The following is a 224,849-nucleotide window of genomic DNA, read 5'->3' on the forward strand; positions in this document are numbered from 1 at the left end:
CTCGCCCCATCAAGCATCACTCCACAGAGAGGTTTCCCTCACCCACCCGAGCATCACCCCACAAGGAAGGGGTCCCACTGCCCCATCAAGCATCACCCTCCAAAGAAGGGCCCCCCACCCACCCCAGCATCACCCCACAAAGAAGGGGTCCTCTCGCCCACCCCAGCATTGCCCTGCAGCTGGTGCAGCAGCCATGGGCTGGTGGGGGGCTGTGTCATACCAGGGGGGTCTACCCTTCCCGCCATCCCGCAGGGGTCCTGGTGGACAAGGGGGCACCGGGCACCAATGTTGGGGGGCACTGGGCACCCTGAAAGCACCTGGGCTCCCCAGGCACCCCAGCCTCACTTTGCAGCAGGCAGGGCTCAGCGCAGGCATCCCCACAGCCCTGCCTAACTCTGGAGCAGGGCAGGAGGTGGGCAGCACCAATCCACGCCCAGCCCGGAGCAGCTCAGCGCTGTCATGAGTTTCACGGCCTCAGCCCAGCACAGGCGGAGGGGACATGCATCCCCCTGCAAGCACGGGGGCTGCAGCGGCAGGGCGCGGGGGGCTGCCGTACCCCGGCACCGCCGGGAAAATGAAGTGCGAGCTGCCAGCGGGGGCTGCAGGCTCCTGGCGGTGCCGGATGCGGCCCGGCTGGCCAACGCGCCGTAATCGAAGACATGTGTGTGGGCTTTGGGGAGAGGCTGCGCTGGGAAACAGGGCCCTGCGGAGACCGGGGGGCTGTATCCTGTCCAAAAGCCCAGGTCCCACATGAAGCCAGGCATGCGAACGCGATCCAAACCACAGCTGGATTTGAACCGAATCTCCCAGCATCTGGGCTAATTTGCTGCAACTTTGATTGATCGTGGGGAGGGGGCACGGGCGGGAGACGCTCCAGCTCAGACCTCCCAACAGAGCCAATGACTTAACCAGAGCTGGTTCCAATCTGCTCAGCACATTGAGGCGAAAATGCCCCTTTCCCTGCGCGCTCCCGTTCGCCGGCGCTGGCTCTGCCCGCAGTCCCGCAGCTCGGCCGTCCCCGTCCCTCAGGGCTGAGCATGTGTCGCAGGTCCTCGGGGAGTCCCGGGCAGGTTTTGGGCTCTCTGGGTGCAGGATGCGGCCGCAGAGGCTGCGTCAGGCCTTCTGGAGCCGGGGCTCACCTCGGGGTCCCTCCAGAAGGCAGAGCGGGGCAGGAGGAGGGATATTAGTGGATCTGACCCCCCTCCACCTGCCCCAAACCCCTTCGGGCACCGACCCATCCCTCTGCTCCTGGCAAAGGCCGGGAATGGGAGAGGAGCTGAAAATGAGGGTAGAAAAGGTGAGGGTTTTTCCATTCCCCCACCTCGGTCGCTGCCCCAAGGGCTCGGCGTCACTCAGCAGGTAGCTGGGGCAGCCCGGGGTCCCGGCCGGCCCCGGGGGAGGCAGCTGTCTGGGAGCCGCTCGCTGCCGTGATTTATACAGCACAGCCCCATAAATTACCAGGACGGAGCCCGCGGGAGCCATCGCTCACAGCGACGTCCAGAGCTCGCTGCCAGAACCTGAAACACTTCCAGCCGTTAATTGAAGAGGAAAAAAAAAAAAAAATAAAGGGGGGGTGGAATTAATGCCCGGGGAGTTGGGATTAAACCACAGCTCTGTAATGAGGAGTCGCCCGTGTCCTGCTCTCAGGATCCCAATGCTCCCTGTGGGCCTGAGCCCAGGATGGGGAGTGGGGAGGGGGATTTCTGAGCCGGTGCCTGGGATCCGCCCACCGCAGGGTCCCCACAGGTAGTGCCACCCTGTCCCGGTCCCCATAGGGGTGTCCCCGTAGTAAGCAGGAGCACCCTGGATCCGATGGGAATCGGAGGATGAGCTCCAGCCGAGTGATGCTACCACCGCCATGCACCCTCCCTGCCAGCACCCATCCTCTTTTCTCCCAAATTCCAGGCTGGCCAAACCCTGACCCAGGGGCTGGGGACGGTGGCCGGGACAGCGCTGCGGGGGTCCCGCAGAGCTTGTCAGAGCTGCAGGACCCCCGCAGCGCTGTCCCGGCCACCGTCCCCAGCCCTCAGGACCCCACGCTGGCTCCCACTCACCAAGGGACCAGGGTTATGGAGTGAAACCCCAAGAGCATCCGGGGTGGCCCCAGCCGGGAGGGATGGCCAATGCTTGGGGTGCCCTGCTCAGGCTGGGGGGTGCCAGCGGGCCCCCCCAGGATTAGCGGCTGGCCCGGAGGTGCCCATCACGATGCTTTGCTATACAAGGAGGTTGTGCAAGAGGCTGCGGCCGTGAGAAAGGAGAAGCGAAAGTGCAAAGCGAGAGGCGGCTCCCCCCCGCGCCAAGGGGGGACCCCAGGCTGCACCCCTGGGCCAGCAGAGTTTTCGGGGGCAGCTGGAGGGACGAAGCGAGGGGAAACGTGGCGCTGCCTCCCCCTCCTCCTCCTCCTCCTCCTCCTCCTCCCAAACCGCCGCAAGCCCCTGGCCCACCCCGAGCCGTCGCCGCCGCACATCTGGGCGCCAGGGCTGCGCGCCCCCCCCCCCCCCGCTTTCTGCCCTCCCCCACCAGCAGCAAATTAGGGCCGGCTGCCTTCCCCCCCTCAAAACCCTTCCCCACATCACCTGCATCCATTAGGGACCCCCCGAAGCACCCTATGCTGATAGCACCCACTCCAGCTCTCCCACCCACTGGGTGCTGCTCCCTCCACGTGTGTCAGCACCCATCCCTCGGGTGGGGCAGCAAACACAGCAGCCGATCCCTAGCAGGATCTTCCCCCCCCCTCACTACCAGCACCACTTTACGCTTCCCCACCGCCCGCCCCGTCGGGTCCCACCGCGCACCTGCGCGGGGAGGAGCCGCCTCCGGTAACCGGCGGGGGTGGAGCGCACCGGGAGCCGCTAGATGGCGCCCTGCGAGCGGTACCGGGGGGGGGGAACACACACAGACGACATCAGCCTTTGCCCGGAGCCACCGAGGGGGGCTAGTAGCCACCCCCTCGGTGGCTCCGGGCAAAGGCTTGATGTCCCGAGGATGGAGACCCCCGAGGGGACGGCGGGGTCGGGGCTGGAGGAGACCGGGAGGGGGGAAAGCGGGTTCGGAGAAGGAGGAGGAGACCGGGATGGGGAGGGAGGGGAGAGGAGAGGGGGGGGGCCCGGCTTGTCGGTGCCCCGCCCGGGGATGGGAGGAGGAAAACCTCCCGCCGTCCCTTTAACAGCCAGCGGCGCTGCTCGGAGTTCAGGCCGGGGTCAGGGGGAGTTCGCAGCCCGGGTTTCACCTCCGAGCTGGCGGCGTCGGGAACCCCGAGGAACCGCTGCCGCTTCTTCCACCGCCGCCTCCTCCTCCCGTTCCGTAGGACCGGCCGGGAGCGCGGGGTATGGAGGAACAGCAGCAACAGAGGAGGAGGAGGGTGGAGGGGAACAGCAACCGGCGGCGGCCCCCCCGGGGCTGAGCCATGAGAGTTCACCGAGATCTCGGCTGGTTGGCGGAGGCCACCGGGCGCCCAGGTAAAGCGGGAGGGGGGGGCACCCCAAAAAATTTAAAAATAGGGGAAAAAAAACCCCAAACTAAAAAAGCAGCTCCGCGGGCGCTTGGCTTTACCCACCTGGGCGGGGGGGACCGGCACCGGAGCGGTGGGGGGGAGGGGAGGCCCCGCTTCCCCCCCGCCCCCACGGCCGTCCCCCCGCTCACCTCGCGGGGGGGAGTAGGGGGGAGAGGAAACGGGGGCGGGGGGCGCCCGGGGGGGCACGGCCGGCCGCCTCCCGGGACCGGGGCGCATAAGAGCGGGGAAGCGCCGCGGGGAGCCGGGGCAGCGGCGCTGCGCAGGTAACGGCGGGCGGCGGCCCCGGGGCGGACGGGACGGGTGGGGGGCACCGGCCCGGTTCCCCCGCCCGCTTTCCTCCGGCAGGTGGGCGCGGGGGTGCCGGGGCGCTGGCGGGGCCGGGGCGCGGCGCTGGCGGCGGTGGCGGGTGATGTCACTTTCTCCAAAAGCCTCCGGGGGTTTTCACCCCCCTCCCGCCCCCCCGGCCCGCCGAGAAGCGAGCCCCCATATAAGCGGTGGCACCGGCCAGGCGGCCGCGCAGAGCGGCCGGGACGCGGCGGCGTGCGGGGCTGGGGGCTGAGCCCCGACACCACCCCCCGCCACCACCACCCCCCACGCCCCACGCGTGGGCTGAGGCCCCGACGTGCGGGTCGAGCCCCCACCCCCACCCCCCACGCGTGGGCTGAGCGCCCGGGGCCGGTTGCGGCGCTGACGGGGCGGTGTGTTGCAGGGCGGCGGGCGAGGAGCGGGATGCTGGACGCCATGGAGGTGCCGAGCCACTCGCGGCAGCTGCTGCTGCAGCTGAACACGCAGCGCACCAAGGGCTTCCTGTGCGACGTGATCATCGTGGTGCAGAACGCGCTCTTCCGCGCACACAAGAACATCCTGGCGGCCAGCAGCGCCTACCTCAAGTCGCTGGTGGTGCACGACAACCTGCTCAACCTGGACCACGAGATGGTGAGCCCCGGCATCTTCCGCCTCATCCTCGACTTCATCTACACCGGCCGCTTGGCCGAGTGTGAGCCGGGCGGCGAGCAGAGCTTGGGTGCCGTGCTGGCCGCCGCCAGCTACCTCCAGATCCCCGGCTTGGTGGCCCTTTGCAAGAAGAAGCTGAAACGCAGCGGCAAGTACTGCCACCTGCGCGGGGGCTACGCGCCCTACAAGCTGGGCCGGGGGCTGCGCGCCGCCACGCCGGTCATCCAGGCCTGCTACTCGGGGACGCCGCGGCCCGTGGACCTGCCGCCCGTGGAGCCGGCGGCGCCGCTCAACACGCAGTGCGGGGAGCTGTACGCCTCGGCCGCCCAGGGTGCCCCGCTGCACCCCCACGGGCTGTGCCCGCCCGAGCGCCACTGCTCGCCGCCCTGCGGCCTCGACCTCTCCAAGAAGAGCCCCACCGGCCCCTCCGCCCAGCTCCTGCCCACCGACCGCCTGCTGCCCGGCGAGCCCCGTGAGCCCTCGCTGCCCCCACGGCACGACAGCCCCCCGGTCAGCGCCGGCCTCCTGGCCAGCCACGCCGCCGCCTACAAGGACTCCCCGCCGGGCGGCGAGCCGGGGGGCCACCCCCACGCCCCCGACCCCTTCCGCAGCACGCCGCCCTGCGCCGAGCCCCCGCTGCCCCGTGCCGACGGGCGCGAGCTGATGTACCGCTGGATGAAGCATGAGCCCCTGGGCCCCTACCTGGACGAGGGGGAGGCGGAGAAGGAGCTGGAGCGGGAGGAAAAGGCCGAGTCGCCGCCTGCGGCACCGCAGCCCCGCTACCCCAGTGTGGAGAGCAACGACCTGGAGCCCGATAACAGCACGAGCGAGGAGACAGGCAGCAGCGAGGGCCCCTCGCCCGGCGACGCGCTGGACCGCTACTGCAACCACCTGGGCTACGAGCCGGAGAGCCTGGGCGACAACCTATACGTCTGCATCCCCTGTGGCAAGGGCTTCCCCAGCTCCGAGCAGCTCAACGCCCACGTGGAGGCCCACAACGAAGAGGAGCTCTATCACAAGGCCGTGGCCGAGCAGGCCGTGCCCTTCCTGGACAAGGGTGGCCCGGGGCTGGGTGACATCCTGCGGCCCTACCGCTGCTCCTCCTGCGACAAGTCCTACAAGGACCCGGCCACGCTGCGGCAGCACGAGAAGACGCACTGGCTGACGCGCCCCTACCCCTGCACCATCTGCGGCAAGAAGTTCACGCAACGCGGCACCATGACCCGCCACATGCGCAGCCACCTCGGCCTCAAGCCCTTCGCCTGCGACGCCTGCGGGATGCGCTTCACCCGCCAGTACCGCCTGACCGAGCACATGCGCATCCACTCGGGCGAGAAGCCCTATGAGTGCCAGGTGTGCGGCGGAAAGTTTGCCCAGCAGCGCAACCTCATCAGCCACATGAAGATGCACGCGGCCGGCCCCGACGGCAAAGCCAAGCTGGACTTCCCCGACAGCGTCTACGCCATGGCCCGCCTCACCGCCGACCAGCTGGGGCTCAAGCAGGAGAAGGCGGCCGAGCTGCTCTCCCACACCTCGCACTTCCTCAGCGACCCCAAGGCCATGGAGAGCCTCTACCCGCTGGCCAAGTTCACGGCCGAGCACCTGGGGCTGAGCCAGGACAAGGCGGCCGAGGTGCTGGCGCAGGCTCCGCACCTCCACGCCGAGGCCGCCCGGACCATAGAGCGATACTCGCCCCCCTAGCGCCGGCCTGGCCGGGGGGCGGGGGGGGCCGCCGGGCTCCCCTCGCTGCCCCGCGTGGAGCTGGGGGGGGGGCCGAGAGGCGGTGGGCGCTCGTCCCCCGGCACTGCCAACGGCCCCGGAGAACTCGCTCGTAGCGGAAGGTCCCATGAGAGCTGCCCCGGGACGGCTGGACGGCGCGTCCCGCGACGAGCGTCCCGGCTTGCCCGGGAGAAGCCGATAATTCAGGGACTGACCTCGTGGCGTGGGCCCCCCTCGCCGTGGGGGGCTGCTGGCCCCCCCCCGGCACCGGGGCGGGAGCGAAGCACAAGCTGTGAGGCCGGGCCGCGCCCCGAGGCTTTGGAGGACATGAGCCCGCTCCTTACCTCAGGGCTGTCCCCGGCGCTGTCCCCCGGGCGGGGGGACGCCCTCGGCAGCCGCCCGTGTCACCCCGGCCCCGCGGCGGGACCCGCCGGCGCTCGGCTCTGCCGCGACGGGACCCGGACTGTGCCGCCCCGGCCGCCGCGGGCCCGTGAGTAGTTCGTCCGTCGCGGCCGGAGCGATGCCTCCGAGCTGCCGGCACCCGTCCGGGCCGGGAGCGGCGAGAGCCGCTGTGCCGGGGCTGGGGGGGGGGGCGTGTGCCGGCCAAACCCCCCCGCGGCCGTGCCGGGAGCCCGGGGTCGGACTGACGGAGGGGGACGGTGGGGGTCTGAGCAGCGGGCGCAGGGCGGGGGGACGGCGGTTGGGTCCGTGCCGGGGGGGGGGGGCCGGGGAATCGCGATGCTCCTCGTCCCGGAGCAAGCACTGACCTCCTGGCCCCAGCCCGGGGGCTCGGCCGCCGGCACCCCGAGTGTTTGGGAGGTGGGGCAGGGCCTGTCACAGACTGAGCCCCTGGGCCCTGCCCCGGCAGGCGCCTCGCCATCAGGGATGCCCGGGGGGGGCCCGGGCCCCGGCGGCTTCGCCTTCGGGCGGCCACTCGCCTCGATTTTTTTTTTTTTTTTTTTTTTTTTTTTTGCCAAAGATGCCCGTTCCCCCAGCGCGGCCGGGCCGGGCCGGGGAGTTCGTGACAAAGACAAAGCGGTCTGGTTTGTCAGCTACGGGGAGGTGGGCAGGGGCTGCGGGAGGGGCGGGCGGGGAGAGAGCCGAGGGGGCGCGGGCCTGCCCCGGGCTGGGCTGCGGTGACCTGGGGCCGAGCCCCCTCCCCCCCCCCTTCGCGGGGCACCCCCTGCCGCCACCGCACCCCCTCTGCCCCGGGCAAAGCCCCCCCGGCCTGGACCCCCCCGCCCCCCGGCCCTTGCCCTGACCCCTCTGCCTGGGGCTAATGTGAAGCTTCTCCCTCCCCGAGCCCCCTCCTCTCCTTTGCACACGAGGCCCCGGGGCGGCCGCCAGCAGCGACTGTCCCCGGCCTCGCAGCCACTGTGCCTTAGCCTGAGCTGGCCGCTCCTGCCCAGGTGCCCCCCTCAACACCCCCCCCTCCCCCCCCGGGCTGCCCGGGTCCCCCCGGGGCTCCCCAGGGCCGGCAGCGTCCCTCCGGAGCTGCCATGGGGCGAGCGGCAGCAGCAGCACCCAAAGCACAGCTGGCAGCGCCCAGCGGGGCCCCGGCCCCCTCTGTATCACGTCGATTTGTACACGGGCTCGGTGCCCTTTTTTTTTTTTTTTTTCTATAGTCGAAACCGAACGAGCAATAAAGTGACATTAACATGAGCGGCCTCGCATCCTTCTCTGGGGACGGGCCTGGCCGGCGCGGGGTCGGTGCTGAGATGTGACCCCGGGGGACACAGGCTGCGCCGCAGGGGGACGGTGGGTGCAGGGAGGGGAGGCGAGGAGGGGCTTTGCTGTGCGTCTGGTTTGCCCGGAGCCCCCTCGGCTGGGGGGGCAGCAGCAGCTGCAGGTGGGACAGAGCTGCCATTGTCCTTCGAGCACGAACGCATCCCGCTGCCGTCCCAACCCAGTGTCCCCTGCGCCCACCCCTGCCCCAACCTCGACGGCAACTCGCCCGCCGACAGCAAATGAAACGACACGCTGCACAGACAACTGTTTAATACTAAAAAATTATTAAAACCATCTGAACAAAATAGCCCAAACACGGCCACCTCCCCATGGGCTCCCTGCGGGGGCTCGGGGCAGCAGCCTGGCACGGTTGGCCCCAGGCACGGGGCGCTCAAGCCAGCGAGCCCCCGCTGCGCTTGCCGTTGTGCCAGCTGGTCCGGCGGCAGCAAGACCTCTGTCCCATGACCGAGCTTGTGGCACGGCGCGAGGGGTCGGCATCTGGCAGAGCTGCAGGTCCCTCCGAGCTGGTGGTAGCCCGGGAAGGGCCTTGCAAAGCAGCCCTGTGGCAGCTCCGTTCGTTAGAAAACAAACATTTAAACACACCCGGCGTGGAGGAGGAGGCAAAGTCTATGCGCCGCTTACAGCCAGCGCGGTGCTGCGTGCGGCTGCGGACGCCGAACCGGGGCCTGGGTGGGCTCAGCCAGGGTGATGGCTCCGCGCACCCTGCAGCAGGCGTGGGCACCCCAAAGTCTCTGTCGAACAGGCTTTGTTGCCCTGCAGCACAGACCCTCCTTCGCCGGCAGCCGCCCTGCATGGCGCCCTGAAGCTGGGACATTCGTATAGCACAGCTTAGCGAGCACAACCCTGCTCGTCTCCGTCGCTGTGCCGTGCAGTCCCACCGTGGCCAGGTGCTGCCGGGGCTCCGACCCTGGCGTTGGCCCTCACCGTGAGGCCAGGCGGCCGGTGCAGGGGTAATGCTGGGCTTCCTGACGCAGACACCAGGTCTGAGCCACCCACGCAGGAAAGGAAAATGTTGGGCTCCGTCCTACTGCTTCCTCTGCCACCTTTGACGCTTCCCTCCCACGGCCACGGTGCCCCAGCGGGGAGCAGGGACGGCCTTGGGGTCACTCCCACCCTCTGCTCATGGGACTGGGACTTGACAGAGCTCCAGGGGCTCCGGTTCGCGGGTTAATGCTCCCTCTTAGCTTCTGTATCTGGCGTGTAACTGGGACGGGGATGGGACAACGTGGGGTGGGGGGGGAGGCTCAGCAACACCCCAGTCCTGCACCGGCTCCCGGTGCGGTATGACCCAGTGATGGGGCAGCAGGGTCCCTTCACGGATCCCTCCACGGTGAAGGGGCAACTCAAGAGGGAACCCTCCCAGCTGGGCAAGCTGCGGGGGGCCAGGCACTGTCCTGGCTCTCTCCAGCCCTGCCCAGCCCCGCAGCCACGGGCAGAAGCCGGATCCCACACGCAAGAGGAGCCCATGGTGATGTGAGGACACACGAGAGCTGTGGGACAGCCGGTCCTACGGTCCTTGGGGACTTGGGAGGATTTTGTTTGCCTCACGCTGAGCCTTCGGTCAAAAATGTGTCTAAAGGTAGTGGGCTGGGACTAAGGGGTTTGGGGGAGGAGGGAAGGGGCAGGTAACAGCTGGGGTGGGCAGGGGAGCAGAAGAGAAAGCAGCTGTGGGGGGACTGGGGGTGTTCAAAGCCCACCCCCCCCCAGCAAAGCCGGCAGGGCACACACCTGAAAACTAACCTATACTGAAGTCTGAAATACTGAAGTCAACAAGCAAACCCTGCACTAGGGAGAGGACAAGCACCTCCGCAAGCAGCACCCCCTGCGTGGGGCTGGCACGGGGTGGGGAGGGGCTGGAGGCCTGGGGCTGCCCAGGCCACGCAGGACGAACAGGCTGGGGCAGGAGGAAACCTGCCCTTGAAGTCCACGGCCTCTCTGAGGGGCACTAGCTAGACTAAGCAATCCCAAAATCTGCACTGGCGTGTCCCCGGTCTCTGCCCTACGCAGCCTACAAACCCAAAGAGCCACCGACTCGTGACTCGAGCTCTCTGCAACCAAGCAAACCAAGCAAAAGGCTGGCGATCCGGTACAGGCTCACCCAAAGCTTCCCTAGCCAGCGGGGCTCGCCAGCTCCGCTCTGGCACTGCCCAAAGGCTGGTGGGACCCTCAACGGCCCAGCCTCCACGTGAACCATCCACAGCAATGACCTTCCCAGCTGGTCTGCCCTCGGGGAGGGGCCCTTCACAGCATGGCCATTCCGGGGTGAGTTGAAGACGTGGCGTTTATTGTTCGTGGTGGGCTGGAAGGCGGTGGCGGCGCACGGTGAGGGCTGCCGCTGAAGCCGGTCTCCCACCGTAACAGGCTGCGTGACTCGCTCAGGGGCTGTCGGCCCCACTCGGCCCCCTCAGCCCTCCTGGGCCCACTTGAGGAAGGTGGGGATGTCCCGCACAGGCACGTTGCGGGTCAACGCTTTAACACGCAGGTTCCGGTCATCCGTCAGCAAAACCACTTCCCTGAGCAAACGGATGGGATCATCTGCAACGAGAGAGACAGCGGCGTGAAGCTCAGACCTCCCCACTCTGCCCCAGCCCGTGCACCCGTGCCACACCGTGCTGTCCCCACCCTGTGCCCCCCCACCCTCCTCGGGTGTTGCGCCCCGGGCACGGCAGGGCTGCCCCGGCAGCACTCCGGGCTCCCCGCTCCCTGCCAAGGCTTCCCAGTGCGGCTCGGAGCCGATGCTTCATCTCGAAGGCTGCCTTCTCCCCCCACTCTGCGCTGGCTGGGGGATGATTTGTGATCTCTGCCCGCAGCCCCGGGGCCGGGAAGGCTGGCGAGCAGCACCAGGGTCCCAGGCCGCCCGCTGCCCGCACGGCGTGGTGCAGCACACCGCAGGCGGGGAGGAGGAGGTCCCTCTGCCTGACCCAGGCCAGGAAGACAGCCCGCGACCCTGGCTCCAGCAGGAAGCTGGTGCTATTATTCTGGCGATCTCATTATAAGATCTAAAACCACCCCTTAATTTTTTGTGAAGCTTTTTGGAGTCACCACTGACACTGAGGCGTTTCTGGCTGGGGCTCAGACAGCCAGAGAGAGTTGAAGCCTGAGAAATAACCGAAGGGATCTTGCCCCCAGATGGATGAGCTGCCCCGCACGCAACGCGCCGGGCTGGGATATGGGAGCCACGCTTACGTGTGTGCGAAGCAGGGGAAGCATATGGGGTATGTGTAAGCAGCTGGGTCCTGTGACCAGAGTACTGTTCCTATGAGCACAGGAAACACAGTGCCTCCGAGCCAGGACGGGAATGGAAAAAACAGAGTTTATGGGAGCCCAACATGGGCCCAGATTGGCTGCGCGGGGAGCGGCAGGATGAGGGGAAGGGGAGGGTGGCCAGGAACGCGGGCTACGGTCACAGTGTCTGGGCTGAGGGTGTCGGGGCGAGCGCCCTGGCCGGCCCGTGCAGGGACGAAGGGGAGCGGGGGCTTGGCGGGAGGGCAGGCCTGGGGCCGAAGGCTGCCGAAAGCGGGATCGGGAGGTTTTGTGCGGACACTTTAAGAAATGTGTAACAATAAACATCCTCTGCTCCGCGCTGGTGACGCGCCTCCTTGTTACAAACCAGAGGCTGTCAGCTTGTCAGGCCCCATTCCCCATAATCCACATGATTTCAAAATTCAGCATCATTTGCACATAAACATTTGGTGACGGTTTCTCTGTGAATCTGACAAGTTAAGCTGCTAAGAATTCGCACTGACAAATGCGGGTTGATTTCTTGGGCAGCTGCTGATGCGATTCCCATTCCCACTGCCCTGGCAACAGCCCGGGGGCTGTCTGGTCCCAGCACACATGGCTGATGCCAAGGGGGCATTGGGACGGAAAAGGGCCCGGGCCAGGAGGCAACGGGGCTTGCAGGGATGAGGCTCGTTTTGGCCCTTTGTCACCGCTGCTGGCACCATGAAATTGCTCCGTGGACATTTACGGTGGGCTTCTCACAGCGCAGCGAGGTGCGCATTTGGCAATGCGGTGAGAGGGCCACGGCCTGGGGCTGACCGGAGGCAGGAGGTGGCACCTTGGTGTTGAAAGAGGCAAAATGCGGGAGGGATCGGCTCCAAGGGCCGTGAAAGAGAAATGAGAAGGGTCTGTGGGATGCAACAGAGAAGGTATAAGGAGGACGTGAAGGTGTTCTACCTTTGTTGGAGGGCATGAAATCCTTGGCCTTGTCATTGCAATAGTGGAGGCAGCAGGACAGAATCAGATCGTCGTTGTTTCCCTGGAAGAAAAGGGCAACGTTACCCCTGGCAGGAAAAACCCTGCAACTCCACCACTCTGATTTCTGCACTGCCCTTGGGACACTGCTGCAGCTCAGCAGAGAGCAGGGCTGCTCGGAGCCGAAACACATGCAGCCCACAGGAGCCTGCTCAGCTGCCTGCAAAGGCTGGGACGGAGCTACCCCCTGCCCAGAGCTGGCAGACCCCAGGGCCCCTGGTTTCCCCCAGGGAGGCAGTGGGAAAGGGCCTCCAGCCCTTGGCATCACTACCTCTGTGTCCCACCCCCCTGGGGCCGGCATGTCCCTTACCTGCTGGCCAGTGGTGTCTTCGCTGCGGAAGGAGATGGACTCCAGCTCATTGCCTCGGCTGGTCAGAGCCCTCAAGCAGTTGTCCCGGCTCTCGAATCGCTCCTCCAGGAACTCGATGGACTTCCTGGCTCTCTCCTGCACTTGGCGGGCATAGCCTGCGGCCCGGTGCTCCATCTCCGGGCCCTTGGCCAGGCCATCCAGCTCGTTTATCACTTCAAACAGGAAGAGGAGGTACAGTTACCATGGGACAAGGTGCTCCCGTGACCTGCTGCTGGAGCACACAAGTTGCCAAGGCCTCGGGGCCAGGGCACTGGGAGCTGGCTCAGGAAATCTGGGTTCAGCTGCCGCAGCGTCCCTGCACTCCTGGACTTGGCTGTGGGTCTGGAAAAGCTGCTGCCTTCCACCTCCATGGGTCAGCTGGCTTGGCCCCGAGAGAGCAGGCACCTTGCCCCTGTAGCGTGCGGGTAACGCTCCCTAAGGGCATCTCGCTCCGCTCTGTGAAACGCTGGGACCACCGCCGTGCCCCCTACCCCACGCTCCTGCCTCACAACCGATGGCATCTCTGTGCGTGCCCGAGGGTGGCAGAAAACCATAGTCTCCTGCAGCCCGCTCCTCCGCCCCAGAGCACAGCGATGGCCAGCAGCACCGTGCCTCCCGCCCCGCATTGCACTGCCTGGCTCTGCCCCTCTCGGCTCCCTGTACTTACTTTCAGACACAAAAAGCTGCTGCCTTTCGTGCTGCCACAGGGCTGCACACGGGAACAGGGTCATGCGTGGGAGCAGGCAGTTCCCACTCCAGCACTGTTTCCCGCACAAGTCCTGGCCCTATTTTTCCCACCTGAAGCCGCTGTCCCAGGCTCCCGGCAGGGGACACGCTCTCTCCAACACCTCGCCCATCTGGGTTCGCACATCTGTCCTGACACATGCTGCTCGAGATGAGCCTGAGCCTGGGATCAGGCAGATTCCCAGCCTGTTCGCCTTAACTGGAGCCCGTCAAGCCTTAGAGCCTCCTGTACTGCTGCCAAGCGGCTGGGAGCCCCGGCAGCTCTGGCCCCTCAAGCCCAGCAGAAGCCCGAGGGACCCCAGCAGAGCTCCAGGAGGGACCCACCCTCTGGCACCAGGGCTGCTGGAAGAGCCGCTCTGTCGCAGAGCAAGCGCGTGTGTGCGAGCAAGATGTCGCCGAGGCGGCTAGCGGTGAGGCCGGGCACACAAGCGTGCGGCCAGATGTGCGCACGAGCGTCCTTGCCTTGCGATCGTGCACAGGGCTGCGTGTGCGCGAGGCTGGGCACGCGAGAGAGCTGGTGTGCACGTGTGTGCGAGGGAGCCTCTGTGCACACAGTGTGTGTTTTAGCCATGGCTTCATTTCTGAATATTGTTTCCGAGCCTGGAGCCAAGTCCTGAGTTCAAGTGGGAACTATGCATTCCTTGGGGGTTCGGGGAGAGAGCTCGGGGTCTGAGGCCTCTCCCCAGTGCTGTGAATCACTGCCCAGGGAGCCTGCGTAATCGCTCTGTTCCATGGTGAGACTGGCACTCACTGTCTGGGTATTCAAATTAAAGCTGCATGGAGCTGCTTTGCTCTTCGCTGGCCAGCGACTCTTCTTGCTACCGACCTGATGCTGCCATTTCCACACAATGCATGGCTGGGCCCGGGGTGGGGGGAGCCGTGCAAGAACGGAACATCAAACAGGAAAAGCTGGTATTCCCTCCCGAAATCCGCCTTCCTGCTTCCAAGCTAAACAGGCTTCAAAGGGGAGGCTTGTTTGTGCTTCTGCACCAGGCCTGGCTTCTCCATGGCGGGGTCAGCCTCAAGGAGCACGGAGCAGGTTAAAGAGCAAGAGAAACAAACCCAACGCGAAGCTGCGTGCTTAACCCCTTGCTGCATCCCCGGGAAGAGTGGAGAGGAGTGCCCTGTGCTGGGGGAAGGGCACCGTGCGTGTCTCCGGTCCGGCGATGGGGCACGGCACCAAGGGCCCCCAGCTTACCCCAGGGGATGGGTTCCTCCTGCTTGCACCCGGGTCTCAGCACTGATGGCTTTCCTGGGGGACTTTGAGGGGGAATTTGACCGACACCTGGCAGGGACAGGGAGACGCTGGCTTCAGGGTGCTTCAGCAGGGGCAGGGGAGGCTCGTGGCAGGCGGTGGGAGATGAGTTACTCTGTCCCCCCATACGATGATCTGTGCAGGGAGGCAGCAGGACAGGAGAGCACTGAAGGTGCTCAGTCACTGCTGCTCCTCCTGCCCGCGGCAGGGCAGGACAGGCCAGGCTCCTTTTGCAGGTCGAGGGCAGCAGCATCTTGGACAGGGACAGGACCAGGGTTTTCAGCTCTCCTGTAGCTGCTGCCCCTGGCTGGGGTTCAGCTGGAGAAGCCTCATGCCGACCACAGGAGTGCGCCGGGAGGCAGGGCCGTGGCTCCAGGGCAGGTCCCAGCTCTCTCAGGTGTTAACATGCCCCACAGCCCCCAGGGCTGCCCAGGCTCTGCCGGGGCTGCCCAGGCTCTGCCGGTGCTGCCGGCTTCCTTCCCTTCGCTTCCACACAAGGCCCTGGCGCTGCGGTGCCAAGCCACGGAGCTCCTTGGCAGCTCCGGTGCTGAGCTGGGCAGGCGGCCAGCCCTGCTCCCCCCCACCCAGGGGTCCCGTCCTCAGCCCCAGGAATCCTTCCCGAGCCAGGCTGTTCACCCCGCGGGGAAGGGCGGCAGCGGGACGTCGGCTCTGGGGCAGGCAGCTGTCTGCCGGACACCAGGAGTTGAGAAGGAAGCCCCATAATGGCTTGGAGGGCAGGCACCCCTGTGTGCTGCAGGCCAGGAGATCGGCACGAGCGTACACCTCGCTGCCCGGATGCTGGAGATGCCCACGGGGCAGAGCTGGCCCCCGGCCTCCCAGGGCTGCAGCTGGGACGGGGGCAGCCCGTGGGCTCTGCGAGGCTTGGCTCCGCTCCTGCCCCGGCCTCTCCTGCTGCCCTCAGGGATCCTCTGAACGCCAGGTTGGCACCAGGACGCACCGGGCGCCGGAGCGACACTGGCTGGAGGAATGCTACCTCCAGCCCGGAGCGCGATCAAACAATCAGAGCAAAGGCATCTAACCAAATCCTCCCGCCACCCTGGGAGACCACCCAGCAGCACAGCCGTTATCTGCCAGGGTGAGTGTTTACCAATAACGGGAACCAGCTTGCTGTTTTACTGCAAGCTTTATAAGGATAAAAAGAAGGGCTGGGCTCGAGCAGCTCTGAGACGCTGGGACACAGGCCGGCCATTTGCTCAGGCTGCCTAAGCCCCAGCTCAGCTGGGATAAGCTATCTGCTCTGATTGTTTAACAATTCCTCCTCCTTGCTCCCTCCAAAATTCCCTCCAAATCCCATTTAACACCCGTGTGCCTCTCCCAGCCCCTGGCACACCCAAATGCACCAGGGCGAGAGGAGCCCACCGAGCGCCGTGGGCAGAAAGCTGGCAGGAAGGGAGAAGGGCAACACGGCCGAAGGAAAGCCGCCTGAGGCTGGGATGAGACAGGGCAGGACGGATGCCAGCTCCTCCTCTGCTGCCAGCCGGCCGTGGCACAAGCCATCCAGCCCCAGACCATGCAGGCACTGTGGGCATGTGGGGCAGGGAGAGAGGGAGCCGGAACGGAGGGACAGCCCGTGCCGGGGGAGAGGGGAAGCCCCCACCTCACGCCAGCCCTACTCACCGATCAGGGGCACCACCAGGATGAATTTCCTGCAGTCCAGCAGCGTTATCAAGCTGCTGAGGTGGTCGATGAAGCCATTGGTGTCTGGGACCAGGAAGACAGGTCTGATCTCCAGCTCCATCTGCCTCATTTGGCTCTGGTCTTTCAGCACGGCCTGGAGGAGGACATATGATGAGTAAGTAGGACATCAGCCCTACGACCTGTGGACCCCGAGAGCAGAAGATAAGCCTGGCTGGTGCACAGACCTCCCGCAGCAAGGGCATCGTGTGAAGGGGACCTGCAGGAGGCTGCTTCCATCCCACCTGCACACCTCAAACACCAACTCTTGCAGGTCCACAGCGCACACGTGAGTGGGATGGTAAAAGCCTCCAAGAGAGCACTCTCCTAGGAGAACAGCCCTGTCCAGGCTCTGGGGAGAACAACTGGGACCAGCCTTGAAAATGGAGGTGTTTTGGGAATTGTCCCACTTACGGGACTGGCAGTTGCCAGGACTATCTGCACTGGTTCCAAGAGACTGACCCCGATACAAAACAGTGGGGAGAAAAGGGGGCTGGAGGAAGCGGGTTCTGGGACTCCAAATGGAAACAGCTCAAGGTGACAACAGTCAAAACGAACCAGTTTTGGACACGCAAGTCCTGCCAACGGCATCCTAACACAGGGACCGTGAGCAGGCAGCAGGAGGAGAGGTCTGTGGGGCGGGGATGCTTGGCTGAGTATTTCACTCACTGTCCCACCAGCTCCTGCACGTGCCTTGTATTTTCTGACTCCATCCAGCTGGGAAACCAGGTGGGTTCCAGCCCTGGAAACCCACAGCATTGTCCTTGGCTGAGCCCTTCAAACCCGCTGGAGACAAGAGGTGCTCACACGTACATGGGAAGGGTCTGCTGGGTCTTACTAGCAACCCTGTGGGCTTGCACCTGGACCTCGGAACAATGCCAGTTGCCAAAATGGGACCCAAGAGCTCACATACTACTTTCGATGCTATCGAAGGACTCGGGCTCTTTAGCAAGTCACAGGCTTAAAAAACTCAGGATGCTATTCTAGTGCTTCCTCTGCTTAAAAATAGCTTCCCTGGACTCGCTGATGTTTGTTGCCTCTAATAGGAACCGGTCACCCATGGAGCACAGCAGCACTGCTGTGGAACACATCCACCATGCAAACCCTTGCGACAGCGGGCTCGCACCCACAAGACTCGCCCCGGGGACAGGAGGCGACTGCTGACCCTGTTCTGCCCAATGTTACGGGGAGCTCCCCCTGCCCGGGGTGATGATCTGAACCCTCCCACAGTCACGCCAAAGCCTCGGAGGCACCCTGGAACGACAAGCTGCACGGGCCAGCAGTGGCCATGGAAAGAAGTGGTTTTTAATCCATTTCCAAGTGTTGTCATCTGGCTTTAAATCAAGGCGACTTGATGCTGCCACCTCCCACAAGTGTCTCCAGGCAAAGCAGCAACCATAACCTCACCACGTGCTTCCCACCCGCCTCCTGGCAGTGCTGGTCCCGGGGCCGCAGCTCCCATCGACCCCGAGGAGAGATGGGCAGAGCAGGGAGCGCGCCAGGACCCGTCTGCCACACGGCAGCACGGAGCTGGCATGGCAGCATGAGGATACGTGTCCCCCATTGCGCAGGGGCAGCTACAATGGCACCAGCGTCCCCGTACAGATGCTGCCATGGCCAGTCGCATGCCAGCTGCCATCCCTGCCTGCGCTCTGCCTTCACCCAGGGAGGTGCTGGCGCTCCCCGGCAGCATGGGCACCCTGTGTTGGCAACGCCGGCACGGTGCTGCCACTGCCTCTTCACCACGAGGAGGGTGGCGGGTGGGGTTTCTCCCCAGGGTTTGGGGGTGTGGGAGGAGATGCTCGTCCCTGGGAGGCACCGGGCCTTGCTGAGCTCCACCAAGCTCCACCTGCCATGGAGAGATGGAGAAGGGCCCCGTCGGCCAACGCAGAGACCCAGAATGAAGCAGCACGTCCCTTGTGTGGCGGCCAAAGAGGTCGATGGCCATGAACTTGCAGGAAGGGGAGGGGCGAAACCACGTGGCCTCCGATGGGCGACGACAGTCCTATGCGAGCAAGGGACGGTTGCAGGAGGGGACCCTCGCCTGCGCCCCAGTGCAGCTCCCCGACCCCGGGGCTTGTCCCGGTGCATGCAGGTGACCTCAGGAGCGTGGTGTGAGCGGGAAGCTCACCTACTCCTCCGGCCAAGGGGCGCGGGGGTGACGGCAGGGGGGCGGGCGGGGGCAGTACCCTCGTGTGTGGCATTTGCCCCGGTGGCTTTCGCAGGCCGTACCCAGCCGATTCCTGGCAGCCACGAGCGACGCCTGTGCCGGCCGTCACGTCCCATTCCGCTTGCCGGGCCGCCCGGTGAGAGAAGGACACAGGATGCGCCGGGAGTGAAAGAGCGAGGTCGGCGGGGAGCGTGCCAAGTCCCTGTGCACAGCTCCGGGCCGCTCGGGGAGCCAGAGGGAAACTCGCCTTTGCAGAGTTCAGAGGCCGGCAGCGAGATTTATTTTTGTTTGTGTGAGTAAAAGGCTGCAGAAGCCTCCGGCCAAGGGGTTTCAGGGGGGGAGAGGAGTGGCCTGTGATTCATGGGGACGCTGGCTGGCCCCGCGCCAGAGATGAAAGGGAGCCCATGTGCGGGGAACTGGGGAGGCGAGCGCCACGTTAACCCTTCTGCTGGTCCGTGGGGCACGGTCCCGTGGGGAGGAAGGCGAGTGTGGGGATGCGAATTGGGATGCCCACATCTGGGGCCCAGCTTCTGTGCCGCCACCACTGTCAGGAACAAGCTGCTGGTCCCACTGTGCCTCAGTTTCCCCAATGTGAGGACAGGGAGACAGTGACCCGCATGCCCTGCTGGGAGGTGGGGTTTGGAGAAGACCCTGGGGACAGCAGCATGGTTAAAACAGCGGAGGTACAGCCTCGCCCTGGCCCAAGTGCTTTAGGATGGCCAGATTTCAGTCTTGTCTTATTTGGGGTTAAACACGCTGCACGGCTCTATGGCAGAGTGACCCTGCAGTGCTGGATGTGGCAGGGGACCTCTGAGGCCGGGGGCTCTCTGCTCCCCGCGGGGCCAGGCAGCTCCCCCTCTCCTGCCTCCTGCACCCGCACGCTGCGGCAGTCAGAGCTGCTCCCACCCGCAGCCCCCTGCCCGGCCTCCTGCTCCAGCCATGGGGGCTTCTCCCAGGAGCTGGGCCGGAGCCGGAGGTGGCTCCCCCGGCTGCCCCAGCTGGTGGCAGCACTGAGATCAGACACTCCTGCACACACAGTCCCAAATTCCCAGCTCATCCATCAGCTGGGATCACCTGGGGGATTCCCCGGAAGCCTCAGCTGAGGGCTTCCAGTGTGGACAGGGGACCGGTCCCCCAAGAACCAGGCCACCAGGCGCTATTTTCTGCAGAGTGCCAGGGGGGAGACCCGAGGGTCTCCACCACAAGTGCAGAATAGGAGAGGGCTCCCCATCGGGCTCCGCACACGGACCCCAGAGCTCCTCTGCCCGCGGTGCCGGGCTGGCAGAGGCCCGGAGCCAAAGCCCGGCAGAGATGAGTGTCCCGCCGCCTTTGGGATGGGTCGTACAGGGTCACGCCGCTCTGCCAGGACGGATGGGCCGTCACCATCCTGCCACCACCTCTCCTGCCCCGACCCGCTCTCCAACCGCAGGGAAACCCGGCGCCGCTGCCCCTTCCAGCCCCGCGTGCTCTGCGGGGATCGGAGGCGGATTTTCCAGCGCCGAGAACAATGCCTCTCTAGTCTCTGCTCGAGGGCTTCCTCCTCCCAAGGTTCGTCTCCAGCGTCTTCCTCAGGAGTAAACGTGCCCCGTGCCTGGTAGCAAACTGGGGCCGCCGCCGTGGCGGAGCCGCCGTGGGTGGGTGTGCGTCTTCCGCAGCCAGCAGGCACCCGCTCCCAGGCAGGTGCGTGTCGGCGCGTGTGCACCCGCGGCATTGTTCCTGCGCGCCGAGGAGAGCGTGAATGGGATACGGCTATATTTAGCCACTTACTCACACTACCGCCACAAAGGAGCGGCTGCATCTTAAGGGGGCGGCCGTTCCGTGGGCTCAGAAGGGACAGGAGAGCGGCTATTTTGGGAAGACATGTCATAATTGGCCGCCCCGGTTAAGCTGCTTCTGTAATGCTGAGCAAAACAATAGCAGCATCCAGAGGAAGAGCCTGTTATGTTTCAGGTGGGATGTTTTCAACCGGTCAGGAAACTCGACCGCTCCCAGCGCACAGCGGCGGCACAAAGGACAGGGGACGCTGAACAGCATGGACCAAGGGCCTGGCCAAGCGGCGTGGGCGGCTGGGAGCGCGCGGCAGGACCCGGTGCTGGCTGGGGACACAGCCCTGGCAGAGAACGCTGCCCGCCCCGGCAGCGCCACCGCCGCCTCCTCTTGTCCACCTGCCTGCCCGGCCTCTCGTCCCGCCAAATATCTGGACAGCACCCAGGTATGTACCTGGTCTTTCACCTCGTCCTGACACATCGCTGCTGCCACCAGCCTGTGACATGGGGCTGGCAGGCGGCTCCATCCCAGCCTGGGCAAGCGGTGAGGGCAGAGGCAGGCTGGCAGCGGAGCCAGGCAGCAGCAGCCAATCCATAACGCAGAGCCAGGCAGCAAAGGGCTGCCTCCTTGCAACCAGGGCTGCCCAGGGACGCAAGAGACTACGACCTAACCCTGCTCTGGCCCATCTGCCCCCCCTCGGAGTGATGGGTTTGGGGTCCAAGCTTATGTAGGGGAACGGAGCTGAGCTCTCCTGTTCCCTCTGCAGCTGGTGCTGGCCAAGGGCCAGCCCCGTTTGCCATTTACCCTGCCTGGACCCGTACTCCCCCAGCAGCCCGAGCCACAGTCCTGCACACACCCAGCCAGGGCAGGGACCGAAGGAGCGCAGCAAAGCCCAAATCCCCCTCGAAGTATAAATGTGACCCCAGCACCGGTTGTGGGTGGGAGCTACAACAAGGACCCGCAGGGCTGCCCTGCCAGCCGATGAAGGGCGGGTAAGCAGCAGCAGTGAACCTGGGACAAGCGTCGGGTGGGTGATCTCCATCAGCAGCAGAGCTGGGCTGCAAGAGGTGGGGAGCACGGCAAAGGCAGGGATAGTGCAAGAAAACCTGCTGGGGAGAAGGTAGTGAATTTAGCTGTGAGAAGCACAACTCTAAAAGTCCCAGCTGAGGCCATGACACCGTGCTCCTCTTGGGCACAGAAAGAAAATGGATGGCCAAGAGATGAAGGCTTTTCCCTGCACCCTGGGTCCCTGCACACACCATCACAGACTCTACGGGAGGCAGCGACAGCACCTGGGCTCTCTGGACCCGAGTCCCCACCACCATGCAGGCACAGCCACGCGGCCGTGCGTGGAGAGCTGAGGCTCTCAGCCGTGCTGAGACAGGAGCCGCATCTGCTGGGCTCGGATGAATACATGGAGCTGTGGCTTGTCCCCAGGATAAGGAAAGGGGGGACTCGGAGAGCAGCTGATGCGTGAACTCCGTAGGTGAGCAGTGAACAAGAGAAATGGGCTCTAACAGGGAAGGCAGAAGATCCCTAGGTCCCAGGAAACACAAAATCTCTTGAGAAGATCAGAAAGGTCAAGAACCACAGGCCGAGAGAGGGAAAGTGGAGGGGGTGGATGCTGAGCTGCCTCTGACCTGCCCTCCCCAGCCAGCGCTTTCCACCCGAGCTCCTCCGCTCCTCCGGCTCTGGCCGCGTGGTCAGTACCAGGGCAGGGAGAGGACCGGGGCCTGCACACATGTTCTGCTCCGGGCTGTTCCCAGCTAGCTACGGGCTGGATGACTTTACCGAAGCCCCAAGGACTTCTCCTCCACCCCGCGCCTTCAGACTCCAACTGCACCTCAGCTCTCAGCTGTGCAGCCCCTGAAGCTGCCCACACCCTCGTTTTGACCTCTCTCCGCCTGCGAGCATCGGCCCCAGCACGGCTGGGGAGGAAGGGAGGAGCACGCCGGGGGGAGAAAACCCCTGACAACATCAGGCAGCCCCCACTCTCCCCGCAGAATGGGCAGCGGCCATCCCGGGGGGCCCTGCTGCAGCTGGGCTAGTCGCCGGGGCCGGGATCTGCTGCACGCTGCCCTCCCCGAACATGTGCAGTTCCTGTTTGCTGTGTCTGTACAAGGCAGTGGGAAGTGGGGAATTTACTTACACCTCCCGCTTAACAACCCTGGGAGGCTGGAAGGCTTCAGGCCGCCTTAATTTACAGCCCATCTCTCCAATCTCTCACTCGTTTGCTGCTGCTTTCTTCCTCCTTGTATTAATGTGACCCAGGTACCTGCCAACAATAATGGACTCGCTTGCGGGGGCGGCCCCTCCCTCCCGGCGCAACTTCTACCTTCGCCTTGATATGAATTGCTCAAAAATTCAAATGAAAAAAGAAAAAAGGCAAAATCTGAAAGGTTGGGGTGGGTTTGGAAAAGCGAAGCGCAGTGGTTCTGGGCCCGGCGCCAGTAGCCGGAGGGTACACATGTGCACGCTCTCCCAGTAGGGCCTTCAGCAGCCCTGTTTTACAACCACCTCGGCACACACTGCAGAGTTCACGCATATGGCCAGACAGATGTGTCTGGCTTACGTTCAAGGCTGGAAAATGAAGAATTATGGAAGTGAAGGGCCCTGGGCATTAGAGAGGGCGGAGGTGAGGGGGAGGGGAGCCAGGGAGAATTTTTCCTCTGCTGAGAAATCCTCATCTGGGCTGCGAGGCTGGAGGAAGAGGGGTTGCGAGCAATGAGGCAGCCAACAGACATGCATGTGAGATTGCTCTTAAAGCAACAGTGTGCACCGCCAGGCATCTGCTCCCAGTCCAACCAGTTTACTTCACCAGCTCCCACTGGGAAACATGTTCAGTTCAGGCCAGGGCCAGGACAGGATCACCTGTATCCCGTCTGTTTGTCCCCATAACGATGGCAACACTTTGCAAGCGGTGCTCTGGCTGCAGCAGCCGTTCGCAGACTATTTTTCCTGCTGCTGGCTCCCACATGAACTCTGCCGTTCACGTCCCACCCTCTCCCCTGTCTGCCTGTGCCCCGCCGCACGAGAAAGCTGATTTCTGGCCGAACCTCGCTGCCACGGATTCTGCCCCGGGCCGGGGGACAGCTCACTGCCTGGCACACACTGCACTACAGCCATCAGCTAAAGCGCTCCCCTGCCAGGGCTCCTGGATGTGCTGCCAGCTCCACGGAGAAGCTGTGTCTGGTTTCACGAGGGTCCCAGGAGTCCCCAGATCATTAATCTCAGGGCCTGGGAGGGCAGACCTTACCCTGGGTGGGGACAGCAACACTGATTTGGCCCTTCCAAAGGGCCAAAGCTAAGCTTGCTGCTGGGTTTCACAGAGGCAGCGCCCAGCACCTCCAACCGGGAAGCTCAACGTGCTATGGGACATCCCGAGAGGCCACTGGTCCTGAAGCGTGGCAGGGAAATGGCTGCGCACCATCGGCACAGTGAGGCAGGATCAGCCCATGTACCAAAGCAAAGCAGCTCCTCAGCCAGCTCGGGTGCCACGGTTGCACAGCCCGTCCTACCTGAATCTTGTCTTGACGACGCTGCTGCTCAGCTACTTTCCTGGCCAGGGCTTGCTTCTTGGCTCTGAGCTCCTTGATGTCCATTTCTCCTCCGCTGCCTTCAGCATCGGAATCATCTTCAAATGCCTCAATCCTCACATCATCTTCCTTCTTCCAGGAAATGCAGAAAGACAAAAAACAGGAGAGAAGTCATTGTAAGGGATGCTGGTGGCAGGGACTGTGCTCGTTCTGCTCTCCCCCTTCCAGCAGACAACTCCCCGCCAGGCACAGTCCATCACCACTTGCTGATGGGTGATTTGACTATTTCTAAACATCCAAAAGAAGCAAGCAAAATAAATAAATAGTAAACATCCAGGAAATGACAAGGTGAGGCAGGAGGTAACAGACCCAGCAGGGCAGGCACAGCTCTGCTTAAAACACTGTTCTAAAATCAAACTCCCTAGCCTTGGAAAACTCTTCCCACAGCCCTGGGTGAGTCACTGATGCTTTATAGGCTTCAGTTCTGCAAAACCATGGTATTTCCCTGTCTCTCTGCTTTGTCTGGCTGTTTAGGCTGCACATCCCTCCGAGTAAATACTGCTTCTCCTCACCTGCCTGCACCGGGGCTGTGCGATGCTGCTCTAGCACTGCTGCCTCGTCCGAGGCTAGGCACGCAAGCTGATCATCTCGATCTCTGAATAGGCCAGAGAGATTCCTGCACCTACCCCAAAACTTCCAGCTGAGCCGGAACAGATGTTTTAGAAGGAGACACTCAATCTTGATTTTAAAGCCCCACATGATGGAGAATCCACTGTGTCTCGAGGTCAGTCATTTCAACGGTTAATTACTTCCTCTGTTAACATTATTTGCATCCTACTTCTAGTCTGCCTTTGCCATGCTCCTGCTGGCCAGGAACCTTGTCTTTGCTGAACTGAAGGGTCCCTGGTTCTCCAACCTCCTGCTCGCACATGCACTTCTGGACCACGTTGCATCTTCACCCTCTCCTAGAGACCCTTCTCTGGTTGTCCCCTGCAGACCCTTCCCAGTAGGCGTGGACTGCTTGAACTGGAGGCCTCAGAATGGGCCATGCTGTTCCTACCCCAGGTAAACACTGCTGGCCTGTCTCTATGCACCCAAAGCTCCGGGACACAGGAGGGTGGAAGGCGGTGGCTGGTGTCCAACTGGGGATCAGCCAAACCCGAGTTCCCCCTCAGCTTCGCTGCTCTCCCCAGTGGCTCCCTGCCCAAAGGGGAGACCACAACTCCCTGTTCCTCAACGCGTGTCCTGCCAGCAGCTGCCTGCAGGCATGTGCTGCTCACAAACCAGGCTCTGCCGCTGACCCAGACAGCCTCCTCGGCCCACCCAGACACCCTTGCTCCCCGGCACAGTGACCATGGGCCTTCCCAAGCCCTGCTAGTACCGATCTCCCTTTCTCTGCACAAAAGCCAAGGGTTGTGATGGGTCTGGGAAGAGCTCCCAGGTGGGACCTGGGCAGAAAGACCTGCTCTGAGCCCCCAGAGGGCTGCAGGGGATGGGTCCTGCACAAGAGGATCCCTTGGAGGGATAAGAGCATCGCTACACTCCGTGCCCTGTGCAGGCTGCCATGGCACATGTCAGCAGGAGTGACTCAGGCAGGAGCTCGCAGTCTTAATTTAGAACAATACCAGCACTGCACAGTTGCATACTCTATCATTTCACCCGGACCGCACACCTGCCTGGCCACAGAACCACGTACTCTTCTCTCCTTGTGACTTTTTAGCCATGGGAAGGAGGAAGACAGAGACCTCAGGCTCACTTCCCTCTGCCAGGACAGCCTGGACCACAGGGGATGGGGGGATGCTGCCAGAGGGCCAGCGTCATGCAAGGGCCTCGGCGAAGGGCGTGTGTCAGATGCAGATGTGCTGCGGTGGGTTGGGATCTGCTTGCCCAGGCTGGCGGTGGTCACGCCGGCAAGCTGGATGCTCCCTTGCACTCAGAGCCCAAGGAGGAAGCTCCAGGATTGCGCAACAAGCACACGCAGAGGTTCCCACAGCTCAGCAGAGACTGTGGGGACGGGGCAGGAGGGAGCTATCCTCCATCCCATGTTTGGTCAGAGCAGAAATTGGAGGGACCTACCCAACAAGAGATGTGCTCCGGAGAGCAGGAGCGTCCCTGTCGTGACACCGGGTGGAACCTAAAGATCCCCACATATCACATGCTCTTGGCAGTGTCAGCCTGAAAACCTCCTGCACCGCCTCCAGAAGAGGACAAGGGTCCAGGTCTCCCACCTTACAGAGACGTCTCTTGCTGCCTGGGGTTTCGCTCGGAGCCCCAGTGCAAAAAAACCCACCTAAAATCTGTCCCCTGCTCAGCTGGAGCCGGGTGCTGGGACGAGGAGGGTGCCGAGCATGTTCTTGCTCTGGGCTCCTCCAGCTGCCAGCTCCCTGGGGCGCACGGGGCCACGGGCCACCCAGTGCCGGCAGAGGCGAGGTGCTGTCCCCTGCACGGGGCGATACCCTCCTCCGGCTCTGCAGCTCCTGGCCCTGGCGCAGGAAGGGGACCCGGAGTGAGCCTGGGCAGTGTTGGGCCACCCAGCTCCCCGCTCCCAACGCCTCTGCCCCTCTCTCCTGTTTCCCTGGCCTTTCCAACTGCAAGATTAAACAGAAGAAAAGAGTCAACCTGCAGAGCGGCTGGCAGGGCCCTTAAACACACACATGGAGCCTGGAGTGAAGCAAGGCCTACAGGAACAAGCAAGGGCAGAAAAACAAGAGTTGAATTCCTTAATCACATCAGGATGTGAGAGGCAGGGGAGGGACGGGGCGCCAATGTCAGCTCTTCCTGTACGTGTGCTGGAGGCTGGAGCTCAGGCCTCTGCCACAACGAGCTCCATGGCTATAAACTTGATCCTGAAGCTGAACCCTGACACCCCCTCGCCCACCTCCTCTCCTGGGGCTGCGGCGCTGTACGTTATTAAAGCTCCCCCCGCTTCGGGTATGAAAAAGCAGCATCTGGAACTCATAGCAGCGGGCGAGATAGAGGCAGGCGGGTTGGACTGGCAGGAAAGGGCACGAGTGAAGTACACTCGGGAGACAAGGGCTGTGCACCATTTTCCCCCCCCTCTGCCTCTCCCCGTAAAATGCACACGCAGCTACGCCGGCTATAAATAGCGGGAGCTGCAGGGCAGGCAGAGGCTGGGCCCCACAGGGGTGATTCTTCCTTCACCGAGGCACGCTCTTCCCGCACGGTACCTGATCTTCCAGTTGTTTTCCCTCTTGGCTTCCCATTTCCTTTCCCATGGCGTCTGGGACGGGTGCCACTGACACATATTTTCCACCCTTGAATGCCAGCAAAGGCTCTTCTTGTCCACAAAGGGCTTCCAGGAAATACTTCAGAACTGTGACCCTCTTGCAGTCGGCTGCAATAACCTACGGGGTGAGGACGAGGGGGTTGGGGAGAGGGAAAGGAAAACAAAGTCAGTGTAAAGGGGAGGCGGATGGGCAACAGCCAGGGGGAAATGTTCAGGGCTAGAAGGCCCAGCGGGATGCAGGCGGCACCGTGGGGATGTGCGGGGTGCCCCTCTTCTTCTAAACAGGAATGGAAGGGGTTTGCCCATGCCTTGGAGCCCACTGTCCCCAGGGAAAAGCAGGCAGGCGAAGTCAGCACCGATCCGTATCCTGTCCTCCCCCTCCGTGTACCCCAGGGCCGTGGGGCTGCCGGGGGGCAGCCAGCCCCCTGCCCAGTGCCACCGAATGGGGGGAAGTCCTGCTGAAGCGTGAGAGATGAATGACGTGGCCTGTCCTTACTGTTTCGTTCCGGCTCCATCGCCAGAACCACCCCCCCCGCCAAAAGCTGGGGAGGGATGCAGGTGCGAGAGCAGGCAGGTGGGGGCATTTGAGAAAAGCCAACCCCCTCCTCGTCTCCAGCCCGACCCCGTCCCACGGGCCCATCTCACGGACCAACTGGGGAGCCCCGTCAGGGAGGCTGGGACGGATCTGGCCAGAAGGAAACTCAATAGCTTGGGTAATTATCCAATTTATGAGGCTCTCAAATGGAGTTTCCAGAGTGCGGGAGCCCGGTGCCTCCACGGCCCCGTCCTGCACAGCACAGCCTCTGCTGCCGCCTCCACCACGACTGGCCTCGGCTCAGACCTCGTCCCCTCGCAGCGGGGCTCCGCACCTGCAGAGATCTCCCCTGGTGCTTCCTGCTGACCGGCGTCACCCCCGGGGAGCCACAGATTTATAGGGAGAAAGTCAGTAAATGGGAGCTAGAAGTGCTACATGCTACTGAGACAAAGTCCACGTTGATGCCCGAGTTCCTCCTGCCCCCCCAAACTACCCTGGTTTTGCTCTGCTTGTACAGAGCAAAGCAGCCTCAGAGACCCCCATCCCAAAAGGGTCCCCGCAGGCTCCCAGGACCAGGATCCTGAAGCCGGGGAGAGGGCCAGGCCCCATCCAGTTGACTCAACCAGATGCCTTGCAGCCAGGGACACTGCCTGCTCTCCTGCTGCACGCTCATGCTGTGCGATACCAATGCCGCATGCCCTGGCCCTGGCTTGGCGGAGACCGGCTCGTCACCTTGCCATGCCGCCGGCGGTGCATGCCCCCCTGGACGGGGCTGTGCCGTGGTGAGCAGAGGGCTGGCAGTGGCATGCAGCCCCGCTGCACCAGGCTGCCGTGAGAGGAAACTTCTGCTCTTCCACAACGCTGCCAGTTTCCTCTCTGCGGGCTAATTTTAACCACCGTGTTGCTGTAGTGCGTGTCAAAAAACTGACCCTCCTCTGACCTCCAACCTCCCACCCTGGCTACTGCCTGAGCGAGGCACCCTCATGCACCAGCAGCCAGGGCCACCTCCATTTGAAGCTGCCCCCTGGGACCTTGCGTCCCCCTGTACCTGCACCGACAGGCGGAGGGGGAGGAAAAGCCCCTTCCTCCCTGCGAGAGGCTGTCGCTGCTGCGGAGAGGTGGTGCAAGCAGGGTGATCGCAAGAATGTAATATTTCAGGGAGCAAGGGACTCGTAACCACTGATTCTGCTCCTAAAAAACGTGTCCTGCGGGACAGAGGTGAGCAAAGGACAAGGTGACGCAGGCTCAGCAGCCCCAGAAGCAGGTCGGGCTGCTGGGGACCCTCTTTCCCGGGAGAGCCCTTTGCTGCTCGGGACATCCAGCCAGGAGCAACCCCGGCAAGTGTCACTGCAGGAACATTTCCATCCTCCTGGCTTTCCTTTAGGAACAATTCTGCGCAGGGGAAAGTCAGAAGGAAAGAGAACAAGAGCAAAGAGGGAATGGCTGTCATGGGAAACATCCCTCCTGAGAGCTCCGAGCCGCAGCGGCCCTGGGGGAAGTGGTAGAAACCTCACCGTCTGCTTCATCCCCTGCTCGATGGGCTAACGCTGCAGAGACCTGGCCTGACTCACATGGGGTGACTTCAGCCCAGGGATTTTCCACTCCTGGTATCTGCAGTTCCCTTGTGCCCAGGCTGCTGTGCGAGCGAAGCACCCGCCACCGCCGGCACAGCTGCGGGGATGTGCCTCGGCAGCATCGGGGTTGAGCTCCACTGCCAGCAGCCACGTGCCGTGGGATGCCAGGATGCGGCTGACAGCAGCAGTATCAGGGAAGGGGACGCAGGAACTGTCTGGCTAGCTGGGGAAGGGATGGGCACCCCATCCTGACACCATTCCCGAGGGATTTCTCAAGACACCTCTAGAAATAAAAGCCATCGCATCTAGTTTAGGACCCATGAGGTTTTCATGTATGCATGAAGGGCTGGGCACTGACACAGCTGCAGCGCAGCCATCTCTGCACAGCAAAGGCTTAAATCTCGCTGTCAGAGCCTCCTGGACTGGGAATGATCAGGCATATTGCAGAAGAGCTCCCTTCACCCATGGCTGGGGCTGGGGACAAGGGCAGGTGGGTTCACTCTTTCCTCCCCTGAAGAAGAAACACGTAGGAAACAGCAGAATTCCTGCCAAGCCAGCACAGCCCGATGCTTAAATTCAGCTCATCTGCTGGGAAGAAAAGAGCCCAACTGAAGGCCCATGACATAATGCCACAGCAACTCTTCTCATGAACACATTTTTCCAGCCCACATGAATGAAAAACAGAGAAGGAGCAAATGCTCTGCACATCCCCGTCACGTGCAGCCCAGCTCGAGGAGGACACGGCAGAGCCCCGGGCTGCCGGCAGCCAGGCTGGCCCCACTGCAGGGCAGCCCAGCCTCTGAGATGCTGGGAAAGAAGTGACCTGTGACTGGTACCCAGGTCTCTCTCAAACAGCGGAGTGGGACCTTGCGTGCCGCAGAGCAACCCGCTTTTGTCAGAAACTTCCTGTTTCAGAGTGGAAACGCAAGTGCCCGTGGCAGCGCCAGGATGCCCGGGGCAGCGGGGATGGCCGCAAAGGCGCTTGCCGGCTCACGTGGCGATTCCTCGCTGCCAGAGCGGGGCACGGTGAGGATGCCAGGAGCTGTGCCCACCCTTCCCGAAGGAATGGTCAAGTACAAAATGCCACTGCGTTGGTGTATTTGGTGATGTGGCAGCAGACACCCCAGCCCCGGTGGGTAATACAGCCGCCCCGCGCGCCCTTCCCCCTCCGACCGTGCAGTGAGACAGCAGGAACTGAAAGCCTGGCTTCAAGTCATCGCTGGGTATTAAAATAGGCCTGACACGCACACAGCCGCTCTCAAAGGAAAACTGAAACTGAGAATTGCTGAAGTGGTCTGGTGCCCCCGTCCGTGACCCGGGCTCAGTTCCCCAGAGGCGCAAGCGACCGAGGCATCGCTGAGCCCTTCGCCGCTGTGGTGCCTCTCGGGGACATGTGGCTGGCGACCAGGCACGGGGTGGAGGTGGCTTTGGCTGCAGCAGCCCCGATTGCCAGCCTGATTTCATCAGGCCCGGAGACAAGAGGTTTCTAGTCTCCTGCTGCATCAGGCAGGCTAACCACCAGCTCCCAGCACCAGGCTGGCGGCTGCTAGGGCACGCTGACGAGGCTCATTAGCGCTCCGACTGCTAATTCATGGGTCATACATTAACATACTAATCATTGAGTAAGACACAGCAGGACACACATTAACACACGCTAACTGCCTGTAGAGACCCACTGGGCTGCGCATTAACTGTACCAGCTGTTGTATTTTCAAAGCCACTTTGCAGCGCCAGTGCCACCGGGACCTTGCGTGTGTCACCTCCTGCCAGCAGCGAGCAGGGTCCCCAGGTCTAATGAGGGGTCCCTAGATCTAACGAAGCTCCCCTCTATGGCCTTGGCTGTATTTTCCCCCTGCAGATAAAAGAGGCTGAAGGGAAAAGCTTCCCCGAGTGCTGTGTGCTGCTCTTCAACGAGAGGAGAGCAGAGCACTCCCGCACGGGGCGGCCGGCACCTGGCCCGAAGGAGACGCAGCCCTGACGCCAGCACGTGTCCTCCAAGAGGTTTAAGGGGAGGGAAGGGACTTGCTCCGAGAGCTGCGAGTGCTGTGCCCGGGGGGACACGTGCACCTGGTGCTGGTGGGGTGACACCACCAGAAACCAGCCCCGGTCTCACTTTGGCTCAGAGACGTGCCTGGAGCAGGGGGGACAGCCCCTCTGCCCCCCACCCCGGCCCCGCCAGCCCTGCTGCTCCACACACGGCTCTCCCGCAGCTAAGCAAATCGCTGTCACACCCACCGCCGCCTTCAATCAACTTTTACAACTTGTTAATTTTACGCAGCGTCCTAAAGAGCAAATAACTAGGAGGCAGGAATGCAGACTCCTTCAGCTAGTCCAAAGAGCCTCCAGCAGCCAAGCCAGCTGGCCAGGGGAACCCCGCTCGGCCGTGGGGACCTGCCACATCCTGGGGGGAACTTGGTCTGGAGAGGGCTGCCCCGCGCCTGCGGCAGCCTCTGGCAATGCCACGCTGCTGCCGGCGGTGTGCAGAGGGATCCCGGCAGCTTCTCTCTCGGCAAAACCTTATAGACTCTGCAAGCAAAGAGGAGGCAGCGGCTTTGGAGAAGGGTTTGCTTGGAGGACGGGTTGCCGTTGCCGGCTCTGCATTCCTGTGTGCGAGGGGGAGACACGAGCACATCCTGACAGCTGGATTCAGAAGGGGAAAAGGACATGAGAAGTTTGAGTCATAGCACGGAGAGATCCCATCCCAGATTCGGAGATGGGAACGGGATAGGACTGGGACTCAGAGCCAAGCTCCAGCACGATCCAGCATGGGGATAACACTGTTTTTTGCCACATCGGTTTAAACATGGCTTAGCTGAAGTAGCTGAATGATGCTGAAACCAAGTGAGCCCCAAACAATCAAAACCACGCAGCATCTACATGGCCCAGCTGAAACATTTGCACTGACCCTGCTAAAACATCCACGCGGGCTGTGACTAAATGCCTCCCAGTGCCCCGTGCCGCCTCCTCCCATCCCTGGGGAGCCAGCTCGGAGGGCGGCCCAGTGTGCTGGAGGAGGAGCGCAGAGGAAAGCACCGGGTTTGGTCTCATCCCTTCTGGGTTTTCATCTCGCAGGCTCGCACAAAAGCTGGTCTGGGTTTAACCCTGGACTTATCACAGCTCAGCTTCTCTGGGCTCGTTTCCCAGCCAGGATGTGGCCCGAGGAGCCTCTCGCCCTGCCCAGCCCCAAATACAGTTTTGGAGGGGTTTGGCCACCTGGGTAGGGAGGACCAAAGCGTCCGTCACGGCTGGGCAGCAGCACTCACAGCTGGATCTCAACCCTGGTTTCTGCAGCTGAGAGCTGACTTCAGCCACGGCTTCTCTCAGAGAAACTTCTGGTTTTGACTAATCCCACAAGCAGGCTTGGTGGACGTGGCTCCCACATGCCTACAGCTCCATGCGTGAACTGAGAGAGCAACTGTGGCTGCAGTGGGGCCCAAACCGAGGCACTATTGGCTCCGATGTATCTCGCTGCTGCTGAGGCTCTGCAGGATCCAGTGCTGGCATGGGCAGCACCTAGCACCAACCAGAGAGCATGCATGGGGAAAGGATCCACCATATCCGTATCTGATGCTCCATCATAGCATCACATTACAGCGGGTGCATCAGAAAACGCCCAGGGAAGACGGAGAAGCTCAGAAGAACCGCTCCAGGTGCTCTTCCCCATTGCCACTGCTGGAGAACCACTTTCTCTGCAAAGCAGGGGCTCCCCAAAGAGAAAGCGTAGCCGTGTCTTAGCCAAACCTCTCTCCCAGCACCCTGAGCCTCGCAGAGGCATGGCTCCAGCCTCTGCACTGGGGCACACCGTCTCAGACGACTCATCAGAGCACATGTGCTCTTGGCCTGGCAAACGTCTCTGTCTTTCCAACCTCGGCCACGTAGCTCAGCCATGACTGGCCTTTAAAACTGGAAAGCAGCATGGAAAGGCAGCCAACTGCCCACCATCACTAGGGTTTGCCAGGCTAAGACCAGCCTTGCTTGTCCCACACAGTGATGCAGAGAAGATGCACGGATCATATAAAGGTGCAAAGCTATAGATCTGAGCTGAGTCATCCGATTTTTGATGTCAGAGATCAGAAGAAGCCCTGAGTAGCCTGCACAGATTCCTACCATGAAGGTCCTCAAACTGCACCCAAGGCACTGGTACCCGTCACCGCTGGTAGCTGTAGGACATGAAGGTGAGACCCAGCAATGCGAGGGAAGCTGGGAGCAATTCTGGGGCTTGGAGCCTGCTCTGAGCAAGCCTTCCCCAGAGGAGGGGATCCCTGCACCAGCACGCCGAGGGAGCAGCCCTCCCCAGAGCTGTCTGCCTGCCAGGGGCCAGTTCTCTCTCCCCGACTGGCACCTAGTGGCTGTGGGGCAGGAATACAGACTGAATTTTTACTGATCTAGGCCAGAAGACACTTAAAATTCCGTATAGAAACCCCACAGGTCCCAGCCTACGTCGCTGAAACCCTTTGTGCTGCGGCACAGCCTGGCACTGCCCTACAAAACATCTCGCAGCTCCTCCAGACTCTCAACGCAGCAACTCCTCTCATCTCTTCCCTTCCTTGGTGATGGTTTACCACGGGATTGGGGAAAGCTGTTTGTCTACCCCAAAATACACCCGAGGGTGCTGCAGGAACCTTTTGTGACTTGCGTGGAAGAGTCAACACCAAAGTCACCTGAAGCAGATGCTCTGGATGGAAGGCCATCCTCCAGACCCCTCTTGAGGTCCTGTGCCCAGGATGACCTGGAGGGCTGGCTCCAGACCAGCCCAGGACCAACTGCTCCTCTGAAGCGTGAGGACCTACACAGCCCAGAGAGGAAAGTTTCTGATGGTTTCCAAACCAAGCTTTTGGCTTTCACTGACGCTTGGAAAGACTTGCCCTGATGTCTTATTCACCTGTTAAATGTGCTAAAGAACCTTTTTGTTGGTTTATCTCTAGTGAGCAGCAGCGTTTGCAGTAGGGAGCAGTTGGCTCCAGGCTGCATCCCACACCTTGTAGGTAGGAGGCGGGTGGCCGGCTTATTTACTTTTACCCCCACCAGCCCATTCCTACTGGGCAGCAGCAAAACGAGAGAAAAGCATGACTTTAGGCTGGGTGAGAAGTCCCAGAGAAGACAACGGGGTACAGGAGGTCTCCACAGAGTGACGGAGATGTTTCATCTGGTTTGTGAGGGTGGCTCCTGCCTAGTTCTCATTGTGCCCTCAGGCATCGCTGCCAACAGCTCAGAGAGCTACGGGCTTACCCACATTGCAAAACTGTTGCCTCCGGCAAGATGCTGCAGGAATTTCTGCAGGAATTTCCATCGGAGAAAGCATTTGCTTCCACTCCCCTGTGGCCACGTGCCCCAGCGCTGGGCAAACCGATCCCTGCAGCTGTGAAGTATCTGGGGCATTTCTGCTCTCTGAGGTGAAGCCTCGAGCACAGGACCACACATTTCGATTGTTCATTGGGAAAACAAGGGGCTAAAAAATCACAGCTTTGAAAGAGGCCTGTGAAAGAGGCAGATGACTCCGGGAGAAACAGCGAGTCAGGAGAAACAGCCAGGCACTCCTTGTTACAGCCATCTCAGTGCCCTCCTCTCTCCCACCACAGCTCCCAGCACATCCCCAAATTTCCCAGGGGAAAAAAGAGAAAAATTCAGGCCATAGAGTAAAGCCAAGACAAGTCCGAAGCAGCCCGCTCTGCTCCTCCCTTGCAGATCCTACTGGAACACTAACCAGGGAAGTCCAGTCCCTCAAAGCCCGCCCCAAGCCCGTGGTGCCAGGCTGGGGAAGAAGGCAGGCAAGATCCGTATCCTCAGCGAAGCCGATATGGCACCACTGTCAGCTTTCGCAGGGCATGGGCTGCTCTCCCTGCTGCAAGAGTCTCCAGCCTTTTCCTTTTCAGGGACTGGGGGAATTTATTTCCTCTGCCATTTCGGAGGATGCCTGCCTTGCCAGAGATTGTTTTGCAGAGTTAAGAAAGATAAGAAAGTGGTTAGCAGGCTCTTTGGTGGAGGAAGGGAGGATTGCTTAGTAAGGGAAAGGGGACCGCTCCGCTCTCGGCAGGCACACGCTGCCCTTCCTCTGAGGCCACCGCTCCAGGAGACGCTGGCGCTGGGGACAAGGCCTGTCCATCCCCACACCTCTCCACCCCCGGCCTTTCTCGGGTACATCTGCTCGTGGGGACACACTGTGCTGGTGACCAGAGAAGCTGTTCCTGTGCCAGGGCTAGGATCTGTCTCTCCTGGAATTTGGGAAATGCGGCTGATGAATGTTCAATCCAACATCTCGACTGCAAATCTCCATGTGCTCTTGCAACAGTAAGAGTCCTTTTTGCAGGGTACATGGAGAAAAAAAAAAAAAGGCAGGAGCCAAGTCCAGGCTGCCCATGCCATGGGGAAAACGCTGTGGTTATCTGGCAACCTCTCTGTTTCAGAAAGCAACTCCTGAGTGGCGGCAGGAGGGAGCTGGCCTCGCCGGGGTGTTCGCACGGAGGAAGCCATGAAGATGCACAACTCCTGCTGAGCGTGTCCGTCCCCAGCACGCCAACGCATTGCAGTGCTATGGGGAGGTTCAGCTCAGCCCCTCCGGACCCTACACCCACCCCTCACCCAGACACCCTCTGAGCAGATAACGGCATCGTGCACAGCAGTGGGGCAGAGCGAGAGTTTTGCTCTCGCCAATAGCATGAGCTCTTTCGCAAAGACTTCCCCATGGAGACAACTGACCCGTGATTTGGCCCACAGAGTAACTCAGTGATTCCTGTCCCACGGGACAAGACACCAGTGTCTGGGGTAGCAGAGGGCTGAAACGGTGGGAAGCTGGGTGGTGGAAGGAAAAGAGTTACAACACAGGAACGGGGGAGCGGGGATGAGCTTCTACCATACAAAAATAGCAAAAAATGGTACAAACCAGAGCTCACCCTTACAGCATCCACCTACCCTGCCCGCAAGGTCCACCTCTCACCCTTCCAGCATGAACTCTGCTACAGGCAGCGAGGAAACCACCGCATTAGCCGGTAACACCCATGGCATGGTGGACTTCCACTCCCGGAGGTGTTAACAGGCTGCCGTGTCTCTTGCAAACCTGACTTCTGACCTCGGCAGCGGGAAGGAGAGGAGAGGAGAGGTAAGAGCTGCAATATTCTGCTTGGTCCTGGCAGAGCCGGTCAGGAAGCCATTTCTGTGAGTTTACACAGCTTATACGTTCTCCATGCAGTTCCTGGACGCCTTCCATCGTAGATGAGAGTTTTATGTCGAATTTTAAGTTTGACCACAAATATTTAAACTTCCTTGGACCACAAATGCTGTATCTTCTTTGTGGTTTAGTTGGCACCAAATGAGTATTTACAGATCCCTATATGTCTGTCTGTCATTTAAATATCTCGCGGAGGTGCCAAAGGCTTAAAAAGTGGAGGGGCTCCTCGGGCAGACCCTCTGATTCCCCCTCTCTGCCCCTCATTACTCGGCGCAGGCAAGGGAGAGGTGCAGACGCTGGCCAAGCCCTTGCAGAGGGCACAGCTGCTGCCGGTCTGAGCATTTCATACTTGCACTCTATTAAGCTTGCTTTTCAGAGAATGTCATGTGAGATCCCACCGTAACTTCCACAGCTCCTTGCCCCGGTGGATATTTGAACTGGGATGAAAGTCTTTGGAATTTTCTCCTCTTGTTTTAGGAAACTGAGTCTACAGGAGACTGTTTTAATGAGAACCGCTAAAACCTCCTAAAGCAGGACAGCTCCCACCTGGCTGCTGCTCACAGCCTCCCCACGGGTGTTTTCACTTCCTCAAACACAAGCAATTCTCAGAGGGTGACAATCCAGACCTGCTGAACTGGGCTCCCACTCTAGGGAAACTGGTTAGAGTGGTTAGTCTCAGTGGCAGAATGATACCAAATTCAGGGAAGGCCGTTTGGCCAGGAAAACGCAATCAAATAAACACCGTAAAAGGTCCCTCCTAAGCACCCCGTGCCAAGGGAATTCGGTGTTGCCGTTGCACGGAGCTGGATGGGGAGCAGAGAGCTGAGGGTCCCTGAGCTGACGCCCAGCCGGGTTGGTGAGTTACGGGGAGCGGCAGCCCAAAATGTGAGTTAACACATGCACGCCAGCTCGAGTCAGGTTGTGTGTGTTTCATTTCCTTCAGACTTTTTAGTCTAGGACACAAATTGGACGCTTGCCCCACCGATTTTAGGGGAACTTTTGAACACGTAGCGGTGTGGTAGATGCTGCTCCTGCAACGCTGCTTTTACCAGCCCAGGGACCCAAGCCACCGGCCGGTCGTGGCAGCACTCGGGGAGCTCTTCCGCACGTCCCACCATCCCTTGGGAGCCACAGAGCGATTGCGTGCCCGGGGCAAAAGCTCCAGTGACGGCTACCCACATCAGAGGAAACAGATACCTGAGTCAGAGCAATGCGATGAGAAACCTCCGCTCTGCAAACCAGAAGCCAGACTGAGCAACATCAGTGCCAAGCTGCCCCACCGCTGCTCCGCACGCCTCGCTGGCCCCGGATGCTGCTGGGGAGCTCTCCGGCTCCCCTCAACTTTGGAAGAGAAGCAGCTTTGCTTTGAACTAACAAGCAGGCAAAGCCCACGTGAAAGGGCAGCTAGCGGGGCCAGGGCTGCTGCGTGCAGGGAGGAGTTCCTCCGACCGTTGGCTCCTCCGTCAGGGCCGCCGCTAAATTCCCTTGAAAACAGAGGGTGGGGATATGGAAGGCAATGTAATAACACCAGAAAAATGCCACCACAGCTCAGTCGGCTGTGACACCACAGCCCCAGAGATATTAGCAACACTGGCATTTCCACCCACCGCAAGAACCACACTGGCAGCACGCTCCCGGCAGCTCGGGGCAGGGCGGGAAGCAGCTCACACCACTTCCAGCAGCCACTTCAGGGAGGGACAAACGCTGTATTTTGCTTTACAGCGAAATGCTGCCACTTAGGGGACTCCCGATGACGTTCTTGTGCCTGAGAGCCCATGTCCTCTTCCAGGAGGGGCTGCTCTGAGCGAGACATGATCCGTTAGCCTACCAGAGAGGTAACTCTATGCACTGGATGCAAGCTCCAGCCCGCGCGGATCCTGCTCTGCCTCTAAGGAAGCAGCGAGCACAGCTCTGCTACTTATACCCAATACTCAGCTCTTTTGGCAGATGATTAATGGCCCGAGTCTTGCAGTCGCTTACTTCCAGCCAGGCTGAGAGCTGCAAACACACCTAGGGAAGGGAAGGGAAGGGAAGGGAAGGGAAGGGAAGGGAAGGGAAGGGAAGGGGGAATTGGAACGGCGGTCTGTTGGGGAGAGGAAAACTATTCGCTGCGTCTTTGTTTTCTGCAGAGCTCCTCCTCCCGGGAGCGGGATGCTGAGCGCAGAGCAGGGCCCCTGCCCCGAAACTGAGGAGCTGAACCAGAACAATAGGGTGGGGACTCTGGATGGGCCCCGACAAGTGGGGTGGGCTGGAGCAGGGGCACCGATCCATCCTTTTGACTTCATTCACACTTACAGCTGCATTAGAGACATTTCCTGAAAGCACAGTAGGAAGAGAGGGGTATTCGCTCACTCCACCCTCCATCTAACACTGTCCTTGCGATCCAGCCGTGCACCGAGAGCCAATTTTGGCCTCTGGCAGAGCTGCAGGCCAGACATTACAAGCGCTGGTGCGAGCAGCGCAGGTCCCCACCCGATGAGCAGCACGCAGACTTGGAGCAGAGAGGAGGGGTGCTGCAGCCAGCAAAAAAACCCCCACGATGTAGGGAAATGCAGAGCGTTTGAGCGTGTCCAAGGTGGCCCTGAAGTCGACAAGGAGGTGTCAAGAGTGGGATGTGAGCGTTGGGCTTCGGGACAAGGAAAGGTGCAGCCACCGGCCGACGCCACATGAAACGAGGCAGAGCTCCTCCCACAAAAGAAACGAGGGGAGCGACAGCTCCGCTGCACGGGGGCCTTGAGGCAGGATCCATGCCACAACGCTCCCACCCCAGGGCAACCGCACCGCTGGGTCTACAGCGCGTCATCTCCTGATGATGACATGACCTGCAACACGGAGCAGCAGATTGAAAACAGCGCGGCAAGCCCTGCGCCTGAGTCACCGCAGCCCGGGAGCCCGCGCATCGTGATCCTGCATGTGGAGCCTGAAAAACAACTTTTTTTTTTTTTTTTTCTTCTAAAAAACAAAAAACCAGCCGCCCTCCTCCAAATCTGGAGTTACTCAGCCTGACTCACACCAAGGCTCTCCTGGCACTGCCGGCAGAGCCTGTGCGTACCTGGAGTGGGCTGCACAGGCTGTGCTGGTGATACTCGCTGCACCGCACACCTGGAGCTGCGGCACTTCCCCGAGTGCCTGCGACACGAGCTTGCTGCAGCCAAGCTAATTATTTTCAGCTTCAAACTTCGACCATTTTTGGTGAATCCCCGAATTAAAAAAAAAAAAAAAAGGAGACTATACTTTTTTTTTTTTTTAAATGGGAAAAGTATTTCTTTCATTCTCCCATAACACAAATCCAGCAAACATGAAAAACATGAACCCAAACCAAAGCTCAGACATCACATCTGGGGAGAGACCAAGCATGGAAAATTTTAATCCAAAGGTTAACGTTTGGGAAGCTCCGAGTGTGTGAAAAGAGGGGTTAGATGGGTGCTGCTTCGTGGCTCGAACAGTTGTTGCCGCCAAGTGGCGGCTTTCAAACGGTGCCTGCCTGCCCCAGCCCAGGCACTCGGGGTCAGAAGCTAAAATAGAAAACAACTGAAATCATTGCAAGCAAACAAACAGTCAGATCAGATGCTGGAAAAGCCAAGCAAGGAAGAAGCCAGCAGCATAAAACGCAGCTCGAGCCCTGTGGCTGGAGAGAGCCTCCTGACTTGCCCTGGGTGAATCGCACCAAACCACATGGCAGCGGTGGCCCTCGCCACTCTCTCTCCGGCTCCCCCGAGCTCTCCTGTGCCACCTCCGCAGCTTCAAGGTCACTTGACATCCCTGCGCCACTCCCGTCCCCACTGTCACCTCCATCTCCTTTGCTCGCTGCTCTGCAGGATCACGCTCCAGTGGTTATCGCATCTTGGGTTTTTTTCCCACCCCGCAGCTTGAACCTTCGCTCTTCTCACCCAGAACAACCATCTCCAGCCCAAGGATAGAGCACCCTGCTCTTGACCTTCACCTCAGCCCCAGCTGATACACCTCCCTGTACCTGCCCAGAGCAGCGTGTCCCTGCTGCTCTCCTGCTCGCTCCTGCCTTGCACCCTGAGCTGCCGGGCTCCCGTACCCTCGCTCTCGCTGCAGATCTGCCCTCTGAGCTCATCATGCCCCCGTTTTCCCCACATCCTGCCTCCAAAATGCCTTTGTCTTCATCTTCTGCATTAGATTATGCCCTTTCCAGACTGCTCCTTCCAGACACTAGAAATCTCTCTCCCCCCAGCTATAACAGAATAGCATCCTAATTGCCTTTGTTAGGGATGGGGCCATGCTTGTAAAATTGCCACGTCTGCTTGCAGGGCCGTATCAGCAATAACAATAGCTTAAAAGCTACAGGAGTTATAGCATCGAGCCCTCCCACACTTAACTAAACACAAAGAGAAGGGACCATATGTCTGCAAAGGCAGCCACGTCAGGTGGGTCGGAGCCCAGCTCCCCGGGCTCCCCGGGGGTGGGAAGGGAAGGCGCAGCACCAGCAGGCGTGAGAGCATCCGGCGGAGCAGCACTGCTCGCTGCGGCTTATTTACAGCATCCAGAGGGATGCCGGATGGGATGCTTCCTGGGATCAGCCAGGGCAGAGCTGCTCCCTAAGGTAGCAGAGACGGGCTTCAAAGAGCCGCAGCATCCCTGCCCACGGGCTGGGCTCTTTTCCCAAGCGCACGCTTGCCAGAAGAGCTGGGCTGTTTCTCCCCTCGCACAGCCAGCAGCCTCGCCTCGCTGCCCGCTGCGCCCTGCCTGGCCTGGGAGCAGCCCCAGCTCCCGGCCCTGCTGCATCTGCCCACCCAGGGGTGCTCGGGAGGAGCAGAAAGCTGAAGTCTCTCCCAGACACAAGGAGACAAAGCAAGCTCCATCCTGGGCTGAGATGGACCACTTTCCATCAGTGGAGAGGTCCGCTCACGCCAGCATACCTGGGTCACTATGGCTGGCAGGCCACCGCCACCTCCTGCAGGTCTCCAGAGTGCCACTCGGCAAGCCCAGAAGCTCCTTCCCAGACAAGTGCTTCCTGGAGCCACGGGAAGGTTTGATTTTCAGTACATTGCTGAGGGATGCAACAGACAATGACTGTGTCCTGCTGCAGAGGGAGGAGGAGAGTGACATCTCCCAAATAGTTGGGCTGTCATACATTGCTCCCCCAGGATGGTGGTGCTGGCCAGAGAAGCACGGTAAGGAGGAGAGTTTGGATGGATGATGGGGTTCAGCTCCAAAGATGCTAATTTTGAATGGGCACAAAGCTGCTCAAGATGTCAGACACAGCCAGGCTGCTGGGGGACACAGAGACACTGGCCAGAAAAGGGGAGAGGGGGAACTGTCAGTTGCTAGCAGAGAATCTCTGCAAAAGGTGCAAAAACCATAAAGTAGCGCAGAAAAATGTGAATGGTCATTTAATAAACCATTGGACAACCCAGCTCCATTTTTGTGCCTTGCTTGGCTGAGACAGGACCCAAAAATCCAGGCACCTCTCATGTAGCTCCCTGACCACGCTCTTCTCTCTGTGAGAAGAAGCCTAAACCTGCTCACGACTAACTGCAGAAGCACAGAGATAAAGACGAAGACAACAAAAGTGAGGTTGAGAGAAACACTAAGAATCTCTGCAGACACTGAATATTTCTCTAAGCTTAGCCCAGAAAAAGGGCTCTGCGAAGAAAACATGCAAAGCACGTCTGTCCAGGCTGGGGAGGGAGTTGCAGGAGAAGGGTTGATGGGAATGACGATGCCAAGGGAAGACCCCGAGGAGGAGCTGAAGGGAAATCGTGGCAGGGCTCACCTGCAAAGGCAGGGGAAGTGTGCGATGAGAAACACGAGCAGAACTGGCTGGCAAAGACAGGGCTCAGGACTGGGCTCCCTCGGGGTTCGTGCTCACGGAAGCGTGTGCTAGCACGCTCAGAGGAGTCCCAACAAAGGACAGGCAGGCGTGCTCCAGCTGCCCATGGACCATAGCTCCTGCTCTGCGCTCTTCAGCCCTCCAGCCAAGGGGGAAAATGTAATCAGAGCAATTTCTATTAGCAAGAATATAAAGACTTGGAACCTCTGGGCTGTCTCTTGACAACTAATTAATTACCAGGTAGCATCCCCTTGAAGCTGCCAACACAGCGCGCACAAGTTCCAGCATGATTTAGGGAGAGAGATGAACTTTACAATAAACTCTAGAATTTTACTTCATCTCCCGCCACCATCTGAGATCCTGGGGGAACAGGAAGGGGTGGCAAGAGGCAAACTCTGAAGCCATCTGGGATCATCATTAACTCATTCACTCGTGGTCTCTGAAACAAAATGCCGACTGCGCTGTGAGCAGCAGCTTCGAGCCAGATGAGAGCTCCTCGTATTCTCAGTTTCTTAAATGTTCTTCTGCCAGTTTCTGCAATAGCGTGCCCATCCCCTTGCAGCCCCCTTGCCTGTCCCCCAGGGCTCCTGGCTTTGGCTGTCAGGGCAGCCAGTCTCTGAAACTGTTAAGAGCAGAAACTGTATTTCAAATGGCTTTAGGTGATATATTCTTCACTAACAGCAACAAAAAGGAGTAAGCGAAGAAGTATGTCAAGAAAGCAGAGAAAGGAAAAAGGACAAGAGGATACAGAGTGACTGCTGCTGACATAGCTTTTATGGGAAAACACAGAAAAAAAACACAGTGGCAGATGGTGCCGTATCTTAACCCCAAGGGCAGAGAGGCCTGGGCTTGAGCTTGTTTTTTGACCTGGCTGGTGTGGCTGTGCAGTGCCATGCCTGGCTGGTCCCTCACCTCTGACCACGTCCCACTTCTCGCTGTCCTCAACAGAGCATCCCTTTCCAGTTGATTAGTTGCTAACTACTCTGGGACTGGTGCATCTGGGCAGTCAGGGAGCTACACCGTGCTGGAGGAAAGGAGTCTCCCTGTTTCAGGCAACCGAGCACTGCTGCCATAAGCCTCTCCTCCCCTCTCCGAGCCTGGGACTAAGGGACCAAAACCTCAGACCAGCCCAAGATCATCCCCAGAAGGACACAAAAGGGCAAAGGCTATCTGGGCTGCAGAGGTCACCGAGGACAGCAGTGGACACCGCTAACCACTGCAATGTGCCGGACATCTCATACAAAAAAAAGATAACGACAAAACTACAGTTGAAGATCAGGATGCATGACCTGTTGGAGAGTGCTGGGCTTGGGCAGCCAGGCCAGAAGATGATTAAATGCAAGCCCTGTGGCAGCACCATGAGGTCTGAACTGGAGACAACACATGAACTATGGGGACATTTGGGGACAGTCATCCCAAAAGTGTAAGATTTCTCAGGCTCTAGAGACAGGGGGAGATGGGAGATGCTGTTCAGCTTGGCACACGTGAACCAAACTACACAGTACACCAGGGAACATCTCAGAGGGCTCGTTTTGTCTGCACTCAGGGTGGTATGAGGTTAACCATCAGCAGCATCCTGAACAGCACGTAGGGACAGCAATAAGTTTGAGGACTGCCTTGAGGAGACATTTTACATGTGGTAGCTCTCCCACCTCACCACTTGAGACAACCCTGGGAGCCAGTTTGTCCGGGTGGGCAGCTTTTGGGACCAGAATCCTCTGCCTCCCGGCTCCGGGCCACAGCTCTACCGGTGGCCATGGATTTCTTCCTTAGACACCAGGACAGCCACAGGTCATCTTGCTCAGGTGCAAATGTTCTAGGCTAAGCCAAAACATTTCTTTTCTGTTTTAGACTTACTTGATGTAAGTCCAAAAACTGAGAGGACATCAAAGAGCCCACTGAGTAGATCCCCTCCAGAAACACAGAGGGACTTTACCTCGTTAGTACAAACACAGTTCCCCTGCAGACTTCCTGGGAACAGCTGAAGCAGCATCGCACTTCAAAAACCAGCCTGCACATCACAGGGGTGGGGAGGAGCTCAGTTCTGGCCCAGGACTGTTGACAACCATTTCAAAGCCCATGCAGGATCACACAAAAATCGTCACAGCCCTGGGGGGGACAAAACTATCTTTGTCCCAGGAGACGGGCTGTAAAGGCAATGGCAGGGCAGGAGCTGTCAGACGAAGCAGTCAAGGAGGGCATGCAGTCTGATTTAAAGGAGAGAGAGAAGAAGATTTTGATGATGGAACAATTCACTCTTCCTGGAACTGGTCAGTGATTGTTTCCCGTGAGTTACAAAGAGGGATGTCCCTTCAGGATTTCAACCTGTGACAAAAGAGTCCATCTTCTTCTGAGGGATGGCAACTGCCAGCAGTTCTGTCCCTGCTGCAGTCCCCAGCTTGGGTCTGCCACTGGCTGGGGTCTGAGGCCACTTCCAGAGGGACGGAGGAGACCTGCAGGAGCCCAGGCTCAGCCATGGCACAGAGTGACAATCAGGAGATACGCTGCTTCCTGGAAGAAGTGGAACTGATGTGCAAATAATGAGAGAAAAATGTGGGGCGAGGGAGGGTTAAGGAGAGATTAGTCTGGGGCACACTCTGGGAGATACACAATGTTAAGTATGAGGGCAAAGGAAATGAAAACTGGAAACTCAAACACAGTCAAGAATCCAATCCCAGCCTGGGCAGGAAGTTTACACTCTGCTTCTAAATATACATGTTTTTAAATCAACAAGCTTTCTTCTTCCTTAGCTCTACTGTACAACTACAAAGGAGAACTAACCAGATAAAGGCATTGCCAAGCTCTGCCTGGCGAGGCTTGCTGTCCCCAACAAGTGACAAGGTATGGGGATGGAAACCCCTGCCATGCCTCAGAGCAGGGAAGAGAAGGCAGGATCCCAAAGAAGCTCCGGGAGAGAAGGATTCTCGGCTCCGAGCACCCTGCTCAGCGTGCCGGCGCGCAGTCCCTCGCAGACAGACTCTCCTGTGGTCTCCGAGTGCCATGCCTGCAGACCACGAGAAGGAGAGGAAGCGATAACCTGTGAGCATGAGTCAGATGTGGTGCCTCTTTCCTTCCTGCTCTCTGGCCACTGCATTCATGCTCAGCAGTCGGATAGTCACATATTTTTTTAATTTGATATAATTATCTCCTAGAAATTACTGTACACAGCCTCTTGGGATCTAAAGCAATTAAGTGAAGATAAATTTCTTTCATGGAGCAAGCTGTCAAAGGATGAAGCAATTTCATTCCCCATTTGAAGTGGAAGCTTTGGGTCATGCATGGTTTATTTGAAACAATGCCATCACCTAAAGCTGCTGATCTTATCTGTCTCTCTCTGTCTCTCCATTTCAAACTGCTGAAGATGTGCAGCGTGGCACTGCCTGAAGTGATGACATCTGGCACCAGGCCAGCTACAGAAACAAGCTGCTCCTCCCCGAGTCTGAGTGCAAGAGGCCAAGCATTCCTATTAAAAAGGGGGAAACCGAGGTGAAATCTGGGAAGAGCTGAAAAGTGGGAATTCTGCCCAAGGGAACAGGAGACCCACGAGCTACAGGAGGAGCAAGGTGCCTGCAGGAAGGGGAGGCACTGCCCAAGACAGGATGGGAGCACATAGCACATCTCTGAGGGGTAACAGTCTACCAGGCTTCCTCTTTATCACCAGACTGCCCTGAAGCCATCTAAACCAGGCTTCGAGGATTTCATCACGACAAGGAACAGCCCATGCGCTTCAGTCTGTATGAGGAGAGACATGGCAGGACAGAAATTATACCCCGTTAGCACATACACGCTAAGTCTCTCAGAAGTTCCAGCAAATTCTCTCCTGTCCTCACATTTCACCATGCCAAGATGTTTCATTTTAGACAAAAAACCACATAAAACATAAAATAACTCATTTAAATAAACCATTCTCCACAGTGGTGGTTTTTATCCTGAAAAGGGGATAAGAGATGGCCAGAGATGCTGTGGAGCAAAGAGTGGCCATGATGAGGGCTTTGCTAACTCCACAGGTTAAGCACTAAAGATGCTCAGATCGTCCCAGGGGAGGAAGGCATGCTCCACACCCCACAGGATACAGGCATCAGCCAAGCCAAGTTTTATATCCTTAAGCAACCTAAAGGTGCCACTCTGCCAGTGGAACAACTTTCACCTAACTATTGGGAACACAAAGGCAGAGAACATCAAGAAGAACAAGTATGAATGGATCCTGAAGTCCTCCTGCGTATTCCTGACAGCAAACCAATCCCACTCGTGCCACAAAAAGCCAACACACCCCCAGAGCACGCCATGGGCAGGGAATGCGGAGACCAGCAGCTGCTCACAGAATCATAGAATCATTTAGGTTGGAAAAGACCCTTAAGATCATCGAGTCCAACTGTAAACCTAACGCTGCCAAGTCCACCGCTAAACCATGTCCCATGTCTACATATTTCTGTTGTCTCATCCGGATCACTCACGCAACCTTCAGAAACGCTGCCCTGGGCGTTCAGTCTCTAAACCACCCAAGAGCTACACAAGACTTGCACTGACACAGAATTATGCAGGTAATGGTCTGGAAATCAGGCTCCAACTTCCCGGCAGTGATGGCCAGTTCTTGCACAGGAGATGGTTCCCTGTTGCAGAGGCCAGCAGCACACCAGGACCTGCTGGTACCTTTGAAGCTGCGAGCCCCTTGCTGTCCTCAGCCAGCATTTCCACCTCTCTTTGCCCACTCTTCTGTTTAACAACTGCTCCGTCTACACACTTGCAATGATATAATCATCCAACACACCTGTACAGATATTCTCTCCCATTCCCACCTAGCCAAATCCATCCACACAACTCCCTGCCAGCTCTCCATGGATTTATCTTTATACACGGATTTATCTTTATAACCCCAGCATTTCCCACATGATTAAGCCTCTTGTACATTTAGCAGGTACTACATACTTTCAAAACATGAGGTGTCCCTCCAGGCTGATACCTGGAGGATCTCTCCTTTCCCATGTCAGGGCAGTCACTAGCGAGCAACTCTCAAGTCACAGGGAAGTCGGTGAGGATGCTGGTGTCTAAAAGAAGGTTGAAGCTGCAGTTGTGAGAACAGGCAACTGCTGAGCAAATTCAGCTCCCACGGACTGGACTGATAAGAGCATTTCATCCATCAGGTTTCTGCAAAGCTCAAGTCAATGTTGATCAAATCTTTGCTCATTAGGACAGATGCGGAACTAAAAAATATACTAGTACTAGAGGGAGCTAAAAATACAAGCTGGCAATGGGTACAAGTTCAAAAAGCATCTGCATGACTCAAGAGTGCAAGCACAGTCTTCAAAAGTGACTTCAGCACCAGGAATGTGGTACATCACTGGCAGCTGGTAGGTTCCAAAAATGTACATCAGCAGCCACGTCCCTGACGCACTCTGGAAGTGCCGCTCCACGGCCACTTCTCCACAGGAAACGTCACGTGTGGACCAGGTATCAGGTGAACTGACACAGCATTAGAAGGACGTAGCAAACTCCATCTTCTTCTGTCTCTAGACATAAACCTCTTTCCTTCCATAATAATGGATGCTATAATAAACATTACATCATTTATGCTTAAGGTAAATACAAACCCAAAATGTAAATCTGTTCCGTTGCTCACAAACCAAGCAGACCAGGCAGGCAATAACTTCTCAGACCTCAGAAAACACCTTTGTCTTCATACTAAGAATTTGTGCTTATAGATGTATCTACCTATCCCAAGTACAGTGAAGTTTGGGGAAAGCTTAAAAAAAAAAAAAAATCAAGAAAATAGCTAGAAATATATACTATTACTGTCTCTATTAATAATATATAAACTTATAGACAAATATTTGCTACATGGTGGAGAAAATGCTTTATGTAAAATGCTGGTATGCAAAATGTTATGGCAAATTTTGTTAATTTAAATAAATGATGGGGTTTACCACATGTTTAAGTAAATATATGCAACTATGTTATGGGGAAAAATGTGATTAAATTATCTGGATTAAATATCCAGCATTTTTAGTGTCCCAACACAGACACAGTTAGACCAGCAGCAGTAACATTGCTCATGCAAGGCCTATGTTTGGGAAGAATTTTAATGCTTCCCAGTGAACCTTCGCTTAGTACCCCCTCGTCTTCCTAAGGGACACGGGTGGCCTGGGGCTGAGGCACTGGCCTGAAATCCTGGGTATCAGGGGTTTGTTCTCATCCTGAAGCTAAGGCTTCCTGTGGGACCTGGGTCAGTCCCTCAGCCTCGCGTACCTCTGTTGCCAATCTCAAACAAGGAAATTGCTTTTCCTTCTGTCATAACGTGTTGTGGAGATACGTTCATTAATGCCTGGGAAGTGCTTTGACTTCAATGATGGCGAGAAAAGAAAACAATAAATAAGAGCACGGTGGTGTCTTCTCTTTCTGATTTCGGATGTGGCAGCATGAGGACACCGAGGGTTACAGCTCCAGCCTGCCGCAGGAGCTGGGCTCTCCATCCTCGCCCAGACTCAGCCCAGCGTCGGCAGATGGATTCGGCATCTACAAAAACAACGCGACGGCCGGCTGGGAGCAGAAATGTGGGGAGCAGACTCCAAGCTCAATGACAGAGGTCACCTTCCGTCTCCCGTAGAGACAGAGTAGATCCCCATCTGTTATTTGGGCTGACCACTCCCTGCATTCCACCCAGTCCACTTCTCTGGCAAGCTTCTCAGGACGTGGATCTTTCTTATTCAGGATAACAATGAGGAGTTATTAATTGGGTCTTTTTTCAGGTTTCCTGAGGTCTTTCTAATAGCTGCGTTGGTGGATACCACAGCCGTCGCCGTCTTCAGCAGGGATGTTTTAAGCATTTCGCTTGGTCAAAGACAAAATATAAGTAGTGCTGTGAAACAGTGTCACCCCCGAAGCTAAGGCAGGGTCAGAGATGAAGAGTCAGACCCAGGGCTGAGTTTAGTACCGGAGTGCAGAGTCTGAGTGGTGGCGGTGGATCCAGCAGGCAAAGCATGAGGCAAAGCGGCAACCCCGAGTCCCAGGACCCTCCTGCATGATCAGAAGTGCCACATTAATTCTTGAGCACCACAAAGATTGTCCGAGGTGAGGCCATGCTTCATGCCCAGGGACCGGCTCGGCCAGCCTTTCCCTTTCCTCAAGGTTTCTCTGGGTAGCAATAAGAGATGGCTCATTGGGAGGGGATCCAGCATCAATGGTGTTTTAATGAGGCCTTTCAATATACTTACAGACTAATCAGCAAATTCCACAAGGTCTGGACTCTAATATGTCATTCTGAGTACACTAAAGTCACAGTGAATACCTCTTTTATAGCCAGAGCCGCGCACTATCTGGGCCTGATGTCCTGCCAAGATGTGGCAGGTTTTGTGCCATCAGGGTGCTGGTGTGGCAGAAGCGAGGCCATTACCTGCTGAAAAACCCCAAGGGAAACAAAAGGTGCGTGCAGCGTACGCCGAGGAGGTGCTGCACAGGAGACTTCATGGTTTGACTCTCCTTTCCTAAGTCACTCCTCTGATGCCAACTCTGGGAACACGCAGTCAGCGAGTTTCTTGAATAGGACATTTCCTATTTTCCAAGAGTCCGTGCCGAACCTCTGGAGGCAGCTTTTAGGACAAAAGGACTGAACACAAGTTTTCCGTCTCATTACATAAACCTGGCCTGATGATGACAGAAGTAAAGATGTTTGACAACGAGTGTCATCTGATCCGCACAAAAAGATCCAATGCTGCCTGAAACCAGGCATGGGACAAGGCTGATTTATCCTGCCAGTCTGTGTCTTGAGCTGATGATCACATCGCACTTCCAGAAAACACTTTAAAAGAGCCTTTTGCTGACACCAGAGCCAAACTGTGCAGCGCTGGCTGAGGAACCGCACACGTGCTGGTACATGTGCACGGCTCACGCCCAGGCTGCCTGATTCACTTGGAGCCGACACAGTGGCTAAAGCGCCCTGTCCAAGACAAGCCTGGAGGAGAGGCAGAGGTGGATCCAAGGCTGGGGGAAGGCAGGGGAGGAAGGGATGGAAACGTCATGAGCCGCTTGAGCAAATTCCCCACGGCTTCCCCATGCACTGAGGTGTTGCTCGCTCCCTCCAGGTGCCAGGAAAGAGGCATCTCAGGGGTAGGGAAGGTTGTTTCCACCAACTGCTGGTTCTTCCCTTCCTGCTTCCCTCCCAGGAGATGGGGCTGCCTGGAAGACAGCACCTCATACTTCCCTGCAAGCTGCGTCCAGACCACAAAGCCACTCTCGCACTTGCTAACAGGCGCATTAAGAGAACATGTGTAATGGGATCTTAACACGTTGGCAGGTGGTTCCTCACCTCGTAGCGAGACTGCAGTTCTCACACACCAGCTCTCAGCTTCAGGATGGAGGCAAAGCAGCAGGACCCCAGCTCTGCAGAGGGGTGCTGCCTGGAGGTACCGTTAGATCCGTTCCTCCTTGCTGTCGTGCCTGCCTGGCCAGGGCTATGGGATCCGTCAGTGCTTGGCTGTGGCAAAGTAGCTGCACAGCTTTGAACTCCTACTGCCTTCAACACTGTGTCTGCAGCTTGATGCCATGGCTGTGCGTCATCAGGCAGGCAGTTGTCCTCAGCCTGAGGACTCTGCACGGCTGGGACAAGAGGGCGTGAAAAGCTAGTATGCCCCAGAGACTGCACTGCACAGGATACGGAGTGGATTAAAATCTGGTCAACAGCGGTCTTAAAATGTCAGTGTAAACAGGAGGGCAGTCCTGGCGGGGCTGCGGGGAAGCTTGCTTGGGCTCATGCTGCTTAACAATAGGTTCAGTGACCTGGACAAAGAAAACCTTTACTGATAAAGCCTGCAAATCAGACACTGTCTCCTACTCTCCCAATCTTTGAAGAGAGCAATTCACCAACAGACAAAAAACTCAAAACTGCTCGGTCGCCTATTCACGAGCAAACAACACGCTGTTTAATAGACCTAAATGCAAAGTTGTCCCTCTAGGAGCAAAGCTTGCGGGATGCTGGTAGCGTCTGCTGGGTATGGTGGAGAGCAGCAGAGCGCAGAGGTCTGGTGGGTATGGAGGAGAGGAGCAGAGCATTGCGGTCACCTCCTCCTCATAAGCTGGTGCAGCAGCGCACAGAGAAACGCATCGAGCCTGGACAGCCACAGTTCAGAAGCGCCATGAGAATGGCTCAGGGGATCCAAACCATGCCTGAGAGACCATCACGTCTCTCGCTCCATCTATTCAGCTTATCGAAAGAAGATGGGGATGGGAGGACTTGGGACACATTTATATATCGGGGTCAGAGCAGCAATGGAGGACTACCCAACCTACAGCAAAATTAAATTAGTGGAAACTGAAACAAAACAAACGTAGCCTGGAAATAACACACGCATTTAACAGTAATTGGCTCCTGCAACAATCTGCTAAAGATCCTGATGGGTTCTCAGCCTTTCGAAACCAAGGCTGAGTACTTTCTACAAGACTTGCTCTTGTTCCCTTGGAAATTTCCCTGTGGTTTCCCAAGGGAGAAGAGACCAGAGGAGATGGCCACAGCTCCCCCGGCCTGCCGGCATCCGGGGCTCTCCCGGGCTGGATTCCCCACTCCTAGGACTGACGCACACCACCATGGGCTCCTCTTTGAAGAGGAGGTTTCTGACCCGTACATTCTTCCCAGAAGCTCCCTGATGTTCAAAGCACCTTGCTGACAGACAGGCAGGTGTGCCTGTGACAGTGGCCACCTCCCCGAGCCCGGCGCAGGGCGGGGGGAGAGCGGCCCCCCAAACAGAGCCCTAGGCAAGGCACGGGGGAGTACTCCAAGCCCAGCTGTGACATTTCCTTTCACCTATACCTGTACAGCTGTTTCCTACAGGGCTGCAGCCTCAAGTGAGATGTGTGAGGCTTCTGTAGGTGCTTGGGAACAAGATGGAACAGAAACGCTTCACACCTGGCCCCAAAATTACAGCACGCTGGAAGGTGGCCAACATAAACTGGCAGAGTACCAGTTGCAATGGACATCAATTAAGAAGCCTGTCATCCTCAGACTGCAGGGTTTTCTTTTTGCGATCTGCATCGCTCCTTAAGCCTTCAGCAGCACCAGCGCTGGAGTTTTCCAGATGGGATCATTTCCCTCAGATTCCACTCGCTAGATTTATTGCAGGTTTTTTTTTTTTTTTTTTAAACCCACCCCCCCTTTTAAGAGCCTGAACTATTATTCCACATTGCGGATTTCTCCAGGGCTGTATTCAGTGTCCTCGTGCAGCGCTAGTGCTTGTTTGCCATGAGTTCCCTTTACCTTCAGCTGGAGAAACGCAGTTTTAAGAATATGCTCAAAACTGTCTTACCTTAAAGAGTGATTAAAAATCAAGACCAAATGATAAATTAAGACAATACCTCTCTGGAAGATGTCCTGCACAGCCCTAGGAGATGCAGCAGCAGTCACTAGGACAGCACTCATGCCCATTTCTATGAAGGTATGTTTAAAACAGCACAACAGACACCAGCGTACCCTCCTCTGCTACCCAGACCCGGGGACACGGACTCGGCTTGACACTTCCCACTGTGCTAATGACACCTGGCAAAGGCAGAGAGAGGCTCCTGTGGCGTCTACACAGTCCCTGGCACTTGCGGTTCAAGGAAATGCCAAGGATGGACGAGGAGTTCAAAGCAGGTGATATTCTGCACGCTACCTTCACGGCGGCATAAAACCCAGGCTCTCCTCCATCACCCAATGACATCATCTTCCAACATGGCCCATAATTTAGCCTAATTGCCTTTTACAATCCAAAGGCACCACATGAAAGGGAAGGTCGAGGCTGGGATGGAGTTCAGATACTGGTCAGAAAATGTAAACATTTCTAACTCTGCCGCCTCGGGGCTGCCAGCTCCTGCCAAGTCCCCGCTCTGAGCAGGGCTGCCTGTGGCAAGGATCTTTCACTGCTTGTTTGGAAACCGAGGCAGGCAGGAATGGAAGGAGTTTTTCAAGGATGACTCCTCCTTGGACTCTCCTACATGGGGCTCCGATCTCTGCTCACAGTTTCCCTTTTCCTCTCTGGACCAAACTCCAAGCTGGAAGCTCTCGCTCTCATGGGCCGAGTGCATTTGCCTGCCAGCTGGAGGGAGATGCTCCAAGGCTATGGAATGGGAATATGGAAAGGATGCTGAGAAAACAGTTACATTTGCTCACTGGGGTTTTCTCTCTGCTTACAAAGAGTTTGTGCTCTCAGAGTCCTGGTCTTGCTACCTTTCCTCTGATGCCTTGCAAGAAGTCCTCCCAAAATCACTGTAGTGAGGCCATTCTAACATGGATTTCATCCCTGGCATACCACGAGTCATTAGGTTTTGGAAAGGACAAAACGTCTGGTGTTTAGAGGCATGACAGAGCCCGGTCACTGCGACAGCTATTCCTCCTGGGCTTTTAAACCTGGGGCTCCCTTTCCAAGAAGCATGAGACATGACTACACGTTGCCAAGAGATATCTGCAAGACTTAAGAAGACTGAAATACCGTAAGTAAGTGAAGTGAATAACAAGACACGACTAATTTTAGCCCAAGCCTAAATAATAATTAGCTCCTAAATAGCTAATTCAAAGGCTACTAGCTCTGCAAATCCAGACCATGTTGGGGCAACTAGAGAGAGGGTCAAATTTGGACTGTGCACCTGGGCTGGACAGTAGAGAGGAAAGAGATTTGTGTTTTCTAAGGAGAACAAAGCTTGGATTTTAGGCTGTCTGCACTGACAGGTGAGCAGTGCAAATAACAGGAAGCAAGTACTTGTGAAACAAGAACGGCACCAAGTGTGGGAAGCTAACTGGCCACCCTGGAGCTGGAGGAGCCACGCAGTACCCAGTTTGTAGGTCTGGGGCAGTAAAATATTGCTAGCTATTTTACAGAGCCTTCCATTTTAGGGCTTTCATTTGCCTGGTGAGGTGAGGCAGGGTTGAGACTAGCTGAGCAGTGAGTATCTGAGACAGTCCACTCCACAACATGAGCATGCACATGAGGGAAAAAAAAGTGCCTTTCTGTTTCAGAGGAGGGAACCACAGTGACTAGCCCTATAAGCATATGTATTAATCATGCACCGTCTGGTTTTAATCCACACACTGCTGATCCTGCGTCTCACTGTATTGTTATCAGGGGAAGGAGTATTTCTCCTCAATCTTATTCACCAGCCAAAAGTCTGAAAATGCAAAAAACACATTTGTGAAGTGCCTTCCCAAGGACCCTGGGCCCCGGACCTGGTGAGCTGGGGCTGCTGCCTTTTTATTGGCATTTAAAAACCTTTTATTAACGTGTGTCAGGGCTGGGGGAGGAGAGAGAGGCTCAGGTTTCAGGACCCCCCATGCAGAGAGGTTTATTGTGGGAAGGGACATTAACACTTTCTCCTCCACATCTCCCTGGCTGGGGCATGTGGCCGAGCGTGTGCTGCCGGCACAGGCTTGGGTGATGCACACGTCGAGCCCGTGCAGAGCTTGCAGGGATGCGGGCAACCAGTGATGCCATGTGCCTGCACAGAGGAGAAGGACCTCCCTGGTCTGCTCCATGCTGGGCGATCTCCAGCCCTCTTCCAGCCTTGCCACCAGCTCCACGGGGCCACTGCAGAGCAGGATGCTCCTGAGACAACAGAGTGCAGTGAGAGCTGAGGAAACCAGGACGTGCCCCAGGTTCCCAGGGCTGCACAAGAACAGACCTACGCACAGCTCAGATGCACCATCACAAGGACTTGCTTTAACCTCAACACGACCCAAGTGTTTTCCATTACAAGTCCCCCCAGCAGCACCACACGCCACCTGATGAATCCACATTTGTTACCTTCCTTCTTTCCGCACCTTAACTCAGCCATGCTGCCATTCCCTGCTCTTGCCTCGGGTACAACGCTGGGTGAGCGAGGTCCTGGCAGCGTCTCCTTCGGCTGCAAAAGCTGCAGACACAGTCTGACAGCTCAGGCACCAGGCTGCATAGTTTGCTGTTGACTGGTACATTCGATGGTGTTCCATCACACAAGCTGCAATGGATATCTGCCCACCATACGCCCAGGAAAACATCACCAAGTTATGCTCACCCCGGAGCCAGCTTTTGTTGGTTACAGCTTCAATGACAGTCAAGAGACGATGGGAAGCTCTAAGTGTCACACTGGCTCCAGCAGGAATCTGAACGCACAGCTTCATGGCAACGAATGGAGTCAGAACATTTTCACTGAAAATAAGAGCCAGGCCAAATGCTCAAAAACTTGCTGAGAAACTCTGGCTGAATACTGCACACCATCTGCTAAATGGGACGTGGAGAATATAAAGAAGTGGGAAGCACAGTGTTTGTCCTATATAGCTTACAAAACAACTATCCTCTTGGTGGAGCCAATAACCTAACACCATTTTAAGCCCAATACTCTCCAATCTTGCCTTCCAACAGATTCCTTTCCTCTGGAATTTTACAAATTCATTAAAAAACTATGGTGCAAAAGCATGGGGTAAGGATTTGGAGCATCAGCAAGCAAGGTGAGATATTATCCTTGCAGTAAAAAGCCAATTGCCTTTTCCTAGCCATGCAAGTGATAGGAAAGGTACCACAGCAAGCTTCCCAGAGCCACTTTGGCATACCAGAACCCTCCTCCCAGCCCACAAGACATTCACAGCGTGCCATATAAAGAGCAGCACATTTTCCTTGCCTCTCCAGCAAAGAACTGTCAGGAACTTGAGCTGAAAACTGGGCCAAGACTGAAAACACAAGAGAAAGAAACTGGGTGCAGAAAAATAACTTCTGCTAAAAAGCAATGAAAAATCAGTACGGGAAAGAGTTCTCGCTGCACAGAAAAAACACTTCTCACCTGCTTGCAGCTCAGTCAATCGGCAACCAACAAGGAGCACGCAAATGGGAAAGTTCCTGCAACGCGGCTGGATGTGGTATGTGCCAGACAGAGCTGCTCCGCTGCAGCGCCTGCTGCCATCGCCGGATTGAGGCTCAGGGATACAGATCCCCTCGTGCCACCATGCTCAGCATGGACACGGCACCCTTCCAACTGCAAACAGCCCAGAGGTGCATCTGCTGCGGAGTCAGATTAATCTGGGCTCTGCACACTAAAAGGAGGGCAGGGAGGAGATGGTGGACAGGGGACCACACACAAGGATCCCCCAGTTAAGTTGGATTGGGGGCTTCTTTGCAGGGAAGTGCCTTTTTGTATCTTGTCATTCGTGAAAGGCATATGGGTTCATGCTTCTCAGCCATACCTTCCTGGCTTGCTCTGCACTGCCTTCTACAACACCCCACTTCTGGAGAGTCAAATAATTCACTTCATTAATACTGCAGAAGGAGATGATTTGTGGAACAAGGTAGCCATTTGACTGTAATGACGCAGCTGCCACTCTAGTCCCTTTCTACGGCTTTACTGAATCACAGAAAATGGGGTAGAAGCATCCAAAGAGGTCACTTTGCCTCCTTGTCCAAGGCAGTTCACGTCCACCCAAGCTGTACCTGAGAGAGCCACCCAGCCTGCTTTTAAAAATCTCCAAGGCTGAAGAGATTCTGCAGAATCACTAAGGAGGCTGCTTTCAAGTGCTTAACTACCCAAAGGTATGAAGCCTTTCCTAAAGTCTAGTCTTAACCTATTTTGCTGCAATTTATGCCCATTCCTTCCCATGCTTTTCTGCATAGAGCTGGAGGACAGCTTGTTCTCCTCCTCTCTGCAACAGCTCGCTGCATTTTCCCCGAATTTCCTCTAGACTAAAAAGCCCCAGCTCTTCCAGTCCCTTCTTGGAAGTCAGGCTTTTGAGATCTCTGCTCTGTCTCACTGGTCTCCCTTTAGCCCTCTTAGGTGTCCTCCGCAAAGTGAATATGCACACCTGCCATTTCACCAGTCTCACCATTAATGAAAACACTGGTCAGTACTGGATGGAGAAGAGACCTTGCAGAACCCATTGCTTCTGCTCAGCGTGTCCAGGGTAGTGCTGGTACCAGTGGGTTCCTCCGTCTGCCTCTGTGCGATGTGTTTGGTGCATAAGGCAGAGACCAGAAGATGGCACAACACAACTGGGACACCACAGGGGCTCAGACCTGCACAAACACAAGCGAACACCCCAGCATGCTGTGTGGGATCACGGTTCCAAAGTCAGCTACTTTCAAACCAAACAAGACCCACAGAGGCGGCAAAACAAACAAAAAAAAAAAAAAGAAAGAAAGGGGGGATGGACACAGCCAGACCTGGCTCCTTCTCTCTAGGATCTGTGTTGCCTCTTCAGCAGAGCTGAGCTGCTACCACCATGCCTGATAATCCCAGATGCTTGGGTGGCTGCTGCTGCGCTGTGAAGGACACCAACTCCCGCCAGTGCTGTCGTACAGTTTGTTTATAAAGCACCAGAACCAAAGGGAGCCAGGACAGTGAGAAAACTCAGCTCGGAAGCTCCGATGCAGCTATAGGACAAAGACACGTCTTTTCTTTTACACACGTGAGCGCAAATGCCTGGCAGGGCAGGTAGATGGCACTCCGAATAAACTGGTGTGTGGTTAGAAGAGGCAGAGTTCAGGGAATACCGACCCCCTCCTGCAAGTTATGGGGCACCAGACCAGGCTGCTCAGCCACCTTCCCTGCCTGCTGGGGGCTCTGGTTTGTGGCTGCTGGGGAAAGAGTCCCTGCGCAGAGAGCGGGGCACTGGGACTGTCCCCAGCAGAACCCCCGTGAGGCCACAGCACACACTGGGCAAACAGGCTACCTTAGGGCAGCGATGGCAACCACATGCTCGTTATTTTAACCCCTCCCAACAGAGCCTTGAAAATCTGTTTTTCCACAGTGACTTCCTGGACTAAGGTGCTTCCCCAAACTGGGAGAGCCTTCAGTTTTACTGGGACCCTGTGCTCCTCTGCCGCAGGCAGTGCTGTGAGCACGGGCTGGGCAGACAGAGAAGTGAAACAGACACTCGCACCTCTTGGGTCCCTCTGTGACAAAGGTCCTAAATTTCTCACTGTCATTTCAGGAAGATGTCAAGAAGAAGTGGCATACGGGAAGGCACATTGCCACCCTCACACGCAGGCTCTCCACAGAAACCAGCCCCTGCATCTCCACTTCTCCTCCCGTAGCACCAACCGCTCGGGGAGGCAACGCCGTGGCTTCCCAGATGAGCAGCGTTTCTGCCTCCAAGCAGGAAACTGTTGAGAGCCACTCTTATCCTGCCGTGCCTCTAAGGGCGTGCAAAACAAATGCCATTGTGCCTCTTCTATCCCCCATCACGTTCAGACACGTTATCCAAGTGCAGCCCCCAGGTCCCTTCTGGCCAGGTGGTGGCAGAGAGCAGACCCAAAACCCCACATCAACAAGGGAACTGATTTCATTATTCTAAAAACAAACAGCCAAAGGAAAGTTCAGGCTAGAATGGGCTCCTAGAGCAAAGAAAGGAAAATAGAGAGCGGGCAGTGGGGAATGCTTCATATTCCTAAAAGCCTTTTGTACGTTAACACATGGTGTCTGCTTCTCTCTAGTCACCTATTTATCACTCTCCTCTTTAGAGAAGGAAAAAAGTCCTGGCTGCCTTCCTAAGGCAGAGTTTTGTGGCCGGGGGGAGGGGGAGGGTGCTTTAAGCATGATGCAAACCATTTGGAGTGCACTGAGAGCACTGCCAACACAAGCTGCACTATTTAAACAAGTGAGGAAATGATCGTATATACAACATGCCAGCGAGCACACACACACCAGAGGAAGTCGAGAGGGGTTTTCATGACACAGAGCTGGATGTCAGCGGCTGAAAGGTCGATATTTTCCCTTAACACCCTTCTCAATGACTTAATCGTGTTCCGTTTGCACAGAAAACTTCCCAAGAATAAAAGTCTGGAGGAATCGAGGGGGGATGTTTGGCCTACTGCTGACCTTGTCCGAGGTCCTCTCCACGTAGCAGGGCTCCTGGGGGGCGACCAGCAGGGGAACGAAGCCCGAGAGCAGCCGATCCTCTTCCAGGCTAAGCAGGGCAAGGTCGTCATCTGGGTCCTTGTACAAGGGCACCTCCGACTGATTCACTGTGGTCAGTATGTTACAGAAGTCAGCCAGCGTCGCCCACACATCTACTGAGACCCTGGGAGAACGAGGAGAGACGTGAGCAATTCGGGGCTGGAATGCGTTGGGAGTTGCCTGCAATGCTGCAGCGAATACCAGAGAGGTGAGGCGAGGCGAGGCACGCCACCCCGCGCTGCTGCTAACCTACCCCACCGGGAGGGCTCCAGGCGCAGCTGCGCTGGCACCGAACCCAGGAGGGCTTGTAACCTTCGCCCGCGACTGCTGACACCAACCACCCTGTCCCCCTGGATGGGGACGGCTCCCGGGATCTCGCCCTTCCCGCTGCTCTGCCCACCTCTGCCTGCTCCCGAGCCGGCACACGCGCGGGAAGCAGCTTCCCCGTGCAGTGCCGGCAGGAACTGAGCTCATTTCAGATGGCAGAAATGCCGCTTATTACTCAATTTCAAAGCCTGCTGGGAGGACAGACTGGTGCTCTGCCCTGCTGTCAGGGCAAAAGCGGTGCCTGGGGGGCTGCAGCCCAGCCCTGGGCACCCTCTCCTCCGGCCGGCTGTTATCTGCTGCAACCACATGCTGCAGCCATGCTCTAAAGCACAGAGATGTTTTTAGTTAAACCCCAGCCATGGGGGGGGTTGAGCCATGTTTTGCTTCTGGCCATGGTTTCAACACTTGTGAGTGACCTGCAAAGCTGCCTCTGTGGTGTTTCACCTTCCCGGAGCAGCAGTGACGTGCAGGGAGCCGTGTGCGAACACAAGGCCACCAGTAGCCCTGGACCGCTCTCTGTGCATCCCCATCACACATCCCCATCGCTGAGCACACCCTGGGGAGGGCCCAGCACCCCAGAGAGGGCCAGCGCGGGGAAAGCAGGCAACAAGCATGGGAGCGCTGCAGCCTACCAGGCTGCCTCATACTGCATTTCTTCCTCCTGTTTCTAAGAGCACTCAGATAGGGGTTTTTTTAGCGTGTAAACTGGGACGAAAGCAGGGAATAGGGGAAACTGGGGCTGATCTGCTTCTGGTGGCGGTGAGGAGGGCTGCTCCTCCACCCCACACCTCTGGGGCACCGAAAAGCACAGGGCAGGCAGCATCACCGGGGGTGCAGCAGTGACCAGCGCAGCCCGAGGCAGCCCAGGGCTGGAGGGAGGCCCCCTGCTCTTTGAACTGCTCCAGGTGGACAGAGTCTGCACTCGGTTATTTACGGGAATCAATGTACCAGGAAAGCACACTGAAATGAAACATCTTGTTTTCAAGAGCGTCCTGGGAGCCAGGCAGAATGAGGAGCCATTAATCAAAGCCCAGCACGTAATCAGCACACATGTAACGCAGAGTCGCCCACGTCCCTAAGCCAGCCCCAGCCCGCACGCTGCAGAGAAGAGGTCCTTCAAAGCCCTCTGCGCACAGACACCAGGAGCTGGGTTCATTCACAAAGCTCCATCGCTTGGCTCAGCCAGGTCTGGCTGTCAGAAATGTTTAAATATGGAAAAAAATAAACAGTTGCAACACGTTTTTCGGAGGGATCTGTCCGAGGCCCTTTGTGATGTAATGGGAAACGCTGCGTTTGTGCTACCAGCTGGAAAATAAACAGAGCTGCGAGGGTTAAAAGGAACTGAACTTTCCACGACCCCTATCTGCAAAAGAAGAAAATAATAAGAGGAATGATCCACTGCCCCACAGCCCTGATAGTTTATCCTCCAGCCCAGGCTGCAGAGACAAGCACCGGATGTGATAGGGCTGCTCTGGGCCACCTCCAAGGCAAGCTCTGCCCATGGGAGATGCACAGGGCTTGGGAGGCTCAGCCCTCCCCCAGTGCCCTGCTGGCAACTGGGCTGGGCTGCCTGAGTCCGGTCACATAGCACTGGTGGGGCCCTGCCAGCGCGGGCTGCGACGAGGGCTCAGCTTGGATGAAGGAGGTGCAGAGGCTGCAGGCATTGGCGGGGGAGAGGAACGGGGAGAGCGCCTGCAGCCACCGGGGAACGAGCACACAGGGGTGTTGGGGACAAGCACCGACGCAGAAGATGTTCCCAGGGGGCTGAGACAGCCAGGTGCATGGGGCCAGGGTGGAGGAGAAGGGAAAGAAACACATTGCAGAGACCTCGCCTGTATTCCCCAAGAAACAGAGCTGCAGGCAGGGGATGGAGAGAACCAGCGAGGGAGGGGAGGAGGGAGGCAGAGAGCAGCGGTAGGATGCTGGGCAGGACCGGGATCCACAGCGGGGCAGGGGTGGTAGTGGGGTGAAGGAGCAGCACCGATGAAGTACAGGGAGCCATCTCCCTCCACGGGGCTTGGCACCCCACGTCAGAAAAACACCATGTGAACAAGTCACTGAGCCGACGCTGCTAACACCCTCGCAGCCACCCAGCCCAGCAGTCCCCTCTCCTCTCTCCCTGCGGCTGCCTGTCCCCAGGCCTTCCGGCAGCGCTGCCAGGCAGGGCAGCCCCTCACCACCCCCTGAGCACGACAGAGCAGTCCCTGCCACTTCATCCCCTTCATCCTCAGCTCCCTACAGCTTCGCAGTGCCTTGCCATATCTGTCATCCGCACTGGATGTGTTAGGTTTCCACCCTGGGCTTCCTTCAGTCAAACCACAGACTGTGCTGGCTCCCCGCGTAGCAACATCTCGCTGCAACGCACCCCTGAGCAGCTCTGCGGCAGCGGCCGGCAGCTGGGCAGCACCCCCTCACATGCAACACCCTGCAGAGCCTTCGAAAAGCCAACAAAGAAGAAGGCGTTGACGTTTCTGCTCGGGTTTTCTCCTGCAACGCAGAAGTAGCACTGCAGAGAGCAGGTCTGATAATTTTCTGCTTTCCCCTCTGGTGCAGCTTCTCTGCAGTGCATCTCCCAGCACTGGCACCACCAAGATCATTTACTGGCTGCTACCCACCGGCAAAGCCAGCGAGGGCGAACAGATCATGCCGATACCGTACGGCCCCACGGATCTCCTGCTGGGACGTGCACTCGCCCTAGAAGGTTGCACAACACTCGGGAGCCCTGTCAGGCACCTTGTCCTCGCTGCCCCTTCCCAGGACGACGCCGTGGCCACCTCCAGGCATTTCTGGCTTATGTCACCCAACGGCGCTGCGGTGCTGGAGCCTCTCTGCAAAGCCAAGGCAGGCCCAGGTGCCTGGAAGCGCTGCGTATGCACAGTGCCACGGCTTCGGGGTCCCTCTGCAGAGGGAGGCCCCGAATTACTGACAGCGAGCCCAGGCACGCAGCTCCCAGGTACAGGGACGAGGCTCCCAGAGCTTTTAACCGAGGAAGCGAGAAGGGGGTTAGCGCGAGGTCTTTCCTCAGAACGGGGGTTCATTCACTTCCCCACAGACACATTTACATTTGCTTATTCCACTAGGACAGGAAAAAAAAATAAGAGTTAATTTCTTTTTTATTGCCTCAGGATTCCAGGTTTAATGTAGCTGTCAGTGTGAGCGCAGCCCAGCTGCACGCCGACAGGACGCAGCCCGGCCAGGCGATGGTGAGAGCACCGCACAAGTGCGCAGCCGAGCGCGCGGGCTGGAGCGCAGCAAAGCGTGGCCGCGGTGAGGCTGGGTCTGCGTGGGGACAGCTCTTGGCAAAGACGGACGCCCATGATGGGCATGCATCACCGCAAGGCAAAAGGCATGCAGAGAGCAGAGGGTGCCAGGGCGAGCCTGACGCTCACCAAATCCCCGCCGGCCACGGTGCTGCACAGCACTCCGGCGTGAGCCACCATCTTCACCGGGGGCGCGGGCTGCCTGGTGATTAATATCAAGCACAATGACCCCATGTTACAAGCCTGCGGGGGCCTGTGGAGGTGGCCGTTTCCTGTGTAATACCAGCTTGTTTAAACACTAACATTCAAACTCCACAGCTGCAGAACAAACCCGGAAAGCACGGCGCAGAAGAAGCCCTGCATTGTGTTCCCCAGCCGCCAAGAGCCGCGCTGCCGTGCAGATGGCAATCGCTTTGGGCTCGCGTGCTCCTGGGGCCAGGCAACGTGCGCCCACCGGCTCCCGGTGCGAGTCGGCACCGGTGCCACCCCAGCTCCTGCACTGCCGCACAAAGTGCTCCGCATCCCCCTCCTGGGTTTCCTCTCTCCCAGCCCAGGGGAAGCCGAGCTAAAAGCAGCTCCTCTGCAAGGAACAAAAGGGGTTGGCGGTGGGAGCTCTTCCCAAAAGGTGTTCACCAACCTTGCCCTGGACTCAGACAGCTGTCCAGAGCGGGGACGAGGTGGTCACGGCCCCTCTGCCCTGTGGCAACAATGATTTCCCCCACTCGGCCCTGCACGCAGTCCCTTCGGCCAGCCGGGCATCCGTAAACCCATTCCTCTCCCGGGAACCTGCCTTCGGAGTTAGAGGGACGCTCTCCTCCCCGGGAGAGGTGCAGTCTCCTCCCAGCCAGCCTCTGCTTTGCCACAGCCCCCTTCTCCACGGAGACTTTTGGCTTCTGCTTCACTCAACTTTACCTTCATTCTCAGCCAGGTTTACACTACCGAGACACCTCTGAATCCTCACTTTGATGTCTCGATAGGGAAACTCTGGTGGCCAGCATTACTAACTAAGGCTGAGATCTGCAAAAGGGATTTTCCATTTAGTCTCCAGCAAACTCCAGCAAGGTCTTGGCACCCCTGTCCAAGACTCTGTCCATCTCTCCCAGTGGAAGCTGCCATCTCAGTGACACTTCTCCGCAAGAGCGATGTGATGAGAGCGATCTGGCAGATCTCTCTGGGAAGGTAAGCTCTAGAATGTGCTCAGAGCTTTTGGATTTAATTTAATACTTGGTTTAAATTAACCATTTTTAAATGCTTGCAGACAGTCTCCACAAACCGAGAGGCCCTTCGCTCCAGCGTGGAAGGAGCGCAGATTCACCAGGGTCAGCCCTGCGGCAGTTTGTCTGTCTAGCCAGTGGCTTCCCCATCGATTCTTGCACTTTGTTTAGCAACGGATTCATTGCGGCAACAAAGTAGAGCAAGGAGAAGCTTTGCTCTCCTGTGCCCAACCCTCTTCACCCGTTTCAGCTCTTCAGCCATATGTCCCAAAAGGAGATGGATTCACTTGAACGACAGCAGCCTCCTTGGAGATCTGCCTTTCGCCCCATCTGCTGCTAATATCTCTGCCTTAGGAAATCCACCCTGCTCCCCTCTCCCCAAGACTGCTTTTAACCCCCAATCTCTGCAAATTACTCCTGGGGACAGTTGGTCTGAAAGACACTGCTCCAACCCAGCTGAATGGCAACACCACTGCTTTAAACAACCTCCTGCTCAGACCTCAACGCAATGTTTGCCATGAAACATGCAGATATAAATTAATTTTAACATACAGAAGTGACTGTTGCTTGCTGCTAGAAGACCTGGGAACACCTGGTCCAAACACACAATCCCCGAGCCACAGGACACTGCTCCTCTGAAGCAGAGACGTCCACGGGCAGGTTTAGCTCCTGGAAACACTTGAGAGAAAAGAGCCACAGAAAACTCGCTGAGCCCCTCTCCCAAACAGGCAGAGGGGAAGGATACCCCCTGCCTCTCAGATATACACAGCAGCCCCAAGAGAGGGATCTAGGCAGCCTGTCACCTCTCGGTGGCCTTCTGGCCTGAAAACATGTCCCAGTGCATCGTCTGAGCCATGGTGACTGTGCAGGCGTGGCTAAGAGCTGGATGAATGTGCCAGAGCAAGGAGGGTGGTTTTGGGGAAAGGTGTAGCTTCTCATTCAGCTTGAATTCGGGACCACTGAGCCCCCAGCTAGGGAGAGGATGCGTGCCAGGAGCCGGAGTTCATTCCCAAGCCCCTGCCAAGAAAAGGACCCCGAAGACGCAGCCTCCCAAGCCTCCCATCCCACTCCACAGAGCCCACTCCTGCATGGCTTGCAGCCGCACACCGGGTTTCGGCAGCACTCACCCCTCACACCTTTCCCTCCGCCTCTGTCCAAGGGGGAAAAGCAGCGAGCTGAGGAATTTGGTGTGGGGTTTTTTTTTTTTTGAGTTGTTTTTTTTTTTTATTGTAAGGACTCAAACCCAGCAGTGTGATAAATGCATCCGAGCTACAATTAGGAAGATATATAGCATCAGAACGCGAAGGTCTGGGCAGCGTGGTGAAACGCGGGCTCTCCAGAGCCCCAGCTATGTTTCCCATTATGTAACCCTGGTCATGGGCAGACAGCCAGACTCCAAATGAAAAAGAGACTCTGGCTTGGCACCGGTTCTATTTTCCTATCCTCATTCGGGGTCAGCGCAGTGTCATACAGCTGCAGAGAAAGCTCCGGGGATTAAACCTGGGAAAGACTCCAAGACCAGGACCCGGGTTCAAGTACCAGCTGAAAGCAATAAACCAACTGCCACAGCTGGGCTGAGTTTAGACGTTCTCAAAGTCCCCCAGCTCTCTCCCTTACTAAGAACGAGCGATCATGAACATGGCGAACGCAGCGTGAGCGGAGGCCTCGGGACATACAGCCCCGGCAGCCCAGGCCCTAGGCTCTGGCGGAGTCTTGACAAGCTGCCCCACTGGCCCCAGGCCCAGGCCGTCATTCTGGCAGCAGCGCTGGCCCCGGATGAGCTGCACTTTGATGCAAGCTCTGGGCCAGGCCGTTGCTCCTAGGGGGCTGCCAGGTGGGTACGGGGCCTGGTTTTTCCAGAAGCTTTAGCACATTCATGGCATCCTTGCAGGGTGCTTCTGTGCTTCAGGGTTTTTTTACTGTCCCTTTTCTGTGCCCATGCCACCACGAGGGGCAATGAAAGCGATGGCTGCAGAATGCTGGGAGGTGGTTTCGGCGTGTCCAACCAGCTTCTCCACTGGCACTGGTGGGGACCTCGCGGCACGTCCCGCTGCTGTGGGGCACAGAGCACGCATGAAACAGCACAGGCCCCTTACTCAGTTCTGCAACTTGGCATCTGCACTTGCTCCTCGCATGCTCTCCCCACTCCTGAGCTCACCCTGCCCATAAACCTTGGCTTACTCCAACACGCCTGCTGCTCTGACCCATGTTTTACTTCTAAACTTCTTTGAAGCTGCTCCTATCTAAACCCCTGGACTCAGTGACTCTACCTGGTTACTGAATGGTCCCAGGTCAGACAGCAGGCTTGTGTCAATAGAGAGCTGAAACAGTAACCCGGTGCTCCCCTTTCCCTAGAGGTGGGAAAGGAAAAACATTGCAAGTCCCAGGTCGTGCCCAAGAGCAGAGCTAATTCCCTGCTACTCATCAGTACCCGCACCTCGAGGGAAGCTCAGCTGCTGCTGTCCCAGCGTCCCTGACCACCGACACCCAGCTGCGCAATGCTGGGTCAGCAGAAGAGGTCTGGGCTGAAAGAGCAGCCCACCTCCTCGCCGTGGATAAGACATGCTCCTTGCAAGCCAAAGAGCACCAGGGTGGAGGAGCTGGGAGCCAACACAAGGAAGGCTGCCCATGCCCCAGAGTAATGGCACGGGTGGGACAAGAGGGGCTGCTCAGCCACCCTCCGTGGGGAAGCAGTTGGGCCTCTGCCACAAGATGAAGACCCTTGTTCCTCCGCCGAGCAGACCAGGACCTTGCAGAGTAGAGTCCCCCAACCCATACCCACTGCTCCCCAAAGAGCCACGTGCCACCATGCCACGGGGTGGGCTGCCACCACTGCCTTCTCCCGCCTCGACGGGCAAGCGGGAGCCCGCACCTGCTCCGGCAGCCCGGGGGGATGCAGCCCCACGCCCCGCAGGAGGGGGAGGCAGCTCGTCCTGGGGAAGGCGCCGAGCGCTGGCTGCGCGAACCCAATCAGAAATTCCATCTCGAGGCTGCCCGTCGCCAAGGGCTCAGCGGCTCCCTGCGCAGGCAGCGCGAGGGGAAGGGGGGATTGGTGCACGCACTCTCACGTGACAGATCCCAGTTTGAGTTCCTGCCCAAAGATGGGCAGCAGTTCACATGAGCAGGCAGCGGTCCCACACCGAGCAGCCGACAAACAGAAAACAGACTCCATCTCCACAAAATGAGGCCCAGAACTTCCTGTGTGAGATTTCCATTTCCTCAGCCAAATGAAAAAGAACTGGAGTAAGAGGCAATAAACTAGGAGAGCAGGACTGGACCTGACGCACGGAGCGGGGACCCATTAATGGTTAAGCCACTTTGCTGGATTACTCTTAATGCGCCTTCCCATCACCCTGGGTTCTGGCTCCTTTGGATTAACAATAAGACGTGATTTCAGGCTCTGGATCCGGAGTACCGGAGGCAGATGGAAAATCCTGCGGGAAAGCAGCTACAGAGCATGCTCAGACACTGTTTCGCATACTCCATACTTGGCCCCTTCACTCGATTTTCTGTCCAAAAATATGCAAATTGCCTAGTCCGCATTATGGACTAATGGGCTGGAATCGGCCAGTTTAGAAAATTAACCCCTTTGTGTGTTGCAGGGGTAGAGACAAGCTGTTTCTGAAGGAGAAGGGAGGCAACTTTTGGAGCTCCAGGAACAGGCAAGCTGCTCCAGGCCAGCCCAGCCTGACCAAGGTTGGCCTGATTCACTCAAAAAAAGGCAACAAAATGCTCATGCTGGAAATGGACTTCCCTCTTGCAGAGAGGAAGGCCCTGCCTGTTCAGCTGGCTGGGCCAGCAGAGTGCGTAAAGGAGACGTATCCCAACAAAAGCAGGCACACATCCTAAGCCAAAGGTAAAAATCCAGCTCATGGGACATTTTCTAACACACGGAAGCAAAGGGCACCCGCCAGGCACCCTCAGAGCCACTTCACCCCCCCCATGTATCAATGAAGAAGTCACTGTGCCACCAAGGGTGACAAGTCCCCCCGCCAAGTATCCCCTGAGCAGTGAGTGTCTCCTGGGTGCTCAGGTCAGAATGCCACAGCCAGGAGTAAGCACGAGTGAGGGGAAAAGGTGGCACAAGGAGCCCCGGGAGCAAGCAGACACCAGAAGACAGACCAGAGGATGCACGTACTGTTTGGGGAGCTCGAGAGAGGTCGGAGGAGGATTCCAGGTGTCCGGGTGGCCAAGCATCCAGTCCGACCAGACCTTCACACTGGGGAGCAGCTCCTTCAGGTCCTGGGGCAAGGCAGAAACCTTGATGTCGTCCTCCTCATCCTCCTGCTCCACGTCTTGTGGCTGAACTGCAAATACAAGATGCGAGGGCTGAGGTAGCTCACCGCAGCCAGGAGCCAGGCTCAGGAAGGGACAGGGGATGCACAACACGGATCCCAACATCCCAGCCCTGGACGCACAAGGAACAGCCACAACCCACAGCAAGCGCAAAGACAGATCTGTTCTCCCTACGTGGACTGGCTTGGGGCGTAAGCCAGGATGTCTGTGATCCCTTTTATTGAGGGCAGCGGGGTGCCAGTACACCAGTCATGGAGATAGGATCCCGAGGTCCCAGTTTTGGGATGTTTCCCAATAGCTGGCAGAAAGCATGCTCTGCATTCATCCCTTTTTTCCCAAACATTTCTGCCTGCACACATCAGGGGCTTTCAGGCCAGATGACGCAGCCATAACCTGGGCAGAGCTTAGGACACCAGGGAGAATCCAAGGGTCCCAGCAGAGGGGAAGGGATGTACAAAACAGCAGGGAACAAGGGCCTGAACCCCACCAGGCTGCCTTGTGGGCAGCTGCGTGGATCCTGCTGGTAACCCCTTACCTTGCATGCATTCCCTCAGCAGGCTGGTGCACCTCCTCACCAAGAGTGCAAACATGGAGAGCCCCAGGGCCGTGGCCTGTTCCTGGATGACGGAGCGGCAGTCTTCAGAGACGCACTCTAGGAGACAGAGAGAGGGTTCAGTGGGGAGCAGGTCAGACGCTCCATCTTGCTTTGCCTTCGCAGCCTCCCTTTCTGCATCCTGCATGGAGCAGGGATCTCTGCAGGATTGGCTGATTCCCCAGCTCACACCTGTCCTGGACCCAATTGCTCCACGTAGGGGGGGGAAAAGGTGTTGAGTAGCTGCTCTGGAGCAGGAAGAGGCTGCAGTCACACTGCCCATGTCATGCCCGACCCCACCTCATGCGCTGAGCCAGCCCGGCCCGAGCCGGCACTCAGGGCTCCCGGCACAGAAGCTGCTGCTTGGAGCTGATGCCTTCCCCTGAAGGAGGGGGATATGTTTAAGTGTTAAAAGGGTAATTAGCTGCATATTTGATCTTTGTCCCTGCTGGAGTTTTAACCTCAGCAGCTGAGGAGGGGGCTCCTCCCATTAGTTCACCAGTCACACAACAGCTTGTCAAGAGAGCTTAATTGAAGCTGTTACTCAAGTAGATGCCACACGACCACAGCTCTTCCAAACAGAGCCGGCTTGGAGTGAGAGCAAATCCCCCCGGCACATCTACACCCAGCCAGAAACCACTTCTGAGGCTGCTGAGAGCAGCAGGGAGCTGGCTCGAGGGAACTGCCTGGAGCTGGGTGTGGGTTACATTTAGCAAGGCCGAGAGCACCGTGGGGCATGCCAGGCTGCCCGCGCTCGCTCAGGCACTGCGTCGCCTGCTCACGGAAGATTTTGAAGCCTTACGGGCAGCCTCTGCCCTCCGAATCCCCTCTGCCCCGCAAATCCCCTCTGCCCCCAAATTCACATCCTCCCATGAGATGTGGCGGGGAGCGGCTGGCTGGGGGCTTGCCCGGAGGGCGGCAGGGAAGTGCTGCGGGGGGGAGCGGAGCCGCTGCCCAGCAGGATGGGAGGCACCCGCACCGCTCGGGGGTCTCCTACTAGCCTGTGCCATTTGCTCTGCGCAGGCTGCTCTGCTGCAGCACCTCGCCGGCTTGCACCAGGGCTTCCAACCCTCACGCTGCAGATGGGCAGCCACTGTGAGAAAAGCTGCCGCAAACCAGGCAAAGGATTTGCACAGCGAACGCAAATATGTAGGTATCGATTCCAAACCAGTGCCCGTGCGAGCAAAGCCCCAGCGCCGGGATGGGGAGGGAGAGCCCCTGCAGAGCCCCGGCTCCCAGGCACCTCTGCCGCAGACACGAGCATCAGCTGCACATGGGCAAGGAGAAGGTGTTGGAAGCTGAACTCCCCTGATGTGGCAGACCAGGGATTTTGAGCAAAGGGCAAGAGGATTAAAGCAAGACACCGAGACCCTGTTCCAGCCGGGGCTAGCAAAACACCTGAGGCGCAGAGAACAAACACTGGGTTTTAAAGTGCAAATTATTTCAGAGCAATGGGGTAGGAGGTTAAAAACAACCAGAAAAAGACTAAAACACACCTAGAAAATACAGGAAAAAATAGGAGGAAGATCTGTAGGCTTGATCTGGCCAGCTCTTACAGTGGCCAATGAGTTCAGCACCCAGTGGGGAGACCACGGAGGGTAACCCAGGGTGGCACCAGCGGCGCCTGGTAGCCAAATCAGGGTGCTCTGCTCCCGCAGCCAGGGCTGAGCCAGTGCCGCAAAGCAATGGTAGGAAGTGCCGTACTGCAGGGGCTGTCAACTTTTGGAGGAAACATAAAACTAAAGATGTGACCACTCTGGGACAGTAAATCTCTTTCATGAAGCCTTTCCCACAATTAAGAGTGTTAGTCCCAGTGCTCTGGCCACAGTCCAGTTCAAGAAATTACAGCCGTCTTCCCCGCACTCCCTCCTCTCACACTCGGGCGGGATGATGGACTCTCTTCACTTCTTGTCTTAAACGGGCACACAAGACGACCGCGGCTGTCGTGCTGCCGCACCTGAGTCTGGCAAGTCCCAGCTCTGGGCACTTCAGCAAGCACCCCCACTCTTTGAGTTGGGCAGTAGCCCCGGGACTCTGCACACTGTGCTAAAGCCACACTCGCAGTCACCCCCAAACTGGGCTGGTACAAAAGCTAAGTCCTCCCCCTCCCAAAAAGGCAAAGCTTAAAAGGCTTTCACGATGCTGAGGGTCACGAGCACTGCACAGCCCCGATGTATTTCTGAGATCGGCTCCAAGCACTGGAGCTCTGCGGTGGTCATGGTCAGGCTTGGTACCAGGGCCTCAGCCCTTCCCACTGCCACCAGCAGCTCTTCTTGCAGGCTACAAGTTCCCTATTAAACATTAAACACCCAAAAGAGAGCAAAAACGTTTCTTGCACGTGAGCTGTCGCAGGTACAGCCATCCGTGACTCGCTCACTCAAGCTGAGCACTACGGCCACAGCTCCATTAAACATCTCGTATTGCTACAGACGTGTACCATGTGCCCACCAGCTCATACCCAGTTTACATAAAGCCACGGTGCTTTGACATACCGCAATGATGCTCAGCCCCAGTACAGCCTGCGAAGCTGCCCACTGTGCAGGTAAGAGGAACAGGACACCCAAATTCAAAGGTCGTTTCCCCACGGTTCCAGCTCAGCTACTGTGGGCGTTGTCATCTCATCATTAAATTACACGAAACTGCCCCCGTCCTGAAAGTTCATTCCCTGGCCAAGCTTGTCAGCCCCATTTCAAGGAGGCTCCCCCAGCCCAACAACCTTGCAGGGAAGGACAAGCGTCCAGGTGGGTGCTTGTTCAAGACTCCTGAACACACACCAGCACTCCAGCTCCCAGCCCTGCCAGCAAAGGCTCTTAAGAGCTTAATTGTAGGACAAAAGAGGAAAGCACCATAAATCAGGAGAAACTTTCTCTTTGTGCCTTTTCACCACTTTCCTTGGGAGGCAGGGAGCCTCGGCTTTTACTGAGCTGGGAGCTCGGAGCCAGTGGTCACGACTGCGTGACGTGGAGACTGTGGGGTGGCAGACCCCAGGCTAGCCCCGGCTGTGCCCTTCTGTGCCCACGCCACAGAAGACAGTCAAGGTGAGGGTACAATCAAAGGGCAGAGCGCTCATGAAACGGGGGTGTTTAGACAGAAACTTGTGGAGTGTTTTGAGTGATAGGCAGCAAGGAAACGAGCTCTCCGCACCCACAGCAAGGTCTCTCGCCCACAGCACGAAGTGTCTGAGCCCACCCTGGCATTAAGAGAAAAATACTTTGTAGAAGATATGCTAAAAGGGGGGTTGGAGCAACAAATCCACTCTGGAGTCCACAGGGTGTCATTGCCTCTGAGCTGAGCAATGGTCTGTGCTGCTGGTAATGCATGATGCATTAAGACACAAACTTCATGGAAAGAGATGTTCTTGGAGGTTGGACTGACACTTAGGTGATCCCTGTCCCTGCAGTTGAACAGCACTAGTATAACCTGGGGACACCAGCTGCCACAGACCAACAAGAGCAGGCAGAGATCCCAACTGCCCAGGTCAGGGCAAACCCTGTAATTCCCAGATCTGTTTCCCCAGATCCACAGCGGGTGCAGGAGAAGCAGAACTACAGCGTCAGGTCCACAGGCGATCCCGCATCCTATCCCCGCAGGCAGTCACGAAAAGCTTGGTGCCAGCGACGTTTTCAGATAGCATCAATGGCATCTCATCAGCTAAAGCTGCCACAAATTCGCACTCCACTTCCTCCCCTGAAACCCCAATCAGGCTGTAATCAGATGACCTCCTGTACTCACACCCAGCCACGCCGCAGAGCCAGGGCGCAGTGCAGAGGTGGTCAGGCAGACTACGGACAGAAATCACATGCAAAAGAAGCTGCTACGAGGTCGTGGGCCCCGAGGCGGTCAGAGATGTGGCTCCTCTGTGCCACCAGCAGCCGCAGCAGTGACATTCTGCAGGAAATCATCTAGCACAATACCAGGTTGTGCACCAACAACCACAACACATTCCCCCTCCACCTTCTCCCCTTGCAACCAGGCAAACGTCCCTGTTAATGCCGGCATCAGTTAAACAGCTCCTGTCACCACGTCACCTCTCAGCTCTTGCCTGCGCAGCCACCCTGTGAACCAGATCACGCAGCTCACTGAGGTTAGAAATGTCACCTTTCAGCTGTGCCATCGCCATCAAAGGTGCTGTGTGGGGGGAAAGGAGGGTGGGTAAAGCTGGCACCGCTACCTAAATAACTGCTTGTTAAACCACAGCTTCAGGTCAGGGCTTCAGGACTTGCAGCGTTTGCAGCTGAGACTGACTCAGGGTAACACCATACCCTCCCTGCATGCTGCACCACCACCCGCTGTACCGACACAAGGCCCATGAGGCCATGCTGCAGTCACGGCAGGGAGCTAAGCCGGCCTAAAAACCCACCTTCTGGGAGCTTTCTCAAGCTGGATTTGTTTCTCAGTCACTTGTAGCCCCACATCAGCTATGCCAGCAAAACTCCGAGGTACGTGCAACGCTGCACAGGGCTAGAAAGGAGCAGGCAGAATATTTTAAAGCAAGAATGTCATCAAACGCTTTGCAGCCTGAACCAACAGCCTGGGTAATTTGCATTGCCCCACACTTCACAGGCTGAATTTGCCTGTCTTTCTGCACCAGAAAAATAAGCGGGAGCCCTGCAGCCCTCTGCAACTCCTCCGTGGAGGTTAGGGCTCCAGATGCTGGACCGGCTGGGGGGACATGAGCTCTGACAGTCTTTTTTGCAGGCAGGGTTTTGAGCACCGTGTTATTAAGCCTGCCTGACACTAGCCACTCATAAGACCCTTTTTCCAGTTGGCTCAGACTTTAACTATTGGAGCTGAAGTTTCCATGCTGGGTGCTTGTCTCAGGCCAAATTCTTCCGGAAATCTTTAGCCAAAACTGTTCGGCTACTTGTGAGAATGAGGCTAGGAAACAAGATAGTGGCTTACTCTTGTTAGAAAAAACACTTACAACCTTTTCCTTGAGCTAATCTAGCAACTGCAAATCCTGGAAAGGGGATCTGAGATTTTGCTGCAGAATAACCTTTTTAACAGAGAGTTTTCCTGTCCTACTAGAAATCCGTCCACACTTGGCCAAGCTATAAACATCTGAAATACACCGGTTTTTCCATATTCAATAGGAATTCATTTCAGCAGCTAAAACCTTCTAAGATTTCACCTCCCTGAGCATGCTCCATCTTCCTACCTCCCTTACATCTAACCACCCTTACACCTAACCTGCCTTACACTCAGCAGAGCAACTGCCCTGCTCCCATCCAGCACACGGGGACCTCTGAAAAAATGTCCCTGTACTAGTCGCTGCTGCTTGCTGCGAGCTGGAGATTGGACCCAGACTCCTCCAACTGGCGCCCAGGCTACCTGCTCTGAAGCAGAGCCCAGGAGCAAGAGCAGGGAGAGGGGATGGGATGGAAAAAATGGGAGCTGTTGAGCATCAGACTGCGAGCACAGAGAAAAAGCAACTGGGAACCAGGGACAGGTGGTTTTTCTGAAGATCATGAAAACCCTCTGAGCTGTAGAAGAGTCCTCCTGTTTCTTCACATGTAGGAAAGAGGTTTTTTTTTTCCTCCAGCTGGGTACTGGTCTGCACGACGAGCGCTGTTTATCTACGAGGAGGCAGTTTCCTTTGCAGAGAGCCTGGGGACCGGGACGGGTCGGCCAGCGTGGCTGCTGCAGCGCCCTCTGCGAGCGTCTACATGGGCTCTCAGCTGTGTCCACGCAGGGGCTGCAAACTTTGCTGCAACCCAGCCGGCAGCAGGATCCGACCCAGGCTTTCTGCACTCATAAATCTACCTGCTTCGCAGGGGAAAGAGTACGTGGGGAGGGGGGAGAGAGAGACGGAGAGAATGGGGACTTTTGTAACGGGGAGAAATTTGTGTTTCTCTGAGAACATTATATTCATGGAAAACATAAACCAACTGTCGTCAAAGTCGTCTGAGCTCAGGAAATGGAGCGGCCTGGAGAAGGCTGCCATGTGGCCGGATGTTATGTATTTCTAATTAGTGCTATACATCTTTCAGCAGCGAGTGTCCTTTTGCTGGGAAACACAACGCGCTGCCCTTGTTATTGTAACTGTCAGAGAGCGCTTAAACAGATAATCTCCAGGAAAAGTGATAAACACATCCCCTCTCCCACTAGGGTGTGCAAAACAGCAATGCCAAACCTCTATTAGGGCAATGCAACCAGCCACAGGAAATGGGAATGGGAAAAGAGCAGGCGATGCAAGGGACAGCCGCCTCCGAGGAGAGGGATTTGCTGGAGGAAGCTTCTCACGGCCACTCGAGTGCCATGTGCCGAAGGAAATCCTGCGAGGGACAATCAGGGCAGAGCGAGCACAGGCCACGTGGCCTCGGCCAGGGGGGTGCTCGCGGGAACGGGGCAGGGGGCCTGGAAGCGAGGGCTCCCAGCTGCTCTGCTCCGAGCGTGCTCTAGGCAGCGGTGGAAGCAAGCCACAGCAACCCCCGAACTCACAAGCAAGCAGTAGACATGCTCCGATATCCATCCCAGCTAACACAACACAAGGAGCGCTGAATCTTTCGCAGTTAAAACAACACCAGCCAACAAGCTTTAGAGTCTCGAAGGAGACCAGATTCCTTTGATTCAGGCAACCGGCTTGCTCTAGCCAAGGGTCGGGAGGACTCCAGCAAGACAGTTTCCACGCTGGCCTCCCCGTCCTAACCTGAGCTGCAGCTCCAGGCAGCGGCGCTGGCAGCAGGTGGCCCCAGCGCAGGCAGAGAGAGCAGCAGGGATGTGCTTTGCTCCCGGGGAGCAACAGCTGAACCCACCTTCCCCGGTGACACGGTAAAGGACCGTACACGAAGGCAATCAAATGAACGAACGGGTCTCCGGACACGATCCCGAGGATGACATAATGGGCTGGCCAGGGGATGCAGGAAGTGGAGGAGCTCGGTGAGCGCGGGGCTGCGGGCGAGCCGTGCCTAAGGCACCCAGCTGATGTGTCAGCAGCTCGGTGGCACAGACAACTGATTCACCAGCCAGCTGCTGCCCTGCGGGGAAGAAGACAGAGGCTGGTCACCTCCAAGCTGACACCACCTGAAGGCAATTCGTTTGCTCTGTTATCGCTCAGACACAAGAGTGTTTTCCCCCTGAGTCACCCTCCGCCAGACGCAGCATTGGCAGGGCTATGGGGCAGCCCAGCGGGATGGGGCTGTCTGCAGGAAGCAGGCAAGGAGAGCCGCACTGCCGGTCCAGGCAGCTGGTCCCACTGCTGCCTGCCTGCGGTGGATATCGCACACAACCTACGGGAATATAAAGCAGCAAAGCAAGGGGGATGCTCGCAGCTGCGGGGCATTTCCCTGACACCCCCTCACAGAGGACCTGTGAGTCATGGGCACTCCCAGCGCTCCGCTGGGAACCGGTGAGTCACACACGCGCTCATCTGCACCCAAAAAAGCCTGGGAACCTGGAGGCACTTGCTCAGCCCTGGCTAATACCCTGCAAAGAGCCTGGGAACGATGGGCAGCTTTCCTGGAAAGATGCTCCCCGACTCTGAATTTGCAGGCAGCAGACACAATGGCAGCCCCAGCCCTCCCGGCACAGCCCTGCAGCCGATCTGAACGCCACCGCCTGCAGCACATAGGCCTGAATCCCTCCCAAAGTGACCTTCGGATTGCAGTAATAACCTGGATGCCCCCAATCCACCTCCCTGTACAGACCTCTCCCTGCAGAGAGGCAGGAAGGCCCCGGGGGGGGGTTCCCGGCCGCAGCACCCAGACACGCAGCAGCACGGGGGAACTCGCTGCGCGTGTTCCCAAAGCAGCCAGGGCCGCCCGGGAGCCCGCGGCTCCCTCTGCTCTGTACTGAAACCCCGTCTTGTCCGAGCAAGGGAGGGAAGGAGGGAGGGAGGCCTAGGAGGTGAGGAATGCCGGGGGCCTGGGGAGGATGGAGCAGCTCTCCCTGTGGAAGCCATTAGATATTCAACACTTCATTTGTTTCCAGCCGTTCTGGACTGCAGCGCTGGGCTCTAGGACGGGAGGCTCTTCTCTGACGTAACCAGGAAGCAGCTGCAAAATTAAGGAATCCCTCATGACATCATAAAAAGGGTCGATGGTTTACAGGGGAAGGTATAAAAATTAATGACATATTCCCACCTGAAGCAGCAAGCCTGCCCGAGAGCCACAGGGGAAGCTGTGCTCTGCCCAACACGCGGGGCTGCCTGCCCAGGACAGCTCTGTGCTGCCGGCTCCCTCCGGCTGATCCAGGAGCTCACCTCTGGCTCTGACCGTCCCCAATCCCAGGATCCATGTGCAGGACTAGATCCTTGCACCTGGGGTGCAATAACCAGCTCAGTATATCCTTCCTGACCCCGATGAACAGAGCTTTAGGCTAGGCAAGCGAATGACTTCAGAGACGGCTTTCTTGCGTACTTGGGACTGGCCAGGAGTCACCGACAAAGAACATCATTTTGAAGTGACTCAGGGAGAGACGGTTATTCGTTTCCACAGGGAAAGCAGACGTGTGCACAGTGTGCCCCCAACACCCCAATTTCTGCAGCCCTGGAAGACCAACAGGTCCTGCAAGAGGAGGCCAGGGTGGTGGCACACCGTCCCCCTCCACCGCGCAACTCGGGCTGGGACAGAAAGAATGACATTAGCCTTGAGGACAAGCACAGAGCCATTTCCACTTGAAAAGGGAAAAGGATAGTGGTTTAAAATTAACTGCAGCCTTTTCCAGGAAATATCAGTGGAAAGAAGCAGCCATTTTTAGAAACGTTATTCTCAGAAATTTCCTGAAAAGACCCATCAGTCAAAACACAGATTGAAGCCATTTCCACTTGCACTAAGCAGCACTCGGAGCTCTCCCTCCACACTTGGGGTGCCTGAGCCAGCCGGCAGGCCCAGGATCCTGCTCTGCACCCCTGGCCCCGGCGAGGTTGCAGGAGTCAGTTTTGGATGTGCAACACCCCAGGCAGCGTCAGAAACACTCCTCCTGCTTGGGGAGCCACCTACATCCCAGCTTTCGCTAGTGACATTTGCGCCGAGACACTCCAGTCCCAGGCAGACAGACCGGCACAGCTGGAGCAAAGGCACCTACAGTCGCACCCACGCTGGCAAAGCCTGGAGAATCGCCAGAGAAACTATTATTTCTCAGCACTGCCTTCACTGGAGCCACTCTGAGCGGCTGACGCTAGGACTTACGACACAGGCACAGCAAAATCTGCACTAGCCTCAAGGCTCTGCGCGGTCCCCGGAGCTACTGGTTCTGCTGCCAACAACTGACAGCAACATGAATTTGACCTGTCTGGCAGCTAAAAGGCTGGCAAACCCAAATGTACATAACTCCTGGCTAGCTCGTAAGAAAGTATGTCCCTCCAAGCTGGCAAGACAGCTCATCAGCATGTATATAGCTCCAGACCAGCCTGGAACCAGCTGTCTCTTGCTGCAGAGGGAATATTTGCTATAGGATGCACAAGCAGGATGTGTCTGCGAGGGTGCAAAGGTGAAAGGGCCCAAAGGCAAGCAGGGCTCAGTACGTGCAGAGGGCATCCGGACAAAACAGGGAACACTGCACCAAAAGAAGAAAAAACATGGATGATGGAAACTTAAAGAGGCGTTAGGGGCACTGCGGTGAGGCAGGACGATGCAGCCTGATACAAGAAAACCCCTGACGGCCTATTCTCTGTCTGCACAGATCTGTCAGCCCTTCTTGAAGAAGCCAGCTGCACAGCCAGAGCCCCGAACCTCACCCCGAAAGGAGCAGTGAGGAAAGCAGGCTCCTCAGCACATGTACTCCGGGGAGCACGCTGCCATGGGAGCCCGGTTCAGCACTGTGCAGCAGGCATGGCAAGCTGCTACTAGCATCCCACCCAGGAGCTGCATGCGCCCAACCATAACTGCGTCAGATGTTATTTACAACGGGGGAGGAGGTGTGAACAGGGCTTCCCAAGAGATTTACTCCAGCCCCGAGTGAAGTTTTTTTACCAGGACAATCGCAGCAAATAAAAGGCAGCCTTTTCCACCCCCCTCCTCCTCATGCTGGAGGTGGGCATGTCTTTGGCAGCAAATGTAAACAGACAGCCTGGAACATGCCTCCTCTGGTGTGAACCTTGGTGAGCGCTTCAAGCCTGGAGTAAAAGTTAATGAGAGAAAGCGCCTGCAGACAGGCACATTCGGAGAAAGCAGCCTTTGATGGGGCAGGAACAGCAAAGTGCGGAGCTTCCGTTTCAACACATTCACTCGTTTGCTGCTCTTCTTTTTACAGCTTCCTGAGGGACCAGAGCGCCAGTGTGTCAGTTTGCAAAGCAAATGCCAAAACGTAAAGCGAAACCCGTGTCGTCCCCCCCCCCCAACTCCAGGGAGGCAGTAAATCCCAGGGTCCTCATCAGATGCCTGCAGGCCTGAACTGCCTCCTCACCTCCTGCTCCAGCCCCTGGCCACCTCCAGCGCCTGCTCAGTCCCTCCAGCCTCCCCAGCTGATGCCCGTGGCACCCCCAGCACCAGGACACCCCTCCAAGAGGGGCACAGCCCAGCCGCCGTGCCTACAGTGAAGCTTACCTAACACTTTCCGTTATAAGACCCTGGTTTTAGTTCCTAACAACTTTGCCAAACTTTAACCATTTAGGCTGCAATCCTTCATGCCAAAAGCTTTCTTCGAGCTAAATTTATTGGGAAAATTTCATCTACAAAGGTTCAGCCATTTGCCAGAATGAGGTTAAGGAAAATATATTGTTCTTCTCAAGTTAAAAATTCTTTGACCATTTCAGCGAAATCCCTAGCACCTTCACACTTCGGAGCAGGAACCAGAAGTTTGGCAGGGGATGGCGGCGGGGTCTGGGCGTGCCTTCTGCCACCTCCGTCCACCCCTGCTTTGCCGAGGCGGGGGCCTACGGAAATCTGAGTGATCACTATCAGACAGCTCGCACGTGCCACTGCAACCGAAGCAGCAGCTGGTCCATCTGCTTGGATGAGGGAAGAGGAAACCAAACCAGGCAAGACAGCGGAGAGGGAAAAGCAGGTAGAAAAGGGGGCGAAAGCAGCACAAGCTAGGTGATAGCGTAGCAGCCCGGCTGCAGCCCGTTCTCTAGGTCCCCACGCTGCTTTGCTGGCACTATCAGTGGCTGCTCACCCCCAGCGCCTGGTGCGCACGGAGGATAACAGCCCCGCACATCCAGCGTTCCTGCCGTGGCAGAGGCTCGTGTGGTCAATCAGGATTTACGTGCCAGCCGAGCATCCCAGATGAGGTCAGTCCGTTTCCACAGGGAAGCTCGCTTTTCTAAAAACGATGGGAATTACACATACAAAACTGTTACGTGAACGCAAAGTCAAGCACTCGAAGGTCAGGAACACCAGTTTTAGAGTCGTCTGTGCAATTTCAAGTTAACTCCATCACACATACGCATTAAAAGGCAGTCCTAATGACACATCACTTTCCCCCCCCTCAAGCTGCCATTTTCAGTCGACACAGAAAATGAAGTTGGTAGAGACCCTCCTGCAGAACCCTTTCTGATGTGCTGAAATGCGCACGTGTTCAGTAAGGCTGAGCGCTGCAGGACACGGTAATGTTTTGGGGATTAAGATGGCTTAGCGCTATACCGGAGAACTAGATTCTATCTTTGTCTTGGTCCTGAACTTCCAGGGGGATCTAGAAGTCACCTTAACCAGTCTCAATGCACGTGGTCAGTATTTGTGTGTCCCTCGCTTGTTGGCTGGCCATGGTGACGCAGTGGGGGTGAAATTCACAGATGCTGGGCAACTCCGCTTTGAATAGGAACAAATGCAGTTCCTGAAGGAGAACTCCAGAACTCCTAAAAAATGTTTTTAGGAGAACTCCATCACCTGCATCTCAAGGTGAGCAGTCAAAAAACTAGAAAACCTGTTATTTTCCTTAAGCTCAGTTCCCCGTCTGTACACATTAGAGATACCATGCAGAAAGGCATCTGAAACCGAGATGCTGTAAGACACAAGCCAGTGAGTTTATGCTATCCACTTATTTAGACTTGAACCTTCTAGCTCTTCCTATGCTCCATGCGGCACTGAGCATGATGATAACACTTAATCAGCGACTTCTCTGGAAAAATCCCATGTGAAGGGAAAGGAATTTTGCAAGCAAAGGGACAAGAGGAAAATTGAGGCCAGGATCTCTTTGCCACGTCATCATCTCGTCTATCACAGGAGGCCTTATCTGCATTACACCACACCTCACGCGTGTGGAAGTGCTGCCGAGCACAGGCTTCGAGGCTCACTCTGTTTGGAAACGACCCCTCACAACGGTCCTCAGGAGGATACGGCCAGATTCACCCACCCGACCTCTCGTGGTGAATGGGGGCCGTGGTCTTCTGTGGAAATTGGGAAAAAAATCTGCTCTGAGCGGTGCCATGCAAAGGGAGGTTCTCGGGTGTCAAGTGAGCAATTCCCTGCTGGAAGGGCTGAGACCACAGGCACAAACCCACAGCATGCAGAGAAACCATTCCAGGAAGTTTAACATCCGAGCCCCCATATTAGAAAATATGATCTCAGTGCTCCAACAACTTACATGTAGTCGGAGCCTCAGGTCCCAAAACCCCGTGCAGACTGCAGCACACGCACACTCACACCGGCCATTGAGCCCCCCCGCCACGGGACTCAGTAACTAAAAAGCCGTAACCTTCTACATTCATTAACAAGCATAAGACATAACGGTTTTATGCCAAATTCCTCTTTTCCCCTGTGATTTGAGATAGGATTGGCATGACCGTGAAGTTCCCCGCAGCTACCGTTGCTGCACTGTTCCCAGCAGGGCCGTCTGCAGAGAAAAGCTGCACCCGAGGGTGGTGGGCTCAGCCCCGGGGTGCCCCAGCACCCCTTTCATTTGCCACTACAGCTCCCGCCGGGAGGGTGCGAGGGAGCTGCGGGCTCCCATACAGCCAGCACCGCTACGTTTCCTGCAGAGATTTGAAAACCTGTTGCAGTTCCAAAGCGAGCTTCGATTTCACTGTGACCAGCAGCTCAGAGACTCATAGTTACTATACAGCCGAATAAAATATTTTTTCATAAATTTAACGCCAGCATGTCTGTGTTTGGAAACTTTGAAAATCCATGTTGTATGGTTTACTGCACTGGAAAAGGTGCCAACAGAGTTTCAAAGGAAGGGAAGTGTATAACTGTTTCCTTTCAAATGCATTTTCCAATGGGATCCATTGAGGGAAAAGGCTGGAACTAACTAAAACATTATTAAAAACTGTTATGAAAAGAGACAGAGAGATGGAAAAAGATAGACAAAAACTCCAATACACAGCCGAAAGGGAGGGAGGGAGACAGGCAGCAAGAAAGGGGATATGGGCAGAAAGACACTTTGGGTGGGGAAAATGGGGCGAGACGGGGAATTTTAACTGGCAGTCACCCTTCGTGGTTTCATATTGTTGCAGATCAATTGATCAGGATTTCAAGTGCTGCTGGCCCGGTGGCACAAGGCGAACCACAGAGTTGGCTGCAAGCGCAGCACTTGCGAACTGCTGACCTTCAGTTTTAAAACCAAAAATATTCTTTGGGAAACAGTTACACCAGGTTCCAGCCCGGGCTGCCAAGCAAAAAACAAGCACTACTAACCTGAAGTAACACCCCGCATCCCTTACACCAAAGCAACAACCAGGACTAGTAACCTGAAGTAACTCCCTGGTCTGATTCAACCAGCAGTATCCGAGCGTGACATGTGTGCAGGGGCTTGGCTCTTCCTTACTCCCTGAGTGGAGCGGTTAATTCTCCAATCGCTGACACCAGCCGTCGCGATGAGCATGCAGGATGCAGGCATCGGCCGTCAGACCGCTCCCGCTCCGACGTGTTGGCCGCATTCAAGCTATTCTAACAAAGTCTATAAATACCAAAGCGATCGGGTCTGTATAGCGTGGTCACAGCCCGGGTCCAAAACCACTGCTCCAGCTCCAGGCAGAGCCCTGGGTTTGCTGCCCCGCGAGCGAAGGGGGAACCAAAAGGGGCTGCAAATGTACATTTTGCCAAATACTTCAGTGCCCTGGACATCGGGAGGCTGCCGGATTCGGGGCCCAACCGGGGACAGAGCCGGATCTCTGCTGCTCTGCCAGGCTTCAAAGAGCCAGGCTGGGGGTGGGCAGAGCTCGGCTCGCGCCTGCAGAGCTCCAGGCCTGTGGTTCTGCGGGGTGTAGTAACCGTGGGCTGTAGCACACATGTCGAGGGATGAGGGGAAAAAAATAAACAGACAGACAAAAGAATGAGGATGCTCTGCCAATTCCAATTGTGCAGCTTTTATTTTAAATGCTTATCAAGCTGAGAAAGAGCAGAGTTCTTGGAAAACAAGGTTTCCTTTCTTCCCATGCCAGTGTCAAACACCCTCAAGGACGGGTACAGCACAGGCGCTCGCTGCCGGCCGCCCTCGCCACAGCAGCCGCCATCCCGTCCCGTCCCACCCGCCTCGGGAACGGTTTGCAAGTAACAGCCCTGGTGTTTCTGGTAAAAAGATTTCTGTGATTTTTTTTTTTTTTTTTTTTTTATGATTATTAATCTCCAATCTGGCTGGGTTCAAATTATGGCCAATTACCCACCAACACTTTGTGCTAATAAAATAAATTTTTACGGGCCCTAATTACTGCTTTCGCTGAACTGCTCTACAGGAAGCTGAACGGCTGCGGCTCTCCAGACGGCAGCAGACAGTAAAGCGAGGCACCCGCGAGTAAAGCAGCGAGTGACTCAGAGGAGACAAGCCGCCGGAGGGGCGGGCGGAGGGAGAGCGCTCGCGCCTGGCTGGAGCATAAGACACATCAGTTCATAAAACGCTGCGTGCCGTGCGCACGGCGCTCCAGGGCCGGCCGTCAGGTCCCCCGTCAGTCGCAGCACCCGCTACCTGTGACGCAAGGCTGTTCCTGGGGACCAGAGTGACGGCCGCAGTGCTCCGCCGGGTATCTGCGGATGTGAACCGGCGACCGCATTATATTTGGAAACGGCTGCATCAATCGCGCGCGGCAGAGAGACGGAACTGCCTCCCATGGCGGCTCAGGGGACAGGCCCTCGGAGCGGGGGTCCCCCGCACTGTCTGTGGGGGCGGAGGGGAGGCGGCTTCTGCGCCCAGCTCCCACCTTTCCTTCTCTCCATTACAAACACAGTTAATTGAAGGAGACAGAAATACAAGAAAGGTAGAAAATTCCTCTGAAAGCATGAAGTATCCAGCCTGCTCCCAGCTACACGCACGCTCCTGCTCACCAGCACAGCACAGCCCCAAAGGGCTTCCCGAGGGTGCAAAATGAGCAGGCACCCACGGGGTGACTGCAACCCGCAGCCAGGCCCTCCCGGTGAGCTCGCTCGCCCTTAACCCCACCGCTCCGCGCGGCAGCAGGGAAAGCGTGGCTGCTGCTCTCAGCCCGGCGCACGCCAGTGGCAGGGAACACCCTTCGTGGCAGGAACGCAGCGACAAAACCACCGGCCCACGCAAGCCTGGGCTGCTGGAGTCCCTCAAAGCGGGGTTGCCACGCAGGTATCCAGGCTCAGCTGGGGAAACGCAGCTCTATGAGATTGATTAATTTTTTTTTTTTTTCCCTTTCTTAACCAGGATTACTTTAATTTTTGAGGCCTAATGGAGTCCAGCTGCGATGGGGAGGCAAAGCTGCAGTAGTACAAAGACAGACCTTTACACACTGGTGCAAACTTGTACAACATTCAGCACACACACGCGCGCACACACACACACAAAGCCCTATAAAAAGGATGCACTGCAGCGGGATATTTTTAGTCTTGACAATACAGCACTAAAAATACGACTTTACTAATACATCACTACAGAAATATTCCCAGTGTCCATTCAGGAACGGTTTAAAACATTTATTTTTGTTTCCTTTTGCAATGGTCAGAGAGGAGGGAGAAAATAGAAACTCATTGATAAGAGGAAACGAGAGAGACATGAAAAATTGAAAACTACCTAAAAGCTCATGGAGAGGTTTATTTTATTAGTTCTTAATAAATATCTTGCAGATTTCCTCAGGAAATACACCAGATCACATGTAAAATAGTTTGGTACTGATGTCAACTGTGTCAGCATATGAAATCTATTAGGGTGAAGCCACAGCAGGGTGATCAGCGTGCTGAAAAACTGCACGGCACCGAGGCGAGGGGGGGCGGGGGGAATCTCACGGCCCTTCCAAATTCTTCGAGAGGTAAAAAAGTCAGCCAAGACGCAGAGAGAGAGAAAAAAAGATCCCACATCCTGCTTTGCGCTGCCAGCAATGTGAAGTGCCCAGAGATTAATTCTATGTCTGGCCTGGAAATGTGACTTTAAAGCATTGGGAGGAGGAGGAGGAGAAAGGAACGAGAAGGCCAGGCGAACCGGGACTGGCACCGTGCCACCGACCCCCCCCTTCCCAAGCCGTGTTTCAACGTAGACAGCAGTAAACCCCAACAGACGGCAGCTCCCGGGGCTGCCAGGGCCTCGCACCAGCTGGGGCGCGTCTCCCGCTCCCCGCGCAGCCCCGCGCAGATGGGCCCGAGAGCATCACTTCCGCTTCGCCTGCTTTTAAAGACACACGAGCCCATGTGGCGACGTTTCGCCGCTCCCCGCCACGGCCCCGCGCGCGGTTGGGGCCCCCCGGGCGGGACGAGCCCCGCTCCCAGCACCAGGCATGAGGTCTTGTCAGACCTTGGCTCCCCGGGCCCCCCTCTGAAGGGTTTATGCTGTTCCCAACCCGCCTTTGGCAGCCGGCGCCTCCTTCTCCATCTCTGTGCCATTACCCAGAGAGCAGGCGCTGCTTACGCAAGACTCCCTTGCTCCGCTCCTGGGTCTGGCGGAGAAGCACCAGGAGTTCACCGAAGCAGGGTCAGGGGACCGCACGCTCCCGCGTGGGATGGAACAAAGGGGAGTGAAGAAACCCCAGAGCCGAAGCCATCCCTACAGGGCATCTCCCTCCCACCCCACGGCGATGTGCCCCTGTCTGCCTCTTGTCCCACCCTGCGGGATGGGGGACCCGAGGGCACACGCCGGAGACCCGCGCCAACCTCAGGGACAGACAAATCACTCGTGCCCTCTCCATGTCACCTACGAGCCAGCCCTATGGTCACGTTAACCACAGCCATCACGAGCCACATCAGTCAGCGTTAAAAGTGACCCTTCAATCAGAGTCGGGCCATGTACCTTCAGTGCTGTCACCCGGCCAGGGTTAAAGTGCCCCGGTCTGTACTGGCTGCGAAGCTGGACTGAGCATCAGGTTAGCCAGGGTGACTCCTGAAGGTCAGGCTCAACAAGCCCTTGCCTTCCTCCTGCCATCGATTAGCACGGGCAGAGCCAGCGCTGCGCTCCAAGAACCTGCTGCATGGTTCTTGGTAGAACCTAACCAGGGAAAATAACAGATCTCCGTAGGTAAACCCGCGTGGGGTCACCTCCTAGCTGCAGATGCACTTGAGAGTAGAAACACAGCCTTGGCTATACTGCCACTCCCAATCTCAGCATTAAGGCAAGAAGAGATCCCAACAAGCCCCCAAGGGTGCATGTTCCCAGCTGAAGCCCCCCCAGCACCGGGCACCCGATTCACTGAGGGACCGCAGCCTGCGAGCAGACAGAGGCAGGATGGAGCTGGTGGGGGACGAGCCCCCGGGGCAGCCCCCGGGAAGGAAGCTACCCTCACCGAGCTGGCAGGCTGCACCCGAACCTGCACGGGGCACGGGGCAGGCAGCCCTCCCTGCCTACACCTGGCAGGCTATAAAACAGCCCCGCAAGCTCAATCAAGAGTTTTACAACTTCACAAAGCACCATAATTAGCCTAATTATACAATGTTCTCTTAGAGAGTTAAACAGAAATACAGTAATTGACTCGGTACTGCTTAGAAGCATGAGGAAATCAAAGGCGCAATGCACATTAAAGAGTCAGAAACATCTCTTTAAAAGCGAGAGGATTTCCTGGCACAGCGCAAACATCTAAAGCTTCACCAAAGCCGCTGCACCTGGTGCAACCCCACTCCAGCTCCCTGGCACCCTTCTTTCTCCACCACCAAAGCAGGGGTGAGGCAGAGCCCCGGGACAGCTGTCTCAGGCACCTCCTTTCTAATTTTACAGCAGGACAGACGGACACTGCATGCCAGCACTCCATTTCCTGCCTTTCATTTTATACAGCGACGCTGCTGCTTTGTCGAAATCGTGGTTTTGTTTCAGCATTCGCAGAGCTGGCCCATGCCTTGGTGGCACCGCAGCATGAAAGCCCCTCGAACCTGACCTTGCCTGTCACCGGCTCTGTCCTGACTTGCTGCTTGGGCTGCCAAAGCTTGGCCGTAAAGCAGACTCGAGCTTTGTGATTACAAATCATTTCCCCTCTATTTGTTGCCCTGAAATGAGATCTCGGTATCACCCTGTGTTTGGTGGAACAGCGTCAAGGGCAGACGTAAGGATGTGCTCGTGTGACAGGCAGACCGGGCAGAAGCCTCCAGCGAGCTCATCCGACACTACTCGATGGGGACTTTTGCTGCACTTTGGCTGGAGGGCAGGACTGGAGAGTCTGACACACCAGCAAACATTCGGTTTCGCTGGAAAGCTTTCCCTTCCCTGCCACAAAGCCCTGCTCGATCTTTTCCCTCCGAAGCCAACGTCTAGATTTCAGAAACCTGAACTGCAAGTGGAAATTCCCTGCAGCGCGTTGATTATTGCATCTCCTGCTGGCACTTGTGGCAAGGGGAAAAAAAGTCACATGGCTTTCTGGACACACGTTTCGCTAAGGAGTCTTGCATCAGAGGGCAGAAGCCAGCAGCCAGGAAAATAACTCCAATTACGGTAAATAAATCCCCAAATATGTGACAATCTGCCTTTTAAACAGGAAACAGAGGGGAATAAGCAAAGGAAGACTTTGGTCTAAACATTGCTGCCACCAGCCTCAAGAGCCCAAGAGCAAGACTCTGAAGACGCATCTGGGCCAAAAGTATTTTACCTGAACTTTGCTGATGCGTCTCAAGTCCGAGACAGCTTCCTTCCCTGAAAGGAAAGGCGCCGGCAGTTCCCGGCAACTGTGCCAACCTCCAACACTCCCAACCGCTCAGAGGAGAAACTCTCGAGGGTCAGCTGCCACCTCCGGACACGTACGTGTCCCTCAGGAGGCTCAGCATGAGCAAGCAGCTCAGCACAGGAAGCCGCACGGCTCCCGAGATGAGCAATGCGGGTATCGCCCCCCGTGCCATTTCAGCCCTTTGTCCTGCTCACACGGCCAAGGTCAGGGCTGCGCCTGGACATGGCGACTAGTAGACACCACTCAACGGGTTAAGGATAAAAGCCCTTTGTCCAGGCAGTGACACGTCAGCACCTGCTCGCTGCAGAGAGCCCCCGTGCAAGCCGGGCAGCACGGGAAAGAACGGACACCAGCCCCGGCCAGCCCTCCTCTCCTGATTACAACTCAAACCCAAAGCAAATAAGAGCAGCAACGTGAAGGGAGGGGAAGGATTAATTTAATGTACAGTTCCTTCAAACTTAAGGCCTTGGGAAGTATTATGTCTTAACGGCACCTGGCTAGAGACAGCACTACCCAGTCTCACAGGGAAAGGCATGTAGCGACTGCCAGGTGCACGCTGGTGATCTCAGTATAGACACTTCAGTCCACACTTACTATATGACTATCGGAGCCCTAGCACCCCTGAGAAAGCCAGTTATGAAACTGCTCAGCTCCATCCTCCTTGCATCAAGTGGGCTGCGTTTGCATTACAAAACCGAGTCCCCCAGGCAGGTGGAGGGACCTCAGGCTCTGCTCTCAGCAGGGCACACGACTGCAGATGCTCAGCCCCCCCAGGACACAGCCCTGAAATAGGACATCTTCATCGACCCTCCCAGTTGTTGTGCCCAAAGATGCCATGGCCCACAGAGCTGCCCGCTCGAAGGAGCCAGCTGGACTCCGGTGAAGCGTGTATTTACCAAGCAAGGAGGAGAATTAGGAGAAAAGGACTCAGTTCTGCTCCCCAGACAAGGGAAGATCAAGTTGCTGCTTCTGCTATCTACAGCCTGAGGTTTATTAAGCTTTGTTTTGTGCCTAATTTTAAAACTCCACCAAACCAAGGCAGCTGTCCACAGCACTGCTTTATTTTTAAACTCAGTCAAATGCACTGGACTCCCTTGTGTTCGACTCCCAGCACCTTTTGTCTGCTCCAATATGCAAGATGTGGTTAGAGCCTCATGAGAAGCCATTGAGCAGAAGGGCGGTACATGCTTCCGCCGAGTCTTCTTCTGATGCTGCACAGTTAGCTCTTTGAGCAAAGCTGGGTCCGAGCATCAGAAACCAAACAAGAACCGTGGAGGTGGTCAGAGCGAGGTTCTGCTGAGGGCAGACACCACCAACCTCTGCAACGTCTCCGGGGATATTTTAAGGGTTCACGCTTTAGCTTGCAAGCCAGAGCAGCTGTGGTCAGCAAAGCGAAACATGCTCCATCCAGCGCAGGGCTGTGCACAGTGGCAAGACGGCAGCGGAGCAGGCTGCTGGCTACAAAAGCACAGGCTGAATTCAGGGGGGTCCTTTGGGTTCGATGCATCCTCTCCAGCCAGGCTGGGGTGCTGAACACACATGCAAAAGGGGAAGTCCTGTACCTGCTTAGACATTGCAGTTGCTTTGCACTAACCTGTGGATCCTTTGTTGTGTCTATCAAGAAGACTTGGGCAAATCAACATCTCAGAAGCTGGTGTAGGTCTTCAAGGAGCAAGGAGGACTGTGCACATCAGCAAACCCTTGCAAAGGCTGTAGTTAGTGGACACTCATTGCCTAACAGCGGTTCTCTGTGAGCCAGGCAGAGTATATCTACCCCAAGTGGCCTGTGCAGTATTGACCTACTCTACACTGCTCCGAGGACACTGGTGTGGCAGTCCAAAGGGGACAGACACTGCTCTGAATTTGCAGCAGGGAGGGGGGGATGAATCCTCCCTTTCTGCAAGAGCCTTCAAGGTTTCCCAGCCCACCCTATCTCGCACAGAAAGCCCGACCGTGTTCCACTCGCAGAGACAGACCCGGGAGGGGCTGCGAACCAAAGCCCAGCCTGACCCTGCCACGCTGGCTGCCCCCTCAAACCCTCCTCATGTCCCACAGAAGCTTTGGCAGGGGACTGCCACTCAAGGAGTAGGTCTTCCTCCTCATCCATCGGCCTTGGCAGAGCAGATGCCCTACAGGCTGGTCACTCTGCCCTGCCGAAACTCTCCTCTGGTTGAAACGCAAGCCACTTTTCCAATCCTCAGCTAAAGCCGCGTGCTTGGCCAGAACCTCCCCGTGCCTCTGTGCCCCGACTCTGCTCGGCCCCGGGGGATGCAACTTCATTCCCTACATGTGCTGAGGATGCACATATGGCAGCCCCCTCCCCTCTCCACTTCCACCTAAGCCCGACCTCCTAACAACCTCCACACAGCACAACGCGACCGGCCCGAGAGTGCCAGAAGGCATCCAGGTGCTGCAGCCTGATGCTTCACACCCGCAGCCAGGCAAATTTGCTGGGATTTCCGGGAAGCGTCTCTAGGGTGCCCTGCGCTGCTGCACCCCCACTTTGGTGCGCGCTTGTTTGGAATGCGGGGCCGTCGGGGGGGGGAGAGGGGAAGTTATTCTGGTGGTGGCCTATGAATAACATCCAGTGATTTATAGGAAGTATAATCCAATAATACAGTAAAATAAAACAGTGTGTCTGAGATGGGTTTGATTCCAGGAATTATAAAACAAATTATTAAAGAGAGAGAGAAAGAAAAAAAGCCTCAGAGAGGCCAGATTGGAGTAAATTGGGCACAGATGGGCTGGGAGGGGGTTTCTCTCTCTCCCCTCACCGAGATGCCCCTGCCGCAAGCACGGCTTCAATTAGTCTTTTCAGAAACCAGAGTTTTATTTCCCCAAATTACAGAATTAAAAAAAAATTAAAATTCTTGGAGTGTTTGTGGTTGGGATGAAGGGATCCAAGCTCCTCTGTAAGTTGGTTGTGCAGATGGCTACCAAACTGTTAAACGGGCCACCCCACAAAGGTCCCGCCCCAGCCGGAGCCCAGGATGGCCCAAAACATTGGTAGTCACCTACATCCCATGATGGAAAGCTCCAGCAACTGCATGCCTCTGCCATGTAGACTGCCCGTCTCTCTCTGCCTCCCTCCCCTGGGTGGGCCCTCCTTGCCCCATGGGTTTGAGGTCTACAAGAAGCTTTTTCACACCTTGAATGCTCCTGACTGGAGGCAGCCAGGAGGTCAGAGGGGCCCTTGATGGCTGCACGTCTCTGTAGACAATGGGGAGAGCGGCTCACTCAGAGGAACACGCTGTTTGATGCCGAACAGCAGGGGAAGCACTTCATGTGGGAATTCTTTGGCTTCCTCTGTCAGAGAAAACAACAGACCCAATCCATCTCCCAGGGTCTTCCCAGTGCTGCCCTGCTGCACAGGCAGCTGAGACCAGCTCCGGCGTGGCTGGTGCTGCCCCTGCGGGACCAGCACAGCTCAGCTGCCTGCACTCAGCACAGACCGCAGGGCTCCTGCCTGCACTGGGCATACACTGCAGGGCTCCTGCCTGCACTCACCCGAGCCCTGCCTTGGGCACGTGCTGCAGGGTCTGGGTAGCCAGGGACCACAGTGGTGACCTGCACAGGAGGAGGCCATGAAACGCCACGTGCCACTCACAGCTGGCTGGCTCTGAAACCAGTTTAAACACCCCACTGCACCCCAGAAAGTCAGCCCATCAGAAGAGCACGTGGTGACCTTGCACAGATTGATTTACAAAAGAGTGGTAGCCATGAAGAGCCAGAGACATGCAGGAGGACACATCACAACTGTCATACGGGGGACCCACACTGGGGCAGGAACACCCTGGAGGGACCACGGCCAACCCACACCACAGCAAAAGAAAACAAGCAAAAAGCAAAGAGCAGCAGATATAAACCGTTATACACGAGTCCCCAGTCTCCTGTGCTGCCTGTTGCCTCACTGAAGGAATTGGGACAGACTGAGAGCATAATCTGCAGTGAAAATGGGAGAAGCTGAGACTGAGATGGGGCAGGATAGGTGCTTGGTGTAGGCCTGAGGAAGAGGGAGGAAAGGTGTTTATTAAAGCATTTGATTGTTCAAGTTTCCTTCTTCTCAATACCTGAACCTGTGATTAAAAGTTTGTGTTCACAGGCATTAAATTGTGTAAAAATTCCCCATGTCAAGACCGTTTTGGCGGCAACACCACCCCACAACTGCTAGCACCACTGGATCCCAGCACAAGGGATTCATTAGACACCAGACACGGGGCAAGCAAGCAAGTTTACAAGTTTCTCAGGAGTAGCTGGGGCTCCACAGACCTGGAAATACATGGCGGGGGAGGGAGGGAGCAGCCACCCCCAGAGACAACTACCCCTGGACAGCAGGGAAGAGAGGCTCTCAGACAGACCTCCCTCCCCAGCCCCAAACCCACAGATCTCCTCCTGCTACCGAGAGCTCGCAGCTGAAGGTCAGACAGGCCCGTGCGATGGGAAGGACACACATACACTCTGATCCCAGATTTGCAGAAGGATTTCAGTAGGAGGAGATCTCTGGAGGTCGTTCGGTCCAACTGCAAAGTTAGATCCAGCTCTACAGAGCTGACGCAGCCAAGCCCTGACTACGGCGAGCCTGGCTCACAGCTCCCCAGTAATGCTTCCTGGCAATTGGGATGCAGGCAGGGTGGGACTGCTCCCTGTGCTCTCCCCGCCTCCCACAGACCCGCAGGGGCAGATCAGCCCCCTCGCACCCGCTCCCACCGCTGCCCATGCTACTGCAACCCAGGGAGGTGACTCATGTGCTGGGAAATGGAAGCCCGCACCTTCCCGACAGCCGTTTCTGCCGTATGCTCCAGCCAGTCCTCTGCCCACAGCAACCCACACGCCGGGGAAGGAGCCAACACCCTTGCTCCGTGCTGGGCACTTCGTAATAATTCAGCAAACGTTCTTGCTTGCCTTTTAAACTCCAGGCCCTTTGCACTTTTTTTTTTTTTTTCCCCTTCTGCACCCAGCTTTTCTCAATATCACAGTGTCAGCACCAAGCCCAACCTGGGCTATGCCAGCACTCAGCACACGAGCACTCGGAGACCACCAGGGCATTTGCACTGACAGTGGGATTTACTTTGCCAACAATATTCTCAGTGATGTTTTAGGGTCACCAGAGCAAGAAGCCCTCAGGGAAATCCCTGAAGGGCGCTAGGCATCAGATGGCATCCGCGGTGCCATCCAACCTGCAGGCATTTCACAAACACCGCCACCTGCTCTGCACACAGCCTGCAGTCCCCAGCAGGAACGGCTTCGCTTTCTCCAGAGATCCGAAAGCTGGGAGCAGCTGGCAGCTACCCACACAGGAGGCAGAAAAGTCCGAGAATACTTATTTTTCACATGAGATAAAAAGCGCTCCCTTTCTGTCACTCACACACATCCACAACTCGGCCACGGATGGAAGAGCAGAGTCCAGTGGTCTGAGAGCTGGGATCGCTTCCAGCTCTGCCACAGGGGCTTTGCTGTACAGCCCAGACAAATCTCTTCCTCTCTTTACCACCAGCTCCCGTCTGCGGCACAGACACCGCTATTAATATACCTACCAGGAGGGCGGCACAGAGGCATTTACTCCTAATTGTGTTTATCTTTGCAGCTTAAAGATAAACACACCGTTGCTGGTTGGCATCGAGCAGGCAGGAGGGCAAGGCTGCCTCACCAGCAGGACTGGCAGCTCCCCCAGGGCTTTCCCCAGGAGAGGAAGGTGTCTGCAAGCCTGGCTGGGCAGCAGACACAGCACACGGGAGCCACTTCCCAGCCCTCCGGCCGACGCCAGTTCACTCCATCAGCTGACCTCGGCCACTAACCACTAGCCTGACAAGTGGCCAACTGGCTCACAAGGGAGAAATCTTCCAGCAGCAGCTCTCTGGGGCTCAGCCTGATTGCCCACATGGTGGCTTTGACTGAAATCCATCAGCTGGAGGCCTCCATCTTTGGGATCTAAATCCCAAGCCATCGGCCTGTGAAACACTGCTTCCTCCCACTTAGGGAGCGCAGCCCCATCCCTGCTCCCGAACACACGGCTCAGGCAGACCTGGGCACCGGCCATTGTGCGTGTCGGGGGGCCACAGGAAAAAAACACATCCCCTGGAAGCACCATTTCAAACTCAGTGGAAGACCCTCTGGTTTGGTGGCATCTCTGCTGACCACCACATTAAATCCAACAATGGCAGAGACCACATACAGCCTCCTGGGTGGATGGAGGAGGGGAGGGGAGGAGGATGAGTAATACTAGATCTCTAGGTGTCTTAATACGGGGAACAGCCTCCAGCCTGGCCTTTCAGAGAGCAGCATCTCCCATCGCGTCGCCCAGCTGCCTGCATGGACACAAGCGGTCACAGGCAATGCCACTCTCCCAACAGCTAAGGCCCTCCGAGATCCTGCCAGCCCTTCTGGTGCTAACGTGGGCACTGAGCAGGACCCAAGCTAAACGCTGGGAAGGCAGAGCCATAAAGCAGTGCCTTCCTTCTGTGCTTGATGACTCAGGCTCCAGGGGGATGCGATGCTGCCTCACTCCTCAGATGCCTCAGCCAGCTCCACTGAGGCCCAGCCAAAGTCCCTTTGCTGTCCCTACGCACACCGACACCCCCAGGCATCCAACCACCGCTCTGCTTCCCCATCTGAGTCCCTCCCACCCTTCTCCATGACCAACTCAGCCATACAGAGAGCGGCTGATCCCCAGCCCAGTTCCCCTAAAGCAGCACATGGTACCTTTGGGCTGGGAGTTGTATACTGCAAACATGTTGATTGCCACAAGCTGGAGCATGCGGGTGCTTCCGATGGGAGGGGGGCTGTGCTGCAGCAGGACCTGGAACTCCCTCAGGACCTCCTCGGCCACCGCAGGGAAAGTCTCCATCCTGCAGACAGAGAGAGAGTCTGTAGAGCGCAGGCTATGCCCCGGGGTGCAGGGCGGTCAGTCGGCACAGCTCACTCAGTGTCACGTCTCCTGGGGAAGTGGGACCCCCTGGGGTGCTGTCTCCTGTCCAGGAGCCGTGGGGAATGAAGGTGCAGGCTGCAACGGAAGCAGCTGAAGCCTTCCTTAGAGAGGGTAGCGAGGGATTGCTCTGTGACCGACAGGCAGCATTCCTTTGGCAGGAAAACACGGCCTTTATGAGTCATTTCTGACCAACCATTTTTTTCTACTGACTTCTACCAATCTGGGAGGGGTGCCAAGAGGCCAGCAGCTCGCTTGGACCAGGAGCAGCCCATGGGACTCCCAAGAAACCCAGGCTGCAGCAAACTGCACACACTGGTGCCACATTGCGGATGTGGCAATTCCAGTACATTGAATGCTGGCCAGAGCGTGCTTCCTCCAGAAGAACGGTGCCTGTCCCTGGGCTCTGCACCGCAGGATCGGATCCCATGGCACTGAGCCCCATCCCCCCCAGGCTACACACTCCCCGGCACTGTGATTGAGCCCCTAAACTTCATCACTTAGAGCCCCACAGGACAGGGACTCGCAGACTAACGACTGGCCTCATCTAGCTGCTGGAAACGTCAAAGCTGGAGCTGGTCCCTGCAGCACACAGCGCTGCTGTCGCTCATCAGAACACAGCAGCCAGCGGCTGCAGTGCCACGGCCGGGGATGGAGTGTGCTTTCAACACCACTCACAAGCACCCACGGAAATCTGACACATTTATCCTACTCTTCATCTGGCATCACTAAGGGAATTAGCTGAAGTTACTTATCAGAGCAGTTGGATCCTCAGCAACCACCCAACTGAAGTGGGGTAAAAAACTGAACTGGTTGCAAAGCAGAGCACAATCAATTCACAAAAATGACTGAGACATGGTTGTCCACAACAGCCCTCCCAAAGAGAGTCCTCACCTGGTATCCCATGAAGACAACTTTATAACCAAGAAGCTGCCAAAAACCTTGGAAACTACTGGCAGAGCGGGGAAGGTCCTCCTGTCCCATTGCCTCTTCTGCTGAGCTTGCTGTGTTATTTCTTGCTCCTACACTAGAAAAAGCCACAGCTAGACCCAGCAAGAATGAATATCTGTCTCGCAGCAAGTGTCTGCTCCAGTTATCAGTGACATTGTACTAGTGTGCCCATATGGGAGAGAGGGAACCAAAATCCGCAGTGGGTGAGGCATCTGGAGCCCGGGCAGGCAACCTCAGGGGCCTCCACAGCAATTTCCTCTATCTTCCCCTGAGAGATTCAGATCTTGTGATATCAGCACTCTACAGGCTGGATTAGCAAGCCACTTCTGGTAACCCACATGGGCAATTCTGCTGGGCTTCCCCAACAGACTTTCAGGACAGTAACAGGCTCTATTTTTAAAGACAGAAATGGCTTTCTTCTTAACCATATTTCACGGATGCCTTTCAACAACCGGTTCTGCCTATCAGCAGGGGTACCCTCTCCCCGGGCACTGTTTGCTGGAGCAGTTCAAAGTCTCTGTTACCTTCCCACAAACATGGGCTGTAACAAACAGGCCCCTTGTACTTTGTAGCTGTGCAGAACGGAGCAGCTCGGCCAGTACAAAAGCACTGCTCCCCCTGGAAGAGGCAACTTCCCTGGATTTGGGGCACAGCCAGGGAATTAGAGCAAACTGATTGCTTCTAAAGACTTCCTAATTTTGAGAAATCTCAGACCACATCCAGCATATCCAGCAACATCCTCCTAGGGCAGACAGGACACTGGGGATGGAGAAGCCCTTTGCAGGATGGGTTGTTAGTGAGGAGATGAAGATTATTGCCATGGAATAACAACAAGAAGGAGCAAGGGCTTCCTCAGCCCCGCCAGCTGTGCTTTGATACCACAGCACATCTGGAATGGCATGCAGTAACCCCACTGAGCTCAGAACCAGCAGGTCAGGAGCAGAGCGGAAGCTTTTAATAAATTGCTTACCGGTGGTTTTAAGAACAACATCATCTTTTCCGTAATTTTTACAGATAAATTGCTGAAGATCCTGCCCAAAGAGGACTCAATTATTCCTTACCTTTTACCTATTTTAAGTGCAGAAGCTGTTTAGCAGGGCTGGACGATCTTCTCTTCCTGTGTCATGGTATTACTTTCTAGTTCCCTTCTAAGTACTTCAGAGGATATTCTACCATTAAACATACTTGGGTTTTCTAAATGACTGTCCTGGGAAGCAACCGCCTTAAACGCTGCATCTTAATTTCACAAAAGTCTCAGGAGCCAAACGTGCAAGCAATCTCTGCAACATCCCCATTAATCCCCGTGCTGGCATGCGTTCAGCCGGAGCTCGGCCGCAAGCACGGCCCCACAGAGCTGAGGACCAGCAGCTCCCCGGATGCTCTGCCCTTCAGCACAGACACGCTGCAGTTACCAAACCTTTCATGGGCTCTTGCAGCTTTCCTCCTCTTTTCCTGCAGGTAGGAGGACATCCAGTTCTGCCTCCTCACTGCAGGCCAGCCTGCTGCCCGCAAGCAGATAATCAGTGCCTTGTGACTTGGGGAGAGATCAACAGCACCGGCAGCGAGCGGATTGCTCTCCCCCTGGCCCTCAGACAATCGGATCTCCAACAAATTGGCCAGCACAGCTCCTACTTCCCATTGCTTTATGAAGGGTCCAAAGTTAAGCACGTGCCACTCCTGACTAGCCACCCCAGAGAGCACATTGGATGGAACAAGCGCTGAGGCTTCAGGCTGCACGGCAAGGTCGGTGCTGTGTCCTGCACTGCTGTGCTTCCCTGCTCCAGGAGGGAAAGGGGACAGGCCCAGACAGAGGCAGGGAACTGTATATCTGAGTCAAAAAAACAACAGTAGGGACAAGATGCCACTTTGCATCCACGCTACCTTTACCTAGGCGGCCTAGAGAAGGTCTTTCAACCCTGTAACTTGTAATCATTAGTTCCACAAGAGACTGGAGGAGCCAACAGAGCTCACGAGACTATATCTGCTTACGAGGCACTGGCAGGCTCAAGCAGAGACCACTGTTGTCAGGGGCCATCTGAACCCACGCGAGGTCTCACTACAACAGCCACCCCATCTCCTGACAGCAAGGGGCAGTCCGGACCCAAGGCAGGGACAGCTCCATGGGAAGCCCATCAGCTGCGAGGCTGAGCTTTGCTCTCTGGGTCATAAGGATGTCCCCCAGGCTGGGATCTCAGCCCAGGCCTGAATCAGGCTTGCTTTGCTTCAAGGGTAGCTGTTCAATTACTTGAAACCAGTTTCTGACAGACACTGCCAAGGGCACTTTGTATAAACCCGTTCTCACAGCCAGGGCAGCTCTCAGCTATGAGGCTTTCACTGAAATGGCAGTGAGGAGATGAAGGGCAAGGCTTGTCTTGACACGCTCCGGATGGCAGCTTTCAGCCACTGCATGGTTCTGCCTTGATGGCTTTGTGCTCCTCACAGGCAGCAGCCACTGAGAGCCCCCCAGAGCCACCTCTCTGCTGGCTAAGAGTGGGGGGAATGGGAGAGGGGGAACAAAACCAGAAATTAAGGGGGATGGAGCATGGTTAGGCGATGGGAGAGAGAGCAAACAGCCTCTAGTCTCTCCCATGTGTGTATCAGCTGGTTGAGCTCAGACTCTGCCAGAGGGTCCCGGTGCACAGGCAGGACCGGGCCTTGAGGTGGGGGAAGAAAAAGCCCAAACAATAACCAGTGTGGATCGGAGGGCGGGTAAGGAGAATAAGAACCAGGAGGCTAGGCCTGCAAGAATTCACACCCTGTGCCCTCAGCTCCAAACACGGCTTAGTTGCTAACAATATTAAATTCCAAAAAGACTTGTAATGTAGGAAAATAAAATAAACATCCTGCACACTTACCCAATCCTGGTAAACAGCTTCCCATGGGCATGGAGAAAACTGAGGATGAACCTTTTGTTCAGCTGCATGGGGAAAAAAAAAAAAGAGAAAAAAAAAAAGAGAGAGAGGAGAAAACAATTAAACTCTCTCCGATTTCCTGTGAATTAAGAACGTCCCCAGTGACAGAAGAACCTGGCCTGGATGCTGGGGGTGGCACTGGAGATGGGAACCAAATGGACATGCCCAAACTCTTACAAACATCATGCACACAGGCACGGGCAAGTGCCAAACAGCTGGAGCCGGAGCGGGGAGAGGCGGTGGAGGCACAGCACCCTCTGCCGGGTCCCGCACTCCCTCGCAGGGCCGCCGGGCACCCGCACCCCGGGCACCCGCACCCCGGGCACCCCCGGCTGCCTGCGGCAGCTCCCGGCCAAAGGTCTGCTCCTCCTCCGCGCCCCGTCAGCTGGAAGCACAGCGCAGCCTAAGGGCTCATGCAAAAGGAGTCCCCCAAGGCTGCCTTTCCCACTAGCGTTTCCCACCAATGGAAGAAAAACAACCAACGAACAGAAGCAACTTGTTTGGTGCTCCGCGATCGCGGCGGAGGCTGAGCAGCGTCTGGGCAAGGCGGAGAGGGAGCGGGATGTCCTCGTGCTCTTCTGCAGAGAAGCCAACACGGCGAGTTCAGCAGAAAAGCTAGGAGCACTTGTTTGTGCCCTGCCAGGAGCAGCTTTCAGAAGCAAGGGGGCACTGGGGCGATGCTGAACCCCTTCATTTAACTCCAGCCTTAAGCAATTACAGAGAGGGAGCCGGTGTCCAGATGTATCAGAAAAGCCCCTGAAAGCCGGCAGTGGCAACGCTGCTATTGAACTACCAGAGCAACATGGAGCTTCGGGGATAGAGGGGGAGCTGGCTGTAGCACGTGGCACGAAGGCAGCTTCCTGCCCCACTTAGGTCCAGTAACACCAAAACCTGACTTGAATAATTACTTACTACTGCTCTAAGCCACCTCTGCTAGCTCAGCAGAGCTCTGGGCTTTTCCAGTCCTTATCTAAACGGCTTTGAAGAAGGCTGTGGGTGGGTAAGTAGTCACTCTGCCGGGCGCTGGAGGTGGCTGTGTCACACTAGGAGTGGACTGGCCTCGCTCTCACCTTCTCCACAGCAAGAGGCTTTCCCTCGCACCCGCGTGCCTGCACAGCCTCAGCACAGTGAGAAAAGCCAGGCTCCGAGCGCTGCGTGGGGAGATGCTGACCAGGAGCGACCCAGTCTGAGCACCATCGCTCTGCTCCCACTTGCGCAACATTTTTATATCTTGAACCCCTCTATAAGGTCAGCAACACCACTTCCATTTACGGGAGGATCAGACGCGCAGAGGACAAGGTTACCAGGCAGGGTTGTGGCAATGCCTGGCCAGGCGCACGTGAGAGGGTGCAGGACGGCCACCGGCCAGTACCTCCAGGCAGCACCGAGCTCCCCGCCAGGCCTGGCTGCAGGGGATGGTTATCAGGGGCAGTCCTAGCTCTGGCACTACCTGCCACCCTCATTTGCTGAACCCCTCGGCTCACGCCATGACTTATGCCAGCTGCTCCGCGAGGTGCGATTGCTCGGTTAGGTGTAATTAACCCAGGCTGCATTCCCGGAGGACCCATGCAGGAGAATGATGCCCTGCTGCAGAGTCGCTCCTGGGCCATGTGCGAGTTTAAACATAAAACCTGTCTCATAAAACAAGCCAGACCAATTAAACTGGCCCCCGCAGCAAGGGGTTCTTGCTTACTCACTATTTTACTGCTGCCCTAAAGAGCCCTTTCCACTGAAATTTGACTTTGCCACCATTTTATTAACTCTGCAGATGAAACCCAGAAGAGACTGGGGAATACAGGGACAGCACAGCAAAGCCCTTACTCTGCCAGTGAAGTCTGGATAGAGCTGCTTCTCCACCATCCTCCTTAGGACACTAAGGCAGCTCAGAGCTTGAAAACGTTAACATGTACTTTTTTTTTTTTTCAGGCAACAGCATGCAGAGGTAGAAAGCTGGTTTGTGACCAGCTCTGTGGCTCCAGCTGTTATCACATAGCCCGACAGAGATACAGCCTAACAAGTCTGAGCCCCTACCTCATGTGCAAGAGCCTTGGTGGGGCGGTGGGCAGCGCTCAGCCCCACAGCGAGCCCACATGCTGCCGCTGCCTGCAGGAGCTGGAGGAGGGGGTCCATGCTCTGAGCTCATGGGGGATATGGAAAAGAGCAGGAGCTCCTGACCTGACCCATCTCTACTGGAAAGCCTGTTGCAATGCTGATCGGCAGGCTGCACGTAGGGGAAAGAAGAAATCAGGGCAGAAGTTTTTCTCCAAGGCCCACATTCACCCACAGCCCCGGGAGCGCTCGCTCTGCTATCCTCGCAACACTTTACTGGCAGTGGGGGAGTACCAAAACTCCTCACCTTTAATGGAAAGTCACACCTGTGCCCAGCAGGGACGTGCCCAGAGTGTTCCCACAGAGACGCCCGGCTCTGGGAAGGCTCGCCAGGACATCGGCTTCACCCCCACCTTCTCAGAGCATGTTTCACGCTCAGCCTTTTCACTCACAATCTCAAGGACTAACCAGTCACACTTCACAGGAACCAGTGCTGAACTGGGACATAGATATATGTGTGTGTGTATATATATATATATATTTTTTTAAAAGGAAGCAGGATACCTGCCTCTAGGAAAGAAGCATGTTTCATACCTCTTGCCAACTTAAGCACACACCCAGCAAGCCCAGGCAGAGACCTGTGTGCCCCAGCACTGTGGCATCTCAAATAGGCATCTCTCAGGATTCTTTCATCACTTTTTCTCTCACAGCCTCAAGGTTTTGATGAGCTCATTGCTTAACTTTGGACCTTTCATCTCTGAGTTCACGCTAAGGCCACGGGCTGCTTTGACTGGGCTTTTCTCTGAATGACTCTTTCTCTAGTGACTCACCTGTCCCTCAGTCTCCGGGAGCCCTCCCTGCTCCTCCCATCAAACGCCGCTTCTCACGGCAAGAGGGAAACAGTGACTTCCACCGAGCAGCCAGGCTTTGGGGCAGGGAGGAGGGAGTCCTCTCACTTGCTGTTCTGCATTTGCACGGCAGAAAGGAACACTTCCCCAAAGCCCTGCTAGCGTGCTCGCTACCCTGACGGTGCTAGCATGAGACCTGCAACAACTTCTTGCCTTCATCTCACTCGCTGTGCAGTCCATAGGTGGCCCTCTCCAAAGGTTTCCTGAAAATGGTCCTTGTGCCGATGTCAGGATGCCAGGAGAAGACAGAGCTCCCTGCGCGCTCACATCGCTGCCCTTTGCGGCAGCTTTGCTCCTTGGGACAGGGAACCAAATCTGGATGGTCCCAATTGTTCGCTTGGGAATAGCCCACCAAGTAAGGCTTATACAACAATGAAACTACATCAAAAAATGGATTTTGGCCCTTCCAGTTGAAAAGCGGGCATCACAGATATGGAAGTTATGAGCATATAGTGAAGGCATTAGTTATAAAAACAAACCAGCTGTCAAGAAGAAGGGGTCCCTGCACACAGTAGTGCCTGAAGCTGAAAACAGCTGTTTCGGCTGTCATGAGTCAGCATGTGCAGACAGACTAAATCCACCTGGGAAGAGGCAACCTCACCAGCGGAAGCAGCCCACTGCTGCTTGGGGAGCATTCACACACTGCACCACCAACCAAACTGGATTTGTTACCATGGAAGAAGTCAACAGTGACTAACAACTTCTCGTGGAGCAGCTAAGTGCAGAGATAGCAATGGTCCTGGAACAGCCAGCTCAAATCACCGAGAGGCCACAACGAGTACGTCCTGACAACACACAGAACAGAGGCGGTCAGACAGCTTCAGGAAAGGTTTGTCGTGAGCCAGAAAAGAATAAAGCAAGACCCAACCTCAAGAGACCGTGCACTGACCAAAAAGGGTTGAAAAAGGTGCCTCCCACCCCAACACAGAAACACTGGAAATGCCACCGGGGTGCCTCGAACCGGGCTGGGAAGCAGAGCTGCCGTGCTCGAACCCAGCACAGACCCATTTGGCTCACTGCAAGGAGTGCATAGAGCTTTGGCACCTGAGCATCAGTCCCAGCTGTGAAGGAGGCACCAAATAAGGGAAGGATTCTGGAGCTGCGACTCCTGGGGAAAAAGCGTTTCAAGTTAAAAATTGTTACTTCAGGTTTGGAAGTAAATTTCAGGATCTGGTCTTTATCAAGCGAGGCAAACTTTCTTCAACATCAGCAAAGCATCTGTGGAGCAGAAAGCGGTGTCAGAGTCAAAATAGGCTGCAAAAGACAAGTCCATTAATCAAGAGACCAGATGCAAAACTGCCTGTAACAAATGCGCTGTCTCCACCGGAGTGGAAGGGACTGGAGCGCAGCGGGACGTTCTCCTGAGTCTAGGGGTCTCCTCAATGACAAGGGGTTGGGATACAGACCACAGAGCCACACAGCTCTGCTCCAAAACACGTACCACACTCATCCCAAATATTTTCAGGGTTTCTTGGGCAGCCAGGCTTTCCCAGGCACAGCTTCCTTGCTGAGAACTCTGTGAAATAACATCCAGGCACCCAAACCATGCCATATTCTCACTCCCAGCTCAAGGGCTAGATATACCACGTTAACTTAAGATTATTCCTCTCATCCACAGGCAGTTCCTTCAGAGCTTTGCACCACCCAGTCCAACAGCAGCAGCGAGCCCGCTATCTCCTCTGGAGACAGCCTTACAAATATGAGCCTGAGCCTTTATCCCACGCCATCCCAACCTTGCAAGGCACAGCTCTGGCTGGTGTTTTCCAGGGCAGTATTTCAGTGAAATAACACCGAGCACTGATATAGAACTTCCTGAAAAGCCCAAGATGCTGCAGTGGGCTCGACTGGCAAGATCCCAGGAGGTTTTTACTGGTACAGGTGCAATCACAACAAAGTGCTGGTGGGAAGTGTTTTGTGCAAATGGCTACCAACATAAAGGAGACGAGACAAAAGGGCTGTTGTCTGGCATTTTTGCAGTATTTACAAGGTACCCACAGAGCTGTGGGCAAATTCCAGCTAGGCTAATTACCATAATAATTCCTCTTCATGTACCACCTGCAACCACAAATGGATATGGATACCGAGCTCGCCTTGGCTTCTTCTTGCCACATGTTCTAGCGCAGGCTTCTGTCTAGCAGTCGCAGTGTCCTGCCCTGAACCAGATTAATTTCTGTAGTATTAGAAGCAATTTCAGTGAGAATCCTGATACTTAACATCAGACACTACACAAACGTAAAATCCAATTTGCTATGACATGGAAGAAAGACGGAACCCTGATGTATTGTGGACTTGAGACATACAAACTTCATTTCCAGATAAAGAGACCTTGAGACACTCCTGCAGCTTCCTGATCTTTTGGAGTGCAGCAGCTACAGCTCCAGGACACCTCATGGCTGTAAGAGCTGCAAGTCAGCAACCCAGCAAGAGAAAAAGAGGCATTTAGGAAGCCCCTCAGCAAAAGCAAGGAGCTTTTGATCTTTCCCTTTGTCACTGCAGGGAGCAGGTAAGATGAGAAATACAAGCAAGAAAATTGTGAACCTTAGTAACGTAAAAATCAAGCAGTGGTGACTTCACTGGCTCCGAAACAAATATCTGACCTATAAATAAATTTAACATTATTGAATAACGAATTTACTAGTAGAACTTTCAATTTAAGGAAAACAGGACAAATAGAATATTTATATGCATGTTATTTCCTTTTCAACCAAACTTGTACCTAAGTTCAGTTTCTATGAATTAGTAATATGCAACATTCTTGAAAAAAATCTTACCATTAAACAGATTAAAAACTGATTAAGTAACCTCTTAAAAAGCAGCAGTCTTCAGGGACCCTCACTGAACTGGATGGAAAGAGGTTGGTAGAGAGTCACTAGCAATATTTTTAATCAACGAACCGTAAAGCAAATTCTGCTGTCAAACTGCCTGTGACACAAAGGCAAATGGAGCAGTAATGACGGCTACAGTGCATTCACACAAGGTTATTATAATCGCTTCAAAATCTGGGGTTTTCCAGCATCAAATATCATGTTATGCATCTGGGATCATGTAAAATTAAGTCTCTAGGAGGCCGTGCCCGAGGCAGCTTCTCCAGAAAGGCTCTAGGGACTACAGTGGCTAAGTTCCCAACGCAATGTCCGGTAAAAAGGGTTAACGCGTCCCTTAGATGTACAAGCAGAGAGCCGGCACTGGACAGCACGTTTACGTCTATATACGGCACTGGCGAGGCTGACACTGAAATACTGCATCCACTTCTAGTGCCCTTATTTTTAAAAGGATGCTGAAAAATTGGAAAGGGTCCAAAAAACAGCCATAAAAGTGATTCAAAGGCTATAAATGATGCCTCACAGTGAAAAACTTAGACAGCTCAATCTGTTTAGTGTATCAAAAAGACTGGGAGGTGATTTGATTGCAGGGTGCAAAGTGCCTCCATGGCACTTAAGGGCTCCTTACACTCGCAGAATAGCAAAGCACAAGAACAAACTGGAAACATTCACTCTGGAAATAAGGTATAAGTGTTTCAGAACCAGTGCAATTATCACTGGAATGAACTCCCCAGGAAAAGGGTGGATTCTCAAGACTGGATGTCTTTCTGGAAGTTTTGCTTTAGCCAAACACAAGTTATTTGGCTTCATACAGGAGTAGCAGGGTGAAATTTAAGGACCTGTGATATACAGGAGATCAGACTAGATGATCTAATGGTCCCTGCTGGCCATAAACTCTATGAATCTATGCAAACATGCCAGAGAGTCCTCAGCTGAGATATCAAGTTAACTTTCAACACAAAACTTTTCACAAATTAGCTCTGGCGATGCAGGTCGTTTAGGATACAAGCTGAGCTCTTCAAGGCTGCATCTGGTTAAGCACTGGAAGTGAGATGACCCAGGCAGAGCCGTTCTTTGTCCAGCAGGTAAGGGGGAGGCCACATGCTGTGCACTGAAGCAGCCCCAACCAGCAAAAAGCAGCTTATACTCAAACCCATACTGTTTGCCAGGAGCAAACAGCATTCCCTTCCTGCGATAGAAGACTGACACCGAGAAATGTGTGATGAGTTCTGGTCATAAAAGATCTGTTAATGTAGCTCAGGGTGTTGTCAGCCTTCTTCGCTACTCCGGAGAAGATTATTTGTGGGGTTAAAGCACGAAGGAAGGAGATAATATGAGAAATTAAGAAGGATGAAGACTGAAGAGATCTAACCCTGAAAGGCTTAGGATGGAGTTAGGCCAACAGAGAAGACATTTGGACAACAGGCTGAGCAGAGGATGCTTCCAGAAGGATGACAGCATTATCGCACGCAATCTTCATGCTCCCGCTCTCCCAGCCACACTCACCGGCAGGGAGAACGGGAGCCACTCACAGCCAACTACCTCAAGGTAGTTGTCTACCCTGCTGCATTCCTGGAGTACTTCTGGAGCCTTCACTTCTACCTGGGCAGCATAACACAGGGCACTGAAGACATCTCCCTCTCCACTTTGAATCATGCAGCAATGAAATCTGCTGGGGAGGAAGAGTAGAGCCAAGGACAGAGGAAATGACACAGATTCCAGCAGGTTCCACTCCCTGATCCTCCGGAAGGAAGTTTCTTTCCTAATACCCACCTCCACTGTGGATACGAAGCCTGTCTGGAAATGGCTCATTGAACACTGAAGAGAAATAAACATTCCCCATGGCAGAATTAAGAGGTTTGGCTGTGGAATATGAGGTGCCCATCCCAAAAAGTGTACAACAGACAGCAGAAAAAGTTGGCCTGGGCCAACTTCAGACAAAGATCAAGGTTAGACTAACCAAAAAAAAAAAAAAAAAAGAAAGCTCAAGAGAAATCACTGTCTACAGCCTTCACCCTGCTCTGGGAAATTTCCCAACCCTGCTATTAGGCATTTTACTTCCTTTACCCGTACTGCCAATTCTGGCAGTATTTTCGTCTGAAGTGCAAGCTCTCCCTCCCAACATCACCCCGCAGCGCCCGGATCATCAAATCGGCTGCCACGAGAAAGGACTAATGTGCAGCAGCAGGAGGGGGGGTTTGGTTACACACAAATCCCTGGCTGATCAGCACCAGCAGGAGAGGAAATGAGGAAAGAGTGACTGACAGGGAAAGGCGGTTTCTGGATGATTGTACTTGGTTTTAGAGTATGAGAAGCTTGTTGGAACTTGAAGTCTTGCCCCCCTCTACTGCAGCCTCTCTGAGCACTGGGATATAGCAGAGCCCCTCACACAGGCATAAGGCATTGATGTCCTTGTAGTGCTTCCACCTCTGATCCACCATGATACTTCTACGCACATTAGCACCAGATGCCTGTTACCGGAAGGAGAACATGTCGGTGTCTCTCTCATTCAAGTAACATTAGTCCCTGGCCTTGTTCTTCACAGTTAAATAAAACCACCAACATGGTCTAAAAAGAAAAGGAAAAAAAAAAAAAAAAAAAAGATCAACATCAACTTCTGGAAACTCTTACCAATAGCTTCACTTTCTGGGTAGTGACAAAAGGTCAAGTTGCACTGGAAAGCAACATGTGGGTTCTACACGACATGCGTGCACAGGCTAAATCGGTAACCAGGCTCTGTGAGCTCTGACAAGCTCTGGGAGCTTCAGTGGAGCAGCACTGAGCATCCACGGAAGACCACGAGGCCGGACAAGGTAAAACAGCATTTCTGGTTGGATTGCTAATGCAGGAACTGCAGCTGAGAATGTTTTTACCAGCATTTTAAAGTAAAAAACAGAGTTTATTAAAAAAGTTGAGTGCAGGGAGGGTGCACAACTGGCAGGCAAAAAAAAGCCAGTGCTAAGCTACATGACTGAATGTCACGTCTCAAACCCAGAGAGGCTAGGAGTGTGGTTTTAGTGTTTAACCAGTTTCAACTGCAGCCTGGCACTCTTTTACTTCCTCCGCAGAGAAGTCTTCTCACTGCTAGGGGAAAGAAACCAACCTTACCACGCGAAACAAAACGGCTAGAGTAAAAATAAAGCCCCAAGGTGGTTTGGTGACCGAGGTTATATTAGGAGGAAGAGGGGTTGCAGGCTGGGGAAAGCACTCAGAAATGCTCACGCTGCCAACCAAGAAAGAAATTACAGAAAAAGGAGGCAGGGCAGAGAATTAATGCGAGTCCAGCAGTAAAGAGGCTGAGAAGCCTCTTTCACACGCCACCAGCTCCCCCGTGCTCAAAACAGTTTGTAAACCGTTTCCTAAACACAAAGGAAAAAAACCCCAGACCTAGTCCTGACCTCCACAAATGAGTAACCAAACCCAACAGCTTCCTGCAAGCTTGTGGGGGTGAGGAAAGGAGGCTGCCTGCGAGGGACAGAGGGAACTCCAGGTTTCTCCCTCTCAAGTCCCACTTTGGGCACAAAAATTAAGGATGCAACGTCTCTTGCTGCTTTTTCATGTGGGTGGTGGGCAAATGAGAGAAATAAGGAGGGGCAGCCTTTAGTTGATTGTTAGTGCCCAGCATTCCCGCCCCAGAGAGCTTCTCTGCTTCTTTTTGCACCACAGGGGATGCTCAGCAGAGGCTCACAGCACTGCAGTGGTTTGGATCAAATAAAAGGCAATACAGCAACAAGCAGCAGGCTGGAGGGGAAGCACTGCCTTCCCTTGACAGCAAGGGCAGACCATAATGCAACAGACCACAGACGGGATCACTCACGTCAAATACTAGAGAGCACCTAACCATAGAGGAGACAAACTTCCGGACTTAATACAAGCCGCCTTCCTAAGATAAGGGGCCGATGGCAGCCTGACCCAAGGCCTTGTTGTAAGACCTTGTGTATATCCCACTACCGGCTCAGGCACTGAGAAAAACCGAGGGTGCACTCCCTCATGTGTCCCCTCCCTTTGGGGACACACCTATGCCATCGCTCTGTGGCTCAGATGTTTAATAGGTGTGAGAAATGGCTTCAGTAGAAAAACCCACTGGGCATCTCCGGGCACTGCTCTTCTAGTGGTTTCCAGTCCCTCCGCTCTCTGCACAGGCATATAGCATTGGGTAAAAAACCCTGAAAGCATGCAAGAGTCAGCACAGGCTTCCAGGGCATCGTGTGCAGCCTGCAGGGTTACCTTTTTGGGGAGTCATGTCCCAGCAGCGGGGCAGAAGGCAGGCATGCCTGGACTCTCATGATGCCCATCTAAACCAGAGGCACAGCCCTAGCTGCCCAGACTTATTTTCCAAATCAGAGGTTCCTAAAAAAGGACCATTCTGAGCACTTTGCCCACCTGACACCACAGAGGTAGCAAATGAGGGAGCCCTGTACTTCAGCCAGCAGGGATTATTCATAAGAGCCTGCATGGAAGAGAAAAGATCATCGTCCTGAGAAAAACCACCCAGCCATGCTGGCAGTGCGGAGAAATGCTCCCACCAGCTTGGCAGCAGACTCAGGGCAGACACTCCAGAAACAATGAGTTCCCCAAGCAGCCTCTTATCCATTCATCTATATGGAAGAACAACTATCTTTATAGCAATACATCATTTCCACTTTGGCCTGTCACTTATTTCTAGTCATGTGTAATGGAAAAGAGTTACAAGGTGAGAAAAGAGCTGAGAGTGAAGGAAGCCGCTCTCGGTCAATGGGGGTGCCTCTGTGGTATATTTGCACAAGCAAAGTTGGGCCACGCTCACAGACGCCCAGCTCACACCACAACAGCCTTTTAATGAACCAAATGCTCCGAGGGACCGCAGGGAGTGACAAAAAGGCAACCCCAACTCTGAACACAGGTCGCTACCACTCCCCATGTGTGACTGGTCCACGCAAAAGCCAGGCTGATGGAGCAAAATGGCCAAGAACCCCTCCACCAAAACTGCTACCAGACTAACAGGAGGTTTTATCCCACTGCTCCCTAGAAGCACCCCTCTCCAGACGCAGAGCCCAAGAGACAGCTCCCCCAGAAGAAAAATTGCACCAACTGAAACCAACCAGGAGAAGGAGCCAGCCCAGTCACTCGAGCGGCTGCTGCCTAAGAGGAACAAGCACACAGAGCAGAAACAACAAACACTGCCAAGGAAAAACGGATGTGAAACATGCAGGAGCTGACCAGAACAGTGACCCTTTTCACTGAGGACACATGGCCTCTGTTGAGGCAGTGACTTGGGCAGCCCCAAGCGCTCCCCAGTGCTCCTGGATGCACAGGTGTTCCCAAAAGTGCCTTCTCCAGCCTTGGACCCTGACTGGGCTGCAGAAGTGTAAGTGGACGCAGCATCGTGGTGCGCAGGTGAGGCAGGCAGAGTCAAATAAAATTAAGCAGGTGAGAAGAACTGAGAAAGACAGAAGGTGACCTTACAAATGTCTTACAAATTGAAAGACCTTACAAATGTCTCATCTCATCACAAATCAGAGCAAGTTGTGAAGATAGCCCCAACCAGGTATTGATGGATAAGTTCCCAGTTAGCTGAATCCTGACCTAGAGTGAAAAAAGTGGGACAGCGCTCTCAGCCTCCGCTGCTTTGAGAAGACAGTGCCCTCATCCAGCTGCAGAGGACCATTTCCCTGCGTGTGTGGCAGTCATCTGATTTTCTAGGACTTGGGAGATGGAAGGAGACGAAGGGGTCCAAAAGAGACTAGCACTACTCATCTGAAAGAAAATAAAACAAGCACCCAAAAATACGCACTGCTTACAGCTCCAACATTGTTGCTCTGTCCCCTGGTACTTGCACCCGTTACCAGCACAGAGTGATACCAGAATAAGCTTCCAAAGAAGAGCACAGTAGGCAATAAAGAAGAAACACAAAACTAAGAAACCCTCTATATTCAGCCTATTGAAAGAACTCTGTCCTCTTTTTTTTTGGTAGACCTCCTGGTGGTATCTACTTGTGGAAACCCTGATGCACTGCCCATACTCCCCGCTGCTGAGAAGAAAGCCTGTGTAAAGAAGTGGAGGTTAAAACATGCTCTGAACTTCAGAGCTAATGATTCCACCACAAATTCTCTGCTATTGCAAAGGGGTTGTTGCTCCACGGGCACCCAGCACCAGGCAAATGCAATGCCTTTCTCCCTAAGCAGCAGGCTGAGGGGAAACGAGAAGGTTCCTGCAGCTGACGCACAGGGCTGAGACAGCAGATCTTGACTCTGGCCTTAGCTTTCCTAAGAGCTTTTTGGGTGGCCCTACCAAACTTTTGATGGCTCTACAAGATTGACCTCTCACAAAGAGGCTAGGAGACTTAATTCTTTAATGATGCTAAAGTATTCAGACATCTGGAGAGAAGTATTATTCAATTACTGTTGTGCCAAGGGAAAACCTCTCTTCCCTAATCTTAGCTGTAGCTATGGAGTAATCTTTATTAGTGCATGCATGCTGCGTGATAACACAAGGAAGTATCTACTGCAGAGCACAGGCAGCAGGCAATAGCAATTGTGGGAACCTTAACTCAGCATTTCCTGACAGAGGTGATTAAAATCTCAAACTCAGTGTAATATTAACACTTTCTCAAGAGACTGACAGCACGTTTGCCCTGTTTACTTTACCAATTCACAGTCTATGCAGCAAGTTGCATACAGTACTATCAGATTTAAGATCAATACAGACCCACGGCAAATGAAACCAGTGGCAGAGAAGAAATGGCAGAGACTCAGCTCTTCAGCTCACTTTGCCCTATTCAGCTGTTTTAAAAAAAAGCAATACAGCTGCTCATTGGTTCAGCCTCCTTTTTTGCATTTCTTATTGGAATCCCACACGAAGTGACCTGATATTGTCAGGTAAGCAGGGCATTGGGTCAGCCTGGACTCTCCTGCCACTGCACACCTAGAAATGTGCAATATACAAGAGACCACAGAGAACAGCCACTTACAGAATGAAACCCCAAAAGGCTGCGGGCATAACGGACAAAACCCTAAGCACAAAACAGCCAGGCTGCAACCCAAACACTTCTTCAGTTCGCTTTGAAACTGTCCCATGCCCTCTGTGCCAGCAGTGCCAAATCCAGTTACTGAGGAACGGGCCAAACGGAGATGCATGCCCCTCGGTGTGGACAGATGGTACATTCTTCTAGTTCTGCATCTTCCTAGAAAACATGATGCAGCAAACTGTGAGAGAAGCAGCTATGCCAAGCCTGTACCTAAACACACAGTGCCAAGGCAAATTGCCAGCACTGCACGCCACCTCTTCTTGTCACAGCAACGGCTGCAGCATGAGCTGGCCTTCTGCAGACTTGCCATCACGCTTTACGAACTCCATTCAGTTGGCTCCTAACCCTGAAATAAAGTAATGATGTTTGTGTCTTTGTATAGAGCTGCAGAAGGAAAAATAAAGTCAGCACTGAGAAGAGACGCGCAAGCATGTGCTGAGCAGATTCTCTGCTCGCTAATGGGGACAGCGTGCACATCAGCAGATCCTGGAAGAGTAATTGTTCAGCATCTCCCTGCCAAGCATGCCACATCACAGGACTGGCACCTAACTGCCTGCACAATGAAGAAAGCAACCACTGAGGATGGAAAACATCCCAAATCAATTTCTTGTCACCTGTGAAACAGCCAGCATCTCCACAGTAAAAACACCAGTCACCTGTGGCCCGGGCTGGGTTTGAAGCAACAGCCTCCATTTGAAGGGTAGAAGGAGCCTCTCTCCCACGCCTCTGCCCTGTATGTGTCCAGAGCCGCTAGGGTCTACACTTGCGGTGTTATATCTGCTTCTGAAAGCTGAACGCTCTCCCATTCTACCCTGCAAAGTTCCATTCTCTGGCCCAGAAACAGCTGCCATAAAGACTGATGCCCGAGGAGCTACCTGCAGAGCACAGCTGCCAGTACAAACGAAAGACCACGGCTTGCCTCAGCCTTTTCAAGGGCTAAAGCTGGCAAGGAAGTGACCAAGGAGGCGATGACACAGTTTAGACTCATTTCCCCAAAATGACATGCAAGCACTGGCACACATCCCCTGGGAGAAGAGCTGTTCCCTTCCGCTCGGCTGGGGGATGTGGGGCAGAGGCGCTGCCAGGATGAGGGCTGCTGCCTGCCCCTGGCGCAGGCAGGGCCCTTCCAAGGCCAAACAGTGCCACACAGTGGCAACACGCAGACTGCTCTGCTCCCTTCCCGAGAAAAAGCTGCAAACCACCCAGCGATGCAGTGAAGAAGAGGCTAAGAGGCTATAGCTTCAAGGAGCAAGGAGTCCAGAGCTTCCCGAAGAGCTGCTGTCTTTATCCAGCCCACAGCTTCACAGCACGGTATCTTTGGCAGTGACACAGATTTAAGGTTTCCTTTTCACCTGGTTATTTTTAATCCAGATCAGTTTGGTGACATGGCCACGGCACAGCCCCATAAGCAGTTGTGCCAACGCAAGTGGAGTGCTGCACCGCAACAGGCACAGGCAGCCTGAGTACAAATACCCTGGCTGCCAAAACCAGCAGTGCCCAAACCTGCGCCTTCAGCTCCCTCTGCCCTTTTGCCATTGTATTTCTGATCATGTGGCCTCTCAGTATTAGTGCGGAAAGCTTTCCACGAGCCAACATTTCCAACAGATGAAGAAATTAAGACTAATGGTAGTAATCAGGCACACAATCTGCACAGGCATTGCCAGCAACCTGCACTTCAGAGAGCACAGCCCCCCATTGAAGAGACCAAGGGCAAGCTCTAGAAACAGTGCTGCACTATAAACAAGACATCGCTGCCCCCTGCTTTGCTACTGGTTACACTACCTCACATGGGAGCACTGCAAAAGAGAAACTCCCAGTGCCTCAAGAACACTCAGCATCTTATGTCACAGGATCTTCATCAATGATTTATGGAGAGGCTAAATCTTGGCACGTTCCTTTCAATGATGCTGAGGAAGCAAAGGTCTCCAGAAGAGAAGCTGAGGAGAGGGAAAAACAACCAAGGGCAGTAATGTCTTAAAAATGCCGCAGCTACATGCCAGAGTTTATCTTTCAAAGCTCCAAGACTTCACCCCAGTTCCACCCAGCTGAAGTCACAAACTAGTTATAAAAGTGCAATCATATCTGAGAAGCTCTGCGCCCCGCAGTATGCGGAGAAGGTCTTCCCAGTTCTGCTAAACTCACGTTCTTAACAGCCATTTTAGGACAGGCAGCCCAGAGCTCCCTGGCAAGTTCTCTTGCAAGCCACATGCGCCAAAGCAGTGCGAGGATTCCTAGAGGATGAGCTCCCAACCACCACTGCCTTCGCCTGCATTCCTGTGCCTGACAAACAGAGTTCACTCGGGCTCCTCTCGCAAGGTACAGAGCTCGAACAGACTCAGGAGAGATACCGTTGGTCAATTATTTTTTTACCCTTGCAAAAGAAAGGCACCAGTCTGGCCTCTCAGCAGAACAAGTAATGCAAATATGACACCTACACTAGAAATTAAAATCACAATCATCTGGCTCTGGGACAAGTGACCCACTTCCAGAACAAGACTCAGAGCTTACAGGGTCACTTAACCCTGGTGTTCAGCATCTGACCTCATTTCCCACCGGCAACCTCACCCAAGTTAGAGGCCTCAGCAGAGGCATTTCACAGCATCTTCTGTTTGTGCCTCTCTCATTCCGTATCAGCCACACCAGCACACGCTGCCAAGAAATGGATGGTAACAATATGCCTTAAACACGAGAGGCACGAGGTCACCAACTCCTCAGCCTGACCCAGGCACAGCTCCCATAGGGGAAGCCAAAACACTGGAAAATTTAGCAACAGGAAAGCAAAACAGATCCAGTGTCGTTCCACTGCATTCCAAACACATGACACCAAAGCCAACTGCTGCCTCCTGCAGTACTCACATCGCTGGGGCTGAGGTTCCCAAGACCGTTGTCCTGCTCAGAATCCCTGCCGGACTCATGGCCCTGGGAGGAGCGGGGGTGGGAAGGATGGATCCAGATCTCCAGCCGCGTGGCATCATCTCCAACTTGTCGCAATGTGGACTTCTTGCCCTTCCCCCGGCGGCTGGGGCTCAGATCCAGCACCTGATGTTTCCTCTGCTCCATCTGCTCAGCCTGGGCAGACAGGACAGATTCAGATCACCCAGGGATCAAAGTTCAGGAAAAGAATATAATTTCATTTACATGGAGAAATTAGCTCTTCCCCCTGCTTCAGAACCACAGTAACTCATTGACAGGTCCAGAATTTGGTTTCTGACACCATAGGACAGTGCAGGTGAGAGATTTTCAACTCCAGCTGCCCCGGGACAAGAAAAGCTGTGTCCAGTCCTAGCAGGGTGTGACAGCCAACATGCTGTACCTTTCACTTGGGGTGACCCTCTGGGGCACAAAGGGATTGCAGCTTCTTGTCCACTCCGCGGGGCACCTCTGGGATAAGGCAATGATCATGCTACATGCCAAGGCCATACCGCAAACCACAGCAACCTACAGCCCTCGCTGAGCTTGGCTGTTTTACAGTTTGCAATCCAAAAACAAGAGATTCAGCTGCCCAAATAACCCCAAAAGGAGTCTGAAGAGAGGCAGAAAGGACACCGTAATTCTGAAGACTGTGACTCTCATCTGACTCCCAACATGGAATTTCTTAGAAGTCGGTAAGTGGTGACTCCAACTCCAAAAGCCACCATGACCCTCCTCTCTGGATCACAGCTCTCCAGTACAGAAGAGCCAGCACAGGCAGCTGCACCATCCCACAGCCCAGCTCCAAGACTCACCTTGCGTTTTGTCTCTTCAAACAGACTCATGAGGCTCTCCTTGGCTGTGAGGATGGGGTTGCTAGCAGCCAGACTGCGCATATAATAGTAGACAGCATCCAGCTTTCTCCTCTGCAAAAACACAACCAGACTCAGAGCTGCCACTCATTCTGGGGCATTCAGAGCCAAGCTCTCACATACTCGGCCTTCCCTGTCCCTCGATACACATGCCCTCCCCTTCTATATTGCCTGGGACAGACAGACATGCAGACCAACAGTATGACAAGCAGGACCTTGAACTCTCCATCCACATTCACAGCTACCTACAACCACCAGCACAAAGCACAAGCCCTTTGCCAGGGTTAGGGAGTGCAGGTGACACCGCAGCCTGCAGACTCACTTGCTTTAGCCCCAGGGCTGCTACAGAAACCATCAACCCAGAGGCTCACACAAAAGTCTCTCAGCAGACATCATGGTAAAGGACAACAGTATAAATACTTAATTCCTGACAGTTCAGGAAATAACCCTTTTCAACATTACCATGAATATGGAAACGACTCCACAAGAGTTTCACAAAGAGCAGAGGTCCAGGAAGACTGGAGGGTTTGCCAGACTCCTGCCAGTGGTGGGGCAGGATGCCCCCCTCATCTCAACCTGCCGCTGGGCTAATCCCCTCACGCTCGAGCAACTTCTCAGCATCTTTTCTCCCACAGGCTGGCCACAGGGAATACTGTGAGAAGGCACACCCCCCCTCAAGTCTTTATGCTACCAAGACACACAGCCATTTAGGGTTTCTCCCACATGCTGCTGGCCTTACAAACCACCACAGAGGGCGGGACACTTTGCTGCTCCGAGCCCCACACCAGGAGTCAGAAAGGTCATTCCCAGCCATGAAGAAAATGTGGTTCTGAACCCAACAGTTCTGAACTGCTCTGCTTTAAACCAGCATCGCAAACAGGCAGATGCCTAGCAGCTCCTATGTCCCAGCCTGATGCTTCCATTATCTGCTGTAACATCTTCCTTGAAGTAAGTTTTCCTTCATGGCTGGAGCAGCCAGCAAAACTGAAACCTAAGAAAGTCATGTGTGGATGTCGCTTAGACCAGTGCCCATAGGTTCAGTGAAGACACGGCAAACCAAAACAGCCTCCTCATGACAGTGTGGCCTTGAGCACAAAAATCTCATGCAAAACTTTAAACACAACCTACTTTTGAAACATTTGCACTCTCAACAGCCCACAGAACAGTCCCCAAAATGCCAATAGCCTGAGGGAGTAGCATGTATCTAAGAAAGCTGCCTGAAGCCACAGCAGCTGGAATCCACACAGCACATCCTGCCATCAGCTTTTTTCTTTTTTTAAAAAACACATTTGGAAACTCTGCCTAAACAATGCCTTTCTCTACCAGAGGGAATCTCACAGCCATCCCAGAGGCTCTCCCTATGCTTACTACATCCTTGCATGATGAGCATCTTACCGTGTAGATGGCCAGGAGCGCCAGCTGGTTGTATGGGCGGCCGTTTTTGGGAGCAATTTGCTGAGCCTTCAGGTACCAGCTAAGGAAGGGAAAAACCAGAGAGAAAGAGTTACTGAAAGGACATCAGGTCACCTTCTTTGCTGTGAAGGGCACAGAATTCCCCTTGCAGCACTGGCAGTCCCATGGGGAACAGGCCCTTTGCACAGGTGCCCTCTGCCTGCGAGATGTGCACAGGCAGCGAGCCTGCACCCAGCCTGGAGGGTGCACAGGACAAGAGAGAGGGGCAGATACAGCTGCAGAAGGAAATGTTCTTGGCTCAGCCTGAAGATGAGCATTTAGCCAGATCCAGCAAGTGCTGTCCCCCATGCAGCCTCAGGCACAGAGAACAGGCTATTCAGGGAACATTTCTCTCAGTCCCCTTTTTAGCTCCATGGCAGCTGGGACCAAACCTTTCTTGTTGCTTAGCTCGTTTCCAATATTTTCAAGATACTTAATCATCCCAAGAGGAGAGGCATCCATTCAGCGGCAGTCCATTCATCCCTCCAGTCTCCTCTCTATTTTCCCCTCAATTGTATTATCCACTCTCCAGCTTATATCATGCCACACAGATCCATCAACACTGTTCAGACACATCACGAACCCACTATGTTCCGCTCGGCCTCCCTGACATATCAGCATACTCCATAACATCCACAGACCCCAAAATAGGCAGCTTTCCCTGCCCTGTTCTCCAAACCTCCACAGATTTCAGGATTTTCTTTTGCTCCAGAAAAAAGATCAGAAAAAGGACTGTAACCCAGGGGAAAAAAAAAAAAAGAGCGACAGGAAGCAACAAGTGCCACTAACTCCTGATGCAGTCAAACATATGGACACATATGGGAAGCTCTCCTAGCTGAAAAACTACCAGAAAATACAACAGCCAGTCTGCCAGCCTCAACAGCATAAACCCTCCCTGTCACAGGATCAGCACAGGACAACTTCCACACTAGATGGCTGGAGGAAGACTGAATCTGCTGGCTTGCTTTCTGGGATAGCAAAACAGCCTAGGCTACATCTTTCAGCTTCACAGGACTGCAATACAATGAGGCATGAGAAGACTTCTTTGGCTAGAAGCAAGTTTAAGCGTGAAATGAGATACATCCCTTGTAGACAGAGGAAGAGCTGTGCTCAGCACTACAGAGAAGAACACAGTACCTGCGTGCCTTTCCGTAGTTTGCAGTGTCATTTGCTTGTTCTCTGTATCGGCAAATGTCCCCTTGACAAATCATACACCTCTGAGCACTGATCAGCGCATACTTCACCTGGAAAGAAGCATTCAGTACATCATGTGGGACCTGCGCAGCTCTGGCTCACCTGCAGACTCAGTGAGCACACAGGGACTGTAGAGAGCTAAGAGGAGGTCACGGACACACTGAAGGTCTCACAAAAGGGCAGCAGAATGAAATGACAAGGCTCGGTGGTGCTGGTTCAGCATTTGTAGGGGCAAGCCAATCCCCTAAACACCTCCTCTCTTACAACAACGTCCCATCTCTCTCCAGAAGAGAGTTGTTCAGTCCGTGACTAATTTGAGGACAGCTGTTAGACAAACACATCTCTCTGGGAATGGAGCTGGACTAAAATATCCTTTGCCAGCTGTCCCCAGCACCTGCACTCACAGCTCAGGGCAATACACTGTCAAGTGTCAGGGAGGCAGCACAACTGTTAGCTTTCCTTGTTCATTATTCTGGATTCCATAGACAGAAATAAGAGATGTTCAATATCTAAGGCAAAGCCAGAGTACCTTCGGACACTTCTTTCCCTCTATTAGCCCTGGTCACAGAGCTGGTACAAAAAAAGTTCTTCTTTGCAAAGGAAGCTAAGAAATGTTAATGCACCAGAGTTGGTTCAACAAGTTCTCCAACAGCTGAGAAAGATTCCCTGCAAACATACAGACTTCTGTTCAGAGTACAGCTGCCTACCTCTTGGCAAGGGCAGCACATAGAGTTCAGCATGTTGCATACGATTAACAGGATGAGAAGTCCCCAGGAAGAAGCCAACCTACCATTTTCCTCAGAGGCTTACTGCGGATGGCCATCCCATCCATATAGTCCTCTAGCTTGAACTGGTATGACACCTGCAGCTTCTGGAGCAGGCCATCAAAAAAGGAAGTACCCTGCAAAACACATACATACTTGGATGTTACAATCTTTCTGATGACAAGCATGAAATCACCACACCATCCCTGCCACGTGCAAGAAAGACGGTCCCTCTCCCTGAGGTTTGGGCTGTTTCTCTTCAGAAAACACCAAGGAGGTCGGGGGATCTCCAACATCGGAGGTTTTCGAGACTAAGCTAGACAAAATCAAGACTGACCTGATCTAGTGTTTGAGGAGTCCTGCTTTGAGCAGGAGGTTGGACTAAAGCCCTCCAGCAGTCCCTTCCCACCAACCTAATTCTATAAAACACATCCACTCGGATCTGTCAGCCTACCTTCTACAAAGAGTAAACCAAGCTGCACAGTTTAATGGAATCACTTTGAAGCAAACTTGATAAAGATGGCACAAACATCTCCAGGAATGCTTCTGTTTATTTCCACATCAGGGCATTCATTTAATTTTAATTTTAGCTTAAATCATTTTCTAATTAACACAAAACACACCAAAACAGGCCTAGTTTAAATTATAACAAACATCCACCTGGACCTGCACCTGCCACACTAAACGATAATCTGTCTGAGCATTCTCCTTGCACAAGGACGGCCTAAGGCACACAGAGATACGAATAGGATCAAGAAGGCTAGGTGCCCAGTTACACCATCCCATTCTAAACACCAGCCAATCCCACCCAAAGGTTTAGAGGAATTTGGGGATGTTTCTCTCTTCTTACCTCATCCAGAAGCTGGAGCAGTTTGTTCCGAATTTCTTGGGCATTTTCCCCCTGAGGGTCCTTGAGGAGCTGCCGGAATTTCTCAATCACCTGGTAAAACGCGTTCTTCCACAGCAGCTGGTCCACGTTCTGGGTATCGGAGAACTCGATATCCATCAGGATGCACCGTTCGTACAGCTGCAGCATCTCCACCCTACAGCAAAACACAATCAGCAGTCAACACAGCAGCAACTGCCTGGCCCGGGCCTGAGCTGCCAGGGAACACGTGCTGAGCTACCTGCTGCTTTTCATCCAGCAAGCACGAGATGTCAGCAGTTCAGCCGGCTCGCACGCTACGGCAAATCGATGCTTCCACATGTGCCCCAGAGGGAGATGGGAGCTGTTTCAATCAAACACCCTTCCTGCTCCAAGAGAGCAAATCTGAAAGGACCATCTCCCTTGTACATATGCATCAGAACGGGCCAGGGCCTGGCAAAGAGCAAGGAGCTCTGCGACAGCTCTGCCACTGGGAACAACAAGGCACAAGTGCCTCCTGATATTAACACAGAGAAAGCATTCACTGCCAGGCTCTGCTCCTTCCGAGCACAAAGTCTGGCTACTACGGGCCAGGAACAAACACGCAAAGAAGCAGAGGGCAAGAGAGGTCTTGCCATTAAAATGATCCCCACCTCCCCTCCATCCAACCAAAATACACAGCAGAAACAGAGACCTTGCTTCCTCAAAAATGAACGAGAGCTGGGAACATCACACCTGAAGGAAATAAAGCCTCAGAGTCCCAGAAATCACATTCCCCTTGCCAGCCACCTACAGCCTTGCCCGGACGCTGGAGCAGAATTCCTTCCTTGAATTTAATAAAATAGTTGCAGGCTAGAAACAGCTCCACAATACATGGGGCGAGTTTACAGCAAAGGGGATCCTCAGCTGTTACTGCCTTGGCAGCCTTATCCCTTATAATGCTTTGAGCCCTACAGAAAACAGTACAACAGCGTAGATAGTGAAGCCTGGAGCGAAGCCAGATGGCAATGCCTGGAAGAGGCTGACAGAATACGAGAAGGATGCTGGCGGGTTCCTGTACAAAACAGAGAGCTTTGCAGGTTCTGCCGCCCTACCCCACGCAGTCCCCAAACCCTGCACACACACACTTGGACAGCAAAAAACACTGACCAAGAGAATTAGACGTTTCAGCAGATGGACATCCTGTAAGCAGCACTTGCATCCAAGAGTCCCAACACAGCTCTGCCGACAGGCTGGCATCACGCACTCAGGCACAGGCAGGAGACACACTGAGGCGGATGGACACTGCCGGCAGGGACGGGGCCAACCTTGCCTATGCTCCCAGGGCACGGTGGGCTTTACACGGGCCACAGCAGCACTGCAAAGTCTTTCTTCTCCCTCCAGACAACAGTTCTGCGTGACCTTGACACCTTGAGGAAGACCTGAAACCTCCAGTGCTGCTTCAAGCGCAGACATATCCCACCCTGCGGTCTATAGCGCAAGTCCCCAAAACACAGAACAAGCCCTGAAATGAGCTCACCTGCTAGATTTGCTGCCAGTCAGCTCTGAAAATAAGACTCCAGAGAAGCCCTGGAGACACGGAGGCCACAAGTCAATGTGAAAGATGCCACGTAGAAACTTGCTACAGCCATGTTAACTACCCTCCAGAGCACTAGTGTCACTTCCCTCTCGCTAGCTGGCATCACCAGGCTACTCCCACTGGACCACCCTATGTCACAGGGTTGAGTAGCGTCAAGAGCAAAACTACCTGGCCCTTCAAAGGCACTGTCACTGTTACACAGCATCAGGAACCCAGGCAATGCTTCGCAAGCACAAGCCAACAGTCGTCGCCCCTGAAGCCCAAAATGCAAATCAGACAGCAGATAAATAAGGACAGGTAAGAAAGCAGAAGTCCACCAGCAAATACTGAAAGCATGTGAGAGCACTGGAACTGAGACCGACCAGCTCCAGCAAGAGCAAGAACCACCCAAGAGACAGAGCGGGTGCTCATCCCGCTCCCTCATGTCCCTGCAACGCAGACAAGGCATTCCACAACCACAAGAAGCCACAGCTTAGCTCCCAGCCCAGGCAAATGATATCTTCACCCACAGTTTTGTTCTGATACCCACACACCACTGGCACATGACAAACAGTCCCAGCACATCAAAACCTAGCGAGCCGCTGCCCCATCTCCTGGTCTCCAAGACATTGACATCCCCAGCCTACCAGATCCCCAAGGAGCACCACTCTCTGGATAACAGTTCTGGTAGCAGTTCACCCTATAAATGACTCAGTCACACACCCCTCTACAGCACAGCCACAAACCTCAGCTGGGCCATCTTCTCCAGCCCCTCTGGGCTGATGCGGTCTCTGGAAAGCAGATTGCTGAGCTGCTGCTCCTGGTTCCCAGCCTCACGGAGGAGTTTGCTGAGCTCCTGCTGCTGCATGTTCCGCATCTGCTGCTCCATCTCAGGACTCAGAGGAGTCGGGGGGAGTGGGCCACACATGTACTGCCCCGCCTGGCCAGGGTACCCAGGGTAATAGGCTCCAGGGTACACACCATTGCTTGGACCCATAGGATACTGCAGGGAGTACCCACCATAAGGATACTGGGGGCCTTGACCGGAGGTCCGAGGGTAATAGTAGGGGTTGTCAGAATTTTGGAACTTATAGTAGGATGTCTGGGCCTGGCGGGCTTCCCCCCAGGAGGTGGGGCTCACTTCATCATCCGTGTCTAGGAAGTGAAGCTGAGCGGTCTGGCTCTTCAGGGCAGGTTTTTGGTCCGGGTTGTTCGGGTCCCACAGCCTGCGAGCAGTGCCACCTCGGCCCCTGCTTCGGGGGCCTTTACTCCCAGCACCACCGAGCAGAAGCCTGGGCCCAGGATGACTGGGTTCGGGGGAGCCCGCAGTGCTGGCAGAGAGGTCCGTGTTGGCAGGCAAAAACAGGATCCCACGGCCCCTCCCTTGGGGCTCTCTGCTCTGGCTCCTCGCCTCCAAAGCCTCTGAGTCATTGCAACTAACAAACGCCTTCAGGGGCTTTTTTTTATCTGTATCTGCCAGATTGATATCCCTGTTCATAGTCTTGCTGTCAAATGTGACTCTAAAGGGTCCCTTGACTTCCCTGCCGTTGCTGCTCCACTCGCTCTCACTTCTAGAAGCTCGACTCTGCTCTGAACGCTTTTTCTTGTCTGAATTCCTGCTGAAGACATATGATTCTGCCTCATCGATTCTGTCATCGTCCAAGGAGTCAGTGGAGGATGCAGAGAGCTGCTTCCTAGGACGTATTCTTTCTCTGGCACGCTCCTGCCGCCTCTCCACCCCATCCACAAGCGGGGCTCCATCTACGCTGTTGTTGCTTCCAGCTGAGCTCGTGCTGCAGGTGCGGTATCGGCTCCGACGCTTGTCAGAGCGGGAGTAGCGTTTGGTAGAGCCCAGCTTGCCCTGCATCACCTCGTCGCTTGTTCTCCTTATCCTGTCGCTTCGCTCTATTCGTCTTCCTTTTTCTCCCCTTGAGGTTTTCACTCCTTCCCCTGCCTGGCTCCCCTCTCTATCCTCCTTGCTTGTTTTGGTTTTCCTGTTGTTGTCTTTTCCAGTACATTTCTCAGTCTCTTCGTTTCCCTCGACTTTCAGCTGCTCCATCTTACTGGTGACTTCCTCGGTAGCTGACCGCAGGGCCGGTTCTTTAGCAGCTGAATGCAGGCGTTTCCCAGGCTGGTAGATCTGCTGGTCCGGCTTCTTGGTTCTCCTGGTGGTCTTGGGACACCACTCATCTGCAGCAGGCTGCTTGGACAAGCTCTCCTGGCTCTGAAGGCCACCTTTCGTCTCTGTCTCTTCATTTTCCTGCGAAGGACCATTCTGCTTGGGGCCATCAACTTTGCCAAAATTCTCCATGACTAGAGCCTCTCCTCTTGAAGGGCCCTTGTCGTTGGCACTCTCCTCCTCAGCTCTGCTCCTCTCCTTCTCCAAGGTCTCGTGCTTTGGCGGCACGAGTTTGCTCCTCAGTCGGGAGAGGCCAGGCTTGTAAATCTCCAGGTCTGGGCGCCTGTTGTCTTTGCGATGCCTCGGCTCCTTCACTTCCTTCATGTTTTCTGAGGAAAAATGGAGAGAAGAAAGTTATTCCCACCACAAACCAGCCAGGAACAAAAAACCATCATAACAAGTACTCAAGGGAAAATACTAAGTAAAGGCAAAGAGCCTGATGCCCTCAGGGCAGGTCCAAGACAACAGATCTGAAATTTGCTGTCACGGTTTACAGGAAATCACAGAGCACGAGTAGGAAATGAAAAAGTACAACGCTGACCAAAACCTTGGTCTGATTCACTTACAAAACGCATCCTGCAACAGTTTTGCCTCAAAGAGCCAGCAAGCCGAGAAAGTGACAGATAAAGCACAATGCGTGATTTGAATGCTCGCATACAAGTACCGGACAAGAAGTTTTAGTGTTACAGGTTTGAGCAGCAGCTGCCTGCTGTTGGTGCAGGAGCCCTTCTGTCTGCAGGTGCTGCCTTCTCCAACAGCCCCCCTGCTCTGCCAACAGATCGCGTCAAAGATGCATGTTCCCCCCTTACTCACAACTCAGTAACGTTTCTCTCCTCCTCTCTGTAACTGTATTTACACAAAAACTCGTTAGAGAACACAGCCTGAACAACGCGTAATCAAACGTTTTACCAAGGCCGAGCTGTTACACACTGCATTTCCTCAACTTTTTCCTCCTGTCAGTAACTTGCACCAGCCCGAACCACCGCACCTCAGCCACGCGAAAGCCACCGCTACCAGGGGCTGGGCCCCGGAGGCGGCAGCGAGGTCCCCGAGGGGCAGGGGCCGACCTGACCCGGGGCAAAGCCGCACCGGCTGCCGTTGCCCGCCGCGGGCGCCCCGCAGCCTCCCAGCGGCCCCTGTTCTCCGTGCGTCGGCGTTTGCGTGCTCCCACCCCGGCGACGACCGTGTCCGGGGCGACGCGGGCCCAGCGGGGCGGCGGCCCTGCCCTGGCCCCTACCCCAGCCGGGCGGTGCGGCCGAGGGGCCCGGCCCGCCGCCGGGCAGGTGCCGCTGAGGGGAGGGGGAAGGCCTATGCGGCGGCTCCCGACTCCCGCCGCCGCCCCGCCGGTCCCCGCCACCACCTCACCTCGTCCGCCGCCGGCCGCGGCGCGGGCCTGCGCCGCCACCATGTCCCGCAGCTCGGCGGCCGAGACGCGGACGCGCTCCAGCCCCTCCGCCATCTTCCCTCCGCCGGGGGAGGGGCGGGACAGACGGACGGCGGCCGCGCAGGGCCAAAAGCGCCGCCGCGCGCATGCGCGCTTGCCCCGGGGGTCGCGCAGCGCCGAGCACATGGCCGGGCCGCCCCGCCTGGCGCTGGCCGACGTCCGGGCGGCGGAGGAGCGGCTGGGCGGGCGGCTGCACCGCACGCCGCTGCTCACCAGCGGGGGCCTGGACCGCCTGGCCGGCCGACGGCTGCTCTTCAAGTGCGAGCTCTTCCAGAGGACCGGCTCCTTCAAGGTGCGCGGGGACGGCGGAGCTGCACGGCTCCCGGCTCGGCGCTCGGCCCCCGGCCGGCCTCGGGGCAAAAGTCGCTTCTTGCGCCGGAGAAACCCGCTTTCCGGCAGCACCCGAAGCAGACGTGGCTCCTGCCGCCCTGCATGGCGGCTGCACCGCTTCCCAGGGCGCGGGGGAGGCTGCAAGGAAGGACGTTCCTTCCTTCCCCACCTCCGCGCAGGCCGGCTCCCGGGCAGCGGCACTGAGGGTGCCGCTCCGTCTTTCCAGATCCGCGGTGCCCTGAACGCAGTCAGGAGCCTCGTTGAGGAAAGCGAGCGTGCTGGAGGCAGGCTGCCCCGGGCCGTCGTGACGCACAGCAGCGGGAATCACGGGCAGGCACTTGCCTGTGCTGCCCAGGCGGAAGGTAACGCATAGCCCGAGCTCCCGCCCCAGCTCAGAGAGCAGCCAGGCAGCAGGCACAGGGCCAGGGGTAAAGGCAGAGCTGGTGCCCTGGAGATAAGCAGGAGCTAGCATAGGCGAAGCACAGCCCAGGCTGCGCACACATCGCTCCTGCAGCGCTAGCTGGCTGCTTGCGGCTTTTTGGATGTTGGATTTGCCTCCTCTTTCGTCACACAGGGATTCCTGCTTACATCGTGGTGCCCTGGACAGCCCCGCACTGTAAGCAAGCTGCCATCCGCGCCTACGGTGGCACGCTGGTGCCGTGCGAGCCCAGTGACAAGGTGAGGCACGGGGGAGACCGGCGAGGGACACAGCCCAGCCAGACTGAAAGGCAGCCACCTGCACTCTTTCCCTTAGTCCAGAGCCGAGACAGCAGCTCGCGTAGTCCAGGAGACCGGAGGAGTCATGGTGCACCCCAACCAGGAGCTGGCGGTGATGGCAGGGCAAGGCACTATTGCCCTGGAGGTGCTGGAGCAGGTGAGGGAAACGCATGGCCCGAACCCAGCCCCAGGCTCTGCTCCTCGGAGGCAGGGGTGCAGCAAAAAGGAGCACTCGCACTTCCCTTCTGCACAGGCGCCTGAGGTAAATGCAGTGGTGGTTCCCGTTGGAGGCGGAGGAATGATTGCAGGAATAGCAGTTGCCATCAAGGTAGGCAACAAGCTCATCCGGGAAGTGGCGGCTGCATCTCCCCCTGGGAAGGGCAGGGCTCCCAAAGACAGGCAGCAGCCGTGGAAATCCTGCTGTGGAAATCTCTCTGTGCCTGGGGTCCGCACGGCAGCAGCATGGCGTACTTGGCTCCCTGCACGTGCAGCAGGAGGGGACAGGCACACACTAGTTTAAACCAAGTGGCTCCTCCTGCTCTCTGCAGGCTTTGAGACCAGATGTGAAAGTGTTCGCTGCTGAGCCGCGCAACGCAGATGACTGTTACCAGTCCAAGGTAAGAGGGGAGCTGACCCCCAACCTTCACCCGCCGGATACCATCGCAGATGCAGTTAAAACCAGCATCGGACCAAACACATGGCCCATCATCAGGGATTTGGTTGATGACGTCCTGACAGTCTCGGAGGAAGAAATCAAGGTAAACACTCCCGGCTCCCTTCTCACGGTAGCTGCCAGCAGGCAGCTGCCTCCATCCATGCTCTGCCCCTCCACTCACCCCTCCACTCTCCCAGGGCAGCACAACGCCCTGCACACCACCGCAGCTGTGCAACACCCACGCTGTCTCCAGCTGGAAAGGGCTGGCGGAAGCTCTGCTCTCCCTTCCCAGAGCGCTGCAGAGAGATTTGCACACGCAGTGCCCTCCGCAGCCCTGGAGCAGCCTGTACTCGCTGCTGGGATGACAGCTGCTGCTCTGTCCCGACAGCGAGCCACACGGCTGGTGTGGGAAAGGATGAAGCTGCTGATTGAGCCAACTGCGGGTGTGGGAGTGGCGGCTGTGCTCTCGGAGCAGTTCCAGGCAGTCCCCCGGGACGTGGAGAACGTTTGCATCGTGCTGTGTGGGGGAAACGTGGACCTGAGCTCCCTGACCTGGCTCTCAGACCTCCCTGGGAAAGCGGAATGAGAATGGAGCAGTGTCTCAAGCAATGGAAACCTCACTCTGAATTTGTACAGTCTTGTTTGTGCACTACTAAAAACAGATGAACAACCCCAAACGTTTGAAAGTTTTTGTGGAGGGATAAAGGAAGCTGGCATTGGTCTCTATAGCACAGAGTCGCTTGGCTCCAAAGCAAAGGGTTGCTACGGGGGGGGGGGGGGGGTCTGGAAGCAAAGCACTGCCAGTTCTCCCCCAGCCACCCTGCTTCTCCCCCAGGCCTCCAGTGAGCTGTGCTCCATCACTCTCCCCACCTGCTACTTCGCCTTTCTTTCTCAGCATCAACAATAACTTCCAGCAAACCCCTGTCCTCAAAACAGCAAAATCCCCAAACCCACCACTATGGCAGGGCAGGAGGGAAAGGCAACAGCCCCAGTGGGCCACGGGGTTCACAAGAGAAGGGGTGCACACAGCCTCCCCATTTGGCCTCCGCAGCCAGCCACCACCAAGAGAGAGGCACTTAGATGTTTTTTAAAACATTTTCCATTAAAATAAATAGCTGTAGCTGGTACCTGAGCAGCAGCTGGTGAGACAGCCACCCCTGTACAGACCCCAGCAGTAATACGTCCAAGACATGAGTGCCGTCCTCGCTGTGCACGAGCTGAGAATAGCATCCAGGGAGCTAAGGCACAAACTGCCTTAGCCATGCTGAACACCTATTCCATTTCCACCTCCTGCACCAGCAGCGTGCTCTCGCTCCTCACCCACGGCACGGGCTCTGGAACATGAGGATCATAAGTCCATTTAGGAAAAACGCGCTTGTAGAGGTTCAGCAGCACCGTGTCCTGGGACTTCAGCTGTCCATCGAAGTGGCACTTCATGTGACCATGGGTCCCTAGGCAGAGAGCAGAAGAGACCATTAGCTGTCTCTTCTGCCCAGGAGGACCACATCCTGCCCAGCATAACAGAGATAAATACAGAACCGAACCTACCTAATGGCTCCTTGATGTGTCCTCTACGACCCCACTTTGTCCTCAGCTCCACTGGCTTAAACCACATCACATCCTCTGGAGATCAAAACACAAAAGGCAGGTAAGAAACAGACTTTGCTGCACCAACACAACTGCTCCCGCAGACGCAGAAGTTCTGCTTCCGCATCCCCTCTTCCCACCGCACAGAGACGGGCCGTACCTCTGTTAAAGAACATGTATCGTACGACAGCTGTCTTGGTAAAGATCTTGAATGGATGGCCACTAAGCACCAGCCGCTTGATGACGATTCTGTCTGGGTCCACGGAAAGCAGAGAACCCGTGGCAATGAGGTCGTGCATTCCTGCAAGGCAGAGTCACTAACGCACCAGGGCAGCGCCACAGAAGGTGCCTCCATCACCTCCTCCCTCGGCACAACTCCCTTCCCCAAATGGTTCCAGGCCCAGAGCAACCCCACAGCAGGGACAGACAAAAGGTGGCAGTGGTACTGGGGATGGAAATGTGTTGATCTTCTCAAACAGCATGAAGGGGACAGCTTTTTCCAAGTCATGCTTCTTGGACAGATGCACTTGTAAGTGGGGTATGGGAACGGCCTGTTAACATTTGTTTCCCAGACACCACCTCCTCAGCACTTACAAACTTACCGTTACTTCTCTGTTTAAAAAGAAGCACTGAGGCAGGAGGGAAAGTGATGGGAGCGTAAACAGTCACCACCAGGGCAGCATCCGGGCGCAGGAAACGTTCCAGCTTGTGCTTATCAGCTAGGACAGAACAGCAATGATCAAGTTCAGGCACAGAGCAGTACTCAGAGCTCTAGGAAACCCCATTGAGCCCATTCTTTCCTGGCAAATGGGCTCTGCACTTTAGGAAAACAGGTGACAAACACCCCTCCTCTGCTGGCACAGAGTATCTGGGAATTAAGGTCATCCTGAGCCACCAGCTCACTACATGGAGCCTGCCACCACCTTGCCTGGACCGGTGAGCCACCTTGCGCAAGCCCACCCACTCCCCACTATTTAGTGCCTCCCCTGGAAGCCTCAGAGCCTAGGAGTGAGTCTTCAGAAGAGTCCTTCAGCCAGGTTCAGACACCACGGCTAAAACATCACAGGCTTCCTGCCCTAGAAACCCCAGCCCCACCTCCTGGCATACCCATACCCACGCCACCGGTCCCTCACAAACCTGAGGTGTGCTGGGAGAACAGGGGGGATGCTCGGAAGCGCCTGAACCCACAGTGAAAGATCAGCTCCTCCTTTGCCCTCACTGGCTCACTGTTGCTTGGATGCCGACGCACCAGGAAATTCAACACGGACATCTGCGGGAGAGGCAGCGCTGTGAGGGGCTGACAGCAGGGCTGGCAAACGATGGTGGTCAGAGCAGAAAGCAATGGGACGTTGCAGCAGGGATGAATGTCTTTGACAGTGGCTTCTAAAGGACCGCTGGTAATGCAGACACCTCAGCCAGGCTCAGACACTCTAGCCTAAACACCCCTGGCAGCTTCAGCCTGCTCTGACCAAAGGGAAGGTCCTACTCTGAACTGCGAACAATGCAGGGAGATTTCAACCCAAACCCTCTGCAGCCAGAACTTCTCCAAACCATGCAGCCTGAGGGAACCAGACAGGGAACTGCACACCTACGAGATATCAGCAGGGCCATACTTAGTCACCTTTTGTTCATGGGGAAGCAATGAGAACAGGACTAGTGGCTTCCCTTCTTTGAAGCTCTCCATCACTGAGACAGGGACATTGCAGACATGAAGTGTAACATACCAGCCAACCTGCCAAGAGAGGATCAGTTGTGAATACTTCTCTCAGTAGAGAACTCAGCCACCTCCCTGCCAAGCCCTTCCTACTAGGAGCGAGGGACCACAGTAGGGGAAGAGATCAGCAAGAGAAAAGGGAGTTACCGAGGCTCCTTCAGTCTCCTCTTTCTCTATTTGCCGGAAGAGGTGCTTTCGGGTTCGGGAGAAGTCCTGGAACTGGAAAATCCTGGCATAGTCTCTTGGGAGATTCTCTTTGGGGTCCCATGGAGAAGTCCGGAAACTCTTCAGCCCCCTGTACTTCTGGAACCTAAAGGACAGATAACAGAAAAGACAAACTACTTCACAAATCGAGGTGTCCAGCCAGCACCTTCTGTGGTCCTCAGGGACTTACACCTTCAGAGAGTGCAAAGGGAGCAAAGCAAATGTTAGCTTTCAGAAAAGATCTTAGTGCAAGGGAGAGCTAGAAACAGCAGCCAAGTCACCAAACAACCTGCCCTTGCATCAGGGCTCTGCCATCCTCCTCCCTCTCACTGGTCAGGACCCAGCTCTCCCTGCAGCAGGGAGCTGCCCAGGCCCACCCACTGCCCCCCAACTAGTGCCTCCCCTGGAAGCCTCAGAGCCTAAGAGTGAGTCTTCAGAAGAGTCCTTCAGCCAGGTTCAGACACCACGGCTAAGACATCACAGGCTTCCTGCCCTATCTCACCAAACTAGACAGAAGAGCGCCTTCCAGCTCCTCTCCCAGCAAAGCATCCTCTTTCTTACCGGACTCTGGCAGGTACGTCACGTGGCGTGTCCACCTCATCCGGAAACATTTCATCCATTCTCTCCTGTTTGTATCTCTCCAGCATCTGTTCATCTTCCTCCACCTTCTCATCGTACTGGTCATCCCGCAAGCACTCAGAAACGGTCATGGTCTCACATTCCTCCTCTGCAGGTTCCTCTTCCTCTTCACTGCTTTCCCCCTCCTGACACAGAGGACAGCACAGAGCCCGTAAGCACATGCGCTCTGTTGATGTCCATGCAGCCCTGCACACCGTGTGTACTCGTGCTGTTTGAATTACGCCCCAAGCTACACCACAGTCCCTCATTTCGGTATCTAACAGGCCAAGAAGCAACATGATACACGTGAGAGATATAACAATGGAAATCCAGGCAAGTCCTGGTTCTGTGTTGTGCCCTTGCACGGAGCAAGCCAGAAGGACAGGATTGTCCTAGGATACACAATAACGCCCTGGAGATCACCTGCAGCATCAGCTCTTAGAGGTACCTGGGAAACTGCCTCTTCCATCATATCATCATCGATGTCATCATCTTCATCATCATCATCTTCCTGATTGCCCTCTTCTCCATCATCCACAATCCAGGCAGCCTGGTACTTAGATGTGCCTTTGGGGACCTTCACCACCCTCCTGTTTGCCTTCAGAGAAGCTGTAGGATTCCCACCAATAGTTAACACAGGAACAATTCTCCTTTCCCTCAGCAGCTTTTACACCGGGACAGCCAAGATCATTTCTAGACCAGAATCGCTGTTTCCCAGCACAGAATTTGTCAGGGCCCAGAAAAGGCAGCTAAAATGTAACCCTGCTAACTGCCACGCAAACCACACAGCCTGGTAGTCAGGTGATGGGAGTAGGAATGGAATCCCTGGGCTCCCAACTAGCACATTTCTTCACAGCCACCCTCAGCCATCCTGGCAACGGAGGATTTCTAACAACCCTCTTAACAGGGACAAGGAAAAGGTACAGAAGTATTGCTGCTACTCACCCTCTGCTTCTTGCAGTTCTTCTTCAGTGGGCCACGTCTGCTCCCCTTCCATAGGATCAGGAACCACTTCTGACTGCAAAGACTCCTGCTTGTTTGGATCTGCCTTCATCAGGACCTTAACATCTTCCTCCATCTCATCGGTACCATTTACAGAGTCATCCTGAAGGGCAAGAGCAGAGTTCCCAGCTGTGAATACACCTAACTCAAATTAGCAAGCAGTCTGAAACGAACTCCCTTCAGTATCACGTTCATTATGCTGTAATGTAATGTTCGTTACATGCCACGTGCAAGGAATCTCAGCTCAGTGGCAGAACACAGCCCTGCTGTCTCTCTTGATAAAACTCCCTTCAGCCCCTCTTAACCACATGTACCCAGTTGTATTTTCCTGATGAAAGTTTAGAAACATCGTGTTCTAACAGGACCGGCAAAGCCTTGACCTTCCACACACCTGTACCTCCATGTCCTGACTCTTCTTCTGTCCTTTAACCACTCGGGGGTTCAAAGAGAGGGGGTCAGGGGGGGCATCCACCTGGCTCATCTGGAAGTCTCCATGCCCCACAATATGCACCAGGCTGTTCACGTCGAGGGTCTGTCCCCGGACAAAGCCGGACACCTTCAAGGTCCCAACCAGGTCACTCTCCTGACTGGGCACAAACTCAGCAGCATAGGCGAGCAGGTGAGCCCGCCTGTCCCGAAAAGCGAGATGCCGCTGCTTCTGTGTGGCGAGGTGCCTCAGCAGCAGCAAGGACTCCTGCTCCGTGTTCAGGGGGAAGAGCTTGGCCTCGGGAAAGCGCTTCTCAATGGCTTTGGCAAGTTTCTTCCTGGCATCTATCCGCTTCTTAGGTGGCAAGTCAGTACCCCCTGGGACAGCAAGCGCTACCAAGCAGTGCATAGAACAGAGTTCAGGATCGGATCGTACACCTTCTTATACCCCTTTTACCAAGCATTGACAAACACTCAGATATCAGCAACCCACATAACCAGATTCACACATTCAAAAGAACACACAGGACAGAAAACCTGTCTTCAGAGATAAGAAAACCTGTCTTCAGAGATTTTGAGACTAAATGAGATCATAGAGATAAGGGCCCAGGACTGAACTTAGCAAGAAAGCATCCGAATCCCTTCGCTCTGCACCCCCAGATAACCATTACAATGCTGACTCCACCACGCACCCAGAGGCCTAAACCTAGAACGCCCTTTTTATCTCCAGCACTCCCCCACCAGGCTAGTAACGTAACAAGGCAGCATGAGAATGGCATTCACCCGACCAATCTATGCTCAGAAACAGAGCGGTCAAAGACCTGTGATCGCCTATTAACATACGGAGTTTTTAATTACTGCAACAGTAAATCCCCATCAAGCACCCCCTCGACCTATACCCCACCAGAAGCCCTTAACGTTTCTCACTCGCTCACCGTAAGTGGGGAGCCCCTGTGCGAAGAGGCAGGAGAGGCAGTGCTCCCCCGCACTGTCCCAGCCATCTGCAGGATCCAGGATGAACAGGAGGGAGTCAGCAACCTTTGCTAGGTCTAAGACAGCATGAAGGTCCCCTGCACGCAGAACACCTCCATTACTGGGGCTGCCAGGGGTTCGGCGTCAAGAACCACACCAACAACAGCGTTTCCTCACCTGCCTGTGCTGTCACAAAGCGCCAGCGCTGCTTGAGTCGGGGGCAGAGGAGCGCAAAGCCACCAGCTCTCCCCTCATCCACACGGACAACAGCCGAGTCCTGGCTCTGCAGCAAGCGGAGGGTGTCACAGCCTGCAGCCCTGCTGTGCAGCGGCACCAAAACCACGAGGTGGGGGGGCCCATCCCTGCTGCCCAAGCTCCGCTTCTCCGCCAGCACCTGTGGGCACAACTGCAGAGCATGAACCCCGGCCCCAATCCAGTTCCTATCCTGCACTCAGATCAAGACCGGATTCCTCCACAGCTCACCCCCAACCCACTCGGTCCAGTCACGCTCCACTTGCCCCAAACTGAACTGACCCTGGCACTCACTCCTCTCCCTGGCCGGGCTCCTGATCCCCCCGCAAAGACCCAAACTGGCTCGGTCCCCACAGACACACACCCACATGGAGACCCGCACCGGCCCCATTCCCGCTCCCCAGTGCCCCCTCGCGAAGACCCGAACCGGCCCGTTTCCCGCTCCCCCCGCGACCAGCCCGGCTCCGGTTCCCCACGCGGTCCGGCCCGGCCCGGCCCGGTTCCCCCGCGGCCCTCACCGCCTCCTTGCGCTGCCGGCGGAGCTGCAGCGCCTGGTGCCGCCGGTCCACCCTGCTGAGGTCGCGGAGCCGCCGGCGGGGCTGGGCCTTGACGGAGACGCGGCCTGCGGGGAGAGAACGGTCAGACGGGCCGCGGCCCGCAGGGAACCCGGCCAGGCCCGCCCCACCTCACCTCCAGCGCGGCGCTGGGACGACCCGCTGTGCTTCCCGCCCTTGTGCGCCTTGTTCTGCTGCTTCAGCGGCCCGGGCCGGTGAGCGCCCGCCGCCACCATGCTGCCGCCTCGCTGCCTCCTCAGCGCTTCCGCCGCGTCACTTCCGGCGCCGCGGGGCACGCCGGAAGCGCGCAGCGCCGCGCACAGACTAAGATGGCGGCGTGAGGGAGGGGGGCGGCGGAGCCCCGGGCCCGGGCAGCGCCGCGGCCCTGCCCGCCGAGAGGGAGGAGCGGCGGGCCCGGCCCCCCCGGAGAGGGCGGGAGAGGCCCAGGGCCGGTGCAGGGAGGGAGGTTGGTGCCCGTCAGCGCCGCGGGAGGAATGAGAGCCCGGAGCGACAGCCTTGCCTTCAGCGCTTTATTGATTAGTTCTTTGTACAGGTATTTACAGAAGAGAGGAAAGCAGCCCGCCCGCGGAGAGAGGGTTCGCCAACCCTCTGGAAACGCTCCTGTGGGAAGAAGCGGTGGAGGAAGCACCCACCCCAAGCCGCAGGCCCCGCAGCATGGCAGGCAGGCCCCGGGGCAGGCCCGGCTCTGCCCGCCTCCGCACAGACTGATCGAGCGGAAAAACATTCCTACCACTCTTGCCAATTCTTTTCCAGCCAAGAATGTCCATTCTGGGCCCAGCCGTAGCCTGCCCTGGTGGCACGTCACACAAACACACTGCAAGAGCCGCTCTGCCCGGCGCTGGCAGAGCCCCGGCCCCCAGGACCATGCTGCCACTTGGGAATATAACTCTCTCTGCTTTTTATTGGAAGCGTTAGGTCCACAGCACCCCAGAAACGCGGGTGAGTGAGCAACGGGGTTAAACGTTTACAGTGGTGTTGCAATTGCCAGTAAAGCTGAAAGTCGGTAACCCAAGGGAGAGCCAGGGTGGCTGCTACTCCGATCCAAGTGAGCAATTGCATAGGAGGGAAAAAGCAGGTTTCCCTCCTATAGGTTCCTGCTTCCTCTCAACATGAGGTGTCATCCCCCCCTTCTCCTCCTGCGAATAAATCAGCGTGACAGTGGCAACGTGGGGTTGTCAGCTGTGGGCTGTTCTTTACAGATCCTCTTCTACCCCTAAAAGCAGGCTGGCTGTCTAAACCTTTCAACTCTAAAAGCAATGTAGATAGCAAGTCCTACCTGACAGAAAGGAAGACATAAAATTAAGATACTGGTGGCAGATAAACACTGTTTAAGCAGTAGTAATTAAAGTCTTTCTATACAGGTATCCACTGGCTGCAGGGCTGCATGCGAGTCTCTCCTGCTGTCATTTCCAAAGGCTGTTTGTCCATAGCACTGCCAAAGCACTGCCTTGCAGAGCCAGGCTGCTCAGAGAGGACTCGGGGGAAGAGGGGATAACTAGGATACTTCTGAATCAAGAAAAACAACAGTCCTGTGAGTTACTTATACCTTGTCATTTAAGCAAGACCAGGGAAAGGAGAAAGGTTTGAAACTTTCTGCCTAGGGTTCCCATCACAAAGCCAGCTACCTCTGCCCCTGCGAGTCACCCGTAAGTCTGGCCTCAGAAGCCCAGAGACAGCCAGAAGGGACCCACCACGGAGGCTGATGTCTCTCCAGATCTCTGTAATCCTCAGAGCTGCTGAGAGCCACTCTGGCTTGTAAAAGAGCTTAGCGCCTGATTTGGACTGTGGACCGGGCCCTTCACATGTAAAAGCAAAATTCCCACAAATCCATATGTCATAAGCTTACAGGTATTTCGCTGACCCATGCGGTTCTGCAGGGCCCTCCACACAGACTACCAGAAATCACAACCCGCCAAGCCAAGCAAGCCTAGGAGCAGAAAACCAAGCACCACCTCACTGTGGTTGACAGCACAGCAGGTTAAAACAAGCTCTTCCTGCCAAAGCAGAAACTACCAAGGAAATACGGTTACAGCCGCAGCGTGAGCGGGGAAGTATTTTCCAGCAGTTGGGATGCACATCCCTGCAGCAAGGCAAGCCTTTGCAGGGGGAGGGCTCCCTTCAGCTATCCTGTACAATCACGACACACAGCCCGGTGCTCTGTGTGCACAAGACACCGTGGCAGCCTGCTCAGCACCACCTGCCAACCCGCCTTCCCCCCTCTGCACTCTCTTCTCCGAGAAAACAGGCTTTGCATCGCTCCAGCACACAGCCCAGACAAGCTATGCAACGAGGAGTGGAGCTCACAGGCTGCTCCGCCACACATTGGCTAAATACCAGAAAGCAGCTGCATTGCAGGAAGGCTGTTTTAGGGAGCAGAAATGTGAGCTCATTCTCACTGCTGCCTTCTGAAGAGGCAAGAAGAAAGGGCTGACATGGCTTTGCACGTGGGCGAGGGGGGAGCAACAAGCCGGGGCAGGCTGGATACAAAGCCTAGGCCTTGGTTTATAAAGGAAGACTGGTTGCAACTGGAAGGGCCAGTTTATTAGAGAAACCTCACATTGCAGAGAATTCACAACACATTGGAAAGGGTCCAGGCCTGCTGAGGGGGCCAGTCTTCTGACGCAGCACAGATCTACGTCCCCCAGCTCCAACCCCAGCAGCTGCCACAAAGGGAAGGGTTAACTGTAGCACAGCTTATGTTTACAAGCAGCCTGAGAGAGCCAGTATTAAAGTTCAAAAAAGCCTCCCCGTTAGACAACAGTTAAAACAAAAATGGTTTAAAATGTTTAAAAGCTCCGTGTTCTTGGCTGCAGCATAATGGGGAGGCAAAGATCTACAACACACACAGGTCTCTGTGGGTCTCAGCACTCGGTCTGCTCTACCAGTGAAGGCCGGAGGGGGGGGTCTTCTCATCTTTGTTGCTTTCCAGAGAAAAGGGTGGGATTCGGACATCAAAGTGGGAGCCATCAGGCCTCTCAAATCGAAAAGTACCCCTGCAAAATAATGGCAGAGATCATGCTGAGGCCAGGGAGAAACACAGCTAGGAATCATCAACAAGAAGGTAAGACATGAGCTCTTCCATATCCTGCGCAGGGACTCTGGGGCTGCATTTGCAAGGCTGGTCCAGCAGCAAGTACATCGGTTCAGCAGCAAGGACATCTGCCTGCCAAGATGACTCATTTATTGGAAGACTCCTGGGCGGTTTACATCACATCTCTAACATACATTTCCTGAATAAAGATGTCATGATTGGAGCCTCCAGGAGGTAATCGCACTCCACGCATCTGCGGCAGTGTTTACTTAACTCCCACCCCACAGGAGACAGAACCATCTGAGCTATTTTTACAAACTGATTACACGTAAATTCAGATTCGTATTTCTTGGCAGAAGCTCCACTGGGTAAGAAGTCTGTGACAATATGAAATCCCATCACAGATGTAATTTGCAATAGCTTCTGCTTTGCATTTCAGAAAGGGCATTTCAGAACTGAATCTGCCTGTCCTTGTACAAACAAAGAATTTGTCTACTGCCCTGAACTACAGGACGACTGCACTGCAGAACATGACATGGACAAGAGGATCGTGGGGATAAACTAACAGGTTCTCATGACAGAGAGGACACAATTGAACACCAGAAGTCAAGCTGAGCAGCTTCTGAGCTACAGAACCTTTGTCTCTTTCTCTTCAGAATGCATGCAGAGAGGGAAAAACTACTAAACAAGCTGGTTTTACTCCCCAGGGCATGCATTCAGGCAAATCAAAGTGCTTAACGTGCCAAACAAGGGTGTATCCTATAGGCAAAGAGCTGCTCGCTTGCTTTTCCCAACTCAAAGGCAGCTTAACTCTGAAACAGATCCACTTAAAAAATGCAAGCCAGAAAGACTGTCATACAGAAGGCAAGAGGTGGCTGTGCATTTCTTGTCCACACAGAGGTGACATTAAATGCGCTAACCCAGCTGAAATGCAAAACAGAGGGAAACTGCTTTAACCCTACAGAACTAGAAAAGAACAACTCACCTGAGCACTTTCCTACCTGCACTTACAGAAGAGGGGACTTGAACACCAGTTAGACTGAAGGCCTTATCTGGCTTAAACTGGGAGTAACCCCACGTGCCAATTCCTTGTGGACACAGAACTGCACAGCTTCACTCAGGGACAGAATCAAAGCCCAGTCCTCTCCAAAGAGAGAGGATACCAGTGCACACATCCCTGCTGCCTAGGGAAACACCAGCATGAAGCCCTGCCTCTTGCACCAAGGACTGAAAGGACAGAAATTGAGTATTAGCAGATGACGACAGAGAACGGCTTCATGTGTTTTCAAATCCAGTCTAGCACAGACCAGAGGAGGAGGAGGAGAAGGATAAATTATCCTGGAACCTCTCTTGGTGCAGAGAATCAACAGATCTTCTTATCACTAACTGGAATACTGCTATAGAGAAGCTCATAACAATTTTAACTATCAAATACATCCGGTACACTTCCACCCACCTTTCAGCCATAACTCCAGACTGCAAACTGCGTCCCAGCTCAGCGCTGTGGGGTCCTATATCTAAACCACTACCGCAGTAATAAGTGCTTCTTACCACATGTGACCACTGGATGCCTGCAGGGAGACGTGACTGCTGTACTGAAATGCCGGCTGTTCTTTGGATAAAACTGGCTCCTGAGAAGACAAGAGACCACTCTGCATCAGCAACGGACTTAAGATCTCTCCACAGACAGGCATCAACAGGAAATTTATGTAGTGAGAAGAAAAAGAGAGATCCACACCTGAGCATCGCTACCAATTACACAGCAAACTCACCCAGTGAGTAGAGCCAGAATCACGTATTATTCCAGTTTTCCCATTACCAGTCATTTAGGATCATTCTCTAATATTCAGTGTGAAGTTTCAGTTCATGCATACTAACAACAGATGAAAAGCTCATGCGATTTCTTTTTTTTCATTGCCAGTTTCCTATTCCATCTATTTCCGCTGCCCACTAAGCAATTTACTGGCAAGTCAATCCAAGGAAGAGGACCCCAGAAAAGGGCTGCGCTTCCCTGAAGAAGCTACACAATACCTACCCTTCCTACAACGCCACGGCCCCTGACCGTTTCCAACGTGCCCGACAAGCTAAATATCCTCCAGTGCCGTTCTCGGAGTTGTACCACTTCGCTGTCAAGGTTCTCCAAGCGAATACAGTAGCGCCACTAGACAGAAAAAAGACTGCTATCAAGAACTGGAATGAGCTGCAAACAGTTGATAACCCATAGCTGATACTGGGAAACAGTTGCCAGGCAAGGGCTACTCTCCCTCAGAGCTTATCACACAGCAATGATGCCACAGCAAATAAACTCCTTCCCTTTAGCTGCTTCGTGAAACAAAAGGCACTTACCCAGTAGACATGGGAATTCTGGGCTTCCTGTCAAGAGAAACAAAAGACTTTAGCAGCTGCCCTTCGACGCTCAGCGCCAAAACCTCTTCAGCTGTCAGCACAGCACAAGCACAGGGGCTCTCGCTCCATGCCAGATTGACACAGACAACTCACATGAACACAGAGACAGCTGCTCTCCGAAGCAGTCCATCAGTTACCGCCTGGCACTGGCTCTGCTCTAGACATGTAATCGTGAGGTGGGAGATTTGCAAGGATCTCGTGACTACGGAGGGTTGATCTCCATGTTAATTACGCACTTTCTACTGATCTAGAAACACCCATTTCCTTGCCTTCGGGCACCTGTTTTTCTGACAAGGTTAGGACAAACATCAGCTGGGCTCCATAGAAGCTGCAATTCCACACCAAAACATCCACCTGCCATGGCGCAGGCTCCCCAGCAGCTGTGCTTGTCTGGACTTGGAAATCAAACTGCTGCGGTAATTCCCAGCCCTCCCACTCAGAAGCCTATTGGAGCCTCATTATTTTGGATAGTCTACATGAAGTCCTTGCACTATAAAGAGCACATCATTATCAGCCAAATCCAGAAGGCTTTAGCCAAACCCTCTAACCCGCGTTAGGCCAGGAAACAGGGGTAGACACCCACAGCACCTCACCACTGGGCAGGATAACAGACATGTCTCTCATTACAGGGCAGATGGCCTTGGTGCCACCCATTATGCACACACCCATCTGTGACCGAGGCAGTAAAGGACCATTTCACAAGCCTTCCTAAAAATCTTCCTCAGTATCTTGCTACACTGTACTGTTCTACAGAACAGTATTATTTCCCATCCTACAAATAACAAGCAAAAGCTAAGTTGCTGTTCTCCAAAAATGTATGACAAAACAGTTTCATGTTCATACCTCTGCTAAACATAATGACAATGAAATTCCAACTGTGATTAAAAAGTCATTTCTCCAGTAAGCAGAAGGTACCTTCGGTCAGTAAACTGGTCTTAGAAAAACACGCAAGTTAATCAGATCACAGACCTACCCTCATGCCCATATAGAAAGGGATGACTGTAACACGGATGTTCTCCGTGGTTTCTCGGTGCACGTCAGAGAGCTCTAGCCAGGGATGGTTCTTCTCCTGCCATGCGCACAGTGTATCCCTTGCTACAAAAGGTGGAACTGTGGGGAGGGAAAGATGAGAGTTTATGAGGAGAGGCATGCCATAACCAGAGTCCTTTCCCCTCAAAGCAACTCCTTTCACGTAGTTACAAAAATTATTTAAAGGAGGCTTCACTGTAACAAACCCCAAACCAGACCAAGATTTTTACACTGTAGCCAAGATGATGGGTTCTGGATACTTGCCATAGAACACCTCAAGTATCTGGCTCTGAAGATTTCCCTCTGAAGCCAGAAATTACCTTTTGTTTGGTCGTACATGAGAAACCTCTCAAAGAGCTCGTGCTGGATGGGCACTTGATCAGTGGAGCTGTAGGGAAGGATATCTTCATGGCTTACATAGTCTAAACCTGAAAAAGAAACCCCAAAAGCCATTGAACTTCCCCAGCGAAGAGCAGCTCAGAAGTCTCCTGACAGAGAAATGGATCACACTACTGAGATGTCAAGAAAAGGATTTGGGCAGCAGCAGACAAAATTGCTTGCAAGAATGGAAGAAACAGGCCAGTAATAACCCTTGGCAGCATTCTCCTGTGAGATTTCTCCACAGAATTATTTCTCTGATAAGGACACACTGCCTGGGAAGTGACTGCACTGTCACAAAAGGACTTTGGGCAGGAAATGCACAGGACAAGAAGAGATCTAGCTGTCCTGGTAATAAAGCAGAATAGCCCATATGCAACAGGGTATGCGTGTGGGATCTATGTCTCAAGAGCTCAAAGTAGGTATGCTTGTGTCTGATCAGAGGCTGCCCAACTTCCATCTATCCAAAAGGGCTGCATGTACTTTAGTCATTCTGTTCTTTCTAGCGTGGCCCTAACCCACAGACAGATCCATTACAGGAATATCCTGCAGGAACTGCTGCTTCGCTGGCAGGACTTGGCTGTTGGTGACTCTTCTGACCTCACCTCATGACAATCCACATCTCCACAGAGGTTACAGGTGCATCTTACCCACCTGGTATGGCATAGAGGGCTCTGCTGTCATCGTGATTTGCCAGGAACGTCACTGCTTCCGTCTGTGATCTCTGGGACTGAAAAAAAGGGAGGTTTATGTCTTTGTGTGGATTGTTGTGGGCCAGTTTCCAGCCACATTTCAGTTTACTATTGTGATTTCTAAAGTGTGTAACCTTTATTTTATTTAACCAGTTGACCTCGGAACATCTCTCCTTTTAATTCCTCTAGACTAATTCTCCACTCAAACAAGTGAGGAGCACTTTCAGTGCTGCAACGCACGTTCCTAATGACCTGTATGCAAAAGAGTAGGAATGCCAACAGCACGAGGAAGTGAGGTTGGAAAGGGGAAACATGATCCAGAAAACAGTCATATGATGTTCCAGATTATCTTTCTCAGGGAAAATATGACTTGAAGAACAAATTTGTCCTAAAATTCTAAACAACCAAGTTGACCATCATAGCCATTTTCTTTCAGTGCCTGTCCATCTAAAGCATTCATACAGGAGAAGATATTTGAGTTTCAACACCAAGATTACTGGTTACTTACTATATGTGGACAATCCCGGGCATCTATTAGCACCTGATAGTAAGTATGTGTTTTGCCCTTGACCTCTTTGGAACCATGGCCTGCCGCGTTCTCGCTTCTAAAAAGAAAAGCAGAGCACTGAGCGCAAGCACAGCACGGCAGCAAACTGTTGTTACCAGGACCAAGCACGTTCATAAACAATGATTTTTTTTTAAATACATTTCACAGTCTGTAATCATTCAGTTCCATCCAAATTAAACTCATGTCAGCCACCCACACAACGATAGATGAACCACGATGACAATCAACAGTGTTTGTCACGGGCACAACAGCTCTGTTTTCAGACGACTCAGAAGTTCTTCCTGCTCAGTCCAGTCTCCTGTTTGGGGTGGGTATTTCTACTGCCCTCGATTCTCTCTCTGCTTACTCCTCATTCCTTCCCGACTCCAAATGCACACTCGTCCGGCACACCTCCAACACAGGCCAGGGGGAAATGGATGGAAGAGGGGAGAGAAGCGAACAGTGACTCAGTCCACAAGAAAGATGAACTTGGCCTAGTGGGTTGAAACTGGGGAGGCAGCTGACAAATCCAGCTCACTGGCAATCTACAGAAGCAGCAGCCTGCAATTTTAACAGAGGAGCCTAGACCTAACTCAAAAAGCATCACAAGGGGCTTTTTATAACAAAGAATGCCAGGAGCATGGTTTGTTGGGGTTTTTTTCTTGTGGGTTTTTTTTTGGGTTGGGTTGTTGGTTTTTTTTAATTTCCTTCACACACACTCTCATCCTTCATACTTCCATCCTGTCTCTCATTAACACAAAATCAATACTCATGCAACATCTCTTCTTTAAGCACTCTTGTAGTTTACATTCATGCAAAACAGACCCATACCATTGTCCTCCTTAAAAAGACTTGTTTACCCCAACCAGGAAACTCACTACAAAATGTAAATGTAACAGTACAACAAGATATAAACCAGAACAAATCCTTACTTTTCTGTGACAGGAGAAGCCACATCTCGATCATAAAGCCTGGCTTGCCAGGGAAACAGGACTATTCCTCGATAGCCAAACACACTGTGAAGAAATAGCTGAAAGAAACAAATAATTACATTTGAATACACAGGAAGCTTTAATCAACTAAGATACAACAGAAAACATGAAGCCAAAAACCCTTTTCTGATAGTATTTTTAAAAAAATCTGTTAACTGAGGTAAAACTAGAAACATTTACAAAGAATATGAATGCATGGGATGGAAATACAGGGAGAATCACCCCTGTGTGAACCCAGAGCAGAAACAAAGAGGGAACATAAACAGTCTGGGATGAGAGAAGAAATTCATGTCATCTCTATCCCATAAAAGTGAATGACTAAACCAGTAATAAAGCAATACAATGGCAGAAGTGCAGAAAGGAGACAAGCATGGGACAGACCACTCAGGAACGCAGAAACAGATCTGTGAGTCATAAGCACAGAACTAACAAGTTTAGTTGCTATTTCTCAAATTCAGTGATTGTCTCTTTTGCTCCTAGAGGGAGAAAATCCTTAAATAAAGCCAGCAGAGCAAATGCCATTGTAGGAACAGTTCTGTCATGCTGCAGATTCTTATCAACTTGCTACTGTCAGATGACTGACAAACTGCAGACACAGCAGAGACAAGGAGCAGTGAACTGTGAAACTTCTGGCCTTCTGCTACAATGCAGCAGCCTCCTTACAAGTAAATCCCTCGGCTACCCGATCTCTGTGGAACAAGCCTGCAGAGTCAGCTCTGCTCCCCAGAACCGCTTACCTGACCCGTCTCGTATTTGCCGTGCTGCTTCGGTGCCTCAAACACCCCAACGGTCTCCAGGACTTTGCCCTCTGGACGGTTTCTAGGAGCAGAGAGGCAGTTTGGTGGGTGCGCAGGGGCTGAACCAGCCCCCGGGCCAGGGGGCACACAGCACCCGAGCCCCAGGCACTGGCCAGGCACGGCCCCCCACCTCATACCTCCCCACAAGAGCCCCACTACGCACTAGGCTACACAGTCACCCCCCCTTCCCCACCCCCCACCCCTTCGCCAGTCTCCCCTCTCCCAACTGCCCTGGGCACCCCCTGCCCAGTTTCCCCCTCAGCCCAATCCCTGCCCCAGCCACCCCCACAGCCCCCAACTCCTCCCCAGTCTCCCCCAACGACCCAACACCCCCCAAACACCCCTCAGAGCCCCTAACCCCACCCCTCGCAGCCCCCACCGCCTGCCTTCCCCAACCCCCGACAGCCCCTCCACACCCCTACCCTCACCCCAACACCCCTAAACCGCCCCCGGGCCCGGGCCCGGGCCCGGGCCCGCCCCCACAGGCCTCACCGCGACGAGAGGTGCCGCCGCGGCAGCAGCAGCAGCGGGAGGGCCGCGGCTCCCCCGGCGCCCAGGGGCCGCAGCCCGCGGGCCGGGGGCGGCTCCCAGAGCGGCACCCCGCGGGCCCGGCACCGGCTCAGCGCCGCCGCCACGTACCGCCGCGCCGCGCAGCCCGACATCCCGCGGCCGGGCCGACCCCGCCGCCAGCCCACAATGCACCGCGCGCCCGCCTCCGCCCCCTCCGCTTCCCGGCGGCCCCCGCGGGGCGGGCAGCGCCGCTCTAGCCCGCCGCCGCGCTCTATGGCGCTCCGCGTCGCCTAGGCGACGGTGGCCGGGCAAGATGGCGTCGGCGGTGCGGGCCGGGCCGCGGCTGCGGCGGGCGGCGGCGGGCGGCGAGCTGGCGGGGCTGCCCGCCGGCCTGCGGGCCGAGCTGGAGGCGGCACTGGCCTCCGAAGGCGCCGTGGTGCCCTTCAGCCTGCTGCGGAGGCTGCATGCCGCGCTGCGGGAGGCAGGTAGGCCGCGCCGCCCCTGGCGCGACGGGCCGCGACCGGCCGGGCCGCCGTTAACCGTCCCGTCCTCCCCGCAGGGTCCCCGCTGTACCTACACGAGCTCCTGGAAGGCAGCGAGATCGACCTGCCCGAGGTGCCGGTACCGCCGCGGGTAGGTGAGGGCCGGGCACGGGCCGCGGGAGACGGCGGCTGCCCCCGGCCCTCACAGTGGCTCTGCCCTTCCCTTCCCCAGAACCCCGAGCTGGTGGCCCGGCTGGAGCGGATAAAGGCCAAGCTGGCCAACGAGGAGTACCGGCGGATGACACGCAACATCACGGGCCAGGTGAGGGGCCTACTGCATCGCCTGCTGTCAGGATTCCTTCCTCGAAAGCGTGGCCGTTAGCAACCTGACAGATAGCAAAGGAAATTTGCCCCATAGAGTGAGTGCAGTACGGAGGGAATGCGGGCAGGGACTTGAGGAGCGCACGCTGTCGATGCACAGGGACAACAGATACGGTGTTGAGAGCAGAGGTGGGACAGGGTAACCAGGGTGGTGAAATAGAAGAGATACTGCCATTTGGGAACAGCTCACTGTGCCAAAGATCTCAGGGTTTGGTCTGGGAGACTGAGCGCCTACGGTAAATGTTTTACTGGGAGCATCTGTGCTGCCTTTTTCTGAAGGGTTACATTTTCATCATAGTTTTAAAATGAGATCATTCATGTTAAGGTAAAAGCTGAAAAAACAGAGTAATACTTGGGCACTCATTCTTTCCAAGGAAGAGGGGAGATCTTTTGGCACGGTGACCGTTCAGACAAGCCAGCGTCCCTTCCTGCTGACATTCCTCGTGATCCCGTCCTGCCTATCCCTCCTCCACACCGGTGTCCCTGTGCGTTTCAGTCCCTGCACATATCCTCCTGTTGCGTTAACGCCTGTGGGAAGATCTGCTTTGCTCTCTGTCAAACTTAGCCACTTCCTCTATGAACCGGAGTGGTTTTAGCAGAGCTGGGTAGTAGTGACAGCAATGTTCCTTTCAAACAGCAGAGAAGCAGAGGAGTATTCCCACATCCGTGTGCTCATCACGTTCTTCCCTGCCTCCCCCCCAGTATCTGGTGTTTGAAATCGTGTAACCATGTCCGATTTGACAAAGGGCCTGCAGAGCTTTACAACGTTTAGTTCTTGCCAGCTGCATGAACACGGGTGACGAGGTGAGGCCCTTTAGCATCTCTATTAAAGACAAACCTGCAGCAGAGAACCCATGTGCAAGAAAACGCTCACACTCTGAGAAGTGCTTTGATTAGAAATGATCCCTTCTCAACATCCTTGAATCGGACCGCAAACATAAACCCAGAGAAACCCGGGCCCTGTGGAACTGCTGCTCCCCTGCAGCCTGCCCGACTGCTCTCTGAACTTCTGAGTCTTAGAGACAGGACAGGGCACTGGCGTTGCTTTTATTATGCAGTTAACATTAAAATACAACCGATCACAAGTTGTTTTAATCCCTTCTTTTAGGAGATGAACGGGACATTGGCCGAATTTGGGAGGCAAGGTGAGTGGCTGCCTGTCCTGCTGGTGCCTGGCAGTTGCCTACAGGTCAGTCATGGGAACTGCTGCATCGCTAGCTGTTGACACCAGACAGCCCTTCCCTCCCCGAGTATCTCACCGGAAGGTTTTAATGCACAAAAACATTCCTTGAGTAAAGGAGCAGCCTGTTGGTCGTTCTTATAAATATTTCTGGAGGTATAAAGCATGTGAATCCTCAAGTATTCCTGTAGCCCAGCTGAGGCAGCCACAGGCAGGCTCCCTTAGCAGGATTACAGCTTGTCCCCAGCCCTGCTCTCCAAGCCTTACCTAAAACCACTCGTCTTTCCCCCTTCTCTCCAGTTCGCTCTGTTAAAGCCGTCGTCATCACCATATTCAACTTCATTGTCACCGTGGTGGCCGCCTTCGCCTGCACGTACCTGGGCAGCCAGTACGTCTTCGTGGAGACCGCGGCGGTGAGTGAGCCCGTGGCCTCGGAGCCCGCTTGCGGCACGCTCTGTGCCGGCCTGGCAGGAGCGGCAGACGCGCTCCCCGGTGCGGGCAGCAGCTCGAGGCACACGCAGGGTCACTTATCTCTCTTTTTGCGTCCCCAGCGCGTCCTGTCAGCGGTAATTGTGGCCTCGGTGGTTGGCTTGGCTGAGCTGTATGTAATGGTGCGGACCCTTGAAGGGGACCTTGGGAAACTATAATCGCACGCGTCCCCGTGAACTGCAGCCCTCGTGCTGGAGGCTTTTGCCCTCCCCAGGAGTCATTAATTTGGGGCAGGTTTATCTTCTGCCATCTGTTTGTACCTGCTCCTGCTACCGGGAGGACTGCTGCATTCCTCAGGCCTCGTCCTTTGCTTCCTGCTCCTTAACGTTCCTGAAATGAATCATGGATTAAAAATCCCGCAGCTGCAGAACAGAAGAGGGAACAGCCGTGGACTCTCACCACCCCAGCACAGAGAGGGGCGTTAGCTCCCGCTGTTCCCATTCTCCTGTGAAGTTGCTGTTCTTTTATTCTGGAAATAAATAACGTTGCGTGTTTGCAACCTTCTTCCTGCCTGACGGGAGATGTCTGTTGCTACGCGGAACACCGACCTGACATCTAAAAGACACCGCAGAGCGCCGTGAATCTTCTCTCTCCCTCTGCATCCTGCATCCCACTCCGTCTCCTGCCAAAACCTCCCTTTGCCTGCCCTCGCTGCTCCTGCCTGCTCCCTCGCCCGCTTTCGGGAGAGCGTTACTCCCTTGTGACCCACGTGGCAGCACGCGACCCAGCTCGTGTTTGGGGGCGAGCACTTTTCCCCTCCACGCAGATCAGTTCAGGAGGACAACGGCGTGCGGCGCAGCCACGCTGGGGCAGCAGCTCGGTGTCCTCACGCAGGGGCTGCCGCACGAGCCGTAGCTGTCCGCCCGTGCCGTGGGGTGCGGCAGGGCCCCCGCAGGCAGACGGGGCAGCGAGGGGTGTGTGGCTCTCTGCCTCCCCTGCCAAAGGGTGCCCAGCTTCTGTGGGTAGGGAGGGGACGCACCTCAGCACAGAGCCCGGGGGCTTCTTGGGTGCCACAGAGCAGAGAGCGGAGCCAGCTCGGTGCACCCACGGCCCCGCGGTGGGGAAGGGGTGCCGAGGCTGGCACCGCCGGGCGGGCAGCCTGCCAGGGCCGGACACGGTGATTAATGCTCTGATGGCATCTAAGCCCCTCTGCAAACACGCTTTAATATCTGATACGGGGAGATGTGCCGGCACCTGCGAACGTGCTTGCGGATTAGGGGCGGCCGTGCCACAATCATCTGCGGATACGGCCTCAGATTAAGGTATTTTTTCCAAAAGATTAGTCGGTATTAGGGGGCTGATGGGGAGCTGGCCCCGCCACGGCCGCACCGGCATTTAGGATATTGGATGACATCCTTGGGACCTTCGGGACCGGCAGTAATTCCACACCCTAATGAAATCGTGATGCTAAGCCGGGGCGGCCTCGGTGCCGGGGGGATCCCCGGTGCCGAGGGGGTCCCCACCACGGCTACGGCTCGCCCAGGTTGGTGATGGCCGCGCTGTAGATGAGGTCGGAGATGGAGCCCAGCGAGGTGGGGAGGCCCCGAGCGGGGCTGCGGGCTCCCGGTGGAGGCAGCGCGGGGGCCGGGCCCGGGGCGGTGCCGTCGGGGGGTGCCGCGGGGGGACCCCGCTCCCCGGGCGGTGGCAGCGGCGGCGGCTCCGGTTTGGCGCTGCGGATCCTGCGGGCGCGGCGGTTCTGGAACCAGACCTGGGCCGGGCGGGAGAGGGGGGGAACCGTGAGACACCGGCGGCAGCCCGACGGGGCGGCCCCCCGGAGGAGGGGGGGGGGGGGGGTCCCGGCCCCGGGAGGGAGCGGGGGGGTCCCGGCCGGGCTCACCTGGATCTTGGCCTCGGGCAGCTGGGTGAGCTCGGCCAGGCGCTCCCGGGTGGCGATGTCCGGGTAGGGCACGGCGGCGAAGGCCCGCTCCAGCTCCGAGAGCTGCCCCCGGCTGAAGGTGGTCCGCCGCCGCTTCCGCGGCCCCCCCGGGCAGGGGCAGGGGCAGGGGCACGGCCCCGGGGCGCGGCCCCCCCCCGCCGCCGGCCCGCCCGCCCCGTCGGGGAAGCGGAGCAGCGGCTGGGGGGCGCGGGAGGTGTCCGGGGCCGCGCTCATCCTGCCCGGCTCCCCCGGCCCCGCCGCCGCCGCCCCGGCTTTTATCCCCCCCCCGGACCCCCCCCGGCGGGCTGGGACCGCCCCGAGCGGGCGGTGCTGCCCCCAGCCCTTCCCCGGCGGCTCCCGGGGCCGGTCCCGCTCCGCGCGCCCCGATAGCCCCGGCTGCCTCCGGGACGGTCTCCCCAACACCCCCGGGGGCCAGTAACCCCACCAGCCGCCCGTACTGGTCTTCCCCCCCGCCCCCGCCGCCGTCGGGGCACGGTGGGTCTGTGGGGAACCCAGGGCTCGGAGGGGGCTCGGGGGGTCCGGTGCCGGTGGGTCGGGGACCCCCAGCAGGTACAGGAGGAGCCCGGGGCCCCCTGCACCCCCTCCCCGGCTCCCAGGACCGAGGTGCCACCGCCTGCCCCCCCCCCCCCGCCTCGCCCCCCGCCGCGCCGGCCGCTCTCCCGCGGGGCTGGCACCGGTCAATGTTTAACCGGAGCGGTGGTACCTGTTGTGCGGGGCAGCCCGGGCCGGCTGGCGGTGGCTCCTGCCGGGACCAGCCGGGTGCTGCGGGCACCCCGAGCGAGGGGTGCTGGGGGGGTGAATGGAGCCGGAGGGGGAGCGGGGCTGGGAGCCCCGGCCGGGCACACGGCCCAAAATGCTCCCACGGGGCCAGGAGAGACCGTAAGTCGGTGGGGAGCCGGAGGGGACGGTGGGGAGCCGGAGGGGACGGAGGCCGCCCTGTCCTGGAGCAGGCAGGGCCTGGGCAGCGACCGCCACCGGCCCTCCCCGGCCGCCTGGGCAGCCGGCGGGGGGCTGGCACCCCAGAAAGGCTGGGGGGGGACAGGGCAGTCCCTCTGCGGGGACGTGGGGAGGAGGTTGCACTCTGTCCCCTGCCAGGCCCCAGGGCACAGTGGGGACAGGAGGATGGCGCGAGCACAGCGCGAGCCCTGGGGTGCCCGCGGGCAGGTCCCCCAGCTGGGGGGGCACCCACCGCCCCGCTGCCCTCTGTTCCCCAAAGGAGCCCCGGAGAGGAGCGGAAGGGCCCCGTGGTGGGCAGAGAGACGCGCCTGAGAGTGGTGCTGAGGTAAGGGGGGGACACGAAGGGCTTGGGGACGCGGTGGGGTCCAGCATCGCTCCTGCCCGGGGCAGGGGCACAGCGGGGCTCCCCAGGGTCCCCATGCAGTGACACCTCTGTGTCCCCAATCCCCCCGCCATTAGGGTCCGTCCACTGACCTGCATGGAGACACGGCGAGGTGACCGGCGGGTTGTACACAGCCTCGGCGACGGCACCGTCCACGTAAGTGCCACCTCCCCACTGGGGTCCGGGGCGGGGGGGGGGGGGGGGCTGTGGCACCCCTGAGCTGCTGCCGTCCCCGCACCCAGGTGAGCACGGCCAGGCACGATGCCACCTTCGGGTTCAGCGCCGTGTTCGACGCGGAAGCCTCGCAGGAGGCCGTGTTCGAAGGCAGCGGGATGAGGCAGCTGGTGGAGCTGGCGATAGACGGGTGAGTCCCGGGGAGCCCCCCGCGGACCCCAACCCTCCCGCTCACCCCGTGCCTGCTGCGCTGCACCCGACCAGGCCCCGCCGGCGGGTCTGCGTTGCCGGGGCCATGCCGGGAGGTGGCATCCCTGTGCCACCACCTGGGGCCATGCCTGAGGCTCAGCATCTTCCGCAGCTTCTCCTGCACCGTCTTTGCCTTCGGGCAGACCGGCTCGGGGAAGACCTACACCCTGATGGGACCCCTCGCCCAGGTACACCACCATCCCCCCCGCCTGACCCGATCCTGACGGTGGGACGGGCTCTTCTCACCCGGTCGTGGACGCTGGGGTGGTGGGAGCTGGTGGGTGCTGAAGTGACGTGACTGCTCGCCCTCCCGACATCTCCGCAGAGCGAGACCCGGCCGGCGGCCCCAGGGTTGCTGGGGCTGATGCAGAGGTCCTTCGCCTGCCTCCTGGAGCAGAGCCGGAGCCGCGGCTCTGACCTGGCTCTCAGTGCCTCCTACCTGGAGATCTACAACGAGCAGGTAAGCACCTGCCTGGCCGCCCAGCCAGGCCCTGCTGGCACCCCGTGCCTCCTCTCCCCCGCTGCCCGTACCCTCTGCTTCTCCTCCGTACCCCCCAGGTCCGGGACCTGCTGAGCCCAGGGCCTCCATGCCCCCTGCCCCTGCGGTGGAGCAAAACCCATGGCTTCTACGTGGAGAACCAGCTCAGTGTGGACTTCGAGAGCCTGGAGGCCATCTCTGACCTGCTCCTGCAAGGTGCTGAGCCACGGGCACAGGGCTGGGACCACGCAGGGGCATGTTCAGGGGGTGCTGGACCCGGTGTGGGGCTTCTCAGCCCCCCACAGAGCTCTCCCCGGGACTGGTGGGGCTCGATGGCAGCCAAGAGGGGCAGCTCCCTGTCTTGCCACAGAGTCCAGGCAGGCTTGTGTCTGGCAGGGGGTGGGCAGTGGGTGCTGTGCTGGGGTGTGGGGCATTGTGCCCCCCTGCAGCTCTCAATCCCGCCCCCCCGGCAGGATCCCAGAGGCGACGGACCTCAGCGCACGCCCTCAACAGGCACTCGAGCCGCAGCCACGCTCTTCTGACCATCCATGTCCGCAGTCGGGCTGTGAGTACATGTCCTGCTCCGGGCTTGGGGGGGGGCCAGGGCTCTTTGTGGGGGTGCAAACATCCCCATGGTGGGGGATCACGTCCTCCTCCCCAAGGATGCGTTGGTGGGGCTGGCGCAAGCAGCAGGGAGCCATATCCCAGACCCAAGGGCTGGGACACTGCGGTGGGCCACGGGGAAGGGGCGAGGGGGGCCAGAGCATCACCCCCCCACTGCGGGTCCCCCAGCCCAGCGCCTGCCCCAGCAAGCAGGGCATGCTGTGCTTTGTGGACCTGGCCGGCAGCGAGCGGGTGAAGGAGACCGGCTCCAGCGGGGAGCTCTCCGTGGAGGCAAACAACATCAACCGCAGCCTCCTGGCACTGGGTAAGAGTCGGGGGACCCCCCCCATGGGAGCACAAGCTGCTGGTCCCTGTCAGAGCCCTGTTGCACCCTCTGTGGCTCATCCTCCGGCAGGACACTGCATCTCTCTGTTGGCCAAACCCCGAGGGAAGCGGACGCACATTCCCTACCGGGACAGCAAGCTCACACGGCTGCTGGCCCGCTCCCTGGGCGGCTCGGGCATTACCCTGATGGTATGTGCACAGAGGAGGCTGGGCAGGGGTGCACGAAGCCGCAGGGGGCTGGGGTCTCAACGCCATGGAGGGGAAGGCTGGAGGGGGACGGGTGACTCCCTGGCTGGCAGCTCACCTGCGGCTCTTTCTCATCGCCAGGTCGCCTGCATCTCCCCGTCCTCGCACTGCCTCTCGGAGACGTTGAGCACGCTGCACTACGCCAGCAGGGCCCGGAGGGTCACCACCAGGCCCCTGGCCAACAGGGTATAGCAGGCAGGGGCTGTGGGCAGGGTGCTCTGCCCCACTGCTGGGACCGCCCCTGAGCCACCCCCTTGTGCTCCCAGGTGTCCCGGGAGAAGTTGCTGCAAACCTTGGAGGAAGAAATCCGTGCTCTGCAGCTGGAAAACCTCTCCCTGCGCCAGCAGCTGTGCCTGCCCAGGGTGCCAACGAGCAGCATGGAGGTCCCAGGGACCCCCCCGAGGGCAGGGGCATGGCCAGGCTGGGGAGGCAGGTATGGCCCCACCGGGCTGCGTCGGTCCCCTCTCGAAGGGCAGCTCCCGTCGGAGGGAGCCCCAGCCTGGCCCAGCCTCTACGGCCTCCTGCGGGACTTCGTGGTGGAGAACGAGCAGCTGAGGTATGGGGGGCACACGCAGGACCCATGAGCAGGAACTCAAGGGGCCGGCAGGGCAGCACCCTGTGTCAGCCAGCCTCTCCTAGGGCCGGGCAGGGCTCGGAGGTTTGCTGGAGGCTGCCAATGCCCTGCTCCCTCGCTGCTTCCCAGGCAGCCCCGGCTGTCCCCAGACCCCAGCAGTGACGTCCCAGCTGGCCCATCCTGCAGAGCCACCCGCAGCTCCTGTGACAGCCAGCCCCTGCTCCGGAGTGCCCGCACCCTCCGTGTCCCCCCTGGCCACCCCACGAGGCTCTGGCAGCCCGGCATGACACCCGCCTCCGGCCCCCGGCTGCTGGTGAGCGTGGGGGACCCCGGGGTCCACGGGCATCCTCGTGCGAGGCTGTGCCCACGGCAGGGTGAGGATGCCCAAACCACCCACTGCTGCTGTCCCCTCTTGCAGAAGCTGCCTCCCGCCTCCGGCCGCCCCGGCTGCCCCCAGTGCTGCCCTGGGCTGGCCGATGCCATCACGTCCCAGGTACGGCCCCGGGGGGTCTCTTTGGAGGGGGGTGGCACAGCACGACACAGCAGCCTGACTGCTCTGCTCACCCCCCAGGCGCTGCCAGGGCCCTCTGTGTCGCAGCCGGGCCCTGCCGAGGGAAGCGCCGGCATCCTGCCACCGGGCCAGGAGGACGTGGCTCTGCCCGGCTCCCATCAGCTCCCCGGGCACCCCCAGCCACAGCAGGGGAAGCGGTGAGGGCTGGGGCCTGAGGCCACCCCCCTGGGCATCACCTGCAGCTCAGGAAGCCCCTTAGGGTTACAGGGGGGTGGCAGGGGAGCGAGTCAGGGTTTTTTCATGTGTCCCCCAGCAGGAGCTGGGGCAGGAGCAAGAGCTTGTCCCAGCGGCACCCGCTCCCCCGGGAGCTGCCAGGCCCCCAGTGCTGTCCCAGTCCCGAGGGACGGGTCATCCCTTCGGCACCACCGTGGCCGGGATTGCCGGAGCCGAGAGGTGAGCAGGGCGGCTGGGGTGACACTGGGCGGTGCCTCGGATGGGGTCCCTCGGGTTTGGGCACCTGTTCTGAGCCCAGCCACTCAACACATGGGGCTGTGGACCTGATGTGGGGACACTGGAGACCTGACCCCGCTGGCTCCCGGCTGGCAGCCGCCGGCACCGTCCCTCTCCTCCAGTGGGAAGAGGCACCAGACTGGCTGGCGGACCAGATCTGAGCAGCCGCAGCCACAGCCATGCCACGGACGGGGCCAGCAGCGGGGATCTGGCACAGCCCACGCACGGTTATTATACCTGGGGGGACAACCACAGCCCTCGGGGGCACGGGGAATCTCGGACTACAAGGACTGCGCAGACCATGGGGTGGATGGACAGACGGACAGACAGGGCTCTCCAGCCTGCACGGCACTCAGTTTATTTCTGCCTAGCTAGGGGCTGTGCCGCAGGGTGGCTCCGGGGGTCCCCTCTCAGGTGCTCTCCTCCCCAGGCTGCGGGCAGTTCAGCCAGTACTGGGCGATGGAGCGCGGGTAGCGCGGCTGCACCAGGTCCACGCGCTTGGTACGCAGGTTGACGCGGTAGTACTTGTCTGCGAGGAAGGGGAGATGGCTGTCAGGACCGCCCGTGGGGCAGAGCTGCGGGGAGCTACCAGCCCTTGCTGCCAGCCCTGGGCACCTTCCCACCGTGTCCTGGAGCTCGGGGACATCGCAGAGCGAGAGGAGACCTCCCCCTGGCGACCAGCCCCGGGGGGGGGTCCTGGTCCCGCATCTCTCCCAGATCCTGCCGCCCCAGACTCACCTCCTACAAAGAAGTAGACGCTCTGGAGGGTCTCACACCGGGAGCCTGACAGCCAGTCGCTTTCAACGCCCGCAGAGTCAGAGTCATTTTGCAGCCAGCTCCAGAAACCCAAATTCAGTGACCGGTGGCTCTTGTACCTCTTGCGCTGGTGGCGAGACTTCCTCCTCCGAGGCTGATGGGAGGCCACGTAGATCCTGCCGGCCATGGCAGCGTCCAGCTGGCTGGGCACCCCGCGCCAGTCTGCGCTGATGTACCGTGGGCTGCTCGCCCCGGCTGGCAAAGCGGCGGAGGGCGAGTTAGAGGGGCAGCAACGTATGGGGGTGAGCTGAGCCCAGCCCCACAGCCAGCCCCCAGCACCTGCTCCGAGACCCGGGGGGATGCTCCAAAGGGTCCCAGCCTGGATGGGATGCGTGACGGGGACACGGGCCAGGCAGAGCTGGGAGCAGCCCCTTGCCCTCGCCTTGGCTGGGATCAGCCCTGTGCTGCTGAGCCCCCCTCTCCTCCTCTCCTTCTTTCATTTCCCTTGCCCAGGGCTGGGGTTTTCCTACGGCATCTCCAGCTCCAGGGGGAATAAACAGTCCCCAGCAACGACGCTGTGGTGCGAGGTGGCTGGTGACAGGCTCGGTAGTGCGGGGCACAAGGGCTACAGAGTGGGGGGGATTTGGGATGCTGTGGGAGATGCAGCCGTGGCCTGGGGGTTCCTGTGCGCAGCCCGGGCTCCTGCCCGGCACAGCGGCTCATCCAGCCTGCCTGCGCTCCCAGGCATCACGCCCTCCGCCCTGGGTGCCTGCACCCCTCGCACCCCATTGATGCGGGCCATATTGGCACCTGCCGGCCCTTTCCCCTGGGGCTGGCCCAGCCCTTACTTATCCTGCCACCGAAGAGGATCTGGAAGACATCCTCCCAGCTGTCGCGGTTCATGAAGGCGTAGTGGTTGAACACGGCCGAGGGGGAGGACTTCTCACAGTCGGCCTGCGTGGGCTGGTGGGCGAAGTCGTAGGACCAGTAGTGCTTGTCTAGGAGAGGACGCGCAGGGCATTAGGAAGAGAATACACAGGGCATTAGTGGGGAACGTGCGCTCCAGGGGGAGCAGCAGCGAGAGGCAGTGGGGTGCCCGGACTCCGTGTCCTGCCCACGGCCGCTGGTGCCAGGCTCTGTCCGGGAGCGGGGGGCTGCACCCCTTACCCTTGAAGAAATAGACTCTCTCATTGCCGTGGTAGCTGTGCGCGGGGAGGGCGAAGGCCGCGTCGATGCTGTTCGGGATGCCTTCGAAGCCTTCGGAGATGTTGCGTGGGTACCCGGGGTCCAGGGCTCCGTCGTCAAAGCGCCAGTACTGGCTGCCCTGTGGGGCGTGGGATGAGGGGGGGTCAGGGGGCTGGCTGCAGCATCCCCCAGGTGCGGGTCTGCCACAGGGAGCGAGCGGATGCTAGGAAGCCCCGTGGTGAGGCTGTGGCTGCCTGGGGCCCCGGACAGCCACAGGGATTTGGGGATATCTGGCAGCCACTGTGTGCAGGCATGTGTGGAGGGTGCCAGGGTGGGGACAGGGTGGGTTGGGGACCCATGCCGGCCGTCCCAGGAGCACCCCCAGCCCTGCAGCCAGGCTCCTGCCCACCTTGAACAGGTAAGTCTTGCCCTGGCAGTTGATGCGGGTGAAGGCTGCGTCGATGGGGCCCTCGATGCCCCAGACGTCACTGATGAGCTTGGGGTAGCCGGGCCGCACACTCGTCTCATCCAGCTCATAGAAGTACTTCCCTGGGGAGAGAGGGGAGGTGGGAGCGGCAGGAGGGACCGCAGCCACCGGCATGGGGTGACGGTGCAGCAGTGTGTCCCACGTGCCTGGGAAAGGTCCCCAAGGTACCTCGGAAAGCATAAAGGGAACCGTTCTTCAGATCGGTGAAGGCGTTAAAAGGTTTCCTGCTGCACAGCTCCTCGGGCTCTTCCACGGGCTCCCACCCCCCGAACTCATCCAGCGTGGTAGTGGGCACCTCTTCCACGGGCACCTCCGTCAGCGTCTCCTCAGGGTTCTCCAGCGTGGGCTGCACCGGCAACAGGGGCACGGGCAGTTCTGTGGGGGCTGCCTCGGAGGCCTTTACCGTGCTGAAGTCAACAGTGAGGTTGTAGTCAAGGTAGTCGTCCTCCGGCAAGGCGAACACGTCTCCCCGGGTCACTGCGGGAGGGAGCACGTTGGTCCCAGGGAGCCCTGGGCATCTCCCACGGGGTCTGGGTGTGGGAGCTGCTTGCTTCCAGGCAAGACGTATTTGCATGGACCCCCGGGGTCCCACACTGCGGGCGGCAGTGAGCCAGCTGCCGAAAACCCCTGGTGCTGCAGCACCCTGAGCACCAATTCCTGGCACTGAAGACACAGGGTGCAGGGCTGACCCAGCACGGACCCCTCCGAGCCCCCACAGTGTCAGGCACCCACAGCCACCCCGGCAGACCCTGCCCCGGCTGGGAGGGCGGCCACGGGGCCAGTACCTTTGGCTTTGCAGACAGTGGAGTAGTCGCTGCAGCAGCTCTGGTAGTACACGCAGAGGGTATCGCACTGGCATTTGCGCTGCGAGTCGAAGCCATCATCGCAGCGGCCCACGCAGGAGTCTGCAAGAGCCGACGGTCAGCGCAGGAGTAATGCGGGGTGGGCAGCAGGGTCGCCCCCCCACCCCCCCAGCCCAGCCCCAGGGGTGAAAGCAAACGCGGGCACGGCCCAGATGGGGGGACCCCACCTCTCCATGGGTACCCCCATCCCCGGGGCTACAGCGGCACCCCTCCTGCTCCCACTCAGGTCCCAGTGGGCCGGGAGCCACGGACCAGGCTGTGGCAAGGTCCCAGCTCCACGCTGGCAGTCCAGCTGTAGGATGGCCAGGGACTTGCCCAGGCACCACTGATACCCGTGTGCTGCCTGCTTGCCTTCTCCCCATGCTGCGAGGTGTAGCCAACGTGGCCAGTGGCCATGGCCACCACCACCTGGACTCCTCCTCACCCTGCCCGGGCTCCCCAGCCCCTCCATCAGCCCAGGAGCCACGCTCGCTCCATCCCCACCCTGGCTGCAGGCGGGAGGCACCCGGTCCGGGGCTGGCCGGCTCCGGCTCACCTTCAGCAGCACGGGTGGTGGCGAGCAGGGCCAGCAGGAGGACAGGGAAGAGCAGCCTCATCCTGGGCGGCCGGGAGCGCAGCCCTCCTGCAACTGTGCGGGCTGGAGCACGGCCGTGGCCGGGGCCCCGGCATCCACTGTTTGCTCAGCCTGCCCCGGCGGGAGAAAACAAACAGGCCAAGGTCAGATCAGAGGGGAAGGGGTCAGAGATGCTCTCCCATCCAGCATCCCCTGCAGCCCATGCCAAGCTGGGTGCATTTGGGGGGCGACAGGGCTCCCCAGACATGCAGGCAGCTCCGAGAGCCGCTGGCCGTGCCTTGGCTGCCAGCACCTTCCCAACCAGGGTGTGGGTTGGGCACCGGCTCAGAGAGCAGGGGGGACAGCAGGCCAGAGCCAGGAACCAGTTTTGAGGTCCTGCCACACTTATTTCATAGCGAACCTCATGGTATTAAAGCTCCCAGCCTCCCTCTCAAGGGGAGGCCATTTCCCAGTCTGGTCTCGGCAAGACAAAAACCCTGACGAGAGGGAACAAGGCAGCAGCGCTGTGAGGGCAAAGGGAAAAGCCCTGGGCCTATGCTTGCCCAAAATGTCACCGTTTTGGAGGACTTGCTCTTGGGATTTCAGCTTTCTCAATGTCAGCAAGGCTGGGAGCAGACCCGGGGAGTCCCAAGGCATGGTGGCTCAGGATGGGGCAGGTGCCACCTCTGTGCATGGGGACCAGGGGCCAGAGGTAAGCGGGAAGGAGGGAGAGCGAGCAGGAACCCTCTGCACTTTCACTGCAGTAGGCAAACAAAAGCCTGTGTATTTTTCTCCCATCATTCCCTTTCCAACCAATCTTTTCAGTTACTAATTAATGTTGACTCAGCTCTTTCAGCAGCTCCTGATAACCCCGGGATGTTTATTTAATCAGGGGCAAGGAGCGAATGCACACGAGGCTGCAGAGATACTGCCTCCGGTCGCGGCACTGCTGGGGCAGGAGCTCGGTGGGGTCCGTCCCGGCCCCGGGGCAGGAGCAGCGCAGCTCTGGGCTTTAATAGGGGATGGAAGATTTGGGGAGAGAAGAAACCGAGCAGGGTGCCCGCTTCTCCAGGGGCCTTGCTTCTGCCAGCTCGGACACAGGCAGTTCCCGGCCTCAGCTGCTCCCACCCTTGCTGGAAAGAGCTTTGATTTGGTGTTGAGAAAGGCATTTCCACCTGGAAAGCCCTGATGAGCGAGGGCAGCCATGAGACATGGGCTGTTGGGGCAGGACTTCTCCTGCAGCCCTGTCACCCCTCTCCTTGCCCCCTGGTCTCAGCTACGTCAGGGCTGGCGTCGTCCCCGGGTGCAAGCACCAGCCCAGTGTTGCGCTCAAGCTCCGTCTCGTCCCTGTTGAACCGAGCCTGGGGGACAAGCGCCCTGAGAGGTCGCAGGCTTGAGGAGAGGCTGGGGGGAGAAGGGCTGGGCAGTGTCTGAGCTGCTTTTGCTGATCGGCTGAGACAAAGCTCCCTCCTGCTGCTCCAAGCTCCCAACCACCATCAACCGCAGGCCCACCAAGGCTAGGCGAGCCCTTCCCTCGCTGCTGTGCTCAAAGCATGGCAGGAGGAGACCCCCGGAGAGGGGCTGGTTCAGGTAACGGGGCCCTGGGGAGCCCTTGCAGCCGAGGGCTGAGCAGAGCCAGCGAGGAGAGCTCGGCCGATGGGGCCAATCCCCCAGGGCAAGGCTGGGAATCCCTGCCATTCCCAGAGCCCAGGCTGCTGCTGCTGGAAATCCCTCTCAAAAAGCAAAGCAAAGCAAAGCAACACAACGCAAAACTAAAAGCAAAGCAAAGCAAAGCTCAGGTCTCTGTGCTTGTCAGGACAAGCCTAAGGGAACGGTTTGAATTCTGCACCCCCCCAGGCAGCAGCCTCCTCCGAGGTAGCGAACCCCTCTGCTGTGGTGCATTGCAACAGCCTGTATCATTACCCCAGCTTAATAATAATTTATCAGGAAAATCCTTACTGGTTCTGTGCTGAGCCTCTCCTGCAGTACTGTGCCACTCGGGTCGCCTTGTTTACCGTCCTTCGCGGTGAGCTAATGTCCCTTTCCTCTGTCTGTCCCTGCGTAGTGGATTCAGAGAGGATTAAAAGCGACTCTGTCGCATCAAAACATCAACTTGAATTTAAGCCTCAGTCTCTGAGCTGGCAACAACCTGGTTTTGGAGCCAACGATTTAAGCTGCTGCTCCTCCCAACGCAGGCGAGAAATGTCCAAAGCATTTCTGCCCTGAGCACGTCTGGCCTGGAAAAAAAGAAAATAAAAGGGGCCCAGGCTGCCTCTGCTCTTTCTTTTATCATGCAAATCCCCAGCCCACCCAGAGGAGCTGCTCTGAATTTCCGCTCCGAAGGGAGCTATTTACCCCCTCCACTGACACCAAACGGGTTCAAAACACCCTGCCAGGATGGCCACCACCTCACCCTGACCACGGCCACGGCCACCACGGGGCCTGGCCCTTTACTTCCACCCTGTGCGAAAGCACCTTGGGGGTCCCTGCCCGCCGTGGAGGTGACCACGGGCTCCGCGGCAGCTCGGGGAAGGGGGGGGGGGGCATGGGGACAGCGGGACAAGCCCCAGCTGAGGCCGGGGAAGGAGGGCTCGGGGGATGCCGGAGCATCCGCAGCGGGGAGGGGGCTGCTGCTGCCCGGAGATGAGCCCCTCCTCGGAGAGGCGGCGCCTGGGCGGGCTGACATCAGCCCCCAGCACCCGAGGTGCCGAGCCCGGCTCTGGGAGGGCGGCTCCTGCCACCGCTCCAGCTCCGCATCCCGGCACGGCAGGGAGGGGAGAGAGGGAGCCGGCAGCCCCGGCCCCGCGGCTGGACCCCGGGCCAGCTCCGTCCCTCCCCTCGGGTCCCGTGTCCCCCCGCCCCAGGGAGCGGCCCGGGTGGCTCCCGGGGGTGGGCCGGTGGGCCGAGGATGCTGTGCTAGGGGAGGCCGATGGTGCTCATCCTGCTCGTCTCCCTCTATAAACTGTGCCGGTTCTTCACCATGTCGGGCGCGGAGGGGCTGGCGGTGCCCGAGTGCGTGAGCCAGGCGGGCAGCTGGGCGGGCGGGGGCAGCTCCGGGGGGGAGCGCCGGGAGGTTTCCCCCGGGGTGAACACGGACGTGCGGGCAGCCCTGGACCGGATCCTGCCCGCCCTGCACCGGGCCATCGGCCGCACCAAGCAGGCGGCCAGCCCGGCGGAGCGGAGGAGAGCCATCGCCGAGATCTTCCAGCTGGTGGAGGAAGCCTGGGGGATGCCCACGCTGGGCAGGGACGTGGCCAAAGTGCTGTGCGACGTGATGCGCCTGGAGGGGGGCCTGGACCTGCTGCTGAACCTGCTGTACACGGCAGAGCTGGAGACCAAGTGCCAGGCCGGAAAACTCCTGGAGCAGATCCTGGTGGCAGAAAATAGGTGAGTCTGCGAAGAGCCCCCCGCGCTAGGCACGGCCCTCGCCGCCGCAGGCTCACCCGCCGCCCCGAGCACAGCAGCGATTTCCTCCACCCATCCCACCCGCACCCCCCAAATTTCCCTCCCTCCCGGAGCATCAAACCCCCTCGGCTCCACACCGCGTCCCCCCACACGCTGCACTCGCACACGGGGGCCCCCAACTTGCCGATCGTGCCCAGGCAATGGCACGACCTGCCCCTGCCGCGGCTGGAGGGAGGAGGACCAGCCCCAGCTCAGGGGATGCTGGTGAGGATCGGGGTGTCCTCATGAGCCACCCTCAGCCTGGGGCCACCCGGATGTGCCCCTTGGTGACTGAGCTGGGTCAGTTTGGCTAGCCCAGAGCATCTGACCCCAAGGACGAGACACGACTCCCCCTTAGCCATAACCGCAGCAGGAGGAGGATGATGAAGCCCAGAGACTTTCTGCTGCTGACCAGGGCTGGAATGAGACCATAAGGAGGGGGCCAGCCAGCTGGCGGCCCTCGGAGCCCCCCAGCCCATGCCCCCTAGCTCAGAGGCTGGAGATGCCTGTGCTGCTCCCCAGGACAGGTGAGAGGCGTTGGGCTGGCTCTGCCAAAGCGTCGGCACAGGTGGGGTGGGAGCGTGTGTGCATGCACATGTGTGTATATACGACCACGTGTACGAGGGTGCATGCGCACACGTGGCACCCGAGACATCTGAATGCACGGCAGTGCTGATGCAGCACCCGCATGCAGCTCGCCCTTCAAACACCGTGACTGCGCTCCCACAAGGTCCCTCGACAGACAAACTCTCCCCTCTGCCCCGTGTCTGGTTCGGCATGCCCTGGCAGCACTGCCTGCGGCGTGCCGGTCCCAGAGAGGAGCTGTATACCTGCCGTGAGCTGGGTCAGGATCAGGCCCTTCTCTCCTGGGACCCCACAGGCAAACGTGCGGCTCTGCCAGCTCCACTCTCCCTCCGTGTGCCCAAGCCCAGCCGGCCCCAGCCAGGGCTTTGGGCGCATGTGGAGGAAGCTTGTCCAAAGTTTACGGTCTTGCTCCAGCTTCATGGGCGATGCGTCTTGCTGTAAGGTTGTGGACTCGCAGCCTGGGCCTCGCTGCACACACTGGCAGGCAAAAAGAAGCAACAGCTAAATCAGGAAATCCATTAGAGTGGAATTAATCCCAGGAAACATCACTGGCACGGTCTGAATTCAGCACTTAGCTTCCTGGCAAGAGAAAGCGGCCGCGGGCATCGCTGTCTCTGCTCCAGGAGGAGTTCATGGGCCAGGGTCTCAGAGCAGCCGTGGGTCCCCAGCTCCTCACTCCTCGCAGCCTGGCCCATCATCAACCTCCGAGCGATGGCAGGGAGGTGTAGGGTCCTCCCGTAGGTCCAAGCCTCTGGCTTAGAGACCCCTCCCCGCATCCGTGCGCAGCAGCAGCGGTGCTTAGTCGGGAGCTGGACCAGTCCTGGCTCCATCCTGTGGCTGCAGGGAGTCGGGGACCTGGTGGGGCTGTGTTTGTCATCCAGCTCTGTGGCCGAGTCTGGGCTCGGAGCCAGTCCCAGGCTGAGGGCTTTTTTTCCAGAGCTCTCCACAGCATTTGCTGCCAAACCCGCTCCAAGGTCAGCGTGAGCCATGCGGGCCACAGGCTTCCCAGAAATGCTCTTCCCGCCTGCCAGCGTGGAGAGGCTGGCGTGCCTTCACCCCACAATCGCGGGGGGCCAAACGCGCTGCTGCCCTCTCGAGCAGCACGGCACGGGGCATCCGCCGCAGCACTTGTGCCTTGTGAACGGAGCAGCTCCATCACGGCACCAAACGGGCCGCTTCTAAGGCCAGAGATGGAGCTGCCCCCTCATCCCAGGCAGGCTCATGGGAGGGCAGGGGAGAGCCCATCATTTCCCCTTCCTCACTCTACACTTTTAGGACCCAGCCCCATTCAGGCGTCATTTTGAGACCATCCTCGCAGAACGGGGCTCCAGGCCAGCCATGGCTGATCAGCAGCTGGTGGCCCTCCGCTGCCTGCCCCCGAGGCTCTTGCTGTCCTCTTCTAGGAGAGTGCAGGATTGCAGAAATAAACAGCTTTCCTCCACGCTGCCATCTCAGGTCAGGCAGATCCCCATCTCTCACACTCCCCCGTGGCCAGTTCTGCACAGGTGCTCAGCTAGGTGTGAAACTCCCGTCCCGGGCTTGGCACCGATCTGGAGAGCAGCCAGAGGACTGCACTGGTTAGGGACAAACAAGTTTTCACCCCTGAACAGAAAGCAGCTCACACACACCCAGGAAAGCTGACTAAGCAGATCTATTTCTAGCCTGGCATTAGCCTACCGTGCACTGTTAATTGCTACGTGCGTTAATTGCCTCGAGCACGAGGCCCTGGCGTGGTGGTCCTGGGCTATGCACACCATGTCCTGTCCCATCACAAACTCTTCCACCAGACCCAGACAGGTTCTCCCAACACCATCCTGTCGCATCTCGCTGCATCACGGCCTGACCACATATCTGGCAGCTGTGTCCTGCAGGGAAACATCTGGCTGTCATGGGGCAAATGCCACCGAAGCACGGGGGAGTTCACACGCCAGTCACCGTTCTCGCTCCCTGCATGGCCGTCTGCCCCTCACCTGCCTGTGCCTCTCCTTCCTGCAGGGATCGGATTGCTCGGATCGGTCTGGGAGTGATTCTGAACTTAGCCAAGGAGCGAGATGTTCCCCAGCTGGCGCAGAGCATCTCCGGTATCCTGGAGCACATGTTCAAACACACCGAGGAGACCTGTTTCCAGCTTATCTCTGATGGAGGCCTGGATGCTATCCTCTACTGGTGCCGCTGGACGGACCCCATCGTGCTGCGGCACTGCGCCATGGCCTTGGCCAACTGTGCCATGTACGGAGGGCAGGCCAACCAGCGCCTGATGATCGAGAAGAGGACAGCGGAGTGGCTTTTCCCACTGGTGTTTTCAAGAGACGATGAACTAATCCGCCTCCACGCGTGCCTGGCCATCACGGTGCTGGCCACCAACAAAGAAATCGAGAAGGAGGTGGAGCGCTCGGGGACGCTGGCTCTGGTGGAGCCATTCATCGCCTCGCTGGATCCGGAGCACTTCGCCTGCGAGATGTTGGGCAGCAGTGACAACAGCCAGGGGAGGACGGCAGACGACCTGCAGCGGCTGGTACCTTTGCTGGACAGCTCGCGGCTGGAAGCACAGTGCATCGCTGCCTTCTACCTCTGCACGGAGGCTGCCATCAAAACCAGGCAGAAGAAAACAAAGGTAAAGGGTAGGTTGGCCTGAAGGAATGAGATGCAAAAGGGAAGGGTTGCCACAACTGCATCTCGGTGTCTTTTGCTCCCCTGTGAGCTCACCAAGTACCCTGGTCCTCAGCTGGCCTGGCACAGGTTGTGGGGAGGAGGAGGGAAAGCAAAGTGATGTCTCCTCCCTTTGTGTCCCCAGATTTTCAGTGAGATTGGGGCTACGCAGAGCCTGAAGAGGGTAGTGTGCTACTCCACCAGCAGCACCACCTCCTCCCTGGCCAAAAAGGTGCTGCGCATGATAGGGGAGGAGGTTCCTCGGCGCATCCTGCCCACGGTTCCCAACTGGAAGCCCTGCGAGGTGCAGACGTGGCTGCAGCAGATCGGATTCAACAAATACTGCCAGAGCTTCCTGGTAGGGCTGCGTGCCGGGGACACACACCTGGATGGGCCCTTTTGCCCCATCTTGCAGCAGAGGTGTAAGCATCTCACCCAACAGCTTTTCCTGGGATCTTTCCAGCCTGGATTTCTCTTGGCAGGACCACCAGGTGGATGGGGACATTCTCCTGAGGCTGACGGAGGAGGAGGTGCAGGAGGATTTGGGGATGGACTCCAGCATCACTCGGAAAAGGTAGGACTGCCACCAGGGCACACCGGCCTCTTGCGTGGTCATCACCACAGTGGCAGAGCCAGGGAAAAGGTCTGTGCCTTTCCCTTCTTGCAAAGACAAGAACAGAGGTCCTCAAAATGCAAAACCTGGACTGCCAGGGCTTTTCCAGTGCAGTATGCAGTGCCAGAGGGATTCCTGCAATGAGGCCAATGCACGGGAGAGGTGTGGGATGGGGAGGGACCACCTATGGCACAGGGCAGGTGGGATCCTGCAAGTTACCCAGAAAGATGGGAACTTACCCGAGCTTCTCCCTTAGCTGAGCTCCTCATACCTCGCGTCCTGAGGACCAACACTCCCGCATCACGCAGCTGTTCTTCTCTTTTTCTGTTCCTTTAGCTCATTCTTCCCCACAGCACGTAGCTGCACTCTCTCCTGTGCAGATAAAAGACATGGTACCAAATGTGTCTAGGTCCTGCCTGGTCCAGCAGCCTTCCCTCCCCGCTCCATGCTTTCATTTGTTTCTCTGCCAGGTTTTTCCGGGAGCTGACAGAGCTGAAGACCTTTGCAAACTATTCCACCTGCGACCGCAGCAACCTGGCCGACTGGCTGGGCGGCATTGACCCCAAGTTTCGTCAGTACACGTACAACCTGCTGATGTGCGGCATCAACCGCAACTTCTTGCACCGGGTGACGGAGCAGCAGCTGCAGGAGGACTGCCACATCAACACGGGCTTCCACCGTGTCCGCATCCTCACTGCTGCAAGGGGTGCGGGTCCCGCTGCTGCTCGCTGTGCCAGAGCAGGCGGGTGGGGACAAGTATCGAGGGTTGTTTGGGACAAGCTGTTGGGTATTTTTAACTTTTGGTTGCTGTTTGCTCTGCCTAGAAACACTTCACTCCCCTATAACGCTGCAAACTGCATCTGATGGGACTGATGTATTTATCAGCTACCGGAGGAGCACCGGGTCGCAGCTGGCCAGGTCAGTCCTGCAGGCAACGATACGGTGCCGAGTTCATGCCCAGAGCCAAGGCTGGCGATCAGTCATGGGAAGAGCGTGGAGCCGGGAGAGCTGCAGGCTGCAGCGGGGAGGAGGGGGAGGCTGCCAAAAGCTGCGGTGCAAATGGGGACAGCACGTGCCAAAAGCTGCGCGGTGGACAGGCCAATTCCCCGTCCTGTCGCTGCCACCCGGTCCCTCTTTGACACCGACTTACCCTTTTTCACGCTGTGCTCGTAGGGCTGTAGGGGATCACAGCAGGGAGTTAATGTCCCGCTCCCTGTGTTGTCTGCGTGGGGCCAGACACCTGTAAGCAGGCTGGGCTGGCAGCGGGCATCTCAAGGACCGTTCTGTTCTCTGTGGGAGCCCGTTCGCTGCTCCTCTGTCTCATCGTGTCTCGGCCGATGTGGTGGGAAACCCAGGCACTGGCAGTAGCTCTCCTCACGGTGCTATCTCCTCTTGCCACCAGCCTGCTGAAGGTCCACCTGCAGCTGCACGGCTTCAGCGTGTTCATCGATGTGGAGAAGCTGGAGGCAGGGAAGTTTGAGGACAAGCTGATCCAGAGCGTCATGAGTGCCCGCAATTTTGTGCTGGTCCTCTCGCCAAACGCGCTGGATAAATGCATGGGAGACCCCGAGTGCAAGGACTGGGTGCACAAGGTAGGAGATACCATCAGGTGGGAGCTTGGTGGATGCTGGGGCAGGAGGGTGATGGGCTGACATGGGCCATAGCCTGAGCACTCACATGTTCCTGCAGGAGATTGTGACAGCCCTGAACTCTGGAAAGAACATTGTACCTGTTACAGACCATTTTGAGTGGCCGGACCCAGAAACACTTCCCAAGGACATGAGGGCTGTCTTGAAATTTAATGGTATCAAGTAAGTAAAAGGAACCTGTGCCATGAGGTTCCTTGACACCTGGAGAGAACGGCTTGCATAACCAGTAGCAAAGAGCACAAGGAAATTGGGAAAAACAGATGAGGGAGGCAGAACAGGCCAAAGGGTGAGTCACTCAGGTACTCCAGAGCACGAAGGGAGCAAAGGTCCCCACCATGACCGCTGTGCTGATTTTGTGCTTGGGGCTCCTCTGGGTAACAGAGCTCCCCACCCCATCGCCGCTGGGAAGACGCCCACCCTCGTGCCCCCAGCCCTCCAGGCAGGAGCGATGCCGGCAGGTTTCGTAGCTCGCCTGGGTTCCTCTTGCCTCCTGCTTCCCCTTCGTGCGGCAGCGCTCCAGGCTGGCATCCCAACCTCCTCGTAGCCTTCCAGCCTGGCAGGGCACAGGGGAAGGGGCTTTCCTGCAGCGCCCAGTGTTCCTCCATTTTCCGTGGGGAAAAGGGTTCTCCTAGGGAGCTGGGTTGGAGGGAGGGGGTCTCTGGCTCCTGACCCGAATGCACCGAGCTATCTCATGGCATCTTGCACAATGGAAAAATTAACTCAGATTTTCCCCTCGAACACAGGTGGTCCCATGAGTACCAGGAGGCCACAATCGACAAAATCATCCGCTTTCTCCAGGGCCGTTCCTCCCGGGACTCCTCGGCTGGGTCGGAGAACGGCCTGGACTGCTTGCCCTCCCTGGGGCAGACCTAGAACCAGCCCAGCTGCCTCATCCCCTCCAGAGACTTCCCAGGTGACCCCTTTTTACGTGGGGCCAAATTTCTCCCTCTAGATTTTTCCCCATCTTAGTACCTTGGCTTGAGATGAGGTCTTAGCTCATTAGCCCCCCCTTCACCCTCCAGATGCAAGCCCCTGGTGCTAAAAGGCCAGTACTTACGCATACGGTGCCTGGTGAGCCAGGCCAGGGTGGACTCTGGGATGGACGCCTGGTCTTCCACGTCCTCCCTTGGGGTGGCAGGACATGCAGGCTACGGCTCCCGCAATGCAGGGCGTGCGAGGGAGACCGACACTGTCCAGATCCCCGCAAATGGCTGCAGCTTCCCCCAGAAGCATGTCCGAAGAGGAGGGATCTTCTGAGGACCGAAAGTTGGGGAATTGGTGAGGGATGCATTGCAAGAGGACACGTGAGAGAGAAGAGCAGTCGAGAGGGAACGGTCCATAAGCATCGTATGGCCTCTGCTGGGTGCCGCAGGAATATCGTTGCGGTCAGAAGCTGAGAGCAGGAAAGGGCAAACAAAAGCTAAGCCCTAATGAAATCCCCGTGTTTGGGAAAGATAACACAGGGGCCTTCTAAACTGCTCAGCAGAAGCTTTCTCTTTCCCAGTAATGTCCCTTTATCACAAGCTGGCTTCTTCCTAGAGGGCCTTTCACCTCCGAATGCTGCAAAACCACTTTGTGCTCTTAACTCTGGCGACGGAAGTTTGGGTTTAGATCACGTGACGTTTCCACAGGGTCTTTGCAAAAAGTGCTTTTAAAACAAGCCCCTTCCCTCCATCTGATGTCTCAGCTTTACCACTTTATCAGGTCTATACTTACAGGGCACAGCAGGCTGGATTGTGACTCTGGAAAACAAATATCCACGCAGATCCTGAAGATGCTAATTGCTGTCCTGTTACTTGCAGAGCTATTACACACTGGCTGTACTTCATTCTGCTGTTGGTGCTCCACAGCACATCTCCTGTGGTCTGTCCCTTCAAACAGGAGCTGGTGTCTCTCTCTGCTGACTACCGCTCACCCCTGACAGCCCTGGCTAAGCTCCTCAGGCTCAGGGTTGTCCCTACTCTCTGCTGGATGCAATACCAAGTAGCATTTCTTTCTTTCTACCGATCTCTTCTCAACACCCACCGGGTCTTTTTGCAGATACTCACCTTGAAATATCAGGAAAGAGTGAAGTTGATGCAAAGGGCAGGCACAGGCTGCTAGGTGTGAGCACCGGCTGGGACCAGGACTCGCAGTACCTGCTGCTAACGCTGCAGGTGAGGAACCACGGGCACCCTGACACACCTCCCCGAATTCTGCTCTCCCAACCTTGTCCTGCTTCTCACACCAGCTTGGAGGGTGAGCAGGCTCTCAACAACATGCCGTTTTGCAGTTAGGACCAGAAATTGCAGCTCCTACCTGAGCTTGTCTTTTTTGATGCAGAGCAAAGTGAATAACCCAAAAAGACATCCCTGTTCAGAGCGCACACAGGAGGAAGAGCAAGCCACGGCCAGGGAACACCCGCCGGCCCTGACGGTCTGGAGACCAGGCTGACGCACCACCCTGCAGAAGAAGCAAGCTCCTTTGCCTGTTCCTGCTCAAGATAACTCAACCCTTTCAGGAGGTAATGAGGAGTCTCAGCCACCTTGTCCTTCTCCTGGCTCTCCCCGAAGCCTCACTGCCTGCCTTAACGGGCAGGAACACAAACACATTTCCTTTTGGCTTAGATCCATCGACATTTGAGAAAAAAAAAAGTTAAATTCTCGTGCTTAATCACAGCTTTATGGATAGTTCTTATCAGATCACAGTTAATGGCATTTTTGTTCTCCATGAAAGGTTAATAGCTATATCTGCCCAGCATTCATCAGAAATAGAATCTGTCTAATCTCCAGATTAAATACGAGGAAGCCAGCAGATGAGCCCAAAGGTGAATCTGCCAAAGGATAAAAGCCACTTGAGAGCTGCTTCAGGGAAAAGTCGTGAGTAACTGATTGAATGTCAAGGCCTCCGTGGCCACTGAAGGAGTCCCACACAAACAGTCCTAAGGATTTTTCTCCCGACAGTAATACATAGTAAGATTATTGCATCTTGTTTCCCAGGAGCTCTCTAGCAATTAACCTCCTCACCCACCATTCAATGAGATTTACTTGTTCTCTACAGCTTAGTCATCTCACCTGCAATGAGCTCCCATCTCACGCTCCAGCTGCCCAGACTGTGACTCTTCCTGTTTCCCCATCATTCATTTATCTTCACCTTAATGAACTCCCCCTGCTCTTGACAAAACATCCCATACCCAGCCCCTTCCCGTCTGAGCAGACAGTCTCAAGGAAACGAATCCTTCTGTTCTCACCCTTCCTTATTCCTTCGCTATGTCATGTCAGAAAGTGTTTAAAGTTGCTCTATCAGACATTATTAATAAATCTGGTTTATACTCTAAATCCCCATCTCTTTTCTGTTTGTGTCACATGCTTCTCTCCCTGCAGCCTTCTCACAATTGCTCTCTCTTGCCGTCATGCTTTCTCATCCTCTGAAGGGGCAGCAGAATTGACATTCTCCAGGCACCATTCTCTGCGGGGACCCACGCTCACGCTCATCTTTGCATGGACTGATGTAGCTCACTGCATCCCCAGGGACCCTCTACCTGTGGGTCCCTGGTCCCAGGGACCCACAGTCACGATGCATAGATCATGTATTTGCCTCACGGTTGTAGTTCTCGGAGGACAGGCTAGGAAAACTTTGTTTTAATTTTTTTAATAGAGCATAATAGTTCCTATTGAATTTCTGCTTTGCAAGCACACTGACACAAACAGGAAAGCAGAGCCAGTACACAAGTTTCACTTCACTGCACAACACTGAGCAGCTGCTAGCATTGGTGTCCATGGAGTCTGTTGGTAGAGAAGACTTCACAGTCAGTTCAGCTACAGCCATCTATTGCAACACTCACAGCATGCCCTGTTCCTCAGAGAGGCTAACTCTGGGCTTAGCCTGTCAGTCAGACACCTAACTCCTGCCTATGTCCACTGGCATAACTACACAGATCAAGTGGCACAACACTAAGTTCTTAAAGCCTCCCTACTTCTCCACCTCCTGCTTCTCTACTCCCCAATTCTCCTGCTTTTATCACAAACTCCTAGTGAACAGGGAACAAAGCTGCATATAAGTATTTCACATTTACTGCATATTGAAGGACAGGCTACAGACTAAGCACTCCTGCAAGCTTTACTCCGGTGTTCAGGAAAAGCAAGCTTTGGCTGCTTGCAAGTCCCGAATCTGCATTTTTCCTGACTCAGGACTCTCACACGCTCATTCTCCACAAGACAGATAACTTCCTGCTGCTGCTTCTCTACTGCAGAGTCTTCAATAAAGGAAGAAGCATGAAAATAACGGAGAGAAGCACAGAACGAGGCAAACACAAATGACATCAACAGCTGTACGAGAAAAGCTATCTTTTTATGAACCATAAAAGAGAATGGAGGTTTTATTTATTCTGAAAGTAACATGTCTGCTAAGCAATTTCATGGTTAAGGACATTATTGCATGCATCTGAACAGTGTGTGCAATGCAATGTACACAGAACTGCTGGTTTATGGCAGTTTGAAGAAAATAGGATTGAGGCAATACAGTTAGTGCTTTGAAAAGAACAATTATGAGTACCATGAACGTGGGGTTTGCTTGCTGGCATCAACGTATCCTGAAAAGGGCAGCAGAAATGAGGTCACCAACATAAAATTTTGGGGCATAATTTTATCTCCAAAGACACTAGTCCTGTCCCCACACCAGCTCATCCCAACAGCGCCGTGTGTTGATGAGGAAGGACTGCTTCTGGCTCTGCCATAAGCGCAGCAGTGATTTCACATGACGCTAGGGCACACTTATCACAGTTGGGGCCTCAAATTCATAGCGTAAGGGTCTTCAGTTAGGGAGACCCAATTTTGTCAATTTTAGCCTTAACTTCATCAGTTTGGGCAACTGGCAATTAAGGCACCTACTTGCACCTTAGTACTCTCACACGAGCTATTACTTCTCAAAAATACCTTTGAAATCCTGGGCTGAGCTGCAGAGAGACAGGCAGGACATGCCACTGGCACTCCTCACTACGAGCACTTAGTGCATTAGATTCTCTCCCTCAGACACCTCTAACTTGCGAAGTTAAAGCTAGTTTAATCGATAAGGACGGCAATAGCACTCCTGTGGTAAACTACCGCTCATCATAAGGATTTCTGCAGGACCCTAGTCTGGCATGTGACATTTTTTATTGACAACACACTGATTCGGAGCGCAGACCTTTCTCCTCAACAGCACGCTGTTGGGTACCTCTGCTTCAGCCTCGCTCTGCAGGCTTTGGTCTGTGCCTCACCCACACCAACAGCTCATCTGCTGCACACTGTAGTTCTCAGAGGGGAACGTGTTTGGCAATTAAACCAGAATTCAGTCCTCTCTCACCACTAAAAGCATGCCACAGAACCTTCCCTCCCCACCAAACCCCAAACCACTAACTGGCCTTGCAAATGGCCAACAATAGCTTTTACTCTTGATTGGCTTTTGGGTCTCTTGGGTTTTCTCTGACAGATGAGCCAACCGAACGGAGAGGAGGCATTCACATCTGCAAATTGAGTTCCTACTGGTAGTCAGAGCCATGATTTCCCACTATTTGGCATTTAAAAATTAGTAAGGACAAGCAGGGTGTCCCTCCCACACTAATCTGTCCTTCAAGGGAAGAATAAAGAGCAGCCTTCAGATGGACACTGCCGAGCTGGCCAATTCCTTGTTGCTAAGTTGCTGCTCAGCCATCTGCAGGGGACAGGGAAGCATCTGAGAAGTGACTGTAGCCATGGTTTGAGTCCCAGATTTCTATCCACCTAAGAAAGAAAGAACAGTTAGAGCCTACGAAGGCACACTGGGATGTCGCTGAATGAAGTGACTTTTAAAGTTTCAAAGGAACAGAACAAAATGACCCTGCCAGGAGCTGTTGCACTTCTACTGTGAATCCCAACACGTTCCCTCTCCCAAGACTTACCAAGGGATTTGTTTTCTATCATGACACAACTTTTGCTTTAATTAGTAGAGAAACAACAGGAAGAGAGACTGCTGAAAGAGCTCCATCTCTTCCGTAAAGGAGGACTTTCAAATTCAACTCCAGATTTTGGATTCCATTCTGAGGGTGGAGTAAGACTCTGAAGCACTTTGAACGTCGGCAGCTACATTACTTGGGCTGTAGGTTTATCGCTAGGATTCAGATGCCAGAAGAAATGGACCTGTACCTCTGCTTACTGAGGCACTGAACACCCTCTAATAAGCATAATTGAAAATAGGCCTTAAAAACTGTGAGCCTCTATCCTAAGTAGAGTAAATAGTATTTTTCATATTACACTTCGCAGGTGCTATGGCAAAGTTTAGAAATTTGAAGTAAATTACCCAATAATAGCTGCTGGAATAAGAAGAATTATAGCCCCAAAGAGAAACGGCAATCCCCTCATGAAGTGCAAGCTGGCAGGGTAGAGAGAGTTGAACACTCCTGTAGCCACAAGTGAACACAGCCCTTCCACACAGGCAACAGAAGCAAAAAGAGCACCTGGAAAAGATATACGAGAGGTTAATGGTGAGACGGCCCTGCCTGCAAATGTCTTTACCACATCACCTCCTTCAGTGGGATTCTGTGACCTTTTCTAAGGGTTCGCACTTCTGATCAGAAAACCGGTGTCTGCATTGTCAGGAGTGGTAAGCAAGAGCTCGGAGCAGAGATCAGGCACGCTGGGCTGGCCTGGCAGGCCAAACCTGTCAAGCTCAGCTTCTCTGTAGCCAGGACCACCGCACTGACCTCCAGAATTTGTATCACAGGAGCTAACCAGGGATATTATATCTCAGATGGGTTGTAAATGCTTTAGACAGGGCTATATAGCCCTGTTTACTGCCAAGCACATCTTATTGCTTGTTAAACATTGTACAGCAGAAGACTGCACTTTATAGCACCATAAATCTGATATCAAGTGTGTGCCACCTTCATCCTAATATAGGAAACATGGATTGTGCAGTCACCTTTCGATCCTTCCCACCCCGATTCCCTCCTCCCCTCTGTCTGCCTGCAGAGGCATTCCTATGCAGTGTTTAACAGCAAGTGCAAGCTCTTCAACCAAATTACTGGAAGAAAGGCAAATACACTCCTCCTATGGGTTATCCGTGATCTTTCACCATGGTCAATGATATAACCCTCTAACAACACTAGGTTTCTTCCCACTGTTACTGATCTACAGAAAAGAGTCACGGTCAGGGAAATCACTATCTTCTGCTCGTTATATAATCCATTTTAACTCTTGCTCCTTGTAAAAGCTTTAGAACCGAACAGACGGATGAATGAACTATTCCTGAGCTTGAATGCAATACTTTGCATCTTGCTTTCCTTCTCTTGTCCTCATCTTGAAAATGTAGCAAGTCTAAACGGATGAACGACAATTATTCTGAAAAAATAAAATGTTGCCCTGGGCCTGAGGGTGAATGCAGAGGCGCAGGAGTCCAAAGGAGCCAGGGAAGTCCTAACATCCCAAAGCAGTTTGATTTCAGTGTTCCAAGAAGACAGTGTTTCAGGACCTGGCTTAAGTATAGGGGCTAACTCCTTACCCTGTTCCGTCTCACTGACCAGCTTGGAGAGCTTGGTTCTGATGACCGGAGTGGCTGCCATGGAGAGGAACAGAATGCCATAACCTGTGAGCAAGATACAGCACATTAGGGGAAGCTCAGCTGAAAAATAAAGTCTCCAAAGTCAATCCCAGAAATCTGTAGCTCCAGGCAGTTTCTCCCTGCTATATTTAGACCTAGTTCACCCTCCTGCGTCGCACAATGCACTTCAGTCTGTGCCCGCAGCGTAATACAGCTTCTGGGAAACCTAATATTCTAGGAACTATATGGCTGCACTTTCAACTTCAGTGTTTGGCCAACTGCGCTGCTAGCGAGCCAGAGTTTTGTTGTTACACGAGCTGAAACGGAGGCAGAACTTCCTCCACGTGCTTGAACTCCCAGAAGCACACTGCCCTCCTGCATCTCCTGGCATCTCTAAGCTAAGAGCCCGAGATATAGGGATTTAAGAATTCGGCATCACCTATAAACATCAGTGGTGTTGTAGTAGCAAGAGAAATCACAACCAGTCCAGAAATATTGGAGATTAATCCTATCTCTGCCACCCAGGTGTCTTCAAGGCAGAGCTGCAGCAGCCGCAGCCCTCCCAGGCTGCTCAGGTAAGCCAGGTAACGAGCAGCTGAGCCATACCCAATGAGATCAGCAGCCCAGCAGAGAGGGGAGCCAAGCTCGTACAAAACAAAGAGGTCCTTGGTTCCAAAATGTACAGTGACAAGAAGAAAGAAAGCCAAGGAGTAAAGAGCGAGCTTCCGCCTGGAGCTCAAGTGTTCTGGGGCCGTGTACAGCCTGTAGACAGCCTTGTAATGACTGAGGGTGAACAGCTTGGCTGGTTTCTGCTGCTTCACCGATTCCTGAAGACAGAAAGCAGCGTAGAGAGCGGCAGCAAGACTGGCAGCAAGCACAAGCCAAAAGGGGTTGATGTACCCCTGAGCCTTGCGCCACTGCCCGCCGCCGATGCTGGCCAGCATGCCCGCAATGCCGATGCACGCCTCGAGGATGGCGACGCGAAATGTACGTGCGCGTTTGTCGCTGGTGTCGGCCACGTAGGCGAAGCAGCTGGCCAGGATCAGGTTGTAGTCTCCCATGAGGCCACTCAAAACGCGTCCAAGGAGAAAGTAGGCAACGTGCAGCTGCAGGTACATGACGAGAAGATAGATGGCCGCTTGCACGGCCATACCCACTGCCGGCAGGACGAGCGCCGGACGGCGGCCCACGCTGTCGCTCCATGGTCCGAAGAGGGTCACGGAGAAGAGACCAACGAAGAAGCCTCCCAGGTTGATATAGAGGTTCCAGTGGGAGACCAGCGCTTCCACCTCCTGCAAGAGAAACAGGCACCTGAGAAACAGGCACCGCGGGCACCCGAGGCCCCAGGCCGGCAGCACCCAGCACCCAACGCCGCGGCGGAGCGCCCCGGGAGGCGGCAGCACCCCCGCTCCCCCGGCCCGTCTCCCACCTGCCGCAGGGGGTCGGCGGCAGCGCTGCCGTTCCCGCTGCCGTTCCCGCATCCGGCGGGGCTGCTGCCGTTGGGGCCGCTGTAGCCGCGCTCGGTCCCCAGCCGGTCCCAGAGGTACTGGGTGGCCAGCGGGCCCTGCAGGCCGAGGGACAGGGTGGCCAGGAAGAGGAGCGGCTCGGCGGCGGGCAGCGGCGGGCAGCGGCGGGCGGGGGGCGGCGGCGGCGGCGGCGGCGGGGCGGCCATGGCGGCGGGGGCGGAGGAGCGGAGCGCTCCGCCCGGACAGGCTGTCCCGCCGCCCGGCCCCGCCGCGCTCCGCCCCGCCGGCCGGGGAGCCCGGTGGAGGAGCGGGGGGGGGTTAGTGCCCGGTCGTCGCCCGCCCTTCCTCCTGCAAAAGGAGGAGCGGATCCGCTCCGCCTTGGCCGTGCGACGCCGAGAGCGAGAGCGGGGCCCAGGGCCTGGCGGTGCATCCCTGCTAAATGCATAGCTTTCGACCCTGCTTTTGTCATTTATTGGCGGTTAAAGGACTTTAAACGTAACGCCTGGTTTTTTTTCTTATCTCCCAAACAAAGGAAAAAAAGTGTCAACCACCATTTTAAACGCACTAGGGTCTGAAAAAAATGTTGTCGTTAGCAACGCGTAATCGTTTCTATTCATTCACACCACACTAGAAAATACTTCTTTTTCTAAAGGACAAACTGTGATGCACAAGAGGTTTTGGCTGTGCTGTTAGGTTTCCTGTTAGGTTTGGTCTGCCTCGAAGCGCAGAGCAGTAAGCAAAGACCAAGTTGTTCTTTAAATTCAAAGAACACAATTCGGAGTATTAGATTAACCCGTTTATATAAACTGGAGTCGTTCCAAAGTAATGTAAATAGGCATTTCTCCTTTAACACCATTGAGGGAGCATTAATGGGCTACAGGTAAAGCTCTAACAAGTCCCCCTGAAAACATAAACCACGCATTTTGCAGTAACACGCTTACAGAGCTCATTTATAGCATCTTTGGAAGTAACAGGACTCGCGTAGCAGTGGAAGCAATCACTGTGGATGTGCTGCTTCTAAAGAACAAGCACGATTCGTTCGCTGAGGTCCTTCTGCATTGTTTCTTTCATCCCACAGGCAAGACTGCAGCTGGAGGCCAGCCTTCGTCATAGAGATGTGAAAACAAGAGGTTTCCTTTTAGATTTTGATTGCAACCTTAGGACATAAGAGTAGAAAGTAAGAAAATTACTTTGGCATCGGCCGATTTTGTCACTGCACCTTTTCAGACACTAATTCAACATCAAGTGGATGCAAAATTGGCAGGGGAAATATAATTCATTTGAAAGCTCTTTCTCATTCCTCTTGTACCAAGGGTGAAATGCTAAAGCTCAGGACTGGCAGTTATTTAACACGAAGCTGTTTCTTGTGAGCAATATGCTTAAGTCAGGCTTGCAAGAGAGCTTTGCAGCTCTGACAGCTGAAACCCCACTGTTTTTCAATCATAAGCATGTTATCGAAAGCAAACAAGCCCCAGCAGAAAAGGGATGAGACACAGAAACAGCAGAAGCACTTTGTGGAGCTGACATCAGATGACCTAATGTCTGTGCTTCTCTCTCTCTCTGCTTGAGAAAGCTATAAACAGAGCTGTGACAATTTATACCAAAAATGGAAATGTCATCAATATCTGAAGTATGCACTTGCATGATCTACCAGATAAAGACATCAAAATGACATTACAAGACACTCCCTTTAGAATTAAAAACTTCCATTCCATTCTAGTGTATTTACAGAACCAAGTAATTCACTGCTTGTATTTTGGAAGTTTCTTGCACGTGGGACAAGAATTGCTGGTCATTTCCCAGTAGCACTTTTTTTTTTTCCCCCCAATACACCCTGCAAGCTACCAAAGCTGTGCCTATAAACCTGCAAGATCAGGAAGGTGGAAAAAAAATAGCCCAACACCTGCCAAGCGATGCACTGTAGCCAAGTCTTTCCCAATCCACTGAGATATGACAGGCTATGTCAGAAAGAGTTACTAGGTTCACTCTTTGGCCCTAAGCCTTGCTTATAACATACTGGGCTGCCACGTGGGAGGAACCGAGTTCTGACCACACCTTAACATTTCCCCTATTGCTCTTTGAGTAGAAGAAAATGGAATTGTCATGAGGGTCATCCCTGGACCGCATAAAGATGGGTGTCCCTGCTCTCAGGTGGTAAGGACTGCAAGTCCCTTTCTGCATGGGGACTTGATGTGGCATCTGGTGACAGGAGCTCCGCTCTAGTGGATTTTGCTACCCAAAGAATTTCTCAGCGGATACAATGATGTTTATATAACGTTTTGTGTAGATGTTTCCAATATCTATATTTGAGTATTACAGATGCACATGCGTTTTTCAGTACTCTACATTTTAAAAACAATTTTCAACCTATTATGGAGGGAGCCGTTTTCTCTTTTTTATGGGAGGAATAACGGTACCTATTCAAAGAAGGCATTATTAAAGACCAAAACATTAATATTCTTTAAACAAAGCATAGGTCGTTTCAGGACGCTTTTAAGAAACCTCCTTGGTCCACAAGGAGTTAATTCTCTCCTAGATTTACCAGTGCTCAGGAAGATTGTCTTAAGAAAGTTCCTGGTCTGACACTCTTTTACTGTCCCCTCCCTTCTTTGTTCTCTTCCTTCTTTCTCTGATTACAGTTCCAAAAACAACACCCAGCCTCCTGAGGTCAATGGTTAATATTCCCGAGTGCTTATATAGCCTGCAGCAGCAGACCTCAGACCTTTCAGCACTGGGCTAGCTCCAGCACCATGGCTGGCTTCTTGCAGATGACACTAGCCTTCAGGAAATACCTGATCATAGTGTTGGTACCCCTTTTGTTTCTTCCTCTGCCTCTGGCTGTTCCTACCAAGGTAAGAACTTTCTAAATTGAATTTGAGAGCCGAATCTCCAAGTCTCTCCTTAGAGCTGCTCCTTTTAAGTGACAGATCTGAAGAGAACGTACAGATTCTTTCTCAGAGGCACTTCATTTATTGCTTGAAGACCTTTTTTTTCTGAGCAGACCCCTTTGACTACTGATAGTGGGGGAATACAAAAGCAATAGGACATAGATGAACAGATACACCTGTGATTTCATATTCTAGAATAATGTTCAGTCACATGCAATTTTGTAACTTTTGCTTTGCATCTAACTGATTTAGCAAAGGACTTTCTAAGCTGAAGCTCATAGGTGTGAACCTAAGTTACAATCTAAGGCTCAATTTTAATCCCCCTTCTGATTTTCTAAAAGTATCCAGTCCACATCCTCTTTTAATTTTTTCCTTGTTGTCATTGCCAGATAGAAGAGGCATTTTTCTTGGCCAGAGGGACAAGGTATTCTAATACATAAGGACAAAATAATATGTATTTCACTCTTTTTTTAGCATATGTCTGTAAGAATCTTTCCAAACAATTTAAAATCTAAAATGTCAAGTTTTGGAAGACACCTTGCTTAGGATTCCTTCAGAAAAAGTTAACTTCAAAAACCTGTAGTAGTGGGACAGGTATTTCTGAGACATCAATCATTTAAATACAGCACTGTGAGCAGGCAGACTGCCAGTGTTCTGCTGCTTCTTCACTCTGGCTTATTTCTCCCACTTCCAGTCTCTTCATGCAGACAGATCTAATCTCTGGTCTTCATGACAGAGCTCAGACAGGTCTAAGCTCTTCTCTTACTACAGTCCCAGCATCATTAAATAGCTAGTCCCAAGCTACCTCTCCTGTCACTGCTCTTTGGATGTCAAGTTCTAGCTCTGTCCTCTGGTCTGTGCCTGCCTGTCTCCCAGTCCCTGCTGACTCACAGTTTCTGGTCTCCTTCGCCAAGCTTCCCTCTTCACTTCACTAGCTCTTCCCTGTCTTTTGGTGCAGCCTGTCCCAAAGTTCCTTCTTCCTCACAGCTCTTTTTCTGAGTGTTATCAGAGACTTCAGAGCTATGACCACAGGATTGCAAGCAAGAATGATAGAGTGGCACTGGCTTGAGGTGAAATGTGGTAACGGATCATGCGTGTCCTCCTATTCCCTTGCTATGCAAATAAAATAGCTTAAACTATCACTTAAAAGCTTACTAAGAAGAAAAACAGAAAAAGTACTTTTTTGCTAGTTAACTTTTCATAGGCAAAAGAGTTACTGAAGTTAAAAGAGATCTGGATCAGAAAAGTTCTAAGGTGCCAGAGATTTTTTTTTTTTTTTTTTTTTGTCCTGAGGCCATGAGTTCAAACTTCCTTGCCAAACTGCTAAGAATCATTGTTACCATACAATAAGTCCTTGGTATGCCTGTGGAATAATTTGGCAGTCTTGGTTCAGTTCCTCTTTGAAAATGACTCTCTCTGGTTTCTATGTACTCAGCTACAACACAAAATTTCAAAAGGTCCTGGACTTTCCCCTTTGCAATCTGTAAGATTTCTTGCGTTAGAATTGCGCATGGCGGTACTGCTAAGCAGGAAAAGCTGGTACCTCAGCATGCAGAGCTGTAAGCGGACAACTTACAGGATGGAACTTCACATTTTTCTATTCTGTTGAGCTATTAACCTGCCCTGTAATGACATAGCACTGGACACTAAACTATTACAAATGAGGGCAGACAATGCTAAAGATTTTGTCTCAAGACAGAGGAATGTCCTTACAGGACAACCGACTTTGTGAAAAGCCTTATTCTAGCTTTTACTGTGAGCCTGTTCACAGCAGGCTGGAAAAGAATAGCCCTGTGCCTATGATATATGTTCCAAAGCCCTGCTAGGGTCTCTCAAAAGGCACCCACTGGCATCTCTTAATAACAAAAATGGGAAAAAAAGGATCATCAAAATGAAAAATTGCTTTCAGTGCTTGATGGGATGTATAATTAAGGTTCTTACTGCTCTCATTCAAAAATAAGGCTCGAAAAGGTATGCTTTCATCTCTTCATGAATCTCTTTCAGCTTTACTTCTCCAACCCTGCTGCTTTGGTAATTTACCACCTAGATCGCTATCTTCTTTCTCCAGAATATTCAGCTCCCCTGTTCATCCTTTCCTTTCACCAGCTCTGTAACTTCCATGCCATGTTCAGAAGTCCTGAGCATGTTCTAAAGCATCACGAGTTTGATCCTGCCAGCCACTGTTCCAGCTCCTTGGTTTACTTCTCTATAATCTGGCCATTACCATTTCCATCTCTTCATTGTTTTCTCAATAAGCATTACTACATTTTCATTCATTCATTTCATTTCATTCAGTATATTTTAGTGGACACCCTTGATCCAAGACCACACATCCACTTTTTTCTTCCTCTGGATTTGCTGGCACCCATTATTGTGCTAGTTCCAAAATGAGGAAGACACTGTAATGTTACTTTTCTTTGCTTTCTTCATCAGCCCAGCCATAGGAAAATCTATGGTGACACGTTATTTTGACTCTTTTGAGTGTATGGGACTGAGTTAAATATTTTTACATAAAAATTGAAGTGGTTGTCCAAAGCAGAACTAAATCAATGTTTTCTCAGAAAGACAGTACATGAAATAGGGATTCATACTTTCTTCAAAGAAACAAGTCAAAGCCAGTGGAAGCTGAAACTGATCTGTGACCAGCTTGTCAGTGAGCCTTTCAAAGGCTGTACTAAGCTAAAAATCCAATGAAAAATAGATAAAAGTATTTAGAGTACAAGGAATCCAGGCTGTTGAAATTAGCTGGGGTTCATCTGGGCCATGTCCTGAAACATGCGGAGAAAAAGGTGGAGAAACCTTGACTGGATCAGTAACTATTTCTGCAACTCAAAGGAAGATATATGTAAAAAGAAAATACCACCATCAGCAAAATCAAGACGTCTATGCAGGGACTACCAATTCCTTATCACGAAAGGTTCAAAGTCATCAATTTGTTCTTTTCCTAAGTTTCTTGTTTTTCCCCATTGGAGGCCCCAGTCTTTTCCTCACAGTTCTGACAAGGTTGTTGAATAGTTTTTCATTTGATTAGGATCTGCATAGGTAGGAGGATAGATGGGAAAGAAAGATAGAAAATAACCTTTTCCCAAATCCCTTTATCAGGCAATGAATATAATTATGGGCTGTTGCCTTCTCAAGCCTAAGTGGGACATACAGTCTGTTCTGATTGCATGTACTCTTCTTCTGTCAGGAAGCCCGATGTGGTTATGTTATCATAGTGATGGCACTGTTTTGGTGCACGGAAGCCTTGCCGTTGGCTGTCACAGCTCTCTTTCCTGTCCTGCTGTTCCCGCTAATGAATATCATGGATTCAACAACAGTAAGAGATCTTACTCTATACATGTTTGCCTATGTATTTCTTAGTCAGCTTCTCTTATTCTGCGATTATTTCCAGGGTGATTTCCAGAGTGTGGTGCAAAGAAGAGAAAATTGCACTATTGTTACACAGGGAATCATCTGTCCTCTCTATGGAACAGAACTTGCATGAGCCTAGAGTGAACTGTGGGTGGAGCTGCTAATCTGAAATCAAAGCAAATTCACTGTTTAGATGCAATCCATAGTTACTGCGTGCTAATGTCTTTGGGACAAGATCCTCCCTCAGAAAGTGCCTTCTCTCTAAACATTGGTTTCTTGTCACTATTTTCTCTCCCTTGTTCCATGTTACAGGTCTGTGGGGAGTATTTGAAGGACACAAATATGCTTTTTATTGGGGGACTGCTGATGGCCATCGCTATTGAGAAATGGCACCTACACAAGCGCGTTGCTCTGCGGGTCTTGCTTATCACTGGTGTCAGACCAGCCCTGTGAGTAACTGTCATGAAAACGCTGTGGGATAAAAGGCTTCATGGCATTAGTTCTTATCTCAGAGTTGCCCGTAGTCTCCTATGTGATCTGCAAATCATATCCTACAAATGCTTTTCTACAGTCCAAGTGAGTTAGTGCCTGGGAAAACCTTGCAAATGGGGATCCTTTGATGTGTTACAGCCCTGGTGCCTCTTTTTTGAATTCCAAATGGCTTTAGGTGGAGAAATAGCAACAAGAGAGTCAATTCTGAGAAGACAAGGGTGCTGCTAGGCTTGGCCAGAAGCACAGCTTTAGACAATCAGGAAAGACTACAGCTGAAACACAGAAAACATATACTCTCTAACTGTTACACTGATTGCAAAGAGAAGAGAAAATATGTGGATGCTTGTTTTAAAAACAACAAATGTTTACCAGACTAGAACTTTAAGCTATGCAGAGGCTACATGGTCCTATTTAATTTGTCTCAGATCATGAGAAGAGGGAATACTGAAGGAAATTACAAAGCAATAGAATAAAAATGCATACAAGATAAAGCCCTTTTCATCTAATATATAATCTACATCTCATCTAGAGAATAATTTTGAGACAAATAACATAGTAATACTGAAACAAGGATTAGAATTTTATATGAGTAAGAAGAGAATCTTAAATGACAGAGGTGGGATAAAATTACAAAAAAAAGAGATCATCTTCCTTACGGCTTATACTGATTGCCATTTGGGATCAAATTCAGTTTGCAATTTCTCTTCAAAGTATATTATAATACATTAATATGTGTTATTGAGATGATATGTCTTCCTCAGAAGCATGCAGAATAAGCAGGATACTGACTAGATAAACTGCTCCAAGATACCTGCTCCCACTTTCCTAGTCATAAGAATGTAAAAGTACAATTGGCTGAAATTGCAAAAAGAAAAATTTATGTTAAATCTCACTGTGACATTCACAAAGCGGACTAGGGTAAGAGGAAGTGCTAGGTGTGAATTGCTAAGCATTTTCCAAACCCAGCATTTGTAACCAAAGCTTTGTAACAAAAAAAGGGCATTGCAGCGCTGAGTTCTGAACCTTTTCATTTCAGACTTCTCATGGGTTTCATGATTGTGACTGCCTTCCTGTCAATGTGGATCAGCAATACCGCCACCACTGCCATGATGGTCCCAATAGCACAAGCAGTGTTGGAACAGTTGCACAAGTCAGAAATGGAGTCTAGCACAACTGGCCAAGCATCTGAAAATGTCAATAAAGGCTTTGAACTGCAGGAAGAGCCACCTAAACCAGATAGCTCCAAAGAAACAGAGGAAAAAGGTGAGTGGGTTATGGGTGTCTTTCTCTTCGGGATAATGGAGGATGACCCGATGCCTTCTTCACCGTCATTACAGTTACTAGTAAATTCTAAAAGAATGTACCTAAAGCATCCTGTCTGTACCAGACAGCATTTATGAGGCTCTTCCATGAACCAGACAAAAGCACAGTAAGATCTACTGACTTGGTGGAAGTTAGAAATAGATTGAAAATACAAAGCGATAACTAATCAATAAAACAACAAAATGTATAAATTCTCCATTAGCTGAAGCCTTTACATTAGGCTTGATATTTCCCTGTATATTTATGTTAGTTCAATTATTATCTGCTGTGTAACTTATCAGATAACAGGGAATTTCCAAGGAAAAATTCCTGGCCTATTTCATGCCAGAAGATTAGGGATTAAAATGATCTTTCTAATCCAAAAATATACAATCATGCAACAATATCTCTTTACCAGCTGTCTCGCCCTCTTCCCATCTTTGAGACAACTCAAGTGTTTCTGAATGTAAATCTCAGTGCCAGCAGTCAGGTGCTGGTACAGAACGAGTTCCCTTCGGTCCAACCCCTCTGACTCTGTTGTACCTCCCTGAATTCTTGCCTCTCTCCTTGCCATGTGCAGTTCAGACATTGCCCTAGTTCACCGAGGAGTGTCAGCAGTACGTTTGGACTTTATCACACGTTTCAAACTCTATTCCTCTGAAAAACTGCTCTGTATCAAGACAATCAGTGAAAATGGACAGAAGATCAAAGAATTAACAATGCCATCCTTAAAATGAGGAATTCTGGCTCCTTCAGCTTTGAGTCCATTGTGTCCTAGCCTTGAAATACTGAATTACGCAGACACAAGATCTCTTCCTATCCAATCTAGCTTCTGTTACTCTTCTGTTCCTGTCTTGGGACCTAGGTAATAGTCATGTCCTGACAGTCGAGGAAGACAGAAAGATAAATGAAAATCTGCTAGAGGACAAACACAAGAAATTCTGCAAGGGAATGTCTCTCTGTATTTGTTACTCAGCCAGTATTGGAGGGATTGCAACTCTGACTGGGACAACGCCAAATCTGGTACTGCAAGGACAAGTTGATGAGTAAGTCTGGTTGAATTTGGGATTACATACCCAATAAACTGCATCGTTCTGCTACAGCTGACTTCCAGCCAACACAGAGAAGGAAAATATAAATTTGGTAACTTTGTTGGGAAGTTAGCTTCTCTTCCTTAGTGGGCCTCACAGTACCTCCTCTTTTCTGAATCATTAATGAAATACAAAGAGAACGCAGAATTTTGGACACTCACAGCCATCTACATTTTACAGGCTCTTTCCTAACAATGGCAATATCATCAACTTTGCCTCTTGGTTCTCCTTTGCCTTCCCCACCATGATCGTGTTACTGGTTTTGACATGGATTTGGCTGCAGATACTGTACTTGGGCTTTAAGTAAGTACTCTTTACACACTGTAATGCACCTGACAGGCCTGTTAGCAAGTACTCATTACATGTTGTAACACAAGTGATACTTTTATTGATGAGCCTATACTCAAAAGACAGCAAGGGACAAAGCCCTCACGTACAACAGAGACTAGCAGAACAGCATACTAAGTATTTGTTAAAATACTGCAACCTTTTCTCCAAGGAACCTGATCAAATCCCAGCTAAATGTACTCTGTAGCTGAAAACAGGAAGTTATAACTGTGTAACACCTGTTCTGCAGCATTGCTTTCATGTCCTGAAAGACTGTTGTGCTTCAAACCAGGAAAATTATTTCTACATATAGCTGGTAAATACCTTTGTGACGAGAGTTGCTACAGACCTAGAGGATTAGTATTGTGCCAGTTCCCAATGCTAATCACCTCGTACAACCGGCTTGCACTACCTGTTTAATACTTAGCCTATCACTTTTGTATTATCCCCAACCTCCTTTCTTTTAAATGGAAAGAGCTCTGCAATACCTGCAATGGTAGATTTGTCTTCAAATTCCTCTTCTAAAATTCTCCTTTTCTGTAATTTTAAAAAGCTTGGCAACTGTTTACTTCCTGGTGATCATATAGCTTTGAGGATCACAAACATTGTCATTATTCCCCCGCGTGTCCAGACAGCACACCTGTTTATGTTTAGATCATGAGCTTTTAGGGGTAGGAAGCCTCTCTCTGATCATCTTGGCAGTACACAGTACAACGCAGTTACTATCCAACACCTATGGCTGCTAATGCTACGATAGTAATTTATATATAATTGCCATATGCATATATAAATACATATATCTAAAAGACAATATGACTGAGTATAAAATTTGGATTCTTAACTCTGAGGATATCTGGCAAATTTCTCTGATATGTCTTGTCCATTTTTTTCTAGTTTTCAGAAGAATTTTGGTTGTGCTGCAAACGCCTCTGCAAAGGCTAAGGAGCAACGGGCCTATGACATTATCAAGGAAGAGAGCAAGAAATTGGGCTCAATTAAATTTGCAGAAATAGCAGTTTTGATCCTCTTCGTACTACTGGTACTGCTCTGGTTTACAAGAGACCCTGGTTTCATACCAGGTTGGGCAACAGTTCTTTTCAACAAAAACAATACAAGGTATCACCACTTTTCCTCCTCACTTTGAATAAAAACGAAGTAGGCTAGATTTCATAAAGATGAAGACACGGCTAGACTAAATTTCTGACTGATCTATTGCAGCTATGTCACTGATGCTACAGTTGCCATCTTCATTTCAATTTTGTTGTTCATCATCCCTTCCAACATTTCTAACAGTGACAGAGATAAACAACAAACAGGTAAGTTTACTGAAGGCATCAAAAATCAACTGTCAGAATAGGTACCCGGGAAGTTTTATATTTTAGATTTACAAAGGAAATTTCAAACATTAATCAAGATTTCAAACTGCGCTTCCTGCATAGCTACAGCTGTATGCTTTAGGCTAGACAAGGCATATATCCCATAAAAGTTCTCTGTTTCTTGTAATTTAAGTAGGAAACTCTTATCCCAGCAGTGTCCCAGACTCTCGTATACACATATGTAAAAGCTTCTGAAGGTGGAGTCTTCAGGAGAGAATACATGACTCTACAGAAACACATACAGTTCTGCAGATATGTTGCCATGCTTTTAACTCGCTCTCGCCTTTATTCTACTATGCCTCTTGGAGCAGCTACAGATCATTCATTAGTATTTTTGCAAGTCAAGTTTTAAAATCTTTGTTGATGAGGCTCCCATCATTTGCTTTAGGAGATAGTTCCACAGTCTACTTGATCTTGCTGACACAAGCGTTTCCTGATGTTCAGACTAAACTCACCTCCCACCAAGAAGTCCTCCTTTCTTTGGAGGATGTAACACAGCTTACAAAATCTTTCTGGATTTTAGGCAGCAAGCCAAAGATCCGAGCACCTCCAGCTCTCTTGGACTGGAACACAGTTCACCAGAAAATGCCATGGAACATTGTGTTTCTGCTGGGAGGTGGCTTTGCCTTAGCCAAAGGCAGTGAGGTAACATTCCTCTGCTTACCTGGTATTTGTGTCTTCCTGGGTGTTTTCTGTCGTGCTTTTCATGCGTGCTCTCCTAGAACGCAAGAGGGCATGCTGGTAGCACCAAACACATTTCCTCAGCTAGTGGCAGTAGGACAGACTTCACTATCTTTAGGAGGAGTGATTAGAACAAATCTTTATTGTTGCCTATGCAACTGGGATCGTACTACCGATCAAGGCAGCATGATTAACTGTGTTTCTAAAGAAGTGGATGATTAAGAAACTACCCCAATACATTAAAGGTTCTATTAAATAAAACTTAACTGATGTGGCAAGCATGAGGAGATATGTGCCCAGGATGTGTCCCCAAACTATTTCAAACAAACTACTTATGGAAATATGGTCTAAATTAAACTACTAAAAAACACATGTAGAGCTAGCTAGAGAACCTTCAGGAGCAGATAAAAACGTCTGGCTGTCAAACTGGAGGATGTACTGAGGTACTTCTGCAGGCATCTGCCAGGAGTCCAGTGCTACAAATTATTTTTCAGTAATTACTTAGATGATGGAACAGACAATACATTTTTTAAATCTATAGACAATAAACAAATTGGAAAAGGCTTCAAATGCCTGGAAATACTAGTTTAGAATTCAAAGATCACAATAACCTCTAAAAGTGTTTCTAGAAAACAAGGATGCAAGTCAATATGGGAAATAGGAAGAAATAACCAAGTCTCAGAAATGCAAGATGTGGAAATGACTGGATAAGTTTTAAAGCTGCTCATACACCTTATTCTAGTCAGTATTTTTATATTGCTACTGAGAAAAAAGCAAACAACTGGAAACTATAGGTAGGACCATCATATATAAGACATGTAAAATATAATCCTTCCACTCAGGACTGGTAAATCCTCAGGTACAGTAATGCATTCAGTTTTGGATATCAGTCTTCAACAACATGTGGGCTATATGAAAAAAGCTCAGAGGAAGGTAGTAAGACTGACTGGATCTCTGGGAAACATGTTTGGAAAAGCAAAGATTCAAGAAATTACATTAAGTTTTCTAGAATAAGTCATCAAATATATAAAAGCTGCTGCAGAAAGGAAAATAGTACACTTTTTTATATTCTGATGGTGCTAAAGGGCTTAAATTGCAGCAAAGGAGATTTAGATTAAGCAGTAGGAAAATGTTCCAACTGTAAAGATAGTTAAGCACTTGAAAAAAATATCTTGGAGATTTTGGAAATTTCACTGCTAGGGATTTTTAAGAACAAGTTTGAAAAACATCTATCTAGGTAGAATTTAGGTAGAGCTGATCCTGCCCTAGCATAGGGAATTAGACTAGTCCTTTCAACTCTCCTGCGAGATAGCACTTTTCAATGTCAGAAGAGACAGGGTGAAGTAGCCAAGATATGAAATAGGGAGGACATAAAGAAGAACAGTGGTTGCAGAACAGTAAGAAAGCTAGGCCATAATGCATGAAGAAGCAAGACAGGCACAGTTAGGATATGTTCTCTTGAGAAAAACAGCTGAATAATAACGATGCCCAAACTACAGCCCAGAATAATAGGGATGATGCTGGTACTTTTCAGTGACTGAGAAGGATGAAAGGTATGAAAAGCTTCAGGTAGTTGATCAAGATCTCGGACAATGTGATGAAATTACATTAAGTTGCTAGAGTATCTGCTAAGATATATGAAAGTATTTTAGAAAGTGAGTTCAAAGACCTTTGTTTAGATTTTTAAAAAGCCTTGAATATTGATCATGTACAACTAATGGCCTGCACAGAGAGATAATTATTTGCTATCAATAACGTACTGTAAATGTAGTATCTTCTTCTTTCCAATTCTTTGGAAGGCAAAGCACATTTATTTTTGTTTAACCTACTGAATTATCATGTCTATGAGCATTGCTTCTTATATGTTTTTCTACAGAAAGCAGTTTGTATGAGAACTCCTATAAGAAGGGAAGGTAAAATTGGTATGAGAAATGTAATTGGACTGTGATGTGGCTATTTTCTTCTCCATCTTGACAGACCTCTTTCCTCTGTTACAGGAATCTGGTCTGTCTTCATGGTTGGGTAGCAAACTGACTCCTCTGCAGCAAATCCCTCATCCAGCTATTGCTCTCCTGTTGTGTCTCCTTGTTGCCACTTTCACTGAGTGCACCAGCAATGTGGCCACCACTACCCTCTTTCTCCCTATTCTGGCTTCAATGGTAAGTTCCAGCGTTTCAAAATACTCTTATAAGGACAGCTTTCAACTCTTCTCCAAGCATATATCTGCTCAATGATAAAAACTAACTGGCTGACATAGCCAAGCACTGGTTCGTGTATCCAATCAGGCATACAAGACTTAAAAAATATATATATGTATGTATGTGCATGCGTATATAGTCACACACACTGTGCTTAGTTCAACCTTTCTAAAATCATTGCTGGTGAAAAGTAAAGGGATTAAATTCATTGGCATATTAGACTTTGCCTTCTGGTCTAAACAACCTCATGAGGTCACTGCCAGCTGTACTTGTTTTTTCCTATTTGTTCTGCATAGAGACAGCAACAGCATTTGCTTCCCTGCAACATTCCATTACTGTATTTCACTCTGACCACTAGCCTTCCAGAAGTCTCTGAAGGTGATAGCATTAGTCAAGCTCTATGACCTAATTCAGACTTTTCTATTTCCATAGAAGATTCCTGTTGCTGGGGTAGACATAGTTCTGCAGTGTGAAAAGCTGGTTCCAGATAGAAACTGGAATAAGCTCCACCAAAATCTTTTTGCACAGACTTCAGCTAACCCCTAAACTGATCCACTCACCTTCAGAGTTTGGGCTACCCTGTTTCCCCTGATAATTTAATTTTGTCCTTAGCCAGTTTGAAGCCACTCTACATTTTTTCCTGGTTTCAGAGTTGACTACAACCATTATTATTAATTTATACTGCAGCGGTGATCAGATTCCGCAGTCAGGAACACAAAGCACTGACCACAAAATCAATTCTTGCATTTGCTGCACAAAGGCACTGTCTAGAAGTTTCTAAAGCAAAACCAAAATATGAGTGGCTGCAGTGTTTGGGAAAGAATGAGGTTTCTGACATGGACAAATACAATCAGTCTTCTGCAAAAAGATTTCTATGCATTTTTGTATCTCAAAACCATAATCTTTGCTCTCCCTTCTCGCACAGGCTGAAGCGATCTGCCTCAATCCACTCTATGTCATGCTGCCCTGTACACTTTCTGCATCGTTGGCGTTCATGCTCCCAGTGGCCACTCCTCCTAATGCCATTGTCTTCTCATATGGACAACTCAAGGTTATAGATATGGTGAGCAAAAGCACATTCTTTTCAGAATTTTCATCACTAGTTTTGATCTTTCCTTTTTCTAATATTGGTTCTTCTTGAAAGAGTGTTAGAAAACTCACTGTACTCAGCTAAAGTCAAATGGAAAGAAGAACATACATGTGTGAATTAATAAAGGGTCATGCTGACTCTAGTATATACACAGAACCTTAAAAGATGCTGTTGAGCTTTTGAAAAAGACCCAAGGCCTCTTGAAGATATTCCAACAAGAGCTTGCTGTTAATGAGAAATGGCAACGTCTAACTGTTCCAAAAGCCTGAATGTAGATCATAAGGATGTCAAAGAGTCCTATCATCTGGACGCTCCTTCTGCAGGGACTAGGGGAAAGCCTAGCACATCTCACTAGGCTGCCCTGATGCCCCTTCTCAATATGTCAAGGCAAGATGGACAAGGATGCCATGTCTCTTGATTACTTTTCTAATTTATAACTGATCCAAGAAGAAATCCAAAGTAACATTAGAGACAGATACCAGGTCAGAAGAGAAAGTCCTACTACATAAGTGGATTAAAAGGATTTCAGGACTTCTAGTTTAAGAGTTTTATCCAATGGAAACTCATTTTCCCTTAATACAAATTATATTTGTGAAGAAAACCAGCTTAAATGTAATTTGATGGAGTTCTGATGGAGTTGTGAAAAAAGGCCAAAGAGAAAGTCTAAACGTACAAACAATCCTAATCAGCAGGGAAGGAAAAAAGTACTCAGTTCAACTAATAACGTTTCTCTTTTATAATTCTAGGCCAAAGCTGGGTTTGTACTCAACATTCTAGGAGTTCTGACGATAACTCTAGCCATCAACACCTGGGCTTCATCTTTGTTTCAACTGCAAACTTTCCCATCTTGGGCAAATAGGACAGGTACATGCCCGTAATATGGAGAGGCAAGAGAATGAACAACTGTTTCTGTTAGAACTGCAATGAGAGCAAGACTATCATCTACACAAGTTTTGCTGAGGCAGTGGTTAAGAGACAGGCCTGTTCTGTGCAAAAGGACAAGCCACCTACAAGCAAAATCATTCTGTTGATAACAGCAATAAAATTGCCTAAAAGTGCTGTTTAGCAGGCAATTTTGTTACCCCAGCAGTAAGACAAGGTAACCTTTGGCTTTTCAACTGTTCCAGGTATCTTTAGATTTTCTGTCTCAGCAGGGGTAGATTTTCCCCAAGTACTAGCTACATCGCGTTTCAAGCTCCACCTGTAAAGTCTGAAATCTGCAGTGAGAAAGAAGAGACACATGTGTATATAAAAGGAAGGAGAGAGACTCTACGTACCTGATTTCATGTGTATGTCTGTGTATTGTCACAACTAATACGAATATTCACCTGTATATGAGTATACGGGCCTCTGTGTATATGTTAAAAATGTACATGATTGTTATATACTCTATGGGCATTCACAGCAAGGCATGTGTTGGATGATTACAGACAAATCACATACTGTCAGCCCATTCTATTACTTCGAAACATATTTATTTGCAGTCCACTTGTTATGAATGTAAAAGACCATTTTTTCCTAGAATATCTGTCCCATTGTTATTTATGTAAGATTATAGCCTGCAAGGTCATGATAAGAATAGCAATATTCTCTTGAGAAGGGGAGAATCCCTGTGTCCTAAAATATATATGATTGAATTAAAGATATTTTTTTTATGTACCCGCTGTGTTATGGAGATTTTTCCTACTATATATCACTGCTTCTAGTTCTATCTTCCACGTATCAACTGCTTCTGTGTGCTTCATTAAAATATCTTGAAATAATTGGAGAAGTTAGCATAATTGATTTTCTCTTATTGTTAAAGTATTTATTACTTCATTATTAAGAGTCCAGTTTTCTTGGACTCTCAAAACCAAGATCTTCCTTGTCAAAAGCCCCTAATACAGTTAAATATTTAATCCCTATTCTGCTGGAGCTGACTTTCAGTAGCACATAGATTCCAATGACCAAACTGACAAAGATACTGGAATATCCAAAGACACTTTGCTAAATCAAGCACTTAGTACCATAAATGAGGTTGGGTTCAGACAGAGCAGTTATACAATATGTGCCCCTGAAATTTGCGCCAAATGCTTTGTTCTGTTGTTGCCTGCCTAAGTTTTGCACAAAGTCTATTGCATTTCTGAAGTCCCACTTGAAACATACTCGTTCAACAAGAGTGAACATGAGCAAATTTCACTCTAAAATAGTATGCACGCTCTTCAAAATCTCCCTTCTTTCTTTCTCTATCCCAATTATTAGGAGACAAGGACAAAGTGCAGTGTACATTTGATTTATAAAATGTTAGAATTCACTGACCTGCAGTAGTTTCTTTCCAGTTCCAACTGTCAAGACAATTCTGGTATCTGCTGATCACTGATTCCCTTTGCACTGATAACTTCATTGGCCTGACAAGCACAGTTGCTCTGGAAAATCACTCTCCTGGAAAGAACAGTATGGTATTAACCCTTGAGTGGCTTTGAAAGATAGCGTCTTGATTTGACATGTGATAGGGATCCAATAGAATATCCACAGCACAAGAAGGAAGGACATTTATTCTCTTCTGCTAATGAGTTCCTGGGTAATTGATTTCAATCACATAATGACTTGCTCAGGTCACTGCTAAACCACTCACTTTCTTTCCCTTTGCATTTACCTCTATCAAATAACATCCAAATCTGTCTAAATATTTTCATTACCCTGCTCACCCTGTGTCTGAGTACCTAATAAAATTACAAACTCAAGCAGATGATTTGCTGCAAACCTCTCCCTTCTTTGCTCTTTGTCTACAGCATCAGGGCAGCGTGCATAGCTTTTATTTGCTTTTGTTTTCTTTGAAATACTTGCACGTAGTTTACATGTCCTTCTAAATTACTGCTTAGCTAAGCAGGAAATGTTGAATTCTTTTAACGTTTCCCATCGGCCCCTCCTTCCAGCCCTTTAAAACTGTGTTATGATTCTTTGAAGTCTTTTCTATTAGTCTACATTATTCAGAGGCTGTGGTGTGCATAAGTACATGTAGGAGCTCAGGTGCAATCTTTATGGCAATCTCAAGAAGAAAGAAGAGAGACATCAAGTAGCACAGAGTGTCATGGGGCCAATGCAGTAATGCTGGGTGTTCCATGTTCATTAGCATGTATGAGTATGTAAAGGTTAGAGACTTACCAGAAAACGGCTACAGTGAAAGTTACTCAAGGGGTATACGAATGGCCAGCTTCCAGAAGACAACAGGTGAAAAGCTGTAATCTGTAGACAGAGAAGAAAAGCTAGCAATAATATCAGGACATATAGAGAATGGAAGATTTCATTAATAGTTTCCACCTTGAAATGATGGTAGTAGCAAGTACACACTGGGCAGTTTATTGCCTTGGGTGTGTCTGAGCACAGGCCTAGTTGAGGTACAGCTAAATATAGCGTGCTTGTGCAAAAACCAGTAACACTATTAAAAATGTTCATAATTTTCTAAGCAAAGCAGGTAGAAAGTGCTTCTAAGCCCCATTATTACACAGATCACCTTTGAAGGGTGGTTCCCCATTATGTTTCCAGATATTGCCCTCAAGGAGTGGCTCTATTTCCCATTGTGTGATCAAATTTCACAATCTTCTGTGAAACTGCCAGCTCAGCACCTGTTGTAGTTAGGTGTGATTTCCAATGCAGCTCTTCATTTCAGAGTTGACACTAAGTTTGCTTTACATAAGAGTTGTAAGTGATAAATTTGTTAATGAGAAGGGGATGTCTACCTTCTTGCCTGCCTTCTCTAAAAAGCAAGTGCTCTACAAAACCACAAAATACAGGTTTCCCACAGTATATGCCAGTGAGTAAGTGGGTGACTCGCAGTCACCTCCTCCATTTTCCCTGGAGTTATGGTGCTGTCTTGCCTTGCCCAGACACACGCACACACACACGCAGGCACACGAGTTCTACAGGCACATACATGTACATCTAAGACAATATGAAGGACTTACCCTGGTAAACATATACATTTCTACAACACATGACCACACCAGAAAACCAGATGAATTTTAAGCAGGCTAATACAACAACGAAAATAGCTTACATTTGAGAAAGGCACTTCATCATAAACATCTTGACAGAAATTTGTAAAGTGGCACATAAGTGATGCAAGGGCCACTTCACCAAGCACTGAAATCGTAAACAGACTTAGCAGAACACATGACAATTTTAAAGCCAAAACAGGATAAAGCCAGCATGTGTTTCTAATCCTGAAGTTGGCTTGGAGAAACCAAAAATTTGCTCGCAGTCACTTAAAAGCTATTAAAGTGATCTTCAAGGAAGCCTTGTTGTATAGCACTGAAACCTTGAAATGTATCTAGATCTTACAACTTAAGGCCTTAGATTTCATTTAAAAAACAAACAAACAAAAAACTGCTTTGAAGGAAGCTTTATCATATAATGGACATGAAATAATTCTCAAAAAGATGAAAAATATTTTCAGAAAAGAAAATACAAACCAACAGAAACATGAAGGGCCTGTGTTTTATGCAATAGTTGTCAGCATGTATGTAAATATTGACCTTTCTCCAGAAGCTGTAAGAGTAGTTCCACTCTCGTCCCTGGAGGTAATTCTTCCTCAGATAACTATGGCATGTTGGCAGCAGTGTGCATCTTAGTGCAAAACACCAACTCTCTCCATTTGGCATATTTGTTCTAGGACTACAACTCTCTGCTCTCAATTAGCATATTGGTTTTAATGTTTGCAAAAGCAGAAACAGAATTTAGAATTTCTGCAATGATGAATAACCAAATAAAGAACAGAAAATAGACATACAAAGACTTAGGAAATATGTAACTTTAAATCATCAAGGAATTTCACAACCCTCAATTTTTTTCCAACACGGAACCAATAAAACTATTTACAATTTGATTCACTGAACTTTATGATTTGAGTTAGTAACAATCAAGGTGCCAAAGTCTGGAAATGAAGTGGTTTGAATATACTAATCACCTGGTGTCCAAAATAACAACTGTTTAATAGAACTTAATCACTACTGTCAATGCTGTGCCTTTTCTCCTATTAAAGAAACATTTAATATTATTTATCCTTTAATCATACCAACAGACTGAAACATCAAGTTGCTATTTAGGATGTACAGATGCTCTTGCAATGTGCCATCTAGTGGCTGCAGACACTCTACCAGGGCATGCCCAAAGTTCCCAAATCCAGGCCAAGCACCCTGTCTAGTGTTGATCTTCCTTGGAAAACACCCTTAAGTAGCTAAGGGGGAAGTAATGGAACAAGAGGAACTCTTTTCAAAGGCAGCGCTTGACAGCATAGCTGCAAAATTAATAAAATTGATTCAAGTTGTCAAAAAGGAAAAAAAAAAACAGGGCACAAACTAACTTGAAAATAGAGAAGGAACAGAACAGTTAATTCAAGGGTTCAACCCTTACATATTGTTATGTATGATTTAGACCAGACCAGATGCAACTGCTTCAAGGCTCAGAACTTGTATGCCTGTGTAAGGTACCTATCTTGATAAAGCATTAGTCGTGACTACTCTTAGATGACACTGTACTTGAAATATTAAGTACGATCAACTAAAACATCAAAGCTTTACTCTGCTTCAAGTTTATACTATTCAGCCAACTTCAGATTAGTATTAAGGTTCACTCGCCAACCTAGCAGCATTACAGGAATTTCCTCATTTCCCTTGATCCCTGTCCGGTCTATGAGAAGCAGAGCAATTTCAAGTTTTCCCAATACCTGCCACTGGGACCTAGGGCTTTCCATTCTTTGGAAGGGAACGGAAAGCCCTAGGACACCAAATTTCATTAATTCTGCTGATTACAGAGTTTCTCATTTCTTTCTATAAAGCAAAAGGAAAAGTGGTCAGAGTTGTCCGTGAAACTAATGTCCATGTTAATATGGAATTGCACAATGTCAGAAGAACAAGTTGTGTGCAAAAGCAGAAGGGGAATACAGTCTCGGTACAGTTAGCTGTTATGGCACCAGTTTTCCTGGTTGCCTATCAAGGGGATCTTAGACAGTGAGTAGTGGTTATTCTGGGGCAGTGGTAGTGACTGCGAAGGGAAAGTCAGATTTCCCTTTTTGCTGTAGGACTATCCTGATGAGACTTGCCAGAAAATTCAAAAGGATCCTCTCTGTTTTTAAGATGTCTGTCACCTGAAGGGAGTTTGAATTTTCCTCCTTATTCTTACCTCTGGCAATATCATTCCTGCTACATGAAACATGCAATCATAAATCACTTGTCTGCATTGCAGATAACACAGTTGTACAATGCAAGCTTCCTCACACCTGTGCTTTTTCTTTTCTCCTTGGACCTAAGCAAGCGGTGTTGTGGTATCAAGAGCTACAACTGGTACTGAAGAAATAGTAGTCTCAGAAGACACTACCTAGCCAATCTAAAATAATAATTCCTTTAGTGTTACATCTTTAACCAGGCTACACAGAAAATAGTAACATCATCAGAATTTGTTCAGGTGACTTTCAGACACTGGACTGCTCAATGTAACTTGCAAGCTTAGGGATGAAGACAGAACAATTTTTCCTCTAATTAGTGGCGAAAGCCAATGACCACAGCTAGCGCTACGGTCCTTCTGGATAGTCACAACAGAGAGACCAGTGAATGGCACAGAAAAAACAAACTCCACTTTCATGCTCATACATTATCTCTTAATTTAAGATGCTCTGACAGTTGATAGAAAGCACGGCGTATGGACAAGACAAAAATAAATTTCTGAAATAGGTTCAGAAAAGACTGAAGTATAGCTGCCAGAGAGGCAGGTTCTGTCTGCCATCCTGGCTCCAGAAACAAAAGTCTTTCTCCCCAGTGCACATGGGGTGTGTGGAAGTGCAGGAGTTCATACTGTATGTTTCTATATTTTGGCAGAGATACTATAAGAAAAAAACCATGCAGCTTATTAGCCTAGAAGAAAAATCTTTGGTCTGTTTACACTGTAACCACACACCTGTATCTCAGAAATATGAGACAATTGGTGGGGAAAGGGGAGGGGACTGACATCTTTAGTTTCCTCTGCACCAGGTGCAGTCAAGTATGTAATATCTTTCTAGCCACTATTTTGAATCAGTGCCACTTTTGGCCTACTGTACCTGCTGAACAGCCCCTGCAGGGAATGACTCCAAAACATGCCCATGCTCTCTGCTCCAGCAAGATCAGTTCTTACCTGGAGCCCTGGCGGGTGCATACATAAGTCAGCCAAATCCCAAAACCATTCTAGCACAGCTGCAGTTCCTCCAAGTCACAGAAAGACAAAAACACTAAATCTTGTACTAAATGATTGTATCGATTCATTTTTCTTACAGGATGCACCACTTAATTTCCTGTTGCTGCCAGTTTACATTCCATTTTTACAGGACATATATGTGGCATTAAGGAAACTTGTTGTCTTGTCACAATGAAGTTGTATCATAAAACATCAAGGTAGGGGACAGAGACAGAGCTGGACAAGAAGCTGGTCCTGTCTCCTTAGTTTCTCAAACTAAAGTGTAATACAGTAAAATCCAGATGGATTAACTGTAACAAATCTTAGTGTCTGGTTCTCCTGAATATGATGGATATGCCTGGGCAAACACAGAAGAAGCAAAAAGGGTTATCTATAAAAAGAATAAATTGATTTTTTTTTTTTTTTTTTACAAGAACAACTTACTTTGTATCATGAGAATGACAAAAAAACGTGCTTCATGTTTGCTAAGAGAGTAGCCACATGAATAAGAACAAAGTAGCTGCTATCGCAATAATGATTACATGAGACCAAACATACTGCTGGCCATGAAAATAGCAAATTTATTTCCTAGGTTTATTCCTTTTGAATTAACTTCTAGTCTTTAGTAATAGTGTGACATGAAATCATCCAGTATTTACTGAAGCAGAATAAGCAATGTGAAACTGTTTTAAGAAAGTATGTTTTGCCACACAATACATGACAAAGCAAAAGGCATGACATGCTTTATCAACTGTTCTGTACAGATAGCGATGGGTGGAACTGGACTGTGCTGCTCAAAAGGATAGTACAGTATTGCATTAGCCCATACTGAAATGCACAGAGTATTTCTATCATTTTTATGTCTTGAATCTGACTGCATGCAACCCTACAAACCAGAGAAAGCAAAGTCTCTATGTTTAGGAACTTAGATCTTCATTGGGAAAGGAATATTTAGTATTCTTAGGTGGTGATTAACATGAACTCTGAGTTAGAGTTTATAAATATGATGAGTCTTTAATTTACACAACAAGTAGAGTAATAAGGATTAGAGGAAAGAGCTTGAGAGGGAGGGAGAAATACCTTCATATCTAACTTAGGCTGCTAACACACTCTAATTACAATTGGTCTCACAACAAAATCTTTCAAGAGTCAGTGCGTTTCAGCTTAAGATTTAAAAATAGCCAGGTGCCGTATACACCATGTTAGCGCAAAGAATTATCAAACACGTACTATAGCAGAATGCCTGTTTTTTCTTTAAATCTTACTCAGGTTATTTTTTGTCACGAAAGAAGTATCTGCATCTTTGGCAGTTGTAAAAATATCATGCATGGCACCACCTGCCAGACTAATAACAATAATTAGAAATGTAATAAACTGTTCATTGGCAAGGTAACAAATTGTCTTATCCTTTGAAAGTCACACTGGCCTGAGGCAATTCCTCACAGACATTCGCCACTGATGTCACAAGAGCCTGAGTGAAAAGCATACTGTGCAAAAAAACAAGAGAGAAAAAAAATAAGAAAGAAAAAAAAACACTGGCAAAGAGACATTCAAGCAATGTAGAGTAGCTGCAGTGGATTCTCATTTTACTGAACAAACCATTAAAACTAAGGACTTAGAAAGAATTGACAGTGAAGGTGAACCAATCCTATTGCTTCATATGAAACCTTACAGACTGGAGCGTTTGGAGAATCACATGAACTCATAATACTTGCTTAAGAAGATAAAACATTTTAAACTGAATTTAGAATTAACACTTCACTTGCAATTACTTCCTTTTACGCTCCTTAATTCTTTTCATCTTTTGTGCAATGATCTTCCAAAAAATAATTTGCGCTGAATACCTTCTATAGTGGGTTACTCTGACTCTTGTATCTTACACATCTAATTTAAAATCTGGCAATCTAAGATCAATAGTTCTTTCTCACTGAAGCTCCTCTAAGTGCTAAAGCAATCTCAGTTTGTCTGCCAGATAGGAATTAATGGCCTGTTCAGGATTTTTACCTCCCATTATAACTCTCCATTTGAACAGACCACACAATTTCACATTGCTTGTTTTCTAAGAGAGTGTTTAAAATCATCCTCAGCAATGAAAATGTGGTTTCATATTTTCATGACCTTATAACGTTTATGCCCCCTCTTCCATGCAATATGTTTTATCTCTAAAAATCCATTTTCAGTTTCTGAAATGTAAAAGCCATTCAGAAATCTGTGAATATAAAATATTTGCTTCAGTCCATGCTCTTTCTCATCCATCTTCTAGAATACATGCAAGCATTCAGGAGAACGCAGCTACCAGTTCCTTGCTTACAGAGAACTGAAGAGAAGAAAATCAAGTCATAAACGCTGCATAAGCACTTCTTTCTGAGGCTTCTGATGATTTCACAGCCCCAGTAAGTCATCTAGGAGGGGCCCATGCCAGGCAGCAGCCTGCTTTTGTTCTTTGCTTTGTACTAAGAAGGGAGGGACATTGCTGAGGTACAACACTTTGAGTATTTATATGAATCATTCCTTCTTTCATTGAATCATTTTCTAGTTTCTAAGATAATACCTCTGGGATGATTTCAACTGCTGTTTGCGGAAGCACAAGGCTTTATGTTTTCCACTATTGTTTGTGAAGATAAAGATGAAGGAAGGATTGCCCAAGCAAGATGTGAAAAGTTTTTGGACAGGATGGGGGAAATCTCTCTCGCATAGTTCTGATTACTGAGCTGATGGCTCTAAAGTCTTGCATACACGAGCTAGGAAGGTCAGCTCAGAACCCTGACTAACAGCCAGGTATAGCTCCATAACCTTCCTGCTGAACGTGCTGCATATTTCCCCAAATCCAAGCAATGCCTTAGACTGTGTCAAATAATGCATCCCAGACTGAGTTTGCATTATAATTGGTTAGGAAAACCCAAATATGCTAGTCCTTATGAACGTCCCAGGTAAACTCTTCCCACTTTTTCTCTCTCTTTCAAAATCAACACAGTAATAGCTGGCAGAATTTGAGATAACACCTTGGAGTGGTAATATTAAGCACCTGTCAGCTTTGCCTATAAATACTGCAGACAGAACTATGTTCTTTTAATGAGCTCATAAGAAACTCATGTTTCAAGACCTACATTTGCATTGTATTCCTAAAACAGTTTTTCTGCAATACAACTCTACTAATCCTGTTTATGCATCTGTATTTCTTACATTAATATCGTCGGTGCATTTTGGGAAGCTTGGGACAAATGTTCCCCCAAAGTCTATGGAAGTGGAGAAACGCTAAAAGGGCGCGCATGTATTGGCACTAGCCGCTTATGGAGCACTGTAGTTAGGAACATCCAAGCACACTCCAAGAAAGGAAGAAGACAGACCAGTTGTACTGGTTATTAGACATGGTTAAGGGGCTAAAAAAAAAAAAAAAAAAAAAAAAAAAACAAAAAACCACCAAACCAACACACACACACTTCTGCCAAGCCAGTTATAAGAAGATAATCATGTGCTAGCCTAAGCCTCTGGCAGGAGTAAAACACTGTTAGCTGTCTTCTAGTTAGCTAAACATTAATCATCCTGTTTAGAACCAATCATGTCACTAACTGGTTAGAAACTTGGTTAAAGGTTGTGGTACAGAGAAGGTGTACTGTTTTATCTCTAGCTGCAGTATTCCTAGACTTCTACAGAAAATATGTTGAGCAAGGCAAATACAAAAGCAATAGTCCAGTTGTTAGCAAATCCGTAAGTTTTTTGAAAGGGATATAGGAGGTTCTGCAAGCTGAGAAGTACAGCAGGTCCTGAGTGCCCTCCGCTGTTCTAAGCACTACACGAGCAATCCTCAAACAATTCAAAACAGCTGTTGTAAAGGAACGGCGCAAGAATACAATGTGTTTCATCTTGGGTTGCAGAGTAAGTAAGTACAGTAAATTGCTAACATGCTTCATCTGTACCACAAAGCAACATCGCATGTCATTCGCAAACAAATATTGTTTCTAAGCTCTGTCACAGCTCCAGAAAGGATGCCACATGTTCATGACAGAATGTCAGCAAGGAGGAACAGACCAGAGAATAGCCTGAGAACTAAAAGATGCACACTGTTTGGGGTAGGTGTGGGTTATTCAACACCTTTGAAATCATCTTGCAGCTTAAAATAAATGGAAAATAAAAAGAGCAGGCAGCAAGCCTTAGAAGCAATAATATGAAGTAATGTATGAGCGATCATGTCATTGCTTATGCCTTAGCGCTAAGTGGCCAAACCTGCATAACATATTCAAAATAATGAATGTGACAGGATTGGGTTTGGAAGACTTACACAGTTCAAAGGCCTCACTTGTAGCTCCACATGTTCTTGAAACTCCCACAGTCCCTCAGGGCCTTAAAACCAGAATGCAATAGCATTCTCCTTTGAATCTCATGTGGTCCGACCTTTAGAAAGTCCTCTTTAGATAGAGGAGTTAGAGGTGATGAGACAGAGGATCAGCCAACTGTTCTCTTCTCTCCAATATCAGTACCAAAGTTTCCAGTGCCATTGCCAGGTGGCTTAATGAAACACCTCTAGGATTTAGTCATCTGTCTTCTGACATTGGCCACACTCTTCTACATTCTTGACTTTGACAGAGAACACATTCGTCAAATTACCGTGCTCTGGAAACTGAGGTAAGGTAGATTTTCTCCTTATTATTGTCATGTCACCAAAACTCCCCCAATAGCCTCGCTCTGCACAACTCTGTGATCTTAGAAAAAGCCTGGCAGCCAAAAATGAAGAAGCCATAAGACCAAACAAACAAAGACAGCCTGCCAACCTACCACTTATCCAGCAGCTTCAGGCTAGGAAAGCCTTCTCTCTTTCTTGTAACAAAAAAGGGAAGAAAAATCACAAAAGACTCTTCCTGAAGTGCAATGTCAACAAAAAAGGGAAAGTTGACAGAATGCTGCCAACTTCTCACAAATTACGTTCTGTGAGAAGAGAAGAAAGTTTATGATATGTTACAGGACATTTCAACCTGATTCCAAGGTCTGAAACTTTACTTATTTACAGTGATCAGCTCCAAGCAGGAATAAGCATTTCTCCCTGAGGACGGGAGAAAGGTCCGGCCACCCTGGAACAACACAGGGTCCTGAACATGGCATATGATACTGAATAGTTATAAGGAACAAATAACTAAGCACAAGACAAAATAAAATCTGTGAGGAGAATCAGAGATTATTCCTCCATTAGTCCAATATCTTTGTCTTAAATTAATTATCTCACTCCTCTATTGAAAGTTGCATACTAATAGCAGTCTTGTCAAAAAAGGAAAACAAAACATATTGCTAGATGACACAATGACTATAACACGTGTCTAGATCACCTACCTGAATTTCACCTAGAGCAGAAAGGCACAGAGTCAAGTCTAACACCACGTCTTGAGCTCATTCTCATTTCTAAAATAACAAAACAATAATAGCTTATAGTGGCTGTCACATTGCTACAGATGCTATGCTTTATAGACAACACTAAATCACTGGTCAGGAAACGATATTTCATATATAATAATGGTTCTTTATATTTTAATTTAAGATTAAACAATTAACAAGCAGAAAGTTCTGCAAATGCCAACAAAAGAGCATCTTATGCACATGCCAAATTTGGAGGCTATAATTCAGACGTCCCTGGTGAATTTTATCCTTCAGTCTTCCAGCTGAATACTGCAACTCACAGCTCCTCTAAGCTATAACAATGGTAGGGCAAAAGACAGATACATTCTGTCAAAAGAGGAGGCTCAGAAGGGAATGAGAATGATACTCAAATATATCAAATGCTAAAATTGATAAGTTCAGTTTACCACTGTGTTTTTCTAAACATTTTAAACTACCAGATAAATGCACTTGGAATTATTTCTTAGGGACAAAAATGGGCAGAAGTGTATGTAGGTTAAACCAAGGTGTGTATTCCCTAGGGATATCTCAGAAGATAAAAAGCAAGCCCTACTATTTAAAGGCAGCACAGCAGACGGTTAAGTTACACCCAGGTGTGTCTTCCCTCAGGTGATCCCAAGGGAGAGATGCTAGGCCACTTTTCCTATTTAATGGTGGCAGAATAGCTGGTTAGATTACGTCTTCAGTCATTTTGTAAGCTTATCATCCAAATGTTAGGATACAAAAATGGTGAGCCTACAAAGCTATTTATGATAACAAATACTGCTGCCATCACTGCATAATAAAATATAAACAATGTATTAAAAATAAGCAATTATCCCACTACTAAATTAAATAAGAATATTTTATCAAAGGAATGAATTTATGTTCTGGTTGGGCACAAAATGAAGTAAGTTCATAGGGAGAACTCCTCACTGAAAAAATTCCAGATCAACAAGACCATTCTTGCCAATTTTAAATAGCAGGAGCGGTTTACAATGAGGTCAACAATGGTTTTCCATGTAAGGGAGCCCAAGAACATTTTATGTTAAAATTGATCAAACATTCTGAATTGGACACAAAGTGTCACACACACCTTAGAGCTCAGCTTATCCATCTCCAGTGCCCTGCTTTGAAAAGCAATAGCTAGTCCAGAAAAAACTTTTGAGGCAAGGATCAAACCATGGAAAATAAGATTACTACCATGTTTTCCCAACTTCTATTACAAAACACCCTCATATACCCCAGATGCCAACATGTGGCACTACAGGAAGCAGATCATGCAGGATGACTCCCCCTAAGCAAGGGAAACAAATATGGAAGCAGGCTCTTCAGCCACTCATTCTGGACAACTTACAAAGGCATCACGCTGTGTCAGTTATGCAGACTGTCATTTCTTTCCCCTGTGCAGTACTGCCTGTATAGAAGTACCAAACAGCACTGCCCCTTTAGCAATCTTCAGTGGGCAGCTGAGCCCTCATGAAAGTAGATAGGAGCCATTTCCACCTGCTGACATTATTACTTCAAACTATAGTCTCAGTCAGACATCACTGAATTGGTTCCACTGATTTGCATTTTGAATATTTACTTTGCAACCTTGACGGCTGCAATTTATTTTTTTCTCCCCAAAAATGAAAGATCAGATCTGGGAACAGAATTGAACAGTTTAGAATAGCTGCCAGTACACCAAATAAACACCTTAGTCTTTCAATAAAAGCTCAGATCAAGAACAGATCTAAAGCTAACTCGTTACAATAGTCTAGTCTGGATCTGACACAACTAAGTTTGTTCTGATGTAAGCCTCTTGATCTCTTCTGTTCTTTGTGGCATATGGCTTCATCTCCTGAAGACCAAACTGTTTTAGTTTAACAAAACTCTTTGAGTTGACTATAAGACAGCTGTGAGGAAAAAAAAAAAAAGTACTTACTTCAAATTCTACAAAACTATTTTGCCAGTCAAAAGGAGAAACACTACAAAGCAGTACTGCTTAGGTGGGCTGTGCTCTTTATGTCCTCAAAAGGGGATATTGATATAAGGCTGTGGTACACATTGGTAAGAAACAGGAAAAGTCTGTAGCAAATACTGACATCCCCCTTTCCTCTAGGTATTTCCTCCTGATAGTTATCCCAGAAAGAAAGAAGAGATAATGCTTGCCAGTCAGTGGTTCACTTTCATTCAGGATCTTATCTCTGCACTGCAATCGACCTGTGACGCCAGCTCAAGTAAGCACACCCAACAAGTTAATGTTAAACTAGCTAACTTAGGTACCAATAGCTACATAGCTGCAGCAGTCTGGATTTCAAGGCAGGCTGCAAAGCTCACTACAGAGACTGGGTTAATAATCAGGCCATCAGCCTACTTTGGTTCTGGGCTATTGCAGCTAGTACCTAAGTTACTAACATAAAACCATCTCAGATTCATCTATCTCAGCCATCAGAGTAAGAATCGTAAATTAAGAGTAGTGCAGAATTTGGGAATAATTAAGTAAAGATGTCGAGTGTAGCCCAAACGATCTCAGAATCTTCCCTGCCAGCTTTAGACATCTAACCCTCAGGAACATCAGATGTGAAAGCCCTTGGAAAGGACAAGTAATTATCCAGCACTATCTTTGAGATCTTCCAGACCGGAAAGAGCGTATCCACCAACACTCCATGCCTACTATCTCTACAAGATCCAGCAGATAAATTGACAAAGTCTTCGTTTCTAGTATCAGAAGTTCCTGGTAGATCTAAAAAAATCAAACCAGCAAACTCTTGATAGGAAATAATTCATCACAGGTAAAAACATGGCTTTTCTTCCACAGGTCCTATTATTACGACATGTGGATGCCGTGGTAGATCTTTTCTATCACAAATCTGTGTAAAGTATTCTGCAACAGGAATCACAAAAACACTTCATGAATAGCATGAACTTAACATGAATATAAATATGTCCTCCAAAGCAGAGAGCATGTTTTTATCAAAGTTTCAAGACCTTGTTCAGTATCTTACCATAATCGTGGGAGATAAACATGGGTGTACCTATACAATAACCTGGGGGCCGCAAAGATGTTTCTACTGTTTTGTGGAATGACGATAATTATATTTAGCACTCATTCAAGGCTTTTCATCTTCAAAGCACTTTACAAACATTAATTAATCCTCACAACACCCTATGAGGTAGGTAAGTATTATTACAGTAGGTGTGATCAGGTTTGTGTAGGGGACTGTAGAGTGTGCACAAAGCCAGGTAAGGGCAGCAGAAAAATATATTCCTACAACTGCACATTTAAACTCATATTCCTCTCCACATAAATACATATACATTCATGCCCACACAAATGCATACACTTCTCCAATCTAGTTCTATTTTTATGACTGTGCTAAGACACTCTGGTTTTGGGAAGGAATATTACCGTTGAGTATATTGGTCTTGTAGTGTTCCTCTTACATTTAAATGGTGCAACATGTTTTGACATTCTATGGTGGAGCCATGGTTCCTTTCCATGATGAGAGTTCAGACTGAACAAATGCAAAGACGCCTATTTCTGGTAGCTGAATGCTTCCTGATAGTATGGCAAAATCCATGCCAGGAAAGAGTGTTTTTAATAACCACAGGTGGATAATAGGTTTGCAAAACACAGTAACAGATGGGTATTTTAAATCAAAAGAAAAACAGAGAGGTTGAGAGGGAGCGCTCTCTTTCCAGACAGTTAGGGCTCAATACCTGCCCAACTTCTCTGAAGAATTACCAAGAGAACAAGGAAAAAAAAATCCTGCAGCTTAGTCATATTTGTATTCTTATTAAATGCAGGACTGCCTGAGGCGAACAAGAGCTGATATCATAATTATTGGCTTGCCTAGCCAGCTGCCTTCTCTCACCTGATGTAAGATCAGATCTTTCCAGCCTTTGGAGACTCTGTACCGCTGAGCCTCCACTCTCTCTGCAGGGCTGTTTGAATGACCTAATCCTGTCCTGGAGCAGCAGCACGCCGTTTTGCTTCAGTAAAAAGGTAAGAGGAAACCTCTGACAACTTCATATAGCTTTTTAGAATTCAGCCGTGAAAGCCAAACGGAAGGGGGAGCAGAACTCTTTTGCCTTGGCTCATCTATTTAACCTGAAGTCCCTGGGGCTGACTTTGAAGAACTTCAGGCTGAGGGAAGGGGAAGGTCAGCACCTACATCCCGTTCCTCGGCAACTCCTATAGGTATTTATCAGCCACGAGTGAAGAGTAGCAAGAGAAGGAGTCAAGAAAACACCAGGTAAGTTAATAGATCCATTGGTCTAGTACTGGGAGAAATGAAGACTGTAGGTGATTTCCCAAAGGATAAAATAAATAGTTCTTCTTGTCTCGGGTGTATACCAGCTTAAACTAAGCTACTTTCTGTTCCATAGTTACAAAGAAAGCTGGAAGTGTTTACCATTCCCTAAAAAAAAAAAAAAAAAAAAAAAAAAGAATTAAATAACAGAAAGACAAACTAAGAAAAGTATTGCTAAAAAAAAGTGGGAAGTCTCATGTCTTACAGATTCATAATAGATTTATTTCGAGCTTTTCCAATGGCGAATCAAAAACTCGGGAAGTTATATGTTTTGAAATCAAGCTTGCTTTTACTACGGCCTCCGTTTTAAATCTGTTACTTTTGCCTTGTGTGTTTTGTAGTAGTAGATGAAAACTTTTTTTAGACTTACTCCTGTATTGAAAGGTGACTGAAGTGACAGAAGCTAGGATGTGTTAACTGCAGAAATGACTAAATTCGAGTACTGCAAATGGAAACTTGTTTCTTATTTCTTTATATGCACAGGAATTATATTGCTTTCTTTTCACTTCTTAGTTTCAGACTGTTAGATTTCCAGCAAGAAAGGAACTGTTTGTGTAACAAACACAATAATTATCAAACCTATAAATAACAACTAGCCATCATTCACCCTTGGCCCTCCTACAAATTTACTGGACATCAGATTAAATCTTGGGGAATTAGACTTTATTCTATAAATGTTTCAGTTTGGTTTATCCGAAACATATGTTTCTAACTTGAATACTGATATGAGCTAGGTTGAACTGGATGAGTTTTAGGCTGAAAATGTATGTATTTTGTCCATGACTAATTATGAGTATAGAAGAACAAAAAATATTAAATATCTGGAGCGCATATTTCTTAAGGAGTAAAGGATTGTGTAGTTTGCTTTCAGCCAGGTGATAGCCTGTATTATATATGCAGCCAAGAAAATATACAACTAAAGCACATTGTTTACCCTACATCTCAGTGAGGGGAGATGAACCTGGGTAGAAGTAGTATTAATGTAAATGAAATAAGGGACTACATCCTGGGAATTTGAGCATCTACACTCACCTCAGATGTTATAGTGTGAGAAAGTACTAGCTTGTACATGAACACAGATACTTCTAAAATACTGTTGTGTTCCTAGATATAACTGGAGCCACGTGTCAGTTACTGAGATAGGAGTCAGTCGAGTACTCCAGGGAGTAAATGGAAATATCTATATGCCACTGTGATAGGTGTAGTACAGGAACCTGCCAGGAACACAAGACGACACTTGCCATTACTGCAAAACACTGAGCTGAAAGACGAGAGCGTAGAAAGAGGGTCATCTACATGAAGCAATGTCTTTCTGATCCATTCCTTGTAATAACAGGCTTTTTCTTTTTTAGGATAATAGTTTGCTGCTCAAATACAGTTTTTGAACGGGATAATGAGAAAGGCACATTAAAAAACCCAGAAAATGCACTATGTCCTTTTATGAGCATCTATTTTGTAAAAACAGAAATAAACAGAAAACATAATTGTTTAGGATTTCTGAAAACTAAACATTAACCACAACAACATTCTAATCTTTTTGGCCGCAAACTCCAGAAATTTAACACAAGAAGTGTCGTGCAGAACTACTTTCAATCATGAAATCACTCCTATAGCCTGGTTTCATAGGCTGTTAAATGACCAAGGACAGGGAGGCAGTGAGACGGTCTCCAGAAAATCTGAAACAGAACTTTCCAAGTCCTGCAAAAAATATTTATAATTGATTCACATTAGAACCAAAAGGAGCCTTTGATTACATCCCAGAGTGACCACAGCTAGATCTGAACTCAGAAGTTCTGCAGTAATCCATGCAATAAAATTTAAAAAGCATAAAGTTGAAAAAAAAAACCAACCAAAAAAACCCCCACCATGTATTTAGCCTTTAAAGGGTAGGGACTCAAAGCACTGAAGAGTGTATAATGAATAATTTTTACATGTACTACTCTGTCCTGCTTATAAACCCAACAATTACAGATGCAAAATATTCTAGCAGCTTACACCTCACTCATGCAGAAACTTTGGAAGCTGGCTCTTTCTGACTATGTCCATTGGAAAGTAAGGAAAAGTGTTGTTTTGGATGTGGCATAAGCGAAACAGTATTTGGTAGGTCAGTGTCTACAAGCCATAGAAATAGTAAATGGAGATCACTTCCAAGTAGATAGGATTTACTGTTTGTGGCCATGTCCTCTGCTGTTACACAGAAAGCCTGAGCTTTATGATTTGGGTCAAACACACCTCTCTGCTCTCCTGCACCTCAAAAATCATTAGCTCGAAATACAAAGAGATTAATTATGGAGATAATGCAGATTAAGCGAGAGGTACAAATAAAATCCTCCTCTTGTACATCTGCGAGTATGGCCAGTGCCACATCTTTCCAAGGCAATTTTTCATTTAGTTAAGATTTGAAAGCAAGGTGGCAGTTCTCAGAAGCTAAGCAAGGTTGAAAGAGGCTGGAATACCCTGAGTAGGAGCCCACTAATAAATCACCACAGAATGGCATCATTCTGTCTGCCTTAGGAAGCAGAGCTGTGAGGTGCTGCTCTTTCTTCTGAGTCACTATTGAATCAATGCCCTAACATGGTGTTAACGACAGGATGCTGCTTACATTAAGGACTAAAAGCAAAGTCTTGGCCAATTCTATTTATCAAAGACACTATGCCACTTTTAATAAGATTAGGGAAATAATTAACCCTTTTGCCACATTTCAAACAAATTCAAGTCATGCCCTCATAACCATAGCCAGCTGCCCTGCTAATTCCCTAACTGGCTATTCACACCATAGGCAAACATCCTGGTTTTTTGTTGTTTTCTTTTAAATCAATTAAGTTCTGTCCAACACAGCCCATTTTTTGCACCCCTCTTCTGCAACTAAGTATCCTGGTCATACATGAGATACTACCAGTGGTTTCTTCCACTCTAATCCAGCATGCTGTGCTTGCTAGCTTCTTGCAAACACCCTCTTCCAAGGGGCCTATATGCTACTATTTTTTCCTTCAAATCAACACTTAAAGGAGCCATGTATTCCAAACAACTGCGATAGAATGTATTATTCTTTATTTTATTCAGGATGCAAGAGCTTTAGAGTTGTCCACAGAACAACAATGTTACTTTTTGCATTATATAAACAAAATAATAATACATTGATTATTATATGCATTTTACCTAAATTCCCTAACATTTTCAAATGAAACCTGCATTCTTTGTGCCCTGTTAAATGTTGCCAAGTATTGAAGGGAGCTGCTAAACACATAGTTAGTAAAGTGATCCCTGTATAGCCTTTACAAATGTCAACAGTGTCTTTTGAGGCTTCGTAAATATATGTAAAATCATTTTAAGATGTTTGGATGAGACAGGGCTACTGCAATCCAGAGCATTATTATCTTTCTGTTGGTGAAGTGCTCAGAAATGAATGAAGCATATAGGGTGAGGTTCATCAGAGTCATGTAATGAAGCTAAACATGCTGTCATTTTAACCCAATTTGTTTCCCTCTGTACTGCTGCCTCACCAGTTTGTTAGAGCCTCTCAAAGGAGCTCATCTAGTGTCAGCTTACAACTTCCACACCTAGCCCGTACTTTACTCCTGGAATGGGTAGGTATCCCTGCCCTGCAAACTCTTAACTGCTGGTTCAACAGACCTGCCAGGACAGGTCCCTGCAACATTCCCCTCTGTGGGCAAATGGTAGGATGCCAGAAATATTAGACAGGAACCTGTTCTCCCAGGAATGTAAGTAATTCATAGAAGGAAATAATTTACTATTTTCCCAGCTGGAATAATTAAACAGCTAGGCACTGTCCTCCCAAGCTGCAGAAAAGAAGAGCAAATGAGAGGAAAAAAAGAGCTGGAATGTCCTTCAATATAAATTCTCTTCCAGACTAAACAACCTTAATTCCGTAAATCTTTCCTCATAAGCCACATTTTCTAGGCCCCTGACCATTCTCACTCCTCTCCTATGGACTCCAAATTGGAGTCCATTGTTTCAAAATGTAGTGACCAAAACTGGACACAAAACTTCAGCTGATACTTTACCAACACCAAGAGGAGTTAACTTCACAAGTCTCACACAATATACATCTGTAAGCACCTTATACCTGCTAGCATGTCTGCCTTTTTCATTATGGCATGAGGTGGCTGATTTAGGTTCAGCTTGTAACCCATTAAAAACCTCAAGATCTTTTTATGCAGAACTGCTACCTAGTCACTTGTTCTCATTCACTATCTGCAAGGTTTATTATTCCTGCCTAGATGCTGAACTTAGTTATTAATGAACTACATTTTACTTTCCTCGGATCATTTTTCCTGACTCCTTTTGAATATTAATCTTGTCCTCTAAATACATACGCAAAGCCTTCCATCTTCATGCTGTCTCCAAATTTGATTAGTGTTCCCCTCTCGTCTATCACGCAAGTCATTAGTGAAAATACCCAGTACTATCAGACTCTTTAAGAAATCCACACAAAATACCCTATCATTCTGACAAAAAACAGCCAGTAACTACTCTTAATGCTCTGTTCCACCCAGCTTTACCTCCTCTCTACTGGAGTTTTATCTGAAATAAATTTTCTTAGTTTGCTTATGAGAACGTCATGGGAGATAGTGTAGAAGCCTCACTAATGTCAAGCTGTATTACCTGTACACCTTCTCCTCTTGCAAGGCCAGTATACAGGGAAACTACACGGGTACGACAATTTCTTCTTAGCAAATGCATAATGGCTTTTACTTCTTTCTTTTTTTCCTTAGTTTGTTGTTTTGGTGTTTTTTTAATTTTGTACTTTTCTGGGAATTTAAGTTAAATCTGCCATCTGTAATTCCCTCATACTTTCTAGTTTCAAGACAGGCACTATATTTACCTCCTTTCAGTCTTCTGCTATGGCACTCATACTCAGCGAATTCTTGGAGACAAAGACCTGCAGCTCTGTAGTTACTTCAGCTGATTCTCTAAATTCACTAGAATGAAATGAATTGGGGCCACTGAACCTGAAGACGTCAAAAAGCCTCAGCCCTGTCCTCTGGGAGGTGAGAACACACGTATTCTTCAATGTATGAGATCAGAGGCAAACATTAATATTCCAGAATTTCTCATACTCTGACTTGGCATTGCCCCGTTAGTTTTCCGTTGTGCTTTAAGGTCACTAATTAATGTATGCCCTACTTTTCCACCCAGGAATAGATTTGGGCTGGGTTTTTTTTCTTTGAAATGCAGAGTGTCTAGAGAGCACCTGATCTACTGTACGGGTTTGGGGTCAGCTTTATGATATCTGAATTCTGTTTTGGTAACACGCAAGAAATACTATTGTCTAACATCTTTTACAAGAACCTTTCAAAGCACTGAAAAATTACATACTAGGGACAATGCTTTCAAGATTAGGCATTAATGTAAGGTACTCTCTTTGGCATAGTCTGCACATAGTCTTCTGAGGTGTTGAGCAATAATACAACTTATTTAAATCTATGGAAATTTATTGTCCATAGGTACACATCGGTTCAGTACACAGCATAAAATACCTGTACTTGTATGGAAAAAACTCTTTGCCTCACAAAATTTTCATTCAATGGTTCAGGCTCACTAGAAATCTAGCAATGGCTTCCTAGATTTCTGTCCATTCTCACATAGGTGAGAGTACCCTGCAGCTTTATTTGACATGCATTGGCTAGCAGTAGTTTTCAGCAGACGAACTTAACAGCCAGAAAACAAATGGGGCACAGCATAATTCAGTCACACCTGTTCTTTTTTCCTCCCTGACCCTACAAAAATACAACAGGGAACTGTTTTCAACAGGGAAAATAAGCCAGATTTATCTATGCATATGTGCAGAGTGGCTCAAAAGGACTGCAAAAGGGACTGCAAAATTTGGCTCAAAGTGATGGTGCTCCTTATTGTTGAAAGGCTCCACAGAAAAAGTGATTTTTAAAAAGATATTCAACAAAAATAGGAAAAGATCAAGTATACACGAATAGAAGATTTTCCCACATATAAAGACACTGTTAAGCAAAAAGATTTAAGAAAGTAAAATTTAAGAGAGAATGAAAATGTGGGAACTGGAAATACACATATACTAAAACTGAAGGTAGGATGTACCAGGAGCAAACTCCTTGAATTCAACAACATAGATAATCAAATCTTATCATCATGAAATTCGGAAAAATAAGTGTATGATGGATCTATGATACTCGCTTCTCTTTTTAGACACTATAAGAATTGAGTTTCCACCTTTATTTCATAACTATCAATGCAAAAAGATGCATTCTTGACAAAATAAAAATTGTGATTCTTTTGTATTCACTATTCCAGCACCACTGGGTTTCTCAAAAAATGTAAGACGTACCAAGAATCACAATAATAGAAGCGGTAACTGGCAATATTTAACTTGGAATAAGAGAAGGAAGGGAATAATTTATAGAAAACCAAATAAAGAGAAGCCATATGAAGATTCCTTTGCCCTAGTTTAGCAAGCCAGATTTGATGTTGCATTCATTAGTGATGTTTAATGTTCAAGCAAACATACACTTTTTTGTAACAGACATAGGCCCTATATTTCCCTGACAGAAGAAACTACACACGTGCTTTTTATTTTTTAGCTGTTTTCCTGCTGATATTCTTCTCTCCACTTTAATCTAGCTGACCCGGCATTGAGCAGGGTGAGTTGGACTAGATGATCTCCTGAGGCCCCTTCCAGCCTCAGCTTTCCTATCACTCTGAATCTTTCCAATAGTATTTCCGCTAAATCGATCTTGTTATGAATTGGAAACAATAGCTGTGAAAACCAGGCACCTTATAGCTCTGCTCTACAGACTCCCAGCCACAGAGAAAAATGGTGTTCAGTCATAGCATAAGATCTGCCGTAGGAAGCTACTGTCACCACAAAACAAGTTGACAAAGAAAGCAAAGTATGAGGTTGCTTCCAGTAGCTGACTGGCCTCTTCACCAGCAAAGAACAACTAAAGCTGACAAAAGCTTCTCATATAGAAATTAATTTCACACAGCCTCAGATAAAAATAATCCCAAACACAAATCTTCTCCTTGACTATAAAACACGTTCCACACTTTAAAACTGATAGCTACCATAATGGAAAATTCTGGGTTCAGCTGGAAAAAAATACTAAATCAGAGGGCATAAATATGTGAATGCAAACAAAAAAGTCTAAAATAAAACATGTTAATTAATTTCAAGACATTACTTTATGTATAAATATCTAAAAAGTCTCCAAGCAGCATGGTCTGTGTTCGGGACCCTCTTTTCCCTTCCTGATGTTTTTTTCATTCCGCTGAATCTGTAACATTATGTCCTGTTCTTGCATTACAGTCTATAGTCCCCCAAAATACCATAATATTATAAATGTAGTCCTACACTTGTTTAGCCAATCTGAAAAGCTAAAACACTAAAATGAGTGAAAAACTGTATTACACAGATGTATTTAAGATGAAGGAATATGTTGATCAATGTTTCGTTATCGATGTTGGTAAAGATTTGTGGGGGCTTTATAAAATACTAATATATTTTAATATATCAGTTCTCTTTTTTCTCCTGAAATTACTAGTCTGAGGACAGAGTCAGCAATAATATAAAACTGTATTTCTAGTCCCTTAATGAATATTCTTTATCAGCTGTGCTTTAAGTGTTGGAAACAAACACCTATAAAAAGTTTAATTTGCATTATTTTTTATGTATAAGAAAACAGAATGGTTTTTGTAATATGTTTAGTTTTACATCTCTTTCTTTAATGTGGTAATCCCCTTAGATCAGTTAATTATGTTTTATGGATCATTGAAATTTAATATTTTAAGAGAAGAAATGAGCATACTTTCAACCTATTTATATCTAGCTGCTCCCAAAAATGTAAGATTCCATTTCAATAAAGGAGTTAATTTTTCACACTAAGGAGAGAATGGACAAAATCCCTGTTAGAGGGGGCATGAGTCTCCCAGGAAGAATCTCTCATGCTTCATAAGCTGCATGATGATATATGTGTGTCAAATGCAATGTGAGTACAGCGGAAAAATGCAGGACTTACATGATTCCTGTTTAATTTTAGCCTTTTTCTTGTTTCTAATTTTAATCTCTATTAAGAATTCTGTAACAGCATCAAGTATGTGTATATAATTCAATACGCTTGCTTAAATGATGCTTCCTCACTGAAACAGAGACTGTTTATTCAGACTGTTTATTGCAAAACTGTTTCTGCACACACAGTTTTTGGATGTTTGCTGTTTCTGTGAAATTCCTTTCCTTTATTTCAAGGGTGTTATTACCTCATGTTTTGTGGTGAAGTAAAACTCTATTTTCTAAAGTCATTGGGGCCTTCCTATAAGTGAGAGGTAGGGAAGGCTACTCATTGTGTAATAGAACTGACTTTCTCCTAAAAAAGCTGTGAACTTCACATTTTCTAGTTTTTGTCATTTATTTAACCTAGTTTTAATTAATTTTATATATATATATATTTTTTTTTTACCATAAGATATTTTCATTAACCATAATTTGGGACAGAAAGAATTAAAAGTATATTTGTTGTCTCGGTTATCAATACAGTAGACATGCTTACCCTGAAGGGACCAACTCAGTAGACGGACAGAAACATAAACAGATAGAATTCAGAATTTTTAAAGAAACAGTGGAAAGTAGATATGCTATTTTGAATACATATATAGCTCTTGAAGGAGATTCTCTATTGCTATATTCATTAAAAAGTCAAAATATTTAAGCATGGAAAAGACTAGTATCATGGTCTCCATTTCTTAGATACTCTATTGATATTGATAGAACACTTCTGAGATTTAAGCCCTGAAGAGGTGCACTTAAGCCCCTGAAGAGGGGTATGCATGTCACAAATTTGTGCATTTTCTTTTCAGTGGTTTTGCTGAGCACAGGGACCATTAATCACTTAGTACCGCTCTCCTGTTCAGTCAGATAATGGTCAAATAAAAAATTAATATAAAAGCACCTCACATTTCATAAGGCAGATGAACCTGGCTGAAAAGTTCATCCTAGATGAACAAAATCACATTATTTTGCAAAAATTTTGCATCAAGCATTTAAGTCATGCTGGCTTGAGCAATGTGCTTTTAAACAACCAGGAATGAAAAGAACCAGGGAAACAAACTTGGCTTTGTTTTGCTTTCCTTTTAGAAGAAACAGTTTTCACAAAGCTTGAAAAATTTTCCCGAAAGAGTTAAAATGGTATAAGATGAAGAATTAAATAAAATTAACTTAAAAATCAAATAGCTGTTCTTGATACTTTGGCTTTTAACAGTAAGGAAGCAGTGTTTATGAAACAGAAATAGATTATAGGAATAAATTAGGCATTGGGAAAACAGGTGGGTGTAGCAGAGGAGTGAGTACTTGGAAAGTGGGGAGGGCAAAGGGGAAGAACAATCATTGGTCACTTTGTAGTGAAGCGGAGAGGAGGTTAATTGAGTAAATGAACTTTGGTGCAGCTTAGTCTGTCAGATATGGCCATATTTACAGTTTTTAGAGACTATGCTGGTCTTGTATCTCCTAACTGTAAATAGGGATGGTTTTAGCTGTGCCTATTGTCTCATAACTTCCCTCATTTTCAGATCTTTTTTCCCCCGGGAACTTCCTTTGTACTTGTATTAACAGCAGACATTAAGTTTTCCAAGGCTTACAAAGAATGAACATAATCCTTCCTGGGAAGTTCAATGCCTTCATGCACGACTTCTTGTTTTATTCACCATATTAGATTTGCTTTTCCTTCGCCCTCTCCCCTTCTTTTAGTCTTCCTAATTTCAAGTCACTTGTATCTCATCTTGTTCTCAGCAGTTATTCCTTCCGAAAGGATTAGCGTATTTGTATGTTACTCATTTTGCAAAACAATGTCAGGCCATATTTGCCCATAAGGTTCTTTAATCTCCAAACTGCCCCTTATTTATTCTTCAGTCTGTCTGTCTGTCTCTTGCTCCTTCTGGTATTCCAAAGCCAATGCTTTAAATTACAAGACTCAGTTCTCAACTTGATGCAGAGGTGGTGAATGACTTTGTAATTTTGAGGGCAGGGAGGGAAGAGTGTGGGGATAATCAGGCATATGCCTTTTTATTTCTTCACCCTAAATTTTTTTCTCTCTGCCTTTTCCCTAGACTGTTTGCTTCTGCAGGTAGGTAGCTATATCTCTCTGGAAATACGTTACCTTTTACACTGCAGAAAATTCATGGCATTGAAACACAAAACGTTCACTGGTTTTGTGTTTAAAATGGTGTGCAATGCAGTGCAAACAATACTGAAAAACATCCATCCTGGGTGAAAGCAAAGGCCCATCTAGTCCAGTATCCTGTTTCCAGCAACGGACAAGACTAAATGCCTGGTGAAAAGCATAGAAACAGCAAACAGTTTGCAAGTCACAGACCTGTTAAGTCGGAGCTGGTGTCCACCTATTTAATAAGCCACAATGGTTTTTCCTGTCCGTAAACTTGTCCAGCCATCCCTTGAATCCATACAAATTTTTTACATCTACAGCACTTTGTGTTAGGGGCTTGCACAGCTCAGCTACACGCTGTGTAGAGAACCACCTCGTGTTGCTAGTTTTGAATCTCCTTCCTACTAGGCTTATTTGATGGTCTGCAGCTGTTGAATTAGAAAAAGACTGCCTTCAACGCCTCTTCACCCTCTCCATGCCACTTGTGATTTAATACATCTCTCATTCTTTCACCATTACCACCACTAATCATCGTTTTTCCAGGCCAAAGCCCACTTACTCATTCCTCATATGGAAGCTGGTCCAGACCTTTGATCAGACTTGCAGCCCTTTCCTCAACCTATCCTGTACAACTGTCTCCTTTTCAAGATAGGGAGAACCAGAACTGCACGCTGTTCAAGACAGCAATGCGTCATGGCTTTATACCGTGGAAAAAATGTTTATCTGTTTGTTCTGGTTTTCCCTCACAATTCTTAACATTTGAGTTCGTGTTTATGATTGCTATTATCATTGAGCTGACATTTTCATGGAACCATCCATCATTACTCTTTCCTGAGTTTTAATGGTCAGCTAAATGCCTTTTTTTAAAAAATATTTTAATTTTTTTTTTAAAAAAAGGAAGTTAGGATTGCTTTTCAGTAAACAATGTTTTTGTGCTTCTCTTTAGGTTTATCTGTAATGTTAAAAGCCCCATCACTGAATCTCATAATGTCTTTTTGCTGTTCCTCCCACCTAATCTTCATCATAACTATTCAGAATAACAGTATCATCTGCAAATTTTGTCATGTTGCTTTTCATCTCTTTTTCCAGGTTGTTTGTGAATACGTTATAGCAACACAAAGTCTCAGCAGACCCCTAAAGATCATCCCCAGCACCGGTGACCTCCTTTCCTTGTGAAAGCTGATCACTCGCCTTTACCTTTCATTTTCTATCTTTTAACCAAATATTTATCCATGCAAAGACCTTTTCTGTGGATATTCAGGATTTCAGTGGATATTTAGTTCCCTTAAAACCTTTTGATGAAGCAGCTTGTCAAAAGCTCTTTTTGGTAACCTAAGCAAATTATCAGCCCAGTTTCCCCAGTATACCAGTTTGAAATGCTTTAACATGCTAACCAGTATTGACTGCTGCACATATAAAAACAAAACTTACGTTTTGTGGACAGAAAGGCTATTGCTAGGATGGGAGGGTGGGTTCCCTCCCGAGAAATAAATACCATTCTCCATTACCCGTTCCTCCATCTTTACTACTTTATATGCAACATTTTTCATGCATGCCTAGGAATAGGTGTCAGCAGAATACATCACTCCAAATCAGCTGTGCTTCTATGAGCTAGCTGAATTAGTTACTAGTTGCTAGGTGGATGCTGAAGGACCTTTGATCTTAAGAAGCCAAAGTAGGAGCTTGAGTCTTGGGGTTTTTTTGTTTTTTCTTTTCAAAGGTTTCCCCAGAAACTAAATGCTTGTACTAGTGCTGTATTACTTCTGACTGCATACAATTTCTTTTCTTCACTGAGAGTCTTAGAGGCCAGTGTAAACTAGACTGCATAACCCTGACTAAACATGTAAAACAAGTACAAACTGCAGTTTGCACTGATTCAGTTTAATTCAATGTAAAACTAACAGAAACTGTTCCAATGAAAACTGGAACTTACAGCAGCTTTGCCTGCTAACGTTAAGAACTCAAAACAGGTGATAACAGGTGAAAATCCCCTTTGTATACATGTATTGTAGTCAGATATTTCCAAAGCAAAACCCACTGCAGTTAAACAGCCCTTCAGCTTGGTTATCTGTGTCTCGGCTGTTTCTCTACTTAACACATCACTGCTCAGTGAATCAGTCATTCAAAGTTTTTTGTTTTTTTGTTTTAACATACTCAGCTTACGACTGTGCAAATAAGATTCCCAAATCCATTCCTCAGATCAAATAAAGGTAATTACAGAGCTTACTGTGGGCGATTCCCAGTGGGAGGGTGGGAGTGGCCACGGGTGGGGCTGCAAGGTGAATACTGTACATGCACAACAGAGAAAATGGGAATGTACCACACCCATCATAAAACATGCTGCCACAGCCAGCAACAGAAACCATTAGGGTGGATCATCATACACACCTTCTCATAAAGACAGAAAGATGGCATGAGATCCCAAGATGAACTCTCAAGTCACAGAGAGATGAGCATGACTCACTGAGAGAGAAAAGGAACGTAACGCAAATTATGAGACTACTGAAGGATCTATGCCATATGTCCCCCACGTTCCCCTACATGATGTTCCCCAAAGAGGATTAACAGGGTACACTGTGTTGCATACAGCCCTTAAGCTATCAATAGGTAATTCATGGGAACATCTTACTATTAATCATGTTTATTACACTAGCACATAAGCAGCAAGGAACAGGGCCAAAACATGTTATACGTTGGGTACAGGGTAGCTGACAATTCCTGACCCGTGTTACTTATTATACCATTCAGTGGTTCTCACATGTTTTGAAACGTTCACCAATCTCATCTCTTAGCATTTGTCTTTAAAAACAGCTGACATTTGTCTTTCAATTAAAACTTAATGGTGAGCTCTGAAAAAGAGATCTTATAGAAAATCTTGTGGATAGCCCATAGACCACTTTGGAAACCAGGAACTAGAATAGCCATAGCAGAAGGGAAAGGGATACATTGGAACATATCAAAAGAACTAATAATGTGGTAGAAGAAAGTAAAGTGACAAAGTTCATTGTAGGGAGAGGAAAGGGAAGAGGATGGATAAAGGAATACTTAGAAGGAGACAACCTACATAATGATAGGAGAAAGGGACACTGAAGGGAACAAAAGATTATGTGAAACAGGGCTATAAAAAAAGGTAAGAGTGAAGCACAGATGCAGGGACTGTGAGGGATGCCTGGAGAAGAGCAAAGTGGTAATTCCCTAGTATATTCTCCTAGCTTTCAGCAATCTGCAATTCATGAATCTTTGAGCCAAAGAAGGTATCTCTTTATCTGACACTCAATTTAATGGCTATAGCTGCTTTATCTTTGCTTCTTCCTATGATTTTTTTATAAGTCACACGATTGTACTGACAGCTCTACTATACTTGCTGCATCTATACATTGCCACTCCCCAGACCCACTGCAGAATAGAACTTTGCTCTGAATTCAGTGCAAAGAATTCAGTTACATACTTGCTACAATCAGCCCGTGAACACACGACGCCGTTATCTCTTGTGCTGGTTTGACCTGCCAACCAAGTTGGTTATTCATGAAAGAATCACACAGTTTCTGTATCATATTAACTACTTCAACTCTTGGAACTGTGTCTGACTTCATGCTTAGATGTCTAGTATAAAGCAATGAAATTTCATCCTCCTCATTCAGGAAACAGCACGATCATTCATCCAGAAAACAGGACAGAGTATGCAAAGGATAGGGTTTTGAAAATACCATCAGAGTTGCAAAGCTGGTAGGGAGAGCTAACATCTTTTTTTATTAGCTTAACTGGTGTAGTTGGAAAGATGTATTCGTGTTTATTATGATGAGGAAAAAGGTGCAGGGAAAACCAAGTCCAAATGACAAGCTCATTCACCTTCTTAGCTAAATTTTTCCATGCTTGGTTTCTGTTCAATGCTGAGTTGCCTTTCTGCTGAGCTAATTATATTGGTTCAATACCTGTGAGGGTCTTTTCTCTATCAAGGGCTTCCCAAATGTTGGGTCTGCCCAGTCTACAAGAAATATGGCAGTTCTTACAGTATTGTTGTCTCAGCCATACTGCATTAATTTCTGCCATGTTTTCTGTTTCTGCATACATGAATACTTTAGCATTAGAAATAAAATACATACCCAAAATGAACAGGATATGCAACGCTGTTGAGGAGAAACCGTATGATCTGCTTTTCTCAATTTTGAGTGAATTGCTGTGTACTTGGAGAATATCTGCTGTGTAAACACCACGGCATGCCTACATCTCGAACACTACATGTAGTTTTGGTCCTCCCCATCCCAGAAAAGTGTTAGCAGAACTAGAAGTTGTTCAAGGAAGGGCTGCAGGTATAATCAAAGGTCTGGAATGGCTTCAGAATGAGAAATGACTAAGTAAGTTTCAGCCTGGAAAAGAGGCAATGGTGGGGAGGAAAATAGAACAGAAGTGTAATAAATCACAAACACAAAGTCCTCTGCAGGGACAGACATGCCATTCCTTCCTCACAGTTGGTGTCAGAAGTAACAGATGCAGGATAAAATACAAACAAAAAAAGAAAAGCTAAAATATCAATCTAAGGATGGGAACCTGGACTAAAGACCACAGTGATAGTAACATTGCCTGTATACTTTACTATGTTCAGCCATGCGAAGAAATGTCCTAGATTTGCCTCTTAAATTTTTTTTTTCTCCATACAATAGATTTAGGACAAACGCCTTGCTTTTTTTTTTTTTTTTTTTGAAAGAGTTTGTTTATACAGATAGTTGTAGTATTTTATAAATGTGTTCCTATAGCAGATTAAACACCTGCTACAAACACTCCACTTTTCTCTCCACCTACCAGGAAGCACCTGGATGTTTTAGAGCTCCCGATCACTCCTGCTCCAGAGTATATCTGTACACAGTGGCAATTACCCTAAGTATCTATATAGTACACAGAGATCACTTGGTATTCAGCCTTGCCTACAGGTAGCCCTTAATGAAAAGAAATAAACCCTAATAATTCAGGAATGATCTCATTAAAAAATGGTATCCTTCTCTTACATGAATTCAGTGCCTTGATGCAGGTGACCCAAAACACTGGTAGACTTCTTAATGGCCTATGATACTGCAGACCACTACGCTGTCTTGCACTCTGAAATTTCTCAGAGAATTGCTAGATCCAGGCTTCTTCTTCTTCTTCATATTTCCATTTGTCATTACATCTTTTGCTATTTCATAATGTCACCATGTTTCTAGCATGCAATTCTCTTCAGTAACATTTGTCTAATTGCACAGTCTTAATTTACTATTACATGTGGATGTCATCAATCAATTTACTTTCTCTCAAGTCTCTAATGAAAATAATAAATGACATTAGAGTTAATCCTAAACCCTGGAGTACCCCACTAGACAACTTGCTCTGTTTAGATTTATCAAATTAAGTTCATCATTATTCTATTCAGGTGTCAGTTCACATAACAAGTCTCAAACCCAAACTCATATGGAATTATTCCACAACCAGATCTACTTGAGTAGAATCTACACTATGGAGTTCTGAAAACCAACTACCTACATGTAAATTCATCCAGTGTTGTAACATTCAGGTTATTTATATCACTCTCAGAATAACTATTCCGTAGGAATTGATTCACATGGAGAGATGCAACATCAGGCAAGCTGTAATGCAGCTGTAGCCAAACCCTCTTTCCTCCTCCATAGTTACTGTTAAGAGGGTAGCAAACACATCCCATGTAATATGATGCAGAAAGGGTCTCATGGTTGCAAAATTTCTTCACCCATACTTGTGATTATCACTCCTCCAGCCCTGATGAATTAAGCTTGTTTTCCACATGCTCCCACTAAATGTGCAAAAGTTATTTCAAGAGATAGCTAAACGTGGGCAGTAATCACTAGCTAACCATGAGAGAATTGAGCTCAGAACCCTTGAATAAGAAAGCAAAAATAGCATAGTTAAATTAAACAAAGACTTAGAAACAGATCTAAATTCAGAAGAGAAGAAAATACAGTCCTTAGAAGCTCTGTAAAAGCTATTCAAGTATCCTATAATCAAGGTCCAATACATACTATAAAGAGAAGGAAGAAAGCAGTAAGAAATTGATGTGGCTAAACCAGAGTTTAGTGCTGCACTGTGTAGACTGAAATCCTGCTCCTGAAAATGTCTTCTAAAAATAGGGCAAGCCTTAGTGACAAGAATGTTAGAGATCAACAAAGCAATCATGGCTATCACCAATCATGATCCAGCACAACCTTCAGTGTCAATCTGTCAGGAATAAGCTTAGAAAGAAGGTCTTGCATTCATTGTAAGCCACAAAAATTCCTGATTCTCATTAATTAATTCATTTTCTTCTGAAAGTTTCCCATATAATGTAGTTTCCCTACATGTAGAAATCTTCCTGTATACAGGGCAAGTTTTGTCACTTCTACAGTATTTGGAACTTGACATTATTGGGGGGCAGATTTTTAACTATAAACTGAAAAGTGGAATTCTAAAACCTCATGGCTTCTCTGACTCCTTTCTCATAAGAGACTCAGGAAAAAAATCCCAAATAGTTACTTCTTTCTCTCATTGGAAATCATCAGTGTGATTTGGAGAGGAAAAAGATGATTTAGTGTTCTGGGGAGGGGGCAGAGAAAAGAGTAGATCACACAAGCCAGTGTCAAGCAAGGATCAGTGAGCTGCCTAAGGCATGCATGCAGAATGAATTACGAATTGGGGAACGTCCAAACACACCTTCCTCTCATGAAAACTGATCTCAGCCCCAAGGGACGGAGAGGGCATTTACAGTAACATACAGCGTTTAGAGCAGTTCGGATTGCTTAGACGGCCCAGTGCCGAGCTCTGGTGAAGTGTATCACCGGCAAAATGCCTTCCAATATCCAGAAAAGACACAAACCCAAGAATTGTTTAAACTATGGATTGCTGCCACAGAACTCCAGTCATGCAGAGCTAATAGATCAGCTGCTGCTACCTTGCTTATTCAAACACTCAGCTGAGGTTACAGTTTCTCACTATTTTCTTTTTTTAAAGATAGTTATCTTATCATAGGAGCCTAGGATTGTCACGCAACATTTACAAAAGTAAAAATGACATGGGCTGGGGAGGAATGGTTTCAGCTACATCTAGGATAATCAGATACCTTTTTCCAAATCAAAGCATCATTGTTTTCTTTAACAAGTCCTACATCCAGGCAACCCACAATTTCCTTAAGCTCTCTGTCTCCCAGGAACAGTTTATTGTAAATGATTTATTGTAATCCTGATTATTGACAACCTCCACTGACTGTAATTTCTTCCCTCTTAAAGAAGATTTGTCAGTAAGTGGTCTGATTTCTCTTTGCTAAAATCTGTATTAACAATGCAAAGTGGTTTGGGTTTTTGTTATATATTATTTCTACAGAATAAAGTTATTCTCTCTAAGGCACACTTTAAAAACAAAAAACCAAGATTTAAAGAACAATAACAGCAAAGATTTTTCAGTATGCTAATGTGGCAGTTTCTACCTCACTGTATTCATAGCCTCCTGTGATACATATAAGTGAAAGTAAAGTCGCAAAAGCCTTTTGGAGTGAGAAGTTTGGACTCCAAGAAAAAATGAGAAAATCAGAAGTACATGGCCAGAGGTTTTTCTCTCACAGCAAAACATATCCACAGCATGTCATTTCTAGGATAAGGATAACTTGGAGAGGCAGTTATTACTGAGCTGCTTAAGAATGGTGCTGATCTTAATGTGAAAACTGAAAACAGCACTGTGATCGTAGGCTTGGGATTTTTCCCCATATGGGAGATCCCTCTGAAATGGATTCTCGACAAAGGCATTAGATAACCACCATTGAATGCAGATTATCAGCTCGACATTGTTTTAGTACAAGGCTGCTTCTCATTTAATATTCAGTAAAACACTTTCGCTGTGCAGGGGAGAATTTTTATAGTATTAAAATGGCAGTAAGACTCTTCCTTTCCTACCAGCCTCCACGAGAACGGCAAAATGAAATTCATAAACAGACCTGGCAAAAGTCTTGGAGGGGAGGGACAATAATAATTTGGTTTTCCTGGACCTTTTGTATTGACTGTTTAAATAACCATGATATATTCACTTTGTTTTCAGAAAGGAA

At 52.4% G+C, this 224,849-nt stretch overlaps 11 protein-coding genes and 2 non-coding genes across 33 annotated transcripts; 5 read left to right on the forward strand and 8 right to left on the reverse strand.

Annotated features, from left to right (window-relative positions):
- The first annotated feature begins 3,160 nt into the window (after nt 1-3,160).
- On the forward strand, nt 3,161-7,849 carry HIC1 (HIC ZBTB transcriptional repressor 1). The gene is made up of 2 exons (XM_072882559.1): nt 3,161-3,458; nt 4,224-7,849. Exons 1-2 carry the CDS (start codon nt 3,407-3,409, stop codon nt 6,167-6,169), a joined length of 1,998 nt encoding a protein of 665 aa, XP_072738660.1. The 5' UTR covers nt 3,161-3,406; the 3' UTR covers nt 6,170-7,849.
- Nucleotides 7,850-8,170: 321 nt separating this feature from the next.
- SMG6 (SMG6 nonsense mediated mRNA decay factor) lies at nt 8,171-127,274 on the reverse strand. Of its 14 annotated transcripts, none has more exons than XM_072882552.1 (19): nt 127,140-127,274; nt 121,433-123,194; nt 119,114-119,306; nt 118,290-118,400; nt 117,443-117,549; nt 116,249-116,327; nt 114,797-114,907; nt 113,928-114,140; nt 98,230-98,291; nt 94,201-94,346; nt 68,535-68,651; nt 67,842-68,010; nt 58,825-59,026; nt 26,898-27,074; nt 23,692-23,841; nt 16,180-16,333; nt 12,504-12,715; nt 12,116-12,197; nt 8,171-10,471 (listed from the first exon to the last, which is right to left on the reverse strand). In XM_072882552.1, the coding sequence occupies exons 1-19, from the start codon at nt 127,201-127,203 to the stop codon at nt 10,341-10,343; spliced, it is 4,242 nt and encodes a 1,413-aa protein (XP_072738653.1). In that variant the 5' UTR covers nt 127,204-127,274; the 3' UTR covers nt 8,171-10,340. The 14 variants fall into 14 exon arrangements, 12 of the variants coding, with proteins under 12 accessions (XP_072738653.1, XP_072738645.1, XP_072738646.1 ...); XM_072882544.1 differs by lacking the exon at nt 127,140-127,274 and adding an exon at nt 124,523-125,341; XM_072882545.1 differs by lacking the exon at nt 127,140-127,274 and adding an exon at nt 124,523-125,340 and having other exon boundaries at nt 23,692-23,838.
- TSR1 (TSR1 ribosome maturation factor) lies at nt 127,093-133,674 on the reverse strand. Of its 2 annotated transcripts, none has more exons than XM_072882558.1 (15): nt 133,477-133,674; nt 133,305-133,408; nt 132,712-132,928; nt 132,498-132,632; nt 131,534-131,955; nt 131,080-131,239; nt 130,583-130,743; nt 130,078-130,280; nt 129,460-129,622; nt 129,220-129,330; nt 128,736-128,868; nt 128,201-128,317; nt 127,759-127,899; nt 127,560-127,634; nt 127,093-127,462 (listed from the first exon to the last, which is right to left on the reverse strand). In XM_072882558.1, exons 1-15 carry the CDS (start codon nt 133,574-133,576, stop codon nt 127,284-127,286), a joined length of 2,421 nt encoding a protein of 806 aa, XP_072738659.1. In that variant the 5' UTR covers nt 133,577-133,674; the 3' UTR covers nt 127,093-127,283. The 2 variants fall into 2 exon arrangements, with proteins under 2 accessions (XP_072738659.1, XP_072738658.1); XM_072882557.1 differs by having other exon boundaries at nt 131,528-131,955; nt 133,477-133,668.
- On the reverse strand, nt 128,581-128,673 carry LOC140661078 (small nucleolar RNA SNORD91 family). The gene has a single exon (XR_012045595.1). It is a non-coding gene; the product is annotated as a small nucleolar RNA SNORD91 family (small nucleolar RNA).
- LOC140661079 (small nucleolar RNA SNORD91 family) lies at nt 129,916-130,008 on the reverse strand. Its single transcript, XR_012045596.1, has one exon. It is a non-coding gene; the product is annotated as a small nucleolar RNA SNORD91 family (small nucleolar RNA).
- Nucleotides 133,675-135,880: 2,206 nt separating the features above from the next.
- On the reverse strand, nt 135,881-143,942 carry POLDIP2 (DNA polymerase delta interacting protein 2). 4 transcript variants are annotated; one of them, XR_012045574.1, is made up of 12 exons: nt 143,726-143,942; nt 143,174-143,255; nt 142,377-142,474; nt 141,406-141,502; nt 140,860-140,935; nt 140,148-140,255; nt 139,772-139,908; nt 138,739-138,765; nt 138,428-138,553; nt 137,944-138,023; nt 137,394-137,619; nt 135,881-136,354 (listed from the first exon to the last, which is right to left on the reverse strand). XR_012045574.1 is itself a non-coding variant. In XM_072882560.1 (11 exons), exons 1-11 carry the CDS (start codon nt 143,893-143,895, stop codon nt 136,240-136,242), a joined length of 1,116 nt encoding a protein of 371 aa, XP_072738661.1. In that variant the 5' UTR covers nt 143,896-143,941; the 3' UTR covers nt 135,881-136,239. The 4 variants fall into 4 exon arrangements, 2 of the variants coding, with proteins under 2 accessions (XP_072738661.1, XP_072738662.1); XR_012045575.1 differs by having other exon boundaries at nt 137,849-138,023; XM_072882560.1 differs by lacking the exon at nt 137,394-137,619 and having other exon boundaries at nt 143,726-143,941.
- Nucleotides 143,943-143,971: 29 nt separating this feature from the next.
- Nucleotides 143,972-146,779, forward strand: VMA12 (vacuolar ATPase assembly factor VMA12). Of its 3 annotated transcripts, none has more exons than XM_072882564.1 (6): nt 143,973-144,228; nt 144,303-144,376; nt 144,458-144,547; nt 145,715-145,795; nt 146,087-146,199; nt 146,338-146,779. In XM_072882564.1, the coding sequence occupies exons 1-6, from the start codon at nt 144,057-144,059 to the stop codon at nt 146,354-146,356; spliced, it is 549 nt and encodes a 182-aa protein (XP_072738665.1). In that variant the 5' UTR covers nt 143,973-144,056; the 3' UTR covers nt 146,357-146,779. The 3 variants fall into 3 exon arrangements, with proteins under 3 accessions (XP_072738663.1, XP_072738665.1, XP_072738664.1); XM_072882563.1 differs by having other exon boundaries at nt 143,979-144,228; nt 145,715-145,751; XM_072882562.1 differs by having other exon boundaries at nt 143,972-144,228; nt 145,715-145,751; nt 146,087-146,779.
- Nucleotides 146,780-147,743: 964 nt separating this feature from the next.
- SEBOX (SEBOX homeobox) lies at nt 147,744-148,385 on the reverse strand. Its single transcript, XM_072882615.1, has 2 exons — nt 148,113-148,385; nt 147,744-147,983 (listed from the first exon to the last, which is right to left on the reverse strand). Exons 1-2 carry the CDS (start codon nt 148,383-148,385, stop codon nt 147,744-147,746), a joined length of 513 nt encoding a protein of 170 aa, XP_072738716.1.
- A 640-nt stretch (nt 148,386-149,025) lies between these two features.
- On the forward strand, nt 149,026-153,448 carry KIF12 (kinesin family member 12). The gene is given in 18 exon segments (XM_072882616.1): nt 149,026-149,051; nt 149,123-149,348; nt 149,351-149,454; nt 149,589-149,667; nt 149,754-149,875; nt 150,047-150,122; nt 150,260-150,394; nt 150,493-150,628; nt 150,886-150,977; nt 151,205-151,340; nt 151,431-151,549; nt 151,688-151,792; nt 151,873-152,162; nt 152,310-152,493; nt 152,599-152,673; nt 152,752-152,888; nt 153,008-153,144; nt 153,298-153,448. Coding segments are annotated over 18 exon segments (2,244 nt in total). The 3' UTR covers nt 153,363-153,448.
- Nucleotides 153,449-153,558: 110 nt separating this feature from the next.
- On the reverse strand, nt 153,559-159,268 carry VTN (vitronectin). Its single transcript, XM_072882028.1, has 10 exons — nt 159,195-159,268; nt 159,005-159,102; nt 157,028-157,177; nt 156,415-156,534; nt 155,798-156,106; nt 155,552-155,691; nt 155,125-155,281; nt 154,806-154,955; nt 153,940-154,212; nt 153,559-153,730 (listed from the first exon to the last, which is right to left on the reverse strand). Exons 3-10 carry the CDS (start codon nt 157,086-157,088, stop codon nt 153,612-153,614), a joined length of 1,329 nt encoding a protein of 442 aa, XP_072738129.1. The 5' UTR covers nt 157,089-157,177; nt 159,005-159,102; nt 159,195-159,268; the 3' UTR covers nt 153,559-153,611.
- A 615-nt stretch (nt 159,269-159,883) lies between these two features.
- SARM1 (sterile alpha and TIR motif containing 1) lies at nt 159,884-168,081 on the forward strand. The gene is made up of 10 exons (XM_072882338.1): nt 159,884-160,432; nt 163,070-163,688; nt 163,869-164,081; nt 164,206-164,297; nt 164,807-165,042; nt 165,161-165,254; nt 165,739-165,928; nt 166,026-166,147; nt 166,729-166,898; nt 168,026-168,081. The coding sequence occupies exons 1-9, from the start codon at nt 159,975-159,977 to the stop codon at nt 166,856-166,858; spliced, it is 2,154 nt and encodes a 717-aa protein (XP_072738439.1). The 5' UTR covers nt 159,884-159,974; the 3' UTR covers nt 166,859-166,898; nt 168,026-168,081.
- Nucleotides 168,082-169,758: 1,677 nt separating this feature from the next.
- SLC46A1 (solute carrier family 46 member 1) lies at nt 169,759-175,252 on the reverse strand. 2 transcript variants are annotated; one of them, XM_072882339.1, is made up of 5 exons: nt 174,948-175,252; nt 173,958-174,810; nt 173,480-173,563; nt 172,280-172,436; nt 169,759-171,723 (listed from the first exon to the last, which is right to left on the reverse strand). In XM_072882339.1, the coding sequence occupies exons 1-5, from the start codon at nt 175,188-175,190 to the stop codon at nt 171,648-171,650; spliced, it is 1,413 nt and encodes a 470-aa protein (XP_072738440.1). In that variant the 5' UTR covers nt 175,191-175,252; the 3' UTR covers nt 169,759-171,647. The 2 variants fall into 2 exon arrangements, with proteins under 2 accessions (XP_072738440.1, XP_072738441.1); XM_072882340.1 differs by lacking the exon at nt 172,280-172,436 and having other exon boundaries at nt 171,580-171,723.
- Nucleotides 175,253-177,734: 2,482 nt separating this feature from the next.
- Nucleotides 177,735-190,661, forward strand: SLC13A2 (solute carrier family 13 member 2). Its single transcript, XM_072881983.1, has 12 exons — nt 177,735-177,836; nt 181,063-181,191; nt 181,539-181,675; nt 182,755-182,979; nt 183,878-184,066; nt 184,292-184,414; nt 185,333-185,554; nt 185,657-185,754; nt 186,338-186,459; nt 188,493-188,654; nt 189,619-189,756; nt 190,530-190,661. The coding sequence occupies exons 1-12, from the start codon at nt 177,735-177,737 to the stop codon at nt 190,659-190,661; spliced, it is 1,779 nt and encodes a 592-aa protein (XP_072738084.1).
- The last annotated feature ends 34,188 nt before the right edge of the window (nt 190,662-224,849 follow it).

This window comes from Ciconia boyciana, chromosome 17 (genome assembly GCF_034638445.1).
Source record: "Ciconia boyciana chromosome 17, ASM3463844v1, whole genome shotgun sequence".
Taxonomy (NCBI): domain Eukaryota; kingdom Metazoa; phylum Chordata; class Aves; order Ciconiiformes; family Ciconiidae; genus Ciconia; species Ciconia boyciana.

Coding starts and splice junctions, on each gene's coding strand:
- SLC13A2 (XM_072881983.1), top strand. CDS start 177,735: ATGGCTGGCTTCTTGCAGATGACACTAGCCTTCAGGAAATACCTGATC. Junction 185,755..186,337: donor CAGAGATAAACAACAAACAG/GTAAGTTTACTG, acceptor TCTGGATTTTAG/GCAGCAAGCCAAAGATCCGA. Junction 189,757..190,529: donor AACTCAAGGTTATAGATATG/GTGAGCAAAAGC, acceptor TTATAATTCTAG/GCCAAAGCTGGGTTTGTACT.
- POLDIP2 (XM_072882560.1), bottom strand. CDS start 143,895: ATGTCGGGCTGCGCGGCGCGGCGGTACGTGGCGGCGGCGCTGAGCCGG. Junction 140,936..141,405: donor CCCGGGATTGTCCACATATA/GTAAGTAACCAG, acceptor CCTTTTTTTCAG/TCCCAGAGATCACAGACGGA. Junction 139,909..140,147: donor CATGTACGACCAAACAAAAG/GTAATTTCTGGC, acceptor CCCTCCCCACAG/TTCCACCTTTTGTAGCAAGG.
- HIC1 (XM_072882559.1), top strand. CDS start 3,407: ATGAGAGTTCACCGAGATCTCGGCTGGTTGGCGGAGGCCACCGGGCGC. Junction 3,459..4,223: donor GGAGGCCACCGGGCGCCCAG/GTAAAGCGGGAG, acceptor GGTGTGTTGCAG/GGCGGCGGGCGAGGAGCGGG.
- TSR1 (XM_072882557.1), bottom strand. CDS start 133,576: ATGGTGGCGGCGGGCGCTCACCGGCCCGGGCCGCTGAAGCAGCAGAAC. Junction 131,956..132,497: donor ACAGGGGCTCCCCACTTACG/GTGAGCGAGTGA, acceptor ACTGCTTGGTAG/CGCTTGCTGTCCCAGGGGGT. Junction 127,900..128,200: donor TTTTAAACAGAGAAGTAACG/GTAAGTTTGTAA, acceptor TCTGCCTTGCAG/GAATGCACGACCTCATTGCC.
- VTN (XM_072882028.1), bottom strand. CDS start 157,088: ATGAGGCTGCTCTTCCCTGTCCTCCTGCTGGCCCTGCTCGCCACCACC. Junction 156,107..156,414: donor CACTGTCTGCAAAGCCAAAG/GTACTGGCCCCG, acceptor TCCCTCCCGCAG/TGACCCGGGGAGACGTGTTC. Junction 154,956..155,124: donor GAGAGTCTATTTCTTCAAGG/GTAAGGGGTGCA, acceptor GTCCTCTCCTAG/ACAAGCACTACTGGTCCTAC.
- SARM1 (XM_072882338.1), top strand. CDS start 159,975: ATGGTGCTCATCCTGCTCGTCTCCCTCTATAAACTGTGCCGGTTCTTC. Junction 164,082..164,205: donor AATACTGCCAGAGCTTCCTG/GTAGGGCTGCGT, acceptor TTCTCTTGGCAG/GACCACCAGGTGGATGGGGA. Junction 165,929..166,025: donor GCAAGGACTGGGTGCACAAG/GTAGGAGATACC, acceptor ATGTTCCTGCAG/GAGATTGTGACAGCCCTGAA.
- SEBOX (XM_072882615.1), bottom strand. CDS start 148,385: ATGAGCGCGGCCCCGGACACCTCCCGCGCCCCCCAGCCGCTGCTCCGC. Junction 147,984..148,112: donor TGCCCGAGGCCAAGATCCAG/GTGAGCCCGGCC, acceptor CGCCCGGCCCAG/GTCTGGTTCCAGAACCGCCG.
- SLC46A1 (XM_072882339.1), bottom strand. CDS start 175,190: ATGGCCGCCCCGCCGCCGCCGCCGCCGCCGCCCCCCGCCCGCCGCTGC. Junction 174,811..174,947: donor CCGCCGACCCCCTGCGGCAG/GTGGGAGACGGG, acceptor TTTCTCTTGCAG/GAGGTGGAAGCGCTGGTCTC. Junction 171,724..172,279: donor ATTCCAGCAGCTATTATTGG/GTAATTTACTTC, acceptor TTTCTTTCTTAG/GTGGATAGAAATCTGGGACT.
- SMG6 (XM_072882544.1), bottom strand. CDS start 125,111: ATGCTAGCTCCTGCTTATCTCCAGGGCACCAGCTCTGCCTTTACCCCT. Junction 68,652..94,200: donor ATACAACTCCCAGCCCAAAG/GTACCATGTGCT, acceptor TCTGTCTCCTAG/AGTGCGTCTCTGAAGACTGC. Junction 68,011..68,534: donor GCTGAGGGAATGCATGCAAG/GTAAGGGGTTAC, acceptor TTGTATTTGCAG/TTCAGCCACAAGACGTGGAG.
- VMA12 (XM_072882562.1), top strand. CDS start 144,057: ATGGCGTCGGCGGTGCGGGCCGGGCCGCGGCTGCGGCGGGCGGCGGCG. Junction 144,229..144,302: donor TGCCGCGCTGCGGGAGGCAG/GTAGGCCGCGCC, acceptor TCCTCCCCGCAG/GGTCCCCGCTGTACCTACAC. Junction 145,752..146,086: donor GGCCGAATTTGGGAGGCAAG/GTGAGTGGCTGC, acceptor CCTTCTCTCCAG/TTCGCTCTGTTAAAGCCGTC.